Source organism: Neltuma alba, unplaced genomic scaffold (assembly GCF_004799145.2).
Source record: "Neltuma alba isolate B1F8T4 unplaced genomic scaffold, ASM479914v2 tig00012922_pilon, whole genome shotgun sequence".
NCBI classification, from domain to species: domain Eukaryota; kingdom Viridiplantae; phylum Streptophyta; class Magnoliopsida; order Fabales; family Fabaceae; genus Neltuma; species Neltuma alba.
In genome coordinates, this window is record NW_021637289.1 from 44164 (window position 1) to 302707 (window position 258544).

The following is a 258544-nucleotide window of genomic DNA, read 5'->3' on the forward strand; positions in this document are numbered from 1 at the left end:
ACAATGGGAGCGCTGCAATGCAGTCGTGCTCTCATGGATCCTCAACTCAATGTCGAAAGAGCTTGCGAATGGAGCTGTTTTTTTTCAAGATGCACGACTGGTCTGGCTTGATTTAAAAGAACGATTCGATAAAGCTTCAGGCTCTCGCATTTTTGCAATTTACCGAGAAATCTCCTCCCTTCGACAAGGCGGTCTCTCCGTAGCAGGGTATTATACACGACTGAAAGAACTCTGGGAAGAACAATCATTTCTGGTTCCAATCCCTTCCTGCAAATGTGATACTTCCAAGATTTACTCTGAGGTAATGCAACAGCAGAAGCTATTACAATTTCTCATGGGCCTTAACGATACTTATGCTCAGGCGCGAAGTCAAATCCTCTTGATGAGCCCTCTACCGATGGTGAATCAAGCGTATGCCATGATCTCTGAAGATGAGGCTCAGAAAACCATTACTGGTTCTACAATGCATGGACCAATTGACGGGATAGCAATGGTAGCACAAAGCAGAGGACGTGGCAGAGGTAGGGGGAGGGGTGGAACCATACTGGAATGTTCTCATTGCCACAAGAAGGGGCATATAAAAGAACATTGTTATCAGATAATAGGCTACCCTTCAGATTTTAAAGGGAATAGAGCTAAAACAAACAAGACAGGGGCGGCCAATCAAGCAGGATTAAATGCCAAAGGTGAAGGGGATTCTGAAGCCCATTCAGCAAATACTGTGACAACCTCCTTGACACCAGAACAGTATGAACGCCTCCTGGAATTATTGAAGCAAGATTCAGAGACAGCAGTCCATGCCTTAACTGGTACAGGTTTGGATAATTTTTCTCCTTCTCATCGTGTGCCTGTTAGATGGGTTATTGATTCAGGAGCTACTACACATCTAGTTAGTGATCTAAGATTACTAGATACATTTACCGAGTACGGAGGACCAACTAAGACAATTAAGATCCCAAATGGTGATAGAGTTGTAGCAACGCATATAGGAAATGTTAAATTTTCTGATGATTTTTATCTTGAAGACATCCTATATGCCCCACAACTACAATTCAATCTAATTTCCGTGCCTAGAATCACTAGGGAACTTAATTGCATGGTATGTTTTCTTCCTAATCATTGTTTTATGCAGGGCCTTCAGGATGGGAAGAAGAAGGGGACTGGTAGATTGATTAATGGCTTATACATTTTAAACTGTACTGAAACACATGATGTTGTGAATGCTATTTGTAAAGGGAGCAAATCATGTAATGATCTTGATATTCGGTTACTACATAGGAGATTAGGACATGCACCTTTATCTGTATTGAGACATTTGAAATTTGTACAAGGCAGAAATATTTCTATGAATGCAGATTGTGAAGTTTGTGCTCAATCAAAACAAACCAAACTTCCTTTTTCACCTAGTTGTATTAAGTCAAAATTTTGTTTTGAATTGCTGCACATGGATGTGTGGGGACCATACAGGACACCCACATATCAAGGTTATTGTTACTTCCTTACTATTGTTGATGACCTTTCTAGAGCCACTTGGATCTTTCTTATGAAACACAAACATGAAACTGTGAATCACATCAAAAATTTCATAGCGTATGTATCCAATCAGTTTTCTGTGAATGTTAAGAAAATTAGAAGTGACAATGGGACAGAATTCACCAATCATGACTTGCAGAATTATTTTAAAGAAAAAGGGATAATACATGAAACCAGCTGTACTTATACTCCTGAACAAAATGGGATTGTAGAGAGAAAACATAGGACCTTAATGCAGATTTCAAGGGGTTTAATGATTCAATCAAATGTTCCTGTTAAATTTTGGGGCGAATGTGTTAAAATGGCCACCTTTCTGGTAAATAGATTGCCATCCAGGATTTTAGGATACAGAACTCCTTATGAAATAATACATGGTGAGGTAGCAGATTACAAAAATTTGAAAACCTTTGGTTCCTTAGCCTTTGCCACAGATCTGACTGTCAAAGACAAGTTAAAACCCAGATCCATACCTTCCATATTTCTTGGGTACCCCAACAATAAAAAGGGATACTTGTTGTATGATATAGAAGCAAAGAAAATGTTTATCTCAAGACATGTAACTTTTATGGAACATAAGTTTCCTTACAGAGATAACATAGGCACCACGAAAGGGGGAGCCAATCATAATCCAAAAGACATCTTTTATTTTGATCATACACCTTTTGTTGATTTTGTTGAAGAAGAAGCAGATCGGCAGTCTCCAAATCATGTGGAGAGTAGAGAACCCGTTGACAATAATGGCTCCACAGATGCACAACAGGAAACCAGGAGCAATAACGAAGCTTCAGCAAGACCTGTTCGAGAGAGAAGAGCTCCAGTTTGGGCTAAGGACTACGTATGCAACTTGGTGGCTGATCAACAAGATGGATCAGCTGCTAGGAAGCAGAAGTGCAAGTACCCTATAGAGAGTTACATCAGTTATGGTAATATTTCTCCTAACTATATGTGTTATCTTTGTACTATTGACTCTGTCTCAGAACCTTACTCATATAATGAAGCTGTAAAGAATTCAGATTGGGTAAAGGCTATGAATGTGAGATAGATGCTCTTGAAAATAATAGGACTTGGGATATAGTGCATCTACCTAAAGGAAAGAAAGCTATAGGGTGCAAATGGGTATTTAAAATAAAGTACAGACCAGATGGGAGCATAGACAAATATAAGGCTAGGTTGGTAGCCAAAGGATATACTCAAAGGGAGGGGATTGACTACCATGAGACTTTCTCCCCGGTTGTTAAGATGGTAACCGTTAGAGTTATTCTTAAAATTGCTGCTGTAATAAATGGAATGTTTACCATATGGATGTGAATAATGCATTCTTGCAGGGAGACTTGAAGGAAGAAGTTTACATGTCCTTGCCCCAGGGCTTTGAGAGCAAGGGGGAGAACATGGTGTGCAGGCTAAGAAAGTCTTTATATGGGCTTAAACAAGCCTCTAGGCAGTGGAACTGCAAACTAACTTCTGCTTTACATGATGCTGGTTATTTTCAAAGCAAACATGATTATTCAATGTTTACTAAGCGACATGTTGATGGTCTTGTCTTAATATTAGTCTATGTTGATGACTTGCTGATCACTGGAAACTCAGAACAGGGAATAATGGAGTTAAAAGACTATCTGCACAATAATTTTAAAATCAAGGATTTGGGGACATGAAGTACTTCTTGGGAATTGAAATTGCTAGATCTAAGAAAGGCATTATGCTAACACAAAGGAAGTATTTGTTGGATCTTCTTGTTGACACAGGCTTGAGTGGATGCAAGCCACTCACCATTCCAATGGCTCAAAATCTGAGGTTAAGAGCATATGAAGAAGGAAAGGATAGCAAAGCAGATTTGCTTCCAGATCCTGCACGCTACAGGCGACTAGTGGGTCGTTTAATATATTTAACTAATACTAGACCTGATATTTCTTTTGTTGTGCAGGTCTTGAGTCAATTTATGCATATCCCAACAAAGACACACATGGCTGCAGCACTTGGGGTGATCAGATACTTGAAAGGGACACCTGGCCGTGGTATCCTCCTAAGTGCTGAAGGAAATTTCAGACTCAAGTGCTTCTGTGATGCAGATTGGGGATCCTGTCCTACCACTAGAAGATCAGTCACAGGCTATATCTTGAAGTTGGGAGGTTCATTAATCAAGTGGAAGACTAAGAAACAAGCTACAGTTTCTAGGTCATCTGCAGAAGCTGAATACAGGGCCTTAGGTTCTGCAGTCTCAGAAATAGTGTGGATGGTTGGATTATTGAGTGATTTGGGGATCAACCAGACAGAGCCAGTTGATGTTCATTGTGATAGTAGAGCGGCTATGCATATTGCAGCGAATCCAGTGTTTCATGAGCGCACGAAACACATCGAGATTGATTGTCACTTTGTGAGAGAGAAGCTCCTGCAAGGATTGATCAAGTTGCTGCATGTCCGATCTGCTAGTCAAGAAGCTGACCTCCTCACTAAGTCTGTGGGTGCTGAAACATTGAATAGAATGTTGTCCAAGTTGGGTGCTGTTGACATCTTCCGCCCTCCAACTTGAAGGGGAGTGATGAAATATATAGGGTGTTTTCCATCTTGTGTATTGGGCCTATAAGGCGCGGCCCGTTTACTTTGATTATTGTATGACTCAGGAACTTAGGGAGCTTGCTGTGTATAGTCTATAAATAGTGGATCGGTTAAGTGTGTAAGTGTACATTGAATTTCCGTTTTCATGATTAATAGAAAATGACCAGTTCTTCTGGGCCCACTCTCTTTGTTAACATATGGGCTACTATTCCCCAAGCATTTTGGACTTGTGGATTCGAGTATAATGAGTGATATAAGAAAATATGGCCCTTGTTATTTTTTTCCCCAGACAAGAAGGGATGATATTTGGTCCCAAAAAAGTGAGAAACTGTAAGAAAATTAATATTTCGAAGGAGGAAAAATATTTGGTAAAAGAAAGGAAGGGAAAATGATATGCTTTGCTCTTTCGACGATAAGAAAAATGACGCACTTTAACCGCTTCAATCCAAAGATAGACCCATTTCACCTACCCGCTCCTCCAGAGTCTAGAAGGTTGGTAAAGGAGTAACTCTGATGTTGCTGCTAGCGCAAGTTCCACTTTGATTGACAGTTACCACATCTACAAATTATCTATATACTGATATTTATTTGTGGTTAATTGGTTATATATTTATGATCGGGAAAAAAATCTAAAATTATATCTAGTAAGGTTACTAGATGGGCACTGTCTTGGCTCGCTTTGAAGTGTAACACCTGTTTATAGTAATGTTATTTCAGTTCATATTCAAAAAAAAAAAAAGGGAGATCTGATTTAATAATAAATGAAGGAGTATTAAGAAGTGAGGTTGCGGTTGAACCAGCTGAAGCATATAAAAGCATGACGGCTTGGCGAACTGATGGTGAGAAAACAAAACCTGCTTAATCATTGCGTGAATATCTTGGGGAGATTAAATAATGCCGCAGATATTTCGGCAATACACGTACGACGACTCATTTCTAAAGGTGTTCGTGGACAGCAACCTGGCGAGCGAGTACCAGATCGCTCTGATATTCGCCAGAGACTACGACGAGCTCAATTCTCCAACCAATGGAATTTTCAATATCTTCTGGGACAAAACCAAAGTCACTCCTTCTTCCATCCTTCAGTTCAGAGAACGCCTTCCCGTCAACGTTAAGCTCAAAGTCTTCATCTCCATTGGCGATCGCGACGTTAACTTCCGCCTCCGCCCTCTCGACACCCAGTCATGGATCTCCAACGCCACCAACTCGCTCACAAGCATCATCCGAGACGAACTCTACGCCCTAACCCTACACCAAATCGAATTTGGACTCGACGTCTTCTATGAACACATCGATGACTCCGTCGAACCAAACGGATTCGCTCAGTGCATGGGCCAGCTTATCAAGAACCTCAAGGCCGCGAAAGTCATAACCGCCGCTTCCATTTCGCCGTCGGCCAGTCTTAGCGAAGACTATTACTCCTTGCTGAATCGAAGGTTCTGCAACTATATAGATTTGGTGGATTATCAGTTTCAGAATGAGATAACTTCTGTGGACAGTCTTGTCCTCTTGGAGGAACGGTTCAGTGCTGTTTCCAAGGTTTATCCCCAGAGGAAGCTTCTCGCCGGGTACAGTGCCGAGAACGAGGATTGGACTAATCTCTCGCCCATTGTCTTCTTCTTGTTTGGTTACAACCTCTTCAAGAAGAAAGAAGTTGCGGGTTTCTCCATTCTCTACCATGATTTTGTGAATCCTATTCCTTCGCCGTCATCGGACTCGCCCCCTTGATTGGGGTGCAGATGAAGAATAATTAATTAAGCAACATTTCCCATAGGTGCCCCACGTCTAATGTATTAAGTAATTGCTGTGCAGTTAACTTTAATTTGCCAGCTTGGTGCATGTTATGTGCTGGTATTAATAATAAAACCTGTGGGAATACATCCAGGGTTAGGTTCTCACGATGGATGTAACAAAGAACAAAAATGTGGCCAATGGTGGTATTCTATGTATGCAATGGATGTTTATAAATAACATATCAATCCATTTGCTCATCCGTGTCCTTATTTAATTATCATCTTTAGGATTCGTTAAAATAATATGAAGCTATACTTTTAGGGAATTTTTTTATGCATGTCTATATTATAAAAAGCATAAAAGCAAATACTTTCAAATTGTTATTTGTGTACCAGAATATGTGTGGGTAATATACAGAATACCAAACTTTTAAGACTTGGCAAGTCCATAATGAAACGTGCTTTTGTGACGCACAAATACACTGAAATTCTTGTGTAAAAAATAGGCGAGAATCGTGATGAATTCTTCCCAAAACATAGATGAATAAGACGTGGAGTCATCTGCACACTAAATAAATATCTAATGATAAAGCTTTGATCAATGGCAATAACTTGAGCCTCTGATAAATACAGATCACAGACGATACCAATAATGTTCTTCTGAAATCCCATTGTATATCCATCCAATCTCCACTCGCAAGCCTTATCACCCCTTCCACAGTACTGATCCATCAACTCTATCTCATTTCTCCATGGAAGATCTTGTGTTTAAGTTCATCACTGATATATAATACGCTTCGATCATCCATCAGACCACATGAGCAGCTGTATATGCAATATCTCATTCGCACTAGTGTTTCTTCTCTCAGCGACATGTAGCTTAGTGGGCTAATTTTTTACGTAGAGCCCACTTATATGGCCTGGTCATGTCTTCGATGTTCCTCAAGCTCAAATCCTCCGCAAATTAAGCCACCTTGCTGACCTTAGTCAATTTTCCTTAATTATACCGCCATTAACAAGTTACTTTTATGATTATTGTTTTTAATTTTTAATAATTTTTTAACGTACGGAATTTAGTCCAAGTTAATTCTCACAGAATATGTGCGCTGGAATACGAGGAGGAAGCTTGGGCTGGAAGCGGAACCCGTGAGAGAGATATCAGCTATATGTTTTTTTTTTTTTTTGGGGTAAGAATATTGGCTAAATGTTTTGTTCTGTTGTGTCGTGGACGCATAGTTTACGTTATTGGAGTATAGGCTCATAAAATAGGTACTGCGACCCAATTACTAATATGCACCTAGTATATTTTTGGGCCAGCTACCCATTCAGTAAATCGGCCATTAAAATGCAATACAACAATTTATTTATTAAAGAACCAGAATAAATTAATTGACATGAGTATATGCGTGAAAAGATTTTCCGGCAATAATGATTACCTCCAACGACAAGAGAAAAGAAGAACAATTCATCATAATAATTAAAACATGGCTTTTTTAATTAGCGTTCGGGGAGTTAATTAGCAGTGCACTGGGTAAAAATGAAAAAGAATGAGCAGTGGCGTGGGAGAATGGAAGGGTTTTTTTTTTTTTTTGACCAGAAGAATGGAAGGGTACAAGAGGGAATTTGGCATTCCTTGGTGAGACGGCAATTTTAAGAGCCAAAGGATAAGAGCTCCGGAACCGAAAGCCTGCAACAGTGACGTGTCAATCAAATGTGTGTTTTTTAATTTACAGTCAAAAGATCGCAGTATTTGGCTTTTCCGCTTCCAAAATATTCTCCTTCATGTTCTCATTTCAACACACCGCCCCAAAAACAAAAAATACAAAAAAAGAGAGAGAGAGGAAAAACTCTCATCTCAAAGCATCCAATTAATGGCACTCTGCGTTTCATTCTTCCCCCGCTTTAAAAAGGAATATATAGAAGCAAAATGAAACAAACAAATTGGCGATTTGATCATTGATACATTGGCTTATATATATATATATATATATGAATCTATCTGGGTACTACCTTCAGTCCTAATTATAAAAGCTAGTTGACTAATTTGAGGGGATTAAAAAAATAAGTTAAGTTAGTTATTTGTAAGAAATAAGTGTTGTTTTTCCTAAAATATCCTTACTAATCAAGTGTGTTGGTTAGTATTATTATTATTAGAAGGATTATCTTGAAAAAAAATATAAATATTAAAGATAAAGTGGATTAGAATCTTTTATTTAGAACCAAAATAAAAATCAAATAAAATCTTATATTAAAGACAAAAGATAGTAGTATGTTTTCTCATGTATAACGATACTACAGGATACACACACATCAAAGAATGAGCTTGTGGCATTTGGTGGGAAGAGTAGGAAGCGAGTATGACGAAATTGTCCCGGGTATTCTTTTTATCTGGCTTAAACCCGTGAACAAGGGGTGATTTGTTATTATCTATTGTGCAGTCTGTTACATCGTCTACCCATCATCGCCATCTCATTGTATCGCTTTCCCATTCGTATCGTCATGATCTCTCTCTCTCTCTCACCCACGGATATATTGTGTGTGGATGTATATATCCTGTCTTTATCGGATCTCCTGTCCTAAAACCTCATCTGTATTTGTTAAGATCCGAGCATCCAAAGATGATGATGACCCACACCCACTAGTACTTTATTTTAGCACACATATGTTTTTTTTTTTTCCCCCTTTTCCTTGACCAGGAGCACAACATATTTTAACCCAGGGTTCATGATAGTACTTTTTTTTTTTTTTAAAGTATACATTTTTTTAGTATCTCTGTCAAGGGCCGAATACTATTTGTTAAAAATCTGCCATGTAATATCGAAACAATAAAAGTATAAACCTCTGAATTATACGTATTTCCTTCTTATCATCATCCATTTATATCATGTGTACATGTGGGTGAAGAATATAAGAATTAGTTTCGATGCTCATCACAATAAAAAATATTATGATACTCATCAAATCTTAACTGTTCAAATTTAATATGAACAGCTAAGATTTAAATTTTTAATTTTTTAAAAATGTTTTCATTTAATAGGCACATTCCAAAATAAATATAATTTTCTAACGATAAGTTTTTCAAAAAAATAATTTGTCTATTTAAAGATCATTAGTAAAAAAAATTTTAAATCTAGAATATTAAAACTGTATTTAAATGGTGTAAATTTTATCATAACAATGAGCGGCATGATATTTATTATTATGATGAGCATCAAAATATTTCTATATACATACCTACGTATATTACCGGCAACAATATACTCCCTCCGTTCCTTATTATAAGAGACAAATAACTAAATTACGTTGATCAAAAAAACAGTTAAAATTAGTTGAGGACAATTAATATGTAAAAAGTATAATATTTTTTCCAACAATGCCCCCATTAATAAGGAGAGAGAGTATAAGAGAGAACAATTAAATTATTAAAAGAAAGAGAAGTGGGAGGGAGAGAGAATATGAGTTGGAGACAAAATAAATAGGGGTAAAATAGGAAATCAATACAAAAAAATAGAGACAACTTTTAAGTGTCTCTTATATATAGGAACATGTCATAAGCATCAAATGTCTCTTATAATAAGAAACGGAGGGAGTAGTAGTTTATGGTTGGGACTTGGGAGTTTAGATCTCACGCTGGCTCGTCCGAAGGCAAGATCAAACCAACCCCTACGGGTGTACCTTTTCCCCCTTTTTTTATTGTTTATTTTAGTTTTTGCTTCCGCTATGTGTGAGTGTGAGTACATCATACATGAAATCCATGGCTCCGCGTTCCACTCACGTGTCTTCCTGGCAGAGAAATCTACGCGTAACTCGAGGTCTTTTAGCTTCCATTTCTAAGCATGCCACGTGGCCCGCATCTCTTCATTCAATCTTCAATTTTACTCCGCACTAAACTTTATAGTCCTGTTCCATAGCAATTCATTGCAATATTTTAATTAGCATATATGACAGACCACTAGTCATTTTGCACAACTATGAATATGACTTAAATTAATTACGGAAAGGCGTATACCGTCTCTTGTACGGAATATAAAAATATCTCAATTTATTTTATTTTTCATATTTATAATTTTTAGGCTAAAACTATACATTTAGTTCTTTAATTTTATATAAGGTTTCAATTTGTCTCTTAACTTTAAAAAATATACTTTTAGTCATTTAACTCTATTTTTTTAAAAAAATGAAATTAAGATCTTAAGTGTTGATAAAATATTCTTAAACGCTAACATATTAAGTTTAATTTTTAAAACATTGATTATTGTTACCAAAAAAAATTGAAGCCTAATAATTTTAGGGTTAAAGGATTAAATATATGCCTTTTAAAATTAAGGAATGAGATTAAAACCTTATATAAAGTTAAAGAATCAAATATATACTTTAGCCTAATTTTTATTCAAAATATTCTTATTAATTACACATATTAAAACGGCTTCCAAACAATAGATAATTTTAATGCATATGATATAAAGAGAATAGTTGGGGAAAACAAAGATATATTTGTTACAAATTAATTAATTTAACTAATTTCATTAATATTTAAAAATAATTAGTGATCTAATTTTTATATTAAGTCCAAAGATAGTATGTTGGAAAATAAATGTAAAATATAGTTGTCAATAATTAACACCTACATCGAACCTCTTTCCTGTTGGAAAAAATCTCATCAAAAAATTCTCCTATTATATATATTTTTTGGGGCCAAATTCCCATATGATACGAGTTGTATGATTATGGGACGGAAAACTCCCCCCATATCAGTTTTGTGCTGATCTGATCTGTGTAGTTGTATTATTATTATCATCACCATCATGGAAACTGAAAATCTCGTGGTCGAATATGAAATATTTTTGATGATGACGATGGATGAGGATGGCCAATGGCCATTAGCATATAGGAAGCCAGGTGATCGATAAAGTGAGATTATTTGTGAGTTAAAAGCGGAAGACAGAGCTACACCAAAGTAAACGTCGTGCGAGTGAAAAGAACGGGCAACAACGTAACGTTCCAAAATGAAAACGAGACAGCTCTTGATTGCACCCCACCAACTAACACACTTGAAGTGGGGCTGCTCTTACTAAATTCCCAAATATTGTTTTCATGTATAGTCATTAGAGTTGTTCATAAAAACATCATTATACTCTTCCCTGATTCTTTTTTTTTAAAAATAATTTTCTAAATTGTGTTTTAGCGCAAAATTTAATAAAGAAGGTTTTAGGAAAGTTGAATGTTTGTAATCCCCTGAAAATATCAGAGATGAATTTGGCGGGTAAAATTCAACGTGATGATACCTCAGGTCCTAAATATAAGAGCCAGTAAGGACTTTAATCTGGTTCTAAATATAAAATTTTAATTAACTTTGTCTTTTATATTTATTCATTTTATTCAAAATAATCTTTCTAGTAATCATATGAGTTAAAATATTTTTATTCTAATGGATATAATTAACAAGGATATTTTAAAAAAAACATTTATCTATTATAAATAACTAACTTAACTAATTTTCTTAATATTAATAAATTAGTTGTTTAGCTCATATATTAATTAGCTAATGTAGAAATATAATAATGACAAAACACGTACCATGCCTACAAAATTACGCATTGTATTTTATGCATTAAAGGTGAAATTGTAATTTTGACAGTGAAGCAATGGTTGCAGATTTGGAAGCTTTATATATAAAGGGGGGGATGCCAAGATTATTGAGGAAGAAGAGGATATATAATTTGAAAGCGCACAAAGACGGAAGAAGCTGTTCATGTGTGAATGTCAGAGAAGGGGTCAATGCTACTCCATCGTCACATGGAATTCTGAAGGGATAAGAAAGCGAAGCATACGCATATCTTAGACCGTGTCCCACGCTCCTACTCTCCAACTACACTTATACCATATCTACTGGATAGTACCATCTCTGATCCTAATTATAAGACATCGTTTATAGTTTATGAATGAGATCTTATAATTAGTACCGGGAGTAGTATTATCTTTGGCATTTTCTTCAATTATTATCATCATCACTGCCTTCAATATTTGCTTTTCAATACTAATTCTGAATATAACAAGCAAGGTTGAGTTTGATTTTCTATAAATATAATATGTGTGCGGGTTTCTTTCATTCAGTAAGGGAAAAAAAACCAAATTTATATAAACTTGTTTTATTTTTACCGACGGTACTGATAATTGGATAACCAAATATAATACTGAAACGAGGATTCCGGTTTGAGCCATCAACTTAAACTATTTTGGATCTGAAGGCCAGAATAGTTGAGGGAGGAATCATTACAAAGCTATATGTAGTCATTATCATGGCTATTTAAATTAAATTAGGCCGGACCAGCTAACTACTAATTGATAACCCATCAATTATGTCGAATTTTTTTTTTTGGCCAAAAAAAAGTCAATATTATTAATCACTCAAAGAAAAGATACAAACACCAATAGCCCATAGGCCGACAAGAAAAAGGACACAAGCCTAGAATACAACCTAAGCAACAAGGAAAGACAAGAAAAAACAAAAACAAAGGAAAACAAAACAATACAAATTAACCTATACCAGTAACTTCAGAAGGCGCGCTCCCCAAGTTCTCTAAGTCCCTCTTCATTATTAAATTCAGAGAGGTTGGTGGTTCACAGAACCATCCTTCCGGTACCAATCCTCTCAACACCTCAGCTGCTAAGCAATCCGCAGCACTATTACCTCCCCTGGCAACCAAAGAAGTCTTCACTTTTTTCCCCGCCTCAGACTTCAAAATCTGAATGCAATTATGTACTATATCCACACACTGCCATTCACAACCTCTTGTATCTCCCTTATCAACTATATTAAAAAGGTTTTGGCAGTCAGTCTCCACAATCATCTCCCCTCCCCACCAGAGTTCCTTATCTTCCAAGACCTCCAGTAATGCTAAACTTTCTGCCATAAAGGCTGAATTGGCTTCCACCTTTTTCCCAATCCCTCCAATAAATCTTCCTTGCCAGTCCCTTCCCACAATTCCAATTGCAGCCTTTCTGTTTTTGTAGCAGAAGGAAGCGTCTACATTAATCTTTACTGCTCCAAAATCAGGTTTCTGCCAAGTCAAGAGGCGAGTTGTCTTCTCTGATGTACCTACCAGTCTCCGCTTCTTCTCATTTGCTTCCCAAAAATCTCTGACCAGCCTTAAGGAACCTGTAATGCAGATTACTGGATCAATATCAACATGTTCAAAGATGAAATTACACCTAGCTTTCCATATTCCCCAACACATTGCAGCAAACACTGCTCTTTCATAGTCATTAGTCTTTCCTCCCACTTTCAACCAGTCCTCTAACCATTTATCCAGTCTGAAACAACCATTGCTCATGATTCTCAAAGATAAAGGAGAGCTATACCAGCAGTGACTAGCCCAGGGACAAAAAAATAGTGCATGTTCCACAGATTCAACCTGCACTTTGCAAATTTCGCACCTTGGATTAGCCGAACATTTCTTCCTGTAAAGGGCTTCCTTTGTGGCTAAGGCTCCAGAAACAGCTCTCCATAGAAAGTGTAGAACCTTTGGGGGCATCTTGATTTGCCAAATTCCAGACCACAATGACTTAGAGGGGCTATATGAACAAGTGGGGCCTGATGTCTTTTTTCCTACATCTTTATTTAAGGCCACTTTATAACCCAATTTGACACAATACTCTCCATTTCTGCTACATTTCCAAACATAGTTGTCTTTTTGAATAATAGTAGGAATCCGAATCCTACTGATCTCCACCTTATCTTCCTCAGTCAACCAGTCTTCATAGCCTTCAAAACACCAATTACCGTCTTTGATTAAGTCTTTCACATAGAGATTTTCCATGCCTTCAGTCAACTCCCTATTACTCAATTTTCCATTTTCTGAATTCTGCAGCCATTTATCAGTAAAGACTTTGATCAGTTCCCCATTACCAACTTTCCAATAGAGATCGTCTTTCAGCAAATCTCGTCCTTCTAAAAGGCTGCTCCACCCCCAAGAAGCCTTATTACCTCTCTTAGCATGTAAGAAGTCACAATCTGCAAAGTAGATGCCCTTTATAATTTTACACCACAGTGCACCTGGGTTTTGGATTATCCTCCAAGCCGTTTTAGCAAGCAAAGCTTTATTAAAAGCTTCCAAATCTCTAAAACCCATCCCTCCTTCATTCTTTGCTTTACTCAAAACTTTCCAAGCCTTCCAATGTATTTTCCCCTCTTGCTCTTTCTGACCCCACCAGAACTTTGATACCAAACTATCTAGTTCACTGCACACTTTCTTGGGAAATTTAAAACAGGACATTGGGTAGACTGGAATCGCATTTGCCACTGCTTTAATCAGTGTCTCTCTTCCTGCAAAACTGAGCAATTTTTGTTTCCAACCCTGTAGCTTTTGCCCCATTTTGCACTTTACAAAGGAGAGAGCTTCCACCTTCGACTTCCCCCACACCATAGGCAGACCCAAATACTTACCAGGATCATCTCTTGCATTAGTGCCTAGTTCCTCATAAACATCATTCTTCACTTCATTACTGGCATTTTTAGAGAAAAATATGCAGGACTTGTCAAAATTAACCGCCTGCCCAGAAGCCCTGCAATAACAATCTAATAGTCTCTTCAATTTTCTACAATTCTGCCTTTTTGCATTTATAAAAAATAAAGCATCATCTGCAAAGAAGCAATGTGATAACACAGGACATTTACTTGCTAGTTTAATTCCCCTCAGAGCACCCCTATCCACATTCCTTTGGATCATCTTTGACAGTACATCTGCAGCCATGATGAAGAGGTAGGGAGATAAAGGATCTCCTTGTCTTATTCCCCTCTCCATTTTTATTTCTGCTACATTCTTCCCGGAGACAATCAAATTCAACTTTGCAGAAGACACACACTTCATTATCCATCCTATCCATACTTCCCCGAAACCCATTCTCCTCATTACCTCTTCTATGAAAGACCACTCAAGCCTATCGTAGGCCTTTTTCATATCAATCTTGACTGCCATTTCCACTTTCCTTCCTTTCTTCTTATTCTTCAGGTAATGGAAAGCTTCATGAGCAATCAGTAGATTATCTTGAATCAATCTTCCAGCCACAAAAGCCCTCTGGTTTTCAGTAGTAGTTTTCATCAAAATCACCTTCAGTCTGTTTGCTAAGATCTTGGAAATGATCTTGTAGGCAAAATTGCATAGCCCTATAGGTCTAAATTGCTCCACGTTATCAGCATTATCTACCTTTGGAATCAAAACTACATTTGTCTTGTTTATGGGATCTAGATTGACATTATTCAGGAAGAAGTCCTGCACCATATCCACAACAGCTTCCTTTACTTCGTTCCATGCTGAGTGATAGAACATTCCTGAGTACCCATCGGGTCTAGGAGCTTTGGAGCCATTCAGTTGAAAAGCTGCAGTTTTAATCTCTTCTATAGTCAACCTTTTCTCTAATGCCATAATATCAGCATCAGAGACACTCTTTTCAACATACTGCAAAGCTCCATCCATTCCTCTCAAGCCTTCTGAAGCAAAAAGATCATTATAAAAAGTAGAGAAAGCTTTGTTGATATCTTCAACATTTTCCAGCCAACTGCCATCAACATGCTTCAGTCTTGTTACTTTGTTCTTAGCTCTTCTCTTCACAGTACAGGAGTGAAAGAACTTTGTATTTCTATCACCATATTGGAGCCAGCCCACTCTTGATCTCTGCCACCAGAATTTCTCTTCCCTATCCCAAGCTTCCTCTATTTCTTTAACTATTCTTTCTGCTTCATCCCTACTTTCTTCATTTAAAAAGCCCCTCTGACATTCTTCCAATCTGGACATCAACTGCTCAACAGTTTTTTTAGCATTTGGGAAATTTTTTCTTCCCCACTTAATTAGAATTTCCCGCAGGTTATTCAGTCTGCCAACAAATTCTTGCACTTTTGATTCACACGTGTTTAGCTCAGCCCCCCACCCTCTTTTTACCACCGAGATAAATTCATCATGTTCAGCCCATATGGATTCAAATCTGAACATTTTGGGAGTTCTCACATGCTTGTATTCACAGTCAACAACGAGCAGGTGATGATCAGATCCAATGGGTTCCACGTGAAGGACCAAAGCATTCTGAAACAAATCTCTAAATTCACAGTTAACCATTGCCCTATCCAGTCTCTCCTTAACATGGTTATCTCCAAGCCTTTTATTACACCAGGTATACTTCGACCCTTGGAAACCCAGGTCCATTAATTGGCAGTCTGCTAGCATGCCTTGAAAGTTCAAAACTCTTCTAACATTAACAGGGATTTTTCCCAATTTCTCATCTGCAGCTTTCACATCATTAAAATCTCCTACACACATCCAGCTTTTTTCAATTCCAGCTGCAATCCTCCTCAATCTGTTCCACACAATCATCTTTTTTTCTTCTACTGGGGCTCCATAAACAAAAGTAATATAATCCGGTGTTCTATGAATTGCAGAACTCATACTGACATGAATTAAGTTTTCTGAGCTATACCAAATATTCACAGTTACTTCTCTAGTCCACCAAAGAGCCAAACCACCACCTCTTCCTCTAGGTTCTACATAAAATTCTTCTTCCATTCTACATTGACTTTTCAAACTCTGCAACTTCCTACCACCCATCCTTGTTTCCATTAGGAAGATTATTGAGGGATTGTTCCTATTACACTCCTCCCTCAATTTGTGGACTGTCAAGGCTCTTCCCAGGCCTTGACAGTTCCAGGATAGAAGCTTCATATCCCCTTGGTGGCTGTTTGAGGCCAGCCACCAAGACCTTCAGTAAAGGACTTCTCTTCTAACTCACTATCTCTTTGTCCCCTTTCTTCACTGCCTCTCAGATTCTTCCCTTCTTTTTCCAGCCTTCCATTTTTGCTGGTTCCTCCCCTTCTAATGTGTCTCTGTATCGCCTTCACACTCCTTCTCAATCCTCTTATCTGATTATCCTTCTTTTGCACCTCACCCCCTCCTTGTTCCTCCTCAAAACACAATTTCCTTCGTTTTACACCTTTCCCTTCTTCTGTGGCTTCGAGAGACCTCTTCAACCTTACTTTCTTCAAACCAGAGGTAACCTCAGACATTGGTGATGAAGAGCCATACACCACTATAGCTTTAGATAAGTCCAGCTTACTATTTAAAGGTGCCTCTGCTCCTGTCTCCTCAACACTTGTTGTAACCACTTCAATTTCCTTTTCAGAAACCTTTCCTTTGTCTCTTACACAAGCTTCCTCATTCTGCTTCTCTGTTACTGCTTTCACAGAATTTTCCTGAGTTTCAACCTCAGTATCTTTCCTTCTATTAGACTCTATGACTGGAGAGGAGTCCTCCTTATCCACATTCTGCTCAACCGTTCTCCTCACAGCATAGTTGTTCAGAGTTTTATCTATTCTGCTTACTAATTTTTGAGTGTCTTTTTCACCTGTCAGCTTCTTCATTTTCACCGAACTCTCTATCCATTCTTCTTTACAGCAGATCACAGCTTCTTCAATCCACCTTGCACCTAGAGTTCCCAACCAACTACCGAACTTCTTCTCAGATTCAGTATCATTTTCAGCATCATAAGGACATATTCTTTGATCATGTCCAATTCTTCCGCATTTGAAACAAAAGTTCTGAAGTCTTTCGTACCTTGCTTTGATCCAAACAGGTTCCATATCCGGCCTTGGAGTCCACATTCCTGTCACAAGTGGTTTTCGAATATCCACAACCACCCTAGCCCTTAGAAAGCTCCTGATTAATAAATCTTCCTTCCTTGGATTCTCGATCATCATCACATCACCGATCATTTCCCCTAGGATCTTCGCATTTTCAGCCTCCATGACTGCAAGAGGCAAATCATGAAACTGAATCCAGAACGGACAGGTATTAAAGTCGACTTCCTTAAAAGTCATGCTATCATGCCACGGTTGCACATTCAGCAAAGCTCCTTGAATTGACCAAGGTCTTCCTCTCAAAATCCTATCGCGTTCCTCGCTTCTTCTGAATTCAAAGATGAAACCGTTTCTGTCTGCCTCAGTAATGACCAGGTCTTCATTTCTGAGTAGATTCCATCCTTTCCTGATCATTTGAATCACTGTTTGTTTATTCATACTCTTTCCTGTAATCAACTTTCCAGCCAGAGCTCCACCATATAGCTTCTTTTGTTCCTTTTTCTTCCATAACAAGTTCACCTCCAGACCTCCTCTCTGGCCGTTTTCTCCATCCATCGAAGCTCCCTCCATCACTCAAAGATCTCACACTCTGAGTTATTGCAATGAACAATAGCTCAGATCACTCTTTCTTCCTCCGTCGCAGTAGGCGACGGAGCTCACTATGCACGATCGGCAAGATAACTGCCGTAACAAACTCTCACGTGGAGAGAGAAAACGCTCTCACGGGGAGAGAAACTCCAATTATGTCGAATTTTAAAATCTAATTATACGCCTTAATTTGTATCCTTTTTACTTTGGCGGACTTAAATTGATAGATTTGGATATTTCTGGCTCCATTGAGGTCGTTGTATTTTTTCCCATTTTTTTTCTCAACGTTCAAACTAAGAGTGGAGTCCTTGATCCTCGCGGATATTTCCATTATTATTCAATTAATTAATAAAAATTGTTCTTTCTGCGCTCTCCCAATTTCTTGGCATGACCCAGTCTATGAGAAATAGCCATTATTATTATTCACCCGAAATTTTGAAAAGCATCGTTGCTTTTTCTTTTTTCTTTTTTTCCCTTCGCCGGAGAAAAGCATCATTTCATGCAATTAGGAATAAGAAATACATGTAGAGACAAAATTGATACGCAAAACGTGGGCGATGAAAACAATACGGATAGGAAAGGAGTGATTATTGTTTTTAATTCAATGTGATAGTAGTAACATAAAATAACAAACACGAATGTCTGCGACAAGAACAAAAACTGAAAAGAATATTATGTGTTTCATTTTCCTTTTAATAAGATGAGCTAAATCGTTATCAATCAAGCGTACATTTATTAACCCATGATTTATTCTTATATTGATACCAAACTTGCTCAAACACGTACTTAGCAATAATTATTATTCAACAGCGCTCGCAAACTAGTTTGTCCGTTAATAATATTTAAGTTGATACTAAGGAAAACATAAAATAAATAGGAAAGGTATGTGAAAGTGAAAAAATAAACGAAAAAGAGATATATGAAATTATGGAAACCATAAGCATGTGCCCTCTCACATCTCTCTTTATCAAGTGGGGCAACTTTATCACCACACTCAACCCCACTTTCTCAGCTTCTCTTCCTTTTCTTTTCTTAACCATCAGCCTTCCGTTCCCTTTTTTCCATCCTTCTTCCTTGCACGCTTAACCTTAAGTATCACTGCAAATTCAGCTTGACAAGATAATGGACTGGCCACAGAGAAATCAGCAGTAGCTTATAATGCACTGAATAAGCAATGTTGAAACTTGGATGGGATATATGTATACTTAATTATAACTTTTATTTTGCACCAAAGGCAAAACTACTTGAAGGAATGGTAAAGAAAGAATCAATCCTCTTGTTACACGAAGAACTGAAATTATTAATATGGCGTTCTCTCTCGCGTACATACATACTATCTCTAGTCCTAATTATAAGAGCTAGTTGATTAATTTGAGAAGATTAAAAAAATAAGTTAAGTTAGTTATTTGTAATAAATATCCTTATCATTATTAGAGGGACTACCTTGGAAAAAAAAATGTATAAATATGAGAGATAAAGTGAATTGGAGTCTTACAATTAGGACCAAAATAAAAGTCAAACGAGATCTTATATTAAGGATCGGAGGTGGTATTAATCTTTCAGAGGCAGTAAAGCCATATTTTTCTTTTCCTTTTATTATAATCTTTTATTGTCTCTGGCCCTGTTGTGCTTTGAAAATGACCTTTTATAATATACTACATATTTTTGTGTTAATCTTTTGTTTCGTGTATAGAGGTGCGGCTGTTTGAAGTATGCAACAAATTATGCGGTGGCCCCCTTTGGCATGCTATTGGGGGGCCTGCTTCCCTCAATAATAGGAACTATCTCTCAATCTTTCTAATTCCCGGCTTAAAATTTAAATTTAAGTAAACTTGCCTGATCATTTTAGTCAAAAAATTGATTGATTTATTAGATGGCTAAGAACGGACAATTAATTAACATCAACCCAACTGTTTATTTATTATTTATCACAGTTGTTACTTATTTACTATATTTACTGGTCGATGCGGCGCATGACGTTAATATAAAATAAATTATTTATTAATATTAAGTGACATATTTTTCTCCCCAATATAAATATGTTTTTTTAAATTATGTTTTTCGAAAATGATTTTTATTGAGCTTTTTTAGCTGTTTTAGAACAATTAATTAATTATTAATATTCATTAATGAAAACAAGTGCCATTATAAACAATTGAAGTTGAAGGAAAGACAGAGAGAGAAAAACGTAGGATTAGGGGACTCGGGAGACGCTACTTCGATTTCAAAATTTTTCAAAGAAAGATAACTGGCCGCTATTCTGTTCGGCGTTTGTCCTTTTTATAACGGTCGGAAATTACGAGTAACGGAACAACTTGACGCCGTTATCATCCCAATTCATTTTCGTTTCTTCTTTTTTACTGATTGCTTTCGTTTTTAATTTAAATCTCTTGTTTTTATTTTTGAAATAATATTTCCACTCCCTTTTCTTCAATCTGCCTATCTACTATCTAGCTACTAACTCCAAGGATAATACAGTCTCCCTTCATCTCTTTCTTCCTCACACACGCTCTTTCTCTCCGTGATATTAAATATATTATACAAACTCCTCAATCCCCTCAGCAGTCTCTGACTTGACGATTTCTCCCTTACAAATTCTAGAATCGCTGCCATTTTCTGACTGAAAATTATTCGTCAAGTTTTGAGCACTAGAATTCGCTTTCAACGCTGGCAGTTCTGATTCACTGTGAGTTCGGATTTTTAATTCCACTGTGTTTTCAATCTCTCTATTCTTGCTTTCATTTACTACCTTTCGATCCATACGTTTTAGACATTTTGATCCATCGTTATTTTACTTCAATATTTCATCATATTCATATTGAAAAATAATGGATCACCAGGTATTTGATTTATAAAAACAGTTCCCTCATAGAAATTTTCTTCTTTATCTGCATTTAGTGTGCATTGAGTTGTTCTAAAACGCAAGGTCCGTGAGATTGGAAGTTACAGTGCGATGGAGCAGAAAAGAGGAGGATTAGTACCACTGTCTCCGTCGCAGACTCCACGTTCGACTGACAGGCCAGTACGAGATCTGCGATCTGCAGATTCTAATTCTAATTCAAGTAGTCATAAGCATGATAAAGACAAGGGCGTCAATGTGCAGGTCCTTGTTCGTTGTAGGTGAGTCGGAATCAAAGTTGAGTTGATTGAGCTTATTTTTCTCCCTCGTAAACTGATTAATTTTGTAACTGCAGGCCACTGAGTGAGGATGAAATGAGGCTACGTACACCGGTTGTGATCTCATGTAACGAGGGCAGAAGGGAAGTTTCAGCAGTACAAAACATTGCCAACAAGCAGATCGATAGAACCTTTGCGTTCGACAAGGTTTTGAGTTTTTACTTTTTATTTTCTTTGGCCTCTCGCATTGTTTTCCATCTTTGACCGGTCTAGTGCGGGAATAATTGAATCGGAAATATATAATCTTGTCTTTTTCATGGCTGCTATCTGCAAAATTCAAGGAACTCTTCTGACTTAAATGGAGACTCAGATAGAGTTTTTTTCTTGAATTCTTATGCATTCATATTTTTAAGACTTAACATTGGAGAATTGAATTTGAAGACCTTTAATTTTCTATTCACTCTCCTACTGGTTTTTATAATGTAAAATACAAAGAATTTACTTATTTTCTGTTATCTAACTTTGGTTGCCCAATGTAGTTATCACAATTTTTTTCAATAATAATATTAATCATAATTCCGTTTATTTGATCTAGGTCTTTGGTCCTGCGTCTCAGCAGAAAGAACTGTATGATCAGGCAGTATCTCCTATTGTATATGAAGTGCTCGAAGGCTATAATTGCACAATTTTTGCATACGGCCAGACAGGAACAGGGAAGACATATACAATGGAAGGGGGAGCAAGAAAGAAGGTTATTGAGTTTATTTTCACGCTGTCTACTCCTCATATGGTTTTCTATTTGCTTCTGTACTAAATCCATTAATTATATTCTCATGTCCACAGAACGGAGAATTTCCAAATGATGCTGGTGTCATCCCAAGAGCCGTTAAACAGATATTTGACATATTAGAAGCTCAAAGTGCAGAGTATAACATGAAGGTTACATTTTTAGAGCTTTACAATGAGGAGATAACAGATCTCTTGGCTCCTGAGGAAACTTCAAAATTTGTGGATGATAAATCTAAAAAGCCTATAGCTCTTATGGAGGATGGAAAAGGAGGTGTTTTTGTTAGAGGTTTGGAAGAAGAGATTGTTTGCACAGCAAATGAAATTTACAAAATATTGGAAAAAGGTTCTGCAAAAAGGCGTACAGCTGAAACTCTTCTCAACAAACAAAGTAGTCGCTCTCACTCAATATTTTCTATCACAATTCACATCAAGGAATGTACTCCTGAGGGTGAAGAAATGATCAAATGTGGGAAACTGAATCTCGTTGACCTTGCTGGCTCTGAGAATATATCACGTTCTGGTGCAAGAGAGGTATTGAGTAGCTACCTTGGCTTCAGTTTGGTCAATGTTCATTTGAATGATAGCATTTGGAATCGTTTAATCCATATGTTGTCTACTTGTTTAGTAAGACCGGACGGTTACTAGTATTGTGATAATTTGAGAGTAATTCCTTCATTTCTGAGCTTATCTATCTGCCTTCTTCTATAGCATTTGACTGAAAAAGACTACTTGCAGGGGAGAGCAAGGGAGGCTGGCGAGATAAATAAAAGCTTGCTGACACTTGGCCGTGTGATTAATGCCCTAGTTGAGCACTCGGGTCATGTTCCATACAGGTAAGGGCCTATATGTAGATGCAATTTATCAGATAATTCCCATTGATGTCTTCTAATTTTCTTCATAACCTTGGACAATATTTTCTGTCTAACAGGGATAGCAAATTAACAAGGCTGTTGAGAGATTCCTTGGGAGGTAAAACCAAGACTTGCATTATTGCCACAATATCACCTTCCATCCATTGTCTGGAAGAAACGCTTAGTACTCTGGATTATGCCCATCGTGCCAAAAATATTAAGAACAAACCTGAGGTGAGTCTTATAGTGGCTCCCCCTTCTGGCTAACTAATCTTTCTTATCAAAGTTGGATTTTCTACGATAAAACACATCTAACAGTTTGAATGTTATTGCTTTATCAGATCAATCAGAAGATGATGAAATCTGCACTCATTAAGGATTTGTATTCTGAGATTGACAGATTAAAGCAAGGTTGTTGACCGTTTTCAGATTGATACAGTTTCTGTTTCTCACTTTGCCCTCTCGCTCCCTACCTTTGACACTTCAATGCTGATTTTTTTGGGTCTTTTATTTCACAGAGGTTTATGCTGCTAGAGAGAAGAATGGAATTTACATACCACGTGATCGTTACCTTACTGAAGAGGCAGAGAAGAAGGTCTGTTTATGTCTGTTCTGATATGGATTTTGTTTTTTAAGACTTGCTTTTTGAAATATTGCTAATGCTAACTCTTTTTCTATGTTTTCTAGGCAATGGCTGAAAAGATAGAGCGCATGGAACTTGAAGGAGACTCTAAGGATAAGGTATATGCTATGCCATAATCATTAATTCCTGCATTGTTGTAAAGATTGCTTTGGCATTGAGTCATGTTGACGTATGTGAGCAGCAACTGATGGAGCTTCAAGAACTGTACAATTCTCAGCAACTTTTAACCGCTGAATTGAGTGATAAACTTGAGAAAACAGAGGTAAGAGATCAAACGAGGCGGTTATGTTCAATCTTTTTGTTCTACATTTTTCTGATCTTGTTCAAGAGCTAAACTTTTGGTGTCTGTAACCTCAGAAAAATTTAGACGAAACTGAACGATCATTATTCGATCTTGAGGAAAAGCACAAACAAGCTAATGCAACCATCAAGGAAAAGGAATTTCTGATATCAAATCTACTGAAATCTGGTCAGTGAAGTTTATTCTTATTTGCTACTGGGTATTTTAATTGGAGTTTATCTAAATGGCAGAGTTTCATTAACTGTTTCTAGTAAGTAATTTAGACTTGGATGTTTCCTACAATTATCCATGCCTTTTTCAGAGAAAGCACTAGTGGAGAGTGCAATTGAGCTACGAGCAGAGCTGCAGAATGCAGCATCTGATGTGTCCAGCCTATTTGCTAAAATTGGTTAGCATCATTCCCAAGTAGTTTGGTGTTTTAACTTACGGTGCTTCTATGAAAGGAGGAACCCTCAGTTGACATCTTGGATATGTATACTCATAAATTGCTTTTTCTTGCATTAGAACGAAAAGATAAAATTGAAGATGGAAACAGAATACTCATTCAGAAATTTCAGTCTCAGTTAGCTCACCAGCTTGAAGTTTTGCACAAGACCGTTGCAACATCTGTAATGCAACAAGAGCAGCAGCTAAAGGACATGGAGGAAGATATGCAATCATTTGTCTCAACAAAGGCAGAGGTGAGGTTCCAAGGGAGGCAAATTATGTTTGATTTTTATATTTAAATTTATAGTGCTGCAAGCTTCATGTTTTGGTATGCTTCTGAAGGCGACTGAGGAACTTCGAGTAAGGGTGGAAAAATTGAAGAACATGCATGGTTCTGGCATGAAAGCTTTGGATAATTTAGCTGAGGAGATTAAAGAAAATAACCAGTTAACTTTTGAGGACTTGAATTCTGAGGTAGCCAAGCACTCATCCGCATTGGAGGATGTAAGTTTATCATACTCTTTATAAATTATTGTCCTTGAAATTCTCGCTTTTATGTAACTCATTTTATGTGATCCAGCTTTTCAAAGGAATTGCCTCAGAAGCTGATTCATTACTTAATGATCTTCAAAATAGTCTCCACAAGCAAGAGGCCAAGTTAACTGCTTATGCACAACAACAACGAGAGGTATGTGATTGTTAGTTTACTTGGCGAACATCTGGTTGAAGATGCCGTAAATTTATTCTGTATTGTGTACAGGCACATGCTAGAGCAGTGGACACTACACGTACGATATCTAAAATAACAGTCAACTTCTTTGAGACATTAGACATGCATGCATCCAATTTAACCCGAATTTTAGAAGATGCACAAGTCGTCAACGATCAGAAATTGTGCGAGCTGGAAAAGAAATTTGAGGTGACTGCCCAGCTTCTTTTGAGTTGCAAGGAATAATGATTGAAGGGATCTGCATCTTTTTTTCATTTTTAACTTTGTTTCTTATCATACCTTAATTTATATAGGAGTGTACTGCTAATGAAGAAAGGCAATTATTAGAGAAAGTGGCAGAAATGATAGCGGGTTCAAATGCGAGAAAGAAGAAGCTGGTATCTGTAGCTTTTGAACTTGCGCTAACTTTATTTGTTTCGTATATTGTTTCCATATTCTTAACTCTTTGCTTCATTTTCTAGGTTCAAATGTCAATTAATGATCTTCGGGAGAGCGCCAATAGTAGAACCAGTAAGCTGCGGCAAGAGACACAGACCATGCAAGAGTCCACTTCATCTGTCAAAGCAGAATGGAGAGTTCACATGGAAAAAACGGAAGCCAATTACCATGAAGATACTTCTGCTGTGGAATCTGGAAAGAAGGACCTTGAGGAGGTCCTTCAGAACTGGTACGTACCTACCTACATACTCTGCCTCCATTAATCGGAAAAACGCACAACTCAAGCCTATAAGTCATATAAAGCAGTAATATTTTCTCAACACTTGCAAGAATCTTTAAATAAATAAAACAAACACGAGGTAAAAATCAAATAACACAATATACGCCAAAATTATTGATGTGAAAAAACCCTCGATATAAGGGTAAAAATCATGGGTCTTATAGACCAAAGAAAAATAGCTCCATGATGATTAAAACTATAGAAGACTCTCAATCACATACACAAACAAGTGCAAACAACCAAAGCTACAAGCTTAGTATAGAGAATGAAAAAGGTGAAAAATACCCTAACCAGAGGCCGTGGATCGAACTCAATAACTCTCGTATAGGAATGTCTGCTCTTCTCGCTCTAATAAGACATCTCGCACTTATCCTAATCTGCCCCTTCTTCACTTTAATAAGTGAGACTCAAATTGGCTCCAAATATTGGGTTTTTCTCCACACCTGGGAAGGAAGCCCAGACCCATCACCTATTACATTTTTTATGTTTATTGTAAACTTACTGTTTATACTGCTGTAGCCTCAGCAAGGCAAAAATTGGTGCACAACAATGGAGGAACGCGCAAGAGTCACTAATTAGCTTGGAGAAGAGAAACGCTGCTTCTGTGAATACAATAGTGGGGTAGGCTTTATGATCCCTATTAAGATGAATGCGGTCTTAATTTGATGTTTACTTAATTCTGAATGTTTTCTTTGTTCAGGCAAGGAGTAGAAGCCAATCAAGCGTTACGTGCTCGATTTTCAAGTGCAGTATCGACTACACTTGAAGATGTAGAGATAGCAAATAAGGATATCAATTCATCCGTTGATCGTCAGTATTTGATTTCACATACATTCTTACGCATATACAAGAATTTTCTTACTAGGTCACACCATGAATATTAATTGACAAGAATTTTCTTACACATTCTTACACTTGCAGATTCCTTACAACTTGACCACGATGCATGTGACAATCTAAACTCCATGATTACTCCATGCTGTGGCGATTTAAGAGAACTGAAAGGTGTCCATCACCACAAAATTGTAGAGATAACTGAGAACGCAGGGCATTGTCTTCTGAACGAATACATGGTAAGAGAATTCAAGCGGCATTTTCCCGTATTTCAATTTCTAATGTTTACAAATTAAATTATCTTTTTTAACATTCAGGTGGACGAACCATCTTGTTCAACACCGAGAAAGAGACCATTCAATTTACCCAGCATATCATCCATAGAAGAACTAAGAACCCCACCATTTGAGGAGCTGTTAAAGTCGTTCTGGGATGCAAAATCTCCAAAACTGGCAAACGGAGATGTTAAACACATTGGATCATATGAAGTTGCTCTGTCAGTGAGAGATTCCAGATTACCTCTTACTGCTCTCAATTAGGAAGGACAAAGACAGAGCCGTGTAAATAGCATATTGCTCAGATATATAGTTCTAAGAGTTATGAGTTATGAGTTATGACATGACATATTCATTTATTTTTTTTCTTGGATGAAAAAAATGGGGATCATGGTTGTGGAGACACGAATATGTATAAGTTTTTTAATTTTTCCAAGTTTAGTTTTGCGGAATAGTTTTGCTTCCGCATGATGACGATTCATCTATTGATGTCAGTTGCAGTTGGATCCGATAATACTATGATTTTGGGGTGTTGTGTTTAATCTTAACTCTCAAGAGTTCCTCAATAAGAACTATCATAAATGTACGTTAAAGGTATTTTAGCGTGAGTGGATTCGAATTTATGATTGGGTTTAATAAGTAATATACTATTTCCGGTCCTTAACATAAGACCCTGTTTGACTTTTATTTTGGTTCTAAATATAAGATCCGAATCTACTTTGTTTCTCATATTTATACATTTTTTCCAAAGTAGCCTTTCTAGCAGTGATAGTTCTACTCAATACACTTGATTGACAAGGATATTTTAAGAAATACAACACCTATTTAGGACAAATAACTAACTCAACTTACTTCCTTAATTTTCTCAAATTAGTCAATTAGCTCTTATAATTAGGACCGGAGGTAGTATATCTCAAAATTTAAAAAACACAAATTTATATATCGTTCCACTTATATATGTATAAATATTGTGTTTTTAGATTGAGTTGAGATTTGATGCCTCTCAACTCCTGACCCACTTGTATTTCCCCTCATTTTGATGCCGCTTACTTACTATTTTCATTCCACATTTCATGTAACTGATATTAGCATCCACTTGGTATGAAGATGCCATTAGAACTTTGAGAGTCGCATAAAGCTTTGAAAAAGGGATAATGATGGAAAGAAACTGGAAAACTGATTTTACTACCAATATAATTCATATATTATAGAAGTAAATTTCTAGTGGAAATGAAAACCTGGAGGAAAAATATTATTTGAAAAAGAGAGAGAATAACAATTCAAAATCCTATAAAAAGACTGATACCAAATATAAGGTTCATTGCTCGTTTTTCCTCATATTTCAGCACTGAAAATCTTTATTTCGATATCAACTTTCTTGTAACATCTTTAACTGTCATTCTCCCTTTAAAAAGAATTGAACACCAAACACAATAAACTAATTTTCCAGGGTCAAAACGAACTATTTTAAATTTTATTAATTCAAACAAAATCATTCGCATACTATTATCATATATCATTCCTTCCAATTAAAGGATTTTTTTCCCTTAAAAAATAGATATTCATGATATTTTAACATTTAGAATAATGTTTTACTTACAACCAAATATGAGATTATACGTAAGTGCCCGAGGACAAATATGGGAGGCTTGAGAGCGAAACATAAGCAGGTAGGAGAATGCATATTTCTTGTTTTCATGAACTATGACGGTATGACTTAGTCGGGCCGGCAAGAAAACGGACAAATATGGGAGGCTTGAGAGTTGAGAGCAAGACAAGCAAGTGGAAAAAATGCATATTTCTCATTTTCATCAACTGTGACAGCGTGACTTAGTCAGACCGGCAAGGAAAGAGGAAAAATTAATAAACCTCCATGACCTTTTTCTTTAAGCCAACAGGAGGTTAATCCAATTAAATACTTCAGGATCACGACCTTCTTGAAAAAAGAATCATTTCTACTTGTAACTATATATGCTGGCTGAACTGATAGAGACCAGTTCAAGGAGACGGAGGCGTCAACTTCTTAAATTTTAAGAAACAAGTTACACCTTTCAGTTATGACGATACTTTTTAAATTTTAATTTCTTCTATTTGGTATCGGAGGAGAAAATTAAATAAAGATGGGTGGTTGGGGCAAACATGATGCTGTCTGCAAATACCATTTGGAACAACTGACGATGGGGCACGACTCACGGGTGATTGTCAGCTATAGGAATCTAACTATATATAGCTGGGGATATTTTCAATATATATATATATATATAGCAAATAATTTTAGTGTCTACCACAAGCAAAGGTCTTTTTTTTACTGCGAACTATATATTAATATATATGTGACATATATAAAGCTGCTTGTCCACAGTTTAGTTTTGTCTATTATTCAAGACGGGAAAAAAAAAAAAAAACTAGAGGAGGCTAGCATGAATCCAAAATGTTAGGCCGTTGCCGTCCCGCTGCGGACCAAATTAGCATCTGTGATGCAAGCAATGATGTTCAGAGATACCATAGGAATTGAGATTCCACATTATTCATTTTGGATCACCCCACTTCATGCGAAGTGATTGAACAATGCATCCTTCGGCTTCATGAACCAGATTCGCCGTCTCGCATTGGATTCAGATCAGAGCCGATGGTTATGGATTAGCCTGCGAATATTTTACTTCACGCACGCCAACTATAATCGTGTGGATATCTGCATTATATGACGATTCCATCGTAATCAACGGAACATTTAAAGGAGACAAAATGAGCGTCTAGTTTCGGAAGAGTTAATATTTGTTGGCTCTGCCGGTTCTATGATCCTCCCAGAATCAAAACGACACCTAAGAAAGCCGAAAAGACAAGAAGGCTTTGTTGGTGAAACCCAAAGTCGACCCTTATTGCATGCATAAGTAACCCCAAACGCAACACAAATCTTCATTCACCAATAACCATGAGTTTACTCAACCCCTTTATCCTTGTTATGTTCCAGCTTCTCTTTGCCGGAATCACGTTGGGGCATTCAGCACCAAAGCCAAAGCTCTTCAGAGAATACATAGGAGCCGAAGGCAAGAACGTCAAGTTCTCAGACGTGCCCATAAATCCCACCGTGGAATTCCACTTCATTCTCTCGTTCGCCATTGATTACACAAACTCAACCTCCCCTCCAAGCCCTACCAATGGCGATTTTAAGCCCTACTGGGACACACGAAATCTCAGCCCTTCTCATGTCTCTTCCATTAAGTCCTCCCACCCTAACGTTAAAGTAGCTTTGAGCCTCGGAGGCGACACCATAGCTCAACAAAAAGTGTTCTTTAAACCCACTTCGGTTAATTCATGGCTCCGAAACGCAATCCATTCTATTACCCAACTCGTCCAGTCCAACCACCTAGACGGAATCGACATTGACTACGAACATTTCAACGCAGATCCTGATACGTTTGCTGAGTGCATAGGGAAGCTTATATACTACCTGAAACAAAGTAGGACTGTGTCGTTTGTTTCTATAGCACCGTACGATGACGAACCAGTTCAATCTCATTACCTGGCTTTGTGGAGAGAGTATGGGCATCTCATAGACTACGTCAACTTTCAGTTCTATGCATATCCCAAAGGGACGACCGTAGGTGAATTTATGGGACACTTGGAGAGGCAAGTGAGGAATTACAGAGGAGGGAAGGTGCTGGTGAGTTTTGGTACAGATGAAAGTGGCGGCTTAAAACCAGAGCATGGCTTTTTTGAAGCGTGTTCTCGACTTTCACGCCTCGGCAAACTTCATGGCATCTTCATTTGGTCTGCCGATGACTCCCAAAAATTCAATTTTCGTTACGAGATTCAGTCACAGACCTTGCTGACTACCGTTTAAGTTCATAATAAAAACCATTTTGCGACAGATTCAGAGTTCAGTAATTATAACTTTACGTGATTGTAGTGGGTGTTAAAACTTCAATTTACTCCTTTTTCTATCTGGCCAAAAAGAAAAATTACTCCATTTTCTAAGACATAAACCAAGTTATAGTGGTTTATGCAGAAATTAATGTAAGCTAGTAGTACTAATGTACTGGTATATCCCAGTATTGCGTCGTCGACTTAAAAATGTAAAATTGAACAAATGATTATTTTGTGCCAAAGAAACCAATAATATTTTTTCAATGCATTAATAAAAAATGTACAGTAAACCATATGTAAAATTTGTATGAATGAAGCATGTCGAAATATTTATCAGGGATAATAATTGAATTTGACTCAGTAAATATCGAACGATTGTATTAAATTTAAAAATATATAATTACATTATAAAATGGATCTTACATTTCAAATAAGAGGAGTAGTATATAAGACTTGAAAATTTATTAACAGAGAATTTTCACATTTTTAATTAGGTTTAATTATAAATTAAGTTTTTTAATTTTATATAAGTTTTCAATTTAATTCATTAATTTCCAGTTGAAAAATTCAGTCATTTAACTTTAAAAGGTTTATTTTTACACTACAAAAAAAAATCACTTTCACTTTTGGCGCAACAAAACAAGTCGCCGCTGAAAGTATGACTTTCAGCGGCGGCTTTTATTGTTACCGCCGAAAGTGAGACTTTTTAGCAGCGACATGAAAGTCGTCGCTGAATGTTGGACTTTCTGCGGTGACTGCATGTGGTCACCGCTAAAAGATACAACATTTGGCAGCAATAAATAATGTTGCCACTGAAAGTGCTTTCTACGGCGACAAAATGTCACCACTGAAACATACTTTCAATGGCGACTATCTTGTGTCACCGTTGAAAGTGTTTTTCAAATTTCTTTTATTATTTTTATTAAAGGTTATTATATTCATATCATAATTGTTTTTATTGATACAATTAACTCTAAATAACTAAAGTTTTTTTTAATGTATTATTGTGTTAGGGGGAGAGTGTGAGAGAGATAATGTAGTGAGTGAGAAAGAAAGGAGGAGGTAGAACGGGTGGGGTGTGTATGAGATAGAGATGTGTTATAATTATATATGTAAGATAGAATTAAGGATATGTGTGAGGAATGGGGTGTAAGCATTCGTGAGAGAGATGTAAGTTTGAGAGACAAGGAAAGATGGGAAGGTAGTGATAGATAAAGTGTGTGGGAGAGATATGTAATATGTAATTCAAATATAATTGAAAGTGAGATGATGTGTGAGAGAGAAATGCATTATAATTGAAAGGGATAGCATAGTTAAATTTATGAGGGAGAGATGATTATAGTTAAATTAGTGTGAGTGTACTTAAATAAGTGATAATATTTGATGATGAAGATTTGCATGAGAAGGATGAGTGGAAAATAATATAATTAAGGGGGATAATATAATTAGATGAGTACAAATTTCAAATGAACAAATTTAAACTTGATTTCTTGTTGTCATTAAGAGATCATAATCACGTGATCCCATTTAAAATAATTTGAAAAGGCAATAAAAAATGTTATATCTTAGATATATGAATCAATATAGTATAAATATACAAATGAATTCGAATAAACTATTCATTTTGCTCCTTCAAATATTATGACTTGTTGATTGATGGTGATTAACTCTAAGTAACTCCTTCAAATATGCAAACATTCAGCGGTGACATTGATAGTCGCTGCTGAAGGTAGCATTCAGCGGTGACTTATTGTCACCACTGAAAGCATATATTTGGTGACGACTTAAATGTTAGTGGCAACAATTTCTAGTTTTAGCGGCAATTTTTGTTGTTGCCACTGATAATTATTAGCGATAGCTATTACGGCAACGATTTGGTGACGACTTTTTGTTGTCACTGAAAACTTTCAGCAGCGACTTTTTGATTTTCAACGGCAACATGCCAATTTTTTTGTAGTGTTAGTTATATCATCCTAAAATCATCACTTTTAAATGTTTTTTTGGTAATAATTATAATTATTTTAAAAATTAAACTTAATATAGTAGTAGTTGAGATCAATATTCAAAATCTTAATAGTATCATTTTTTATTAATAATTTTAGTCATTAAATAACTAAAAATATTTTTTTAAAATTAAGAGACCAAACTGAATTCTTATGTAGAGTTAAAAGCTTTTTATTAAAATGAAAGTTTTGACATTTTCAAAACAAAAGTTTTCTAAATTGTATTATAACTATTTTTTTTTAAAAAAACTCGATGAGAATATATTAATCAGTTTATTACTTGTTATGAATATCATCAAGTGGTTTAACTTTATCAACTCCTATTATTTTTACGATGCATTATTCATCCACTACTCTATTATTCCTTATGTGATTGGTTATCCTCTATTTTTTATTTAGCTATGTCTATAAATAAAACATGCAATTTGTGTTGTGAGATAAGTGAAAGAATATAATATCAATCTCTTTTTTTTTGGGTCTATATCTCTTATCTATTATACTTCTATAGTCCCATTCCATAAGATTACTCTCTTTTTAAACCATGGGTCATTAAAATAATAAAATCACTTTTTTTTCCCCCCTGAACGGTTGAAGTCCCTTGCTTCGTTTTGTCCAAAAAATAAAAAATCCCTCACTCCTCAAATTCCATATAGGCCCTAATCTCCCCACCTCTGTTTTTTTCCCGCCACCCGAACTACTTCGTCAAGCATATCGACCGATTTACTTTCTTTCTTTGTTTTTTTCAACCTTCCAAGTGAACGAGCGATTTACCTTTTAGTTTTGATCGGAGGGGCTCAGGTCGGGCAGTTTCCAGTTCCCTCTCGCCTTCCCCTCTCGCCTCGCAGGTCACTCTCTCACAGCCTCTCGTCTCGTCCTCTCAGGTCAGTCTGTCACCGCCTCTCGTCTCATGCTCTCACAAGTCGCAGTATCGCTCTCTTCTTCTCTCTTCTCGCCGGCGCAGGTGGCAACCTCACAGAGTCACTGCCGCCGACCGACGGCGGCACTTGCGTTTTGTTGGTGAGTCTTGTCTTACTTCTTGTAGGAGCCTTCTGTCGTGCTTTGTGGTTCTCCCTCTGGAACATAGTTATTCTTGCACTGACTAGTAGAAAAATCAAATGGATGAGCGGGAGCCTTCTCATTTGTGTCTTGTTGGAGAACCTGATTGGTGGTGGTGCGAAGATCTTTCAATGCTTTAAACTTGAGTGGTTTGAGTGCACTGCATCTTGCAATCTTAATCTCTCCCTCTGAAACATGTTGGTGTCTTCAACCATTGATTGGTTCTTCCCATTTGCTCTGCAATAGATATTAGAATCTGCACATTGACGCCTTTGTCTTTATCATGCTTGTGACTACTTGAATTAGAGTTAGAATCTGCAGATCGCAGATCTTGCACTGGCCTATCATTCGAGCGTGGAGTCTGCTGCCAATCCTCCCCCTTTTCTGCTCCGTCGCACTGTAACTTCCAATCTCACAGATCGTTCGTTTTAGAACAACTCAAAGCACGCTAAATGCAGATAAAGAAAAAAATTTCTATCGGTGACCTGTTTTCATAAATCAAATACCTGGTGATCCATCATTTTTTTTAATGCTGTGAATTGGATTTTGATGCCCCTGAGGTGTTTGACAGATTGTATGGGACTTTGACCCCTCGCTCAGTTTCTGATACATTGTCTCGGCAATAGCCCTCTTCTTTATATAAATATATATATATATATCTCTCTTTATATATATGTATCGTCCTCACTAACTTTCACTTTAGTCCCATTTCTAATCCTTTTAATTTTAAGAAAAAATTCTAAAAAAATAATAGTTGAATTTTAAAATTTTAAATTAAAAATTATTATAAAAATTAAAAGTGTTCATAGGACAGGACAGGACAGGGACGACCCCGTACTAGTCTCGTCCCGATAATTGGGACGAGATGGCTTTTTCGTCCCGTGTCCCGTCTCGTTCCAATAGCGTCCCGCTCCAATTGGGACATGATATAACTGGGACATGACATGGACATTCTCTTTTTTTATTTTTTTTAATTTGAAAATTAACAATACGGAAAATATAAAAAGTTATAATAAAAACTTTGCAAGGAAAATATATAAAAATAATGAAACAATAATAAAGAAAAATGTTTTTTGTAATAAGGAGAGACAAAAAATAAAAATATTCACTATAGAGAATATCGTGTAATCCATACAAAAACAACTTATAAACAATTAAAAAATAACAATTGATAAATATCATTACCAAAATAATATTACAATAATAAATAAAATAAATATATAACAATTAAAAAAGAAAATAATATATTGGGGGACAAGACACTCTCGTCCCACGTCCTATCCGGTCCCGAAACAATTTTGTCCAGTCCGGCTTTCATCCCGTTCTAAAATGACTAAGACAGAGACGGGACACTGAGACGGGACACAGTTGAACACCCTTAATAAGAATGTGTTGTCATTTACTTTTTGAATATAGTTTTTTATGAGTATAGTTATCAATATTATTTTAAAATTTTAAAATTTAACAGTCATTTTTAAAAAATTGTTTTCCTAATTTTAATATCATTAGACCTTATTTAATGAAAAATATTGCCTCAGCAAATTTGAATTGGAATTTGCATCTTCTCCTCTACTTTTTTTTTTCTCCTATATTTTTGTCTTCTCATCCCGTCCTTAGAGTTGGATAAAAAATAAACAGCTAAGATTCAATATTTCACAAATTTTTATTTTTTTATATTTTCATTTTCAGGTAGTTTATAGTATTAAACTATTTAGATTAGATTTTAATACTTCAAATTAAATTTATTTATCTATACTTTGTGTCATGTTATACTATAATCATAACTTTATAAATTATTAAATTTTTTTCCAGGTAAATTATTGAATTTCAACCCTTCAATTGTTGATTCAATAATAAGGCTAGGATCAGAAGAAAGCAAAAGGAGACAAAAATGAGGAGACATCAAATTCTTTAAGTGGTGATTTGTGTAACTATTTAACTAATTTAACTAAATACTAACAAAGCATGTTTTGAATTTTAATTTTTTAATACAATCATTTAATGTTTTAAATTTTAAATTTTAAATATATTTTATTAGGATTTAATTACAGGATCAATGTTTAAATTTGCTGATTCACTATTTTTCGTTAAATAAGATTAATGGTATTAGGGTAATAGAATTAATAATACATTTTATAGACTCAAGGAATTAAATTGAAATTTAGTGTAAACTTAAGGCAGTCAAAGTATACTTTAGTGTTGATTTTTTTGGCCAATTTATTAACTAAATATCTAGTGCTATTTTTGGGACCAATTTATTTATATATTTAATAACATAACTCCCTTTCCATACACAATGCCCTGTCATCTCCCGCCCTTGCGAGACGCGACCTTTCCCCACAAGTTCACCTTACCACAGTCTTCTTCGCTACCGTCGCTGCCACGATCGCCGAACACACCCGCCGCCGCCAACTGCCACTGATCGCTGCTTCGACGAGATAAGGTGACCCCTCCCCCTGAAAAGAAAACTGTTGGAAGCCACCGTGGATTATCTTTATCTTTCTCTCTCATCTTTTAAGTGGGGCCTGTGGCATATTTGATTATCAGAGGAATACGGCTAGGAGGTCTTAAATCTAATGTCTCACATTTTCTGAAAGCTGTCTTCTTTTTCTGGATGCTTAGTGAAAACATTATTGACTGGTCTCAACTCTTCTTCTTTTTATACTCAATACGACTTATGCTTACCCGCAAAGAGATAACGTTGGGCAAAAATAAATCATGCTCCCATTTGTTTTACAAGAACAAGTGTTCTTTCACAAGGTTACAAGGTTAGCAATTTAATTGAAACTGCCTTGAACACCAGGCATGAACGCAAACATAAGTAACTTAGCTATATAAATTCATTGGATACTATTCTTTAATATTTGGAAGGGATTATTGTTTTGTAATAAATTCCAAACAAGGGAGCAAATAATGCGGCCAGTCTTTGTGCAATGTTGTATTTTTCACACGACGATGTTCTGTTTCTATCAATCAAGCTTTGAAGTTCTTTGGCTAAAAAGTTCAATTTGAGGAGTTTGAATTTTTTGACATTAGTTTTTCAGTGCTAATAGGTACATTTTCTTTTTGTGTGGTACAATCTAGAACAGAGTTAATAACGAGATGGTGTTGCTATTAATATTTCATGCCAGGAACAACATTTGAAATTATACCAGTATTGTGCTCTCTTTTATATGAGAAGGGTCGTCTTAAGGAAGATGAATATGTATTATTTTTTTAAGTAAACAATATTTTTGTCAAAAAGATTTAAAATTTTCTTCTATCCTTTGTGAGGCCTGACCTACTCAGCTTCTCAGTTCCACTTGCGTGGTTCTAAATTAGTCCACAGAAAAATTGAGGCAAAGATTTGTGCTTTCTTTTTGGCCCCTCAGAAGCCTCTGATCATGTAACTCATCTTTGAAAGCTCCGTGCCTTCTTTTCTACTGCCATCTTCGGCTTTGGAATTTTAGGTTGAAAAATGAGTCATGGGGATTTTGAAGCTATTATTTCTTGCTTCTGCATTCCCCACCGTGGTGTTTGGTATACATCTTGAGCTTGAAATTGGACTTCAAATTTTGTGGTTTGCTGGTAGATTTTATTTTTTTACAGAATATAGTGTTTGCCCCATAGCTCTACGGTTGTGATTCAGTTTTGTGTTTCAATGTCATTAAATCCCCCCTCGCCCACATAAAAGTTTTGTGTTTCAATGTCATTAAATCCCCCCTCCCCCACGTAAAAAAATGAGTAATCATTTGTGTGTCAAGTATAGACTATTTTAACTGTTGTAATACGGTTCATCCGTTGGAAAATATCTAATTGAAGTGTCTGCCCCTTTAAATTTCATCTCTTAATTATTTTCCTAAAAGAGTTGGATGGCCATTGACAAAGTATAAAATTGAGGCACCTGTCATGGACGCCCCTTAAGTGTTTGACACTATTCACAATAGAAAAAGGTATCCAATGATAACCTTTTTCGTTTTGTTTTTTAACTTAAGTTTTTTTTAATGACTGGAAGGTGATTAATTGGGATTTTGCTATAAATCGTGTTTGATAAGAGCCCACTAGGTTAAACTAAGCCCTTTCCATATTATTTTCTGCAATTCCAGGAGAAAGATGTATAGAGCACGAGCTGAAGGCCTAACCTTCACGAAGGAACCATATATTGAGGATGTTGGACCACGCAGAATGTGAGGGATTTTACCTGTTATAACTAGTCTTGATTGAATCTGCTGCTTGTCGGTGTGTAAGGGCTTTTGACTTCAGGTTTTATTGTTGCTTCTTGCAGCAAGAGCATGCAATTCACGGCATTATCAGAGTCTGAGATCAGTAAAATTGCCGAGGTTCAAGTTGCAAAAGGTTCATATTATGATTCAAGTAGACAGCCATTTGAGAATGGCTTGTTGGATCCGCGCATGGTACTCTGTCCTGGTTTTAGTCCTTTTCTGTGTGTCTTTATGCGTTTATCTTGGTTTTGTTCAATGTTTATAATTCTGTCATCTGTGCATGTCATGCTTTGCAATGTCTACACGTGATCCTAATCCTCAATTAATGATGTTTTAGGACTCACAACAACGTACCTTTGTTTAAGTGCTGCATTGCAATAAATGTAGTGTCTTTTAGATTTTACAATGTGATACTGAATGTAACTCATGGTAATGTGACACTAGTACAAACTTCCATTCTGCTCGATGATATCTCTCTAAAAAGTTTATGATTTCCAAAGAACAGAATACTTATTTTCATTCTATTCAGGGCCCTGCTAATAAGAGTTGCACATGTGCAACATGCCATGGGAAATTTGCTGACTGTCCAGGGCACTACGGATACTTAAACCTTGCTCTTCCAGTTTTCAATGTTGGGTATAAAGAAAAAATTTTGCAAATATTGAAGTGCATTTGTAAGGTATGGAAGTTTAAGTGTCTCTTGTCTATTCTCTTTTTCTCTTCTTTTCTTATTCCCTTTTTTCTATTAGCATGCTGTTCTGAATGTCTTGCCATTGTTCGCTTGGGGCCTGAGCTTTTTGAAGAGTAGTTATTTATGCTGGTGTTATATTTTCAATATTAATATCCATAGTCTCTAAAACAATTTCAAGTCTGCTGAATTCTAATTTTAGTGTGATTAATTTTATCTTTTTTGGTGTCAAAACTTTTCCCTGCAAAAGAAGGGAATAAATTGAAAATTGATCTCATCCTTCAGATGTTCATTTTTAAGTGTGCACGGAATACAAATCGATAATGTTCATTCTCTTTTAATCAAGCATTCTTTCTCCATTCTCCATTTGACATAAATTTTGGGGCAGAGCATAGCATGCTCTTTCTGACGTAGTAGTCTTGAATCATTATCTTGTTGTATATGACTGTTTTTGAATCAAGTCTGATTATTCGGTGATTTCTCTACAGGGCTGTGCCCGCATTCTCCTAGATGAAGATTCTTGTAAAGAACGCTTGAAGAAGATGAGAAGCCCCAAAATAGAGCCTTTGAAGAAGATTGCAATAGCTAAAAGTCTTATTGATAAATGTAGTGCCATGTCAAGTAGCAAAGCGGTGAAGTGTCTAAGATGTGGATTTATCAATGGTTTGGACTTTGAACCCTTTCCATATGTTTCAATGCTTGTATTCTACTTGAAGGTTGTATTATGGTGTTTTAAATCCTTTATTTGTGCATAAAACATAACTGTTCCCATAAATTTGGAGCCCGTTGTTTATGAGCCTTTTTTGAATCTTTGTTTTAAATACTGACATCATGGACTGGATTATTTAGATTATTACCACCCAATAACTATAGAACCTATGGTTATGAGCCCCCAATTTTTCTGCGTTGTGTTTATAATAAAGACATTGATTATTTGCTCTTGTTCTTTCAAAAATTAAATTTTGTGAACATTGCGTTCTTGTCATTTATCCTACTAACTTTGCTTTCAGTCTTGGAGACATGAAGCAACGAGCAAGTAGCTAACATGGCTTCTCACTTGCATACAGGTCCAGTGAAGAAGCTTGTGTCTAGTCTAGGCATTATGCATGATACTTCAAAATGTATTGATGGCAATGTGGAAGAGTTTCGATCTGCAATTTCTCATACAAGAGAGTCTAGGGCTCCCATCAACTTGACTACTCATGTTCTAAACCCTCACAGAGTTCTTTCCCTCTTCAAAAGGATGCGTGATGAGGTTTGAGTTTATAATCAAGTCTTCTTGGCTGCGATTTTTTATTTTTCTTTTCTTTCCTTCAGGAAAGTGGGATGGTCACTGTTGTATTCTTAAAGATGACATATATCCAATGATGGATATTTAGTCATGTCTCAAGTTAGATTTCTTAATCACATTTTGTTGTAGGACTGTGAATTACTTGATCTTGCAGACAGACCTGAGAAATTCATTATGACGAACATGGCTGTGCCACCTATAGCTATTCGACCTTCAGTTATAATGGATGGTTCCCAGAGGTAATGTCAGCATATATGTGTTTGTTTGTGTTTAGTTTAAGTTTTGGTAGCAGAACTATTCACTTATCGTATAGCTCAACTGTTCACTGATGCTTATAGTTGTTCTCCTAAATTTGTGGTAGCAATGAAAATGATGCAACAGAGAGGCTAAGGCAAATAATACAAGCAAATGCTACCCTTCGCCATGAATTACAGGAAGCTAGCGGGGCATTCAAATCTCTGGTATAGTGAAACTTTTTGAGTGGTCCTGTTTCCTTGTCAAACATAGTTGATATAATTGAATATTGTGATTTTTTTTCGTAATATTACAGGTTGATACACACAGGTTTTGAAACATTAAAGATTCTTGGGTTTTTTTTTTTTTGGTTTTCATCACATGCGTATTATGTAGTTTATTAAAAAAGCATCTTATTGAGCCTTTAGACCTTGTGCTTCTATTGTTTTTAGACTTATGCTATATTACACTGCTCTATGTTCGTGTTGGACCCATTTTTCTGGGGTGATAGATGTTCCTTTTGAATTCATCAATCATCAATGTTGTATATCAATATAAAATGTGAAAGCAGCACTATTCACAATCTGAACAATGCAGCTTATTTCTCAAATTCTATGCAATGGATAGGAAAATATGTCCAGTGGTGGTAAAATTTGTGAAGACTAAAATGGTGTTTGAAGGCTAGCTCTTTTCTTTTCCCTGGATTTTAATACATTGATAGCTCCCCTCTGGGCTGTTCTTCTGGCATGAGAAGGTTTCCTGGGGTTTCAGAATGTAATGTTGTTATTCTGTTGATATTGGCTTAGGATGGCTGGGAAATACTCCAAGTTGAGGTTGCTCAATTCATAAATAGTGATGTGCGTGGTATTCCATTTAATATGCAACGTGCCAAGCCGTTGGCTGGCTTTGTTCAACGCCTTAAAGGAAAGCAGGGGCGTTTTCGTGGCAACTTATCAGGGAAACGTGTTGAGTTTACTGGCAGGACAGTCATTTCACCGGATCCTAATCTGAAAATTTCTGAGGTCAGTTATGTTGGTAAAGCTTGACCAGCCTTTTTACCATTTATATGTTCTGACGAATTCTTAGGACATGAAGCATAAGCCAAAACACTAAAAGAGTTAAGCTACTTTGTAAAGCATAGCAATGTTCAATGAAAAGAGTAAGGCAATGATAGTGGTATGGAAATGTGATTTATAACTTTGAAATCAATAATACAGGGAATTGCCTCTTTGTCTTCCAACTCTCTTTGACGTTCTTGAAAAATTGCATTCATGATTATTTCTTGACATTGATTTGTTTCAGGTCGCAATACCAATACATATGGCTCGTATATTGACTTTTCCTGAGTGTGTTTCTAGTCACAACATTGAGAAGTTGAGACAGTGTGTGAGAAATGGCGCTGATAAGTATCCAGGTGCAAGGTTGCTTAGACATGCTGGTGGTCCAACGAGGTGTTTATAACTTCCATTGTTTTTCACACACACACACACATGATTCTTTTGCCACTAAATTAGTGTCAGTTACATGCTTTTGTGAATAAATTATATCCAATTGCATTCTATTGCAGGTCCTTAAAAATTTCTTTTCGGAAGCGCCTTGCAGATGAATTGAGGTATGGTGATATTGTTGATCGTCATTTGGAAGATGGAGACATTGTTCTTTTCAATAGACAACCAAGCTTGCATCGGATGTCTATCATGTGTCATAGGGTAATTCACTAAACTCTACTATGATTCACTGTGTAAAATCTGATTCTCATTGCATCGATTTTAATTTGCCCTTGCAGGCTAGAGTTATGCCTTGGAGAACTTTGAGATTCAATGAATCGGTCTGCAACCCATATAATGCTGACTTTGATGGTGATGAGATGAATTTACATGTCCCGCAGACTGAGGAGGCACGAACAGAGGCTGTTTTATTGATGGGGGTAAGTGCAACAGATCCTGTTATAATAGAGGACTGGATGTTAATTGCCTATGATACTTTTGGTTCTAGTTTGTTTGGTTTGGATAAATATCAAGTTACTTCTGTTTGCATTTTCTTCTTTATGCTGCTTTGTTATCAAGTAAATATGCTCAACAAAATGTGGTAAAATCTCAACAGATTAAGCCATAAGGGGACTCTGAATGAGTCGGAGAACCAGGGGTAATGTGCAAAATGGATGTGTAGCCATTTGGATTGATAAATAGGCAGGAATAAGGGATATGTGCCCTACCAAAAAAGCGGTGTAGATGATATAATTATTAAAGAGAAGAGTAGGAAAACAAAAAAGTCAAGGACAAAAAATTCCTCCTTAAGCGAAGCAATACAGAATCATCTGTTCAAGAGTTTTTCAATCCCTTTGTAAATTTGCAAGGGGCCACCCTAAAAAGATCACCTCTGATCTTTTGTGTTGTTATTCATTTTGTTGTATTTATAGATGAATTGAAGATCGTTTTGTGATTTAGTATACTTGAATTTTTTAGGGTTCTCTTTATAGGGCATTATGTAGTCTTTGCATATTTTCTCCCTTAATACTTGATTACCATTATGAATTTGTTTTTTGAATCCTTCTTGTTCCCTTTCTATTCTGCATTAAGGGGGCTAAAAATATATAAAATTTTAGGAGAATTTTGCTGTTTTGGTTTTGTTAATAAATAATTGTATGTGGATCTCACTAAGACTTCGTATCTCCAGGTGCAAAACAATTTATGCACACCAAAGAATGGGGAAATTCTGGTTGCCTCTACTCAAGACTTTTTAACCTCCTCCTTCTTGATAACAAGAAAAGATACTTTTTATGATCGTTCTACTTGTGCACTTATTTGTTCATACATGGGTGATGCCATGGATATTGTCGATCTGCCAACTCCAGCAGTTATAAAGGTGAGAGTAGAAGCTTGCGAGTGTCTGTGTGGGTAAAAACAGTTGCACATTTATTTATCTATGTATGCCTTTATTATATGAACTTTTGCTATTTAATAGGCTTTATACGTTTACCTTGACTTTCTGCTTCTGCCTTTGTTAGTTATGTCCATTCCCATGTATAGCTTTCTTATATTTCCTGCTGTTTTCCTACAGTTTGAAAACTGTTATTATTTATTTCTCTGAAAATGTATAGCTGTGACCACAGATCATTTGAATGAACTTCTGGGATGTTTATTAGACTATAAGACTTTGGGAGGCGCTTCTTAATTTCTACCTACATTTGTGGAAGTTTCCAATTTTTTTAGAAGTTGCTGGCAGAGAAGCCTCTGAATTGGAATTACTTTGCTTGACAGATTCGACCTATGTAGTTGACTGCCTTCTGACATGGATGGAATTTGCAACTCTGATTCTTCCAGTGCATTCTCTTATTAATCCTTTTTCTGCTGGATTACCCATTCCCTCACTCCCCAAATAGAGTGAAAGGAAAAACCCCTTTTTCAACCAAAGTTTCCTTGAAGCTCAATTCTTTTATTTTGGTAGTGATATTTAATAGGATATACAACAATAACAAAGCCTTATCCTATTAAGTGGGGTCGGCTATATGGATCGCACAACACCATTGAGCTCTTTCAAAGACGTCTTTGAATATGTTGTTAATTGAAATATCCTACTCAATAACATCATTAAGCACTAACCGCATTGATAGTATCCTTCCCCACAATCATTCTTAAAGAAATGATTCTATCTTCGATCCTTTTGACTTCCACCACATTCTTTCTCCATTCATTATCAACAATAATACCTGCTCCATTCCTTGTACCTAGCTTTCTCATGTACCAAAGTTTGAAGCCATTAGTAAATTTGAGAGACTTGTCTCCAACCCGTTTAGTTTTCCATGCAGAGTCCTAATGTTCCAAGTGCCAAATCTGATCTTAGTTTTATGAACTAACTTCTTTAACTACCTCCATCCATTAGAGTGTTGTAGTCCTTGCTCATTTAACACTACATATGTGCCACGATGCAGTGGCTTTTGCTCATTTGTCACTTTACTCGAGCCATACAATGCGTTACTTCCAAGTAATGACCTAGCAGTAGCACAATTTTGTGGATCCATGTAATAAAAGATTCGACAGAGTTTTATGTTGACTTTCAAAGGCTTAACACAACCCTCCTTTATCCTGGTCTGGGACTAGCTGTGCAACATAGGCGGAGTTTGATGCTTAATAGGATATAGACCTAACAAAACTGTCTCTCAGTTGATTTGTCTTGTTTTATGTTGTGCTAAGGACAATTTCTTTTTACCTTACCCAGCAGCCAGTTGCATTAAGAGTTTCTTGGGTTTTTACTGAATGTTACTTTGGCCCTAGAGCTTAGATCCTTTTATCTTGATTGAGTGCAGAGATTTTGGCGCTAAGGTGTGTCTATTGTTATAGCCTAACCCTTATAAGCTGTTCAATTTTTTGTTTTGTCAGAATGTTTGAACTTCCATGGTTTCTCTTTAGTACTCAGTACTCACATGCTTTACTCATAAGCAGTCTCATTCAGAGAAGCATCAAAAAGTAATTATCTATTTGTACGTCATTTGTTTTTGCATTGGGTACTTGTGTTTCCTTCAAGTAGGATGCCCTTGTTTAAGTACTATTTTATGTAGGATGCTTGTCTGCCATGCTCTCTGTATATATTTGGGTTTGTGATGACAGAATGAAGCAAAATCTGTCCCAGCATGGCAATGCCAATTGCCTATTAATTCAGCATATTAGTTTTGATCATGGTTTTTTTCCCTTGGCAGCCAGTAGAGCTTTGGAGTGGGAAACAGATATTTAGTGTTCTAATGCGCTCTCATGCAAATGTGAGGACCTATGTGAATCTTACTGTTAAGGAAAAAATCTACAGCACAAAGCTTGATGACAGGAAAAGAGAGTTGAAAACAATGTGTCCTAATGATGGTTTTGTTTATATTCGTAACAGTGAGCTGATCTCTGGGCAACTTGGAAAGGTTACTTTAGGTTAGTTGCTCTATACTTTTTTCCCCTTCTTCACAAGAAGACTGTACATACAAAATGCTGATATTTATTCAGTTATGAATATACAAATTCATCCGTCAGTTTTATGGTTTTTTAGCATTTGGAGTCATAAATTTGGTGATGTTCTATGCTATGCATGTAGCTCTGAATAAAGGCCTTTTTCTTGGTTTTTCACTTTCAATGTCTGTTAGAAGTATCAGTGGCTTAAAATAATGTTAAGCATGTGGATCAGAAAATTATTGTTACATTTGGAATATGCTAAATTAGCTTGTATCTATCAACTAGTCATTCCAAGGCCTCTCCCCTCCCCTCCAATATTTACCTGTTTTGCTTTGATCCCAAATTAAACTCAGAACATCATTAGCACATTCTAATGCATCACCTGAAAAAGACTTCAGTCCCTTTGATGGTTCCTCTAGGGATCCCCCCTCTGAAGACCATTTGCTGAAACCCAAAAAAAATCCTCTTCTGAAGAACAGTTGGCAGAAGAAATTAGTTGGAAACCTTTGCATTCTATTCTAACCAAAGGCACCACAAACGAACAAAGACTGCACACTTCCAAATGCAAAGCACTTTATGCTCCGCTTCTCTCTTGAAAGAGGTAGATTGAATAAAGATTGCGAGCATATTGAGCCTGATTTTTCCTCTCAATTTTTTGTTTAACCTTTTGCTTGCCTAACATGTTATGAATCTTATTCACTGTTTTTTTTTTTAACCTGCAAACGGCTTTATGTCATCATATAAATGGGTGGCCTGATAGGTTTTGCTTGATATCAGGAAATGGAAATAAGGATGGACTTTTCTCGGTTCTGCTAAGAGACTATAAAGCGCATGCTGCAGCCTCTTGCATGAACCGTTTAGCCAAGTTGAGGTAAATATCTAGCTTAATGGTTGGCATTAGTGTGGTACTCCCTCGGGTTCTTTTCATTAGAAACTTTTGGTAGTATTCTTTTGTCCTGAATATAAGAAACAATGACCCCTTGTCTGGTCTATGTATTGAATTATTCCTTTTACACCCTCATTTATGGGGTATAATTTGGTCCGTATCATTAGATGCTAAGCCACGTGGTAAAGATTAGAGGGAGTAATTCTTTTTGCTAGATATTTGGGTTTGTCAGTTTATTATCATATTGCATGTTACATTATTATTATTATTATTATTATTTTTTTTTTTTTTTTTTTTGCCTGGGGGAATTTGCATAGCATTGTGCAGTGGGAAGATAATTACCGGTGTCCTCTAGTGTTGTATATATCTACTGTGATTTCAGTTTAGTTTAGTAATTTAATTATCATGTTCCATTAACCATTTTAATTTGTGTGCTATCTGAGCAGTTTTAGATTAGAGTGATAAATTTAAATATGGATCCTCGATAAAAAATTTTGCACTTGGAACCCTCATTATTCTTCGGTCCTTTATGAAAAAGTTGCCATGTGGGTCACTGTTCTAATTCTCATTTAATTATACCTTACCTGTTACTGTGCCCAATGATCCACTTCTGGTGAATGACAGGGAATTTGAAGAATGTCATTCCAATTTATAGTTGTTTTTTTTCAGGACTTGCTAAGATTGCAGAAGTGTGTTTAATATTTACATTCAGTCTTATAGGAGGGTTTAGTTTGATAGCATTTTGTACTGTTTTGCTTTCTTCATCAAGCAGACTTTCATGTTTACAATTTTTGTTTTGAAAAATTGAATAATATATATGATGGTGAAAATATAACTTCTGTTTATAGTGGTAAGCTTAGTTATTCTGTTATTGTATTTTGCATCCATTGTTTGGGTTGATTCTACCTACATGATATGCATGGTTTTTTATTGGATGCAGTGCTCGATGGATAGGCAATCGTGGGTTCTCCATAGGCATTGATGATGTCCAACCAAAAGAGGTATTGATCAACAAGAAAGATGATACAATTTCAGATAACTATAGAAAATGTGACGATTTTATCGAGGCTTTCAATAAAGGAAAGCTAGAACTCAAAGCCGGTTGTGATGCTGCTCAAACATTAGAGGCTCTGATAACTGGTGTATTGAACGGTGTTCGAGATACTGCAGGGAAGGTATTCATTTTTCTTTTTCTAAAGCAGAGATTCTTTGTGTCTGACTTTGTTTCTGGGGCTTCTCTGGTAAATGCCTCTTGTTTCTTGAGTGGTGATGCTGAATCTTTTGCTAAGAACTTTAGCAATTGTTTATGAATAAAAAGTACTCTTCTGATATAATTTAATTGTCATTAGGTGAGTTTGCTTCCTAGGCGTTGGATCATTGGTGAATGCTAATTGCTTTGTTCTATAACTTTTTCCCAGGTTTGCATGCAAACACTGCACTGGAGAAATAGTCCCTTGATCATGTCACAGTGCGGCTCCAAAGGATCTCCTATAAATATCAGCCAAATGGTTGCCTGTGTTGGTCAACAGTCTGTTGGGGGTCGTCGAGCCCCCAATGGATTCATGGATCGGAGTCTTCCTCATTTCCCAAGAAAAGCAAAAACTCCTGCAGTATGTTTACTTTCAGTTGCACTGTACTCTTTTGTTGAATTTGTATTGTATGGTATCTAGAACTCAATTGGCTCACATCCTTATAATCTTCCATGATTTTGAAAACGTAGTGCATATTGTCATCACACGTAGCAATTATGGTTCCTGCTATCAGTTACATTGAAGTGTGTTATATTGCTTATATGCAGGCGAAAGGTTTTGTAGCCAATTCCTTTTATAGTGGATTGTCAGCTACAGAGTTTTTCTTCCATACAATGGGAGGGCGAGAAGGGCTGGTTGATACTGCGGTATGGTCTCTTTTTTTTTTTTTTTTGTTGTTGCTATAACAGTATGCCGTGATGAAAGTACTTGTTTCGGTTTAGTAATTTTAAATCTTTAGATTTTATATTATCTGCTTTCATAACTTACAACTAGCGGAGTGTTATGGATAATAGATGGACCTATGAGTGACATAATACTTTTCACCAGAACCAGCTATATTCACTTGGGGCTTCATGTTTTTTTTATTCTGCCACTTGACCTATTCAGAGTTATTGTGTGGAATTTTTCTTGTGCTTTCTCTTGCCCAAAGTTAATCAATGAAAAAAATTTCTTAAAAGGTAACAGATTAGCATGTTATGAATATAGAAGCCCTTTTTAGCAGAAAAGGATGGAGAACATTGACTCAGCGAAAAAGAAAGTTGGAGCCATTTGTAATCTCTTTGTTCTTTGTGGCTTTGCAGGTGAAAACTGCTGACACTGGTTATATGTCTCGTAGATTAATAAAAGCTTTGGAGGACTTGTATGTCCACTATGATAACACCGTAAGAAACGCTAATAGTTCTGTAGTCCAATTTTGCTATGGAGATGATGGCATGGATCCAGCTGGCATGGAAGGGAAAGATGGAAAACCTTTGAATTTTGAGCGGTTGTTTATGAGAACCAAGGTCTGGAAGCTGCTTTTATTGTTTACAGAGATTTAGAAATATTCTCTAAGGATTTACAGGAATTCTTTTTCTTTTAGGCTATATGTCCCAGTGATGGAGATGATGAAATCCTATCCTCCTCTGATGTATGTAAAGTAGTGCAAAACAAACTGTCAAAATTTGGTATGTTGGGAGAGAAAGGAGCTTCAGAGGATGATATAAGCTCTGATGTGGGTTGCTCTGCTGAATTCATCAATTCTCTCCAGTCCTTCATCAGAGATAACATTGGAGTCTTATCAGAAACAGATGAAACTTTCGTCAATGATGACACTAGAAATCAGAAAAAATTTATTCAGAGAATATCTGGTGTTACTAATAAACAGCTAGAGGTATCTATGGACATTTCCTTAACATTATACCTATCTTTCCTGTATAGAAAGTAGTTTTGTTTTCTATCGGTCTTTTAGTTCCTTCCATGTTTCTACATTCTTATTAGCTTCAAAACATTGTTTTAACCTCTAACCTGCTAAAATCTTAGGTTTTCCTGGATATATGTCTTTCTCGATACCGTTCAAAAAGGATTGAGGCTGGAACTCCAATTGGTGCCATTGGTGCTCAAAGTATTGGAGAGCCTGGGACACAGATGACTTTGAAAACTTTCCACTTTGCTGGAGTTGCAAGCATGAGTATCCTTGACTAATCATTTTTTTAGTGCTTTTAGTACTGGCAGAGATTCCTTCTATTTTTGGGGTGGGGAACCTAGGGCAGGGGGATTTTATTTGCTAAAAACACCTCACAAAATGGATCTGTTCTATTTAATAATTTCCTAGAGCTTTAGTTGTCTCTTTCTTGGTCCGACTGCTATCCCTTAATTCATCTTTAGATGTTACTCTTGGAGTTCCACGTATCAAAGAAATAATAAATGGCGCCAAAAGAATCAGCACACCTATCATTACTGCAATACTTGAGAATGATGATAATGCTAATACGGCGAGGATGGTAAAAGGTCGCATTGAGAAAACAAACTTGGGCCAGGTATGCGCAAGAGAATGGACTTGTATCCTGATACATGGTGAAAGCCTCAAACATCAAATAAACCAAATTATTCTTTCATTCACATCAGCATCTACATATCATTTTTCTCAGCACTATTTTATAAGTTTAGCTGGTTTTAAATAATATCGCTGGTAAATAGCTTCATGGGAAGATGATCCGTATCGTTTATTTTTTACTGGGTTTACATTGAGGGTCTTATTTGTTGCAAGTATGTTTAGTGAGTAGTAAAGAAACCCAACTCTTCATGAACAACAATATCAAGCTGTGTTAGCTTTCCTAAGCTACAACAATGGATCTTTTCTTGATTAGGACTAATTTTTATTGCATGGTGTTATTTCACTAGTAATAGGAGGCCTTTTTCTTTCATCTCTATGCTTGATCCAGGGGCATATTTTATGTTATGTGCATTGGAGCCTAATGCCCCTGCCCCGGGCTTTTTTTTTTTTTTTGGCTGTGAGTGTTTAAATAGTTACTCATATTGCCCCCATAATGCAACTCAAGAGGCTTGGTATCCAAGGCCATATGTGAATAAGTAGATTGGCTAAGAGAACAGTGCATGACTAGCCACAAAAATAAAATAAAAACTGACTAGATGCCCAAATGCAAAGGGCTTAAAAGGCAAGAAATACTTCCTCTTATCAACTGTTTTCCCACAACATCTTACCCCTCCCAGACCTGCTAAAGGCACCACCCCAGTTCTGCTGTTGCTAGAGTGATAAATTGCGTTGTTGAAATTCTTAACAAAGTTGACTTGTTGAGTTCCCCCCCCCCCTGTTCTATTTATTACCATAGGTTTTGGATATGTAGAATATCTTTTTTGGGTGGTATACTTAAGGTTAAGGTTTTTCTTTCCCTTTTTGTATTTCCCCTATCAAGTCAAATTGATAATCTTTCCGTAGGGTTTCCAAAGTTGTTTTTAATAATAAATGGCAAGATGGTCCAGTTAGTGCATGTATAATTGTATTTTCGTCATTTGTAGTGCCTTGGTTGGGCCCCTGTTTTTCATTCTCTACTTCAATTTTCTGATCTTTAGCTGCCTTGTGCAATACAGATAGCAAAGGGCATAAAAATTGTGATGACGTCAAGATTAGCATCAATTGTTATCACACTCGACATGGAAAGAATCCAAGATGCACAATTGAATATAGATGCTAATATTGTAAGGGAATCGATTTTGCAGGCTCCAAAAATAAAATTGAAGCCAGAGGTAATTAATCTTCCAAGTGATTATGATTTCCTCACCCCTATATGAGTCCAATAGTTAGAGCTTTTATTGTTTTGCAGCACATTAAGGTTTTGGATATCAAAAAGCTTGAAGTTGTACCCCCTGATGCAGATAGAAGTAAAATCAATTTTCAACTTAACTATCTGAAGAATTTGCTTCCATCAGTTGTAGTAAAGGCAAGCTCTTGTGATTTTCTTAATGGTTTTGATACTTGATGAAGATAATACAGTGTTCTGTCTTCCCTTTATTTGTTAAATTTATCTTAGGATGGGAAAGAATATATCCAGCTTTCGTCTCTAAATTGCAGGGAATTAAGACTGCGGAACGTGTTGTTATCAGTAAAGAAGAAGATAAAGTGACAAGGATGGAGAAATTCAAATTGTTGGTAGAAGGGTTAGTCCATAAGATTGTTTTCAATACGGTCATTCTTTTAAGGTTTTTGCTTTCTTCCTCGCATCATAAACATCTGCTTTTTTTTTTTTTTCCTGCCAAAATAATAAACATATTCTTGGAGGCATATTATTTTCTCAAGCTGCGGAGTTTAACGGGAACTTTGTTGATTCATCTTATTGTTTCGTCATGTTTCACTTTTTTCAATAAATACTACCAAACCTTTTCAGTCATAATGCTGGATGTGTGTGTTCTGTTTGACATTGCTGCCTTGCTGGATACATGTGAAAGAACCTCTTTATGTTATAATGACCAATGCAAGAAAGAAAAAGCAAAATTGTGTCACTGTAGTTTATAATATGAAAAATGCTCAGTATATAAGTTGCATTATGTGGTTTATATTGTTGACACACTATATCTTAATTTATGTGTTTTCTTTTTCCAGCACGGGCCTTCAAGAGGTTATGGGCATTGAGGGAGTTGAAGGACGTAAAACGCTTAGTAATCATATCATTGAAGTAGAGCAGACTCTGGGAATTGAAGCAGCCAGAAAGTGTATCATTGAAGAGATAAAGTTTACAATGGGAAGCCATGGAATGAGTATAGATGCACGCCATATGATGCTTTTGGCCGATGTGATGACCTTCAGGGTGAGTAATTTGAAAATATAACGACTTATGACTGCATCTCTGATTTCAAAAGACATATTAGATTTAAACTTGCTAAACGGATTTGTGAAAATAGGGTGAAGTCCTTGGAATAACAAGATTTGGAATCCAAAAGATGGACAAGAGTGTATTAATGCTCGCATCATTCGAGAAGACTGCGGATCACCTTTTCAATGCTTCTGTGCATGGAAGAGATGATCAGATTGAAGGAGTAAGTGAATGCATAATCATGGGCATACCGATTCAAATAGGCACCGGAATGATCAAAGTTAAACAAAGGTGAGTTAATGCATTGCTCGTGAATGAGTTACTTGTGATGCTGGGTTTTTAAGGTGGACCTCTTTTACATGCTTGCATGATTTCATCTGCAAATATAGTCTCTTGGTGGGCAATATAGGACATTTGCCATTTTGAAGTGAGAGTGCTCGCTTAATTTCACCATAACGGGTTACTCATGGGGTGTAATTGTAATGCCCATAAATAACTCCATACCTGAATAGAACCCTATCTCTGCTAAATGGCTTGATAGGGTAGCTTTTTTTTTTTTTTTGGTGTGGATTTAATGAGATTTTGGCTGCAAAAATTTATTACATGTGCGGTTATTTGACTATTTGTTTTACAGATTGGATCCTCCGGCGCTGTGTCAAGGTCCCGATCCTATTCTGTCTTGAGTTCATAGTTGTATAATTGCTGTGAAGATAAGATCATTCTGTGCAGAGTACTGAAGCATCAGAAATTCACTTTTTGGCGTGCCTGCCTGTTCTTAAGATTACAAACTCTTCCCATGGCTCAACGTTTTTATAGAGATGCAGAAATTTCAAGGCATGAGAACATTTCCAGTCGTGGGGAATGAGGAGAGACTGATACAAGAGAATTAATTGTATATAGGGTTTATATTTTATAATTATACTCCACTTCTATTTTATTCCCCCAAATGCGCCATGTGCGTTCGATTTTGTGCAATTAGGCTGACGCAAAAGGTCTCATATAGCTGATTCTTTGTTAAGAATGATTAGAATTGATGACATGATTATAACAATAATTTATTATAATACTATGAAAAATAAATAAGGAGGAAAGAAATGGGAGGCTTTTCTAATCTTGAAACTAAAAATATGGAGCATTATGTTATGTGTTTATTTATGCTCAGTTTCAAAGTGCTAATGTGATGGAGATGGCTCTCTGCTCGTTTTCTCCAGAATGCGATAGAGATAGCTCCCTGCTCGTTTTCTCCCGAATGTGATGCACATAGTTCTTAGTGTCATGGAAAATTATGGCACTTATTTGCAAATAATAGTCTATCCTGTCCTAAATGTAGGGTAAAATTAACCAACCTTTTAGTTTTGAAAGAGAGTTGATATTTTTAAATTTATTAAAAAAATGTGATTTTCTAATCAGCCTTTCACTGAAAACAATGATGACAATAAAGTGCTGTCTAGAAATTAAAAACATGCCCATAACTGTAATCAAGGAGAAGTAAGATTGGGAAAATTATTGTTCACATTTTTGCCAGGATCAAGCAGGATTTAAAACTTAAGTATGCTTGCTTGTTCTATTGAAAGTGTGAAATTTCCTCACCCTTTTGGCCTTTCAGTATTAAATTTGGTATTCCGCTGTGGTAAGATACAATTTCACTCTTTTCGATCTTTTTATGAGGCATTTACGAGTATTTTATTGGAACTAAAAAGATATTTACATCATTTAACTTAGAAAATTTTTTTACTTCGTCTATATCTAAATTCATGCATTAAAAAAGTAATGAAAATTATTACATTCTCCAACAGACTTCAAGGGTAACATTGGAAAAATATAATAAACATTATATCAAATGACTTGTCAAAAAAAAATCAACTATCATTAATAATTAGAGAAACTCGAATCCTTTTTTTGCTTTTTCTGGTTAGCTATTGCTCCCAATTAAAGCCGGGGGGGGGGGGGGGAGGGGGGATATTAATGAATTGCTCATAATGCCCATAATTTTGATGATTGTCAAAAAGATTTTACGCGTACCATAAAACTATTTCAAGTGCAGAAATCAGATCAAGCCAGTGAGTTCAAATCTGATTGGGAATTTAGCCTATGATCCAAAATAGCTCTACCAGCAACATCAATGTCAATATATGTAATAGCTAGACGTTGATTTTCTATACTACACGAAGTATGGAGTGTGAAAAATAATTTACAATGACTGGTATAAGTAGTTTCTATATAAAGTTATATCAATATCGATTATTAATATAAATTTATTGAATTACTATTTACAAGTCATATAATTCATTTTAAATTTCATACAACATAGTTTAATATATAAAATTTCATAATATTGTGACCAGCACACTTTTAAGAATTTTTATTTGAAGAGAGCTGATAATGTAGTATAAACATTTTAAAATGTTTTTTAAAAAATAACCACTCATTTTTCTCATTGAAATGAAAAAAAAAAAAAAAAAAGCATTCTACATTTCTACTCTTCAAGGACTCTACAAGCAATGTAAATATAATAGGTTACTTGAAAAGCCAAAGAAAATTAAACATGAGACATATGAAAGTATGTTGAAGTAAAATTTGGGCCTATCGGAAAATTATAAATCATTGATTTAAAACTCGTGAGTTTAATGATGCTGGGGGAGTATCAGCCTTTAACCAAAACCAATCGCATCTGAAAATTTGTACAAGGGCCTTCAAAAGTACTTCTCAACTTGCCCCTACAAAAGTTTGGCAGAAAATAACAAATAACGAATTAACGATAGAGCTTAGAGGTCAATAAGTTAAACAGGGAAGAGGGTCGTCCATGGCGATGTTCATAACAACTAAACAAGAGAGGTCAATGGCAAGCCCCCTCCGTTTTTTGCCCCTTCCGTTTCCTCTATATTTCCCAATTCGTCTACCCTTAAATATATGCCTCCGTCACAGGGCAAAAAAAATACCAAAGCAAATCGATCATAGCCGAAGACAGCAGTCAGCAGGAGTGTGTATAAGAGTCACCAGTTATGTACAAAAATCATTCAATTTGTTTTTATATTCAGTTAAGAGCTTTAACATACCTTTCAGGGAGGGTAATCACAAACAGTTATTTGCAACTGGGAATCATCCTGCTCAGCTGAATACTGTCTGATGAAAGCCCTTCTCCACCAAATCTCAAATGCCTTCTGAATATTAGGACAGTCATCTCCTTTGTTAAGAAAGCGATCAAACCAATTAAGTAACACAGCCTGCTGCTGAAGTAAAGGCAATGTGAGTATAGTTTGGCTTAATCCGTCCTCAACCAGATTCCTGTCAACAGCTCTGGAAGATCTCCTTATCCATCCAAAGTCTTCATAAAGAGCATCTAGCCATGTCGACAACAAGGAAAATCTCGTTTCTTTTGGCACCAGCACTTGTCCCCTTCCAATGGCAATACACAGTTGGGCTGTGATCCTACTGATCTCATGGCGGTATATGGTTGGAATTTTTGAATGAAGCATAGCGAGCTCTTTCTGATCTGCCCATAATTTGACAAAATCATCACCCATTTTTTTACCAATTAAAATCTCAACAATCCACTGAATATTGTCTGCTTCACGAGTAATTTCACTCATCAAAGCTCCCCGATTTTGATTCTCGTCCATGCTAGTAGCTTCAGATAAGCACAGAACAAGAGAACTAAGGCATCTATGGCAAAGATGATAAAGCGTGTCTTTAGATACATCTAGTCTGCTGCTATCGTCCGATGCTTCTTTAAGCAAACGAGATATGAGGGTTTTCATTTCCCTACGAGCTTTGTCATCTTTTGCCTGCAGAACACCACTCAGCAGGCTCACAAATATGTCATCGGTTCTTACAGAAGTAGATGGGTCAGATAATACTCTGAGGAGAACTTCGGTTCCAGGGTCATGAAGCTGAAGATGATCTATCTGAGATATGACTTCTGCCTCTTCATCTTCGGACCAAGGAACAGCTTCTAAATACTCCAGGCATGACATAACACCGAGGTCAAACATGATAGCTGCTGATACCTACAACAAAAGCTAAGCCAATATTAGAAAATAAGTAGGTCACAAGCCTAGACATCAAAAAATAAACAATAAAAATTTAACCAAAAAAAAAAACAATAGAAAGAAGAGGTGAAAAATAACGTTCACTAAACGAACAAGTCACTCTCAGGGTTGCCTATTCGCAAAATGTTGATGAAATTCAAAAGATGAGGATGGCAATCACAAGGCAGACTGACCCACTGAATAGGGTAGAAATTTAAGGGAAGAGAAGATCGGGTGCTTTACATCAAGTGTGACTCTCTCGGAAAGTATTAAGTTGTGATGTGACCATGAATGTGTGTGCGCGCGTGGGTGCGCTTCTTTTGGGATGGTAAATGGCATTTTAATTTCCTAGATTAGCATGCTTGGAAAATTTATTCTGCAGTGAGAGCAGTTCATCATGATGAGAAGCGCCATCAATTCGCGGAATATCAATGATCAGAAATCCAACGGAATGTTCCTAGGTATATCAGTTGTCATATCCTTGAGTAATTAAGCTGTTATCCATTAACCTAAGCTATTAATCAAGACTAACTAATCATTTGTCCATTATTCAACTGAAAATGACAATGGCACATGCTTTAAAGTCAATTTAATGATTCCAAAAGGGAACCAATTTTTCGAAGCATTTGTGCTATGCAAATAAAGATGGATAGACCAAAGGAAGCAGATGAAGCATTTACCTTGAGCAAACTCAAAACCTTAGAAACCCCTTCACCCATCAACCTCCTCTTCAAATCCTCAAAGTACATTAATACCACAGTTTCAACATACACCTCCACATCATCACAGTCGCTGATTTCCACCGAGTGCGAGACTCCACGATCACACCGAAGCTTCTCGGCGAAGAATCTGCTCTTCTCTGTAAGCACGCTCTTGTGAACGTCCATGGAAGCTTTAAACCCGTCTCTCGCAACAACCGTAAGCCTCACATCACCAGGTCCTCCCCAATTAGGGTCTCGAAACGGCGCTTCATCCAGAAGCTTCGACACCCGATCTTGCAGCTTTCGACGCTTATCGTCGGGCAGCTTCGATTCACGATTTTGCTCTTCTGACATCATTTCGTAGAGGGTTTGGCTCTGACCAGAACGAGTCTGAATCTGAGTCAGGGTTTGGGATTGAGGCGATGCAGAGAAAGGGGGTGGAGGTGAAGAGAAGGTCTTGGAGGGTGAGGACGAAGGGGAATACGCCATAGAGATAGCCCGGGAGGGCGAAAAAGAGAGAGTTGGATCTGGTATGAAACCCTGCTTTATCATGGCTGAGACTTCTCTGGATTTAAGTGCATTTTCGCCCGCCATTGAAGCCCTGCGTGCCTTCACAGAGCTGTGAAGTACAAATGCAAGAACTTCGCACGGAGATTTCTTGAGCACCAAGAGAGAGAGAGAGAGAGAGAGAATGGACGAAAAATTCAAGTGGAATTAAGATTTTCCAAGAAAACACAGGGGAATCAGATTAGGAGAGGAAGCAGAGAGACGGGGACAAGAGAATCCAAGAATCTAGCGTGAGCGAGTGCGGGAGGGGGAGCAGTTTTTCTTCCGTTCCCCTCATCTATCTCCTTTACCACTGGCGGATTAAATTTTAATAGTTCAGTTTATAAATTTATTATTATAATAATTGTACTTTCAAATTAAATTTATTTATATACTACTATTTTTTACGCATCTTTTAGCCAAAAATAATAATAATAATGTCTTTATAAAGTATTAAATCTCGACTATTAAAATTGAGGAGTCCCGCAGGAGGGGAAGTGAGGATAGAGGATAGGGAATGGATCTACACTCGACAGTGAATTAAAACACATGAATTGTTGGCAAAAAAAAAGAGAGAAAAATGCTACTCCTCCGGTCCTTATTATAAGACCCAATTTGACTTTTTATTTGGTCCTAATTATAAGACCCAATCCATTTTCTCTCTTATATTTATGCATTTTTTTCCAAGATAATCCTTCTAATAATGATAGTTTTAGCCAAATACTTAATTAGTAAGGATATTTTAGGAATGACAACACTTATTTATTATAAATAACCAACTTAACTTACTTCCTTAATTTCCTCAAATAAGTCAATTGGGTCTTATAATTAGGACCGGAGGAGTACTATTTTTTAACTTAATTATAAAAGCTAGTTTAAATATAAAAACTTAATTTATTTTATTTTTTATATTATTTATTTATTTTTTAAAATGATTTTTGTGGTAGTTGTACATGTTAAAGGTTTCATATATATATATATAATTAATAAAAATATTCTAAATAAGATAATACTTAATTATTATAAATAATCAATTTAACAAACCTACAAAAAATTCAGTGGCAGTGTAAATATAATTTGACCAAGAACTGGTAACAGGATATAATAATGACAAAGAGCACAGCGCTTTTAACAAAAGAAATGGCCCGTCAAATTATTGCATGTCCGTACTAAATATGGCCAGAGCAATTTAATTTAATAAACATATAGGAAAAATGACAGAAAATGGAATCAGTAATTTTTGTAAAAATATTTTACTCTTTGATTCTAAATATAATATTTATTTTGTAGTTTTTGATTCTAAATATAAGACTCATTTTATAGTATAAAAGTATAATTTATATTATAAAATGAGTTTTATAATTATACTATAAAAAAGTCTTATATTTAGAATTAAAAAAGTATTATTTCTAAATTAAAAGTAATGAAAGCTTGCTTATGAGAAAACAATCATAATTTGAAGTTGAAGTAATTTTCATATTCTTTTTCTGTCATTTTTCAGAGTTTTTAACTAACAAAAAAGCATGTTAAGTTGAATAAATTAAGTTAAATGTAACCATGCAAGTACACAAACTCTAATTCCAAATAAGGAGTATAGATTGAGATTGTAATTAAAAAAATACTTAATATAAGAGATAGTTAGATGTTATTGTACAAATTACATATATGTAGGATTAGAAAATATTATCCTTATGATATTTCTCAATCTCACTTTTACAGGTTCATCTAATATCATATAACAAATAATCATTTATCTAAATTTTTTTAATGATTTTCTTAATTATAATTTCAGTCTCTATTTATCATTTTCAATTTCTCGTTACCTTTGGGCTTTCTCCCGGGGCGCGGGTCATGATATAAATTGATACCAATCTGCGCCTTTTGAGGTCACTGTTTATGGTCGCGACCCCCGAGGGCAAAGGCAAGTTGAAGGGGCACAAGCTTTGTTCAAAAGATCTTGGTGATGTTAATTATAGTAATTACAACTAAAACTTTCGGGTCAATTCATATTGCTTGATGTCCTGACTTCCCATTGGTAAGGACGTTATGGAATTTAGAGAATCGAAACTTAATCAATGGTTTGGTTGATTTTTGTTATGGAAATGGAACTCTGGAACTTAACAGTAGTCAGGGACCAGTATTATGATGGGAAAGCAGAACAGGTGGATCCGTGTTATTAACTCCTCTCCTTCAGTGAGAAAATTTCCTAAGAAGACGTAATTTCACTTTTTATTTATTACTCTCTCCGTTACTTATTATAAGAGACGAATAACCGAATTACGTTGATAAAAAAAACAGTTAAAATCAGTTAAAAATAATCAATGTGTAAAAAATATAATCTTTTTTCTAAAAATGCCCTCATTAATAAGGAGAGAGAGCATGAGAGAGAATAATTAAATTATTAAAAGAAAGAGAAGTGGGAGGGAGAGAGAGTGTGAGTTGGAGACAATAAATATGGGTAAAATAGGAAATCAACACAAAAAAGTAGAGACAACTTTTAAGTGTCTCTTATATATAGAAACATGCCATAAGCATCAAATGTCTCTTATAATAAGGAACGGGGGGAGTATTATGTTTATTTTATTTTTATTTTTTATTTTTTATTTTTAATATAAGATCTCGTTTAATTTTTATTTTGATCTTAAATATAAGATTTAAAGTTATTTTGTTTCTCATATTTATTTATTTTTCATAAGATAATCCTTATAATAATAATAGTCCTAGCGAATAAATTTAATTAGAAAGGATATTTAAGAAAAATAATACCTATTTATCACAAATAACTAACTTAACTTTTTTTTCTTAATCTACCTAAATTAGTTAACTAGTTCTTATATTTAGATCAGGAAGTATTAGTATATTGTATATTAAATATGAATAAAATTAAAAATTTGCTAAATTTTAAATGAAAATTGATAAAATTTAAAATTTTTATTAATTTATATAAAAACACGTTAAAAATAATTTATAAATAGAATAAGAAGAAATATCAACTTGAAGTACATCAAGGGGGTTTATGGGAAAGGGGATTTCAACATTTACATCACTTGACGCTTCAAATCCCATAAACCCCCGCCGGAACATATCAGTTTTTTTTTTCTTTTACCAGCAGAACATATCCGTCTTTTTTTTAATTGGAATGTATGACTTTTTGTTTACTTTATTACTACCTCCGATACTAATTATAAGAGTCAGTTGACTAATTTGAGGAGATTAAGAAAGTAAGTTGAGTTAGTTATTTGTCTTAAATAGGTGTTGTTTACTAATCAAGTGTATTGACCAGAACTATCATTGTTAGGAGAGTTACTTTGAAAAAAAACATATAAATATAAGAAATAAAGTGGATTAGAGTTTTATATTTAAAATCAAAATAAAAATTAAATAAGATTTATATTAAGGATCGGATGTAGTATTTCATTTTAAAAGTAGTATTCTTTGCATGATCTGTATGAGTTATTATTACTTTTTTCCATACTCTTCTTTTGTCGCTTCTTTTTTCATAATCAAAGCTTTCGGCGAAAGCTTCTTGAAGTGATCTTCGAGCTAGTTTAAAATCTACAATTTCTTTTTTATCTAAACAAAATAGCAGAAGAATAATTTTCCTGATAGGATTTTTTTTTTTTTTTTTTTTTTTGCCATTTCTTGATAAGGTATATAGTGAGAGAGAGATTTCCAGCCGCGGATCATGACCCAGCTAAAGACGAGATCCACCACAGTCCCAATAAAACCTGTTAACGGATTCGTGGCCCCATCAATGTCCTGATTAAGGGTGTGTTTGGATAGAAACCAAACCATGGTTTCAGAAGTGTTTTTACGGATTACGAAGTAAATATGTGGAGGAGATTATCTCGTTTTGCGGAAAAGTGCTTCTGAAACCACGGTTTGGGGATACCCAAACAGGCCCTAACTCAACTCTGTCTAATCGCACCAGGGAAATTTGTAATTTTCATCCTCCCTTCCAGATCAGCGCTAATTATTGCGATGAACATTAAAACTGGTTCTTTCGTTTCAATGGAACCAGTTTGGATGCTCATCAATATAAGGAGCACTTTAAATCTAAACTTTAATCATGTAGACCTCATCTGTCTGGTCCAGATTTAAAATTTTAATTAAATATTTTTAAATAAAAATTATTTCTTGAAAAAATAATAGTGAAAAAAATTTTATATTATATACCCATGAAAATAATTATTTTAAACAAAAATAATAATAATAAAATCTGAACATTTCAAATAAAGATACGAGCGACTTGATAAAACTGGGTGCTTGTCAAACTAACGAGTAGTTAAACTGGTTCCCATTTTAATAGCATTTAACTTCGCTTCCGTCTACAACAAACCTCACTTGAAGAATTGATCAAATACAAAGCCAGAAATTCAAACTCTCTCCCTGATCCGAACAATTCTCATTACAAGCTCCTCTCAGAGCAAACACATGTGTCTAGTGTTAGGGGCAGAAATTACTAAGCTACAACCTCAAGAAACCAGAATAAAGAACTGAAGAATCAACGTATTCCGCACAGCAACACATCATGCAGCATAACCATGGTGGCTCTGCCTCTAAAAGTGTCATCACATGGCTCGTAGTTATCATCATCATGCTCTATTTTCTTCACTCTTCCGACCTCTTCGTCTCCCCCTACGACACGCCTGATTGTCCGAACAACTTAGACCTCGCTACCTCCCAGAACCATCTTCACATCTCAAACACCACAATCCAAAATGAAGAAAAAACAGAGGATGAAGAACCAGAAGACTTAGAAACAGAGCAAATCGTAGCGCAGTTACCCCCCGAAACACCTCGTATTCCTCCCACCGAGCTTAAACACATCGTTTTCGGCATAGCAGCTTCCTCCAATCTGTGGAATAACAGAAAAGAATACATCAAGACGTGGTGGAGGCCAGGCCAAACCAGAGGAGTCGTATGGCTGGATAAGCGCGTCAGAGTACGAAGGAACGAAGCGTTGCCGCAGATTCGAATCTCTGCAGAAACGTCCAGATTCAAATACAGGAACCGTCAGGTGATCATTCATTTATTTAATCTTTCGATCGAGCACATCACGAGCGTAGTACTCTCACAATTATCCAATGTGCGCGCCCATGTATACATTGACCGATATTGATATACACATGAAATAAAACCTCGTCAGGGAGACAGATCGGCGCTGAGGATATCGAGGGTGGTATCGGAGACACTGAAGCTGGGGATGAAGGATGTGAGGTGGTTCGTGATGGGAGACGACGACACGATTTTTGTGGTGGACAACGTAGTGAGAATATTGTCCAAGTACGACCACAGGCAGTATTACTATGTAGGAAGCTCGTCGGAGAGTCATGTTCAGAACATACATTTCTCGTATGCGATGGCATATGGAGGGGGTGGCTTTGCTATCAGCTATCCATTGGCCAAAGAGCTGTCCATGATGCAGGACCGTTGCATTCAGAGATACCCTAATTTGTATGGCAGTGATGATAGAATTCAAGCCTGCATGGCTGAGCTCGGGGTCCCACTCACCAAGGAAGCTGGGTTCCACCAGGTCTATATATCTAATTGACTGTTGCTTTGAAACCCCAATTAAGAAGTTAAAAGACTCTGATTTGTGGGATTAATTCATCCTTACATAGACAAGAAATATGACAAATTATTGACGCGGTGTTTGTGATGCAGTATGATGTATATGGAGACCTATTAGGGCTACTGGGGTCACATCCAGTGGCGCCACTAGTGACACTGCACCACCTGGACGTGGTGGAGCCGATATTCCCACGAATGAGTCGGGCGAGAGCCATACAGCGCCTGATGGAATCGGTGAAGCACGACTCAGCCAGCGTGATGCAGCAATCAATCTGCTACGATAAGAACAAGTACTGGTCCATCTCAGTGTCGTGGGGTTACGTGGTTCAAGTATGGAGGGGCATCTTATCCCCGAGAGAACTAGAAATGCCCTCAAGAACCTTTCTTAATTGGTACAGAAGAGCTGATTACACTGCTTATACCTTCAACACAAGGCCCGTCTTCAGACACCCTTGTCAAAAGCCCTTCGTCTTCTACATGAGCAAGGCCCGATATGACTCCGCAAGGAGGCAGATCATTGGCACTTACTTTCGTCATAACTCTAAGCCTTCTTTCTGTCGCTGGAAAATGGACTCACCCCAGAAAGTCGATACCATCGTCGTTCTCAAAAGACCAGATCCTCTTCGATGGCAAAAGGTAGGATATTGTCATAAACACCAACTTATAATTAACTCATGCATTCTATATACACATAACGTACGTACGTCTCAACGTCAGATGCAAAAACTTAATTACCTGAACATGTTTGAATTAATTGGTTTGCAGTCACCGAGGAGGGATTGTTGCAGGGTTATGCCGTCGCGTACAGGCTCAACCATGTACCTTTGGGTGGGCAATTGTCGAGATGGCGAGATTAGTGAGTTGTAGCGCCGACGAAAGGAAAAAGTGATTAAATGGACTACGTTGTTTCTAAATTATATTACAAAAAGTGATGACCTGTCGAGGTAAACGCAAAGATAGATGTTCTCTGCGTTCTACGAAAGGGCAAAAGATTGGAACCTAACCTTATTGTATATGCCTAAACCTAACAAAGCCTATAAGCAGCAGTTGTCTGAAAATGGTGGGACGACCATTACTGTTCTTGATCAACCGAGCACAAAAAGATGTCATATATTTGCTATAAAAGCATTTCTATCTGCGTTTACTAGTTCATATGTTTAGTGCAATCCAGCGTCTTCCATTAATTCTAGCTGATGGACATAATTGTTCAATCAGGTTTATCGGGTATTTAACTACAGGATATAAGCAAAATTTCACTGTCTCTATATCTCAAACTTTTGAGGAATTAGAATGCTTATGTTAGATGGATGTATCTTAAACCACTGACTTACATGTTATGCAAGTACATGCCTCCTAAATATTGGCTCCTGGGACCCCGCAAACATGAGACCTACGTGAGATTTACGACGTTGCAAATTATGGTTGCCTTGTAAAATGAATGTTTTAAAGAAATTAATACAAACAAAACATTAACCCAGAAAAATCATTGTTCATCAAATCGTACCACTTTATTATTCATAAGCCACTAATTAATTTTCTAAACAAACTATATATTGATTAATTCGTCATTGGTTTTTGCAGCTCTACCGTATTTTTATGGGAAGAAAGTTATCAATTAATTGATAAAAGAATACAACATCTTTTATCAGTTTATTTCTTAGATCTTTATATATATATATATATATATATATATCTCAATACACCTATCGTTGTAGAGAATTATGATCTTAAAATTATTTCAAAAGGAAAAATTGCCAAGTTTATGAGGAAAAAAGAAAGAAAATTTTGAAAATACTGATGATTGTAGTTAACAATTAAATAAATTATCAAAAGAACAAGTAAAGAAGCGTGAAAAATGTTCATAGAAGATCCGATGTAAACAATCGATATGGACAATAATTGCGCTCGATTTTTTAAAATTATCTAAATTATATTCATGTTATTAATACACCGAAGTGCTTGCTCCTGGGCATTAGAGGCCCCAGCCCGCATGCGTGAGTCATTGCTCCTTAGGCACCTGTTATTAATATTTCATTATGCTACCTCTAGTGTTAAATATAAAATTCAATTTGTAACTTAAATTAAACTACTACGTCCGATCCTTAATATAAGAGTTTGTTTGATTTTTATTTTGATTTTAAATATAGAATTTCAATCTATTTTGTCTTTCATATTTATCTATTTTTTTCAAAATAATTCTTATAGTTTGCATATGTTAAAAGTTTCATCAAATGATAATTCTAGTTAATACACATAATTAGTAAGGATATTTTAGAAAAAATAGTATTTGTTTATTACAAATAACTAACTTAACTAATTTTTTTAAATTAATCAATTAGATTTTATATTAAGATCAGAGATAGTATAAATTAAATCGTATATTAGCACAGGAATTAATACGTAAGACTTGATGTGTGGTCAAACACAGAAACAATCCGTACCTGTTACTCTCGAGTCCAACTCCTTAAGCGAAGGAACAGATCAAAATGGAGGAAGAAAACAAGTTCAAACAAAGAGAGATTTTTCAAAGGCTAAGATCCAACACAGCACCTGTTATCTTCTAGGGACCAAAATAGATAACGAGGCACATAACTACATATAGACACAATAATCCGAGGAGGGGAAAACACTTAATAATTTTCTTCGTTCCCAGATATGTCAGACTCATAATTATTTCCTTCATTCTCAGATCTATCTGTCTCAGAGTTGTTTTGTTGGGTGCCAGCAGATCTGTCTGAGTCAAAATTAATTTCTTCGTTCCCAGATCTGTCAGACTCAGAGAAATTAGCATCAAGAAGAGCATGATCATGAGGATTTGTGAGCGGAGGAAGGCTCTTCTTGGATCTGGGCTTGTGTGAAATTTGATGGCGTGGATCGTATCTCTGGGAAGCGAGGAAGTTGAGAGCGGTGACAACATCAGCAATAACAGGTCTCATATGAGGCTTCTCTTGCACACACATGGCTGCAATTGCCAGAGCTTGGTACAATCCTCTCACTGGATATTGACCATCAAGCGATGGATCCACCATTTCTGAGAATCTTTTCCTGTCTTTGAACATTGGCCTTGCCTGCAAATAGTTTGCCTTCAAAACTTTAGCTTCTTTCTATTTCTGTTCTACTTATTTCAATTTCAATAATTTTCCACCAGTCATTTTCATTTATGACATACGCACGCAAACGCATATATATATATATATATATATATATATAGTGAACGAATATTTATTTTAAAAAAAAGTTTCAGTTTGCTTGCTAGCTATAACTATATATGACAGCTGGATGACGCATTCACAAACAACTCCATCCGCTTGCAGCTACCTCCCCCCCCCCCCCTCCTGGTCCAACATACGCTTAGCAAGGACAATACGACAACAAAATGAGAATTAACAAAAAGAACACAGGATTGTGCCAAGAAAGCTAGGTGAGGAAAAGAAGATATGATGACGTACCCAAGAGACTAGGTTCTGTTGCTTGGCAGGTCTTGAGTTGTCAAAAGCTTTTTGCCCGGTGATAAGCTCCAAAAGAACAACACCGAAGCTGTAAATGTCGGACTTAAAAGTTAATTGACCAGTCATGGCATATTCTGGAGCACAATAGCCATATGTGCCCATAACCCTAGTTAAAACATGAGTGTCTTCTCCACTAGGGCCTACTTTTGCCAACCCAAAATCAGACAACTTGGGATGATATCCCTCTCCTAGCAATATGTTGGAACATTTCAGGTCCCTGTATATCACTGGAGGCTTCATTTTATCATGCAAATATTCCAAACCCCTTGCTGTCCCTGCTACTATTTTCATTCTCGTGTTCCAATCTAGTGCTTTTCTACCTGCAGGAAGATCTGCAAGAATTCATAAACAAGAAGAAAATCTTCGTCAACTTCAATTTTTAACAAATTAATTGTGGGGTATTTGAAAAGAAAAAAAAAAAGAGAGTATATATGTCTGTAGCTGCACCATAGAGATGATTCTCCAGGGATCCCAGAGGCATGTACTCGTAGACCAACAACCTTTGTTGTCCCGTGGCACAGAACCCTAAGAGTTTGACCAGATTAGGGTGGTCTGCCATACTCAGTGTCAATACTTCCACTACAAATTCCCTCTTCCCTTGATGTCCATCCGGGTCCAGTTGCTTTATGGCCGCCACCTACACCACCCCCATATTAATTATATATTTTGAAAAAAAAAAAAGGTTTACGCATGAAAGAGAATTTTATATGTAAGAACATGTGTGTGTTGATCTGCTTTTGCCTAATCAAGTATATGAACGAACCTGCTTCGTTTTCTTCAAGCATCCCTTGTAAACTTTCCCAAAACCTCCTTCCCCCACCAAGCAATCTGATCTGAAACGACCTGTCGCCTCTGCGAGCTCATCAAACGAGAACGATTTTGCACGATTCAGATTATCAACTTTTCCGTCCTTTGGAATTTTGTCTTCTAAATTTAAGGCCTTTATGTCAGGAGAAAAACCATCAGGCTTGGAAGAAATAATAACTTCCTTCTTCACATTCACGTTCGAGTCCGCTCGAACCTTATCTGTAATACGTACACGATCCACGTGAAGGACAGATTAGATCAGAGAAAACGACGTGACACTGACATTGATTTCTTAATATTACGGAAAATAGACCATCGACTCAGCGATGATGTATTGCCGGTTGAAGGCTTGAAGCCTTCGAAAGACTCCGAAAACTACTCAAAATCTCTCCCTATACGGTTTCTGAGAGGTGATATGAATTCTAGAGACTCTTAGAATGGAAGATACATGTATCGAATAAAAACAAAGCCAAATTTACAATCATCTGTTTTATTTATATTTTTTTTTTCTCCCAAAAAGACGCGTGGAAAAAACGGTCTTCCAGAACGAAACAAAGGAAAACACGAGTGAACTTTGATCAGCTCAGGACATAACCAAATCCAGAATTTTTACGGAAAAAAGATCCATACTAATTCCCTCAAGGAATTTTTTTATCATTATTTGAAGATTCGAATAGCCTTGAAAATGTTGAATCCAACGATGGATCGTTTGAATCTGAATGAAAATCTTGGAGATAGAACGGACAGGGATCATCACCAAAATGGGGCATTAATAAAAATAAAACGTTCAAAAGAGAGGAAATAAATCTTAAAACAATACGTTGGGTGCAACATCGCCAAACCAAAAGCATATAATGATATGTTTCTGAGGGTGAGCATGAACTCGGAAAAAGGAGAACAGAAATGATGTGGAAAATTCACCTGAAACAGGGCGGTGGTGGTTGGACGTCTTATCGCAGCGGACGAGGCTTTTGGAATTGCCGTGAGGGGAGGGTTTGTTGGTTGGATCGCGAGTGCAGAGAAAACAACCCATATGTTTCAGAGTGAATCCGAGAGGGAAGAGGCAGAATCAGAGTCTCAGAAAACGATAAACACTGCAAAAAGGGAGAGACGGAGAGAGAGAAGGAGAAGCAGAGAGAGAGAGAGAGAGAGAGATTCAGAGCCTGGGAAGGGCCCTTAGGCTGCTTCTCAAGTTGTGGAAGGGCGTGGTGGTGCATCTAATAATATGGAGCGCCATAACAGCTCTAACAAAATTGTTATATACAAGTCACGAATGAATCAGATCAGGTGACGCGCGCCAAGAAAACGACAATTACAGAATTCTCTGTCATTTCTAACGATATCATGATCTCACATCGTTGGTTCCTCCTTGTTACCTTGCTCCTTGGTAATTTCTGTATTCCGCTTCAATTGCTCATCAATACTAGTGCGGTAATTTTTTTCCCATTAAATGATGAGAAATTACTATATTATTGTTATATATTAGCTTCATACAAACACAGTGTTAAATATAAACTTATTTTATAATATAAAGTTGATTTTATACTTAAAACAGGAGAAAGAGTAATATTTAAATTTGGTGCGTATACCAATTAATTAAAAACTGGTGCTCTTTTTTATCGAGCACTGCTCCAACTAACGTGGTGTTCAATGATTGCAAAGGGGCGATGCGGGCAAGCTAGTGCGCACATCCACTTCACATTCACATGAGCACTCTTATTCACCGTCGATTCTTCCAAAGTTTAAAAGAAAAAGTGATAAAGTAAAACAAAACAGTAGTGGCAATAAGAGAAGGTGGCAGGAGGGTACTAAAACCCTTCAGAAAATATTCTCGGATACTATTTATTTTTTACTTATCTGGTTCTATTTATAAAATGGTAAGGAGATATTTTTTTTATTCTATTTATAGAGTACTAAAAAAAATTTATATATGTGTACAATTTTATTTTTTATTTATTATTATATTAATCTTATTTACATGATATATAATATATATTAAATAAAATTAAAATTAAAAATTGTTGAATTTTAAATAAAATTTAATATAAATAATATCAGTAGGGTAAAAGTGAACAACTAGGAATAAAATGAAAGGTAGCGGTCAATTTGAAGAATCGGGCCCTACAGATGACTTAGTGGTGGGGCCCAGTGAGCTCGGCGTGGGTTAAGAAGTTGGTTGACTAATAGTGATGCCCACGAGGGACAGAGCCACGTAAATCAGAAGCCAATGAATAAGAGGGAAAATGGGGCAGAGATAAGGGAGGTAAAATGCCAAGTAAGTATTTGATTTTTTCTTTTCTGCGGCCACCAATAAATGAGAGTTCGGACGATTCACGTGGGCTTGACAGCACGGAATAAGCACTCTTTTATTTTCTGGCCAACAACAACGCTCGTATTCATATCACTCGTCTTCCGTTTTTAATAAAATATTTGTGCTAAAATCAGTACGTGATAACCCTCTGGTTTTGATGGATATCATGGCAGCGTTTGTGTCTTGGCATCCCATTTTGACTTTTAACTAAATGATCATTATTTACTTGGGACTCAAACAATGTTCATAATGCATGCTTCTTTAATCTCCCTACCCCGATCGATCTACATATTAAGGTGAACGGTACGCCTGAGCAAATGAAACCATTTTTTCGGTTTAATACAAAGAAAGCTTGTTGGTGGAATAAATTATATGTACATATGTCCCACGTAGATAAACTAAATTACAAGTTTAGAACTGAACCCAAAAAAAAAAGTGCCATAAAAAAAAAACAATAACACCATGGTATATCTCTATTCCATATATGTGCTCGCAGTATCACACATATGACGGGCGTCTAATCACGAGCCATCATCCATTATGAACAGCTGGATCACAAAACGACGCCGCTGCTTCTTGAGAAGGAAAAGGAAAGTTCGATATTTTCAAAGAGCAAATTAGCAATCAAAGCAAAGCAAAGGAAGTGCCAGACAAAAACAAAAAAGAGGGCGGGGGTGACAGCGATAAGCAGAATGACTTGGAAGTTAAAACAACAATGAAAAACTCAATATAAAAGGAAAGCGCATTAGATTATATTACATGCGGTCGAGAGGGCCACGTAGCAGAGTGCATGTTGCGACAAAACAAAAAAATCAAATTTAGAATGAAGAAAGGATTTTTAGTAGTTCATTATGATACGCATTCAATTGTTAATTATTTAGTTTGAGTTTATGGCAAATAATATAGAGATGAAAAAAGTTGCCCAGAGAATGATACTTAAAAATCATGATTTCTTTAATTTGTCGGCCACAATGCAATTAAAACATAATGTAAAGATTATACGGATAATGATGAGGATGGGGTGTGTGTGTGTGTGTGTGTGTGTGGATAATGGGCTAACCATAAGCATCGCAAAAAGTACCTCGTTTGAATTACGTGAAAACTTGACTACGAGGCGTGATGGAATAAATTATGAATATAAATTAATTAAGGTTCACTTCTTGGTGTGTTTAGTTATGAATAAAGTTAGTTAATTGTATGATGCCGAGGTTTGTGCATTGCAGACACCAAAGTAAAAAATAATAATGATACTAAGTTTGTCCTCCGAGCATGATTTGGCAAGAATACCCCCTCCGGTTCATATTATAAACAACTTTTTTGAAATGACTCGATGGTCTTTATTATATTATAAACTACAAAGTGATGTATTAACGTCATTCTTTTAATTCAGGATTGTCAATATTTGGAGTTTGATGCGATTTCTTGTCATTTCTTATCCGAATATGTAATTCATAGATTTAAATATGAATAAATTTGAAACATTATTTTATCTTCAAATAAAAGTAAGACTTAACCACCTCTCATTAGTTTTGGTGATCGAGATGGTTAAGATTTGGAAGTGTTTTGCAGCAAAGGGAAAAGAAGGAGTATATGGTTTAAATATGAACTCAGCTACCAAATACAAACATTGATGTGTGAGCTCGATGTGGATAGAATGAAGATCTATTTGAGGTATAGTGGATATCTGGTTGATGTTAAAGAGATTTTCTTTCACTTTTATAGAAATGATGATTATTTATTTGTTTATTATCTACTTTAATGATTTTTGTGTTCATTATTATCGATTAACAATAACTACCGAAACGACTAGCAAGACAGGCTAATTAGGTGCTCTCTCTGCTATTAGCTAGATTGCAGGGAGAGACATATATCCAACATACTAACTGTCCATATTTTTTGTCCACCCAGCTCCACAGCAGTTATGCAATTATTATTTACTTAATTTCATCTTTATTTTCAATTGAAATATTGTATGCTTAGTTGTTTTAAATTATTAGGGACGAAATAATATGAAGTGTAAGGTATGTTCCTATCCATCGTTAACATTCGGTGCACGGGTATTGTATTTTTCTTTGGATTTCAGCAGAGTAATAGTTGTTTTTTGAATAAAGCATTAGTGAAGTATGTGACGGGTTAGTACGTTTGTATTGATCGTAACTATTTTATGACTGGCATGATATGTTATTTTATTAACAATGTCACATGATATGATATATTGAATGTGTGTGTTAGCTTGTATTAAAAGCATTTAAACCCCCGATCTCTATCTCAACATATTCCTCTTCTTCATAATATAAGTCTAATTTAACTGAAAAGAAAATTATTACTCCTCCATCCATCCTTAATTTAAAAACTATTCACTCTTCTTTTAAACTGAAGAAAAGTTGCATGCTTTTGTCTTGGCTACAGGATCATTCCAGTCATTTTAAATGGCATCAGCATATGCGCTCGTTTAGAATAATGAGATTGATATATGGTTTACTTCATTTATGTTCCAGAAAAATCCAATCACTTTAAACTGGTACTTACTTGAAATTATTTTTTTAAAAAATGTTTAAAATTATTTATTAAAAACAGTATGATTCTGTATACGTGGCATTAATAAATTTTTCCATAGTAGAAAGCATTACTCACCCTAAATCATTGTTATACCTAATTAATTGTTATTGAGAGAATATTAATAAAAGTGGTTTAAAAAAATGATAAATACAAGGATAGATCTTATATTTATGATCAACATCAAATTATTTAATTGGATTTTATACTAAGGACAAAAGTATAGATAACAAAATTTGTGTAAGTTTTCAAACATATTGTCATCAAAATTCAGTAATATATAAATTATTAATAAAATTTTAACAGTGCAAAATGGTAAAATAGAGAAAAAAATATTAATTACACTAAACATTATTAAGCTAGACTTATATTTTAGATAAAATGATTTATACATGTCGACAAGAATAATGTAACATTGCACTTAAACGCAGATAAAAACAACTTGCAAGTTGCAACTAAACTTCAATTTACTGTGTTACTTGTGCATGTATGTTACCCATACCCCACTTGAAATGTAAGGAATGTGACATTATCCTTTTGTCTCGGAAGAATCTCATGGAATATATACAAATTGGAGAAAAAATAAATAGGCAAAATCGAATCTATTAACAATGCCTGGTTGATGAATTATAATCCCGTTTTGTTTTGTTACGTCCTGCAGTTTCATGAGATGACTAATCTGAATTTTAATTTTCGTTTCTTTATAGAAAGAAAGAAAGAACTGATATGCACTTGCTTTGAAAATTGAAAATTATCGACATTGACAATAAATAAATACATTCCATTCATGTAAATAGGGGTATAATAACACAGTCATGGAATTAAAAAAGCAGGGGAAGGAAGTAAGCGATGCAATTAAGAGGACGATCAAGACAAATTACAAATGTATGGTTCGAAATTTGCTACTCCTCCGGTCCTTATTATAAGACCCCATTTGACTTTTTATTTGGTCCTAATTATAAGACCCCAATCCATTTTATCTCTTATATTTATGCATTTTTTTCCAAGATAATCCTTCTAATAATGATAGTTTTAGCCAATATACTTAATTAGCAAGGATATTTTAGGAATGACAACACTTATTTATTATAAATAACCAACTTAACTTACTTCCTTAATTTCCTCAAATAAGTCAATTGGGTCTTATAATTAGGACCGGAGGAGTATTAAAAAGAATTAAGGAGCACACTATAATACTGTAATGGGAGAATTTGCGTGAGGTATTAAAAGGAAAAAATGACTCAAACTACCAAGTTGAAATCTACTGTCATTTTTTGCTTTAAAGCTTATCATTACCAAAAAAACTGTTTAATTATTATAAGATTTTTTGGTAAATGTATTCTTTCCTAAATACTCCTCCGGTCCTAATTATAAGACCCAATTGACTTATTTGAGGAGATTAAGGAAGTAAGTTAAGTTGGTTATTTATAATAAATAAGTATTGTTATTCCTAAAATATCCTTGCTAATTAAGTATATTGGCTAAAACTATCATTATTAGAAGGATTATTTTGGAAAAAAATGCATAAATATAAGAGAGAAAATGGATTGGGTCTTATAATTAGGACCAAATAAAAAGTCAAATTGGGTCTTATAATAAGGACCGGAGGAGTATTTTATAACGATTCTCCCTACCATAGTTACAACAAAAATGGTCTTGCACGCAGATGTTGACGCGCGCGCTCTATGATTTAGCCGAAGAGATATAACAATGTACGTGTCTTTCCTCTACCACATGTTCTTATTTCTTCCGCATTTTCATATCTCCATAATTCTTGGTGGGCCATGCATCAGCACACAGACCCCACATTCCCATCATTTTTATTTTATTCTGATCTGGACTAAAATATCGACTGAATGTTGGCATTAATGAGTTTCAAATGTCCATCCAATTAATAGTAAATAGAAATCATTGAGAATCATATTTATAAATTAAATATCTTATTTATAATTAGGCAAATTGATATATGCAACTCATTTTTTTAAAAAAATTTATTAGATTCAAGAGCTAGACATCATCCTCCAAAAAAAAATAATTTTACAATCATATTGATTGAAATAAATATTATTTAATATATATCACTGGCGGGATAAAAAAAAGTACATGTAATTAGCTCGCGGGCATTATAAAACCTATTTTAACCGGAGGCATTTTATATTTGGTCATTTTAATTTAAAACTGGGCTTAAATTTAATATCATTTTGTTTCAAAATTGTTAATAACTCGCTATATTAGTCGACGTGAAATCTAAAACAAAGAAATATTTTGAATAGCTTCTTATTGATAAAATGAATTTATCATCGTCACAGATTCACAATAATTTGGCATATGAATTTTCATGAGGGCCACAGAAAAAGAAAAAGAAGTCGGACCTATCGAGGGAGGAAGAGAGCTGTACGGAAGGAAACACTCGAAATGAAGAGTAATTTTACGGAGTTCACTTTACGGCATTCTGCATTTGAAACACACACACACACACACACACAAATAAGAGATCGTCATGAATGCATCAATCAGCTGAGTGTGATAATTTTGTCAAATTCATGACACCTTTCTTTAATGCCAAATGTCGTTTCGAAGAGACAGGCGGATCGAGTTAGCTGACAACCGCAGCTAGTCTTAATCGTCATGTTTCAGGCCAGCCCAATAATTTCATTTTCTGTTTCTCTCCGTATGATCTGGCTAACGACAAAAGCTGGAAATGAGGCTTCGTCTCATTCTCATCCAGCAATAATAGTATCAGTATCAGTGTCCAGCCCAGCCGAGCCCTAACACTAACAAGTTGAACAATAATGGAATCATGTTTTCGACTGGGGTCAAGTGGGGCATGCCATTTTCTTCACATATCACAACACCAACTGATAGATTAATTATGGATTCCGATGATCTCATTTAGTTGAAGAGTACTACTTCCCATCCTCAACGGATATCTCTTATCAATTTTTTTCCCACAAAAAATTAAGGAGAGTTAATTATTGACAGATATGATTGAACGACATGGGATATAAGGCATTAATTAATTTCCACCTCAACATGTGGCATCCCAGCTAAGAGAAAGAGAGTCGCAATGATGGATTCGTGTCTCCTGTGGAATGTTGGGGAACAGCAAATACAAAATGCATGGTGAGGAAATGACGCCTCTGAAATTCATCTGAGATCTTAATAACTTGGCCATCCCAGGAAGATAAAATGTTCACCCAATTATTATAATCTACTTCATACAAGTCCAAAGTAAATGTTGACTACGAGGATAAGTGCAGAAACCATTACGAGTCACTGCTATTTATTCAATATGTTTGAATGTTACAGGTATATCCAGAAATCTGCATAACTGTTCTTCATTTGGAATTCCCATCACTGCAAAATTGCCACCAGGGCCTGAAGGCAACGAGATCCTTTTAGAGTTTTCCAGAATAGGAACGCCGAGCAATACCCAAATAAATTTGCTTTGTTGTGACATTTCAATTGTAGAAGCTTACCCATCAAGTGAGAGTTCGAAGCGTGTATATACATTGTCTCTTCCCTTTTCCTTTTTTTTTTTTTCCGAGTTTTACTTCTTGCTCAAAAATGAAAAAGAAAATCCGATTATCCGTCAAGTGAGAACTCAGGCAATAAATAGATGGTTGGTCCAAATCCGATGCGCAGCGGCAGTGCTGTCTTTTATTTATTATTCTTACTGGCAATGGGTTTGAAAGAGAAACTTTACATGTCAAAACAAAAGTTAAGAGTAGAAGAAATGCAACTTAGCCAACACAAACTTGGGTTAAGCGGGTGACAAAGGGTAACAACCCTTCCCTCTGAACCTTGATAAAAAAACGAAGGGATAATAAATCGATCCATTTCAATCCAATCGAAGATTCTAAGATTTCCATGCAGCGACTTCTGCTTCAGAAGAATCATAAAATTATTATCATCTTCCAATTCCTGAGGCTCATAAGCCTCGGTCATGGAAAGCGACGACCACCTATAAGACGCATTCCTTGGTCAAAATATAGTCCACTGCCTCTTCCACAGTATCAACAACCTGCAGAAGCGAAGTTCGTTACAAAATAATCCCAGAGGGTATTTTACCTCAGAATGGCAGTCACAGTTGAAGAGCTAAATCGCTAAGTAGTTACTAGTACACAGGTTGGCAATGTTTTCATATCAACTGAGTCCAGTTACGAGGTGAGGCAATAAATGGTGTGACCAACTGAATCATGGTTTCAACAATATATTTAAATTGAGAGAGAAGGCGAAGCCATGCTTAGTTTATCGTTTGCCGGATTCAAAACCCGAATGATGAGACTTTTTCCCCTTTTATGAGTCTTTCTAATTTTCAGCTATGTTTCTGAAAGTTAAAACAGTAAAGATGTGGGTTACAAGCTATAAAAATGTGTATAAAAATATTTCTTGAAAATATTATCAAATACTATCTCTGATTCTTAATATAAGAACCAGTTTGACAATCAATTTGGTCCTACATATAGGACCTCAATCCACTTTATCTCTCATATTTATCTATTTTTTCCAAGATAGTACTTGTAGTAGCTACACATATTAAAGGTTTTTTCAAATCGTAGTTTTAACCAATCAACTTGATTAGCAACGGTATTTTAAGTAACACAATATTTATTTATTACGAATAACTAATTTTCATAATCTATTCAAATTAATCGACTAATTTTTATATCAAGGACCAGAGATAGTAGTTTTTATATTAAACAAGGGTAATTTGGTCATAACATTATAGCATATTAACATCAGGAGCAAAGAGAATACAATCTAAAAGTTAAAGGGGAGGATTATTTACTGCAACTTTAAATTTCAGGGGAGATTGCATGAGCTTTTAAAATAAAGACGGTACTTTTTTTGTGTGCGTGTGTGTGTGAACGAGGGGGAGAGAAAGGGAGGGAGAGTACCAGATCCGCTGGAAACTTGTGATGATTTTCCTTCCCCTTAAAAACCCCAGTTCTCGTGAGAATAGAAAACCAAGGATGCCCACTCTGAAATGAATCATATCGATTATCGCAGCATTATTCCTCAGCAGACAAATTATGTATCAGACCGGTGAAATAGAATTCACAGTCCAAGATCCAAACCTGTCTTGCACCTCTGATGTCAACTGCAGGATTGTCTCCAATCATGTAAAGAGTTTCGAAACACCTAGCATTCTTATGATTTACGTCATGAAGATTATCAAGCGATAGCATGAGTTGCTTCAACAAAAGTTCAGCATTCTTGAATACAGCTGGATGCGGTTTGCCAAAACTAGTATACTCTAGAGCGTGAGGGTGAATCCTGCACGGAGAGCATTCCAACACAAAATTTAAGTTTCTTGAATTAAATTTGAACAAACGCTACACCATGATGCTAATCCGATTTGTTGGCCTGACGATGAGGATTAAGTTATTAACGAGTACAGCAGCGAAACCAAAATATAGGCAAAGATGAGTTAGATATCAGGCAGTCGTACCTATTGAAGATGGACTCCAATGCAATTCTGAAAGCTCCCATGCCAAGACGTTCAGAAGGAAAAGCAGTCTACCTTTGGCGCGGCCTCATCAGTAAACATACTACAGTTTTTTAAAAGGGTTCCATAGAATCTCTATCTTGCTGTTAATACATTAAGCAAAAATCAGCTAACCTGGTACTCGAGGTCATCATTTGCAAAGTATAAAAGAGGTTGTGGTCCAACATTTCTTCCAGGAAGACCTCCTGTTCTTAAGATGTCACAGAGCACCTGAACAATACATTGTGGTCAGTCACAGATCTACCTGTTCTGCGAAAAAATAACAGATCGAACAGCCATAAAAGAATACGAATGTAGAGACTGACTTTTTATTTGTACTTGGAAACACAAGTTACGATTCAAGAAAGAATGGAACAAACTAACTATTATTGATGGCATCAGTTTGAAGGTTCAGTCTTAGTTGAATGCTTCCCAATATAGGCTCTTTTGGTGAAGCGTTAGTAATAGTATTTCCTTTTCTTCTGCTGCCTACTTTTTCCTATTCCTTGCATGTTCTCTTGCTTTATGTCTAGCTATAGCGTGAAGACAGTTATGGTCCACGTATAGCTGAAGCACAGAAAGTTCACTGCTTTCAAGGAACGTGGCAATAACTTTATCAACACAAAAATCATATCAAGGATGATAAATATGCTTAAAGGACAGGCTTAGACTGGTTATCTTGATCTGTTGAAAGCATCCACCAAATGGATTTGCTTAAGCCTTGTACCACCATGCGGGTGACTGATGAGATGCAATTTTCCATCAAGGAAAGTACCAAGTCGTTCATGATTTGTGTTTTTTCAACCATTTGTCACGACAAAACATTACCTAACGGTTAAGCTTTATATCGAATGTTCGATGCTTATAGTAAAAGATGTTCAGTTGAACTATAACTTACAGCCAATGATTCAAAATGATCAGCTATCAATAATTGTAACTAATATATGCCCTACTAGATATTCCAATGTCAAAATAGGAAAATTCACATGGTAAACCATAGAATTTTAGTAACCTGAATGTCTCTGCTCCAATCAACAGGGTCGCTGACTACAAAAGCTGCTCGAACCCTCTCAGACCAGACATTGCTTCTTGGAGCAGTTTCCTTTAATTTTGAATTCTCATCAGCACCCAACAGCGTTGTCCATTTCTTGTATGGTGCCAGCGGATCAATATGTTCAAAGCATGGTGCATATTCATCAATTGAAATAACATTTCTGAAGGTAGAAAACAATAAAAACTAAGTCATGAGGTGTTGCAGTTAACAATACACTGTTTGATGTTTCATCAAATGTCAAATAAACCAATTATCTTAAAAATTTACTTGAAACCATATTCAGACATCACAGCAGCAGGTTCCCCTTTTCCCACAGCAACAATGAGTTCGTTTTCAAATCTGCAAACTGAAAAATCTATAAGATAAATAGAGTAAGATTGAGAAGATTCTATACATTAGGAAATTACAGGAGCATATAGGCACATGACTTTAGACGCTGACTAAGGAGTAACCTGCTCAACTTTAACCATCTGATACATGAACCTCAGCACTTGCAATTCAGACAATTGACCCAGTCAAAATTTAAACATTGGGAAAATAGGTCCTTCCTTTCATGCTGGGCAGATTTCAGACATAAAAGATCCATTTTCACACCAAGTTGTTAGATATCGTTGTTCATTGTTACACGATTCCTACCAGGATAAGAACTCACATATGGCGATAAAACAGTTCGAATGGATTCTAGTTCAATCTGAGAACTCTATGGGCAGCGTCACGCTCATGATATAAATTATAATATAACCTCCAGGCACAATGATGTGAATCACTATGAAAGGTACTGTTATCTTAAGATCACAATCGCTCTCTGTATTTCTATCATAAAGCATAACATGGGATATGTCACCCCAAAAAAAAAAAAAACCCATAACATGGGATAATGTGGATACGCAAAATTCAGAATATTTCCTGGAAGCCTCAAGCTTGTTTATGATTGTTCAAACACAAAGCAGAAGATCCACATTGCATCTTGGAATGCAATACGATCTTATTAAAATGCAACATATCATGATCTTACACCACTTTGAAATGCATACCGGTTGACCAATTGTTTAAATGGAGAGTGGCCCTGAATGACCTGCACGATGATCAGAGTTAAACGATTAAGAAGAAAATTTCTGTGCTTCAAGGGCAACAAAATGAAATAAAATAAAAGGCTTATGGAGAGGATTCATACAATGAAGGTAAATGCAGTCCTTTGGTACTTTGAATGTTTACAGAGAAAAGCATGCAGCAAAATAGAATAATATACAAGGAAAACGAGAAAGAAGAAAGCGCAGTTACTGTTATATTTTCAACATACCTGTGAAGGTGATATATTTAAGCCTAACAGTCGACTAAGGTCAGAAGCTCTTCTAGATTCAGGATAACCACCGCCTGTGCAAAGGATAATTCAAGAGCCAAAAAGTGAGGTATTCTGAAAAGGCAATAAAGTCACAGAGTTTATGGTACATTAACTCATCGTACTAATGTTACTAAGACACTTGACTGTCCAAAATTGCAAAACAAAATACGCATCACCAAACATGGCAGACAGCATTTTCACGAAAAGAGTTTCTCCAATCGGCTTGTCCTTGAGAAGTCTAGATTAACACAGAGAATGTAATAATAATTGATGGAAGTTACGCTAGTTTTTACGAAGAAAGAAGCACGGACAGAGGTTGATGCACATTGAGATTATGGTACATCCACAACAATTGTCTAACGCTCTAGCCGCCATGACGAGGATGCCAGAGCATAGTTTAGATTCTTTAGGACTCATTTAATCAGAAGACAGAAAATTGCACGAGAAAGTAACATCTCACCATTTGTCAGGAAAACGAAAGGGACTTTCATTTTACCTGGCCACATAAAGACAGATACACAGATGTCAGTCTTTGATGGCGATATAGGGTGCTAAAACAGCAGCCTAGATCCACAAAAATAGTAGGTGCGAGGTCAAAACAAGCAATTCGTACCGGCTTCGTCATACAACTTTCTTAAGGCAGCCGGAGAGCCGCCGACGGGGGAGTTCCCGAGTACAATGACACCATCGATGTCGAACGCAATACCGAAAGAAGGTCTTGAAAGTCACGATGAAAGCCAACAAAAATGAGTGTGGCACTCTACTACCAATTGAAGAAAAGTAAAATGAGGAATCGTTTTCCGAACCGTTCGGATCGAGAAGAGAGCTCAGAAAAAGGGCGCAAAAGCAAAGCAGAATCCGAGATTCGCCTTCTCGTTTGGTTCTGCCAGGTTCTGGTGAGGATACGAAAGCTCATCTTTATCGTCTTTTCCTTAACGAACGGGCCACACAAAAGAAAGCAACGGCCGGCGCGTGCTTTCTCGGTTCTCACTGCTGTCTGCTTCTCTACAATTTTCTGGTGGCGTCGTCTGCGCCAGTACGCGGCTCGCAAATGGTACATAACTTTGGCGCCTAAGATTTGGGCCCGTGAGATTTGGACCCGGTACATCCTATTTGGGCTTGATCAGGTTGCTTTAAGCCTCGAATGTGCTGTGATATTTTCTGGGATTCCTGCTGAGGGGCTGTCTGTTACATATATTCGGTTTTCTTTCTTTTTTTCCCCCCCTTTTTTTTGGGGGGAACCAAAACGTTACTTTTATCTTTTGCATTCATGTACTTATTTTGTTGGGGAAAAGAAACATTCTTGTATATTTATATGGAGAACGTTACGAAGGAATATGATCATATATGGAATTAATTTGGCCATGTAAAGTAGTCATTTTTATATCAAAAGCCTTTGCCCATTTGTGCTTTAATTCCAATCGAAAAGCAGACAGAGTCTAAAAACAAGGGGTGAAAAAGAAATTACATCTTGACTCAAAATAATTGTTACCTTAAGCTTTTCACAAAGCATTGCTATTTTTGTTTTGGACAATTTACCCTTTAATAAATGAGAAGTGTTTAAAAAAAAAACATTGCACTGCTGTTAAAATGTGGGGTATCTATTAGTTTGTGACTAAATGAGTAGTATACTTTGAAAGCGATCATTATGTTGGAGCAGAAGAGTTAATTATTGCAGTGGCGGACTAAATAATGACATGGAAGAGTAGTTGAAAATTTCAGTTTGAACTCATGATCATACAAACGATATTCCGCGATGACCTCACATTTCTTGTTTTCATATTAATCAAGGGCGCGTTGGTTGGCCATAAAAAAAAGGGGTATATGTGGACAAATAAATAATTCGTGAATAATATTTTACTTTTGTTTTCACTATGTTATGGTAAAAATAATAGTAATGATTTTTTTATTCATTATATACTCTGCATTGTTCTCATTAACTTTTATGCCGTAAGACAGAAATTAAAGTCAGTGACCTCATCCCGTGTGATGAAAAACCTAACATCAGCGAAATTGCGTGGTCAAGCTGACGAAGGAGGTCGGTCGAAAATAAAGGCAATGAGGTTTAACGGCGACAGGTTAAACATTAGTGGTTAAGTGAATTTGACCCATAGAAAAATCTTCTCTTCCCGAAAGCCTAATCCAAAATCTAGACAAGCGGATCAAATATCCAGCGGTATATTGAGGTAAGAGAAGAATATATATATTTTGAGAATATTAGAAGGTAAAAAATAGAGAGAGGGGCTGTAACGAAAATCGAAAAAAGAAAGACGGGCGGAACGGCAGAACCAAACGCTTGGGTCAAAGTCATGGATGACTGTGCAGAAGAGAAAGACAAGCCTTTGGGTGCGTTATCTATTACGATTTATACAAGTGAGGGATCTCCTGTCGGCGCTCGTAGTTATGGACATGTTCCCCACGCGTTACTTGGGGACAAAATAGGCACGTGCGCAGTCACAATAAATTGCCGTTTCATTCATTTAAAAAAAAACAGTTGCCGCCTTATATTCTTGGGCTAGCGTGGTCTTGTAGAAGCAGCCAAGTGTGTTCCACTTTTGATCCGCCGGCAAGGTAATCGCGCTCCCGTGCCCTATTATCCTCTCTATAATTATGTAAATACGGTAAGTTTGCTTATTTTGCAGAGAGGGTCTCGAGCTTGTTTTAATTTGTGCTTAAGGTACTTCTTTTTTTTTTTTTGTATGAACGACATGAAGAGAATGGGAGAAAAGACAGGGTAATATAAAAAATTTCAAATAATTTTTAACTTTACTTTGCCACTTTTTTGAATCGAGTTTATTGAAAAAAAATTTCTCTTTTTCCTTTTATTTCTTTCGTACCAAACAGACCCTAAATGTGAGTTTAATTATTTTGGATACGCGTGGGTGGTGAGACAAAAAAACAATCATAAATAATAAATAATTTATTATTTCAATAATTAAATTTAACTCCAGCCATGTTAAAATTTCCTATTGTTATTTTGGTGCTGTGGAGTGAGGGATGCATTCCTGAATTACTTTTCCACCTTTACTGTCAAAAAGGCTTACATTTGAGAGGGTTCATGAGTCCGCTTGGGTGTCCCTCTCTCGTCAACTAGTGACTTGGTTCTCCTTTCTAAACAGAATTGGCCCGGATTGTTTGCCCACAGATCCCAAATCACTTTTAGTTATGTGCCCTTTGTTCTTACGAGAGATTACAATAAAAGTAACTTTTTCATAAATTTTAGAGAAGAAAAATTAATCAGTGGTCACTTGCACTTTTATCCGATTTTTAATAACATATTTTTAGAATCTTCCCTTTTTCTTTAATCCGTTACTGATGAGTTTAATTCCAAAATCATGTGAAAATCATTTAACTTACTATTTAGGGTCTTTAATATAAGAGTTAATTGAGTAATCTGAGTAGATTAAAAAAATTAGTTAAGTTAGTTATTTATAATAAATAAATATTGTTTTTTATAAAATATCCTTATTGATCAAATATATTGGTTAGAATTATTATTATTACAAGGATTATCTTAGAAAAAATAGATAAATATAAGAAACAAAATGAATCAAGATATTATATTTAGAATCAAAATATAAATCAAACGAGTTTTTATATTAAATAACAGAAGATAATATTTATTATATACATCTAACTTATTTTTATTTTATACCACGCAACTTTTCCTTTTGGCCGGGTACCGCACGCAACTTTATCATTTCACGACACAGCCTTAATTAACTAAAGCTTTTTCCCCCCTTGAAAATCCACCTCATTCAATGCTGTGAAAATCAATTCAACTCTAGTATTCCCATGACAAAGCAACAGACGAAATGCCAAAAAAGTAAAAAAGAAAAAGAGAGAAAGAAAAAAAGTAGGCACGAAATCGGAGAAAACAAACAAACTACCAGCTTAAAGTAAAACGAGAAAGCACAAACAAACAAACAAGAATTTATAATAATTAAAAATGCACTTTTGCAAGGATAACAAAGACTGCCAAAAAAAAAGGAAAGAAATAAAAGTTCCTGTGCCAATTGTAGAATTTTTATCATCCATGTTTTTTTTTTTTCACATTCCAAATCCTGCATCATTCCTTCCCTTGAGAACAACCTGTTCAGGAATTACTTTTATTTAAACCTGCCGGAAGAATGGGAATTTAGCTTTTATTCTTGAACGGACAGAATGTGACGGCGAAGAAAAATCCGGGTTTGGCATAAAAAGCCCAACGAATGGACATACATTCCAACTTTATTCACAGAGTACAGCAAAACAAGGCTATAAAGTTGTTTTAGATTAAAAAAAAATGCAATACAGGGAAAATAAGATACAAAATAATATTTGCAATCTTGTAATAATTTCTCATCCTCAGGAAGCCCTCGTCGAAAGGGCGGAGCTAAAGGGTCTGTTTGATTGGGGCATGTCAGTGTCTGTACAAGTTTCCTTTACCCAAGCCAGAATCACCCGCGGTCTGACCATCGAACTTTACTTCTATACTCTTAAAGAAAAACCTTTTGAATAATTACAAATTTATTTTTAAAAAAAACAAATAAATAACTGATCTGCCTGAGAACTAGAGTAGCCCCCCAAAAGACAGGCCCTTTTCCGGTTGGAGGCGTCGAATAAACGGCGCTCGATAACACCGCAGACGGCGTTCCGGTTTACCCAAAAGAAATTAAAAATTACGAAACATTAAGGATAATGACCACTAACGAGGAAAGCAGCTCTTTACCAAGGGTACCACCACGGAATCGGACCTCATCGGAGGTCAAGCTCCGCCTTCTTTCGAGATCAGTCATCCGAAGTGTTGTGCACACTCGGAACCGGGCGTTGAAGAAGCGGAGGTCACTGGATGAACACGCCGACAGCGCACCGAATTGGAGATGGTCTTGAAGACTCTGATCTTGATTTGCCCCCTTCTCGGCGGGAGAGTCTGTGGCAGTGCGCTGTAGCTACCAGGAGCCGGAGGCGTTGTAGATGAGGAGCTCGCCGGAGGGCGGTCTATGTGGTTATTCGGGCGAGCAGAGCCGCCGGAAGAACACGCCAACGCCACCACGGAATTGAAGATGGTCTTGAGAACCCTGATCTTGACTTGCCCCCTTCTCAGCGGGAGAGTTTGTGGAATTCTGGCCGTCGAATTTGCTTCTGGAATCTCCATTTGAGCTGGTTGGTGGACAAAGGGAAGGAACAGAGCAATTCCAGAGAATCCAAGTTGAGAAAGAAAGATGCAGATTGAGAGTGTTGTGATTGGAGTGAAGCGTAAAAGGAGAGTGATAGTGACCTTTATAAGCGAGAAGAAGAAGAGGACTGTAGCTGGCGTGCGTCGCAAGGATCGGTTTTTCATTTGAAGGAGAGTGATTTCAAGCAGAAGTTAAAAAGGAAAAAAAAACAGAGAGGAGAGAGAGACGTGAAAAATGGAAGAACATATATAACGAATCGGTTAAAAAACATTGAACCAATGTCAAGGCCGTATAATGTTGGAGGCTTTTATTATGCTTTTGTTTCTTTTCTTACCCCAACTTCAGTTATTACTCTCTGCTTGGCGGCAAAAAGAAAATTACTTTCTCCTTAACTAAATTAACTGATTCTCGGGAGCACAGCCCCCAGATAGAAAATTCGTGGTAACTTCCAGATGACGGCACCGTTTTTTCCCTTGAACTTTAATAGTAAATTAATAGAAATTTATCAAATGAATAATGTCATCATTAACAATTATACCTTTCTCGGTTGTCGTTTAGTACTTGGTCTGCTGCTAATTGTTGTAGCTCTGTTCTAATGAAGTACAAAAATAGCACGCAATCGCAGGAAAAGACGGTGCAGGGAGACTTAGGGGACCACGTGGCCCCAAAGAAAATATGAATCAAGTCAACTATTATCTATTATCCTAATTATAAGATTTTATTTACAAACTAAAAATAAATCTTATGATCATGATAAGGATCGAGTAGTACGGTGGAAAGCTAAAGTGTGCGGTGTAATTGATGTCCATTTGAATCTGAGGGAATAAGAATTTTAAATATTTTTCCTGTCTTTTTTAAGGAATTCCAGAAGCTTGATTGCGTATTATCAAAGATCAGTGGTAACTTGGTTCTTTCAAAATTAAGCGTTCTTAATTAACTAGTTCTTGGATGCCTGGGGCTTTTGTACAGAGGAAAAGAGCATAATATCATGCTGGGGGAGGATTAGCAAATCAATCGGGCAAATCTATGCGAAGAGGTTCCGGTAGGTATCAGGAATTTTCCTTTTATGAAGCTTATAGTTAATTATTCCCTATAACAAGGCTAGTCAACTGAAAGATGAGCAAATTAAATATTCTTAATGCCAACACCTGAAATCAATCGCCAAAACAAGGCTAGTCAATTGAATCTAACTAAATTCAAGTCATTACATTAATAAACAAAGTCCCTGATGAGGTGCCCATTAAGACTTCAATACATGTCTGCGGCAGAACGACTTGTGAGCCCATTAATATAAAGTTATAAACTTGCTCATATACTGCTCACATAATTTAAATGCCGACTTCTATACATGAATTTCTAGTGTGGTTTTCCTAGAAAATTTCTTGTGTTGTGATGGCGCAGAGATGAAGTCGAGTTGACGCCCTGGAAGCTTCCAGGAAAGCGAGCAAGTCATCATCTGATACGCGTTAAACAACAATAAAACATAAGACGACGGCCAATTGGTCATGCTCCAGTTAAGTCAGCGCCACGCATATATATTCGATGCTAATTTCTTCCTAGATTCTAGAAGCTTATCAGTTTGGGGCTGTCCATTTAAATTTATCATTTGTAGAAAGAAAGTTTATTTATCGTTCGTCGTCATATTTTTCAATTTTACTTTTATTCAGTTTTTGTTTGAATGAGAAAAATGATATATAGAGAGATGAGAGTGTTTTGCGTAGAGAGAAGAATAAAAATTTAATAAGATCAAATTTAAAGAATTATAATACTGATTTAGTGCATTTCTTAATATGTAAGAATGAATTAAAAATGACTTATAATAAGAAGCATATTAATTCATAAGCTGATACCATAAAGGCGATTACAAAATCCTGATTGTTAAACGAGGTCTGGTACTGTGTGAAATCACAGCCACCAAAGACGTTAGTGATGATGCAAGGATATGCATCACGTGTGATAAAGTCCAATTGAAAAATGGGACTTATAAGTTTAGAAGTTACCTACCTAAATTATTAATACTCCTCCGGTCCTAATTATAAGACCCAATTGACTTATTTGAGGAAATTAAGGAAGTAAGTTAAGTTGGTTATTTATAATAAATAAGTGTTGTCATTCCTAAAATATCCTTGCTAATTAAGTACTCCTCCGGTCCTTATTATAAGACCCAATTTGACTTTTTATTTGGTCCTAATTATAAGACCCAATCCATTTTGTCTCTTATATTTATGCATTTTTTTCCAAGATAATCCTTCTAATAATGATAGTTTTAGCCAATATACTTAATTAGTAAGGATATTTTAGGAATGACAACACTTATTTATTATAAATAATCAACTTAACTTACTTCCTTAATCTCCTCAAATAAGTCAATTGGGTCTTATAATTAGGACCGGAGGAGTATATTGACTAAAACTATCATTATTAGAAGGATTATCTTGAAAAAAAATGCATAAATATAAGAGACAAAATGGATTGGGTCTTATAATTAGGACCAAATAAAAAGTCAAATTGGGTCTTATAATAAGGACCGGAGGAGTACTTTGTAAAGGTATATACCTCTGATCAAATTTATGCCAATAACAGAGTCTTGCCGCACACTTGTGCCGACGAAGAATACTGGAGCTTTCTCCATACACTTTTATAATCCAAGCTTTAATTTCCCAGCTACAGCTTAGTTATAAAAATCTCAACCGCTCGAATATAAAATGGCCAGAGAAATTAATTGACCGAAATAAAATCACAGGTCTTCTCCGCATAAAATGGGTCATAATATTTTTTTTGCTTCGGGGAATGATTTATCTCTTCATTTGACTTGAATTATGCTTTAAATTGCGCGTGAAAAAGGACTACCGGGACAGGGATATTTTATTTTTACTTCACTTCATGCGTATTTTAGCTCTAAAATTATTAAGATAAAAAATAATATAAAATTTACATTGTGCAAATCGTTGCTACTCCCCGAACAGTTTAAAGAATAAAGAACAAAATACACACACATCTTGAAAATTTTGAACCATTCATATTTTGCAATAAAAGAAATCAGACCACTTCAAATGGTTATTATTTTTCACTGTATTATTTCATTCTTGGATTATGGGGCTAATAACACTTTGGACTAATATATGCATCAGTACAATCATAATCAGGATCGAAAGAAATAACCTGTTTAGCGAATATATATGCACGCACCGCAATTTCACCTTGACTTTTCAGAATCTGACACTGGCGTGTGAAAATTTTGTAACTGATAACAAAGAATTTAACTACTGTAAGAATAAATTTCACACTGCACAAGCTTCCAAAATTTGACACTGACACATGAAAACTTTGCAACTAATATTTCAATTTTTAAATTCAAAGACTGAAACATATATAGTAGTATGTAATTACTTGTGAGAATTTGACCCACCTCCTGTATAAGAACTCTTGGTAATCAACGTTCCACTTATAATATTTTCTCCGCAGTACGTGCTTTATTAAATTTTGAAATATTTAGGTTGAGTTATGATTAAATGAGTGCATCATTGTCATGGTGTTTTAATTTGATATGTATTATCGGCGAGCCTGAGATGCCAGAAATAAGGGTGCTCGGCAAGGGCACATGCTGGAAAGTGACAATTGCCTTTAAGGTACCAAAATCCAGCGTTGGTCACATGAAAATAAAAAAAGACGGCATCCTTATTCCAATCGGAAAAGGAGAGGCAAAATCTTTATACGGATTCGTATTTGGAAATGAGTGACTGATCAAAAGTAGATTCATAAATGATTGAGAGCCTAATCCAGAAGCAACCTTAAAGCTCTGCCATGTCACAGTCTGGTTTGAAATTGGGAGGAAATTGAGACAAACAAGTTAAGGGATTCTCGTGCTCAGCGATTCTCTTGCACTCTGTCGACGATGTTGAAGTGGAAATTTTACTTAATTAGAGATATTTTCTCACATATCGTGATTACAGCCCATCATTCCTTTGTTATGCTAATTAGTTGGATTTTGTTAGATTTACTGGATTTAGTTTTGGGCTTTTGGCAGATTCATTTAGCTACGCGCCGCAATGATGTTACAGTCAGGCTTAACATCTTCTGGGGACTAATAATTAAATATGTCGCTTCGCATTTAAAAATCCAATAGCATGATTAAGTAATTAACACGTTCGAATTTTCAAGGATTGACCGTTAGTTAGTGTCGTGTCGTGCCGTGCCGTGACTCGTCAATAAAATTTGAGCTACGGGTTAGTGTCGCGTTTTTGTCGCTATAAAAAAAAATTTCAAACAACGTTAAACTTGTACCCGAACAATAACGACTAAACAACTGCCCACCGTCAATTTCTTCGAATGGCGAAATGCAATTTCTAATTATATCTAATCAGTCGTCTATAATAAGAGGGTTCAGATATAAACAAAGTTGTCCAAATGAGTATTTAGTTATTTTTGAATCATTTATATTCTACTATGTCTTGCCGATATTTATTACAACTTGCCGTGTTTCCATACTCCTAAAATTAATAACTATTTTTTTTTTTTCAATCTATACTCCTGAGCATCTCGACAAACATGGGACAACTTCCTTTTCATTCTCTATATGCATATATATATATATATCCGTCATTTGTTCCGTATATTACCTCTGCTTTTAAATATAAAGTAAACTTTAAAATAGATTTTATATTTAGGATGCGCGGAAGTATATGCATAATTAGCATTTTGATATCAAAGACACATAGAAAATTGAGTATCTGATTATTTACAGTAGCGTGAAGAGATTGTAGGACCTAACTAATCATTCAGGAAATTAAAAATAACCAGAGCCAGAGTTGGTTAGCTTTTATCAGCTTTCATCCCATAGGCACAAATACGAATTCTTTGTATTTACAAAATTTCTGCGTATTGCGTCATTAGAGAAAGTTTTTCTTTTTTAAAGGTTAATTGCGCACATGCAACTTCATCATTTCTTCTTTAAAGTTTAGGACGATATAAATTTAAATCGGTGAGATAATAACAGAGGAGGGAGAACACCGGACGATTCAATAACTGGAAGTATGAAGTCGATCCACCTCCTACTCCAAAACTAGAGCTTCAATCCATCAAAAGCTGCAAGTTCACTGTATTTTACCAGAGAAACAGCCAATTAAATTTTATTCACAACCTGCACATACACAAGGGCCTGTGACTCAGAAAATTTTCAAATCTTCTCAGCACCAAATCCTCCCAGTTTTCTTTATTTCTTTCTATCTCTAAAGTTTCTAAAGAAATTCAATGACTGGAATAACAGTTACGACTAGCAGACCCTGAACAGACTACGGGCGAGGGATCCATTGAATCGGGAAAGCGAAAATGGGTTTAGGCATCAGAGTTATAGCCCCTCGGAACGGCCGGCGAAGAAGAGGGGGAACCGAGAGAATCTTCGTCTTCAGAGATGGTTCGGCGAGGAAAGCTGGCGCCGGCCGCCGATGCAAACGCCGTCGCCGACTTGATGGCGCTCTTGAATATCCTGATCTTGATTTGGCCTCGCCTTGGCGGGAGCGTCTGCGCGTGTTTGGTGTTTGAAGCTGAATTGCTTGCAGCGTTTGAAGCTGAATTGAATCCTGCAAGCTCCATCTTGGAAGAATTGAGGTGGGAGGAGTTTCACAGAGAAGTAGAGAAAGAAGACAGAGGCAGTGAAATGAAGCAAGCCGTAAGAGTGGTGGTGTTATATAGAGGTCGGAAGGCATCAATTTTAAAAAAATAAAATAACAATAATATTGTAGGAGAAAATGTCAGTGCACAAAATTACTAGTTAGTCACAACCCAGTACAGGGGCATCATTTTTCAATAGCTTCGCCTCCAAGACTCGGCATGAGCTGACGTGTCCATCCAGGAGGGAACGAATATCCTTTCCTTGCTCTGTCCCTGACCCCTTGTATATCACCCGTTTGAAGCTAACACTAGTATATGCTATCTCACGCATTAATTAATTGAATTAATTATCAATTGCAGAAGTGTAGCTTTTCCTAGATTTTTCTGCTATTTATACAATTTTTTTAATATGAAAGCGCAAATTACAACTTGAAAATTACACAGACATGCAAACAGAAAACAACCAAAATAACCGTAGCATTTCTGCTCTGAGGCCACGGCAGATGTTGACATCCACTGTGTTTGATTATCAGTTAGGATGCCTTCAACGAATCGGTACAATAAGCACAGCGAAACTATGATATATTCTGCCATAGTTGGAAACCAGCCAAAAAGCCATAAATCTTGACAGTTAGCAGACGTTGGAGGAACGAACCCAGTTTCTTCTGGAAATCCAAGAGCCATTTCCCCTTAGGGTTTCTAATTGATTCTCCAACCTCCAACTGTCTGACTTGTTATGAATATTGTATATTTTATATTGTTGGGGTTGTACTCTAATTTACTTGAGCAAGTTAAGAAATACTCTTTTAGTCCTATTTACAGGGTAGATAAAAAATTTTTGTTTTATTTATAGGATAAAGAGAGAAAATTTTCATATGAATGTATAATTTTATCCTTTATTTATTATTTTGATGGCTTTATTTTCATGAAGTATATTGTATATTAAATATAGATAAAATTAAAAAGTTATTGATTTTTAAATAAGAGTTAATAAAGTTTAACATTTTTATTGGTCTGTGTGAAATATATTAAAAGTGACTTATAAATAGCATCAGAGAAGTACTATATACCAGTTTTAATTAAACCCTAATTTGATTATTAAAGTCATTGATATTTGATTTTATTTAGTTTCATATTCATATTTAATTTAAAGTCATTAACATTATTGTGCATCTTAATTTTGTCTCTTGATATCAAAATTTTTTTTGGCGTTTTTCTACGCATAAGGCTAGTGGATTTAGATCACAAATGGAAAAGTTGGAGGGAAAAAAGATCACGAATGGAAAAATGAAAAAGCGAAGATATCTGAACAATTTTAAAAATAAGATAAAGTAAAATTATATGATGAAGTTGAGAGAAGGAGGGGCAAAATGAAGAATGAAGAGATCGGATTCAAACTAAGGATGTAAAATAAAAACACATGGTGGTCGTGGAACGACACAACCCTTCCTCTACGTTTAATTTCCATCTTCCCACGCGTTTTGTTGCCTTGAAACGCGTTTAACCTGCCCGCATTACGCCAAAAACCCAAGACATCGGCTTTGGATTCTTTAATTGAGATTCTGGTGATGGGGATATATTAACATGTCGAGGAGATCTATTATAAATTTATTTTATAATCAATAAATAGATATCTTTATCTTAACTTTATTAAACAGCAAATTGTTATAGTATTTTCAATTTAGGAATCTTACATGAGGAGATCAAATCCTACTTTCATACCAATCATAGAAGCATCGAGCCAGAGTACTTAAAAGCTTGCGAGTTCAGGCTTAATTATTTAGCTCAAAATATATGTTTTATTTCTCTCTTGTATTTCAGCTTCATTTCCACTCATGACTCTGTTTGAATTCTTAACTTTATCGATTTGTATTTTCAGTATTTTTTTTATTTCAAACGTTTGAATTTTATCTTTTGATTTTGTTTTGTTGTGTATAGTGTTATTCTTCGGTTAAAAAAAATAAATATTTCATTATCTTAAATGTTTTCATATGAGTTGGCAAACATATTGTCAAATTAAAACACTTAAAAAAGGCCTTGTGTGAATTATATTGTCTTAAATTTTCATTTCTTTTATCATGAAAACTTGTTTTAATATAGAGAGCAGGAAGGAAAGATTAGGTGGTTCTTTTTAATTAATAATACTCCTCTGGTCCTTAATATAATATCCATTTAACTAATTTGATTAGATTAAGAAAGTTAGGTAAGTTAGTTAATTATAAGAAAAATGACACATTTTTCCTAAAAATACCATAATCATCTTTCTTAATACCTCATCTCCTTCTTCTACTTGATTATGGTTGAGAAAATATCCATAAGGGTAATTTAGATAAAACTGATAAATATGATAAATAGGTCTTATATTTATGATCAAAACTAACTCAAAAATTAGGTCCTATATTAAGGACCGGAGGAGTATAAATTATGGTAACATAAAATCTGCGATGTAAAACGGAAGAATCAAAATATAAAACAAATGTGAAAAGTAAAAGAAAAAATTGGTAAAAAATTCCTGTTCAAAATTTTAATTTGCCAGAAGGACCTGATTTGTATAAGTGCAAGCATGACCTGTGAGTATAATGTATCATCTGCTGTGTGCAATCCAAAACAAAGTCTAACATATATAATTTAAAGTATTTAGAATGTCATTTAACGGTAGGAGTAAGCTAATTAAATAATGATTTATCAATATCAATATCATCCCACAATACCATATACAATGCATACAATGTATAACAAATTTGATAGGGTTTTTCCCCGTTTTACCCCAAAAAAAAAGTATAACAAATTACAATACTCGTAATAAATAATATAGTCCACGCGAATGGGGGGGGGGATTGTCCATGCGAAACGTTCGGAGGTCTTGTATGATGTTTAGTCCAATGTCAAATCATACTTCGACAGTTGATTGACACTTATTAAGAAAGTTGTGTCACTTCAACCGGTCATATATTTTACTTGGAGAAATTTACCTACGTGCATGCCTTTATGGGAAGGTTCAACCAATAATAAAGTTATTTATTTGAAATTGCCAGAATATTTTTCGTATATAAAGGGTGGAGATAAGACAACACCGTGTTCTCCTATTACAGTTATAATCATAATGAATGGGATAATGCCCTGTTCATTTTACTACGACTGTACCTGTATTATTTACCATGCGTACCCAAAAAAAACGATAATAAATTTAACTTTAATGTTTTTTTCCCCGAACGGAAGAAAGATAAGACGAAAATAAGAGTGTGAATAAACAGCCAAGCAGGACTTCCCCTCGTGCAGACGCTGAAACGGCATTTGATTAGCGTGCGGGGCGACGAAAGGGTGGGCGAAAGGATAAGAAAACGACATGATGACTGTGACGAAACGACGATGGGGCCGGCAGAATCTCCGCCGTGTATGTGCATCGTACGCGCCGTTGTGATGTTGTGAGATAAGTTCGTTTGGGTCCCACGCTCCCACTTGCATCCCTCTAAATTCGTTAAATCAAGGCGCAGACGTTTGTTTGCGGCTAACAGACGTTTTGAAAAAGTGAAAAAAAAATAAATAAATAAAAGGGCAACAATTGAGAGGGAGAGCGGAGACCCCAGATCCGTTATGACCTTCTGTTGAGATAAAAAAATATATTCTTAAAATATAGGGTAATGTATTAAGCATATACCACTTTAATTTCCAGATTGCTAAAAATTATTGAATCGGCACATATGACCAAATTAACTTTACCCAGAGTATACACTTTATTCTGAATTCAGCAGAACAAGTCATAATAATAAAATTCTGAGTATAGTCGGAAGAAGAGAGTTTATTGATCCATGTACCAAGAAACCGATTGACACAAACCATTGACAGAGCGTTTGTTAGAATGGAGTTGTTTACAATGAAAATATTTGACAAGTTTGTGGGAGCGACATAAAGTGTAAAAGCGTGCATATATAAAATGTTTTAACTTATTCACTGCTCCTTATCTTTCATTACAAAAATAGCAACCTCAGCATTCCCTTCTTAGACGAGACTACAATATAATACATGTATTCTCAGGGATAGATTGCAAGTCAAGCCGCCAGACTGGGGCTGCCATTGAAGAATTGATCTTTGTGGACTTTTATATAAAATAGGCAGGGCAATGCTTAAACATGTATGGTCATAACTATATATAGCTAAGACACGGTCCGTGTATGTTGGGGCCTGTCCCTGTGTACACGTAGGAAAAAGGGATGGAAATGATATACCATGATTCATTCTGATGTGCTATTGCACTTTGGAATTAAATCAATAAAATGCCTGCATTCTGGAGAACCGCCAAACCTTTCACAAACCATTTTGGAACTCTAACAAATTTTAGCCCATTAAATGAGACTGTGCGTATTTAAACAATAAATAAAAGATGACCCCTACTGAAAAGAGAGAGATGAAAATAAGAAAATTCGTCAAACAACACCACCGTCCATGTCTGCTCTTAATTTCTGCATGGCACACAGTTTGGAGAAAAACAGCTTGACGTCAAGATCTGGTACGTCAACGTTTTTCTTAAGGCTTCGTAGTATGAAACGGGAGAATTAAGGGGGGGAAGTCAAAAAGAGATCCACTACATAGTTACTATTGAATATAGTACTCCCTCCGTTCCTTATTATAAGAGACATTTGATGTTTAGACCATGTTCCCATATATAAGAGACACTTAAAAGTTGTCTCTATTTTTTTGTATTGATTTTCTATTTTACCCCTATTTATTTTGTCTCCAACTCATACTCTCTCCCCCTCCCACTTCTCTCTCTTTTAATAATTTAATTGTTTTCTCTCATACTTTCTCTCCTTATTAATGGAGGTATTGTTGGGAAAAAAACATTATGCTTTTTACACATTAATTGTCCTCAGCTAATTTTAACTGTTTTTTTATCAACGTAATAAGGAACGGAGGGAGTAATACACATCTGAAATAACTTAAAAGCATCTTTTTAATCATAATTTATAATACACGAGATAAGTATATGATAGAAGTTTTGTCCCAATTTAAATAAAATATGCTTATAAATGATTTCAATCGTGATACCTAATAAATCCCATTGAACATATATGGTGTTAATGTTGATGAGAGATCGCCACAATTATGTTTGTATTTAATTAATATTAATAAGTTAATATATATTATATTTATTTTGCTAAAAGGTGCTACATATGCCTATGTGTGGTTTCCTTTATACTTCGAATTCAGTTTTTTATGTTTGGTATGGTGAAGTGAATATTAAATAGTGCCTGGGGCTCGCACAATTCATTCCATACAAGGATATGCAATTAGTACATCCCTTGGGCCCCCGCCCCTTGTCCTGAAAAAGGGAAGGACATCAGAATAGGAGGGGATGGTAGTGATAATATAAAATTTAGGAAAAATCTTAAAAAAGTGACTATTGAATTTCAAAATACTAAATCAGAAATTATTATAAAAATGGGTTGTTATTTGCTCTTTAAATGTAGTCATTTTCTTTATGAGTATAGTAACGAATACTGATTTAGAATTTAAAAATTCAGCTATTATTTTTTTAGGATTTTCTCTGAAATTTATGCAGAACAAACATAGTGGAAGAATTGGCACTTGGCAGGGTACCCTCTTGTAGAACTCCCATGAACAAAGCAAGCGTACGGCTAGTCTTTCTTTCTTTTCGACTATTCTAGGCTCTACGCCTGGACCTCAAATAACCCAGGACCGTTTCTTCAGGAGATAGATGCAACGTGCCTGTCAGTTTCATGTGGTTTTCAGATAAGATAAAACTTATTTCCATTTTTTTTCCAGACAAAACAAATTAAACTCTGACATTGAGGACTCCTGATGATCTACCATGTAACAATAATGACCGATGCAAAGAGGAATGCTGAGTAAGACAGAGCCCGCCCATTGTGACTTGATATAATGGTACGGTGCACACAATGTGGACAAAGTCAATCTCCTTCCGCAGCGTTCCCACTTCCCCCTCTTGGATTGAGGGGAAATTAGGAAGGAAAGAAAACAAGAAAAGAAAACATGAAGGGAATCAACTTTTCTCTTGTTTGGATAGAAGAGAAAATGTGGAAGGAAGAAAAAGTAAGGGAGAAAATAAAGAGGGTCTCATGTCTCAGTTTTTCTCCAAATTTTCTTTCCATATATAGAGAGATTTGGGAAGGAAAATAAGATTTTCATAACTACCCCTACTATCTCTTACTTTTCATATTTATTTTCTTTTATTATATTTAAAAATTTATTCATTTTTTATTTTTTATCTTAAAACAATATTTTTATTAAATAATTTGGTTTTAAAATATAATAATCTGAAAATATATATCAACCAAATAACTTGATTTTAATTATTTGATAATGCCAATGTTAGTATAATCTTTCTATCACAATATTTAATTTAATTTAATTTTAAATATGATATATTTGATAAGGACATTTTAGTCATTTGGATATTTATTAATTTTCTTTCCTCTCTATTTTCTCTCATCTATCCAAGCGAGAGGGATGATAACATTTTTCCTCTAGTTTTTCCTTCTCTTTGTTTTCTCTCCTCCCATTTTCTTTTCTCCCAACTTTTCTTCCCATCCAAGCAGAGCAGTTCGTTTGGAGTTTCGGTGGTCCTTCTCTCTTCCAAAAACTCATACTGGTATGATTTTTGTTCTGTTTATTGGTGGCTCTTGGTTTATCGTGTTATGGTGAAGGTGGCCTTTTTCCACGACTGATGCCCGCAAATTAAATCTCAATTTGATTAGACATAAGTATAGTAATGCAAAAGTGATATCTCTTGTCTTTCTTTTATTTTAGCAGGCTTGCTAGTCTACACGGGAGGAATTAATCAGGTCCTGCCCCAGAATTAAAAACTCGGATTAATTCAATCTCCAGTTCTTTCACAGTCACAGCCCATTCGTCAGTGTGAAAAATACATGAAATTAATTATAATTGATCATCATTATCTGTATATCTTCGTAATTAAGAAGTTACATGCATCATGACAGCCAAATTAGAAACGGTACAAATCAAAGGAAGACTTCAACAGCGTCGACGATTTCTCTTTAAAAACATGAGAATACCGCCAAGACGCAAGCCCCGACCCAAACAAGACCAACCCCGCCCTAGTTTACAGAACTGCAGAACCACCTAAAACATTTGTTTCTGCAGATTCTTTATTCACTCACCCATCTTGACTTGTAGCTAGTGTGACGCCAAAGATGGGCTACGCCCTCCAAGATACCTTTCACATATGCACTATAAAACGTACGCGTAGCAGTAAATAACTGGAAAGCTAAGAACACACATAACTGGATATTTGAGGCTTCCTCTCGGAGAGAAGAAGCATACATAGAGAGGGCCACTGGATCGGCTCAGGGAACCGGGAGAGCATGGATTAGGAGGCATCGGAATTGTAAGCACTTGTTGGTGGGGTGGAAGAAGCCGAGCCGCCGTCTCCGTGGCCGCCATTTCCGGTGACTATTCCGAGCGACTCGCCTGCCTTTGAAGCTGTGGAGGCCACTGACTTGACCAGGCCGTTAAAAATCCGAGCCTTGATCGTGCCTCGTTTGGGGAATTCGGGAAAGTTTGCCTGATTCTTTTGGAACGTAGAGGAATTCGCCGCCATCGTTTTGGCCTTGTAAGATCTGTGTTGAAAGTAAGAAGAAGAAGTGTATGGCGAGAGAGTTGAGAGGGTCACAAAGAGAGGAGGAATTGGCAAAATGAAGCCCCTTTTAGCCAGCGGTCCGGAGGGGTGTTGGGAATTGATTCGAGTGATGGACAAGGGGGGAGAGTATTTATGTAAAGAACCTGAAGCAGAATCCATGAAAACGAAAAAAAGAAAGAAAGAAATCTCTGTCTCTCTCTCTCGCTCGCCTGAAAATTTCTCCCAGTTTAATTCCTAACTTTTCATAAAACCCAATAATTTGTTGGGTCCGTGAAAGTTAGTTTTAAGAAATTTGCATTTCATATGTTACAAATTATATTATTTTTTTAGTTTATATATCTTTTATCAATTAATCTCTTCACATTATCAAGACTAATATTTTCAAAAACTAGCAAGATAAGTTGCATTTTATACTTGAAGTAAGAATAAGAGTTATATAATCAAATCTAATTTGAAAATAAATATAATTTGGCCAAATTATAAATTTGAAAATAATTTATTATTGTTGGTGTTATTATTATTTGGTTAAAGTCGAATTGGGAGTGCTGATAAAGAGCCTACGTTTGGCATGGCATTAAAAATAACTTTTAAGAAGTTTCACACATAGGCGAGGAAAAAGCTCCTCTCATATACTTACTTATATTTTATAAATCACGATTGAAAAATTATTTCTAAACTATTCTAAATGGACTAATTGGTGAGTAAATTAAGTAATGCATCTGGATGGCTCGCTTATTTTCTGGCACATTTAATTTTATAATAATGAAAACGTGCAGCAAACAAAACGGAATATTCTGTCATGGCGGCCCAGTGAAGAGCATGAGTATGAAGTAACGTGTCAAGCTCTACAACTTCATCAGAATTGCCCAGTAAGCTCCTCTCTGCTTCGGCCTTACGTGTCCAATTGAAACGCCTCCCATCGTATTAATCCACGTCTCACGGCAGCCGTCTCTTGAATGTCGGGTGTTTCCCAGAATTGCACAAGGAAAGCTATGACCTACAAGTTGTTATGGGTTGAAACGTTAAGCCATCTCATTTTTATAAGTAGGAGGAGAACATAATCTTAATGCTTCTGATCTAATAGTCTCAAGCACGAAATAATTCAACGATAGTTTAAAAAAGAAAAAGATATACTTGCCAAACATAACTCAGTATGAACAAAGTTGAAGCCCTCATGATTCTGACAAAATAACTTCCATTCATAAAGAAGAACAACACAACCACGTTATTTAGCTGTCCCTTAATTAAGACCGAATGCAACTATGGCCTGCTAGTGTCTCCTGATATTGCCGTCAAAACGTGAAGCTAGGAATTTACCGGGCTTTTCCAGCTTTGTTGGTTGCTCTGTTCGTGAGGAACAAAACAGAGCACCGTGGTGGGCTGGGTTCAATTTTTTTACACGGATCTATGCATTTATCCCGACCATCAAGAGAAGATTAATTTACGATTTAAATATTAAAAAAGGATTAAATTTTATATATACATGATCCTGTGCATTTTCTTCGCTTATTCACTTTTAGTTTGCTATGCAATATAAATGCGCAGGTCGACATCCAAGTAATGTGCCTGGTTATCATCGAAGGAGATCGTAGCCCAAATTTTATTGACGGCACTAACGGTCAGGCCTTCAAAGCTCAGTGATGTTATTCTATTGGATTTTAAAACACGAAACAACATATTTAATTATTCTCACTGTAACATCACTGCTGCGCAAATAAAATGTACAACCTTCTTCAGCACTCAACACGAGAATATGATATGACGTCAAGGAGGATTTGCATGTCGCTTAAGCAATGCCATGTGAAGGGATTTTTAGAGAGCACAAGCATAAAGAAGTTTCTTTAAATAAGTTTGCAGTTTCAAGCATGAGGTCCTGGAAGATGCTCAAATATTCTCAATCAATGCAAAACAAAACTCAAATAGGTAGCATAATAAAAGAAGTGTGGGTTGTAATCACGATAGGTGAGAAATATCTTGAATTAACTAAAATTCTCAGCTCAAGGTTGTCAACAAAGTGCAAGAGAATCGCTTGGCTTGTTTGTCAAAGCAGAGCATTGGGAAAGCTGGTCTCAGAGGTTTAAGATCGTTTCTGGATTAGGCTCTCAATCATTTACGAATCTACTTTTACTAGTCACTCATTTCCAAATACGAATCTATATAAAGATCTTCCCACTCCTTTTCCAAATGCTGCATTTGATAGCTCTGGTCTGGCTGCCACGCCACCTCCTTTTTTTCCCTCCGTAAAGACACTTTTTACTTTCCAGCATGTGTGCTGTTAAAGCAGACTTGTTTTTGGCACCTCAGCCTCCCCAGTGATATTTAAAAAATAAAATAAAATTTCGAACAATGCGATCAGCTTGAATAATGATTGAGAACCTGGGTAATTCGTAGACCGTGACGACTCTAAAGCAGAGGCTGTTAATTAGCTTGTACGCCTCTAAATAAAGCTGTCAAAAGTTTAGTTATCTTTTGAATTATTTCTATTCTGGTGCATATCGTATCGATCTTCTATGTACGTTACAACATGCTGCATTTCAAGACTTTTAAAATCAATTAGTAGCCTTTTTTTTTTTTTTTAAATTCTACTTCTGAGCATCTTGACAAACATGTGATGTCTTCCTGTTCATTCTCTTTATATATATTTTAATCCGTCTCACAAAATTCCTTTTTATTTCGTCCTTATAATTTTTTTTAAAAAATAAGTTAACTACACGCATACAACTTGATCTCTTCTTCAAAATTTAGGACTATACAAATGTATTCCTTTTTATCGCGTCATTATAATTTTTTTTTTCAAAAAAAAAAGTTAACCACACGCATACAACTTCATCACTTCTTCAAAATTTAGGACTATATAAATGTAAGTCATAGACAAAAGTAGAGGAGGGAGAATTTTGGAACTCCCAGCTGTGGAGCAATCAATAACTGGAAATATGAAGTCGATCCAGCGTCTCCAACAAAAATTAAGCTATCGTCCTTCAAAAGCTACGAGTTCTTGCACTTTACTAGAGAAACAATCAACTATACTTTATTCACAACTGAAACATACAACTGGGTCCATGACTCTCTGCAAAAGTGCAAATATTCTCAGTACCAAATTTTCCCAATTTTCTTTCCCCCTTTCCATATCTAAAGTATCTAAAGAAATCCAATCACTAAAAAACAAATGAAGAAAAGAACAAGAATAACAGTCAAGACTACTAGCAGACCATGAATAGACTAAAGGGGAAGGATCCATTGAATCCGGAAAGCAAGAATCGGTTTAGGCATCGGAGTTATAGCCACTGGGAATGGCCGGCGAAGAAGAGGGGGAGCCGAGAGGATCTCCATCTTCAGCGATCGTTCTGCGAGAGAAGCCGGCACCGGCTGCCGATGCAAACGCCGACGCTGATTTGATGGCGCTCTTCAGTATCTTGATCTTGATTTGGCCTCGCTTTGGGGGGAGCGTCTGTGCGTGTGTGGCGTTTGAAGCTGAATTGATTCCTGCAAGCTCCATCTGCGAAGAATTGCGGTGAGAAGAGTTTAACGGAGAAGCAGGGAAAGAAGGCAGAGGCAGTGGAGTGAAGCGGGAGGCCACACAAGAGCGGTCTTACAGCCCCTCAAGCAATGTTTTAAAAGCCGGACCGGAAGTCGAACCGGAAAGATCAACGGGTCATGGTTCAATCGGTCGGATCGGTCGAACCGTTCGGTCAGACCGGTGACGCAATAATTAATTTAAAAAAAATATTATACACATATAATTAGTATATATGAAAAATATCAAATTATTAAATAATTTAGAAATGCATTTAAATAATCTAAAATTATAATAAAATCATTGAAAATGGACTAAAACCTTATATATTTAATTTTATGTATGTTTAAAATATTTAATGATATTACAAATTATCAATTCATTCAAATCAAAATATTTTTTTAAAAGATAGATCAAATATCGAAACAAAAAGACTAGCGACTCACAATTTTAACACCACAATATATGAAATTTTCAATGAAATAATACTATATGGTTATAACTAGTCTAAAAATATATTAGGATATTTAAGGGGATCAATTTTTTTATTTTCTTCTATTTTTTTAAAATTTTTTAGTATTTTTCAGTCAGGCTAAAAAACCATCCGGTTTTCTGAAAACCGTTCCGGTTCCCGGTCCAACTCCGGTTTCCGGCTTAATAACGGCTCAACTCCGGTCCAATCCGGCTCAACTATGTGAACGGTTTTTTGGTCCAAACCGAGCCGTTAACGAGTCCGGGTGACGGTTCAACCGGTCCGACCGTCCGGTCCGGTCCGGTTCTTTAATCATTGCCCTCAAGTCATCGTATTTCAGATTTTCAGTGGCTTCACCTGCAAGACTCGGGGTGCGCTGACGTGTCCCTTTTGGAATGTGTATAAGCGGGAGGGAATATCTTTGCACTGTCACGGCCACACCTTGTTTCGTAAGTTTACATGAATTCAATTAATTATTCCTATCATTATTTGATATCATTCAATTATTATTATTTGGTCAACTATTGACGAACTCCTTTGTTTCAACTAGTACTATCTCTTTTTCTTGTTTTCTGTTCCTCTCATTCAATTCTCTAATTATTACCTCCTTCGCCGTGATCTAAGATTATAAAGGACCACTTACAATATATATGTGTGTGTGTGTCGCCAGGTTACAAGTCCCTGGCACCAAAAGTCTTGGTCTGATATATCGTGCCATTGCACTTTTGGAGGGAAATCAATAAAATGTGTGCATTCTAGAGATGAGAGTAGAATATTAAACTTGGTACGGAGCGAATTTCCGGATCAATTCCTAGAAGTGACTCTCACTGGTGCACCTTAATTAGCTGGATATCGCAAGCAGCACAATGGTGTTATTGTTCACCCACCCGCCAACTCAATCATCTTCCTTTCTTCTTCGAATCTTAAATAGTGATACGGATATCATGAAGTCGTTCTAGGAATTTGAAAAGAGCCAGGTGAAGGCCCATACCGAAAAAGATTGAAGCTTCAAGCCCCACCACGCACCGTCCATTGGTATGGGAGAACGGCTGCTCTTAAATCCTACAGGGGACACGGTTTCCAGGAAAACAGTAGGATATCGCACGTCAACGTTCCTGCTCGGTCCAGTGTTTTGCTGAAGGCTTTCTTGCGTGACACCGGACTTTGATGTGTGAATGCAAAAAATGAAGAGAAAACTCAGCAAAGAGAGGTACACATATAAGAGTGCGAGTGCCCCACCCTTGCCCTTTTTCGCACTATGGTAGTCTAAGCTGGCTGATGCTTATACATGCACAAACTCCGAGCCCGGCATTAATTAATATCCTCCGATCCTTAATATAAGACCCATTTAATAATTTGATTAGATTAAGGAAGTTAGGTAAGTTAGTTAATTATAAGAAAAGTGACGCATTTTTCCCAAAACACCATAATTATCTTTTTTAATACCCACTATTTCTCTTCTATTTGATTATGGTTGATGAAGTATCCGTAGAGGTAATTTAGAGAAAACTGATAAATATGATAAGTGGGTCTTATATTTAGAACCAAAACCAACTCAAGAATTGGGTCATATATTAAAGACCCGGGGAGTATTTATTTCCTGGCAAAGCCAACTCTTTTATTAATCAAATCAAAGTGCTTTTTCTTAAGAAATTAATTATTTGTACCTGTCTGGTGCGTAGACTTGTATACAGACAAACCCATTTATCATGATCCCGTGGCGTGGGACGCAGGACCGTTGACTTGTTAATTTCATATTCATGGTACCAACCGATGAGATCGCCACTGGTGTTTGTCTTTAATCAGTATGAATGACTTAGCCTCCCACAATTCATTGCTGGACATCCCTTTGTTTTTTTTGAAAGAATTATAATTAAGTCTCACAGAAAAAAAATAATCATCAAAAGATTCCAATAACAATCTTAACGACCTATAATGACAAATCTTATAATGAGAATAACAATTTCTGAGACTTGTTTTTAAATTGTATTTTTTGTTTGGGATCTCATTGTAATTCTCCCAATTTTTTCCCCTCTTTTCACAGGAATGATACGGTGGGGTTTGAATCTTTCATCAAAAAGGGGAGGGGTAAATTTATTTGGGAAAAGGATGGAAAATTGTCATTTGGCACACAGTACGTACACCTACCCATTTGCAGTTAGAACTACTGCGAAGGGCGAACAAAACGTAGGGCTAGCACTGTCTGTATGTGCCAGGGAACTTCAAGGGTTTCTTTTCGGCCATTCTGGCTAAGGCCTAGACCCGGAATTCAAGTGACCCAGAAACCGTTTGAGGACAGAAAAATAGAGGTCCCTGTCTCTTTCATGTGGTTTTCAACACTTCGCCGTCAACTCAGATAAGATAAAATATATTACTATTTTTTCAAAAAAGAACTCTTGAATTACGGACTCCAGATCAAGTGTATAACAACGACCGGGGGGGGGGGGGGAATGCTGAGTCTGCATGGTATAAGATGGAGACCCATTGTCACAATGGCGATGGGTTCCACTCACAAGGTCAAGCCTCGTTCGGCAGCTTTCACACCTCATATGGAGTTTTTGGTGGTCCCAGAAGTAACCTTGAGAGTCTCAGATTATGCGTACATCTTTATCTCTTTGAAAAACATAAATATGATTTTCTTTTGTTTATTTATTGATCACTTTTCATTTTATTATATCATGGCGAAGGCCATGTTTTTCCACAACTGATGAGCCCCGCGTATTTCGATTGATTGGACACAATAGTGATACAGAAGTGAAATCTCTGGCATCTGTTACAATTGTCTGAATCAGATCGATGTCTGAGGCTATAGAAGCATCGATGAGCGAGGAATCAAGTTCGTCCAGGCCCAGAAAAATGTTGACAAAAGCCAACTAAAAACATTGGCTTAAAATCAATCGTCGCGATCGCAACCAATTTCGCTAACGGAAAAGGATGAAAAGTACATGGAATAATTGAAACGGAAAGGCATGAAAGCAAACGCAGTAACACAATTTTCATTATCCTCCTGAAAAGTTACACACATCATCACAACCTAATTACTACAAACGGTACAAAAGGAAGGCCCCAACAGCGTCGACGATTTCTCTTTAAAAGCATGAGAATACCGTCAAGACGGCTGGCCCCGACCCAAACAAGACCGAACTTCGATAACCCAGCACTAATTTACAACACTGCAGAGCCAGCTAAAACATTGGCTCTGCAGATTCTTTATTCACACCCACCCATCACTTCTAGTGTTACAACAAAGATGGGCTAGACTCTGAATAACTGGAAAGAAGACACATAACTGGATATTTGATGCTTCCTCTTGAAGAGAGAGAGAGTATAGACAGAGCCCCGGATCAGCTCAGGGAACCGGAGAGGCCATGGAGCGGTTGATCAGGAGGCATCGGAATTGTAAGAACTTGTTGGTGGGGTGGAAGAAGCCGAGCCGCCGCCATTTCCGGTGACTATTCCGAGCAACTCGCCTGCCTTTGAAGCTGCAGAGACCACTGACTTGACCAGGCCGTTAAAAATCTGCGCCTTGATCTTGCCTCGCTTAGGGGGATCGGGAAAGTTCGCTTGGTTCTTTTGAGACGAAGAGGAATTCGTCGCCATAGTTTTGGCTTTTTAAAACCTGTGTTGGGATCAGTAAAAAGAAGAAGAAGAAGAAGAAAGAGGAAGAGCAAGAATATGGTTTGAGCGTTGAGAGGGTCACAAGGAGAGGAGAAATTGGCAAAATGAAGAACCTCTGCCCCTACCATACAGCGGCCCGGGGGGGTGAATTGATTCGAATGATAGAGAAGAGGGGAGTGTATTTATAAAGAACCTCAATCCACAAAAACGGGGGGAAAAAAAAAAGAGGGAAATTTCTCCAAGTTTTTTCTTGTTTGCCTGATTTAATTTCTAACTCTTCTTAAAACATAATGGGTTTTTGGGAGGCAAAAAAAGCAAGTTAGCTTTAAGAAATTTGTATTTAATATCTTTAAAGTAATAAACTATAGTATTTTTTAATTTGTCTTTTAAAATTATTAAAACTAATATTTTCAGAAACTAGGGAGATGAGTTACGGTTTATACCATGTGGTGATACTTATATGAACAAATCTAAATTGAAAATGAACAAAATTTTGCTAAATTATAAATTTAAAAACAATTTCTTATTATAAGTACTTTCCTGGGTTAAGGCGGGATTGGGAGTGCCCCATTTTTACCAGGTCAAGCGCTTCTAGATAGGCGAGTGAATTAAGAAATCCATCCGGAGGGAAAATGGCTAGTCCTCATCATATCATAACCGACACCATAAAAGCGAGAGTAAGAAATTGATCAGCAAAATGGCTAGTACTCTTCTTAAATAACAATTTTTAAAACCCCGCGAGTACTTCCTCCATCAGCAAATTGTCGCATAATTGATAGGCTTGGCTCACTTCTTCTGCGGCACATCATATTTAATTCTCCAATAATGAAAAAGCGCACGAAAGTAAACAAAGCAGAAGATTCTCTGTATCTCGCTCGCGCACGAGTGTCATGGCGGCTCAATGGAAAAGACACTATGAATGAAATAACGTGTCAGGCTCTGCAACCTCATCAGAATTGCCCGGTAAACTCCTCTTTGCTTCGGCGTTACGTGTTCAATTAAAATGAATCCTATCATATTAATCCACGTTTCATTTTAGCCGTCTATTGGAATGTCGGATGTTTCCCGAATCCCAACACGAAAGCTATAGCTGCCGACCATTACCAAAAAAAAAGGCGCACACAGAACAAAATCACAAATATGAACGGAATCGAAGCATTATTCATAAAGAAGACAGGACAAGTACGTTAATCATTCAGATGTACTTTAATTAGGACGAAAAAACTACTAGGGCCTCCTAGTGTCACCCAGATACGGCTGGAAGATGCCATGAGCCCTATTTGATAGAACCGTAAAAATAGGAAGCTGGGAATTTACCCAGCCTTTGCATTTCCCTGACGAGTTTATTGGTTGCTCTGTTCGCGAGGCGCAAAACAGAGGACGGTGGTAGGCTGAGTTCAACTTTTTTGCACCGAACTAATTATTTACTCCTCACCGAGAGAAGTTTAATTTACAAGCCAAAAGTTTAAAAAGACTAAAATTTACACACGAGATCCTGTGCATTTTCTTCTCCTGTCCTTTTTTGTTGGTCATGCAGTGTAAGCCCAGGGTTGAAATCCCAAAATGATGTGCCCGGTTATTAGTTTCTTGCTTCCTTTCGTTCATTGCGTTCGATTTCTCCAAATGGACCCCTAGATAATAAATTTGTCGGTCATGGGGCACCATGTTTGGTTTAATTGGGTTAAGTGGGCCCAGCATTTTAATGCTGCTTCATGTTTGGGTTTGTGTAGGGCCTGTGGCTAGTGGGCCATAAAAACTTCAACTTCTCCCATTGTACGTGTGTTTTTTGGGGGAAGCACGCAGGGATACTTGATTAGTTGATACGAAAATATTAGGGAATGACTAAAATGAAATTTCTTACACCTCCCTGCCAAATACTCTCGTTTCCAACTCAAACTCAATAACCATATTTGCTCATATTCTAAAAAAATATGGAATTGACAGGAATCTGAAGGCCATTGACTTAGCTATAATTATCTTCTCTCTTATTATCCCACAACATCAAATAATTGAGATTCAGACAATTATGACAGGAATGACAACCTCAACCCGAGTCTTATAGCCTTCCTCAAAGAACCCTCAAAGATTCATTCCATGCTCTGAGGGGCAAAAAAGGAAACAGAGAAAACCAATTTCACAGAACCATCGGCTGATTTTACTTGCTATTACAAATACAGCTTCTGTTCATTGTGCTAAATATAAATTAATCTCCGAGGAATGTCCCTCCCCCCATCCCTCAAATCCAAACATATAAAAAGATAACATTACAAAAATAATGATTCTTTCCAGTCGATTAACCGCATTGAAAATAATTAAACATTGCCCATCATTTTGAAAAATTAAAGAACATATAAAATTCTAAATGTTATAAAACTAGCCAAAAAAAAAAAAGAATCATTTAAACATTTCATGAAACAAGTAATTTTTCTGAGATTTTAAATGACATGAGTATGAAAGAAATTTCAGCGCCTTGGGGATCTCAGGATTTTTACGTATGCATGTGATCGCACGACCTTCGTGGAGGATAAATTTAATTCTTGTCAGGTTTAGATAGAGGGGTTTTGGCTCAGCGGAATTTTTTTATTTATAGGATTTGAATATTTCAACTTGCTTAATTCTAAGGAGTACTAAATTTCTCAAATGTAATGCCAACGAGATTCCTGTGTAGATTTTTTTTTTTTTGCAGGATGGTATTCGGGGTTAGAATAAAATAAAAAGAATAATTACATAATGTAAAATCTCCGCGGACGGTAAGAAATTAAACTACCGTTTGGCAGATATAGATGCAATCCAGATGACAAGGAATAGAGTGTTGGTCAGGAGGCGGGCACTATGCTGTTCCCGATTGGCGCCGAAAATAAGGAGTCCGCGAAGTCTGAACTCTAGGCGGGGAACATGGCGAACAAGCTCATCAATGAGATGGGACTGCCCAAACGGATGGCTAATATCTTCGCTGCTCGTAACATCATCACTGCCAAGGTAACTAGTTATGCCATTTTGCTCTTTAAATTCGTATCTAGCTTCTTATTTCCCTCACAATCCCCTTTCTCATCATCGTCCGCCCAGAACAACTGATTATTCGTCATCAACTGTACAAATTTGCTTAAATATTCATTTTTCATCCGATTCCGACTTCGATTTCCTCAGTCGTGCTCAGTATTATATTCCAAATATACCTCACGCCTTTTAGTGGCCCATTCCTTTGTCTCCTTCGTCTTGCACAGTTCATGCGGTCACCATTAGATCTCCCCCTCCCCGGCGGGTTTCTTTATGGATTCGCCACAGGATAATGTTCGAATATCATTATCTTTTTTTAAAAAAATTTGTTTTGGTTAAATCACAGGACGCGTTATCTCTCACTGAATTTGAGTTGATGGAGTTGCTGGACGTTGGTCTGGCTGAAGTAACGTCTGCGGTAGCACACATTAGTGAAGTTGTGTGTCCACCTTGTCAAACTGTAAAATCCGTACTCTCTCTCTCCCCCCTCATTTTTCATTTAAGCTTCTCAGCAATGACTGGTTTCAGTTGTTACTAGGCTTTGTATCTGATGGAACATCGAGCACAACACGAAAATTTGGCCGGTCATCTTCCCACTCGTTTGAAAGGACTAGATGACGCTTTGTGTGGCGGCATACCATTTGGTGCTTTGACAGAGTTGGTTGGTCCAGCTGGAATTGGCAAAACGCAGGTGCGTTGGTTTAATATACATTACTGTAATATTTACTTTCTGGAGCTACTGATCTGGAAGGGCTAATTCGACATTGCAGTTTTGTTTGAAGCTCTCATTGCTAGCTTCTTTGCCCCCAAGCTATGGAGGCTTAGATGGCCGAGTAATCTATATAGATGCTGAATCAAAATTCAGTTCTAAAAGGTACTTGAAGCAGACAAGAAACAATCATGTGATATTATTTCTTATCATGTGCTTCAATAAGAAAATGGTATATATTTTGGTTATGAACTTACTTTTTCCAGACTGATAGAGATTGGAATTAAGAGTTTTCCTGAAATATTTCACAAGAAGGGAATGGCACAGGAGGTATCTGAGTTTTTTTTAATCTTTTCGTGGTTTTTCTATCCCTTGTTAACTCAATGGTTTTTTAAGAGACTTATAGATAGTTATCTCCTTAACACATTGCAGATGGCCGGTAGAATCCTGATTCTGCGCCCCACTTCACTGTCTGAATTCACTGAGAGGTGAGAATCCTGTACTTGGTCTTGGCATGTATCGTAAGGGAATGGCAAGGAGATGATAAATCTACTAGGTAATATCAAGAGGTTTATAGATGAGAACTCCTTGACGTTCGGCTTTGTACCTAAAAGCCTAAACCTCTGCAGTTTTAAGAGAATGTGAAGGGAAAATTTTTCAAAATAAATGTTTTTGATGAAATTAAATTTAAATTATTAATCCAGTAGAATGGGAGAAAAATGCAAAAGATTCTTAAGTTAATGGTAAGGGAAAGGATTTTGAAATCTGCAAGGTAATATCAATATGATGAATGATGAAATCTTGCTCATGTTTGCCATGTTAAAAGAAACCTGGACCTCTGCAGTCTCAAGAGAATGTCAAAGGAAAAAACTCCCAAATATTTATATTCACCGATAAAATTTCAAATTGCTAACAAAAAGGATGTGTGAAAAAATGCTGAAGACTAAGTTTTGCTTTTAGCCTGGAAAAATAAATAATTAAATTGTCTGTGGTAGAGATTAAATATCTGTGCTTGTTCCTTCCAGTTAAGCTAAGGTGTGGTATATATCGTTACAAGTGGTCATTCCATAGCATTCTTTTCTTTCCGTTTTTTGTCCTTTTCATCAGTTGAAACAAATTACTGATATGTAATTTGTGTTAAGAGGCTGTAAGGTAAGGGTCTTGGAAAACCTCGTAGGTTAAACCAATAGTTACTTGCAGGGAATGGGAAGTAAATGATAAGGGTTCACTGTGCTATGTGTTGTGTTCATGCTAGCAGTCTGCATCAGATCAAGCTATTAATCCTCCAGCAACAAGTGAAGTTGCTCATCATTGATAGCATGGCTGCTCTTGCTCTAGGGTGAGTTTAACTTCGTGATGATTGTTAGTTGTATAGTTAAAATGGAAATCTCTTCTATGCTCCTCAAACTTATGATCAATTTGATCTGATTCTCTTCTTGGATCCCTCATGCCTAGACATTGTATATCTAACCATTTTTGCTCTGTTTTTCACGGAAAAATATTTGAGCTTATCATCGCTCATCAGCATATGATGGCACCAACTACATGAATAATTTAATTCTGATAAGGGACTATCTTTACCTTTTCTGGCCAACCTTGGCCTACAAATTATTGTTTATATTTTGAATTGATTAGAAACATAAGGCCATTGGATGAAAAGATCAAAACGCGGAGAGTTGTTTGTTCTGAGTGCAATTGGTCCTTTTTTTTTCACACAGAGAAGAGAGTGGAGCTTCTAGACAGCAAGCACTGGGTTGGCATGTTTCATTTATCAAGTAAGATACTGTTACTCTTATGAGGCAAAATGTTTCTTCCCATGAGTGGTGGTATGGTACTGATTTTGAACATTCCTAGGTCACTTGCTGAATTTTCACGAATTCCAGTTGTTGTGACAAATCAAGTAAGATCTCAAATTGTTGATGAAGCTTGTCTGTATCCCTTCCAAGGTATGAAGGCAAAATTAGCTTCTCAACACTTTCAATTATTTTACTAATGCATCATGGTATGTTTTAAGTTGCCCAGTGTCACGCTGGAAAGAAACACAATTCTGCTGGATATGATTCTCACCTTGTTGCTGCTCTGGGAATTAGCTGGGCTCATGCTGTGACCGTACGCCTTGTACTTGAGGCTAAATCAGGTCCGGGTTGCACTTGCTTCATTTATATGAGCCTAGGCTACTACTGCAAGGAAAATCCTGCTCCTTATGCAAGATGTAACTGTGCAGATTCTTCAGAGTCATTATTGATGTTTTAAAATTCTCTATGGACTCTTGTATGTTATTTTAACTTAAACAACTAGTTGCAACAAGAAACTAACACTTCGATGGTAATTGTTTGTTTTTCTGTTTTGGAAGACAGGTATCATTATGAATGATTTTTCCTCACTGTTGATTTAAATTTTGATAATCTGTGGTTAAAAGTTGCGGAAATGGTATTGGAAAATATTTTGTTCCCCTGCGTGAAAAACCGACTACTGTTTATAATATATGATTACTCACATCTGTTGTACATATTTGACTTTCAGTAGTTCGTTTTCTTGCAGGTCAAAGGTTTATTAAGTTGTCAAAGTCTCCCGTCTCACCCCCTCTGGCTTTCCGGTTTAAAATAACCTCATCAGGGATAGTCCTGCTAGACAATATCGGGATGGAGCTGAAAGGGTCTGATATAAATACAATCCACTTCCAAGGTTTGTCATTGAGCTTTTTGGCTAAAGTAAGAAACCTTCTTAGGAAATTAAAAGCAGCGAAAATCTGATATGCATAAAATGTTTGTGCCATCTTTCTTCAAATTTATTCTCGGAAAAAATGCAGGCCAAAACACGTTGTTCAGTTTTGAAGGGGAAAAGTTGCAGTAATCAGTTGATTGTCTGCTTTTGTCGAAAGCATGAGATGGCACAGCAATACCTACCATATTCGTCCCTTAAAAAGACACAGCTATCTTCAGCGCCATGCTTCTTGCTTGGGATGTGTATAAAGCATCTTGTAGCTTTTCATGCTTGAGCTGGAGATTTCATATTTATTTTCCCCTTGCATTACAAACTACGTCTTATATTTAGAACCAGATTTTGTAACTCTGAGTGCCTTGACATAATTACCTTGATATAATAATACTATAATACTACCTCTAGTCTTAAATTTAAGATCTAATTTACATGAGGGGACAGAATATGATTGTGGTGGATGATTTAAGCTAAATCACGGACAAGTCCAAAGTTAATCTCATATTGCTTTGATCAAAACCAATAGGATACTAAACACATGCTTACCATAGTTTTTTGTCTTAATTATTATTATATTATCAATGTTAATCTACCTCTCAAGATTGAAATAGTTCAAAAACACAAACGAACATCGTGATTACACTACTGGCATGTAATCATGCCACCTAATCCAAGGTTTTGCTTATTGGATTCGAAATGGTAGCACAAGATCAATCTCCATCGGATTCCATGGGCGGGGATGTTAGGGAGGTATTTCATTATGATCCTTTCTCCGTAGACCAATGAGGTATACTACTCTGTCCCTTATTATAAGATCTTTTTAATTAAATTGCGCAATTTAAGAAAACAATTAAAATTAATTAAAAGCAATTAATATGTAGCAAATGTAATTTTTTTCCAAGTATACTCTTATATATAAATGGGTAGATGTGAGAGAGTAATAGTAAGATAAATAAAGAAAGAATGTATTAAATGTATTAAACTAAGGGTAAAATAAGTAATGATGCATTAAATATTCAGACAAACCCAAAAAGGATTTTATAAAAAGAGACAAACCTGTTCAAAAAATTAGATCTTATAATAAGTAACGGAAGGAGTACGGTACTAGCATGTTGCATCTCCAACCATTCAACGTAATTGTGGCCAATTTGTGATTTTATGGCGGGGAGGCAAGCACTAACCGGTGCTTTTAAACTCCTTTGCTCAAAAACTGACAAAAGTGTTTACCTTCCCAAAATTATGATCCACGCAAATCAATGCCCGGGAATTTCCTTGTTGAATCTCAGAGCGGAATTTTGAACAGTGAATCCCTAGCAAGATGAATGATATTTTTTTATTTTAATCCGTAACTGTGAGTTATGGGCCTTTTAGGTATAAGGAGGAACTTGAATAGGATTTGGTTATATGAAAGGGCCGGCCTCTTGGTCATTTCGCACTGCAGATCCTCTTTGGACTTGTCCATGACCCAATACTGATATGGAACTGAATTTTTGAGATTTTTGTCTCCTTGCACATTGACATGACAATTGCAATTATGCTTGAACAATTTTTGGTTTTGTCCATCAAAATGTTTGATAGGTTTGTATATTTAGTTTGTTGCCACATACGACATTATAATGATGACTGATGAGTGCAGTTAAGTTGAAAGCAGAGCATCTGATTGTGGATTGGATCAAAGGTGTATATCAAGTCTCGTATGCCGCCTCATCTTCTATTCTGTTCTATGACTAAGGGAATTCCCCTGCCTTGCATAATCATTAAAAAAAATGTGCTTTAAGACTGTCGAGTCTCATTCAAATTTTAAGCAATTATTGCTTAGCATGCACTCTACCTTGATACCATTTCCGGTGTCTGTTCTTGCTTCCTTTTTTCTTTTTCCTTCCGCTTCTTTTATTAAATTTCATCATTGTTTTTATTTGAAATAACCGAGGAAACAGGGCTTTTTAATAATAATAATAATATGGGTTCTTGCCTGTGCTTGCCAGAACAAGACATGAATTAAGACTGCCTTCTGGTATTTGGTTTCCCGGTCAAGAGAAAGTTCTGGTAACAAAAATCCAAAAGATTCCACTTGATTTAAGGTTTCCTTTCTTTCTTTAGCATTTAGCAACATGATATTGCATCGTGTAATTTCTTTGGACCAACTGAGCCCCTAGCTGCTTTTTAGTTATTTGAAACGTGAATCACCCACCACGCGAAACAGACTGACTTGGACAAAAATTTAAAAATGGCACAGTGACTTGTAAATCTTGTCTGATACGTACTGTGATATTGAATCTTATTCAACTTTAAAGCATTGGCATAATCAACATTAGTTGCAGTATATAATGAGTTGCTGCTGCCCTGATGGCTGCGACCTTCTTGAATTTTGGTTATTCATAACCTTGGCATCTTAATCTCCTCGAAACATGTCACACTCCTCGTCTTAATAGTTGACAGGCCAGACATTATCATTTTAATATTCTTTGAATTTGAATTTATTATGCTTCCTAGTGGCAGATTTTTAGTATTCTTTGACTTTATCATTTCAATATCGTTTCGCTGTCTCTTTAACTGCTTCTGATGTGTTCAACCGATCCACCTCTTATTCTTACTGTTTGTCTTTCCTATTTTAAATATTTTGGGTAATTAAAAAAATATTAAATGAAACAGATGATTTTATCAATGAAAATAATGTTACTAATATAACAATTATTTTATATATGCTTTTTGTATTGAGTTGTTAGAATCCGCCTAGAACGCTATAACCAGGTGATCCTGCATGTTGTTATTTTTAATGAAAGATATACTTTTTATTTTACGAGACATAACCATTATGTTTGTTATATTTTTATCGTCGTTGTTTATTATTTAATAATATGAATATAATTTTTCTGTCATAAAATTAATTTTTAATTCTAACGTTTACATAAAGAAATGGGGAGAGAATATACAAACAAATACAAAACTCAGTTGATAATAAACTATGTCACGTTAATTAGTAGTTTTGGGTTCGAATCTTGAATGTTATATTAAATATGATATGGTTCTACCCGACATATAGTTCAGATTAATCAAACCAAATACAACTTCCAGTTCCAGGCAATAAATGGTTTAATGCTAAGCAAGACAAAATGATGGAAAAACAAACTATAGATCTACCTTTATAGTCTATTTAGACCAAATAATATTTGAACCCGAATTACGACTTCATACCCACCAAATATCTTCTTTTTTTTTCCCAAGCATATCCGCCAAATATTACGTGCATCTAAATTAATTGGTAAATGGTAAGATTTGAGATTAGATAGTTGCATTTTAAAAAACAAGTGCCTCGCCTTTCTGGCGTGATTCATGTGAATTTGAACTTTTAGGAGATGGCTCCAAATAAAAATGAATTTAATGAGGAAACTTCCTTTAGACAATTTTGCGGCGACTGTATTGTTTCCGTTTTATTTTCAAAAGTTCATATTGCAGGGGTCGACATTATCTAAATCAGTATTAAAGAGCTTTTAGAATAAGACCGTGACGTACCAGATGCCGCCATATGATATATCCCCCACCCCCTTCCTTCTTACGAAACCCTGCTCACAATCACAACCAGCAAAATGTGTTTTTTGGTTTTTCCTTCCCTTTTCATTTCGGAAAAGTATTTAAAAAAAAAAAAAGAAGTGGCCTTGTTCCTCAATGTTTTTTTTACCACTGTGTTGTATTTTTCTGTCGTCCAGTCACCTTTTTTCACTCTTTACAACTAGTCTGATGGTGCAGAGTACACTGCAGTAATTTGTGTGAGAGCTTGTGTTTGCCGACACTAGCTTGTACAGTGCTCCCTTTTAACATAACACCTAATTTAATTTAAGAGTTAATATTAGTTTTATATATAAAACTTATTTATATATTTATTATTTTTTTAAATTAACTGTATTGATATTTTCTGAATAATAATCAAATAAAAAAGGAAATGAGAGAATTAAAAAAATAATTAGAATATTTTAGAAAAAATATATCATATTAACTAATTTAATTAACATTCTTAATCTACTCAAATTAATTAATTATATCTTACATTAAAAACTAAAAAAATATTATTTAATGCTTAGGAATTTAATTTTGAAAAATTAGATCAGAGAATCATTTGGCACGTAACTTAACATAGAATATATTGAGAAAGAAATGAAATGAACTAACCAGCATAAATCTAGTTTATATTATCGAATATAAAATAACCGGCACCAGCAGATGGTAATAAAAGAATTGACATAGTGCTTAATGTAAGATTATACCCTAATTTGATAGTTGATATTGGTCTTATGTGTAAGACTTATTCACGTTTTATCAATTTTTTAATTAATTTTATTGATATTCTCTCAACAATAATCAAGTAAAGAGAAAGAGGAAAAAAATGATTAAGATGTTTAAAAAATATATAATATTAACTAACTTAGTTAATATCTTTAATTAAATTTTACATCAAGGATCAAAATTATATGTATTTTATTATCATGCGGTAAAAATAATGTTCTTTTGTTCTCACTAATCGCTCTCAAGTCTCAAAAGCAAACTAGATGTTACTTTCCACGCGGCGATTAAAGATGAACGGCAATTCAACACCACAAATAAGTACTCATTTATTATTACTGACAGGTTTAAAATCTACTGCCCGTGAAAAAACAGTTTAGTTTGGAAATAATAATATACTATCTCTCTGATTCTAAACATAAAAAAAACTAATTGACTAATTTAAATAGATTAAAAAATAAGTTAAGTTAGTTATTTATAATAAATAAATATTATTTTTTTAAAATATCTTTACTAATCAAATTTATTGATTACTATTATTACTATTTAAAAAAAAGATAAACATGATAAGCAAAGTGAATTAGAGGTTTATATTTATATTCAAAATAAAAATTAAACGAGGTTTTATATTAAGGATCGGAGACAGTATCATTTTTGTCCTTATCATTATTGACTTGTAAGGAGATTTTGATCTTAAATATAAGTTACTTATAACCTATTTAATGTTTCTTTTTAATTTTGTTTTCATTGATCATAATAAAGAAATTAATTAACTCTGACAATGTTTTGGCTTCATATTCCTTTAATATGAGAAAAATAAAAAATTTTATGTGTTTGATGTTTTTTTTATATATGACAAGCTCTTACAGTCACTAACAATAAGAACTATTATGGTATGGTGGTATTTTTCTTTTTGGCCAAAATATAGTCGTATCTTGTTATCAAAAGATATTTGTAGATTATTAAATTAAGGGGCTCAACTTGCATGCGTTAGGTCTATACAAATAATGAAGGTCGGCTATGCAGTGTCACGTGCAGAAATAACACGTGGTACCAAACATTTGTATTTTCAGATGAATTATGTAGAATTGAATTAAAGATGGAATCATTTTTGTTTTGTTGATGTAAAACGATTCTGGTAAGTGATTTTTCTTTTTCGGTGAGAAGATCGATGGTGAGGAAGTAAGGATGAATTATTGAGATCATTGGTCGGAATATTAATTATTTGCCTGGGATTTTAAAATTCTATATATTCATTTCTTACTGGGAGTTTAATTTTAAGGAAATTAACATTTGAAAAACTTGAATATTTTCTTAAATGGCTGGATTGGCATTTACTTTTTATGATTTTTAGTTTTTTACCGTATCGCACCCTAAAACAGAAATTTCAGAAAACGGTCCAAGAACATATGAAGATATCATATATTGCTTTGTTCTTAAACGGAAAATTTTAGTTTAATTTTAAATATAACATCACAATTAACTTTAACTAATAAATTTGTAACCTTTTTAAATAAGTACATTAACTGTACATCCCAAAAGAAATGTTAATTAATAAGGATAGTTTTCAATAAAAATAATTAAATGGAGTGCTTAAAAAAATTAACACATACTTCCCTGGACCTATTTATAATAACTTCTAACATGTTCCATACAGACAAAAAAAAAACTTTGTTAACTCTCATTTAAAATTTAATAGTTTTTAACTTTATTCTTATTTAATATTATCTCCGGTCTTATTTATAAGATAATTGTTTGTATCATTGACGGAGGTAGTATTATGCTTTATGTAAATAAAGTCAATACAATAATAAATAGAAATAAAATTATATATTTATATAAAAAAAATCTCAGTATTTTATAAATAAAATTAAAAAAAATTGTCTTCTCTATGTCCCGTTTACAAGAAAAGTAATATATAAACACGCTGTCCTCTTTTTTTTTTTTTTTTGGGCCGAAAACGCGCTGTCCTTAAAAGTCCAATAATTGGGATACGGACAGAGTCAGAGGAGGAAATATATTTATGAGGAAAGCTAGTGGAGGATAAATTAATAGAAAAATCAAGATATTTTGATTAAAATATTGGGAAAATACATGGAAAGCTGATGAAGACAAAAGTACTGGGCATAAAATAATAACCAAAGTTTGCCTGTATGAGTGGCGAAGAAGCATCCACGTTTCCCTAGGCCCTAAACCTCGTACATCTTGCCGACAACGTCCTCATCCCAACCTAATCCCCACAATCCCCCTTTTCCCTGCCCCTCTTTCTTTTCCTTATTTTTTTCCCCCTTGATATTATCTCTTGTTATTAATATTCAGTCTTAAATTATTAATATTCACACGTGATTCACTTCCGTTTCGTAATATCACGTCTTGTCCACTTCCAAATGGCCACGACCATTCATGATTAATGCGCTGTTAAAATTAAAATTATATTTAATTTTTAAATTTATTGCTAATAGAAAGTAAATGAACTTACAGTTACACGGACAAAATGCGACGCTATGCTAATCGAGAAAGCTACGAGGAAGGACGCACGGCGGAGTCATAACAACATTTTGTTGACTGCTGTTATTCACACTTCATGTTTTTTATTTGAATAATAATACTAAGGTCATACGTGTTATATTTTTTTTGAAAATATTAGCCCCGCTTGAAAAAATTTAAACACATGATCAATAACATATATGTGTAACTTAATTTAAATATTTTTTTATTTTTTATGGATATTAAATATATTTAATAATATTTTTGGACGTCATTCAACTCTCTTTTTTCATGAAAACACCGTCTTCAATTTTTTTCTAACTCTACATACTGATCCTTAAAATGTACGTTCATTAATCATTATACGAGTACCATTAAAAGTATTTTGAGTTACTATTAGAGTGGAGCCTACGCTTCTGTGACAGGCTGTACTCCTGTCCTTCATTTCGGCTCTCTCCTGCTTTATTTTACTTTTATAATTCTATTTATAACCCATTTGTAACATGCTTCACTCAAACTAAATAAATCTTAATTTGATTAATTTTTATTTAAATTTAATAATTTAATAATTTTATTTTTATTTAATATACATTATACTTCATTTAAACAAAATCAATACAATAAGAAATGCACGGTAGAATTTTACATTTATATAAACAATTTCTCTCACTGCCATACAAACATGACTAAAATATATATTCTTTCTCTACTTTTTAAAGAGGACCAGAGGAGCATCAATTATCAACATAAATATAAAAATCTTGACAAAGTTATATGGGAAAATGACCCAAAAAAACTTGGAAATTGTGAGATTCCAATTCAGGTACCTAATACTTTAGAATTTCAAGGAAGGAAGTGGTTCCTGATTTAGTATTTTGCAAATGAAATTAAATGATTAAAATGCCTTTGTTTTAAAATGTTTATTAACAAGTTGTGAACTGATAATAATAAGTGACAAGAATTTTACTGGTAATGATAAGCTTGAAACAATAACATTTTAACCATTTAACTATAATTGTAAAATATCATATCGTATGCTACTTCTTTTCTTATAATTTTAAAGTGTTAAATGCCTGAATTAGGATTTCACAATTTATGTCTTTTTCTCAAGTTATACTTCATAGATATAAAAAATAAGTTGATTGGGTGTTTGTTTTGATGTTAATTATATAAAATCTTGATTCACTTTAGCATCTATTTATAATTATATGAAATGTATGACAGACACATAATTCATGATCTCAAAGTTCTAAATCTCATGCAAAGTCGTGACTCTTTCTATATTCTACGCAAGAAGTGTTGTGAGGCTAAGCGGGGTTAAAAGTAAATTGCACATTAGTGCTGTTTAAAAGTGAACGCGTGATTCATAAATTAGAACAAAATTAGAGAGTGTTTGACAACTTTTAAAAATATTTTAAAAAATATTTTTTTACAAAACAAAATAAATTCTTTTATATATTTATTTTGTAAATTATAAAAATATTTTTAAAATTATAGTTTGGTTTCTATTTAAATATTTTTAATTAACCAAGAGAAGGATGAATGAGATTCACTTGGCAGGCATTTGTGGGACTCGAATTTTCAAAGTGTTTGGTGGAGCGTCATAAAAGCCGTGTCTGACTAATAGGGGGAAGCATTCAGTGCAGATCCAACTTCCCCTTTGGGCAAAACAAAGTGTCAATTCACGTCGTCTGCTTTCACATGCTGACTCCCCATTTTCACCACAAAAGTCATTCCACAGTTCCCTCTATCTTAGGACACCCCCAGAGGCCACCTCAACCGTCCGATGAAACAACGTTGACTGAAGATGGGGAGAGAGAGCCATATGTGTGGGGAAAGCAAGATACGTGTTCTTCCCTCATTGGCTGGACGACAGCCTTCAGAAAATGACAACTTTCGCATTCATTTTTAATTATAATGAAGTCAAAGAAAAAAATAATAGCAGTAGTTTCAAAATGTATTACTTTTTATTTTTAAATTTGTTATTATAGGCGGCTTGAATTTTTATTGAAATTTTTTAGTAATTATTTTTTAAAAAATTTGATTATAATTTTCCCTTTTAAGCAATGATTAAAGAACCAGACCAAACCGGTTGAACCGTCAGCCGAACTCGTTAACAGCTCAGTTTGGATTAAAAAACTGTTCACATGGTTGAGTCGGATTAGACTGGAGTTGAGCTGTTATTAAACCGGAAACTGGAGTTGGACTGGGAATCGGAACGATTTTCAAAAAACTGGACGGTTTTTAGCCTTTTTGTTTCATTGAAAATTTCATATATTGTGGTGTTAAAACAGTGAGTCGCTAGCCTTTTTGTTTCGATATCTGGTCTATCTTTTAAAACAATGTTTTGATTTGAATGAATTGATAATTTTTAACACCATTCAATATTTTAAACATACATAAATTTAAATATATAGGGTTTTAGTCCATTTTCAATGATTTCATTATAATTTTAGATTATTTAAATGTATTTCTAAATTATTTAATAATTTGATATTTTTTATATATATTAATTATATGTATATAATATTGTTTTAAATTAATTATTACGTCATCTGTTTGACTGAACAGTCCGATCAATCTGACTAATTGAACTATGACCTGTTAATTTTTCTTGCTTGACTTCCGGTTGAGTTTTTAAAACATTACTTTTAAGTAACTGTTGAGTTTTTTGCGACAACCCTGTGTGGTTATTAAACTAAAAAGTAAAAAATTTGCAATAGTTTTGTTTTTAATTACATATTTAATGAATTTCTAACATTAAATTTCTACCTGTGCTTTACTGTGTTTTCAGATGAGTGCCGCATATATTTTGATGGTTATCCGAATAACCTGCTCTATATTTAACACTTGTTTTCCACATAAGTTACTTTCTATGTTACTTATTATAAATATTTTCGGTTAAACATTATATGTTACGTGAAATTAAAATATCTAGGCGTGCATGTATCACCTAAAACTAGTAACTCAAGTGACGATAATAAGAAGCAAAGATGTGGTGGCAGGGATTTAAATTTTCACCATATAATGAGAAATATCATGGTATTATTCGAAATTGATTAAATATTTTCAAAACAAATTTACTGGTGTTAAATTGAAACTTTGTGTGTTTATCAGATAAAAGAGTAAATTCTACTTATCTTTCTTTCAACTGTTGAAGTCGGAGACGACCGGCTATAACCCGTTAAGAAGAGAGGGCAAAAGCAACGAGGATTTGGGATGTTGGTTCGAGAAGGTTGGTTTACCCAAATTGGAAATTGAAATGAGACATGAGATTTTAAGGTCGGAGCATTGCTCTTTACAGCAAGTCACACGCGCTCAGTCTCATCCATCTCTTCTCCCAACGTTACATGTTTATTGCTAAATTGATTTTGTTAGCCTTCACTGCCACGTGTAGGTTCTTCTTTGGGCTGCTTTGAGCACTGTGCACAGTCGTGGCGTCCCTTCAGACGATAAGACATGAAAGATAATATTGACCCGTTTATTATTATTTATCATCTTGTTTATCGTCCAAATATGCCTTATAAACGTATAAGAAAAAATAATTATTTGAGTGTCCCCTTTCAGCGATTTCAACTATCAACATATTTATCATGGTAAAAAAAAAAAACTATCAGCATATTTACAAAATTCATACGGACTCGCATTTTTTTTGGAGAATTACAATGAGGTCTTAAGTAAGAAAAACAATTGAAAAACAAGTTCTAGAAGTTGTCATTCTCACTGTAGCATTTGTCATTACAGACTGTTTAGATTGTTATTAGAATTTGAATATTGAATTCTTCTCCTTTTTTTTTTTTTAAAATCTCGAATTCTCTAGAATAACAATTGAATTTGAAGCCCAGAAAAAATGGCCGCAAAAGTAAAAATAGCGTGTGTGAACTATGGACTATGCAGTCCGGTTCGCTTCACATTGTTGTCAGCTAGTCCTTGGCGCTTTGGGGTAGTTTCCTCTCTAGTTATTATCTTTATTATAAGATCAACATGTAAAAATTGAGATTTAATATATTATATCAATATTTTATAACATTAATTAAATAACACACATATATAAACTGTTGGACATTAATCAGTATGCATCACCTTTGAATCAAAATATTTTACAATTTTTTTGACTTTTTGTGTCTTGCATTCTACGCTTCTGAGCTGTGTAAGTAAAATTTATTTATAGGTGTTTTTTACTATACCATATTATAATATATTAAATCTCAATCATTAAATGTTGATCTAATGACAGAGATAGTGAGTGGAAAGAAAATTAAGTGGAGATGCTGACACCTCTTACATGTCTTATACGGTTAGTATGAAATTATTTTTGTTGAAGCCTCAGCCTAAAACCGAGTTTAAAGAGAGTGGGTTTGGTCTAATTAACCGTCTCGGGTTAAGCAGGGTTCTTGTCTAATTAAATGCCTGAGCGAAACATATACCAGTAATTAAGGTTGCAAAAAAAAAAAAACCGACTAATTCAAAGCTCACAAGTCATATTTAAATTATACATCATTGATTATATTTACAAGTCACTAATCAATAAAAACCTTAGAACATTAATTGTAGTTTGTATATTAAATATATCTAATTATTTCTTAATTTTATCCATATTTAACACAAACTATATCCTAGTAGTGCAAAATCTATATAATAATAAATGAAAAATAAAATAATATATTCACATAAAAACTTTAACTACATACGACCTCCGATCCTAATTATAAGAGCTAGTTGACTAATTTGAGGAGATTAAAAAAGTAAGCTGAGTTAGTTACTTGTCCTAAATATGTATTGTCTTTCCTAAAATATCCTTATTAATCAAGTGTATTAACTAGAACTATAATTATTAGAAGGGTTATCCTGAAAAAAATTGAGTAAATATGAGAGACAAAGTGAATTGGGGTCTTATATTCAGAACTAAAATAAAAGTCAAACATGGTCTTATATTAAGGACAGGAGGTAGTAACTTATAAATATGTACATATACATAACTTCTCACACTATTTTATGAATAGTAGCATGGGAGTATATTTGATGATCACTACGTGTAAATAACGGAACATAGGATGCTAAAAAATAAAAAATAAATACAATAGGAGTTTTTGGAACGGATATAATAGGAGTTAAAGGCGACATGATGTTAGCATTACATGGCACTTAATTCATATCACCGGATACACTTGAAATCACCAAAACTAGCTAGGTGGCCGAAAAATTGAGTCTTAATTAAGCTAGAGCTCATTTATGAGAAGGCATAACATGAAATGATGACCGGGAAGGGAAAATCCAAAAGCCACTTAATTAAACTCGTGGAGTGCTCAGGTTAATGAAACTTTCATTATTTGATGCATGATTATATTTGAGCAAAGCTAAGCTAATGAAATTCATGATGTGGGACGGAATGCATTAATTACTCTGTCATTCCAAGTGTGAAAAGAAAGCAAAGGGTTTGAAGAACAGGATAGGAAAGATGATGCCTGATCTGATCTGATCTGATCTGATTTGGATCAAATCATCTATTAATTAAATAATTTAATTAATTTATAAACACTGATTGCTCTCGTTTAATTTCTGCTAGCTCGTCAAAGTAAACCCCCGTCGATGGCCACGTGTTCCACGTGCAAGCACCCTGATCAGGATCACTCATTCCTTGCTTCGATTTTCTTTTGGTCCTTGTTTGTTTAGATATTCTCAGTTCATGAAAAATAAAAATTGCACGTGCCTAAATTGGAGGGACAGGTGTCGACATCCTATGGAATAACATGCAACACATTATCACTAAAATACGATAATTGCTGAATCCACGAAGAAAAGGCATACTGGGACCAGGAAATCAAAAATCATATCCGTGTGGTGACCTTGAGTAACGTGGTAGCTAACCTATTCCGGCATTCCCATGAACCTCATCACTTAATACCCGCCACTGCCTTTGCCTGTGCTTTAGTCGTCTCTTTTACGAGTCCAAGGAATCGCATGCAAATCCTTAAAATAACTGTCGTTAAAAATACATACTAACTCTTTCACCCAAAAAAAAATGCATACTAACCCTGTTCTTTAATATAAAACCCTGTTTAATTTTTATATTGGTCCTAAAGATAAGATCCTAATCTATTTTGTCTCTCATATCTACTCAATTTTTTTCAAGATAGTCCTTTCAATAATTATAGTTTTAGCCAACACATTTGATTAGTAAGGATATTTTAGGAAAAACATCTATTTATTACAAATAACTAACTTAACTTCTTTATTTAATTTCTTTAAATTAGTCAACTAGCTCTTATAATTAGGATCGGATGTAGTATTTGACTGCAATAATTAAAAGTCCACGCAAAAAATAAACTTGGAGAGACAATGGTAAACAATCGACATGAAAGGATAACTCTTGGTCATGACAAACCATCGGGGTTTAAAACATCTTAATAAATTATTTAATATAAGAGCGAGTTTAATTTTTATTTTAGTCTCAAATATAAGATTCCAATATACTTTGTATGTCATATTTATTTATTTTTTTCAAAATAGTTCTTATAGTAATAATAGTTCTAACTAATAGACTTGATTAACTAGGATAATTTAGAAAAAATAACACGTATTTATTACAAATAATTAACTTAATTAGTTTTTTTGATCTCCTCAAATCAGTTAACCATATCTTATATTAACGATTGGAAGTGGTAATATTAAATGTAATTATAAATTACATTAAATAATTTTATGTATTTATGATTTAAAATAAACGAGATTGAAAAGTGTGGAATTGAAAATAAAGTATGTAAATTAAAAAAATTAATAACATAAGATCAATTAATACAATGAAATGTGTTAACATAGTTTAAACTTTGATTAGCTAGATATACTTACCACTCTAATCCTCATTCTACGTCACTCGTAGGAAAAAGATTTTGTCATAAACATAAGTTATTTTTATAATATTTAATAATTATTTTTAATTTTATCTTTGTTTAATTTTTGTTGGAAATAAAGAATTTGTGAACCCAGAGAAAGAAATTTTCTTTAAATAAGAATGAATTTGAAATTTCCTTATCAATTTAATGCATTTCTTAGTTAGCATGTGAAAATAAGTTACGAAGGAATAATTTCACACCTCGGGGGAGTATATTAATAAATATGGATGAGTTGTGAGTTGTGACAAAAAAAATCATTTTAATTACATTTATTTTGAGAATAAGCAGTAGTCTACACAAGCATGCAGACTAACACTATATTTAATTTCTTTTTTCACTTTAAAATAGCAAATGCACTGTCCTTCGACTGAAAATAACGTACCCAAAAGTTTTTGTCACGATTTTTCATGGCGGTGAACCTTTTCTTTTTTTTGGGGTTTGTTATTGAAACTTGAGAGTCTCTGCACATCGAGTTTTAGGGTGTGTTTAGAATCACATCTGGACTTTCAAACTGACTTCTCTACCCGTAAAAATAGCTTTTTTGATTTGGGATGTGTTTAGAATCACATTTTTACAATCTGACTTCTGTCACTGAATCAGACTTATACAATAAGCTCAAAGAAACTATTTTTATCTAATCTAACTTTTGTAAAAGCCAGATTGAAAAAAAATTACTTCTACCGCTAATCCAAACACACCCTTGCTAATCCAAACACACCCTTGAGGCTCTATGGAATCTAGTAGAGATCGAGAGAGATCGAGAGAGAGAGAGAGAGAGATGGCACCCATCAAAATAAAATAAGGGTCCGAAAAAGCCCCGTGATTGTTAAGGAAGCCAACCAACAGCATGATTTAACCCTATAACCACGTGGTTTTGCACAGCTTTGATGTTTCCTATGAAAGTGAACTTTCCTTTTATTTAATTCCCACATGCATCCAGTGGATCCTATATTAACTGATGTAGTCAAATATGGCGACTCATTCTCGCCTGTTTTCTTTGGGATTATCATTAATCTCTGTCCTTACTCTATACATACACAGCATTTTAAAAATTTGATGATTAATATGCTAAAATTTTCCATCTAAAACTTGGTTTATTGAAGAGATCATCTTCGAGGCTTCGACTCTGCTCCAAGGCAACTGCTGGTTAAGCGGTCGGGTACTCGAACCGGAATATTGCCCCGATCCATGACAGATTAATAAAACTTATTCATTCTGTAATTTAAAACTTTTCAATGATATTTTTTAATAATCAAGAAGTCTAATTATGTGTCGGTGAGTGATTAAAAAAAGAATAAAGTAACAGGAAGACAATATTAGGTCCTGACAATAGGATACGAATATATAATGAATAATAACAATATATTTGCCTAGATTTTTGGAGCTCATAGGATTTTAACAAGGCAAGTTGATGACTACAGAATTAAGCTCAACCTCAGGAAAAGCAGGAAAAAAAATAGTTTTTTAAAGTGACGGGACGCAGGTGCGGCGTGGTTTAATGTAGGCCTTATAATCGTATTATTTTTTAATCAAGATTCCTTGGCCTCTCCGCTAAGCCCCTTGCTCACAACCATATTATATTCACATTTGAAGCAAACCTACACCAACCACGCTGTTTTAAATAATACAACGCCACTAGTTTAAGATTATATTTGGTTCTGAATATAAAATTTTAATTTATTTTTATGCATATTAAGAGAATATAGTTATAAATAAAAAGAGATTTTAAGAAAATTAACTCATATTTATTGTAAATAAGTAATTTTTTAATCTATCTAAATTAATTTAGTTCTTAAATTAAAAATAGAAAGTAATCATACGATCATTAGTTTTTATGATTATTATTTTAACGAGGCATGCATTGTGTGTGTATATTTATATGCTTGTGATATGAAGTACGTGTTCAATCTCTCCTTACCAATTTTGTCAAAAATTAGATCTATACTTCCCCTCCTTCTCAGTATAAGAATTTGTTGGAGATATAAGTGATCTGTATACAACTCCCAATCAATTTTATCTCCAATAGTGATTCATTTTGCCTCCAAGTAATCCTATAGGATAGTTTCAACGTACATAGTTAACAAAAATATTTTAAGTAAGACAACATATATTAATCATAATAACTAATTTAATCAGTTTTATTAATATCATTAAATTAATTATCCAACTCTTATAGTAATGACCAGAAGGATTTGAGTACATTTGGCTATATGTACACTACTTCTAATTTTTTATATAAGAGTTTGTTTGATTTTTAGTCTGGTCATAAATATAAAGTCATAATTTACTTTGTCTTTCATATTTATCTATTTTTAACAAAATAGTTATTGTAATAATTATAATAATTTTAGCTAATACATATGATTAGTAAGAATATTTTATAAAAGATAATACCTATTTATAATAAATAAATAATTTAATTAATTTTTTAATATACTCGAATTAATCAACTATATGTATCATCTAAATTTCTTTGCTATTTCAATTCGTTTTAGATAGATTTATCTCTATAATGAAAAGCGAATGTTTGATGTTGCGGGAACAGAAAAGGGCAGATACTATAGATAGGATCCAAAGCAAGGGTATGAGAGTAAATTCATGCAGGGATCCGGGGCTTGTTGCGGGAATTAGAGTAGCCAACAAGTAAGATCAAAATAAATAACAGAGAGAAGAGAAGAATAATAAGCACGTGTTGCTCATGTATGATACCCCAACCCCACCTACACCGGCCAACTGGGGGCCTCACCCTTGTTTTGTCCCTTTCTTTAGTTGATTAAAATTTTGGTAGAAAAAAAGTTTACTCCTCAAAATATGGAAAATTGAAGAAAATTACTTAAAAAATTTAGATTGAGATGCTGCAAAGGTGAGCGTTATTTAAACAGCTGTTGTCAAGTTTGATCTTGTATTGATAATTTTAATATTAATTGCAGAAATAGAATAAAATCCGAAACGGCAGCACTCTCATATTATATGCTTCCCAGTTATTTTTTTTACCAGATGTTAAAACTTTTTTATTCTAATGTATATTATTGACAATAATATTTTAAAGAGAATAATATTTATTTATTACAAATAATTAATTTAATATTTTTTAAATATTTTAAATTAGTTATCCCATTTTTATATTAAAGATATTGTTAAGTATTAGTACTTTGGTTTGTGTTTCTCTTTTTAGTTTGATTTTTTTACTGCGCCGATTTGTTTTAGGCTATTCGTAATTTCGTGTCGTTTTCTTTACATCTGACTTATGTGTTATGCATTTACATTATCATACTGCAAAAGTTGTCGCCTTTATGTATCTTTTTGTTTATGTTTTGAAAAAAAATTGTCTTCTAGTCTAAAAAATTAAACATGAAAAAACGGGGATAAAATAAGGAACATCCAAAGGAACATGATATGATCCGGCTATTCCCAACCGTTGGCTATTTAACGTACGACTGGAAGGCAGCGAGGCAGGAACTTAAAGAACAACATAACAATTAATAAAGAGTGGAGAGTGAATGTTCGATGGGTTTTTTTGGCACAAATAATATAAAGAGTCGGTTTCAATCGTAATTTACGAAATACAAAAGAAATATAAAAAAATTTTATCTCGATTTATGTAAAATATGTTTATAAATGATTTTAATCTTAATAATAAATATGACCAAAATAGCAATAAAAAATAAATAAAAATAGGAAAACTCTGGCAAAAAAAAAAGGGTCGGGGACGGAACCGGCGTGCTTTGACTCACGTAACTACACGACAAGATACGCCTGTCCGTAGCGGAATGCTATCTTCTCTGGCACCACCAAATTCCAATCATAAATGGGGTCTGGCCTTGCCACCCAGAAACGCCCCCCGCCTGAGCTTGTGGTTGTTATACGGACACTGAAGATATTAAAAATAAACAGATATTTTTTATTTACTAAAAAAATAATGCTCCTCCGGTTCAAAATATCTTCAGTATCCGTATATTTAGAATCGGAGGGAGTAATAATTCAGACATACATGTGTGTGTTATCTTCGCAGTGCTGTAATTTGATTATCTAGCCACCAGCGTAATTGGGTTCATGCTTGCTAATCGCCCGTCACGCATCAATTGACGACTTCTCGCGCAAATATGTCTCTGTGACAAGAAATGAGTTGACACCCGTTGGACCCATCTCATTTAGTGCTGATTGCATTATTCTTCTTAATTTTAAATTGCCTTCATAATAATATCTATTTAACTAATGTAGACATGTTTAAGTGTTAATTTTTTTAAAATATATTATTAAATCATTTGCATTTGGGCAAACTTACTCAAAGTTTACAGTTAACATGGGATAGTTCAGAATAATAATAATTATTAAGAGACAAAATAAATTAAAGTTTTATATTTAAAATCAAATTTATTTATATTTAAAATCAGATCGTAATAATATTGTTCATTTGGAATGCTTGTTCGATCATTCACAGACACGGTAAGCACGTGCATATGATCGACCTGTTGGGCACAGCGTTCCCATCTTCCAAACAATCCGAATTGAATCCCTTGGCGGCTGCCTCTCCAATACTGGCCTTACTCTTCGTCCATTATGATCGAAGATATTGAATTCGACACCCGAAAGAAAAAGAGAAGAGAATATACAGAATATTAAAGAACAAATTAATGGTGACGTCAGAAATAGAGGCAACGAATTTAAAATGGGATTATAATAAAAATCAGCTGAGCGTGAAACGCGTGAAAATCACATGCCTGCGTGTTTGGTCAAGCGAGGTCGAAGTTGAGGGCTTGAGGCACTTTCAGGTTCAAACGTTTGAATTTTCCCCTTAAGGAATGGAAGCGACGCATAAAGCTCTGTTTTGTAAACTACTGTAACAATGGGAACGTGACAGTGATTTTTATGATGTCTGAGGGTGAGAGTCAATCCTATGCATGCGGGCTAATAGTACGTTATTTTAAGTTTTAAATAATTAATTTAAAATTTATAAATAAAACTGGAGGAAGAATTAGGAAAGTCTTGTTCTCGGTTTTGCTAGATTCAAGCAATTGAAGTAGATTTGATATTTCCTCTAATTTTTATTTTAGTTAAAAATAATTATGTTTTTCTAAGATATTAATATCACTCTACCGATAAGAATTATTAGTTGGAAGAGTTTGCTTGATTAGTTAAAAATATTTTTAATTAAAAATATTTTAGATAGCACATATAATATTATAAAATATGCTAAAAATACTTATTATGATAATCGAAGAGAATATTAATCAATTATTTGGACGAGGAAGTATAATAAGAAAATTAAATGAGTTTGAGCTTCTTCTTTTCTTTTTGTTTTTTTTGTAAAAACGAGTTATACGAAGCAGTCTAAAGTCTGAACTACTCGCACTTGCCGGTTACCATATCCTTAGGCCCGTGCACCCTTGGATGGGGTAAGGATACCACGTGATCCTAACGCTTTATTATTTTTCTATCATTGTTTGTTGTTATATCTGTTGGCCACCATAATTTGTTTCTATGTCGCTTTTCCATCAGTGTTTTGCTTCCTGCTGTCTGATATTTTAAGGGTTAAAAAAGTTTCCCGCTGTCTGATATTTTAATGAAAAATTATTTGTTACAAACTTTTCCACCCTTAATATGTATTTATATTACCGAATATCGTCTTTGAAATTAACGCTATGTTTGGTATGGGGTTTTCGAAGGGAAGGGGAGGGAAGTTGCTCCCCTCCCCTTGTTTGGTTGGTGTAATTTTTTAGGAGGGGAGGGGTTCTCCTTGTTTGGTTAAGATGTTTTTTAAAGAGGGGAGGGGTTCTTCTCCCCTCTCCTTTCCTTCTAGCCTTTCCTTTAAAAGTGGGGTTTTTTGGAAAGGAGGTGAGAAATAATATTTTAATTCCTTATATATCCTTTTGATTTATTAATCTCTAATCAGTCGTAAACATTTCTACATGAGAGAGTTCTTTTGAGCATCTAACAAGAGGTTATTAAGATAATTGTCTACAAAATCAGTGAGCATTTATAAACATTTTTTTTCTCTTCTTCTAATTCCAAGAGGCCGTTGGTATATTCTTTCATCTTCAAGGTATTTTCTCTGATTGAAATCTATTACTTGTGACTTTTTATCTTGATATTCTATAAGTGTGTGACTGTGTTTTGTAAATCAAAATTGGTGAATTGTATTATATATATAGTTATATCTTAACAAAATAAAAAAGTGAGAAAATTCATTTAAATTTTATAAGGTTAAAATAGTCAACTTTTTATTAGAACAAAATAAGGTATTATTAAAATTGCTCCCTCCCCTCCCTTCCAATCTATCCAAACAGAAGATCATTAAAATCCCTCCCCTCCCTTCCCCCTCCCTCCTCTCCCCTCCCCTTTGTAACTACCCTCTCGTGTCCTTCCCTCCCCTTCCCTTGATTAAAATCCCTCCCCTCCCCTTCTCTTTGTCAAGCCAAACACAGCGTAAAAGATTTACATTGCTGGTATTCTGACCAAATTATTCGTACGTCTGTTATTTATAATATAAAAAATACTCGATATAATTTATTCAATTTTATATACAGATTATATTTATAAAAGATAATGAAAAAAATTCAACTACGAATTGAGTTTTTGAGGACAATATTTGTGTTGAATATATTATGATGGACTCGGTCATTGCCATAAAATTACATGATCAGAAAAATTACAGGATGGTGATCCGCACCCACACAAAAATGTCAGGGACGGTGATATCCCTTGCACAGGCTATGTAGTCACATGATGCAACTGGTTAACGCCCGGACAGGTTTAACGTAGCGAGTAATAAAAAGAAATCGAAGACAAATTTTGAGCTTAGTTTCGTCTCAAACGTCGAATTAACAAGTAATCATTCTCATTCTTAATACAAGAGTAAGTTGATGAATTTGAGTAGATTAAAAAATTAATTAAATTAGTTTTTTTAATAAATAAATATTATCTTTCTCAAAATGTTATTGTTAATAATGTATACTAGTTAGAATTGTCATTTCATGAAACATATAACATATGTAACTATTATAATGACTACTTTAAAAATAGATAAACATAATAAATAAAATGAATTGAGATCTGAATTGAATATCAAATTAATTTTTATATTATATCAAGCGTCAAAAGTAGTAAAATTTGAATATTGTATGATTGTATTCGAAATAAGAATGAATGGTGTTTTAATATGTTCCCTACTCTCGAATTGTCCATAGAGACTGCAATCTGATTGCAGAGAGCACCGCAAATAGGGATTCCACAGCTACTCCATTGCTTGACAGGGACATGGTTTCTGAACACAAGTTCTTGGGACCAAAAGATGCTCAGTGTGTTTAATTTTTGCATGAGGCCTTGGACTCCCTTATATGCACCAAAAAAAAAGGAAGGTAAAAACACCATCATCTCGTACTTGGTTTGATAATTTAATTTTTCACATTTTCATAGGAATATTGGCTATTTTTATTCAACATATATAATTGCATTCTTTATTTTCATTATTGTGCGAAGAATGTTAATACTAACTATTATATATATTTGGGCATACAGGGAGAGGATAGTATAAAGGAAAAAAGAGATAAAAAGAAATTAAAAATTATAATATTTTAATTCATGTATTTAAGAAGTCAAAATATCAAAAGAAGAAGTAATACCTAATTTGGTATTTTGAAAATGTAGTTAAATAATAAAATAAGAGAAATATCTTTGTATCAAAAAATTTATTAACAAGTTGTGAACAGGTAATAATAAGTATTGAACTGCAAATAATAAGAAATGTACTTACAATGACAAGTTATTAATTAACAAGTTATGAACTGATAATGACAAGAAATATATTGACAGTGATAAGTTCAACAGCTTTTTTCAAAAAATTTGATATGAGAGTATTTTGGTTAATTTACTACATTTACAAAATACCAAATTTTTTCTTAAAATTTTAATTTTTTAAGTACCTGAATTGAAATATTATAATTTCATATTTTTTATATAAATTTTCCTAGGGTAAAGGTGCTATAATTGCGAGTTGATTTTAATTGACTTGATGACAAACTGAAGTGAATTCGTGGCATAACTGACAAGAAATATCCCAAGTTCAAGAATTGTTTAAAACATGGACATGATTGAATTATTTCCTTCGTGTTTGGATGTTAAATGCGTTTAAGTTACTTCGCGCCTTTTTTAAGCGTTTGATCCCCCCCCGGGTCTGACATAACTTTAAATTTTAAATTTTAATTTTTAATATGAAAACTAATTAACTAATTTAAATAAATTAAAAAATTTTGTTAGGTTAGTTATTTATAATAAATAAGTTTGTTTTTTTTAAATATATTTATTAATCACATATATTAGCTAGAATTACTATTTGGTAAAATATTTAACACATGTAACTACTACACTAACTATTTTAGAAAAATAGATAAATATGAGAGATAAAGTAGATTTGAATATCATATTTAAAATCAAATTAAAAATCAAACTAGTTTTTATATTAAGAATCGAGTGTAGTATTTTATTATATTTAAAAAATTGAGTAATAAGTACTACTATTAAATATTTATTGAATTCCAACTTAAAATGGTAACATATAGTACGTGGTAGTTTCTTCTTGAATTTGACCATAAATTTCATGATAGAATATAATAATTTTTTCAATCCAACTTTCGATTCTTAATATAAGAATCTATTTAATTTTTATTTTGATTTTAAATATAAAATCTAATTTGTTATTTATTTATTTTTTTAAAGTAATTCCTGTAATAATAGTAATTTTAGCCAATATATTTAATTAGTAAGAATATTTTAAAAAATAATAAATAATTATTATAAATAACTAATTTAATTAATTTTTTAATCTATTTAAATTAATTAAAAGTAGTAATTTATAATAATTTTAAATACTCTGGAGTACTACTAATTTATAATAATTTTATATACTCTGTACTCGCTTGTGACTTTCATTTCTACGAAAAATCTCCTTGGCAATATCTCGAACTGGGCACCGAAGCAACCGGTTATCACGATGAGAGATAAAATGTTTATATATTCCATCCCCTCTTAAATTGGGTTGAGGTGTTCTTTCAAACGTCCCGTCTCTTTCTTTTTCTCTCTGTGCTCATGGTATCCGATAGTCGGCGATGCTTTAGCTCCTGACGCTGAACTCATCGCCTAAGAAATTAGGAATGCAATTTCTCCTGGCTCAAGTGAAGGTGCTTCCTTCCCTTACCTTCGCCTGCGAGCTATATCGTCCCTCTTCCTTCACCGTCGTCGGAAACCTTCTCCGGCGAGTTGGAGAGAGTGAAGCCGCTTTTGATTCTGCTTCCTTTCGCTCTTTTTATTAACTAGTGTGATCCCTAATTCTCCGAAGCTCTTTCACTCTTTAACTCTACTTTTGTTCTCACTATTTTTCTCCAGAATCCCTCGGCTTTAGCCTTTTTGCTTACATTTCCTGCGACTAATTGTTTCCGATCGGATCGATTTTCGCCGTCGTATTCATCGATAGAAAGACTATCATTCCTAGTGGTGTACCGAGAATAGTTGACTGTTACAGTTAATAATATAGTGCTGAAAATAAACAGAGTTTAGTCGAAGTTTCAAGACCATGTTAGATCTTAATCTTAATGCGGATTCGACCGATTTGACTCAGAACCATGACTCAGTCATGTTCTTCGACAAATTTCCTGAAGCTTCGGTGAATCAAATGGCGGAATCGGGAACCTCTAATTCATCTGTTGTCAATGCCGACGGGTCTAGTACTGGAGGAGGCGATGATGACTCTTGTTCTACACGGGCTGGCGACGTTGTCACCTTCAATTTCGATATCCTTAAGGTGGAAGGCGGAAACGAGGTCGCCACCAGGGAGTTGTTTCCGGTTGGTGGAGCAAAAGGAGTGGATAGCGACTCTGGGAATTGGCAGGGGCAGTCTTCATCACCCTTTCCATCAAATAAGAGCCGGATGGATCTCTCATTCGATAGTCAAGGTGGCAGCACGGAGGCAAAGATGATTCAACTTCAGCAACAACCTCAGCCGCAGGTGAAGAAGAGCAGGAGAGGTCCAAGGTCTCGGAGCTCCCAGTACAGAGGAGTCACCTTCTATAGGAGGACCGGAAGATGGGAATCACATATCTGGTTGGTAGTTTCAGATGAATTTAGCATTTCATGTTAATTTCTAGCATGCCCTCTCTACATGTTGGCTGCGTTTTCACGGGGGGGTTGTTGTCCTTTTAGTCGCGCCGTTGCTTGCCTTGTTGAATCTGGTCGAATTTGATGATTTCGTCAATTTGACCGATCTGACTTTCCTCTGACCATGCGATCATCTATAATATACTGGGAAGGAAATTCAATAATGTCCTGAGATTGTAATTTGGCAATACATGTTTGAATTACCTCTGACGTGTTTTTTTTTTTTTTTCTTTTTCCCGTGGTTAATTAACGTAGGGACTGTGGGAAACAAGTTTATTTAGGTATGTATTCAGTAGTCCATTAATATTTAAATTATCTTCTCCTTTTTACTATATTTAGCAATTTTTGACGAGATTGCTATTGGAACACGTAGGTGGTTTTGACACTGCACATGCCGCTGCTAGGTAAACTTTCGCCCATGAATAATTTTATCCGCATATTTCAGTTTTGGAACATGCTTCTGTATTCTTTTAGAATTTAATATGTCAACCGTCCGCCTCATTTGACATGGAATTTTCATCCGTAGAGCCTACGATCGAGCTGCTATTAAATTCAGGGGAGTTGAAGCTGATATCAATTTCAACCTCAGTGATTATGAGGAGGATCTTAAACAGGTTTGGAACCGCACAAGCACCCATCAATCTAGGGGGTCTCGTATTAACATTTTTCACCATTTACTAAATGATTTGCAGATGAAGAATCTCACCAAGGAGGAGTTTGTTCACATTCTTCGCCGCCAGAGTACTGGTTTCTCTAGGGGTAGTTCAAAATACCGGGGGGTTACACTGCACAAATGTGGACGCTGGGAAGCTCGGATGGGACAATTTCTTGGCAAAAAGTGAGGACCTATTTCATAGAAACTGAAGTAATGGATTGCCATGATTTAGGATTTGTCGTTATAATTCAAGCATCGATTGTTCAGCAATGAGAACTGGTTTCCAATGAATTCAGATGGGCTATTTTTGGTCTTATCTTTTCCTGCTCATCCCTTTGTTTAGAGAAACATGTTTAACTAATGTGCATATTTCTAAGAAACGATTGGCAAAGGTGTTTTTATTATGGAGATTGAATGCTTCCGTGCAGGTATATATACCTTGGGCTGTTCGACAGCGAAGTAGAGCTGCAAGGTCCTAATGATACATGAATTACATTCTACCTGCGCTGAATTTAATTATGCCAAAGCATTGAGCTGATGAGGCTTTCATCCAACACATATCTCCCTTTTTTTCCTTGAAATCAGGGCTTACGATAAAGCAGCCATTAAGTGCAATGGGAGGGAGGCAGTAACTAACTTTGAGCCAAGTACTTATGAAGGGGAGTTAAATCCTGAAGCGATCAATGAAGGTAGTTTTCCTAATAGCATCTGATCCTCTTTATATCTAGGTACTTTCTAACAGATTGTCTATCTAAAAAGCAATTTTCCGTGGACTTGATTTTAACTCAGGTGTCCGTCACAATCTTGACCTCAACTTAGGCATAGCAACCCCAGGCAAAGGTCCCAATGAAAGCAGGGGCAATCCTGAGCTCCAGTCATTTCCTCACGATATGCATGCCAGAACAAGTTCTAGGGTATTTTGAACTTTACTGTTGAGATGGTATTTTGGAATGTAGCCTGAGAGAGGAGTTGTTTTGGTATCTGTAATGTCCCATTTCGCTAACTATAACCAACACCCCCCCCCCCCCCAAAAAAAAAATTTGCAGATGGAGACTAACACTGTCTCAGTAATTGGTGATCAAGCTATGCAAAAGCTTGTTGTGACTGGAGATCGCCCTTCTGTATGGAATGGCATATATTCAAATTTCTTTCCTAGTGAGGTGAGTATCACTGTCTGGTATTTAGCATCATAACGGGACCTGATTGGTTATTTCTTGATGATGTTCTTCTTCCAAAAACTTTCGTATCACAATTCTTGCTAGTGTCTTATTTTGAATAGAGAAGCGTGGTTGACTTATTGATTTCATAGCAAACATAATGAAAATTGACTTTTATGTTCTGGAAATCCAAGTTTTCAGAGCTTTTGGTGCTTATGAATGTTGTCTGAATAATTAAGGTCATACCATCTCCATTATGTTACATTCTTCTATATCGTTCAATACTTTGATAAGAATTCTCAGAATTATGTGTGAAAACATTACTTGGGGGATGAGTCCTTAAGCATGTTTCCATGATCTACGGATTATTAGATATTTGAAGTATTGCTTGTTATATCAATAAATTAAATTTAGATAACATTTCATGTAAAGTCCATTCACAGCATTAGAAAGAACTTTGAATACGTCCTTTAAATTTTAATTCCGTCAATTAAGTTTTTCTGGTGTCAACTTTTAATGATGGGATTTCTGGTATGTTGTAAGGTGACTGAAATTTGACTAGAAAAATTGTCCTTCCAAATAATTCTGATGGTTCATGATATGAATACTAGAAGGAATAGGCTGGATAAATTCAAGTCAGGGACACTAGCAGATTTGAGAAACGATAATGCTTCAATAGAGATTGCGAAGGTTGAATTTATATACTAATCAATCTAGAGGAAAGCCTTTTTATTATTATTGCTTACATAGAGGAACCTGTTAGGATTGGCGCAATGGGCATGAATAAGATTTTGGCAGTAGACACATGATACTGTGACGTCTTGTGCTGGAAGATATTGGTGAAACCTGATCTAAGGGGGAAATGTTAAACTTTTTGGCAGGAAAGAGGTGAGAGAATGATCACAAGTCCTGCGCAAGGACTCACCAACTGGACGTGGCGAAGGCATGGCCAGCCAAGTGGTAGCCCAGTTCCACAGTTCTCTACTGCAGCATCATCAGGATTCTCCCTTTCATCCACTGCTATCTTCCCGGCGAAACCTATGAACTCCCTTCCCTTGAGTCTCTCTTTTTCTTCTCCATCCACTTCGGCTGCCCCCACCGCACCTCAATATTACTACCACTTGAAGCAACCCCGTTCACTGCCTTAGCCTAACTTCATCTCATGCATGGCAATCCAGATTATACAAGTTTGTAGTCAAAATTCTTTGCTTGTTCGAGTTATTGTGATTTGCTTTAAAACATGCTCAAGAAAATTGCTGATTCCTTCATGCATTATCTTCACTTCCAAACCGTCACCTATATCTTAGAGAGAGAGTTTTATGTTCTGTTTAATTAGCTGAGTAGTTCTGTATTCTGATGGCCCTTCTGCATCACGAGAAGTTTTTGTCTTGTTTTGCATAGCCGAGTGTGCGTCATACATTGCTTGTCCTTGAACAATCACTGTTTGGATTTTAAAATAAAACTTAAATTTAGAATGAATTTTCACGAATCCGCGCGCCACTATAATTTTGGATGGCAATAGGAGGGAGGTTGTGTTGTCAGCGTAAACAAATACGTAACTCGGGTTCTTAATACGACTTTGATTTTTATTTAGTTGTAATTTTAAGATCTTAATTCATTTTATTTTTTACGTGTTTATTTATATTTTAAAATAGTTTTTGTAATTATAATTTTAATCAATAAATTTAATAAATTTGATTAGTAAAGATATTTTAAAAAAGACTTTGTTTATTATAAATAGTTTTAACTAATCTTTTTAATTTATTCAAATATTAAGAACCAGTAGCAGCATCTTCACATGTTATCAGAACTCCGTTAAAGGGCAAAAGAGGAGGGCACCTATTTCAGGGTTTTCAAACTAAAAAAAAAACCGATTGTCAGACATAAATCTTGTTTGATATAGCTTATAAGTAATTTTTTAATCATGATTTACAAAATAAGTGTAAGAGATAAAATGTTTTTATAAATGATTTCAACCGTTCTTCAGCCGAGTTCCAGGTACATTGTTTCCCCGGTTGCAGGTGCTCTCGCCTGGAAAAGGGGCAACGTTTCGCTTCCCCAACCCCGCCCAAAAATAGGGGAAAGCAAAGAAAGTAGAGTCGGAAGAACACACTTCGTTACCCAAATTTTGCACATTATGTTCTAATCCAACACCGGGGTTCCATGAAGTTCGTACGCCGAGATATTTTTTTGGGTGACCAAACTCGCAACCTTTTATTTACGTATCGATCTGCGTCTTATTTTCCAACGCAGTAGCCTAACGATCTGTTTGTCATTTTTCAAGGCAGAAGCCATAGTGTGCCAATTCGCTACCCAAGAGGGCATGTACAATGCTTTAGTGGGACTCGATTTGTAACATGTTTATACAATGATCTTTTGCTACCCATTCTTAAGGAGAGAGAGACCATGAGTTTCGCTTCGCTCAGTTGGAAAAGAATACTTTCAACAACTAATATTGAATCTATAGACAAAATCCGAACTTGACAAGACTTCAGTAAAACTCGAGAGAATCATGGCAAAATAAACTCCAAGAACTAAAATTTAAACCTTAAACATCAATAATACAACTATGGCCCTCAAGTGGTCTCAACAAGCTCAGATACCTACCTGCAGCAGACTTCAGAAGGATCAGAAAAGACAGAAAATTAGCTGTTATTGCCATCCCACCTAAAAGATGGTTCATATGGTGACTTAACTTGCATTGTTGGTTATAATCTGAAGCAATAATCATAAACAAAATGGGCAAATGCAAGGATAAAAACAAGTGGAACCACGAACGCATGACATCTTATAAAAAATGAGGAAACAATTTTGCACCCAAAAAAACAAAAAAAAGGAGGAAACAATGAATAATGGCTTAAAAGAACAGGCCGTTTCTAGCTGGGGACAAAACCAAAAAACAATGAGCTGCTAAAAGTATTCTAACGCAAAGAAAAATAGATATAAATATAATATAGATTTTCAACGAAATACCAGACGCCCCTAGCTCTGCCTAGCAAGCAACAGTATTACATAATTTCAGACAGTTTCCGCCTCATTTACTGAACCTCAAATGAAATGCAAACTCGTCAAAGATGCGACAAAGGCTCTCTGTAAAATACTTGCCATTGAACCAGTCCCAACAAATTTGTACATACTTCCATCCACAAAGCGTGGTTAAAACTATAAGAAAATCACAACGCTAATGAACATGGGATTCATTCACTGGTTCTAAATCAAAAAGTTTTTCTGCTCTGCACTTCGTAGGGAAAACGCTCACAACTAAGTTCTACCTGGCAGTTCGATCACCGTGGTAGGTATTGTTGGCAGTTTGTGTCCCACTACAGCTCACTTCTGTAAATACAGACCTTCAAAGGACGCGAAGGTAAAATCAGAGCTCATCCTATGAAAAGCAAATGATGTCATGCACTCAACATATAATGAGAATGCTGGTGCAGTGAACCCAAAAAATAAAAAAATTTGGGGATGGGGAAAGAAAACTTTACACGCACATCTAAGGCGAGCAAAATCACTAGCTAAGAATTAAACCAGAAGAAAACAATAGTTAAGTATAAGGATTACCAGCTGCAGCTAAAGACCATACTTCTAGGGAGTTTGACAATGTTTGCTCACTATTTAGCCCAACAGATCAATCGTGAGTCAGTCCCATCACCTTCAGCAATGCAACAACAGTTTTCATCCGTCTGTCTTGGCTTCGGTGGCTAGCCATCAGAAAACCAAACAGCCAAGCAAATCACATCCCATAAGTTCGGTTGTAAAGATCCCCAGAATTTGGCATCCTATATTTTGAATCATCATATCCTGCATATAACTTGTTAATTCCAAGTCTTTCATTTCTTAGTAGCTCAGCCACCCCTAGACTACTTCCACTCTGCACCTCATTCCATCCGTCCCATTGGCCATTAGACATAAGAGCGTTTCTAGGCTGCTGTAAGGACAACTGAGCAAAAGGGGTTAAATTGCTGACTTGTGATTGATCTAACCTTGAAGAAATGCCATAAGAATCACCAATCTGAGGAAAAGTACTCCCAATCTCAGCAAATCTGTTCTGTGGTTGTGAGAGAGATCTTTGCATCAATAATTGAAGTCTGGCCTCATTTTCAAAGTAATTTAATTGTGGGGAGAAACTAGATCTGATGTCCAACCCAGGGCTGTTTAGTGGACCTTGAAGTCTGCCAGTGCCAACGGCCAAAATAGCAGGATCTACTAATTCAATGTCCCCTGTACCACCAATATTTCCAGCTGTGGGTGTCTGATATGAATTTCTCAACAAAGAGGATGGGTCAAGCAAAGAATTCCCTATCAAGAAGGAAAACAATTTCACCATAAAAATCATGCAAATGTATATACATATGCATATGACAATAAATGATTAAATAGGCAGCATAACTAACCGGATAGTGAACTGAAAGCCTGTTCCACTCTCTCGTAAGAAGAAAAACCAGGTGGCGGAGGCCTACTTGGAACTGAAAATCCTGGAGGAGCAGAAATTTGAGCTCTAGAAGCAGCTGCAAATCAATATAAAACCAAGGTCAACAGATATTTGTTCACAGCACTGATACAAATGCAAATCTCACATCAACTCAGACAATGCATAGTTTTGCAAGGATGCACCTAGACCCTTTTTCAACCTTAGATAGGTGGGGATCGGGTGAACCAGCAACAGCTTTAGCAGCTGCTAGCTATTTTAAGCATATCTGGACTGTTTCCACTTGACACCATTGAAAAAGTTCATTTTACAAAACATAACGCCAAAAAGGAGTACATGTCAAAATAAAATATCAAAAAAGCAAATGTCTCCACGCAAGGATGGGGTAAAAGCAGAAATTTAAGGATGGTATAGAAAAGAGTAGCAATGAATCCAATAACAGGATCCAACATGGAAGTAACTATAAGCTACATTAGCTATTTCAACAAGCCATTAATACTCACCGGAATGCTTATTAGAAGCAACAAAGGGGCTGCAGCCTAAATTTTCGGATTCCTCAAGTTTACAGGAAGAGAAGCCATTTGCCATGCCCAACTTCCTATCATTATACAAGTCTTCTCTTTCAGAAAAATCCTGTATGAAAGAGCCCCTCCTTGGAAATTGCTCACTAATGCTGTAAGACGGGTTTGCATTAAATCCTTGCATTTTAGGTTCATCCTGTCTAGCGAAAGAGAATCTTGACTGACTACTATTCTGCACTTTCAAAGAACTGGATTTTTTCAAAGGAACAAACTGGTTATCAGTGTTGTCACCAAGGAACTTAACCAAATTCTGAGGCGAGGTTAGTGAGTCATCCCATGCATCAAAGTCCATGGACAATATATTTGAAATTATACTACTCTCACCCTTATCCAATACAGCATCACTTCCAGCACTAACTGATTCAGTGAATAATCTTCCAATGCATTGTTCATTTCTTACATCCTGAAGTGATGTACAATCAGTGCTGCCATTCAAACCGGAAGAGCAGCTGCTGACCAATTTATCAGGATAACCATTACATAACATGCTGGATGGGTGTAATAGAGAATCATCACCAACCTTAGAATTAGCAGATACAAAATCAACACTCATAGCATGGGACTGCTCCCCATGTTGGATGAGACTATGATTAGAATGGATTGGGACATGAACAAAACTTGTTGACTTAGGCATGTAAGGAGAATGACAAACAACTTCGGGATCTTTGAGCCTTTGATTATCAAAAGAAGCTATATCGTCTTCCAAGTCAGTTGTGGCTGATACTATTTGAGCTTGAGAATTCAATTTCCAATCAGACTGCTCCCAATCAGACAGAGCAGCTTTACCAGATTCGTTTGCAAATTGCACATCTCTAAATTTGTCATCTTTGTGCTGATGTGATGCTTTAAGTTGAGAAGACTTCGTCAAGACACAGTCAGAAGGGGGGCTACTAGATCTGTCCATACCATAGGGTTCATTTTGGCCATTTTTTTCAATGTTAACAGAGGATAGATTGGAGCACAAGTTCTGAATCTCTTCATTGGTAGCAATAGTTGCTTCCTCAGGACCAGAGCTGCATGACTGCCCAGTGATCTCAGTAGAATTTGCTGTGATTGATGTAGTACAACTGCCTCTATCACCATCTCTAGACAACGGCAAAGAAGGCAACAGGCTGTTTGAATTCACAGGTGCAAGAGAACCATCAGATGTAGCAGTCTTTTCACCTGCATTACTCAGATTGTCCATGCCATTGAATTGCTTCACAGGTTTTAATAAATCATTTCGTACTCTGAGGTTATCATGACTTCCGTCACTTGATGGTGGCCTCTTGGTTGCATCACTATGCAATGAATTCTGGCTTGAACCTGCAACAGCTGAAGAAAAGGGAAGGGTGCTACCAACAGCATCAGCTTTTGGCTTAGGTGGTCCATTTGGACATAATATACCTCCAGTAGCGGGCTGACAATTTGTAGCTCTTGCACCCCTAAAACAAAATAAAAAGATCAGGGAACATATCATCGTTCAACAATTTCAACCTCAACAGCCATATACCATACCATGCAGCGGCAGGATTTAGAGCTATAGATCTTCCAGAACTTCCGTTGGGAGGTGAACCTCTTACAGTGCCGCTAGCGGAATTCTACTCAATAATAAATTACAGTTAGTGCACCGTTTAAGTTCAGCACTCAAGTGCATAAAATACATTATGCGAACAGTAGTAGGCATAGCAGCTACAAATCACATGCACAAGTGACAAAGTCAAAGTTACCAAGGAAAAGGAGATGGTCAGGGGAAAGTAAAATCTATATATATATATATATATATATATCTTACATTTGTGGCATTTTTCACAATGGGTTTTCCAGCAGGATGATTCGGGCAATCGTCAACTGGGGGTGGCAACACATTCCCCGACCGCCGTTGCATATTATTTGTGGCACCAGTGATTTGTTGAACTCTGCTTCTTCGAAAATAAAAAATCAAGTAAACAGACCACTAAATGAAAATCATCATATGCAATTCAAGCAGCACAAAGTGAAAACTAACAAGCAAAAAACGAATTCTTCAGGCTCAATCATCAATATATAAGAAGCTTCAATCGTCAATATATCAATAAAAACGATGAAATTTATATCAAGCCATAAATAAGGCAGTTTTTCAGACTCCAAAGGGAAACATCTAATTACTATAAATTAAGCTCCACCAGAACTCATTTTTCAATAGCCAAAATCTCAATTATAATGACTTAAACACCCTCCCTAGAACCATCAACAACAAAGCAACATAAGGTTTCCAACAAATATATGTATGCATGCATGTACATTATGGTATTTATCTTTACAATTCCTGTCATCCTGGGCATCATTCCTTGTTTCTCTTTGGTTTACTAAGTGATTGGAGCACTTTGGTAAGCACTTCGAAGTTCTAACCAACAATTAAGGGCCATCATATGATTTAGTGAATTGGGGGAAAATCAGTAGCAACCCTGATCTTATTGTGCAATGTGAAAGGATAAAATAGATAAGTACACAAGGATTTTTTTTTTTTTTAAATAAAAAACTATACTGAAACCAGAATGCTTTCAAGAGCCAAGGGCGGAAAATATTAGTTGTATTTTCTCCCCAAACAGGCTAAAAGCCATCTACCTATTGTTCAAGGAACGGTCAATATATCAGGATCTCAATCACAATCACAAAATTGGAAAGAGAATTGATTCATAAATAACAGAAAATAAATTATAAAATGAAAACTTCTAAACAAAAGAAGTACCTAGTGTATGCTGAAATTATTTCATCTTTTGTGAAACTATCTTCTTGACAGCCAATCTCATGCAGATATAAACAATCAGGATTGCTGCAAGGCTGGTAACAGAAGATATTAAAAGCATAATCAAATATAAGAAAATTTGAAAATCTATACAGACACACCAATTACTATACCATATTTCGGAGCCATGCATGACAATACTTTGTGGTTCCAAAACAAGCCCTGCAAGTGGAACATAATTTAGCAAAAAGGCAAGATTCAGAGGCCGAAAATCCCAAACATGATAGGGATGAGCACATCTATATGTAAGTACCTTAAAGGTCTACCCTCCAAGACAAATCCATGTACATTTTGAATACAACGAATTGCTTCTTCTTCCTTTGAGTAAGTAATATATCTGAAATAAGCCCTTCCTTCAATAACCGCTATAATAACATATAATGAAGCAGGTAATATAAAATGCTGGCATAATACAGTATACAAAGGACAAACAGGAAGCCTGAACAAGTTACTCTCATTAAGGTGACATAATCCTATTTCCAGAATATAAATGGAAATTTTCAGATGCAGAGAACAGTAAGGCCCTTTTTGCTAAACCTGCCCTATTCTACATTCTCAAAACTGAAAGATATCTAAACGCAGAAACCAGAAAGGTGCTTAACCAATTCAACTCAATGACAAAAACGTCAGTAAAGTTATCGTATTACAGCAACAAACCAGTAACAATTTTGAAAAGCTAGCAATCAGAGGACCATGCAGTTACAAACAATAGCATTAGAGACAGAAGTAAACTGCAAGAAAGAACTTACACACTACATGTATTGTTTGGAAACTGTTGAATGACACCAGCCGCTGTCCGAGACATAGACACTTTCAAGACTTTCCCATACTGACCAAAATACTCTCGCCGCTGAAGAATCTGCACAATTGGTGATGAAAATGATACTCCACTCTAAGGTGAAAACATAAAGTAGCAACAGTAAAAGAAATCCAAATGAAAAGACAGTAGTCAAGTGCTCATGGAGAGAAGGAAAAAAATTTTACTTCTTCATCTGCCAGATTAAGTGGCAATCCAACTATATAGACAAGATTCCGCTGAATCACTCGCACACTGCTCAGCTGCTTTCGGCCTTCAGAAGACTTAGACTTTGCTTTCTGACTCTTCATCTTCCTTTCAGTATTAATTTCTGCTACCAATCTACAGGGAAAAGCCCATCACCAAGGGAATACGTGAACAAAGAGTCCTATTTTGCTGAAGTAGGAGTTTCATAAAACAAATAATAGAATATTAACATCATTTACTATTGAACTATCTCGAAGTCAATGGGAAAACAAAAACTATCCTTGAGTTTCTCAAGTAGCGAGTTAAGAGAAATCCTCAAAAGATATTTTTTTAATAGAAGAAGCCATAAACATTTAAAGATGCATAGGGACGGCCAACAAAGACATTAATGCATATCAAATGCGCAAAAATATTGTTAACTGAATAACCTCTCACAGTTTGCAGCCATCCCTACAATCTTCTCCTTGTCATATGGAGTTCGACATGCAGGGCATCTCCCCTCTGTGTCATCCTTCTCAGCCATGTCCATTATGTGATGCCAGCACCAAACACATATCTGAAATCAAGGAGAGGCAAAATTTAAAAACGGTTAATTTAACTACGATTCAGTCATGTTATAAGAATTAGTTCCAAGTTCCAATAGATTTAACAAAATTGGACTAAAAACTGAGCATGACAGGGAGAGGTGACGGATAAGCCTGAAAGAATAACATAATAGGGAGAAGAAGACTCCAAATCCTAAAATGAGTCACAGAGAACAAATGGGCAAAACTAAGATGAACAATTGAAAAACCTCGAAAGCACAAAGTTTCAGCTCCCAGAGGGGAAAAAACGAAAAAGAAAAATCCCCACAGTTCAAAACCATGAAGGAAGGAAAGAAACCTCATAACCACATTTGCATGGCTTCAACTGCTGATCAGTCAAATCCATCTCTTCTGCACAAAGAGGACAAGTCCTTTCTCCTTCGTCACTCATGATTGCCCTGAAAGAAAATTAGAACAAAACACACATGATAAGTAAACAGAGTTAAATTCCAGAACCAAAGACTATAACAAGTAACAACAACAAATACACTCAACCACATCCAAAACCATACAAAGATTTGCCACCCACGATGTACATCAGAAAGAGTCAGAGACAAACTTCAGATTGAATAATCTCCAAATGTTCCGGTATAGTAAGAGCCATCTTAACAGGAAAAAAATATTTTGACAACTAATTTAACTCCCCGTGTTTCCCCGGAAAGCACGTCAGAGGAGATGAAAACTACTAGCGGCCATGAAAGCACGAAAAGTTTTTTTGGGGGGTGGGGGGACTGATACCCATGCCCACTGTCCCTTGATACTTATTGTCCGATACATTCACTCTATGGACACAGTGATCAGCAAAACTATGGGAAGAATTGCAATTGCATTGAAGAACATGCAAGATTCAACAGAGAGATCTCCAGCAGCAACAGGAATAGTAAACTGGAACATAAAAAAAACCTATAATTCTTCTATTGATAACAAAACATATCCCAACAGTATCGACTATGACACCATTTAATCGTCGAACACATAAATCAAATATCTAAGGACGATTTTTAACTTCAACTGAATTAAGAACTCCTGGAGGCACCACAGATCAACTGAAAGATCAATCGAAACATACAATCGGGCGAATAAAATAATAACAAGAGATAATGAATTGACAATCTACAAATTAATCAAAATTGTTCACAAAGATCAAAATCGAAATCCGACACACAACATAACCGAAACGCAAAACTGACTTTGAATTCAGAAATTGCAAACGAGAGTACACAAGTTCGCAACTAGAGAAAATAATTGCGACGATAAGATCAACAAACATGAGCTGACCTTAAATTAGGGATCTAGGATAAATAAATTCGATAGAGACATTAGGGTCGTAGATTGAGACTACATGACTTACAGTTGAGAGATCGAGAAGATGAAACTGTGAGGACGAGATTGTTTCAGAAGCGCACGATAGCGAAGATGCAGAGAGAGCGAGCGAGACCAAAGGGTAAGGGGCAGAGGAAACCACAAGGAGTCTTTAAAAGAGAGAGTTCGGCTTTGTTTGGATGGCTCCTTGGCTGCTGCTTCTCTCGCTGCGCGTCGCTGTCGTTTTAGTATCATGGACCTCTGTTTAATACCCTTGGATTTTTATTTAATTACCAAGACTACCCCTCTCCCCTCTCTATTCCGATCCCCTCTTCAATCCGTTCCGTTTCGCCGAGCTGGGTTCTCGAGCATTTGGCACACGAAATCCGCGTTACCCTATCACTAGTTCTTCGGATGAACGACATGTGTACATTCATTTCATCCGATGGATAGGTTTGATGAAGGAGCCCTTTCGTCGGCCTAACTTGTGATCCTGGCGTTGGAGGTTTAATTCGGCAAAAAAAAAAAAAAAAAATTCAAACCAAATTAACTCCGCTGCTTTAATTTTTGGAATATGACCTCATTCGATTCTCACGTCGATGAGTTGTTGGAATATTTTTTTCATTCAACTATTCCTATGTGAAAGTAAAAAAGATCTTTGATCCGACTGTAGGGGCTGAGCAATTAAAAACAATCCAACTACAAGGGTATTTGTGAAATTAACAACGATTCTCCTAGTGCCATCTATGCCGGAAAAATTCTCATCCCACTATTCTTTATCATTTTAATAATTCCATTCAAATCGAATGTATGATGCAGTATTTATTATTTTCCAATGTTAGTTATGACAAGTATCACGTTTATTGAATATTCCAATATAATTTTGTGCTCCTTTTTGGATTAGTATCATGTTTACTGTCAATTAAACAAATTATTAGCACCCCTTTTCATGGAACCAAAAGTTGTTTGGATAATTTTTTTAGAAAGTCCATTGTAAAAAATTCATTTTGCTTATGTTATTGCTCTTATATTTGAAAGAAATCATGTGCATTTAATGAAGTAACTAAACTTGTCAAATTTCTATATTACCCTTCTCTTTTCAAGACTACTTGCCTTTACTGTGAGAATACATGTACCTATCAAATAAATATATAAAAGATTAGTTTATTTTTAACATTTTAATAATTGCTATGAAAATAATAGTATTTTTAATATTTTAAAAGCACCATAAATTGTTAGCTTATCGGGTTAGGCCAAAAAAAAAGAAGTTTATTTTTTTCTCTTAAATTTTATCTTAAACATGCAGACACAGATATTTATATGATTTTTAAATATATCGAATATTACCTTATTTTTGTTATTCAAATATCAAATTTCGTATTATTTATATGTTTTGCTAATGAGTCTAGTTTTACATAACAAAAACTACGTGGTGTTTATCACCAAAAAAAAAAACTACGTGGTATTACATGCAAACCTTTTTAGTTATTATATATTTAAAAGTTTTTTTTATTTGTACCATCCAAACAACTAACTAAACTCACTTTTTCAAGAATATATTTAAATATAAATCTCGTTATAATAGCCAAGCTAAAAAATTTAATTCGTTTTATCTTGTCGTATTTAGTTATTTGAGAGTAAAAATAAATTTTTTTCAAACGGCAAAATGTCTTTTATGCTACTTTTTTTTTTTGAATCCCAGGACGCTTCCATTGGTCCAAATGCAAATTCTGTAATAAATCGGATCAAATGGAGGCAAACAAAATACGAGGATGCCCAGATCTGAACTTCTACGAATGAACCGGCAACTCGCGGGGGGCTTTGAGTATGGTTCAGTCCTCCTGAATCTGAAGCAATCATGGTCGGATCCAGAAATCCAACTAACTGGAGGCTATAAATCCAGTTAGTGAATCGAATATTACATATCTGTTATCTAATTTTTTTAGTGAATCGAATATTATATTAATCTTTTTATAAATTATTTATTTAATTTTTATACTGAATAGTTAAAAAAAAAAACCTGGGTAATGCACATGCATTGCTATCATGGTATAATCAAGAGAAGGTCGAATATTGGTTTCGATGTCAAAGGTCACGTGGCCTGATAATTGACAGTCCCTTTTTTTTTTTTTTTTGGCCTGATCAATAATTGGCAATCCTAAAGCAACCCGGCATCTTCAAATTAAACGAAACAACACCCCGCTAACGCAAACACGTCATATTTTTTGGGCCTGAACAAGCATGTCATCTTCACTCATCACAAGTCCACAAGATTCATTATGCCCATCAGCTTATAATTATTGATCAGAGAGAAACAGTACGGAGCTCTACCTCTATCTGCGATCGCGCATGTACCACCTTGACTTCTGAATTATTTCTCCGTTGGTTATTTTACAGACACTTTGAGAAGGGCATACCTGGGTATTACTCTTCCCGGTCATAATTAAAATTTAATTAATTAATTTGAATAGAATAAAGATAATAGTTAATATGATATATATATTTTTTAAATATTCTAACTGTCTTTTTTAAATCTGTCATTTTTTCTCTTATTTGATTATTATTGAGAAATACTGATAAAGGAAATTGATAAATATGTAAAATATATCTTACATATCTGACCAATATCAACTCTTAAATTAGATCATATATTAAAGATTGGCGGAGAATTTTACGTTTTAAAACTTGTGGATAGATCTGATTTTTTATTTGGCTAAAATATATTTTCATTCTCGATTTTTATTTCAATTTTTTTGTCTCTTAATCTCATTTAATTTTGTTCCGCTGTATGTTTCACTCAGGCGTTCAGATTTCACTTGTGATTTGTCTAGCGCAGTTTATAAAAAGGATCTGATAATATAAAGCATGGCATGATAACGTTTGATAAGATGTTGATATTATGCAGTATTTTCTGTGACACTGTATAAGATATTGGGTCTGTGTAGAATAGTTTATAAACAGTTTTTTAATAGTAATTTATAGAATATGAGACAAACATGTGAGATGAGTTTTATCTCGGTTAACGTGAAATGTGCTTACAGGGGATTTTGATTGTGATGCCAAACAGGTACATTATAATGTAGGAACTAACATCATCCAATATTACTGGTAATATTGTTTGTTATTAAAGAAAACAAAAAATTAACTCCTTTAATAAAATCTCCTCTGCTTAAAAATACTACTTCTGGTCCTCAATATGATAGTTAGTTTGACTTTTAATTCTGTTATAAATATGAAATTCCAATCCACTTTGTCTCTTATATTTATTCATTTTTTTTAAAATTGTCTTTGTAGTAGTTGTCATTATTAAATGTTCAATTAAATAGAAGTTTTAACTGATATGTAATCAGTAAAGGCATTTTAAGAAAGATAATACATTATTATTATAAATAACTAACACAATAAATTTTTTTAATTTATTTAAATTTAAATTAGTTAACTATCTTTTATATTAAGAATAGAGGATAGTATAATCCTGACTTCTTACCATAGGCAGCGCAGCATCTTTTCGCGATAATCACCCAACACAAAAAGGCAAACCAAGTATATAAGATTTTATTTTTTGGTTATTGACCAAAAAAGGTCGTCTTTTATAATTTCGCAACACTGGGATCGTCTTCTTTTTTTTTGAATGAAAAAGGACAACAGGAAGAAAATACAGAAAAACAACGCAAACACAAAAACAGCCCCTACAAACTACTCCCCATCCGTCTCAGATAAGTCGGGAAGGGGGTGATCACTGGGATCGTCTTTGAAGTCATCCAGTGGCCGGAGAGAAAAAGGCGATATAGTGATGACAAGTTGTGGGTTGCGAAAAAGCGTATTCTTGCTCAAAAAATAAACAAGCATCAAACTAACCAAGGTTTAACTAAAAGTTTCGAATTCAAGTTTCAAAACTACGGCCACCTTAAATATTTGATAAGAGAGTTTTATGTAAGGTTGTCAAATACATGAATTTAAATAAACTCGTGATAATGATATAAACTCATATTATAAATTTGGATCATAAACTTGTAAGAATTTACTTTTATTAATAAATTGGTATTAAAAGTATATAATCAAACAATTCATATATAAAACATGAAAACAATTTTATTTAAATATATTTTAAATTTAAATAATTGAAATTATATCCATTAATATTAATAATTTATCAAATTTAACAAATTTTTTTTATAAAATTTATATATAAAGTTACTGAACATAATCAAATAAAAAAATTTAATATAAATTTAAGAGTAAGTTAACATAATTTTGTAAGTTCAAAGCGTAAAAACGGTAAAATAGGTAAATTAACTTGTGAGTTTAATTAAGTTTACAATTATCACAAATTTAAAAGCGAATCAATGCAATTTTAGTAGCTGAAAATATAAAAATATTAAACTTGTAGAGTCAATTTGCAAGCCTGATAGTAGTGGTTTTACGTGACTTCGTATCCATGTGTGAATTTAAAATACATGGTGACCTATCAAATTCGATGTCGCGGCACCCCAACCCCTTGAGCGGATTCCATCGGAAAAATTAAAAGGAGCACCCGGTGCTCTGAAGCCAGACTTCATTCTTGTGCTTTCTTATACAAGAAAACAAACTAGAAAATGAATCAAGCAACAAAAACTAACTAAAAGGGAAAAAATTGCTGGGAAAATACCAATAGGTGATATCAAGACAAATAGTCAACAAAATAATGTAATAACCGGAACAAGTTGCCAAAACGCGTCGTTCGTGCGGCCTTAACGCCGACATAGGCCCGTCGACACAACACTGCACAGCACTTCGTCGTTAAGTAAGCAATCACTGATTTCGGCTTAACACTCTCACTTGTAATTTGCAAAAGGCAAAAATACTCGAGCATGATCCTCCAATCTGCTTCAATTCGGGGCGGGGATTGAACTTTAGACTTATATTCTGAAATTCTACCCAATGGAGAGTATTCGTCATGGTACTATTCGACCTCGAGATGGGTTTCCTGACATTTACAGGAGGGAATTGGGCTTGTCCCATTCTCGCGAGTTTGCTCGACGATTTTTAGCTTCCGAGGTAACAAATTTTTATTTTATTTTCCCCAATTTGAATACTTGCCAATTCCTCGCGATAGTTTTGATTTTCCCCCTTCTGCTTGATGCGCTGTTGAAAGGTTATATGCAGTCGCTGCTTGTAAAGAAGGTGAAGTGCACCGTAATCATGGTTCGTTGATAATATCCAGCTGTTAGCCACTAATATCTAGTAAAATTGAAATCAACATGAATAGGTTTCTGATTCGCATTTGGATCATGGAGGAGAAGAGGAAGTTTCTGACTCGCAGATGGATACTCCGGCTGACCTTAGTTTCTGATAGATGAAAGGAGTAAAATCCAACACTATGAATCTAATGTGGTGTAATTTGTGCTTTGTTGAGTATGCTATAAAGTGGTATAAGTGATTCCAACGGCTTACAGAAGCTAATTTTGTTTTTTCTTTTCTTTTTTTTTTTTTTCCTTTTAAATCTGCTTTGATTTAATCGCATGGGATAATAATCAGTTCTATGAATCATCCGCCACTTTCAGCAATTTCCTTATGATGATATTATCACTGGATAATTTCCTTATTAGGTTTGCTTCCCTATGCAGGCCATAGTGAAGCAAATGAATTTGTATGGGAAGTTGAATGGTCATGATGGGTGCGTAAATGCTGTGGAGTTTAACTCTACTGGTGATCTTCTTGTCTCAGGCTCTGATGACCAGCAAGTTATGTTTTGGAATTGGGCATCCAAAACTAAGTTGTTTGAATATCCTTCTGGTCACTCTGACAACATATTTCAGACAAGAATTATGCCATTTTCTGACGACCGCAAAATAGTGACTTCTGCTGGTGATGGAGAGGTATCACTCTCCGCACTGAATATTCTTTTTGACTCCTCAGGCCAACTAAGTTTGTCCAGTAAAAATTGAACCAGTGTCATTGGGTTAAAGTAACATAGAGCTCACAGCTTCTTTTCTTTCTACTCTTCTTATTATTGTTATTGCTCTGCTTCTTGCCCCTTCTCTTCTTTTTCAATTTTCCAATATGCTGAAATTTCGTCAATAGTAAATGAAGAGACCCCCGGATTTAAGCATAGCTGATAAGCACGGTTTGCATGAATTTTTCATTTTTTTTTCTTTTTTAAATACTTTTGTTGTTTGATTAATTAGCATGTGTGGCCACTGGTCCACTGTATGAGTGATACTACCTCCGATTTTCAATATCGAACATCGGAGTTAGTTGGAGTTTGAATTTGGTCTTAAATATGAGATTTTAATTCATTTTATCTCTTAAATTTATCAATCATTCTCTAAAGTATTCCTATCAAGGATATTTTAGGGAAATCAAATCATATTTGTTATAAACAACTGATTTAACTAAGTTGTTTAATTTCTCCAAATTAATTAAGTAGCTCTCATATTAAGAACCAGAAATAGTATTTAGAAATTCTGAAGTAAAGGGTGCAGCTTTTGGCCGAGCCTACTTTTATCAATGGTCTCTTAAAGTCCTCCTTCATTCCCTTATAATGGTAACTGGGCTTTCAGGTAAGGCTTGGCCATCTCTCAGATGATGGTACGATAGAAACTACTACGTTGGGGAAGCACCAAGGTTCTGTATACAAGCTTGCTTTGGAGCCAGGAAGTCCTCATGTACTGTATAGCTGTGGTGAAGATGGTTTTATCCAACATGTTAGTGAAGTGTCAAAGCTTTTTCCTTAATGAAGCTTCCCTCTATGCTATACAGTCCAAGTTATTAGTTTTGTTTCTTTTGCAGTTTGATCTGCGAACTAGTTCTGCTACAAAACTTTTCCGTTGCTCCTCATTGACAGGGAATAATAAGCAACCTTCGAACAGGATAAGGCTGAATTCTATTGTGATTGATTCAAGAAATCCAAATTACTTTGCAATTGGAGGATCGGATGAATATGCGCGCGTTTACGACATAAGAAAATGCCAGTGGGATGGGACAAGTAATTCAGATAGACCTGTCAACACTTTTTGCCCTCATCACTTAATTGGCTCAAATCATGTCCATATCACGGGATTGGCTTACTCTAGCCTGAGCGAACTCCTTGTTTCTTATAATGATGAACTCATCTATTTATTTCAGAAGAATATGGGGTTGGGTGGTTCACCTTCCTCTGCTACATCTGAGGAGTTAAATACACTTCAACAGGCACGAGTTTACTCTGGTCATAGAAATGCACGGACGGTTAAAGGAGTGAGCTTCTTTGGCCCTAATGACGAATATGTCTTGAGTGGCTCTGATTGTGGTCATATTTTCATCTGGAAGAAGAAGGATGCTAAGCTGGTGAGATTAATGGTAGGTGATCAACACGTTGTAAATCAACTCGAGGCCCACCCACATATTCCCCTTCTTGCTACTTGCGGTATTGAAAATGATGTGAAAATCTGGGCTGCTCAAGCGAGTGATATTCCTCCAGTTCCTGAAAATGTAGAAGAGGTATTATGTGCTAACTTTGCTTTTCCTTTCTTGGACTATGCGTTTAATGTCTAATCAATGCGCTATTTCTGTGAATAGATAATGGAGGCAAATAAACATGGGAGAGAAGATCGATCACGTGTAACTCTTACTCCCGATGTTGTAATGCATGTTCTGCGCTTGCAGAGGCGGCAGACATTGGCATATGGTGAAAGAAGTTATAGTAGAGCTGATATTGTGGGAGATGAAGAAAATGCAGGGGGCTACTTCTTGGGAGTTGTAGACGATGCCTCTTCTGATGAGGAATCTTCAGGAAATTCTAGAGATTGTAACATCAGCTAGGCTTGAGGAGGTGGGTATGATTGTTGATGGCTGCCTAAGTACTCGGGAAAAAAGAAAATTTTAGAGCTTCCGACTGTTAAGGCAGAATCATGTACATACAATATGTGTATGAACTTAATTTGATGACCTCGTCATTTGTATAGAGTTTGGTTGAGAATTGTGCCTCCTCCTTTTGGTGTGTAGCCTTTTTTTCCCCTTTGTTTGAGGCATGGTCACACGCTTGAATGTAAGCACTTCTTTCAGCAAAAATTCAAATCATGATTTATCACGTTGTGAGTTACTAACCTTTCTGTTCGAATTAACTCTTGTAGATGTGTGCAATTTTTGAGTGTCGTTTGTTCCTTGTACTCTTAATTTATGTGTTTTTTCTAATAGATGTGTGGCTCATGAAGAATGTTATTTGCGATTGAACAATTATGATTGAATGAAGTTTATGGTGTGAAGTTTCGAGTTACAAACAATTGGAAAGTAAAAAATGGAATGACAGTATATGAAAGAAAAAGGAATGGAAGTATTTCCTTTTGTCTCTCGCCTATTAAAATTGGATGGAGTTTGGATTATGGTTTTCTTGTTTGTATCTCCGGTTCATAAGTGCTTAAAAGTGTTTTCATACAAGTCAAAGTGAAAAATTATGATAAAAAAACTACTTATAAACTATTTGAAATAAATTTTTACAAGTTACAACTCCGTGAAACTTGAGATTTACCACATAAATTTATGCTCATGACTGATCCACGTGCAATAAACTTGAGGAAGAAATTTTACTTCCCGAATTCGTCCACTACACTGTGTTACATGGCCAAAAAGCTGTCTGTTGAGGGATTAAAAATGTTACAACACAAATCACATATGCAACTGAAATATTCATTGAATTAAAAAACCCAGCTTAATTGAATACACAAAGTTAGAGTGGAAATTATCATTACAAAGAGCTATTTTACAGTAGATGTGCACTCACTGGTGCAAAAATAAAACATATGGAACAGGATTTCCTAGCAATTTGCTCGGTCATCTCGACATGATTCCTCCTCCGAAAATTCCATTGCCGTGAACTTTGCGGATGACAATGTCGCAGTTCATAGGTTCTTCCACCCCACACTAAATTTCATATGCCTTGTGCATTTGCTTTATACGTGAAATGGATTAAATGCCAATGCCTCCTCGTAGATCATATTTTTTATTTGCTCTTCTTCCAAGGGATTTTGCTCAAAATCAAAGTTGAATGGCTCGGCGCAGACTGGCTCATCAGCCGCATCATGCAGCTTAGCAAGATATGGATGCGCTAACGCTTCTTCAACTGCACGTCATAAAACAGATCGAAATGAAAATTCCCACCAATTATACACCTCGGCAGTTTTTTTTTCCCGGTAAAAATGAAATAGAACGTGACTTGATACACAATGTCAGTCAATCTCTTCTTTACAATTCCTCTGTTTCAATCCTCATGTTATATGTGGAATAGACTAATGCTACAATCAAACAACTAAGGAAACAGAAAGTCCAGTTCAGCAACTTCCTGTGCATGTTTTGAGTAAAATTTACTACTATTCAAAAACACAAAGTCGTATTGGAACCCACTATTGACAATCTTGGTATCACAGAAATCCCCTACGCCTACTACTTTTTAACTTCCAAAGTTCCAAGATCACAAATTGCGCTAAAAACTGAGGAGTTACCTGAGGGGATGTCAGAATCAACATCGTTTCATGCATATTTCTCTTTACGTTTTAACCGTGGAATGTTTCTAGTGTTCATATCACATCTTGGCATTATAGTTTCTAATGCTAATCCTATTGCTTCTTTTAAAGCAAGAAAACAAAAGGAAGTCCACTAAGTTCAAAGTAGTAGCATAATATAAGTGACGCTCAAGTGCAATTCGTTTTTATTCCTCTTTCCCATCCTCCATAAATGATTCTTTTCACTCTCCTTTTCATGCTCTGTAATATCCCACATCCGTTATCGTCATTGTATTAAGCAGATTGAAGCTAGCGATACTTATACATTACAAGGGCGGCACTTCTACCAAGTAATATTAAGTGTAATTGGAATAAAAGGAAAGCCATGAGTGGGGTAAGTTGGTCAAATGCCAAGTGCCAACAATTGATAACCCTCAACGAGTGCAAGATTTGAGGAACGAGGGACATGACTATATCAGAAGACTGCATCCAAAAATTTATGTCACTTACAAATGAATGTAAAAAAAAGCATGAATGCAGCCTCTAAATTGATCCAAAAATCCAAGATTTCCCATTCTAATGCAGCTGCCATGATGCTAAATACGAACCTGAATGATTTTTATCTAGCAACTAAAAAGCATAAATGGGTGATAAGTAATAAGAAAATTACCTGTAATTCTTCGTGTAGGGTCAATGGTCAACATTCTATCAATGAGATCAATGGCTAAGGGATGAACATGAGGGAAAACCCTTGCTAAAGATTGGCGAGGATATTGGGGTAGTTGTCGGATATACCTTCTTGCATCCTCATTTTTCACTAATCCAATGTCAGCCTCAGTTGGCGTGCCGAGAAGCTACAGAGAATAACCAGGGTAAGCATGCATCCAGAAATTACATTATATACAAGTAAATTATTGATTGTATTTGTATCTAGCGTCTTTAAATAACTTGAAATATATGATTCTCAAACTATATGAGTCCCTTAGATGAATATCATATGCTATTTTATGTCAGTATGCGGTAGCCAAGATACATGTATTTTATCATCTCACCTCAGTCAATAGGCGCATCTGATGTACATGATCCTTGCCAGGAAATAGAGGCTTTTTATTCATCAGCTCCATGAAGATGCAACCTACAGACCACACATCTATCGCAGAGGTGTAATCTGAGGAGTTCAATAACAATTCAGGAGCCCTATACCATCTAGTGACTACATATTCTGTCATAAAATCATTTTCCAAAGTCGTTCGTGCGAGGCCAAAATCGCATATCTTCAAATCACAGTTTGCATTCAGCAAAAGGTTACTTGGCTTCAAATCTCTATGGATGATATTTGCAGAATGTATATACTTTAGCCCACGAAGAATCTGATACAAGAAGTACTGCAAGAGCATCCAATCATCAGCAATATATTAGAGCGATATACTGCGGAGAAGACAATTACGATACTTGGGGGAAAACAGCACTCACTTGGCAGTGCTCTTCCGAGAGAATTTGATTTGAGCGGATGATGTGGTGAAGATCAGTATCCATGAGTTCCATGGCCATGTAGACATCGGTAAACTCTCTACGCAGGGGTGGTGGAATCACGTCTCTCAGAGCAATTACCTGTGATGCACAGATTTTAGAACTAACTTTCAAGTCCCAAAAGGGGAGAAAATTAGAGGATATTACGATGAGGCATCATATTCCTCTAATGATATCTGGCAAGTAATTTGGTAAAAGGCTTTTAAGATCTTATAACATGGGTTTCTCAAATCAGAAAGTCATGGCCGACCATTGTCGACAATAGGAGTTAAACACCGTACCAAATTTTACTATTTATTATGGACATCTATATCGCTACAAGCTCACTCAAAATTAACCATTCACATCAATCAAAAGTGGGAAACATAAATAAGTAATTTATTATACGATTTCCAGAGAGCGAAACATAGCAGCAGACAACAAGATAGACGCCAATCATACGCCATACCTGAATTGACTTGCCAGAAAGAGATACTCACATTTTCATGATCCAAATGCCGAAGAAGCTTGATCTCACGGAGCGTGCGCTTAGCGTCCATGAGATTGTCAAAAGCGTTCGCTATCTTCTTAACAGCCACCGATTCGTTAGTCTCCGTATTCAGCAGCGAGCTTCATCACCACATGAACATAATAACTAACTTTTCAGTAACTAATAATACTGCCCAGCATTTTAAAAGATCCAATGTATGGAAAGTCAAACAAAACAAAACACATGGCACAAGGAAAAGATGAGGGGAACATGTGATGAACGAAGGAGTACCAGACGATTCCATATGCACCGCGGCCAATTGGCATAATAGGAGGCCTGTACTTCGCTGAAACTTCGAAGAGGTTTCCGAATATGTTATACTGAATAAACTGCCCTCCGTGAGTCGAAACAGCCGGAAAATCTGCGCCGTGGTTCGGATCCACCATTTTTCTTTCACTCACGAACTACTGCACAAGAAGCTTTTAATCTCTCCCTCTCACTCAAAATCTTTCAACACCGGCCCCCCCTCTCTACGTGGGAAGTGTGAATAAGGAAGAAGAAGAAGAAGATGGTCTGTTGAGTGAGTAGAAGAAGATCTTAAATATGATGATAGGAGAGTCGTAGTGTTTGCCTGGTCTTGCAGCTGAGTTCGAAGTAGATGCAACGAAGACGACGCGAAAACGCGCGAGAAGAAAATCCAGGAACGCGCTTGGAGGAGAAAGTAATCGGAAGGCTCATATTATAGCCGCCTCTCATCAACGGTCCATGTTTGTTCAATTATTTCAACTGTCTATCATATTGTTTATCGGGAAGCTTTAGACTTTGTAAGCCGTCAGCCATGCCATCTCATTTTATCTTATTAAAAATTTGAATAATAAAGAAAAAAAACATGCTGGAGCCTTTTGCGTTTAAGTCAAGCAATTTTTTTTGTTGAAAAAACATATTACATTTCCCCCCCCAGAAAATCACATATATACCTGGCTTGCTACATGCCATTTGTGTCATCTGAATGAACATATACGAATTGAAAATCTTTACAACTGATTTAATAATTTATATAGATTATAATACTACGTCCCGTCGATTTTATATTTAAAATAGGAGGTAGTATTACTTTAGGAAATTTTTTTTATTGTATGGAGACATTTCTCTTATTGTTAATTAGCCATATTTGACCAGCTTTCTTTCAATTAATAGCTTTGTAGAAGAGCGTGATAAGCTATGAGAAGACGTATTAATTTCGGTTGCAACAACATCAATCATGAAACTACTGTAAAAAGCATCAACAATTAAACCACCACCACATGTTGAAATTTGAAAATATTTTTGTACCAAACAAATTTTTGAAAATACGTCCAAAGTGCCAGCGTATAAAATTTTTCATTAGTTTGTGTAATGACAAATTTTAAGCCACGTATGTGAACAAAATAAATCTATCCTTAAATGGCTTTAATTTCTTTGGTTTCTGCGAGTCAAGCATTTGATGCTTCTCCGTCAGCTAGTCTTTTTTTTTTTTTTTGGGGGGGGGGGGGGGGGGACAGAGAGCTTAGCTCTGGAAACTTGTCGCTTCTTCAATGAAACGCCTCTTCTTGCAGTCTTGGGGCATCATCAGGGCAATGTCAACACTCGCACGAACGAGAGAAAATTAATTCCGGTCAAATTGTATTAAGTAATTGAATAAATAATACATAAAATATTGCACTCTAAATCTGCAAGGTCGACCCAAGATAAAAGTTGGCAAGGGGCTGAAAAAAATATCAATAGGCGGAATTTGTCGTTTTAGTTGGAATGCATGTGAGGAGTCAATATTTTACCAAGTCCAAATTTGGGTCCGGTCAAGAAGTAACGTAACTGGCTGCTTACAGAAATGTCAAAACTTGGATCAGTCAAAAACCTGGCATAGTCAAAGGGCAATGTCGCATAAAATTTAGCAATTCCTCATTTTAATAGTCCTGCTCTGTTATTATATAAATAATTAAAATGAAGTAGGAAACTAAGGTTTATTTTAATAAATAATTAAAAAGTTGTAGCGACTCACTTAATTTTCAGCTTCCTTTCTGAAGTAAAAATCCCAAATCCCATAGGATGACAAGATGCTATTAAAACGATTTGGATCTTAATATTTGATATCATCATATCAAAACTTATAATCATATAAATGTCAATACACAGTCCGGTAGACATTCCTCTTTAGGAAGGCAGGAACAAGAATGTCAACTCTTTTTTCCATTTCCCTTCTAACATTAAGTACTTAAAGGATGTATATTCCACCTCTATTCAGTATATATATTTCATTTCTCTTTCTCTACTTTCACTGTACTCTCGGCATGGGATATATGTTTCTGGGTTAGGTATTTAATGTGAAGAAATGACTGCTGACACTAAAGAGATGCCGGTAGAAGATGTAGGGGTGGTATCAGTAGGTGAAGACGGGACAGTGGGCAGGTTTTTTGAAACAACTGTTGAGGGTTATGTGTGATGGGAGAAGACAAGGGTGAACTATGATCAACCATAGTTGATTGCATAAGATTGTCTAGATTGAGAATTAATGAAGAAATTTATGATATATAGTGGAAATAGTGCGGGCTTAGCATTTTGTAGCTGTTGGTAAGGTATACATACATGGAAATGTGATTATCTCTCTCCGAACCCTAGCTTCACACTTCTTTTTAGTTGCATCTTTGGGCTTTCTCTTTTAGCTCAATTCACTATCACTCAGGCCTCGTGTCATTAAACTTATCCCTTCATTTGAGCAATCCGCTGACATTTCCACCAAGCAAAGTTCCAAATTTGATCACTTGAATAAACTTTGGCTCTGTCTTTAAACAATGGATCAGAATAGCTACACAATCATTACATATGATGTCTAGCAAAGGATAAACACCAAGGAAAGCCAGCAAGCTTCCATTCATCATGCCCAGAACCAAGATGGAACAACCACATTTGTCTTGAAAAAAGAGTCTGTGAAGAAGTTAAGAAGAAAGCATGAAGGACTCATGCCCCCGGTGCCCCCATGACAGCACTCTTGATCCTTTGCCATAGTATCTGAGTACCAGCAGCACTTCCTTTGTCTCATTTGTTAGGCTTCAGCAAACCTGCGACACAATGTTTCAAGTTTATCGTCAAGTTTGCGATCAATACAGAAGTCAAAGCAGCTTCCTGAACCTAATATCATTAGGCAATTTATAATCAATCTTTGTCAACTTATCCAAGCTCAGAGAGCTTTAGATGAGACTTAGTATAATCAGCAAAGAAAGCATCTTGATCCTGATAAGAGAGGAAAATCCTTTGGTTTAGGTGACTTGATATGAATATCATTTTTCAGCCTTCCAATTTGTCAAGCTCAAACCATGGTATTGTGGAAAAGATAATGATCATACATACGTTAGCATATTTCTCAACGAAAGGGCAGAACGCAGGGCCAGTCAGAAGTGCCTTATCAGTTGGCAGTTGCAGGAGGCCATCAGTCTCTCCTCGTCAAGAATTCCCTACAATATAAGGAATCTGTAAGAAATAAATACACAGCTGGGCATCTCATCCGTCAATTAACTTGCAGCAATAGGAAAAAAACTCACTTGAAGTATGAGTTGTCAAATACGAGAGGGTTATGGGTCCATGCGCCCTCAAATCCAGAACGCTCTTTGTGGCACCTTCCTTGGAAGAATGATTAGTAGTGGAATAAATAAGAATCGCACAACGTAGCAAGGAAACTTCTGAGTTAAGCAGATGTATAATATACAACTTCAGCAATCATAGCCGGCAATGTGAACATCCAAGGGTGTGACCACCAGAGAGAGCAACGATATCTTTATCACTAGGCCCCATTTGGGTAATGAATACTTGCCTCAAATGGTCACAACCTACAAAAATAACGTACAATGATTAACCCCCCATTTATCAGCTGTAGTGTTTCTGAACCGTTCTCGAGTTTAGAGTACTTACCTTGTGCTGCATTAGGCAAGCGGTCTTCTGGAGATGGTTCTGACTTGTCCTATATATTAAGAGAGGACAGGTGTTAGCCTTCGAAAATGCCATAATTTTACCCAAAAGAAAAATGGCGATACAGTACAATGCAAAATATTCATCGGACACAAAATAAATAAAAAAAGATCTTAGTAAGGAAATAAGACAAGTCTTAGTCATATGGTTGTGATTATGCTTGGAAAACTGAAGATGAATGCCTACATCTGCATCCAGAAGAAAGTCATTGCCTAAAGCCTTGGCCATGCCGCCAAAGACTAGCTCGGTAATTTGAAAAGAGAATTGGAGATTTCTTTACTCTTCAAAAGAGAAGATAATGTTATCAAAAATGAATTCAGAATAAACATTGGACAAATTTAGAAAAGTAAACCAATTGAGCGAAGCACCTTCACCCAGCCGCGTAGTCCTAACCAAAAGAGAAGCAAGTCAACACTAAGACAAGTTGTTTCACATTAGCAGTGCTGCACTATCATATATGATGCTGAGATGAGCGACCGAAAACGGGCCACACCTCTCTTCCTGGGGGGAACGGAATTTTAGGCCCACCAGAAACGTCAACGGCAACAACCCCAGCCAACTATTTCACGATCACAAATATGCAAATGTCAATATACATACATAAAAAGGTAGAATACTGTTCCGCCAGAAAGGAGTCACGATCACGATCATATCTCATGAAGTACGAATTAGTACTAATGCGTGGGTGCGAGGCCTGTGCATGAAGAATATCGCATACCTTGTAGAAATCAACAAAAGTCAAATTGGCGAACTCCTTCTTAATGTCTGCCAACAGATTAATAGCTATGTCAAGGCCATTGTTAGCATTATGTTTGCATTCCTCTTCAAGCTTAATGGCTCCGAAGGGGTCACCAGTCTTCGTCTTCACGTCATCGGTCCCTACAGAGTGCCATCTACATGGAAAGTCCAATAGACAAAACGCTACGTAAATCAAGCGACACTGATAATCCAGAACATGAATTAAGTTTCATATACAAGAGCAGATGCATACGCTAAACGGAGCATGATCGGAGCACATTGCTTCTCTTTGATCAGAGCACCAATCTTACCCCGGGCCTCCTGACAGTATTTTGGTAAATCAGGAGTGACATTTGGGTAAGTCTTGGCCATGGCTAAGATTCTGCAGAAAACGAAAAATCAGTCACATGATCCATGTTTCTATTGCATATATGAAGGGACTGAAATGTGGATATGATAACTGATGATTAGATAGTAGCAGACAGTTAATGAAGAATACAAAACAAGCCCAGCGAAAGAGAAGTTCAGTATCATTCAGGGAAAAGAGTGAAATGCCAAAAAAAACCGCAGAAGCCAATGGAGGTTTTCAGGGTGAGAAAAATGGAAGAAGAAACTAGCACAAGAGTGAGTAGGAGCAAGGCACGAGCAAGGAGTGAGGTCGTGATAGTAAGTTCTAGAGGCTTGAGATAACAGAAAATCGTCGGATATCTTCGAGGTCTAATGGTCACCTGTCATCTGGAAATGTACGGCTAGGATGGATCGAAACATGCGGATTGACCGGACAAATGAGCCCGAAAAAGAGAATGGTGAAGGGAATGTTTCTGAATAGAAGGCCACAAGTGACCGGTTGAAACAGGAAAACAGAATTGGATGCCGTGGCATTAGATGGCATCGCTACGGAACAATACGGCTACGGCCATAACAGAAATTAGTTGGTCTAATCAGTGATATGTTTGCGATTGTTAAAATTACAAAACTAGCCTCTTTGTAAGGGAAAATGCTGAATGCGACAATCATTTTGTGCGATGCAGATCTTGTATCTGAGGAAACTAGGGGACGTAGCCAGTAGATTCAGCTTCTAGCATTCTAGGCATGTTTGGGCTCATTTTGGTTTCAATCTCACCATTTGAGACACACCTTCCCGTCCTCTCCTGTTCATGACTTTTGTTGTGCTCATGACATTTAATAGAGCTGCTAGGACCGTTAAAGGCACAACGATTGATAGCCAAAAGAATATTATTCTCTCTCTTCTCCCTCATTCTGTCTCAGGCTTCTCCCCCTGTCTCACGCTTCTCCCCCACTCTCTCTGCCAACGGTGAGCTTGTCTCCTCTCCTTCGTAGCTCCGTCCAAATGAAAGAAGGAGCACGTTCAACCGTGACTAGAACAATGATACCCTTAGCTTTGGAAGAGTCCGCATATGAATGTAGAAGATGCAAGATGAGAGCTTTGGGAAAAGTTTACTATAATGAAAGAAGCCACACGAAGGACGAGCACCGCGAACTGAGAGAATGGCCTAGCTACGCGAGGGACGAACTGAGGAGAGCACCACGAATCAGCGGAGATGGCGTCGGGCTAAGGACCACGACGGCGAAGGCGAGGAGAAGTCGAGGAAAAATCAACGGCGACTAGATCAATTGGGCAAAGGAGGCAGGAAGGATCAACGGAGTCGAGCTCAGGTGCTTGTTTTCATTTTCTTCTTCTTCTTATGGTTATATTCATAATTTTTTTTAAATATATTTGATTCACTAAATTTAACTTTTTCTTCTTAACATAATTTAGAATTAAAATTATTGTATTATGTAAATTCATATTTTTTTATTTAATAAAATTTATAACTAAGCTTGCTTAATTAATAATAATCCAAACAGTTTTTTTACTTTTACAAATTAAGTTTTGTAAAAATTAATCCAAACATAAATCATATTACTTAATCGAATTTTTTTAAAATTCAAATTAAAATTCGTTGGTTTGGATCATAAGTCGGTTGATAATTTTTTCTTTCCCTCATAATTTTTTTTTCTAAAATTTAATATTAAATCAAGAAAAACCTTCCGAAGTTCAGCTTGTGTTATTATGAATTTGAATTTTACAAATAAGTTGATGGTAATTAAATAAATATTGCTTAAGTCAATGAGTTAATTTTATAATTTTATTATTTAAATGATATGCATAAATTTAATATCAGCTTTAGATGGTCAGAAAAGTTTGGCTGAGAGATAAAATTAATAAATTTGATCTGGGGCCGAACAAGAATATAGTTCTAAGAGGAACAACATTAAAACACATATAATATAGTAACAAGCAGGTTGTAAATGCATAACATTTATATTTATATAGTACTAGAAAAAATTGAAAATCTGAGCACTTAATTTGATTTTACTTCTTTTTTCCAGGTGCCATTGCTTTGTGAATAGATTCGTTAAGAACAATGAACAGCCCATTCCTTTAATACAAGGGAAAAGCCTCAATGTCAGGTGAAAGAGCAATAGTCAATTAGCAAGATCATGACCTGAGTCGTGAATCAAACGTTCGATAAGAATAATCCCTATTATTGGTAATTTTGTTTTAATGAACTAAAAACTACACCAAATTATTTTTTAATAGCATCCAACACTTTGATGTTAATTTTTAAGTTGCATCCAACACTTTAATCTGATCTTATTTATAATTTACTGTATTAGATGTACTACAAATAAAGTTCGGATGTTACAAGTATTAAAAAAAAAAACATCAAGGTATTAAATGCATGGTATAACATTAAGATATTAGATGCTATTTTATCCCTCCAGCAACTACTAACAACAAATTTACAAATTATTACCAACACATTGCAAAAGCCATTCCGATAATTCAAGTATAGCAGAACGCATACTAAAATTGTGTCTTGGGCTTAAGTTCCGATAAAGTCATTAAAATGAATTGAGCCCGTAAAGGCAAAATGCCGACTCGCCATTTTTCGTGCTATAAAGTATAAACTCGAGAAAGAGATGGCATTATTCAACTTCAATATTTTGCTTCGATTAGTCAATACAAAAGAATGGGACCGTAAGGGTTGTTATCTATCATTGATGATTACAAAAAAAAAAAAGTACTCGAGGGAAAAAAAAGACTAATTCCCAGCAAAACCCGCGCTACATTGCGTGTATAGGTGTGTGACCCCGAACAAAATTCAATAGCTACATTCTATGATGAATCCCCCGCTCCTCTACAAAAAATTAGCCTAAACATTGCCTTTACTCCTCTCAATATTCTACGAAGGGAAAAATCAAAAGCAAAATATTGTGACACATGCCTTCCATGAGGGTTGGCAGCAATCTTTCATACAAGCATAAGCCACGGGAACACGAGCCAGAATTTTTGGTCGATAGGTCAGTATCAAGCAGCATATGCATAGCAACAAGCAAGCCCAGTGACGAAATTACTACCTATGAATTCTCATTTAGTGCTCCTTCTACAAATTTGAGTAGTCCCGCGTCTTTCTGTATATTTTTTGCCGGGAAAATCAGGCATGATTGGATCAATCATCATCCTCTGCTAATGAGGCAAAGGAAAAGGGTCTGAACTTATAGCCATCCCCATGGTAGAATTTATTTTGAAATTCTACCCAGTGAAGACGCAGGGCATGTAGGAAAGCACTCAGCGTCTCCATCATGAGTAGTATAAAGGCAGTTGCAAAGGAGAAAACAGCTAAGCCCACTAACCGAATAACCAGATTGTCATACCTGTTATGATTGCAATTAGTCATGTCTTTAACTAAGAAAGAATCTAACAAATAAGAATCTGAAAATCAGACGTTCAGAACCATGATATTGTCTTCATATCTACTCCCTTAGAAGCCACACTCATTAAAACTGAATAGCATTTGAATTGATTAAAATGATATCATCACACAAAATATCAACTCTGCCACCAATAAATTAAACCATAACGCAATTCAATAAACTATTACAGACCAATTGACCCCAAAGGGGGGGAAAAGACATAAACCAGAAACTAAGCAACTCATACCCAATCCCATCCGTAAGAAGATTAAGGCTTTAATCATACTACCATCTCATGAAGTTGAAACGGGCCAACTTAACAGGAAAAATTCAGCAGATCATGTCAAAGCAGAATGTCAGCTTCCATTTCACAAGAAAATGCATCAATACAGCAAAGCTACGTGAATGAGAACTAGCTTGGTCCTACGTCAATTGTCATGCAAACAAATTCCCGGAATCTCATGAGAGGATATATCTGTCACCCCAAGCTAAACATATCGACAACAGTTCAAAACAAGAAAGTGGAAAGACTTTATCATTAAAATCATGATTTGGAATCATCTTGCAAACTCTGGATTACAGAAAACAAATTTTATTAATTGCATGATTTCCTGGAAAACCCTGAATAGAATCACATTGCACCCGAGTTTAATTATAGGCAAACCACTTTCCATGAAGGGCTGCTGAATGCATGCCAAAATATGAAATAATAACAATGAAGTAACCATTTCTCAATGAAGACATTGATGGTGCATGAAAAACAGGAAGCCAAATGACAGGATTCAACTTACCCCCAAGCAAGAAGGAGGACTTTTTCATAGAAAACAGTGGAAAGTTCTGAGTGAGCCAAGCTGCAATAGTGATAACAAGTATTAACCAAGGGACCACAATATAGAATGTAGGAAATACCAGCAATGAGGGAATATCATGGTTGACCAAACCTTAATGCCCAGAGTCTAAGGTATGATGCTGTGTTTGAAACTGCACCAAGAACAAACTCAATGGAGTGGATCATTTGGTGAACAAAGACCTCACTAAAATTGAATTCCTCGGGGTGCTGCCTAGCCCTAGCAGAATCTGGTTCCGCCTCAAGATCCATCTCAGATGTATTTAGCCTATCATAAGCATGTCCTTGATATCTCTGCATGATGTAATGAAGATAAATGATTAGTAATCTTTCAAAACACCTCGAGAATCACCATCTCATTGTTAACTGTTAAGGAAGATGAATTTGAACCAATAGGGATACATGTGTGGATATATGCGCTTTTAATTAAAAAATTAGTGACTAGACTTGCTACTTTCAAGCGAGAGAAATCATATGCGAGGAAGGGAAAGGCGCTACCTCTGTCTGAAGCTTCTTTAATATAAAAGGTTTTGGAAAGAGCATCCAAGGAACTGCAACTACAGCCAACAGCAATAACACAATCTGTACACGATGATCTCTAATTCAGAATGACGACGACCAGGAATCAGTACAACACTAATTTAATGAGAAAAAATGGAGAAAAGAATCATGAGCAAACCTGAAGAAGCCTTTGGCCCCAGAACAACTGATTCTCACCAAGATTGTCAGTGGGACTTAAAAACATGTAAATCATTACATGATAGAGGTCTGCCTGAGACCCAGTACACCACTTAACGATAATGAGAAGGGAAAGATACCCAAACAGACTGTTAAGGAAAATCATCTGTGGCACAAACTGGTACCTAACAACAATATGGAGAATAAGCTTAGACGATTTACTTAAATGACGGCAAAGAAATTGAGCAGGTGCTGGGCAAAAGAGAGGGATACCTTATATCCACTGAGTTACCAAAGAAACGAGCATTGAAATAACTTAATATAATTCCTACGTTCATCTGTGCCACTCCCAAAAGAATGGACATCTTCATCTTGAGTGAGTTCAGAAAAGCCAATTCTGATCGACTTCCTCGCCAGCTGGGATCCACACCAAATGGGTATGTACCATGGTATTTGACTAAGCCAGCAGTATGTGCATCCCTGATCAGACAAGAAGAATGATGAAAAATTATATAGCACCAAGGATAAACCTTTCCAAGGAAAACTTTTCAAGCCAGACATGCTTAGCCAAGATAAGCCCAAAGTTCAGAACAGTTTGAAAGAAAGAATTTAAACAGACAGCAACGTAGTGAAGAGCAAATGTGAGAGATGAATCACATGAACCCCATAGGAATCTCAAGGCAAAGGTGAATCAGTTCAAACAAAAGCCACTGCAGTAATCTTAAAAACGCTTAATTCTGGGTGAGGTCATACAACAGTGTAACAACAGCTTCTACATATAGGGAATCTACAAACATAGAAGCTATTGAAATCATCTAATACATCTTTCGACAGTCTTTCATAAAAACTATCAATAAACACACATTTGAGCATGATATAGGTCAAGGCAACCATCTTGGAACCATCAACAAATACATCTGATGGGGTCAAGCTCAAAGATCCTTTTCATAATTTATGAGTTCAAAAACAATTTTATCAACATTTGTTGTGAAGAAAAAATTATTTAATTATCATGTATCATATCAACTCAGGTTCACATTAAATAGCATGCACCACCAAAAAAGAAAAAGGCAGAGGTTCCAACCATTTATAAGTTCCATTGAAGCCTAGAAATGTTAAATGAACGTAGCAACATGAGAAATTACTGAGACATGTTAAGCACGAACACGTAATGCACCAAATATCTTAATAGCAGAATCAAAAACACCTAACTGGCGCAAAGAATAAAGACTGGAAAAGGATAAAAGAACACCTGCACGAAGTATCTCGGCAATCATAAGCAGATCTACCAAAAATGTGAAAAGGAACAGAGAAGAATTCATTGTAGACTAGCCCACAGTAGATTGAAAACAGTGCCATCAAAAGAAGCACATAGCGCCCTCCAAATAGCATCTCCATAAAGCTTCCAAGTTTCTGGAAGAATCAAATTATTGAATAAACAGTGTTTGAATGCATGACAAAGCAGATCAAAAGACAAATGATTATGATGACCCTACTATTAGTAAGACTGCAAAAGAATATAAGATTTCTGGCATCTCATATTGGCTTTTCTTCATCAAAGACATACTATATCATATTACAAACCTGTTTTAGTAGTAATATTATTTTGTGAGAATTTATATTATTTACTTAAGTAATGGCATCGCCAGAATGAAACTACCTGTGTGCTGAGCTTGCTTTCACGTGCTATCAGAAATAATGCTCCTATCAACAGGCAGATTCCATGACCCCAGTCCCCAAACATCACAGCAAAAAGAAATGGGAATGTAATTACAGTATAAACTGAAGGGTTTGCTTCCTGATATCTTGCAACACTGCCAAAAAAGAAAAAAAAACAGAGACCATCATGAATCTTAGCAGTTATCGTGGCTGCAAACTTCAGAAATATTAGCTTAGAAGTCAATAGTTTATTTCAGCCATGATATAACCTTGAACCAATTAATGATGGAAACCTGTATAAAGCAAGGATGTTACAAGAGTTTCATACAACCAAACAGCTTATGAAGTTTTATGTGCTCTCAGATACGCATCAAATAGAAAGACAAGTTTAGAAGCATATAAAGAGCAGGAAAGAATTGCTAGTTCATGCACTAGCAGGTAATCCCAAAACTAATTTCAAGACTTTAAGGTGGTCACGTTGATGCAACTAAATACTGCAGATATTCGGCTCACCCATATGCATCAACAATTTCCTGGAAAGCACTGGTAAAGCGGTTGGTTCTAAAATAAGTAGGCGGCAATTCCACTGCATCCATCGGATGAAAGATTATGCCAACTTGAGAATTACTATCAAAAGTTGCACGATGCAGTGCCTCCTGGATCTGTCAAATCAATAGATACAATCTTTTTTTGAGAATATAAATGAACAGTCAAATGTTTTCAATACTCAAACATAAGGAGTTAACATAACCTGTGTTTTAGCAAATATGGGGCACCATCCCTCTCCAACTAGGCATTTTTTTGTGACGTCAAAATTAAGCATGTTGAGCGTATCATACACAGCCTTCTCTCTTCTTACCTGGGAAAAGATTAGTAATAAAAGCTATTATTTCATATTAACTATCTCTCGCATGCATAAAATAGTTTACTTGTTGAAATCAGTTTGAAGTTACAAGCAAATATATGATAAGAAAATATGCGCAGGAGGGCACACCATATTTTACCATATTTATCCATTTTGCTAAGTGACCCCCTATGGAAGCAAGGGCCTTATTCCTGTGCCTAATACCAGCATCCAAAGTTGCTTCTAAGTCGACAAGGCGTGATGAAACCTGTCACAAAAATCTAAACTTTTTCAGCCACAAGCCATACAGTTTACAGTCACCAATGATAACGTATAAAGCTCTTTCAGAAACATAGAGGACAAGCAATAGTAGACTTAAATCAATTGATTAGGACACTACTTGCTGGGAAAGAACCTCAAAAGAGAGAAAATCCAAACAAAGTCTCTTGGAGTGCGAAAAAAGTAATCGGAAGCCTAAATATTTGAAGTCAGGTTAGGTAACCATCACAAAATGTTGGAAAGAATTCAGGACAACCCATAACCCAGAATAAAGTGAAATTTCAAAATATGTAACTGAGAATTTGCGATTTTTCCTTTCTCTTACACAATGCTTTCCCAAATAAACCCAATCATATCCGAAGCACACTTCTGCACCTTTGCTTTAATAAAAGAGGGCATATATTGAAGTAAAACATGGGAGAATCCAGCACAATTGAAAATGCCAGAAATAATTTTTTCCTAAGCTTAAGCTTCCAAAAGAAAGGAGGTCAACCACCACATGAGCATACTTACCTCCCTCGTTATTTGCCTGTGTTTATGTATATCTTCAGGCACAGGGTAACAATTTGCACCAAATGCCTCACAAATTTTCAGAATCTTTGTTCGTGCCTGCTCCCCAGAGAAAAATACAACAAACACTGTTTTCTCAACCTGAAAGGGACAGTTCAAGAATCAAGGTCAAAGAACATAGAAAATGCATTGACGGAGAAATCAAATTAGGGCCAAAAGAGATCATGGTAATATTAAGTTATATTAACTATCTGTCATAAGGTTTTTCCTCCCCAGCCCCCCACAAAAAAAGCATGGCCAACTAGTCGGGCTTTTTAAAACTGATGAAATAATAGGAAAGAAGAAAACCATCTCTGTTGAAACAGGATCCATGATTTGTTCATCAGCTGGTGCCTGGTTGAAAAGCATATTGCCTCTTGTAGCACGAAACAGCATCCTTTCAAACCTGAGAACTTTAGGTTTACAAACTATCCCGCTGATAAATCTTAAACCAGATTGATTTGAAGATCCAGGCCTTGTTTCCTGTCAAACAAAAAATTCAACATAGCATAGTCAAAAGACAAAATGAGTTTGTGTAACTAGAAACAGAATACACATTTCTCGAAAGGGAAAAATATCTAGGATGGTTGAGGACATAAGAGTGACCTGTTCAAGCAAAGATGCACTCTCAACATAAGCATCATTATTGGAGTATACATGCTCCTCCAGTTCTCTCTCCTCTATAGCAGCATGGCTATGACTCGATGCAAGAAAACCACATGCCTGAAATTTTCCCACAGAATTATTATCCTACATAAACTAGAAAGCATTTTGTGCTAAAATAATAGGAGTGCATTAATACATGAAGAACAAAGAACCATATCTCTATGTGACTTAACGCATTAAAACCAGTATTATTGAAGGAAAAAAAAAAGGATAAAAGAAACAAAATACTGACAGTTAGTAATGATCAAAAAGGCCAATGCTTTCCAAAAAGAAATAGGGCTTGTTAGGATCTGCAATGGATAAGTGCTTATAAGCATTTTCACATAAGCCGATGCAAAACTTCCCTCACATACTTACCTCATGCCATAAATCATGATTGAAAAGCTTGCTTATAAACCATTCCAAACAAGCCTTTAAAGAACAAGCTAGCATTGAAATTTTTACCTTTTGCAATACAATCTTGAACTCCAGGAGCTCATTATATGACTGCTGAAGTTTCTCACTATTAGAGTTCATTTCATTTAGCTCATGTTCATGTTCAGCAAGCTGTATCTGATACAAGAAAAATCCAACAGATAACATATGTCAGCTTCAGGAGAAAAGGAAATAGTCTAAAATAGCTGATCACTAACCACCAAATTTACGGAAAGCCTTGGTGATCCATCGTATCTGAAAGAGAAAAGCAGTAAGATAGAAAGGAACCTCTAATTCCTCTAGCTCAATATCAGGTTGCAAGGTAAGGGAAGGAGAACACATCAGACCAGCTTTATTGAGTTGATCCTTGAAGAACCGTAGCTTTCTTGACATTTCTGCACACCGCTTTACCTGCCATGAAAAAAATGCATTTAATATCAGCAATAATGAAACAAAATCAACTTTGAAATTACTCTCACGCATTATAACTACTCCTTTTTTTTTAATAATATAAATCATAACTATTGATTTTAGACTGCAGTGTGTTCAGTCTAAATAAACATTGACTACATGCATCTCATAGTCTCTTTTAACTCTATATAACGCTAACCAGTCATTATTTAACAATAGTTCAATAATAAGGCCATAAACTGCGGCATTTAGAACACAAAGGATATCTAATTAGAGCATGAAAATTACCTGATTAGCAAAGGTTCTTTGGAAGGGGCTTTTATCATCGTTCAACTACCAAAAAAGAATGTCCATCAGAAATGCATTATCAAAGATCAAAACAGACTATAATCCAATCACATCATATCTGGAAATTTTGAACAGCAAATATTACTGAGATTCCTACGCATGATAGCAAAAGTAAAAGCTTTGACAAACTTCATGTGTTTCCAGATACCCTTCCGACAAACTCATAGAGAGAAACAGAGTTGAATAAGCTGCTCCAAATATAACATTCAAATTTTCAAATAACATCTCCACTTTTAGTTTATCAGTTGCCAATGTATGGGAGATACAGAAAGGTCCATATCTCAAGTGCATTGGACTCCATCAATATTTCTGCATGTCGTCTCACATAATTAAGCACCTGCTGATAAATTTTCTCCCATACGATCATGAATAATTTACTTGAGAAGGTGCAAAAGTAGTTATAAGTAGCCATTGTCTTGCACATCAATCCACTTTTTTTTTTTAATTTGGAAATGAAAGATTGGAAGAATTTTAAACTTTAAATACCAGTAGCCATAACTTTCTTCTACCATTTCTCAGGTCAAGGTTTTTATAAGGATAAAAACCCACAAGACCTAACTTTTAAGGCGTAATGGCATATATACATATATATAGTATGGTATAAACAATGCTTAGAAAAAATTCTCTTGACATCACTGATGGTTAGATATACTAGCCCAATTTGTCCTAAATTATCAGTGGGATTAGCCAAGCCCAACATTAGTAGCGTATGCATTGACACAATCTTGACTTCCAATGAATTTAGTCGACAGGATTTTAACACTGGCCTAGCAGAACTGAATGGATGCAAGTACGACAAAGCACGATCCAAGTCATTGAATAGGCAGCATCAAACCTAGTTGATTGAAACTTAAACCACAGTCCTCATATCTGAACCAGTGACTCACTGAGATAAGATGTTAACCACCGTCAACGAGCACAGGAAGTCTCCATAACCTGAGAGACTATTATCAAAGATAACATGGCTGACCAAGTAAAAACTGATGACTGAAACTGAACTTATGCAACCATAATTCTGTTAAATTTGCACCTCTCAAACCATGATTAGATTCAATGTTTAAAGAAAATTTAAGCGAAAATAAAATCACTCAAATGTTGGATCAGTTTGCATATCGCATGAAAGGTCCAGCAGTTAAGCCAGATAAACTACAAAAAAGAGGCCTTCGGTCATCGTCAAATCCACACTACACAAGCATTGGATCCCAGTGAATTTAAGTTCAACGTTAAATTACACAATGCTGACATCCCATCATTCCTTGAGGCCCGTTGTCAACTCAAGAGAAACCAAGACAACCATCCCCAACCGAAAAGCCGAAACTCATATTCAAACTTAAACAATAGCAAGAACTCCAAGATATGCTTAAACTCTCTTGCGAAAAAAGATGAGGAATAAGCAAGCAAAAACAAGAATGAAAGGCGCCAAAAATGACATAATCAGCAGGAAACAAGTTCGGATCTGACGAGGAACTTACATCTCGGAATTGGAGGAGGCCAAGTTCGCCCAAATAAGAGATAGCTCGATGAGCGGACTCGACCGGCATGATCAGTTGAACGAAGGTCATTTTCTCGGAGCGCATCAGATCCATCGGCGGTAAGTTGTCGATGTAATCCATTTTCCCGGGAAAAATCAGAAAATGGATCAGATCTTCGCTTCAGATCTGAAACCGTCTCCCGCGCGTCGGCGCTATGATACGTTATCTTGGAGACTCGACGGTCATTAGAATCGGAAAATTCATAGGAAGTCTCAGAAAGTCTGATGGAAAAGTATGAGGATATAGAAAAATAATAATAATAATAACTCTGCGCGAGTAAAATTCCCAAGCTGGCGAACCTTCACTGTTACGGCTTAGTCATATGGTGCTCCAATGACACAATAGGTTCGTCTTCCATAACATGGCCACCTGTTTCTCGTTATATACTGTGTCCGAACATCACAAAAGAGGAAAAATGAATGAACTGGCCAAATTGCATTGACTAGCATTAAAGGAAAATTATTTAAAATATCAAATTAAAAATAAAAGTCAAAACAAAAGTTGAAAATATTAATTGGAGGAGGAAATTTTATTATCTGCAATCAGTTCCATTGTTTGTAAAATTAGTGATTGTTTATTAATAAAGATACTAATATCCAAAATACCTTAACCGACAAAAATCAAGTTTTCCATTTATTTCTGACAATGAACGAACGTCGAGATAAATTATTAATATAACCATTATTTTTATTTGAGATTAATTCCGATTCAGAAAGAAAAATTAAAGCTCAATTTTTTTTTGTGGCACTCAATTATTTAATTATACGAAGTCAAGAAAGTTTCTTGTCCATTTCACAATAGGAATTATAAGTTATTGATAAGCCATCCAAAGTATTTTGTTTTATATGAGATTCATTCGCCGTTGAATGCTTCCATTCCACTTACTTATTGGAGAGTGATGCTTCCACGACGCTTAAGAATATATTTTATATATTTTCACGCATAAAATATATTCTGCGTATTACCTATTGCGTTAGGCTCTTGGGAAAAAATGCCATTGCGTTAGGCTTAACGGCTAAGCTAGCTTTCTCGTAGCCCAAAAATTAAAAAAAAAAAAAACAGCTAAGCTAGCATTAGCATATGAAAACTCTCCATTACAAATCCTCTCCATTTAGCCTTTATTTATATAAAACACAGCGTTTTATAATTTAAGCAGTAATGCAATCGTGTCATTTTGGGGGGAAAAAAAACCAATCAGTTATTTGACAAAAAAAGAAAAAAGAGTCTTCTTCCTCTCCGGATGAAAAACCTTGGAAGACTCACCCCCTTAAGGTTCAAATTGGAAGCCCACTAGCTTCTACAGCATCCATTTTCCGAGTTTGTATTTAGGTAGTAGAAGAAATGACATCACCGCAATGAGAAGCTTCTTCTTTTTATTTTTTTTAAATGTTTGATTGAGTTTTTTCATTTTTATTTAAGATAAAATCAGAACCTCATAAAACCTTATTGCTGCATCAAGTGGGCGGAAATACAAGCTAATTAGTGGAGAGAAAGAAACGACCTTGTTTTGAGTTAATGAAGGGAAACGGAGAGAATTGCTCAATAGAAAGGTTTTGGTGCCATTCAGGTCCATGAACCAAAAAAAATCTTGAAGTACGATATTACCTCGGAGAATGCTTTTTTAAAAAAAAAAAAAATGATAGTTATGAAAAGAAAAAAGAGTAAATAAATATCCATGAAATATACAAAATTCAGATTAGAGCACTAAAATGCACTAAATCACCGTTTAATAATTACCTCTCTGTTTTTTATTATAAGAGACAATTGTAAAGTATATCATGTTCCTTATTATAAGAGACACTTATAGGTTGTCTCAAATTTTGTGTGTTAATTTTCTATTTTATCCTTATTTAATTACTCATATTACTTATATAATTGTATTTAATTCTCATTCATTCTCTCTTCCACACATTATCTCTCTTCCACATAAATAAGGTATTGTTAGCAAAAATGTTATACTCTTTTATATTTTTACATCTAACTAATTTTAACTAATTTTTTGAATAATACTCCTCCGGTCCTTATGTAAGACCCATTTAACTAATTTGATTAGATAAGTTAGGTAGTTAGTTAATTATAAGAAAAGTGACATATTTTTCCTAAATACTAATCATCTTTTAATACTCCTCTCCCTTTTCTATTTGATTATGGTTGAGGGAGTATTTATAGGGTAATTTAGAGAAATTGATAAATATGATAAATGGGACTTATATTTAGGACCAAAACCAACTCAATAATTGGGTCCTATATTAAGGACCGGAGGAGTATGATTTAGTTAATTGTATCTTATAAAACGAAACGGAGGGAGTAATATTTGTCGGTTGAAGCGGAGCTCAGTTGACGATCCAAATCCGTCCAAATTTTGCGTGCGTCGCGCCATGTGTCCCTCCCGCGGTTAAGCTAACCCAGCAAAGCATATCCGGTGGGAGGAGCAGACAGTCGCCGAGCAAGCATTCCTCAGTAAGTCGAGCTCATCGTCGGACGCTGTCTACTGCTGGTAGCCCTGCGTGGTTGTTCTCCGGCAAGTATTGAAAAAGGTACAAACCCTAGGACTTTGAATCTAGATTTGAATTGCTCTCTGCGTGGTTGTCAACCCTGCGTCGGAAGCGTTTTGTTTTTTTACTTTTTAGTTAATTGGAAGATCATTGCAAGAGTGTTATCACTGTCATTCTTCAGTGTCTTGGAGGAGTTGCCTGGATCAATTGACTTAGTAAGGCATCTTCATTAAAGCGTCTGGAACAAAATTTAAAAGGGCATGATATCAACTGTACATATTTCAAAGATCTTAGTGGGAGCAATGATAATATAAGTCCGCCTATGTCCAGACGGGAGCCAATCTTCTTAAAGAAAAACTTTTACTGCTGCTTAAATGCTTATACGCGTTATCCATTCTGCAATAAACATGGATAAAGTTGAGACTGATCGTGTTTATTTGTAATCGACAGTAATCAGAATAGACTGAGATATGAATTTTCATCAGATACAAGTTGGGATAGAGATGAACCATATAGTTTCTTAGTCGTAAGGGACATGTAAGATTTCTTGTATTCAGTTTTAACTTGATGGCGCTGGGAGAGTTGGAATCACTGTAGATTCTATCAAATTTTCTTTAGTCGCAAGGGACATGTAAAATTTTTTATATTCAGATTTTAACTTGACGGCACAGGGAGAGTTGGAATCACCGTAGATTCAATCAAATTGGGTCAGATTTCTGTCAGATTTTTTGTAAATTTTGTCTATAAATACCGACAAACCATCCTTTTTCTGCAACCTCGTTTAATCTGAAAGCACCTTAACTTTGCTGCAGCCACAAGGACATAATTGTTTGGTCATGCACCAAACTGGTTGGGGAAAATGAGGGTTTTTGGCAGTTCTCACAAAGATATTGCTCTTGGATTTCTGTGCAGAGCAACTTTATGTCCCAACCTTAGGCTATAGAACTTGGCGGGAGGGGATTTGAGAACCTAGAGGAGGGTTCTGTGCATTTGTATGAAATCTACAATGAGTTGCACTGTTTATAGCTTATGAACATTATGGCTTCCTGCACCTTCTACAGATATATTGATATTGACGATGATGATTGATTTTCACTTTTCAGTGACAAATTGATGACATGAATAGAACTTCTACTTCTTTTTCTCGTATTTTTTCTAACCTGATCGAAAACTTGAGCTATATTGAACTTGAGAAAGTAGTATATGCAGGGATTATTAACACGGGAGAACAAAAGTCTGCTTAATTGTGGAATGCATGCCTATTTTTTTACTAGTGTTTTGTGCTCATCCAAGATACATCCATGTCTGTTTTTATCAGGTTAACAAGCTGGTTTGTACACAAAATGAGCAAATTATACGCAGACGAGAAGATTCTCAGCTACAATGATGTTGTGCTTAGGCGTTCAGATCTAGACATCCTTAGTGGTCCATATTTTCTTAATGATCGAATTATTGAATTCTATTTCAGTTATCTTTCTTCATGCTATCCTTCTCAGGACATCCTGCTGGTTCCACCATCCATTGCATTCTGGATAATGAAATGCCCTGTCATTGAGGCTTTAAAAGATTTCTTAGAGCCCCTTCATTTGACCGATAAGACACTAGTTATATTTCCGATCAATGACAATGATGATGTTAGCCAAGCTGAGGGAGGTTCCCATTGGAGCTTGCTTGCATATTACAGAAATGCTAATCTCTTTGTTCACCATGATAGCACAATGAGCATGAATAAAGAGCCTGCTACGCAGCTATACAATGCTGTTGTGGTATACATGGGACTCTCCAACTCTGCGTGCAAGGCCAAATTTCTAGAATGTCCTGATTCACCCAAGCAAGTGAATGGCTATGATTGTGGCTTATATGTTACAGCCATAGCGAGAGTGATATGTAGTTGGCATGTAAATAATGAAAATACTGAGAGAGAAAGTCTCTGGTTTTCTGCTGTAAAGGAGCAGGTCACTCCTTCTTTTGTTGCTGAAATGCGAAGTGAGATCTTGGCCCTGATCAGAGATATAATGGCAAGACAGTGAAAGCTGAATAAGAATTGTGTTCGTGCTCGAAATTTTTCAATCTCAGCCCGAGCTTCCTCCGATTTAGGATGGAAGGGAAATATTCGGATCTCCTTTTTAGATGTGTAGCCGATATTATTTTATTGTAATATTGCAGTCTTTTTGGGTGAATTTAGATTATTATTTGCCTTCATTGCCCATGGATGAAATTTTAATCAAATAAATATTTGTTATTTGATTGTTAATCAAATGCTAGTATTAATTGGACATTTAATAAGCTTAATCATCTTGAGTTGGGTGCTTTAAGCCAAGCTTTGCAGGTAGGTGCTGCTGCTAGTATTTGAGACGCCTCTTTGCATCTGCTTCATTAAATTAACCGAGGAAAAAAAAAAAAAAAAGAATGTTTATCTGAACGCAGAATATCTCCCCCTAAAGCGGACTGGCTGCAGAATATTGGGAGGGAAGGGATACTGAGAAACGTGCTATTGCAAGACATATCTGAGAATTGTGTGGCTTGTTAGCTGTTACTGCTACTGTACACTCAATACTATACTCTTTCCGGTTTAAAATATAAAATAAATTTTATACATTTACACTTATCAAAAAATTAGTTCAAATCAGTTTAAAACAATAAATCTGTAATAAATGTATTTTTTTCCAAATATACCCTTACTAATAAAAAGAATAAGTGAAAAATATAATAAATAAATCAAAAAAGAAAAAAAATGAGGAGACTAAAATTGAAAAAAAAAACTCACTAAATATTTAGATAAAAATGAATATTATCTTACAAACAAAACTAAACCCCTCTAACAAAATTTAGTTTATATTTCAAACCACAGAGAATATATATTAACTTCAAAGCAGCTAGCTAGATAACTAATGTCAATAATAAAAAAATTAATTTAATTATTTATAATAAATAAATGTTTTCTTCACTTGAAAACAAAATGAATAAATATACATTACAAAATAAATAAAAATTTTATATTTAGAATCAAATTAAATTTCTAACTAACTCTTATATTAAAAATCAGAAGAAATACTTATTTGGAAAAATTGTTGAAAAATGGGCAAAAGTAATATCGGCTTCTACAAGGCTTTTGTTTGAAAAATTTCTTCTTGTCTGTTAACGTGACGAATTCGAGATCGTTAGGCGAATTTTGAATGGCGTTGCCCTCTATGACTAATATCTCGACGAAGATTTTCATTTAACTCGGTAGTCTGTGGTTGCCACACCAAATGGGTCCCGCCTTGCGAAGCAATGGCCGCAAAGCTGTAATCCAATCACAAATAGCTAAGATAATAATACAACCAACGGGATAATTGAGTTACATTTGGCTACAAAGCTGTAATTTAAATGGGGCTACGTAGTCTTGCTCATAATGAAACAGCACAAACGTAACAGAGAGGAGAAAAGAAATTTTTTTGTCAGCAAAAGAGAAGAAATATCTAAAGCGAAAAGAATTTCAATAAATAAATAGCAACTGTTCAAGGAAGACCTTCAAAATCTTAAGGAACTTGTATACAACCAATATAACTCTCCCCTTCAATTCTCTACTGAAGAATGGCAAAGTGTAACCCTATATATCTAGGAAAATGGATTCACAATTGAAAGAACCATGCCACACACTACCTTAAGTATACTGTATATGAGCATCGTGAATCCTGCATTAGTTTTTATAAACATCAGAAATTAAAACTTAAAAACGATTCTTGCCAAAACCAAGAAAGAAGCGGTGGATATTAATGTACAGATGCATATACACTACATGTTTTTCTTATGGGGGGAAAGGTAGTTCTTACAAAATTAATAATACAGTAAAGCTTAAATGTGACAAAATAACAGCAGCTCCAGGGGAAAAAACGGGGGGAGTATTAAATACCGCAGCAAAGAGTAAAAGGGGAAAGAAAATGAATAAATCCGGGGTTGGGACAAAGAAAAACTTTCTTGAGGACAGACCTAGAGGAGAATAACAGTAGATATGTGGAGCACGATATCATGAAAATTCAAGGTGTACGAATATTCAGTTAATTGCTGCTGACCTCTTCAGAGGACTATTTATGCCGTACTCGTGTCCACTGGATAACTCCCAAGCACTCGCAGGAATGTAGCAAACTCCTGTAAAGTTAACTGATTCAAAGTGTATCCATTCACAGATAAACCCTTTATTTATGCCTCAAGATTAAACCAACAGCGTACCTTTAGATGCCCTAGGGCATTTTGTGCATTCTGATCAGCCATTGATGCTTCAAAATCCACATAGAAAAGATAATCAAAATACCTGATTAAGACACATGATTAATCAGCACAAACTCCTTATCAGCACGATATTTTAGATTAATCTGATCAAGTTAAAAGATCCACAGATTGGTGCTATTAGTGGGGAAAATTGTAGCTATGGTTTTAGCAATAATACTTGGGCCCACTATTGTTATCATCAGATGATGCTCGTAAAGGTTGGTTCCTCAATGGCCGACTTTCTATCTGTTTAGAAACAAAACAAAATTAGAAATTTCCAAAGCATAAATTGGAGCAATATATATACACCCATATATAAATATATAACGGCAGGCATCAAAAGGGCAACACACCTTTGTAAGGTTAATTTGTCGCAGAGCAAAAACAGCAAGTGCCTTGAAAAGTACCCCAGGACCCTCCTCTAAAGAAAAAACTATGCTTGTCTGACAATAACACGCCACAATCAACAGTAATAGTTAGTACAGCATCTGATGAATTCAATGCAGTAATATCAACTTCTGCTTCCACAAGAGCTTCCAGCCGACCATACCTTGAATAGCCTATCTGTGCCTGGGATAATAGGTTCTCGGGCCAGCATCAAAAATCGAGTGATATTATCACCATCATCCTGCCAAAACATCCATGAATGACCATGCCCACCTTGAACATGACTTTAACTAGCACGAATTAAAAGCTTGAAAGCCTTGGACCCAAACCTGAATGTCTTGAGCAAGTATATTCAAGTCATAAATCTCGGCAGCAGCACAACTAGCAACTGCTCCTGCATCTCGTAGTTTGTGGAAAGCAACATGCTAGAATTTATAAATATATTAGGGTAAGTGGTATTGATTAACAAGTTGACAGTACTATCAAAAACAGAATTTCAGTCCTTTTTACGAAAATGAAGAAGTCCAATTTTAAGAATATGATGGAACTTGGGATGACATTACAAGATAGGCAGTACACAACCCAGGAAGACCCACTTAGAAAGAATAATTATCATTCTAAAACTGTCAAATCCATAAAATGCTCATAAATATGATGGTGGATAATATAACTTACCCAGAAAAAGTGGGTACAGTTACAACAACGCCATGATTATTACCCCAAAAAACATCAATTGTTAATATTGGCCAGCAGAAACATCCGAAACGATGTTCAAAAAATAGCTTTTCACTAAATCCAGGCTTACCTTCGCAGCACCAGCTGTGTCATCTACTGCTTCTCTGACCAATCCCAAACTCGTCAACGTGTCCTCACACTGAGCAAGAGCCTGAAAAATGATCGTCTGATATGAGTGTTGGATGAGAAACAACAGAAGTTAAGCTAAAAAATGTTAAGGCACACCTGTGGATGACTAAGTACCCGCTTTAAATCCTCAAGTTTAACACCATGATTGGCCAATAGACAATGGCGAACTGCATATTTTACTTCTCCCACTATATGCAACCTGTGCCGAAGTAAGAGGTCATAATTTCTGTGAATGCTCCCTCCTAGAGAATTCTCAATCGGTAAAACTGCTCTGTCCACAAGCCACCTTTCAACAGCCTGTAAAGGAGAATCCAAGGAGGGAGGGAGAGAATGAAAAGTTAAAAAGGGCCCCTTGGAAACCATCCACACAACTAAATAAGCAAACAATGATAAGAAACTATGAACTAATTTTCATGACTTTCTTTCAATAAATTGAGCCATTGCACAGAATTAAGCTACTAAGGCATGAGAGTATAGTAGATTATAGGCACAGCATAGGGTTTTCAACAATCCCACAAGCATGAAAATCCTATTACAAACTCGGCTCACTCTTTGGCGCTCCTTGAGGCCCTACTATGGTGACGAGCAAATATGTTATAATTCCATGACTTATAAAACTCTTCAGCAAAGTTCGACCTAAGATAATATTATTCAACAAAGAAAAGAAGCAATGACAGTAAGTCAGTACCTGTAACTAAGTTCTCTACTAGAGTTACTAATTTGCATGAATTTGTTTCAATAAATAGAACCGTTACAAAGAATTCGGCTACTAAAGGTATGAGAGGGTGTTGCAGGTGTAACAATCTGTTATAGACCCAGCCCAAATGCTTTGCGATCCTTGAAAGCCTACTGTGGTAGTAAGGAGTACATATTTTACCCTCCCATAACTTCTAACATTCTTTAGCAAAGTTCGAGAGAGAAAATAACATTCTTCAGTAAACAAATGAAATAATGGCACTCATTCAGTTACTATTACTAGGTTATCTCCCACAATTTGTGACATGAACTATGTGACCTTAGACTCCACGTCTGGCCACATCTCCTAGTGAAACACTAAAACAAAAGCGATGGTGCATGTCAGTAAGTAGAATGATGAAAATATTATATACTAATTCTGGACAACATTGGGGGATAACACACATAGAAGCCACGAAACTATTACCACCGATGAAATCAGAGACTTAAGGTTGAATATATTTTAATCAAACAGCATGGACAAGATGACGAGAGAGGACAAACGGTTAAAATTTTACTTCAAAAGCGGTGTCAAATTCATCACAGGGCACTGCTTCGCAATTTGGGTAGGCCTTCTGTGCCGCTGACTCGCTGTAAGCGCCACGAACTCCCTGAAATTGCAAGAGTAGGAATAGAAAATAAAAAATATTACCAGCGAAATTAAACTTTAGGTGGGTGGAAGCAAATGCAATAAAAAGTTACAAACGCGTCTTTATTTATGCTATTACCTGGTATCCCACACGAAGGCGAGATCCATCAGAAACTGAACCAGGGAACTGAGCGGAAGACAATGGCCCTGAAACAAATCACAAAATCCCGAAAATAATTCACAACCCCAAATCAACCCAAATCAAACCCCGACAGGGAGGGGGGTGGGAGGAGGAAGAAATGACGAAATTCATACGCGGAAGGGCGAGCATGTCTTTGGAAACGACGTCACTTGGGAAGTCAGCAGCACTTGGCAAATCAAGAGCTTGGGGGTTCGTGTTGAGCTCGTTCTCTCCCTGACGTAAAGCGCGAACAGAAAGGCTTCGGTAGCGTTTCGGATGAGAATCGGGCAGTTTGAAGGTGGTTAGCGGTGGGGTATCGAGCGGCGAAGATTGGTGTCTCGCATGACAGGGGAAATGGGATAATCGTGATGCTGCCATAGAGGCCGCCATTGGAGCTGACAGCTTCAGCCCTTCTGTGGTCGCACTTGACGGAGCACCGAAGCGGTAATTTCAGAGTCTGTTTTCGCGGGCCGCAGGACCCATCAATTCTTCACAAATCATACTAACTCCCGTACTTGATATAAGACTTTGTTTAATTTTTATTTTGATCCTAAATATAAAAACTCAATCCATTTTATCTTTTATATTTATACATTTTTTTCAAAGCAGCCCTTCTAATAATAAGAGTTCTAACCAATATACTTGATTAGTAAGGATATTTTAGAAAAGACAATACCTATTTAGGACAAATAACTAACTCAACTTATTTTATTAATCTCATCAAATTAGTCAACTGACTCTTATAATTAGGACCGAAGATAGTATTAATTGTCGTTGACCGTACATGTTTTATATATATTAAAAAAATTTTAAATTTTATTAATTCTTATTTAAAATTTAATAATTTTTTAATTTTATCTCTACTTAATATATATTATACTTCATATAAACAAAATCAACTCAATAATAAATAAGAAAAAAAATCGTGTATCTATACAAAAAAATTTTCTCAATACTATATAAATAGAATTAAAAATATTTTTTCTCTGTCTTATAAATCAGACCAAATGAGTATACCATAACAGTCTAGTTTCAAGAAGCTGTCCCCTTTTTTCCCAAAGGAGAAAAATTAAATAAATATGCCAGCGCCAGCCTATGTCTAAAATGTACGAGTAGTTTGTAATATTCTTGTTTGTATTTAAAGGAGTTACTCAAATCGTCCCCCCAAAGGGACACATCGCAGAAGTTGAACCTGACGTGCTAGACTGTTGGTTAACGCGCTTTGAGTTGAGTCGTTTTATGATTGTTAATGTAGGTATTTCTTTGTTTTTGCCATTTATAGTCCCCTTGATATAAGGAAAATAGAAGGATGGAAAGAAGAGAGAAAAATTTTAATGCACTCAATTTTGAAAAAATAAAAATGAGGTTAAAAGTTTATAATTAATTTTACTTACTCTTTTGTTTTACGTTTTTTTTAATCAAAATTTATAACCCTCCTTTTTCAAAATTTTTAAATTGAATTTATTAAAATTTTCTCTTTCTTCTTTTTCTTCCAATCCCTCGTACGAATGTTGTATTCGCCTGTGCATTTCGATTTTGTTACTTTATCTTCTCATAAACGACAGCTCCTTTTGATGCTCTCTGTCCATGTTGCCCTGGAATCTTCCAGGGTCTTCCCATCACGTACTTGGCTTCGCATCCGCTATTAAGATTCTTCTTGGGGTGATTCAGATCCTCCACAACCCACATTTTGCTGGTTTGGCATATCCACAACATGAAGCAAGCTGCTCTCCAAATTAGACTATCTAAATGCTTGGTGTGTTGAGTCTCTTTTTTTAATCACAGATTCTCTTATTGAGAGTAATCATGTTCAGAGTATTGTCTAATACTAAATATTAGCACATCTCTCAGTAGGAATTTAAACCATGATTCAACGTGGTATAAAAAGTTAACCCCTTTCAATAAATTTTAGCTGTGTTGATTTCCATTTGCTGAGTTGATTTTTTTAAAATATAACTCAGAGTATTCTTAAGTTATTTTGGGTTCGAGACTAATTTTTGTCGAGCCAGGAGCGTTAAAGTTAAAATCTCCCCAATAAGTACACTTTTGAAAATTTAAACTTGTATTTTTTTTTTCAAGAATTAAACCGCTTACTATTTCAACTAATAATTTGTTAGTATTGAGTTGATTTTTCTTCTTCTTTCTTGCGTCTACTTCAGCCATATGAGGCCCAGGAAGGTGACATAACCAATATCGGCCCAACCCGAAGCTCGCGGGAACGTGCGTAACTCGATGGGCTTGCGAAACAAATTTTGAAATCAACATTGCTCAGCCGAACAAAGTAACAAAACATGGATCCTTTCTTGCTGCCCGACAATAAGACGCGCGCGCCAGCCACTAGTTTAGAGCGGAATAAGCATCTGACTCCAACTCGTGTTCAAGCGTGAATGATGATTAATGAAAAGACAGTGCGTTCATATTCTCGACATATTTAGCATATATCATCCAAAAGAAAAATATACAGTTTAGGATATGTGTTGGTAAGCAACAAAAGTCAATAAGCAATGGACAAAATAGGATTATTAAATAATGTGCACGTTATCTAATAAGAGGCAGAGGAGAGTGTGAAACAGGAAAATCCGAATAAAGATTTTGAAAACGAAACGGCAAGGATGCCTGTAAGGCTTTGTACGCGTCACGCTTGAGTCTCAACGTTGATAAATCAATCCCGACCAAAGAAAAAAAAACTGAAGTCCTAGATTTCTCGTCATTGAATATTCCTAAAGTATTAAGCAAATTAAATGGACAATACACGCATGCTTAGCTCACAGATCTTGAACTGTGCCGCAACTAGGCGACAGTGGTGGCAAGTTGGACCGACGCACATATCTTATTTAATTATTAACTTATTTTATTGGCACAGTCACGAACAAATCGCAATCATGTTGTACTGTCTTGGTAGTAAACCCTATAGTGAGAGCGAGTGAATCTAGGTGCTGGTGCGCGAGTAATTGATTGGATTTGCGGCACTAATCACGAACATGTGGGTTAGGAATTCTTAATGATGAAAAACAACAGCTCCTTTTTTGTTTCCTTCCTTAACCCTCTTCCCTACACGGCTGCTTGTTTTGCAGTTGGTGGTTGAGATATGCAATCAATCTCCAAGTCATATACTACCTCCCGTCCTAATTCTAGGATCCTATTTACTTTACAAACAGATTTTTATAATTACGACTGAAGGTAGTATTTATTATCTCTGTTTAAGAATGGTACGTGTGAGTCTTTGTTTCAGGATGCATGGCTGAGGGCTTTCAGAGTGAAGCCGATGATGAATAAATTAAATTAAAACATTTTTTTCAATTAAAAAAAGCCTTCATCAGGAAATTTATACTCAATCTTGTGGTGAATAATTTAGCTATCGAGATTGAATTAAATTAAAAGCGCAGGAAAACCTAACATAAAAAAAGTTAATATAACATTTGTTCCTTAATTTTAATAGGAAAGACATCTTTGCAAATTTATGTTCCTTATCACTCTTCTCGCAGATGCCTTTCTTTTTTACTGCCAAAACATTATTTTCATATGAGAAGTTATATGTATTATTGAACAAACTCCATGCTATATATAAGACACCAAGATACAATTGCTTTGTCACTGGAAAAATCTTCGTGCTTATAACCTTCGCATTCATGGCTTTGTTTATCTCTGTTTCTTGAATGAAAAACAGAGATGGCTGAAAGCAAATTTGATCCTGAACAAGCCAGCGGAAGAGCACATTGCAGAATGAGACGGTGATGGAGTAAAAAGCTAAAAATCAACCTAAAGTTGAATCCAGCCAAAAATAAGACAACCTTTGTGTGTTCTCTTTTTCGTTTGTCTTTCTGTTTTTGTGCAGTGGGGGCGCTATTAATAATGATAAAAGGAAACTTAATGACAAACGCAACAAATATAGGATTTAATTTGGAGAATTTTTTTTGTTTATTGTCGGCAAGATTTGTATCTTTACATGTGTTCTCCATTCTTTGCAAGGCCATATCTTTGGAGCTTTGATCTAACAACATGATCTATGGAGGACGTCGACTGTTGCTTATTCTTCTCGTGGAAGAGTGAGCTTTGAACTTCAACGAAACAACTGTAAGAACACAGTGATTCCACGAAGGAGAAGATGTTTTTTTCAATTAAAATCATGTACAGTCAGCCTACCAAGTCAGCATTTCATGTCAACAAATAAAACAGGGTTGGTGGCACACCAGCAAACTTCAGTTATAGTTCTTATTAAACTACACAGACTAAAGTCAAAATCAATACCAAGACTAAAATAAGGGCAAATGATATAACAGGGCATTATATTAACCCAAAATAAAATAAAGCAGGCCCCACCCTTGGGCGAGGGGCCCAGGGCTTCGCATTGATCACGTTGGAAAAATTAAGAGAAAGGAATGTGAAGTTCAGAGCCTGGAATAACGGATGATGATGATGATGATATAATCATAACGCCGTTCCGTTTCTGTGCCGTCCACGCATTCATCATTCATTCAATCCTTCTCCATCGTCTCTTGGATCTCACATTACGCCGACACTAAAACGAATGACGTTTGGCTTGGTACGTGTCTCCGCGTATAGCCTTTCATTCATCATCATCATGATGGTGTCCACGTGACACAGCATCCTGCCCTATCTTCTACCTCAAGTAAACCTATCATGACTCATGAGTCATGAGTGAGTTCACCTCTGTTGCTACTAGATTCCTTCATTCTTGTTCACATTTCCCGTTGTCTTCATTACTCATTAATATTCTAATGTTTTCTCTGCCCAATTAGTACAGTAATCCTCAAACAAACGGACATTGTGGCTGATGCCCTAAAATATCGTTTATTTACATCCAGACAAGGGGGCCCCAGTGACTGGCCGCCAAAGGGGCCACCCAAAAAACAATTTTTCACCTATCAATCCTAATAGTCTCCTACGGCTCATTCAATTTGTTATTTCCTCGTAAACTGAGATATTCTTATCAAGCCTCGTGGCCGCATTCCATCTGCCACGTGTCCCATTCTCATGTGACATGGGCCCCACTATCACCGACCATATCCCTTCCCAGGATCTTCTCCCTCCTTTTTCCCATTCACACTCACAAGCATTCTTGTAGCCCCCGCTTCCATGCCACGCCATCTGCATGTGTTAGGGACAGTAAGAACCTTGGAGGAAGAATAATAGAGAGAGCAAGAAACTGCCATGCCATCTGTGTTAAGAGAGAGTAAGAAACTTGGGAGAAAGAACAATAGAATCATATCACATCGAGTTTACTCCCTACTTCCCAGCTATGCCTGCTTGAATAAACATCTCAGCTGTTTTTTCCTTCTTTCCATCAAATATCACATCTAACTCTCAAATTCTCATCAGATTTATTTCATATGAATCTGTGAACTATTCATTTTGGCATGCGTGTATGTTCTGCATCGATATCTAGTCTTCCACGCTCCTAAGACCTGTACGTGAACAATATAATTGAAACGGGTGCTCTGGCCAAATTAAAACCAATGATGAGAGGTTGTAAATAAAATAGTACCTTCAATCTTTAATATAAGAGCTTATTTGATTTTTATTTTAATTTTAAATATAAAACTTCAATCCACTTTATCTCTCATGTTTATATTTTTTTTTAGTAGTCTCTAATAATAGTAGTTCTAGTTAATATATTCGATCAGTAAGGATATTTTAAGAAAAATAACTTCTATTTGTTACGGATAACTAACTTAACTAATTTTGTTAGCTTACTTAAATTAATTAACTGGCTTTTATATTAAGTGTGGAGGTAGTATCTTTTACTGGATAATTGAATTATCCCTTACTTTGCAGCTCGTATTGAATTATCAATGTTAACACGCATAATTTGTGTGAATTTTTATATTCTTTCATGGACGACTAGCTATGCGTTTTTTTTTTAATTAAAAAAATTGTATGTACTAAAATGTGAATCGCATAGCATCCACCTTGGGAATTAAGAAATGTTTTCCAGATTAGACCGAAAGTGGCACAAGAAATCAAGTGAGGAGATATCAACTTCAAAGCAAAGAGACAAAGATTCTTTGTGTAAGAAAAGAAAGCAGGAAGTGGGAACACCAGATTCTTTTCTTCACAAAAATGCCAATACGAGCCACATCACCGTATCTTTTGTATTGGCCATGTTGGGCGCACATTTCCCATTACTTACTTTACATTATATATATACTCTCTCTTTTACTTTCCCCTCGTTTCCCTGTGTTTCTTTGACTAGTAGTACTTCTGTTTGACCAGTCAACCGAACATGACTGAGCTCCATGATGTTCATGTTCTGTGCCCCACCCTACAATCCATGGCCCACCACATATTCCTGCTTCCTCCAATCATCTTTCTTCACCTTCATTATCCTCCGCCAATGATGCGGTGATTAAATCCAAATCAACGACGGCATTTTTAAATTTTTAATGACCCATTTTTTGGTCAATTTTTAATCAGCAAATTGAATAGTAATGGTTGACAACCCATAAAAATTGGAAATCATGGCAGCGCTGCTTTTACTCTTCGATGCACATTATGGTGGTTGGGACCATTAAGTCCATAGTCATATATACATGACGATAATGAAGTTCATGCTACTCTTCCTCTGAGATTATCAATATAGGAGATTGAAGAGATTAATTGAGTTGGTTAATTATAACAATGATCTCTCTAAACTACCATCTTTAATCACATTTATTTAAACTATCATTTGCTAAAAATCCCTTACAATTAATAATAGGGATGTTTTAAAAGAAATATTATAAATTTGAGAGATAAAAGTGAATTTAAGTCTTATATTAAGTACAAGAGAATATATTATGATGTTATATGCTGAAAAAAGGGTTCGCTTTCTCTAATTATTTCCCACGACTAACGTAACACGGTATTGTTCATGCATGATGCCTTTCGTGTTAGATGATTAAATCTCATTGCCAGCTATTTCTTATTGTCTTGCGCATTTTCTTAATCTAAACATTAAATAGAATTAATGTCGCAGTCTGCTATTTAATTAGCCAGCAAAGATTTTCTCACTCGCGCTGAAAATAAAAATCTAATCAGCATCAGAAACAAGAGACAGTGTACTGAAATTCTCTTATTAGTTGTTATCTTCTCTCTTTTGGGCCAGAAACTGTTTATTCCATTTTAGTTATCTGGTTTCGCGGACATGGTTTTTTTTTTAAATAAACCTATTTTTATAAAGCTAATTAGCATAGGAAGCAAGATTGTACTTGCTAACAAAAATTGCATTGTCTGTGACTTGGCATTAGATGCGTTGTTTCAAACACACACACACACACATATTTTCTGTCATCCTGTAAAAGCATACTGACTAGTGCTAATCAATTATAACATTCATGCATCCATGCATAATGTCAGAATTATATACTATCGGACAAATATAGAGAGTACCAGTACTACATTTGGAAGTTGAAAGAAAATTGGAAGGGGGGTGGATCTGAGATGGATTACGGGATAAAATCAACAACTAATGAGAATCTGATGCCTTAATAATGGGAGTTAGCTTTTGAATGAAGTTTCAATAAAAATGATGAGTCAAAAAGGACAATAATGCTTTTCCACAACAGCAAAACGACAAAACAGCATGTGTGAGAATAATCAGAGGAAGCTGGAAGACGAAATTAATCATTCTGTATTGGCGAGGAATGATGATGACTACCATACGATCATTCCCTCATTTTCAAATATACTATCTCCGGTCCTTAATATAAGATTTTATTTGATTTTTATTTTGATTCTAAATATAAGAATCCAATCTACTTCGTCTCTTATATTTATGTATTTTTTTCTAAGGTAATTCTTCTAATAATGGTAGTCCTAGCCAATGTAGTTGATTAGTAAAGATATTTTAAAAAAAGTAGTACCTATTTATTACAAAAACTAATTTAACTTATTTCTTTAATCTCTTTAAATTAGTCAACTAGGTCTTATAATTAAGACCGAAGGTAGTATTATGATCAGTACCATATATAAAAATTTGTCTTGTCTTAATTAATCTCTGCACTCTTTTAATAAGCATATTCTAGTGGGTGTTTAAAGAGAGAGTAATATATAGCCAAAATATATATGTTGGCAAAAAAAGAAGAAGAAAATATACACACGCACACACTAGGCTTGTTGCTTCACTTCGGGGCCCTCATTTTTCACATGTCATCATCGTGTACTATATTGATCACATAAAATTAATTTACACATTTTTTCATGCGTGATACAACATTTAGGATGAATCTCGTTATCTTTAACTTACAAGTGACCCAAGGACGTGATCTCTTTAATTGTAATACATCTTATCCTTAACATGAGAACTAGCTGAAAGTTAAATTTGGTATTAGATATAAAACCTTAATTCATTTTGTCTCCTAAATTTATAGCTTTTTTTCTAAAATATTCATAATAATTGTAAGGATTCTCACAAAAGAATAATTTAAATGTATATGACTAAAGACGATAATTTTAAAAAATGAATACACATTTACTATAAATAATCACTTTAACTAATATTTTTAATTTTTGACCAAATAATTTTTTAAATTAACGATCTAATTTTTATATTAAAAACTAAAGAAATATACAGTTTTATGCGTTTGCAAAGAAGGGGCGGAATACATGTGTGAGCGTGAGCGTGAGGGGCTGCGGGTGAGACTAGTCAGGAGGAATGCGCACATATTATAATTGACGGTAATCAATGAGGGTGAGGCGACCCCACCCCTTGAGGCCAAAACCCAAACTACCCATTCAATTATTGATACGTGTGCTTTTGTTTTATCAACATCGAGTACTTTTTTTTTCCAATTCTAAATATAAAATTTAACTAAAATGATTTTTTATTGTTGTTATGCAAAAATCATGTCGCTTTTTTTTGTTGAAAAAATACAAATATTCTGCGTGAACGTTGTTTGAGCTAAGGTGCGCCCTAATTGTGGTGAAATATGGGGGCTCAAAATATTCAAGATAAACAAATAGAAGAGGCCCACAGGATATGGGTGGAAATTTCTTTCGTTTTTTTTTTTTGGTTGAGTAAATTTGGGTCGGGGGGTGTCCGGAGCTTGTCCGGAGAAATGATGAAGAGTTCACATCGGCCAAGACACTCAACAAACAAAGCACGACAATTCTTCCCCTCAGAGAATGTTGCGTCAAAGGGCCTCTCTCTCTCTTCCCCCACTGGGTCCCACCCGCTTTGTGCCATAAACAGCCACCGCCAACATCGCCCCTCATCTCTCTCTCTCTCTCTCTCTCTCTGTCTCTGGGTCCCCTGCACCCCCCAAAATCATTCCGTCAAAATAATTAATTAAACAAATGTTTTTTTATTCAAAAAAAAAAACAAATGTTTTTATTTACTCATTTAAACAAATATTTTATCCACAACACCCAACTTAAAAAAATAATTTTTATTTGTTGCTAACGTGACAATCTTACTACTTAATAATTTCTCAGTATAATTAAAATGTGAGATCTTTCTTGAGTGTACGAGTCTTTGGAGCCAATTTATTTAAATTTTTACTCAAAAAACGGGGAATTTAAAAAAAAAAAAAGGTAAAGATGAAATGAATACACTATATGGGAACTGGAGCACACGAGGCTCACGGCGTTAAGAGGCTGAGTAGATCGCAGGCGGATGAATTGGGGAGGTGCGAGAGAGAGGACAAAGAGGGCAGCGGTAGTGGAGGGATGTGAGGTGGACCCCGCTGATAGTTGAATCCACGCGAGAGTGGGACCCGCCAGCCACCCACAGATAGAGAGAGGGGGTGATTTGTAAGGTTGCTGATTGCATCGTATGAAATGAAAATGAAAGCGTTGCAGAAGAGAGATTTGGGATTAGAATTAGAAGGACTGGAATTTTCTTTAATGCTTCCTCTGCGTGCAAGCCAACCTCATCCATCATCTCGTACGGCATACCCCATCATTACTCTTTCTCTCTCCCTCGTCCTTTATATATCTTCCGTCCTGTGCTTCCATTCCCTCTCACTTTGCATGCCTAAATGCATCGAACCCAGCTCCTTTAACTCCCCGATCCCTCTCCTCTCTCCCTCGCTACGCTTCTGTTCTCCCCGAACTAGCTTCATCACAGAAACGCACACATCTACCTCTGCAGCAAGCTTATCTTTTCCTCTGATCACTGAAGCCAGCTCATTTGATTATTGTATGGATGGATCCTTCTAATGGACAACACCAGGTACGATTTCTATATATATATATATATATATAGCTCGCAATTACTCACGCCTCTTCTTCCTTCCCCTTTAATTTCATCCAGTCATGTTACATTAGTTTTTTTGTCCAATGATTTTGCTTGTTGCTTGTATATTCTGAAATCTGAAGAATATAATGAACGAGCGAACGAACTTCTAAGCGATTTCATTTTTGTCACCCCTCTTCTGGGAAGATTTTAGAGTGAGCATATACAAGAAACTTCTGGCAGTTAATTTGTATGGCTGTTATACATAATATATTTCCTTTTGAGCTGGGAAAGTTAGGGCAAACTTTCCCATCGTAATCTTTGTGAACAAAGTTAACAGAAATTAGCTATGAACCAGAATTTTTTGAACTTCTTTTGAAGAAATTTATGCTTTTTATTTTTTTAAAATCTTGGAATAATTTAAAGATGAATCTGCGCCTCCTCGATCTCCTTCTCTTCATCCCCCCCCCCCAAAAAAAAAAAAGGCAGGCCGGTGACCTTAACTTTACCTTTGTGATTCTATGTATGTACATATCACTTAGATTGAACTGAGATTTAGAGATGCATTTCTGATTTCATCGCGTTTTTTCTTTTTCAATCAATCTCGCAGCAAATGCCTAGCCAGTCACTGGAAAATATGTTGGCTTGTTCAAAGGCACAGAATCAAGAGAGAAAGCCAAGACCTCAACCTGAACAAGCCCTGAATTGTCCGAGATGCGACTCTACGAACACCAAATTTTGTTACTACAACAATTACAGCCTCTCCCAGCCACGATATTTCTGCAAGTCTTGCAGAAGATATTGGACCAAAGGAGGAACTCTGAGGAATGTTCCAGTGGGTGGAGGCTGCAGGAAGAACAAAAGGTCCTCGTCATCTTCTACATCATCAAAAAGGGCTCAGGATCAATCACTAACACCCAATTCCAATCCACTCATCACTACACTCCGTCCATTATCATATGACCCCAATGACCTCACTCTTGCACTGGCTAGACTCCAGAAGCAGTCTTGCGGACACATGGGTTTTGATGACCATGATTATTCAGGGATGGGAAATTCTGTTGGAAACTTCTCTTCCACAAATACTGGATTTTTAGATGCACTTCGCGGTGGATTCCTTGAAACACAGAGTAGTAATCTTCAGAATCTGTACTATGGATATGGAAATGGGGACTTGGGAGAGGTGGACAACGGAAGTAACAGTAATGCTTGTGGAATTACTGGGGCTAGTGGAGAGATGATGCTTCCATTTGATCAAGAAGTGAGTAAAGCCACTACTCAGGCAGTCACTGTCACTACCATGAAGCAAGAAATCTACAATGGCAGACAACAAGGTGATACCAAGGTTTTGTGGGGTCTTCCATGGCAGCTTAATGGAGACACAAGCATGGGTGAAATTGATTCCGGGAGAGCGAATTGGAACAGTCTCACGTCATCTTGGCACGGGCTTCTTAATAGTCCCCTAATGTAAAAACTGCGAAAGAGAACAATTAGAGGGCTGTGATGATTTCCCCTCATGTTTGACTAGAATTTATCGGTCTTAAACTTTCAACATTCCTTGGGTTCTGAATCAAATCATCATGTCTTCTTGTTTGCCTCCTTTTTTTGTTTGTTTTCAAATTTTCTCACATGAACAGCTGTTAGTAAGTTTTTAATCTCTTTTTCCGTTTGGTAGAGTAAGGAAAATTTCGGATTTGTTTTGTTTTTCAATCATAGTCAAGGGGGTTGGAGAGAAAGTAGATGAAGAATCATTATTTCCCTATTTGACAAAAAGAAGAGGGAGGGAGAAAGAATGAAAGTGATGTTTCATGGCTGATTGCAGACTGAGTCTGAACTCTCTGATCCGTTGGAATCGATATTTTTAGCTCCTTTGAGTTTTGAATACAGTGATGTTCTCGAGATATTCTGCTATGATTGCGTCAGGCAGAATGTGAGAACATGTCGTACCGCCATACATTATCACACTGCTGACCCGCGGATAATATATTTTTATAAATTAATACTCCAGCTTTTAAAGTAATACTTATTTAACTAATTTGATTAGATTAAGAAAATTGAGTAAATTAGTTAATTATAAAAAATATGATATATATATTTTTTAAAACACTATAATTATCTTTCTCAATATCCTTCCTTTTTTTCCTATTTAATTATAATTGCTAGAGTACTAATATAGATAATTTTAAAAAATTGATAAATAAAAAAAATAAATGTTATATTTAGTATAAAATTAACTCAATAATCAGATCACGGAAAGAGTATCATATTAATTATGTTGAGATTTGACTATTCGAGCGTGAAAAACCGTGAAAATAATTACTTTGTTGTCATAAGAAGAGAGTAAATGTAATGAAGAAGAATGCGATGGAGAATTTCTCGGGTCCCTAAGCGGTAGAAATTTCAGGGAAGCATGTGCACCAACTTCGGTAAGGATTTTTGTCTCTCTTGGCAGACCAAATCTATGTTAGGATTTGGGCGTGAGAAAACGTCAGTAATCAGTTTGAAAATTATTTGAATTTGCCTCTCTAATCAATGACAAATCAACCGTATTGGCTGGATCGCGTTTTAAATTCCTTTTAATCCACCCCCGGGGGGGGGTGGGCGTTGCAAATTCACCGGGCGTCCCGCCAATGCTTTTTTCAACTCTGTCCAGAAAACCATAGGATTATTTATTTATAAAATATACTTAATGATTTATTTTTGTGTTTATTCATTATATCTCACAGTATATATCACTGCATTACTTACATTTCTTACACCTCTTTTTTTACTCATTCTCCCTCTCTCTCTATAAAAAAGAATATTCTAAAAATATATATTTGTTACTATTCATCAGTTTTTTTTATCTATATATATAATTCGATGATTCATAATTACATGTTATATATAGGATTAGAGAGAGTATAAAGGATTTCAAATTTCTTGAAAGTTGAAACGCCGTTAAGTAATCCTGGCGCTTTACTGAACTGATAAACAACTTAATTGATAAGAAAAAAGCCCCTCTAATTAAATAACTAAAAATTCCCGGCCGAAAAAAAAAAACTAAAAAGGCCATCTGAATCGCCCTGGACTCTGGAGCTATGGTTGCTCTTTGCAACCCCCAGTTCTCACAAAAGAGCTTGAAAGTGTAAATTCCTACGAGGACTTTTAAGAATTCATTATAGGCTTTCCGTAGAACAAAATGGTGGTAGTTTCTCAATAACCAATTTTACACATCATATTGGAGCAAAAACGAGTAAAATTGTCCCTTAGCTTAGTAGCAACCAAATATAAATACATACATGGAGGGAAAACGCTTCTTCCAAGATGGAAAAACAAAAAGCAAGTATAAACATTGAGATTTGAGATACAAGATGGAATATGCAGAGTGAGAGTGAGAAGGGAAACATTAGGAATCTCATCATGAAGCTTGCAAGTGGGTACCCAAAAAATAATCGATTGAAAGCTGCCAGTGAGAGTACTGAAGCAGCAAAATCCAGGGATGCAGGCTCATACATCATCCTCGTTTGATTCGCCTACAGAATTCCCCGTTCCCAAGGAAAACAAAAAATTCCTCCAGATATGCTTTATATGTCAGGAGCGTCAACATCGTCTACATCACAAATGCTTTTGATCTTTAAGAAGTCTGAGACCATTCGGGGTTATTACATTGCTATAGGCTGAATAGTAATTTTCATGAGAATCACTCTTTTAAGTGTAGCAATAAACATAGATGGCGGATGCCATGTTTCCAATTTCCACGACAGCAGAGATTAAGAAAAGCGGGAAAGCAGAGGTAAACAATGTACGAGTTCGCTATGCTCCCAAAATCGTTCGATAAACTAACACGTAAGTTATGATCGAAATAGCGGGTTCCACATGCATCAGGCACTTGAATGTAACATACAAGGCGGACAAAAAAGAACACAATTCGACTTCTGAATTCTATATTCAAATCCCTACCAAGGCAAAGATAGGATTTCTAAATGACATTAATCAAGACCTGGGCTTCTCCTTCTTCTCTTTGAAGAGAGCCAAAAGGGACACCCCTGATACCTTCACAACCTTGAAACGAACTCCGGGAATATCTCCGACAGCATGCCTTTTTCGACCAAATCCAGCCATCAGCACTTCGTCCTGCATATAAACAAACATGCACTTTTGAGCTGAGACCGAAAACAACTCCTCTCTTGTTAATGTTCATCTTAATTTCTGAAATCTTACATTTTCTTCAATGAAGTTCAAGCAACCGTCATTCGGCACAAAGGCAGCAATCTTCTTCCCATTCTTGATCAACTGCACTCGAGCACACTTTCTGATGGCAGAGTTTGGCTGCTTAGCTTCAATTCCACTAAAAAGGGTTGCGATCGTGAGTTGAATATTATGTAAGAAATTATATCAAATCTCCGAGTGCAAATGCCTTTTAAGCAATTAGTTTTTATTTTTTATTTTTAAAAAAAAGCGTCTACAGGATTAGGCTCACATCTTTTCGAGAACAATGCCTCTAGCATCATAGCATGAGAGGATCCAGCAAATGGCTTCTTCCATTCATTACCCAGATGGGATTTCTTGTATGCCTTGTCAGCCCACCTCTGCCTTCTCCGGTGGGACCTCAATTTGCGAGCAGCTCCCTTACCACGTGTTTTCCTGACCAGGAGAAAAATGTCAGCAGATATGAACTTAGTCACAGCTTTAACCAAAGACATCGTTTGCAGCATGCTTGAGAAACAACCAAAAATCAAATTTATGAAAGAAGAGTAGACACTTCATTTTCTTAAAAAAGTTATGTAAGATAAGGTTGCTCGACAAAAATGGTAATGCAAAGATGGACATTAAGACAAAATTCCCAGATAACTGTTATTTATGCCATCATTCAGACACTCTACGCTAGCTGCAACCTTTAATAACTAAAAATACCATTAAACATGACAAGAACCTGAAAGACCAGACATCAATTATCTCCCATTTCATAAAGTATTGCTAAATGACCGGTTAATAAGCAAAAGAGACTACAGGAATGATAAATTGAAAAAAAAAAGAAAGAAATAATCTTAGACAATGAAGCCAACAATAGTTAAAACATATTAAAAAAAGAATCAGTTTCAGTACTCATCATCTTGATGAACATCCTAGACTCATCAGAACTAGACTGTTTACAGTTAATTTGAACGGTTCAAATTTAAAATTTTTAATTAATTATTTTTAAATAAAAAACTATTTTTTGAAAAAAAATAATAGTTAAGGGATTATCTTTATTTTAGATTCCATATATATTAAAATAATTATTTTGAACAAATAAAAAAAAATCAAATTTGAACCATCTAATTAAGATATAAACGATCTAAATTTAATGAGTTTAGAATGCTCATCAAAGTGATGAGCACCGAGACTGGCTCCAAGTGAGTGCTCAACTGAATAACGTAGGTTACTATAATTAGTTGCAAGGTAATCACAAGAAAAATTCTCTTCCGAGAACATATCCATGTCCTTACGAAATACTCGTATTGTCGCCCGAAAATTTTTTTTTTGTTCAAGAGAGAAAATTTAAAGCAAGGTTACCGACTTCCCATAGAACAACCATACAATATGTGCAAAACTTGCAAAACTGTTACTGATCTTTTCCTCGGACATCAAAACGACGAGATGCAGGAACTTCTAAGAACAATATTGAAATAGTTTTATCAAGGAGGATATTTGAAATATTGTCAATTCGCAGCCAAATATATACTCGATGGATTCTATGATTACTTGATAAAAATTGGAGATGGAAAACATCAAGAGAGGTATCGAAATAAAAGAGTTGCCTCGAAGTTACCACATAACATAGTTTTACAACATTGAAATTTTGAATCAAGCAGATGGTATCGGTAACATCAACTCAGCCCAACAACGAAATGATACGTAATTAACAGCAACTGCGGGATTCGCTCAAGTAATTTTGTCGCGAAGATTCTGGACGTAAACAAACACGTAGAGCAGGCAAAATGGAACATCGCTGGAAAGCGAAACTCACCCCATGGTGAAGAGTACAAGTTAACGAACCGCTCTGTGCGGAGGATCGGAGACGGACAAACAAGTAAGAGCCGAGAAGAAGCTACTCCCTGCTATGCCGCCAAATCCATGGAGTGAGCCCTAACCTTGATGCGCTTATCAAATGAAATATCGGATAACTAACGAAAATGCAAATAAAATTAAACTTTAGATTTAAGATTATCAAACTATCCTTCTTAGCCTCTGGTTAAATCTAGAAATTTTATAGGAAAACGATGATAAGACTAACTACATAGATATTAGCAATTGATCGAACGATTGCGGATGTGATTTCTTGGCAGTAGTTTACGCGGGCGTCCGTACCATTTCCCGATGGATTTTTTCAGATATTAGGTCCACCTTTTTTTTATTTATGAATTAAGTGAAGTAAAATATGGGAAGTTATATATGAAGCCCTAATTCCCTACAAGTGAATAACATGTCACCAAAAAGGAATAGTTAAGTCAAAAAAATTAGACGAAAGCTATTAGTTGAAAATCATATTTTTTTCCGAACAAAAGGCAAAAAAAACATAGAGGATAAATTCAATTTTTTGATACATTAAAAACTGGGTGTTAATCACCGCCACACAAAGAATAGGAAGAATCATGAAGGGCAAACAAAAACTTTTACCGGGGCAAAGCTTGGCATCTGATATTCTAGGTTCTGAAGAAGCAGGGGATTATGTAGAGCTTAACTCATTAAACAAGAAATCGCAAGCTTTCCAAGTTCGTTCAGAAATATAGATGCAGACGCATAATTTACAGAGCAAAACATAAACACCATAGTAACCGTATAAGTAGCGGCAATAAAATATTAGACAAGAAGATTATTTCTGAGGCTTCTTCCATAAGACCCCAATCTTCTTCAACATGTTGCCATTTTTCTTGTGCTGAAAATCTTCATCAATATCTTCAACATAAGATGTGCACTTGCCCATAAGAGGGTTATTGTTGTAGTTGCTGTCCAAAGACACGCTTCTCTCTGCGAGCTTCCCGTTGTTTCTGTTTCCTCCTCCTGCTGAAAGCATAGCAGCGGCTGCTTCTGCTGCTTTTCTCCATTGATCAGACTGGACCTTCAATCTTCTCAATTCAGCTTCCATTTCCGAGTTTGCCGTTTGGGCCGCCTCTAGTTGCTCTCCCACCCTCTCAGCTTTTCTCTTGCTCCTATCTGCTTCTTCCATGGCAATTCCTAGTTTCATAAGAGCCTCTCTTTCTGCTTTCTTGGCTGCCTCAACTTCCTCTTTATCTCTCCCACCATCACTGAACCTCTTCTTGATTTCTATCTTCAGCGTCTCATTCTCTTCTGATATGCTTTGTAATGTTGTCTCTTTGTCCATTAAATCAGCTTTCAGTTCAGCCACACATTCCTCTAATCGTTTAACTTCCTTTTTGAGCTCGTTTTCTCTGCGGGCTGATAGGCTCTTCTCAAGCTTCAAGTTCAAATTCTCATTCTCTTCAACTATACCTTGCAATTCGGTTTCCTTGTCCATTAGGTTTGCTTTCAATTCTTCAATCTCAGCTTTTCTTTTATTTAGCTCAGCCTGAAGCTCTGTTTGATTGTGCGTTGATTCTGATTTTATCTGCTCCAGCAACTCATAGGCATTTCTGAGCTCCACTGTATTCCGAATGTGTTCTTCTTGGTACTTAGTCTCAGCAATTTCTAGTGCAGATCTCAACTCTGTTATCTCAGACTTCAGAGAATAAATATCCCCTCCGATCTGATTTGGATCCTCTGCCTTCAAATTTTCAAGCTTGCTTACCAATGCTTCTAGTGAATTCACTCTTGCTCTCGACTGGTCTAACTCTAACGCAATGGAATTGTAGCCTTCTAAAGCTTTTGCAGCATCAGCCCTTAACAGCTCTACAGTTCTTTTTGCAGCCTCAAGTTGATGCAGAGTTTCAATAACCAAAGCTTGGGCTTGAGCTTCTGACTGCTTGCATTCTCTAAGCTGGTTCTTCATGTCCTCTATAAAAGAAAGGGTTTTTGCCAAACTTTCTTTCAGATTCAGTAGTTCCACATTGGCTGATTCTGTATGCTGGTTTTGAGCATTCTCACAAGTAATAATCAAGTCAAGTTGGACCTTGAGCTGCTGAATTTCAGTCATGGCAGCCTTGACCTCATATTGCCAAGCTTCGCCATGTTCTTCTGGGTTTTTCTGAGGCTCAATCACATCAACTTCTTTAGAGGCTGAGAGTTCTTCAAGCTGCTTTTGAGAATTTCTGAGTTTTTCCGACAGCGACTGAAGTTGCTCCTTGGATTCCTCAGCTTCTTGCTGGGCCTGTCTTTTGCATGATTCTGATAGACTGAGCTGATTCCTTACTTTCTCTAAATCTTCCTGAAGCTGAGAAACCTGAGATTCCAATTCAGAGATTCTGCTAGGGCGCTTCCTCTTAAGCAACAGAAAAACATATAGTGATATTAGGACCGCAGACAAGAACCAAAACATGGAAAATTGTAATGATGTGTCGAAGAAAACAATATCAACCATGGTAGTTCCTCCGGGATTACAAAAACCCAAGTAGAATAGAATCTAAAAAATGAGACAAGACAAAGGATGATAGTATTAATGTGGAGGCACAGAATCAGACAAGCGTTAGCTGTCAACTCACAAGTGTTGCATGTCCAATGACATCTATATTTCTAAAGCCGATCAGAAGTTATTATGGCGGTATTCTAATATCTTCTGCTCACCTACTCTCTGTATTAACGTAGATACACTTGTATGCTTGACAACAGATATTTGAAAATGACTCTTTCATGCCTAAATGTAAGTGTAAGCAAATAATGAAAACATACTAGTAAAATTTATATGAAGCCACACAGCTCATGGTAAGTCATGAATTAGAATATGGACTCCGAGCTTTTCACAGAGCCTGAGTTGAGCAGTTTATGGCTTATGAATAGTGCACCTTTCTATAGGTTTTATACTATATAAAATATTATCCATTATAAATTAAGAACTTTCTTTCTATTTTTAAAATACACACTTCAGTTTATCTTTTATTTCTTTCCACTGAAGCACATCATAAAAAATATGCAAGGGGATATTTTGGTTAAATAATTCATTCAGGTCAATGGAGAGTTTTTTTCCATTAAAAAAAGGTAAAAATTAAATTGGAAAAAAATGCAGCATAAATTTTATTTTCATGGGAGATCAGTGCATATATTCAATACATAAGGCAAAAGTCTTTATAATTTCAACCAAACTCATCGAGATCTACGCCATTTATTCAGTCCACATTTTAGGCATAAACTTAAAAGCTCGAACATCATAGGCTAGCAATATGGCGAAATTTAAAGTCCTCCAAGGCAATATACAATTGCGAGAACTAATTGAGAAGTTTATTTTGATCTTAAATGTAAAATTTCAATTTATTTTGCTCCATAAATTCAATTTTTTTTTCACCCAGACTATCTCCATTGATTACGCACATGAATCCTTTGTTTGGATGGGGAAAATTAGGAAGGAAAGAACACCAGGAGCATACTTTCCTTCCCTCTATTTTCCTCCCATTTTTCCCTTCATATAAACACGGCCTAAAGGAGCTGCCCATCAATAACAGTTCCAGTGTAAATTATACAATTTTTTTGTTCGATAACAAACAATACTTTTTTTTTTTTACAAATAATTAAATTAAGTAATTTTCTTAACATCAATAAATTAATTATTTGTTTTTTGATACGGTGGATGGGTCATACGAAGTGATGTGTAGCATTTAATAAAGGGGGTTAGACTAAGAACAAAAATAAAAGAAATATTAAAAAAAAAAAAAAAAAGCAACCTCAACCGACTAACTTAAAGCACCACTTGAGAAATAAATTTTAAAAGAAAACCCAAAAGAACATCGGCCTTAAAATATAACGTTTGACGTAGTCTCGGATGGGCTAGATGGAAGAGATCCTATGCTTAAGGATTCGATTTCAAATTTTAGTCAGACCCAAATTAACATTTGAAAAAAAAGCCGTGTCCATAGCTTAACGAAAAAATAATGATTACCTCCGGAACCGGGCTTCTGGGCGATCTGCGTTCAGTAACTTTGGGGCTTCTTTCTTTTGATGCTCTATTAGCTTGACCAGACGAAGAAGCAGAGTTAGTCTCAAGAGGACTAGGCCTGAGTTGGCGAACAGCGCGAGGAGAGACCTTTTGAGGCACTTCAGAGGATCCGCTTCTGAAATCAAAATAAGTAGCATGATGAGGTAAGAGGGAGGGAAATTCCATACGGAAAGTGAATATACATATCTCTAAAAAGCCTCCAATCTTGCAATTAATGTATTCACCATATAAGGCAATATCTCTAAATCTCTGGATTCTGCCCACTCATTACTGCCTTCAGCTTAGTTGGTAAAGCACAGAGAGTGGTTGAACCATTTGAGCAGATAAATTTAAATATGCCAACTTTATATTTGAATCAGAGATTTTAAGTTTCAAACCAATAATATTGCGGGAATGGGTACTGTCTCAGTTAGAGCTACTAGTTCTAACTGCCACCATAATGAAGTCATGTTTACACTCGTCGTTAGTAGCAAGTTTTAAATAGACTGTCATCTTCATGAATTTTCAGTTCTATATTATATTTGTCAAATAAAGTCTCGTACGTAGTAATCTCTCATTTAATAGGAATGGAGCTGCATGATGCCATTTACAGCCAATTCTTCTTACATCATTTGACCGCCATTGTGGACTCAAATAGCAATAGGAATAACGACTTCAGAGAAGGACATAAAAAAATAAATTTATGAAAAGAAAAGCAGAAAAAAGAAATAATGAACAAGCACGTGAATGTTCCCTGTAAATAATGAGATGCAAAAAGCAGCGCAACCATCAATATCAATAATTCTTACCGTCCAAAATTGGCTCTCTCCCATAGCTTGACAAGGAAAATGACAATAACTCAATGGTGAATTGGACAGTTAAGTTTTCAGTTCCAAAGGAGAAAAACTGTGAAAGGGTGAACTAGTGGAGACGAGAGCTAGTATGTCCTTGAATGTAAACAGCCCATTCAGAGAATAATTATCACCACTATTGAGGTAATGTTGCTGATTTAACTTTTTGGATACTTTTTAAAGCAACAGAGCAAAATGAAAAAGTGAAAAATGCCAATTTACTAACAGGCAAAGCATTTGAAAAATTACCTTGTCTTGGGGGTCTGCATTTTGAACTGCCTTGTATGAAAGGAAAGTGAAGCGGGTTAATAACTTTGGTCTGTGCCTTGAATGTTCCCTGGCCCACAAGGACTGTACTAGTTCAGCAAAATATCACAAGAGAATCCAATGAGAAGGTAAATGAAGTTATGAGCAAATAAATGAGTTCATGCAGAAAGGATACACTCCCATATCAGAAGCTGCAAAGCCATAAATGCGCCAGATTTTGTAACTGCGATTTTCACTATATTTCCCTACTCGCAGAAAAAATAAGTGAGAGAGACTCAACTAAATGTGAAGAATTATATAAAGTCGACAGACTAAATTCACTAAATAGTATATCTATCTAAAATGCTAAACATTTCTACATAATTCGCTTAGTTAGCATATTTTCTCACACTTTTTTTTTTTTTACACGGAACGAATATGCTTAAGAATTCAAGTTCCTTCCCATTTTTAAGCGTAAATACTTAACATATCGCTTTTGTACCAGGAAGGTAAATCTTGCTTGAAGAAGATGTGAAGATGGAAAGAGACATGAGCACCGCATAAAACGGCGGAAAAAGAAAGTGAAGTAAAAATTTAGCACTAGGTCAACCACTCATGAAGAAAAATTTTAACTTTATACCAACTGCTGTTATGATAACTCATAAGCCCTTTCAGAGCAAGCAGGCCCCACCATTATGGTCAAGGGGGCCCTAAAACTACAAACACAACATGAAAATTACAGAGACGCTCATGACCTACCCATGAGACGATGAAGATGCCAATTTACCCATGTGTGCTAGTTGGATTTCATTAATGAGCAATGGGCAATTTCGTAATTGTAAATACAAAGTTATGAACCTCCAATTTTGCCGTGAAACAAGGGCACGGCTCGACAAATGAGTGCCAGGCAATGTTTTAAAAGCCGGACCGGAAGTCGAGCCGGAAATATCAACGGGTCATGGTTCAATCGGTCGGACCGTTTGGTCAGACCGGTGATGCAATAATTAATTTAAAACAATATTATATACATATAATTAGTATATATGAAAAATATCAAATTATTAAATAATTTAGAAATGCATTTAAATAATCTAAAATTATAATGAAATCATTGAAAATGGACTAAAACCTTATATATTTAAATTTATGTATGTTTAAAATATTTAATGATATTACAAATTATCAATTCATTCAAATCAAAATATTTTTTTAAACGATAGACCAAATATCAAAACAAAAAGACTAGCAACTTACGATTTTAACACCACAATATATGAAATTTTCAATGAAATAATACTCTATGGTTATAAATAGTCTAAAAATATATTAGGATATTTAAGGGGATCAATTTTTTTATTTTTCTTCTATTTTTTTTTAAATTTTTTATTCAGTCAGGCTAAAAAACCGTCCGGTTTTCCCGTTCCGGTTCCCGGTCCAACTCCGGTTTCCGGCTTAATAACGGCTCAACTCCGGTCCAATCCGGCTCAACTATATGAACGGTTTTTTGGTCCAAACCGAGCCGTTAACGAGTCCGGGTCACGGTTCAACCGGTTCGACCGTCCGGTCCGGTCCGGTTCTTAAAACATTGGTGCCAGGCGTTGATAATGGACAAACACATAAATATCTTTACCCAAAAAAACTGCTCAAACTTTTGCTTTCACTTATTTGACATTTGCGCAAGTGTCTTTTTTTTTTTTTTTCCCAACGAGCAAACATAAAAATTATCATTCCCTAGACAAAATGATTGTAACAAGACATGCTCCATAAGCGCAGGTTATGCTCAAGCATTGTTCTCTGAAGTAGGAAATGACAAAATGGAAAAAAGATAAAATCCTTGAAAGATCACCTCAGATAATTATTAATTAAGGATTTTCCTGAGGAACAGAGTGAATCAGATCCACAGCAGACCTGAGAGCATCGTTAAGACGTTAACGACATTGAAATATGCTCTGACCCAAAAAAAAAAACGACATTGAAATATGCAACAGAAGTAAATAGTGGAAGACATTTTCTAATTAAGAAAAGGAAAAAGGAACAAGAGAGAAGGTAATAGTATTTAGGGAAATATAAAATAAAGCATAAAAAGAAGAGGAAGAAACAGAAACAAACAAACAAAAGAAGTACACTATGAATCGACTCTTTTTAAAAAGATATTCTACTATTCGATTTGCTTTCAAAAAAAAGGTCTGAATAACATAAAAAAAGTTGCAAAGCCTACCGGCTAATCCTCCGCTCCAGCCCGGAGAATCACAAAAAGTGATTGAAAAAGATGCATCATTACGCTCAGTACATAGAAACATGTCCAAACAACAAAAAATTCCAAATAAAAGAAAAACGGAAGGGGGAGGGAGAGGAGGAGGAGGAGGAGAGCTTGATCTTCCAAGAAAAATGAAAAAAATGGAAAGGACGAAATTTAAAACTGCAAGCCTACAACCAAGTGACAGACCTTAAAGAAGCAGAGCTGCGAGCTGCGGGGTCATAGTTTTCATGAAAGAACTAACCAGCACCACAAACAGCCCAAAAAAAGAAGAAAAATGAAAAAGAAGAAGAAAACTAATGTTTAGACAGCAATGGCTGTGCGTGAGGACGACGATATCGGAGCCACTCCGCATTTTCCCAGAAGCCAAACAAGAGCAGTAATGTAAAACATAAATGTCGATAGAAACTCACGAACCGTTACTACCAGTGAATGGAGTTGCAGAAGATGGTGAAAGCTGTTGTATCCGTAAGTGGCTTATGGCTTCCGGCGGGGGGAGTGGGGAGGAATAGAGTACGGGCAAACGCAGAGAAAGAGGGAAAGGAGGAGGTGGTGGTATAGAGTACCGATTTGTCGTTGCGCACTGACAGCGATTAAATCGGTTTTAAGAAAGAGCTTGCGTCCGCATCCCCGCATGGGATTACAATATCATATCTGTATTCGGGTTACCACCTTATCCCTCTTCTGCCTTTTTTAACCTTTTCTTTTCCACCTTGGTGCCTTTGGGGATTGGCGCCATTATATATAAACGGACCAGTGAATGCCCTCACCCTGCTATCGTCAAAAAGGATTAGATTATATTAGGAAGAAAACAAGAGTCCACCTTAAAAATTTTTTACAGGTAAATATGTGAAGTAACTTATTTTATCCCCAAACACCCCCTCCAATGGCTGACCTCAGGTTAGATGAAAAATGGAGAGAAGTGTGGTGTGAGAATGATGCGTTGGGGGAGTTAAGTTGAAGTGTATTTAGAAATTCGTAAAAAAAAAAAAAAAGGAAAAGAAATGATGGGTAAGAAAGTAAGTTAGTGAGGTGCAGCCCAATCTTGGTGAAAGTTCTACTTGGGTACAAGCTTGGCATCTTTAGGAAGTAAAGTGTTTCAGGTTAATGCTTTTCTGAGGAGAATATTGTCCCTGAATAAAACTGAATATACGACAACCATGAATATGACGAAACACGATGCTTTGCTCATTTTGTCACTAAAAAATTCAGAACTGAGAACTCTGCGCGTAATTGCGAAGTGAATTCTCAGAGGCAACAATAATGGTGAGAAATAGAAACCCAGTATTCGCACTCTCATTATGTTTCTTTTTTCCCCAAAAAAAAAAACTGTTGCAACATCAATTTTTTTAATAAAATACTGTTTCAAATTCAGCAGTGCGTTCCTTGGTTGCGCTTAAGAAATAAAAATTCACAAATAATGTATTATGCCACCATTAGCACTGGAAGGAGGAGAATAGGATTTTTCAATAAAGTATGCAAAATAAAACATCAGGATATATATTGTTTGTGTCTGCCATCGTGGAATTTGATGTTTCTGAAAAGGAATCAATCTCAGTGTGAGGATTATATAACACCCAAGACTGCAACGAGCCTAATTAAACCGTTTTATTATAACCTTGAAATGCTAGGGACCTTTGAACAGGACAAAGAGATTAGTTATCACGATTCATTAACGACTCCAATTACTGCAGTCACAAAAATAATAATATATCACCATCGAGAAGAGAATAAAAATTATCTTATATACTACCTCCGGTCCTAATTATAAGACCTAGTTGACTAATTTGAGGAGATTAATGAAGTAAGTTAAGTTAGTTATTTGTAATAAATAAGTGTTGTCATTCCTAAAATATTCTTGATAATTACGTGTATTGGCTAAAACTATCACGATTAGAATGATTATTTTGGCAAAAAATACATAAATATGAAAGACAAAATGGATTGGGGTCTTATAATTAGGACCAAACAAAAAGTCAAACGGGGTCTTATATTAAGAACCGGAGTCCGTAGGTAATATAATGTTATTTTGCTCGCAGGCTTTTCATTATAAAAATACAAAAAATAAATTTGTGTAAAAAGACCATCCATAGGGACAGGCGAGCGTTTCCTATCTTATATGGCCAGGCCCAATGGACTAAAGTGGGGCCCATAGTTTTAGCTCATCTTCTTGCGAAGTCCGTTTTAGCCCATAGTCAAACTCCGATTTTCCAATTCGGTGCCTGGAAAACGCAAAGCGACTTTAATGGATCAAACCCAAAATGAATTTTGATGGAGTCCAACCAGTCTCACAGATGAATAGCAATGAGCTTCTGCTTCTTCTTCGTTCGATCTGGTTCCGAGATCGATACTGACGAGTTGGATCAATACCTACTTCTTATGCGATGGAAATTTTATACGTACGTGGTTCAATCGAAATATATTTAAATTTCTTCAGATTTAACGTGACATCCAAAACTCAGTTGACACGTTAACAAGATAATGAATAAAAAAAGTTAAATATCAGCCTTCAATACATCACGCCGAATCTAAAAGAATAATAGCACTGATTATAAATCAGAAATTGTTATATTATCCATGCCTTGTTGCTTCTTGTAATATAAGTGCAGTATCGTAACTTATTAAAAAATATCGAAGCCCACGTCACTGCGCTCTCTTTCTGTTTATTTTTAAAATCATAAACAAAATTACTGATAACCGTGAAATAATCACTGGCCGGGAAAAAATAGATGGGACGAAAAAACTAAAATTGATGATAACCCATTATTTCAGTGTGTTAACATATGTCAACAAATATTTTTCATATATTATACAGCACAGAAAAATATATTTTACATCACTAGGTAAAATTCAATAGTCACGTCAGCATATCAAAGCGAATATGGTCTAACATACGAGTGTTTAATCAGTATAAAAAAAATATTTTAATTAATATAAAACTTATTTTATAATCTAAATTACATTATAAAATAGTCTTACAATTGGAGGTGGAAGGTTACTTTAAATTGGCATCAAGATCCAACCATCAAAGCTGAAAAAAAATATCGCAACATCAATAGTAAAAATAATACTCTTCTGGTCCTTAATATAGAACCCAATTATTGACTTGGTTTTGGTCTTAAATATAAGAACCATTTCTCATATTTATCAATTTTCTCTCAATTACCCCTATGGATACTCTCTCAACTATAATCAGGTAGAAGAGGAAGAGGGGGTATTAAGAAAAATGATTATGATATTTTAGGAAAAAGTGTCACATTTCTTATAATTAACTAACTTACCTAACTTTCTTAATCTAATTAAATTAGTTAAATAGATTATATATTAAGGACGGAAGGAGTGATATTTTATACAACCCATGGAATCTTAAATTGTGGTTGCTTTCCGGCGGATAAAGAAAATTGATTTTGCTTAGGCTGACCCATAATCCTTTTCCCTTATCTCCTCATAACTCACAAGTGACGCACCCATCCCAAAAGGCCCCCCAACCAACGCGGAAACCAGAGATACAGACAATATTTGGCATTTGCCGACCTGCCCATCCCATCTTACTCAGCTTCCATGTCGGTAACTTGTCCCGCAATTCTTTCTATTCTTCTCCTCCGCAGCCCACGCCAAAATTTGCCAAACCGAAGGTGAATATCCGATCCCCGGATTGAAAAGGGGGGGCAAAAAAGTCCCTAATCCTTTTTTTGGGAAAGACAGCGTTGAAAATTTAATTAAACATTCATTCCATAACACTTTTTTTTTGCCTGACATTTTATAAGACTTTTTTCAATGAGCATTAAAAATTTTTTCATGATAAAAGTAGCGAGAGAGAATATCAATTAATATGATATTAAAATTTAGTGTGGTTATAAAAGCAATATTGAAAATTATTTAAATTTCATGACAAATTTAATATTATTAATTATTTTAATTGGTATATCTAAATTAGTGAAAGACTTCATATTATGAATGGAAGAGAGTACTGCATGATAAATTATTATGTGTTTTGTCAAATTCTTCCCGACAGTATATTGCATGATATACAGTGCCTTCTGGGCCTTCGATAAAATTAGCTAGAATGATGCAAATAAGAGCAAATCTATTGCATATCTTTATTTACTTCTGTTTAACACATCCAAAAACCGTCAAAATTAATATCAATATAGATGTATCCATCATGTCGAATGAAAAAAAGCATATATACATATATATGTAAAATTCACAAGAAATTACATTATTTGTAAATTTTTAATGATGTGATTTATTTTAAATTTTGCATCATGCATGGAATTTAGGGGATATTATTTCGACCTTGTGCATGCATAACTTTAGAGATTTGATAAAATTGTATTCTATTCTAATTTTTTCTCATTTCATAATTTGATTCCATTTCAGGCAAGAAATGAATAATTGCTTTTACTGTGGAATGTCCGAGAATATCCCCGCTTTCATTTTCCAACAGTCGAGGGCATTGACGTCATTTGAGCCAGTCTGACTAAAATAGACACCTGTCCAAGATGCACAGCGAGTTCGAGTCTTTGAGCTGCGGGCACTCCAGAGCCCACATGGATAGTGGTAATAAATACACCCTCCCAGCATCGCCTCCCACGCCAACAAACTCCCTCCTCCTATCATGATAGCTCCATCTTCAGAGGCCTCTCAGTAACGAGAGAAATATTCTTGCAGAACTCACCATATAGTATTACCAAAAACACAAAATACTCAGAAGGTTAAAAAAAAAAAGTCAAGAGATGAGAACGAGCAACAACTTGATTGGTCTAGTAAACTTCTTGACGTTCTTGCTGTCGATCCCAATCTTAGGAGGCGGGATATGGCTGAGCAGCAGAGCCAACAACACGGACTGCCTCAAGTTCCTGCAGTGGCCGCTCATCGTCATCGGAGTCTGCATAATGGTGGTGTCTCTGGCGGGATTCGCCGGCGCGTGCTACCGCAACACCTTCCTCATGCGGCTGTACCTGGTGGCGATGTTCTTCGTGATAGCGGCGCTGGTAGGGTTCATAATATTCGCGTACGTGGTGACGGATAAGGGTTCGGGTCGGGTGGTGATGAACCGGGCGTACTTGGAGTATCACCTGGAGGACTACTCGGGTTGGCTGGCGGAGAGAGTGTCGAGTGACAGTTACTGGGGGAAGATAAGCTCTTGTATTAGGGACTCCCACGCGTGCGCTAGGATGGGCAGAACCTTTGGCGGTGTTCCTGAGTCTGCTGATATGTTCTCCCACCGGCGACTCTCTCCTGTTCAGGTACGCCTAAATGATTCCGATTTCGGTCTTGCTATTTTTTTTCCCCCCTCTGTCTACTTTCTCTCCCACATAAAAAGCTTGTTCATTGAATAACTTAATTAATTAGGATCACATGATCGAGTCCATTAAATTCTTTTTCTTTTTCTTTTTTGGCCTTTATTGACCTGATCGATCCCAGTATTTCATCAAGCCTTTGCTTACTTGCTGGGGGTTATGTTTTGGTAACAAGTTTAGGAGAAGTCGAATTGAATTAGTGTGGAGGAAGCTTGTGTTGTGAGTTTCAGCATTGGGCCCTCACTTTGATCCCTTTTGTCTTATAAGGACTTTTATAGAAATCACATCGAAAAATTGTACAGAGGGGATAGCGACGTGAGATATATGTAATAGTTTTTTTTTTCCAATTTTTAGCTGAAGAGATATATGTAATAGTTGAAGCTTGAAAATTTGGAGGTTTTTTTCCCTTTTAAATTGAAAAAAGAGTAAAAATAATATGAATATTATTCCTTTCCTGTGGGGGTGTAGACGTAGGATGAAGTTGAAGGAGAGAATAGATTAATTAAATAGGGGTGGTGGGCTAACCGGGTTGGGTAAGGAAGGGGTTAATTCCTCACGGTATGACTGTTGAGAGAAGTATCAATATTTAATGTCTGAGAGAGTATTTTAAATAGAATTGTTTTCATTAGGGAAAAAAAAATAGGGGCGGTTGGTTGGAGATCTGAGGCTCTGAGCATAAGGAAGCTTGAGGTCGGTGGCATGTGAGGGGGGTGATCGGTTTTAGGCATATTGACTGGTGAAGCTCCGAAAGTTATGGGCTCGTCAACCAATCAGAGGCAAGCCACGTTAACTAACGTAGAAAACGAAATACTAAAATATTACTCCTTCCGGTCCTAATTACAAAGGCAGAAAAAGTTGCGTATGGGCATGGCTGTTGTTTACGTTTTGAGACTTTGAGCAAACTTTTGCCGACATAAGCTAGCTAGCAATATATAGCAAGCACAAGTATAAACATTTTTATATGCGGGGACTCTTTTAGAAGATCGTAAAATGAAAATATACTTAGAGTTTGATTTCACTTTTTTATTTAAAAAATTAATTTATCCATTTTTATATGTAGTTTAGTACCTAGAGTATAAAAGTAAGTATATATTTAAAAAGTAAGAAATTAGTTTTCATAAACTTTAAAATATATGTGTGATTCATTAAAAAATATAAAAGATTGAGACGATGTCAAGAGAAATCTCAGGTGAGAAGGAAAAATTAAAAAACATCAACTTTGGGGTAGCCGCGGGTGTTGCGAACCTTCATTTTTCATGAACTTGTTCTATTCTATATTTACGGACTTTCCATTCAGTTTCATATTTTTACCTATGGGTTACCATCAATATATATTATAAAATGCTATAAAAAATTATATTTTCCAAATTACACCGTCCAAGTTATATTTTAAACACTGTATATTAAAGTATAAATTAGTATATATTTGGATTAGCAGTGGCAAAAATGACTTTTTTTCCATATGACATTTTGCAAATGTGAGTTGGAGTAAAAATCAGTTAGTGTAAATATTAATTTATATTTGGATTGATATTTATAAAAATTTTAAACTTAGTTTAGATGGATAATGAAAAAGTAAATTTACATATAAGACTCAGTTAATTAATATAAAAAAGATTAAGTATATGCATAGATATTTTAAAGAGATCATGTTACCTTTTTTAATTTGTTCAAATTAGTCTATTGAGGTTTTATATTAAGGAACGAAGATAATATATCACTTTGATAAAGTTTAGAAAAATAATAAATTAAATTAATTAAATTTTATCAGTTAATTTTTTTAATCACTTAAATACCGTTATTTTTCTTCTTATTTTTATTATCTTCTCTCTCCGCGTCGCCCCACCTTACCAACGGTAAAAGCTAAAAATTTTAGCTTCCCAGCGCATCTGAGGGTGTGTTTGGATTAGCGGTGGAGAAGTAACTTTTTTTCCAATCTGACTTTTACAGAAGTCAGATTGGATAAAAGCAGCTTCTTTGAGCTTATTGTATAAGTCCGTTTCAATCACAGAAGTCAGATTGCAAAAATGTGATTCCAAACACATCCCAAATAAAAAAAGCTCCTTTTACCAGTAGAGAAGTCAGTTTGAAGCTCCAGATGTGATTCCAAACACACCCTGACTTTGTTCGTAAAAGTTGATTGGGCTAAAGGTCCACCCAAACAACCCACAATCTTTAAGCCACCCTCAAACCAGCGTTTCACACTTACCAATATGCATTTCATCATGAAAACGCCAATCCAACACACACTTAGTTGCATTTATAGGTCTCCTTTTTGCATATGAGCAAACATAATATTATGTAAACTAGTGGGTGATATATGTGCTCTCTGCTTTTTCTCCTTACCGCATGATCATCTTCTTAGATGGGTGGGATGCTCTTTTTATCCTTTGTTTGTTATGATTTATGAACATGGACAGATAGATTCATCAGAAAACAGATGGATAAAAGAATAATAGTACTTTATGTTCATGTCCCTTTTGCCTTCCGGCTGATTTTTCTGTCTTCTTAATTTATATTACAGAACTTATCATACTACTGATATATAATAATAATAATTTAATATTAAAAATGGGTAGTGATTTGTGATTGAAAACGAGTTTTCCCATTATCAATGGGTCAGTGATTGAAGAAGTAATGGGTCAGTGATTGAAGAAGCCCATTGGCATGTATGATTTGTTTTTTGCGGCACAAGGTAGGCGTTGTGTCTCACTCAGCTCTCGTATTTCAGAAAGGACAAAGAAAAAACGTGTTTTGCTTCAATTGGTAGATGAAAACAACAGCAAAGTAATTGTCCCTTAGTTCCTACTTTCAACGATAACATAACTGCCTCTAGTCTTTTCTTCTTTGTCCTTTTCTCTAAAACGCAGCTCGAACTTATCGTAGCACACCATCTGATCTTATCTTTTCTGGTGGAAGGTGAGAGGATGATAATTTTTCCTCCCCCTGAATCGAAGCTTAGGATTGGGTTTAATTTAAAGATAAATATACCGTGTGATGACGTGTTGATGATATTTGTGTTGCTTTTTTTTTTTTGGAGGTTGAGCATAAGAACTTTGGATATCCTGGAAGGAATTTAATCGTTCTTTCAGCTTCTATGATGCAGATATAATATGTCATGCAATAATATTTAAGATTTTAATCATGCGTGTCGGATGAGATGATGAAAGATGCCATAAAAATGACACAAATGATGTTTTATGAGAACTAACAGGAAAAAAAAAAAACACTCTGACCTAGGACTTTCATGTATTGGGAATCTATTTAAATCAGTGATATGACCTCATGCTATATCTAACATGATTTTTCAAGCGACGCGAAACATTTCGAACATCATATTATTAGTATACTAAGCATAAATATCTTTGGCATGCCACTTACTATTTAAAATAACAGAACCGCTATGTGATAATATCTTTCTTTTTGACATGAGTAGTCTACCTTTCCTCATATTACATGCTACAAAATAATTAATCCGAACATGTTACTCACTCTGACACCCCCCCCCCAAAAAATAAATCATTCAAACGGGGCACAAACATGAAGAAACAGGTTCATAATTTTTATTTATTTACGAGACAAAAAATATTCGGGGTTCTACTCCCAAGAAACTTGTGTTCAACAAACAATTCTTATAAGCTAGACTTGTTTGTGTTCATTGAAGTGACAAATATATTGTCCTGTTTTTGCATGATTGAAGTCTGGATGCTGCAAGCCCCCAACAGACTGTGGATTTGTGTACCAAAACGAAACGTATTGGAGCCAAGCAACCGGAGTGGCTGTGCCCGACCAGGATTGCACCAGGTGGAGCAATGACCAAGAGCAACTATGCTATGCTTGCGATTCTTGCAAAGCTGGCGTGCTTGCCAGCATCAAGAAGAGCTGGAGAAAAGTCTCTGTGATCAACATTGTCGTTATGATCATCCTTGTTATCTTCTATATAATTGCCTATGCTGCTTTTAGAAACGACCGCAGGATCGATAACGATGAACCCTCCGGTGAAGCCAGGATGACTAAGGCACAACCCAGCAGAATCAGTTTTTAGCTCCGTGGAATCGGAAGCCAAAATTTTCAAAGGCCATAATATGTTTATTAGATGGTTGTATTGTTTTGTTTCAAATGTCCTTGTAACATTCTGAATCTATTTTCAGTTTTTTTTTTGGGGGAAAAACAGGCTGGATGTGTTTGTTATATCCTACATGACTTACACAAGGAAGGAAAGTTCGTGCAGGAAAAGCTTTTCTTTAGCCGGAAAGTACTGATCATTTATGCATTTTGTGGGTCGAAGTATGAACTAGTTATAACTTCTTTCGGAGGTGTTATGGGTGTTTTGGACCTTCAACTCGAACCCAGTTAATGTATGTGGCCCAATGATATGGGCCTCCAGTTCTTGTTTGGCTCCCAGTCAGGTCCAATGTTATGAACAATGCAAATATGCAATACAGTTTAGGACTAAGTGAATAGCGTCCTTCATGCATGTACTGGTGGCGTAGACGTTCTGATTTCTGTACTGATGCAGCTCAGAATGATGAAATGAAGTAATACTCTGTTTATAGCTTCAGATTCCTCTTCATCTTCTTCTCCTTCACAGAGATCCAGGTGCGAACAAATCTTGCAGAAGAAAAGGCTGAATTGAGTATTTGGCATAAGAGAGAGACAATAGAAAAGGTTGAAGGTTTAAGTAGTTTGCAGAAATCTCATCCACTTCATATGATAAGCAACTTCTATTAGAAATCAAACAGGTCATGCCTGTGAATGATCACATAGGGTAAGGATTACATGGAATGGCTCCTGTTTGTTTCGATCACTAGTGACAGTAGTCAGTGAAAACACATGCTGATGAACCTGCAAGCTCTCAAGAATAATCTACCACGTATATTTGTTGTGATTGGTACGCTCAAATCTTAATCCAAATTCTAGAAACAACGGTTCTTCAGTGTCTAACATATTAAAAGGGGTAATTTAGATACCTTGCCCTGAATTTAAATACTCGTTAATTTCGTTGGGCATGAACTGCAGAACTCTTGAAAGAAAGCTAGATTCTTACATTTACTGATAAGAGAAAGTAGAACCAAACATCTTAACAAATTAGTCCAAATTCTCATCATTAGATTTTCTTCCTGCCACACGTGGCACCCTTTCTCTATGGAATTTGTGGGGATTAGGATAGAGGACTGTGCGAGACAGTGTGTTAACTTTGACTCCCAACCGCCCCCCCCCCAAAAAAAAAAACAAGACTATTTGAATCCCACCAAGGCCACGTCACAGTTATCTATCTATCTATATTTCAATTGAAAGATATCATTATCTTTTTCTATTTTAATTATAAGATCTTATTTGTAACTTACAAACGAGGTTTTATAATTAGAATCGAAATAGAAATAAGATTTTATAAATAGAACCGGAGATAGTATTTTGCTATACTGGTTTAATCTGCAGCATTGTTTTGCAGATTGATGGGTTGGCTGGTTAAGTCGACAGACATCATAGATGAGCTAAACAAGTCTAAGCGGTCTGAGTACGGAACTGGCTAGAGTGAAAGGACCTCTCCTTGCTGTGAGTTGTCGCCGTGACCGTGTGGGCCCTATCTAATACTTGAGAAGCATGGTGAAAGAATTATGAACGAATATGGAAGCAAAGTGTCGGCCAAAAAAAGAAAAAAGAGAATCTGGAGGCAAAGCGCTAAACTCTCAGAGGAATAACAAAACGAATTAAGTAAACAAAGTGTCTCCTTACAAGCGGATGTGGATCCATCACACTGATCAAACCACGGTAATTTTCTCTTATCCTTTACTTTCCTGTTTTGCACAACAAATCATTTACCCAACTTAGCGAGGCCTGCATCAATATTCAGTACTCAATTACTATTATTCAATTCAACTTAGAGTTGATCATGACCGGAGAATCTTTCCCCTGCGGTCTTCTTCTTCCCTTCCACAGCCTACACATGTTACAAATCTCAGTGCCCTGTGAAGCGGGGTTTAAATTTCTGTTCCTGATTCATCAAGGACCAGCCTCAGAAGGAGTTGAGGAATCTGCATTCATTACGTGGACTAGGTACAAAAACATCTTTTTTCATATCGTTGGACTTTGCTAAACGGCGATGCAAAGAGAGTGGGATGACCGTAGTTCGTTAATAATTATGAGCTTACAACGACACATGTTGTGATAATAGCAGCACACGACCATTCGACATTGTTTCTATTTTCCTTGGGCAGGTCATAATTATCCCACTGCGGACCCCTCCACGCTAAAGTTCCTCTTTAGACTTGTAAACACCTTGCACCATCCTTTTGTGTTCAGATGTGACACTGTCTCTAAAGATGAAGGACATCTTTTATAACTATATACACACATATACAGACACACACACACGCTCGCACACTAACCAAGACCTTCTTTTAATGGTGAAGCGACCTTTTGAAAGGATCAATAATGAACGTGCGAAGTAGTGGAGCAAAAGAAGGAAAGAGATTATCCATGTTCCATACACAAGTTCTTCTGTAAATACCTTTTATAGGTCACGTTATATCATCAATATGAACGTGTATTTTAAGAGGCGAGAAAAACATTAAGGAGAAGCTGGGTTTAGTGGGAGTGAACCGTAAAGTGAGTTGGCTAGTGGTTCTCTAATTTCTTTGCTTTCGTTAAGGTCCACGCGCTAAAGACTCTTTGAAGGTGCTAAATTGATAATGGGAAAGAAAAATATTGCTGCTAAATAACAAAGGTCCAACTACTTCCACCGCTTAGTTGAAATTCCCCCCTTTTCTTTAGCCGTAGAAAGCTTTGTCACCTTAGAGATAAGCTAGCTACGGCTCAAAATCAAACTAACAATACATATTTTAATTCTATGTGCCCAACATATACCTTTCAAATTAAGTTTTTTTTTCAAAAGAAAAATCTAAAACAGCATATTGTTGTATCTACATACACTTCTAGACATTTGAAAGGTCGGAATCCATAATGGCAGCTTCCCTAATTTCTCACTTCATGTGTCCAACGAGCTGACCGGCTCTTCACCAACCTTGCCCCCACTCTGTGCCCTATTGCCTCTCTGCCTCTACCTCTCACAGATACTTCCATTCTGCAAACAGACACATTGCTTCTTTCTCAGAAGCTGCACTTTCGTTAACTTTTATGTGCTGTATACTTCATATCCTTTTGTTTTCATCAAACTACTCTCTCTGAATGGCCTAATACACCATTATTTTGTTCCAATAATGACACCAAAGCGACGTAAGAAAATTGAAGACTTCAATGTCAACATCGTATTGGCCTCCGTTCTTTTAATAAAAACAGACCTGATACTGATAATGAAGTGATCTCTCAGGATTCTTTCACTTAGTTCCTTTTTTTTGGAAAAAAAAAAAAAAGAGATGAACTTTCATCTTTAACTCGAATCGAAGTAGGTGGCGGGTAAGAGAGAGTAGAAAGATAGCATTGTCGCAGTGGTGGTAGCAATACTATAAACAAATTAATCGCACGATTCCAATTAGTATTAGCCACTTGTCATGGCCGAAAACGGTCGTAACGTTTTAGTTTTAGTGTGGACCCCTTCGATGTGGGCATGGATATTCACACACCCAATACACCAGGCACAAGAACTATAAAAAGAATTATTGCGCGGTCCTAATTTAATTATTAAAAAATTTCACAATAAGTGAGTAACATGCAATGACAAGTTTTGATATTGAAAAAGGACAAGTAATCCATACTACTGACTTGTTATAACTTTTTTTAATACTCGTTTGATCCTTAATATAAGACCTATTTAACTAATTTGATTAGATTAAGAAAATTATGTAAGGTAGTTAATTATAAAAAATATAATATGTTTTTTCTAAAACATCATAATCATCTTTTTTAATATCTTTCCTCCTTCACTTACTTGATTATAGTTAAGGAGGCGTTATAAGGATAATTCAGGAAAAATTAATAAATATAAGAAGTAAGTCTTATATTTAAGAACAAAATTAACTTAATAATTAGGTCATATATTAAGGACCGGAAGAGTAATTAGATTACTCATATGAAATCATATTCTAATTCTCCCAACTACAAACTCCAAGCGCGGCAAACATGGATAAGGATACCATGTCAGCTTCACATAGCTTGTGTGAAGCAGAGTAGCAAGGTGAAAAAGTTTGTGTTTAAAACGTAATTTGCTGATTTGACATCGCGGCAAATAAAAAATTTGCATAGATGACTCAGCTGAACCAAAGGTTCTCCCATAGGAGATGGCATATTTATCTTTGCTCTGTGCTGTGTTTGGAAGCTTATTTACTATATGCTTTTATATATTATATCGAACATGTCAGTATGGCCGGTACTCATATTTTAAAAACAAGTAAATTAATTAAATTATGCGACTTTCGTTCTTGCCTCGTTCCCGCCGTACGTTAAAGGAACAAATTAAATTTTGCTTTTTGCATGATTAAGCCTTTTAATTTAAACATGACGGAAGGAGATGAGATGAAGTCAAATTAGATTAACACTTGAACTACTACTAATAAATAATGAAATAATTGAAGTGAGGAATAAGCAGTTGTTGAAAAATCCGGACAAGCATGACACATTGATAGGCAGGACAATTGTTGGGCCGAGTCCAAGATTTTCGGAATGAGAGGGACATGTTCCTCATCTAATTCAGGGCAAACTTGAATACTTTAAATATCATGTCCTGAATTTGATACTTAAGGTAGTGTGTATGGAAAAAAATATTGTTAGGAGGAGTCTTCACTACGACGTATGACAGTACTTCTAGAAATTAGTCTCTTATCGTTTGAGTGGGAAGATATTATGGGCAATGAAAAAAAAATTTCAGGGCAAACTACCAGCAAAATTTCAAGATTAATTACCTCCACAGAGGGCAGAGAATTAATTACCGGTAAGGACTGTCATATATGCATATAGCACCCATTGCTATCAAATTATATTTAAATATTTTCAAACTCAGTAAAAAATAATAATTCAAACCCTCAATTTTACTCCAAGAAAATGAGTCCCTACCATTTAACCGCACCGCGATGTTGTTCTGTATTTCATTTGGCTAGCATATTCAGTGGGGCATCTTACAATACGCAGGAAATTAATTTGATAAAATTGCACATAAAAAGTTCATAAAAAAGGAAAAAATAAATATGCCGAGAGAAGAGAGAAACAATACGGAATGAGTAAAGTAGGTGAGTATTGTACATTATTTCTTTTTCTTTTTTTTGGGCCGACGAGTTTTATTCATTATTACATCAAAGTCCCAAGTTGGGCGGTTGATAACTGTATATAAATAATGCAATTATAAAAAAATATATTTTATACTAGTAATAAGAGCGAATATGATGACATATTTGAACATTAAAAACACATTATAATGACTATTATTGATAAGATATACATTTATATATATGATACTCCTCCGGTCCTTAATATAGGACCCAATTCTTGAGTTGGTTTTGGTCTTAAATATAAGACCCATTTCTCATATTTATCATTTTTCTCTAAATTACCCCTATGGATACTCCCTCAACTATAATCAAGTAGAAGAGGGAGAGAAGGTATTAAAAAAGATGATTATAGTATTTTAGAAAAAATGTGTCACTTTTCTTATAATTAACTAACTTACCTAACTTCCTTAATCTAATCAAATTAGTTAAATGAGTCTTATATTAAGGATTGAAGGAGTATATGACATTGAGACAAAAAGAAATAAATGGGGGAGGCGAAAGGAAAACGGTGAGAAAAGAGGATGGTCAAATTTCAACGGAGAAGGGGGGTTTCAATTTCATACAAGGAGCCAAAAGGCATCACAATCCAGAGCACCTAACGGAGGAGAAGTGGGAAAACAAGCGCAGCCACGTTAGATAACGAATTTCAACAGTGACGTCACTTTTCCTAGTGATGACGGGCCTTCTTCTTCCCTTCTCCTATAAAACCCCTCTCTCTCCCTCCCAAACAAACCCCACTCCCTTCCTCCACCACACACACACACTCAGAGCCAAACACAAGAAAACAAATCCACTTATTAAGCGTGCGAGAGAAACATGGAGTCCAGCGATCCAATCCCAAACACCCCAAGTCCTACTTCCTCCGTCCCTCTCTCTAACTCTCCTTCGTCCTCATCTTCCCCTCCAAATATCACTCCGCAAGTCGTCGTAAGCCCTTGTGCTGCTTGTAAGATTTTAAGGCGCAGATGTGCAGAAAAATGCGTTCTCGCCCCTTATTTCCCTCCTTCTGAGCCTGCTAAGTTCACCATTGCTCACAGAGTCTTCGGTGCCAGCAACATCATCAAGTTCTTGCAGGTAATTAAAAAGCATTATATTATCATTTCTTCTTCTTCTTCTTCTTCTTCATCATTTTCTATCTCTACCGTTTGAGGTTTTTGCGGCTCATATTCAATCTTTGGGAAGCTATAATTGGTTCGGGCGAAGCATATTCGTGAACCGGTTTCAGACGTAGAACCGTGCTCATGAGGACAAAATGTAGGCCGTGGGACTAGTCTAGGAGTGCCCAATTTTTAATGTCTCTTCCGAATCTTTGATAGAAACGGCACAGTGTGCACACAGTCAATTTATATGGAGCCAATAATAGCATTCAAACTTGGAAAAGTAAAACCCATTTGGACGAAAAAATGTATGAAGCCCCATGCTTGAGGTCATAATAATACGTAACTGCGTTTTCAAAGGCCTACTTTTAACGAATACCTAATGTGGGCCTCCCAATTGCCTCTTAGCTAGAGCCACACCAAAAAAGAAACTGTATATAAAACTCCAAGTCGTCACTTTACAACTATTCAATTCTGTGGTCCTTTAAATAAAACTACTCATTAACTAATAAACCAAATACTTTCAGGAACTTCCAGAATCGCAGCGAGCTGATGCGGTGAGCAGTATGGTGTACGAGGCAGGTGCAAGAATAAGAGACCCGGTTTATGGCTGTGCAGGTGCGATTTGTCAGCTTCAGAAACAAGTGAACGAGCTTCAAGCTCAATTGGCGAAGGCACAAGCAGAGCTAGTGAACATGCAGTTACAGCAAGCCAATCTGGTGGCTCTTCTCTGCATGGAAATGGCCCAAACTACTCAAACTGATCAGACTCATCATCAAACGTCTCCTACAAGTACTCCTCAGGAATATTCTTCACCGCCATCATCATCCTTCGAAGATACGAACTTCATTACTTCAAGCAACCTCAACTTCTTCGCGGAAAGCTCTGGCCTTAACTCTTTGTGGGAGCAGCCACTTTGGATATGACCCATTTACATTGATTGATTAATTAATTAATTAACTAGTGTTGTACCATGGGGAGAGAGATTGGAAAATTATTCTTCCCATAACTTTTCTCCAAAGGAGACAAGGTTTGAAGGGATGAATTTATTAGAACTACTAATAAAAGCAGCTTGGTAGCTAGGATTTATGGAGTATTAAGGAAAATGTGTAGTCGGCTGCGGGCCTCCCATCGCCAATAGATATGTTAGAATTATATGTGCTTTTTACTCCATGTAATCTCTCTTCAGCAATGTTAGAGGAAAAAAGCGTACTCGTCGTCCATTTATGCTATTTAAGATTTTAGCATATTGATTATTTATATGTTGGAATTTCTTTTTTTTTTAATTCTCTAATATACATTTAGTTTACTTTTAGAAATTAATGTTGATATTCGGACCTTCAAAGTTAATAAACGCGAGGAATATGATAAAAAAATTAAACCAAGTAATTATGTTCCTTAAGGGCATGTTTGGGAGGGTTTAAAAAATTCTCTATACGCACGTTTCACGTAAATCGAGATAAAATGCTTCTCATATACTTGTATTGTATTCTGTAAATCAGTATTGAAAAGCTACTTATAAACTATTTCGAATGGGTCCTAAAAAGTGACTGATAAACCGAAATAATATTACAAAAGATAATGGCTAAAAAGGAAGGGAAGGATTCGTACTTAAATCTAGTAATATGTTAATAGGAATTTGATTATGATTGTTTAAATCTTGAACAACTTTTTGGTGACCTAATATAGGAACAATAATTCAAAGAAATTGATGTGGTTGATGAAGATGCTTAATTCCTTGTCAAAGTAGCTTTTGACTCATCGCTTGGCTTTGGATTCGTTATGGCTGGCTCTTGCGGAAATCTCCCATTTGTAGATGTTGGACCAATCAAAGGCCAACACATGGCCACATCCTGATGGACGACTCAATAACAAAGAAGTACATATAAATGCTTCACTGCTTCATTTATATACTTAATCACTACTTGCCTCTTTATCAACTTCCAAAAGTCAAATTCAATATGATAAGAACGAACTGTACTCATGCCATTTTTTTTTCATGCCCCGTCATATTAATTATACACAAGTTATAGGAGTAACATTATCCCCCGCTGTATCAATTGAAATAAAATATTATCTTTTCCCGCTTTGTAAAGAAAGTCGAAGGAAATTTATTCCCCAACGAACACTTCAATTATTTATTGAGATTGATTTAGGAATTTTTTCTTCTTTTTTGTGCGATGAGTAGAAACTATTCCTTTTGAGAGCGGGGTGAGAAAATGTTAGAGATCGAATTCCAGCCAGTTGCTTTTATCTATATGAGTCATATTAACTTAAGCTGATGATTTACATGGTACTCCTTTCGGTTCTAAATATAAAACCTATTTTATAGTGTAATTTACACACAAAAAATATGTCTTATATTTAGGACCGGAAGGAATATTTTGAAAACTAAATTTTTGCGGCATTATTATAAATATTAAATATCAGTAAAGTTAGAAAATAAGATAAAAAAAAGAGACCGCGCTTGGCTAGTTTATGTACTCCCATGGAGGTTGAAATTATCAATAGCGAAATTTTCTTAAGTAAATAATGCCAAGTTAATTCGGTGAAATTAAAATCAATGATCTAATCAGGTTAGGATATAATTTTAATAAGAAATTATGTTTTAAGATTTATATAATAAATAAACTTATATGTATACATCAACGTACGCGCCCTAGCTATAGCTATATCCAAGGATACATTTCAATGCTTACATATATAGCACACATATATATATATATATATATATGTTGTACCGAAATTGACGTGCATGATAATTACCTGTAAAAATAATCTATATTATTTTCTCGTTTAGATAATAATATGATACGTTTTTTAATTGGTTGCGAGAAATCAACCTTTTTTTTGCGTGGCCAAAACTGTGAGAAATCAACCCTCACAGAGCACGTGCCTGAGGAGGGATAATCAAACACCGTTATGGTAATGATGGCTTACGTGTCTCCCAAAAACGCGTTTGTTAGGCTGGGCAATTCGAGAATTTCAAATCACGTGTCCTCCACGTGAGCTGGTGAGCTCATAATCCTAGAGCCGAAGGAGGCAAACCCAAAACCACAAAAGATAATGTCACACTTGCCGGCAACTCATTTGTGAGGCCAGAAAATATCTTTCCTCACTTGCCCAACGCACACTTGCCCTTTTCTTTTCCTTTTGATAATCATGGGGTAAAGGAAACTTCTTCGCTTTTTATTGACTCAAAGTGTATCTACCCTTTGACATAATAATCCATCCCCATATATTCACCACAATCAATTATTTCTCTGATCTATTTTATTTATAAATCACTTCTAATATATATCACAAACTAAAAAAATTTAAAATTCATTAACTCTAATTTAAAATTCAACAATTTTTTAATTTTATACCTGTTTAATATGTATTATAGTTTATGTAAACAAAGTCAACACAATAATAAATGAAGGATAAAATTATATATCCATATAAAAAATTTTCTCTCAATACTCTATAAATAGAACAAAAAATGTCTTTTTCTTATCTATCTTATAAATAGAACCAGAAGAGTACTTTATAATTTTCTCAACAATATTATTACTTCCCCCTTTTTCCCCTTTTCTCCTTAAAAGCACCAACAAATTCCCTTTGCGCGTCATTTAAAGGTTTTGCTTAGTATAAAGGCAACATCCAATTAAAGGCAACGAATTTTGCTTAGGATACAGCTGATCCTTTAATTATCATTTTATCCCCGCCGGAGAGGTCAAAATGTATTATAATAAAAGACATTTGATCTATTAACATTGAAAGGTCGAACTCTTCTTCCCAAAATTGCTCAAGTTATTAAATGGGAATTTCTGAAGTTAAGGATTGATCTATATCACTTGTGTGTGTGTCTATATATATATATATATATGGAAGCCATATATAAATAGAGAGAGAGAGAGGGAGAGGGGATGCTTAATTAATTTTTAAAATTTTTTTAGCAAATAGATTGATTAAAGTTGGCTTAATTAATTTCCTAGTTCCTCACGAACGTACATAATTTGACTCGTTTCGTGGAGGAGTACTCCCTTGGATCTTATATATGTGTAGAATAGCATGTCCCTATTAATATGCATGTTATCTGAAATTTTTAATATAGTTTTTTATTTTTACCCCATTAATTATTAGTTTATTTTTTGAACCAAAGGCAAGCCTCCATTACATTGTTGATGCCACCTCCTGGGTATGTTTGGATTGGTATTGAAAAAATCTGACTTTTAGCTCAACTGACTTTTGTAATTGAAGTTAGAGTAAAAGTCAGTTAGAGTATAATTGGATATATGTTTTTAAAAGGTCAGTTGAAAGTTGTTTGAATGATTAATAGAAAAGTTAGTTTAGTTGTAAAATGACTGAAAAGGACATAGACTTTATTAAATAATAGTGTTTGAAATTTTATGTTTTTAATGTGATAGTAATTTAAAAAATACGTAAAATTATTGTGATAAAATATAAATAGTTTATTTGTGAAATTATAAAATAAAAATATTTGTTACAAAGAAAAATTTGAAAACACACTGTAGATAATTAATTAAATATACATAATAGACAAACATGAATATAAATTAAAATTTATTTGGCCTAAATAAAAGCTCATTATGATAACAAAGAAGATGAGATAGAGGGAAAAATGTGAGGGTAAATCTGAGATACTCATTTTTAATAATCACTGTTTGAAACTGTAGTTTAAAAAGTCAGATTTTTCTTTGTTGAGTCCAACTGAGGTTGAAAGCCAGAAGTTGGTTAGAAAAGTTGACCCAGCCAAACAATAGCTTTTGTCCAACTCAGTTTGCAATCTCAATTTCATAGATTCCAAGATACCTTTGCAGTTTCTAACTACAATCTAAACATGTCCTTAACTACTCCATGTTTCTATATTTGTTCATTATTGACCTCTCTCTAGTCTCTATAAATAAGAGTATTTTAAAAGATTACATTTTTTTTTACATATTTATTACCTTTAATCAATTTCAACTAATTTTTTTTATTTGCGTAGTTCGATTATTTATACCTCAGGAAAAAAAAATTAGAAAGGAGCAGTGTTTTAACAGTTAATATGAGGCGGCAGAGATATCAGCATGTGGCTGGCATAGTCTGAGTGGAATTCCCTCGAGAGTGATAGCTAACTTGGCTTCTTCTTCAACAGCTACACCATGATTAATTATTTCCTTCTTCCTGTTAATTACCACAACAAACGATCAGTACACTGTGATTTTCCATATATATAGTAAAAAGGCAACACAAGTTTAATTTCTTGGAAACACATTTGTTGAGAGAGGTGAAAATCCTTTGTGTTCCGAGCTTCGAAAGAGAAAACCCTCAGTCAATTTTTTTTTTTTTTAAAACGGCTAAAGCTTTATACATATAGGCAGCTGCAAGCATCTTATATTGTTGTTTCATAAAGCACCATGCGAAGTTTTGTTCTTCTTCACTTTTGAGAGGGCCAGCAGTATAATCGGTCCCTCCCTGCTAGTACTCTTTCGGCTTCACACTCTATGATCATATTTATCAGTCATCGTTCAGGAACCTACTATAATTTGATTCACATGTCTCCACTGTTAAAATGTATTTCAATTGCTTGTGCTTGTATCATATTAATATTATGGTTCCATTTGAGATGTTAGGGAGTGACGTCTAGCTATTCTATATGTGGATCTTGTATTATAATAATTTCCTTCGCATACACATACACCCATTTATGTCCTTTGCAATCTCATCTTAACTTTTAAAATAAATCAATTCTTACATATTAAAAGCATTTAATCAAAATCTTCTGTCCATAGAAAGTTTAATGAAAAGTGTTACTGGACGATGCTTTTTTATCCCAATAATTCAAAAGCAAATAAGAGTTGCTAATAAGATCTCAAATATATATAAGCTAACATCAAAAGAAAATAAATTTTATGTAAAATTTTGGTGGGCAGGTCAATGATCGAGCTAGCTTGTACTGTGTGGCGGGTATGGATCAATCCACATCACTAGTGGCATTAGGTTGAAGCTTTGTCCCAGAGGTCATTCATCCATATAAAGCAATAAAAAAGGAAGGAAAACCATGTGCTCGAAACAAACGAATTAAGACGATACGACGGATCAGGTTATCAAGCGGGATCCTTCTACACTGCAAAATTAAAGGAACATGGAATCAAAGCATCCCACACCAAAGAGTTGGTGTATGTAGTGGGAAAAAGTGGGAAATCAGACGCTGCTTTTGAAATTTTATATGTCTCTCTTCTGAAAATTAAAGGTTGTCTCAGATAATGAAAGTGATCCATCCATAGACCTCCAACACTGACCTTTTTCCTTCTCTTTTCTGTGCCATAGCTTTTTATTGTTTGAAAAGTCGTTAGTTTTGGACCAGCATACTCTCATGTCTAAATTATCTATGCGCACTTTCTGTATTACTAATGCGCAGTCATTTGTGGCTTTTATATATATTACCTCTTCTTTTTAATATAAACACTAGTTTGACTTTTAATTTAGTCATAAATATAAGACTCTAATTTCTTTTATCTCTCATATTATCTATTTTTTCCCAAAATGATCCTTGTAGTATTGTACAAGATTAATTTGTAGTTCTAACTAATATATGATTAGTAAAAGTATTCTGGGAAATTCAACTCATATTTATTACAAATGATTAACTTAACAAACTTTCTTAATATATTCAAATCAGTCAATTAGTTCGTATATTAAGGATCAAAATTAGCATATACTATCTGATCCTTAATATAAGAGCTTATTTGACTTTCATTTTGATTATAAATATATATAAGATCCCAATTCACTTTGTCTCTCATATTTATCTATTTTTTTTAGATTGTCCTTATAATAATGATAATTCTAGTTAATATATAGTAAGGATACTTATTTATTATAAATAATTAATTTAACTAGTTTTTTTAATCTTCTCAAATCAATCAACTAACTTTTGTATTTAGGATCGGAGTTAGTATAAACTTTTAAAGTGAAACCGACATCAACGCACGAATCGCTGACCACCTGGCCAAGTGTACAGCAATTCTCGCGACTGATAATATTCATCTTTTAACTTGTCTGCTTCATTATAGTTGTGAAATATACCTCTCCGAACAAATTAATGAAATTAATTGCTCGGAATTTTTCATCACTCTAATACTTGTTTAAGTCTTGCCGCCAAATTGTTAACCTACATAATGCAGCTTTGAATTAAAAGTTTAAACATGGAATTGCCACTGTCCACTGGCATGCCTAGATAGCTTTATTTGAGCACACGAACCGCCATCCCCGTGTTTGTGTTCATTTTACTATTACAGAAGATTGTTTTCGGAAGATAGCTTCCAAGTTTCAAACATGCCGGTTTGAATTCTTCCCCCCATGAAAAGCTCGGCATTTACACTACTGTATATATCCATGTTTACATTTGTTATTTTTCTTTCGCTTTTCTCTTGCGAAAACCCAGTTGCATAATTAATTTGATTAGTTTCGAGATTCCAACGTACTCTCATTCTCTCTAGCGCAGCTCTGTGAACATTCGTTAATGGAAATTCGATGACAGTTAATTGTAAATTAACGCATTTTCAGCCATCTCTTTTGTTGAACTAATATATGATCGATAACAACAACTTTACTAATTAATTAAGAAGCACTTGAAAATTTCAAAGTTGAGAAACTAGTTAAGGTAATTGTATTATTCAAGTCCGTCGGCTCTGCGCATTTTGAACATATGAATATAATATATTATAATTAGGATCGAGGACTCTGCATTCAAATATAAGTAATTTCAATATTTTCTCGACATCATATTGCAGACAGAGCCTCTAGTCAATGCTGTAACATTGTATTGATTATATAAATATGACCAGGAAAAACAAGCTGGCCTATCTGTTTTCATTTTTCTTTATTAGCTTCCTAGCAATGCATGCTATATTATTATACAAGTAAAGAATTGTCTCATAATCAAGCTAACTGCTGATATCATTTTTATATATGCAATAAAACGCGCCTGTGAAATAAGATTCTTGTAGGAAAATTTTTACCAAAGAAAAAAAATATGAGAGAATTATCAAGAGGTCCTAATAAAAAATTTAATTACCAAAAAATTCTAACAACAAGTAATCAGCTTGAACATGTTGTCATTCTCTATTCTAGAACTTGTCATTGCTTACTCTTCACTTATTAATAAAATTTAAGATAATTAAGTTATTTTCTTGGGACCTAATTGTAATTTTCTCAAAAAAAGATTCTTATAAGAAATTTATTCAACAATATATATGAGCTATGCCAAAAATTATTTTTCACACATATATGCTACTTCTTATCAGTCAGATACTTTTGCTATATTAAACTTGTCTCGCTAACGTCTTAACTAATAATTTAGAAAAAAAACTTGGTTTTGCTGTAATCTTTTCTTAAAGAAAGGAATCTTATTCTTCAATTCCGTATTAATCTCGCGCATTTGCAATTGGCCGAGTCAAAGGCAGTTTTAAATCCACCCCGCTTTTTTTTTTTTGGGGGGGGGGCAATAAAAGGCAGTGGAACGGTATAATAAACTTTGTTAAGTAATTAAAATTCACAAGTCTTAAAAGACAGTTTTAAGTCAGAGTCCGTGGAATCTGTTTTCTGGGAGTCAATAGAGTCCGTGGAATTAAATGCTCATGTTTGAATTTAAGGCTAGGATGTGTTACTGCCTCAAATTCCGCACGACGCGAATGTTAGCAGACATGTTTGGCTTCGAGCATACCGAATCCCGCTGATATTTTCTGTACGGGATTTGGAATAGTCAGAGGAGTCAACAAGTCTCGGCGAAGCAGGCAAGTGTATATCTTCATTTTCTAATTCCATTTTTGATATAAACGTAATTAACTATCTTAAGTAATTGAAAATTCACACGTTTTGAATTTGAGCACCAAACAGTCCAGCACTTAGAAGTGGCGCACACCTGAATTGGCAACTTCAACTGCTCATAAGTTCTTCCCTTCCCTCCTTATTTTCTATATATGCCATAATTTTATTTGTCCTTTTAGTTGAATAAAATGAAGAGAACGTTAATTTCTTGCCATCCATTTTTTATATTGTTTTCGCCCCCTCTTCTTAAAGGTTCTAGAAACGGTACGAATTTGATTTGGACTTATCTTCTGTAAATTTCGTAGCAGGATTACAGGATTGTATATATTTATTTGTTTGAGAATTTAAAAAAAAAGAAGAAGAAAAATAAAAGGAAAGTATAAAAAAAAAAAGAAGGAAAATGAGGGGAATGAGAATGACTAGCTGGATGTGTGGACCATAATGTTCTTGTTTTTTTTTTTTTGGGGTGATATCAAGACGGAAGTCAAAACGGGAAAGCAAATTTAACATGTTTAGTACTAAAACTAAGGAAAAGTCACATGTGTGTCTCAAATAAAAAAAGCTAATTACTGACAAATCGTAACCACTTGTAAACATAATGAGACTGAATAGATAATTAATTTTTATTTACGATTTGATTGTAGTTTTTCTTAAAACTAACCCTTTCTAATGATGGTTTACCACGGCGGCCAGTATTTAAATTTGTTTTGATTATGATATTCAAATGAGTTGAATTTATTTCACATTCTTCAATATTTTTATTTATCCACTAAAATCATCACCTTTCCCCCAAAAAATTGTTCCCCGGCTGTCGGTGCCACCCAACCAACGCATGGAAAGCGAAAACGTCGTGTTTTTCTCAAATATTCACATATTGCAACTTTTTAAAAATATACCCGTAACTCGATCAGCCATTTGTTCACTAATTCGTGGCGTTGTTTATATCCAAGTATTATTGTAGCATTTATAAAAAAAACGTGTTATTGTAGCAGAGCCGACAAAAAAAAACCACCACTGTCGCAACACTCAAAAAATATTTCAAGTGAAAGATGAAAGGAGGAAAAACCGAAAACTTCAGTTTGGACGTGGGAAGGCCTGTAAGTACAAGCGTTTTGCCTCTGTGGGTAGCCCGGGCTTGAGCATTTTATTTCAGCGACCAGTTCGCTTTTCTGGTTTGCCATGTAAACTGTTTAAAATGGTTTGGGCCGATCGGCCGATCGTTGTTATTGGGAACATGTTGGACTAAAGATTTGGTATTTGGATTTGTATCCTCAACTTTTTAAATACTACAAAAACCATTCGAAGTCTGAATTGGGAAGATGGCAAAAAAAAAAAAACCCAGTGAAATAAAAAAAGTTATTGTCAAAATCATGTTATTGTTGTTAAAATCCATGCTAATATTGTCATGGGTCCTTATTTTCAATTTTTTTTTATTCCAATGGTCTTTTTTTTACCATATTCCCTTCTTAATTTCTGATTTCTCCCCATAAGGTTTTAACTATGCTCACGGTGGATTGTTACAAACAGATTGAATCGGTATTGGGATCACGCATACATATAGAGTAAGCCTCATGGGCCATGGCCCATGGCCCATAGAAGGGGAGAAACATCGAATCTCATGTGCGACTCACATCCTGACTCAGCTCTTCGGCCTTCATGGGAAATTTTGGTTGCATAATCAATGCATGACGGGGAAAATATACAGTTACGTCGTATGAACGAAAGCTTTCATGTCACTGGGAATTAGGTTTAACAGGAGAAACTAATTCCTCACAATATGACAAACTAAGGTTTGAATTTCTGCTAGAAGAGGTGCTTATATTTAGTGTTTGATAGTGTCTCAAATAGGATTATTTTTAATAGGAGGATACCTATACTTTAGTGAGAAAAAAAAAGAAAGCTTTCATATCCCGAGAAGAGAAGGAAAAAAATAGGCGCATTAATTAAAAAAAAATCAGATAATAAATTAATTTTAGTTGTTTATTTTAACTTAAAAATCTGGATTAGTTTTAACCTTAATATTATGCAAAAACAAAGTATAGTTGTTAAATGTTTATAATTTTAGAGAAAATCACTTTTAATTATAATATTATTCTTTTACAACAATACATTTGGAATGAAATTAAATTTGTTATTTCTGTGGATAAATGAAATCATTTTCTTAAAATTTTTGTGTGCAATAATATCGAACCAAATACAGTGCCATTTCTCCTGTTCTTAATATAGGACCTAATTATTAAGTTAATTTTGGTCATAAATATAAGACCTATTTCTCACTTTTATTAATTTTTCTTAAATTACCATTATCGATACTTCTTTAACCATAATCAAGTAAATGAGGGAGGGAAAATATTAAGAAAGATGATTATGGTGTTTTAGAAAAAATATTTCATATTTTTTATAATTAATTAACTTATATAATTTTTTTAATCTAATTAAATTAATTAAATAAGTTTTATATTAAAAATCATGTGAGTATTTTTTTTGTAATAACAAACTGACGAGTCTAGCAGTAAACATGGGCCGCGTTTGCTATTTTGGTGAGAAACATGGGCTGCCATTTAAAAGACAAGTGAGTTTTCGCACACCCGTTTTAATATTCTTCAAAATTTATTAAATATGAATTATTCATATCTCATTTATCTGATTCAGATTTAATTTTTTTATTTTTAGTTACTCAAAATAATTATTTTAATATGTATAGAATCTAAAATAGAAATAATCTCTTAACTATTATTCTTTTAAAAAATATTTTTTATTTAAAAATATTTATAATCTTAGAGGACAAGTGAGTTTTTCCCACACTCATGCCCACACCTGAATCAGTTTCAATACTTGTTATTTTAATAAGCATTATATTTTTTTTGACCAGATTAATAAGCATTATAAATTCATCAAATTTAAATTATTCATATCTCGTTTAGATGGTTTAAGTTTAATTTTTTATTTTTATTTATTCAAAATAATTATTTTAATATGTATAAAATTTGAAATATAGATAATTTTTTAACTATCATTCTTTCAAAAAATATTTTTTATTTAAAAATAATTAATTAAAAAATTTTAAATTTAAACTGTTCTCCACTTTTCATCTCTGTCTAATATCCAACTGACACGTGGCCAACTGTCAGCGCCCTTCTTCCCAACCGTCCTCGCTGGCCCTCACAGCTCTCAAGTGTTCCTTGAAAATGGAAGATAAAATTATAAAGTTTTTTAGCTTTCTTTCTTTTACGAGTGGGAGATCGTTTTATTAGAAGGAAGAAAAACAAAAGTGACATTCATGGCCGACGACAATTACAGCGTTACGAGGCTTCCGGTGGGCCACTTCACTTTTTTGCTTGCTCCACGTCCCCACCCAAACCTCCAAAAGGCACTCTCATTTTCTCACCCACCTCTTTTTTGATACGATTCTCACCAGTCACCCGCCTCTTTACTCCGTCATTTCTTTTTGGAGAGTTTTTCTTTTGAGCTTTGTCAACGTTTTATGCCTCTCAAAGTTCTCACTTCTTCTCCTTTTTCTAGTCTTCTGCCTTACTCTGCACTCCATCGTTCTTTCCTCCCCACGAGATTCTACTTCCCCTTTGCTCCCTCAGATCAGAATCTCCATTTTCACATCTGTTTGGATTTCGTGGTTTTATTTTGCTGGAATCATACGCATTTATCCGCTGCTGCCGATATGAGCTCGGCAGAAGGCAATACGGGGGAGTCTGTGAGTTGGAAGGAGTGTATCACGGAGTTCATTAAAGGTGCGACGGAGATGGCAGTGGAGTGTGGGAAAGGTTGCAGGGATATCGTGAGGCAGAGCTTGGTGAACGAGGATTCGTATGTAGCGAGAAAATTTGGAAGGGATTCTTATTTTACTAAGAGGGTAAGAGGACCCTGTGAAAAGTTATGCGGGAAATTGAGTTTCTTCAACGAGTACTTGCCGGAGGATAAGGATCCGCTTCACGCATGGTCGGTGATATTCTTTGTTTCGTTGATCGCCTTTGCAGGTGGAGTTGAATATCATATTTTCTTGTTAAACATTTATGTGTCATTTTGGGGCTGAGGATTTGAAGAGTGGCATTGTTAAAATTGTGGATTCTTTATGGGGTCACTTGAGAAGTGGACTAGTGGGATAGGAGGAGGGAAGTGGGAGTGTTAACTGAGATGAGAACCTTTATTTTCTTTCCCATAAATTGCGATATGTGCTCCTTTGCTATAGACTAGATCAAAACATGATGGTTTGCTGTATATTTCTTTTCTTTTTAAACGAAATATTGATATACCTTGTTGTTTCAGTCATTCTAGTAAAGGTGTTTGTTCTCTTGTAATCCTCATAATTATTCACTGGAGTCGCTTATAAAAGCATAGCGTCCTTGCCGCTAAACCTCTCAATGACTGATTACCTGATTTTATTTGCAGCTGTATATGTAAATTTTGAGCATGATCCATCTGCTGGTTCCATCCCATTGACGAAGCAAACATTTGTACATCCTCCTAGCGCTAGCCGAATAGTGCTTCCAGATGGTAGATACATGGCATACAAGGAACGAGGTGTTCCACCTGATAGAGCTAGATTTTCAATTATTGCTCCTCACACTTTTCTTTCCTCCCGGCTTGCAGGTTTTTTCTAAGTTGTGATTGAATCAAATTTTGATGTCAAACTGTTATTTATGCATAAACAGCCAGTTCCACTTGTGTCTTCCATCTCTAATTTTAGGAATACCTGGAGTTAAAAATTCCCTGCTTGAAGAGTTTGGCATTCACTTGTTGACCTATGATCTTCCTGGTTTTGGCGAGAGTGATCCTCACCCCAACAGAAATCTGGAATCCTCAGCAACAGATATGTCTTTTCTAGCAGATGCTTTGGGTGTTAAGAAGTTCTGGGTTGTTGGTTACTCAAGTGGAAGCATGCATGCTTGGGCTGCGCTGAGATACATTCCCGATAGACTGGCAGGTATTAATAGCTCTTTTATCTGACTTGCTCTCTGTTTTACTTATTTCTGTACACAGTCTTATGGATCATCTTGACTTCATGGAAATTGGAGCTTTGATAGTCTGTCAATGTCCAAATAGTTATGCTTTGATGTTCCTCTGTCACATTGTCTCATGGGCATGTATTCTTTCTTCGCCTACTGGAACACATGCATAATGTTGTGTGAAGTGCAACTGAAGTTCACATGGTTACGAGCCAGACTGTCCGTAAATTTTTTGGTGATGGAGGAATTATTTCTTCAAAATCCAATTTTATGCAATTGTAGCTTCCAGCACCAAATTAGCACCTTTTTCCCCAGTTATTATTTTGAACAAGAACAAACTTCTGATTTTTGTTAATTTTGAATGAAAAACATATCTAAATTTCTGTTATCATACACGACCATTTGTGTCATGTCAGCACAAAGTTGTTCTTAGTGAAAAAGCGTCTGGTTAATGTGCCATACATGTTGGTCTTGATCTTTCAAGTAGTAACTTGCAGGTGCAGCAATGTTTGCTCCCATGATGAACCCATATGATCCCATCATGACAAAGGAAGAGAGGCGAAAAACTTGGGGGAAATGGAACAGGAAAAGAAAATTCATGTACTTTTTAGCTCGGAGTTTTCCTAGGCTTCTTGCTTTCTTCTATCAGCGAAGCTTTCTGTCGGGAAAGCATGGCCAGATTGACAGGTGGTTGTCGTTATCCCTTGGAGAGAGGGTGAGTTGAACTTGTTTTCTTTCCCTCTTTTGTCTATGAGTAGATTTGATATTTATATGACAAGAAATGTTTAGTTTTTCCATATTGCCCCCACCATCTTTCACCTATATCCCAGGCTTCCAACAATACTTCACCCTAAAAATAAATAAACGTTGTGATATTTTAAAAAGTAATGATGTGGCTGATTCTGATGAGATTAGGGAAGGACATCTGCAGAGAACATACTGAAGATGGAAGGAAAACTTGCACTCAGAGCACATACAGCACATACTTCAGAAGGCTTAGATCTAGTCGTACATGTGGGATGCACACATTAAGGGTGATCCTAGCTGTCTGGAGTATGTGTTGTGGGTACGCTTAATAATTTCTCAGATAAAGGGGCTTTGTGTGACTGCTGGAAATTGTTGCCATGTTTAAATATGATTCATGTCTGTTCACTTGGTGCTATTGTGCAAGTTTAAAGCACATACTGGCATTAAAGGACCCAAGCTCATGAAGCTATAGGTGATCCTATGTCATGATATCATGATATTTGCAAAAGCAGGTCTCGATGGTTGTTGTACAGGAGTTTCGAGATTTTACTTGTATATTCCATCATGAAAGATTTCAATGTCCCTTCCAGGATAAATAACTAATGGAAGATTCTACCATATGCAATTTTAATGCATATGCTATCATTTGCACGTCCTTTAATCAGAGCCCAAGCTCATCAAGCTAATCTGATCAGTTATTTTAAAGTTCACAGAAACGGGTCCAAATATGTTTGACCAAAAGAAAGAGATTTTGCTTATGCATCCCATCATGAAAGATTTTAATTTCCCTTCTAGGATAAAGCACTAATGGAAGATCCAGTCTATGAGGAATTCTGGCAAAGGGACGTGGAAGAGTCAATCAGGCAAGGAAATGTGAAACCCTTCGTTGAGGAATCTGCTTTGCAGGTCTCGAATTGGGGTTTCAGCCTTGTAGACCTCAAGTTGCAGAAAAGAAAACGGAGACATAATGTGTTCAGTTGGCTCAAGTCAATATTCATAGCTGAACAAGAGGAGTATATGGGTTTTCTTGGCCCAATACATATATGGCAGGTTAGCACATCTTTATTTGATTCCCTTCCTCCCCTCCCCTCCTACTGCTTATAATACAGTATGACTTTATGCATCTCTTCTCTGCGTTTCTAATATTTTTTTCTTTTGGGGTAACGTATCTTGTTTTTATTTTATTACTTTTCAAGTATACTACATTCGTTTTTATGAACGTAGAAGATTGATATTGGTGATTTTGCTTTAGTCATGTTTGGACCAGCATATGACTTGTGCTATTTCAATGCAATGTGAACAGGGAATGGAGGATAAAGTGGTTCCTCCGTCGATGACTGATTTTGTGCACCGCGTCCTCCCGGGAGCTGCAGTGCATAAACTACCATACGAAGGCCACTTTACCTACATCTACTTCTGTGATGAATGCCACAGGCAGATATTTACTACGCTTTTTGGAACCCCGCAAGGACCCGTCAGCATTACACTTGATCAAACTGTCTTACATGTCCGTATTGAACAGTCAGAAGAAGTAGCAGCAGACGCCGGTGACTCCACCGTGGATTAAAAGGTCAAATAAGGGGTGACAATGCGCTTTCTTCCCTTTCCATTAGAACATAATTTACGATGTATATATCATTTAGTTCTGTTTCATCGCCAATGGAGCCGTATAGAAGAGAAAAATAAACGCATTATCGCCCCTTTCCTTTGGGCTGTTGAACTAATCTGTTGTTCAAAAATACTGTATAATGCCCTTCAAAGAACTCCCATGATGCCGTAATCCCGTTTTCGTTATCTGCAACCCAGAAGGGGAACTTTTTGCCGAAGTCATCTCAAAGAACTCGCATGAAAATTGACATGGCACAAACTTCTTACACTGTGGTGACATGGTTTCTTCGCACGCTAGTTTCCAATGCTTGAAGCCTGGAGAGCAGGTGCGTTGCTCAACATATCACCCGACGGGATAAGGGCCAAGAACACAATGCCACATTGCTCCATCACCACCCCATCTTACTCTCAATCTACTGGCCGTGAATTGCTTTCATAGGATGGACAGATTAAATTCATCTTTTTACATTATTATTTAAATGTAATAAAAGATAATTTTATTAAAATAATATATTTCACGTGTTTATTTATTACTTTTTTCCTATTTATAAATCACTTACTTGTATCCGGGGTTTGCAAACTCAAAAATATATTAAATTGATAATTTTTTTTCACATATGTCGTTATCAAAAAGGTATTAAAACTATGTTTTATATTTTTTTCTCACCTATTTACTTTGTCTTTCTACATATTTATTAAGTCAACATGGATGGAATAAAAGAAAACTTATTAATTCCTACAAGTGACTTATATCTAGGATTTTTTTTCTGCAAATGATTTATAAATAGAAATAGGATGGCCCATAGTTGTTTTGTATATATATAAAAAAGAAAAAAAGAGTGGCATGTAGATGTAAGATTTATTTATTAAACATAAGTTTATTTAGGAAATTTAGGATATTTTTTTTGGTAAAAGGGGAAAAATGTGACGTCAGTACTTGCACTGATAACCCTTTAACAATTATGATTATTTTCTTCACAAAAATATTATTGATAATTTGTTTAATTTACTTATGAGAAAAATAATGTTATAAGGAATTTGAATATTTTATAAAATAACCAAGAAACATTATTGATAATTTGTTTGATTTACTCATGAGAAAAATAATGTTATAAGGAATTTAAATATTTTATAAAATAACCAAGAAACATTATTGATAATTTGTTTAATTTACTTATGAGAAAAATAATGTTATAAGGAATTTAAATATTTTATAAAATAACCAGGATATCAAATATAAATTTATTACTCTTCATTTAGATTCAAAATAAAATCAGTCACAACTAACTAGCCATTTATGCAATTGCAACGATAGTAGGAGTAAGTAACAAAAGGGAAAGCAGTGCCCCCTGCTCTTAAATCAATTTTTTTTTCCTTTTGATACAAGAATGAAAACAATATTTGTCATGAATATTATAATATGTGGATGTCCATATCCTCTTCTTCCTCTTCCTCTTCCTCTCAACTTCATCATCAACTCCCATGAATGTGAATGGAGGTGAGTTACAAGAGTGAATGGGTAGTGGAGGAGTAATGGATGGTGGAGGTAGTGGAAGTTACTTGGAGAAGATGAAGAGGATATGGACATCCACATATTATAATATTCATAACACTCCCCCTTGGATGTCCATTATCTAAGATATGTGCCTCATTAAAAAACTAATTGTTGATGATATTATTAGAACTCCTGAAGAGCTTACAAAAGCTATGGATTGCTTAAAGAAAGAATTTGAGATGAAGGGCTTGAAAAGAACAAAGTTTTGCTTCGGATTGGAAATTGAATACTTGAGAAATGAAGATTTTTGTGTATCAAATAATTGATACAAGAAAAGCCTTAAAGTATTTTATATGGATAAATCATATCCATTATATACTTTGATAGTTGTGAGATTTGTGGAGGTGAATAAAGAACTTTATAAAAATAAAAAACATATAAGTATATGCCTAGAAGGCTATATGTATAATGTTTAATTTTTATCGGTCTTTAAATTTATCATGATTTGTGATAAACAAATTGTTATAAGAATTTGATATTGTGATATTGATAAATGTATGATATAAAACTAAATAGATCAAATAGACCCAAAAGTTACTAGTTATATTTTGTTTATTTATATCTTATTTATATGATTTGATTCAATATTAGTTTTGAATATTTTAAATGTATATAGTATGCTGATCAATATTGAAATGTTTTGAACGTTAAGTACTTTACTTTTAAAAGTTCATTTTAAATGTTCTCCATCATTTTTGTGTGTTTTCTATGTGTCTTGCAAGTTAAATCTATGATACTCATAATTATTTGTTATTATGTTAATAATATATTGAAATAGAGTTGTCTTTCATATTCCTCTTAAATTATATAGTTCCTGAAGAACTCGATGTAATAGTATTAATATAGTTCCAGAAGAACTAATACTGATTTTTCTTTATGAGCAGACAAAGTATTGATAGTGAAAAATATGACCCATAGATCTATATCACAGCTTTGGTTCTCCAAAGAGTGTAAATGTTATAGTATAATTGGATCAAAGTCCATAACTATATATGAACTAGGAAGTACTTAGGCTTCCAAGCAAAAGATAGGTTATTGGCTTTAACCTATTTTATGCTAGCAGCTATTTATGAAATATATGAATAAATGAATCATATTTGAATGACTCAATCTTGAGGGGAAAAACTATTGAAATACAAATATGAGTTGATATTGGATATATTTTTCATATCAATTTCATAAATGGATATCATCAATCATATATTATATTGAAAAGTTTATTATTGGTAACGAAACATGATACAGTAAACCAGAAGTTTACTGATATAATTAGATTTATTGTTGGCATGACTTGTTTAATCATCTTAAACTATATAATTATTGAAGATTATGTATTGATATCCATCGAAGAACCAGAAGATTCTTCCGAATAGCCAACATTTTAAGAATCCGTATGTGCTGCTTGTTCTCAAAGAAAATTTATTATAAAATATCACTAGTTATGTTTTGTTTTCGAATGGATCACTATATTTCTGGAAATATATATGGGTCCATTTAGAAGCACATAAGCCATACAAGTATTTAATATTTGATAGATGCATCTATATAAAATGGTAAGATGTGTGATTGATATTAATTTGCAACCTGAAGTTTGCAAGATTATTTAGATAAATATTTCCAGACTATGTGATTCTCAAAACTTGATTTCAAAGATGCTAGTGAATTTATATATCAGGCTTTTAATGTTGAAAAGCCTGCTTAACAAATTGATCTAGCAAAATCATTTGTTGATGCCTCCGTGAATAGCTTGATCAATATTTATGAGAACAAATTTTTCCATTTTAGTGTTGGCATATTTGATATATTGCAGCACTTATAGACATCAAGGCAACAAAATTCTCCCAATGAAATTGGCTTTTGGTCAGGAGCAAGATATTTCTATCTAAAGATTGAAATGTGCAATATTTATTCTTACCAATCTACCACAATGCACATAGATGGATATTTAAAGAAAGTTGGGACACATGTTGGGTAAGAACTTCCTTCTTCTTGTTTGTTTTTAAATGGAACAAAATAATGTTCCTAAAAGAAGCAAATGGATTTAGGAGACTTATACTACATAATTAGTTGACTGTTATTCGACAAAGTTTTCCTAACATGAGGGGGAGAAATTGAGTAGCTGGAAAAGAGAATGCATGGAATGCATTATTACTATTAAATATAGATCCTCAAATATATCAGTATGGACCAGAAGTTCATCAAAATTGCATTCATGAAACGCTACAAAGTATTTTACTGACCTGAATAAAAATTTTTTTAATCTCTTATTCCAGCTGAAAATGCTCCAATTATTTTGAATATTAAGACATGCCAGAAGCATGAGAGGTTAATCGGTTCCGATATAAATATCTTGAATAAAGAGGAGCATACAACTTAGAAGTTATATTGATGAGGCATGTACTCTAGAAGAGTGTCAAGACATAACTAATTGTAAAACTCCAGAAGAGGTTCAGGTACCTGAAAAGGAAGAAAGAGATCTCAACAAGTTATGTCACAAAAGAAAAAAATGGAACCGAAAAGGTAAAGTTGTCGACAATGATTTTCATAAGAATATCACATGATAAAAAGAGGATCTTACGTATAGATCTATCATACAAAGTATATATAAATTTGGCCAAGAAGAAAAGAAAAAGGGAAAAAATGTGATGCAAATGTTATTTCGATATGTGAAAATGGGCCTGTAGTCCCAGCATATATAAAGTTTCTATAAAATATATAGACATTTATGTGAAAATATAGATTTTCACAAATGATTATGATGAAACATATTACTTTGTAGTGGATATCATTTTGCATATTTGAACAGTCTAGCATTATGAAATGTGCCTGTTAGATGACCCCTGGATGAGGATCATTAAATAGTAAAATTTACATGATAATCCTTGAAGGATTCAAAAATATGCCAGGAGCATATATAAGAAAATCTTTCAGTATATAAAATATTATGAAGATTAAAATAATTTCAGTATGTATGATCCATTTTATAGTTTTGAATCAAAATATATGAAATTCCCTAAAGAATTTCACTTGCCAGAAGCATATAATTTAAGTTCTTGAGAACAAAGATTAAGTTAAATAAGTTGCCAGAAGCAATCAGGGTGTATGTGGTATAACCGACTAAGTAAATATCGGTTGAAGAAATGATATAAAAATGATCCAATTTGCCCATGTATTTTTATGAAAAGATCTGAAAGTGAGTTTACTATAATTGTTGATGATATTATTAGAACTCCTGAAGAGCTTACAAAAGCTATGGATTGCTTAAAGAAAGAATTTGAGATGAAGGGCTTGAAAAGAACAAAGTTTTGCTTCGGATTGGAAATTGAATACTTGAGAAATGAAGATTTTTGTGTATCAAATAATTGATACAAGAAAAGCCTTAAAGTATTTTATATGGATAAATCATATCCATTATATACTTTGATAGTTGTGAGATTTGTGGAGGTGAATAAAGAACTTTATATTTTTTGAGAAGGTGACGAAGAACTACTTGGTCCAGAAGTACCAAATCATAGATCCAGAAGTACTATATCATATCTTATCAGTCATGCATGACATCACTATATCATTTGCTGTTAACTTACTGGTAAGATATAGTTCTTTACCAAAACATTGGAATAGAATTCTAGATTCTTTTTTGATTTACATGCTGGTAATTCCAAATGGAGTATTTATCTCACAATATCCAAAAGATGGTGAAAGATATATCCAGCAAATTCATTCAAATAAAAATCTAGCAGATTTGTTCATCAAGTCACTTCCTATTACAATATTTGAAAAGTTTGTTCATGATATCGAATGTCACAGACTCAAGGATATCAATTGATGTTATCAAGATGGGGAGTTAATAAACGCTGTATTCCCTTGTCTATGGTTTTTTCCCATTGGGTTTTCCTAGCAAGGTTTTTAATGAGGCAGCATCAAATAGTGTATCAGTGAATGTGTACTCTTTTTCTTCTACTAGGTTTTTATCCCACAGGGTTTTTCCTAGTTGAAGTTTTTTAATGAGGCACATATCTTAGATAATGGACATCCAAGGGGGAGTGTTATGAATATTATAATATGTGGATGTCCATATCCTCTTCTTCCTCTTCCTCTTCCTCTCAACTTCATCATCAACTCCCACTACTTCCACTAGGCATTAATCTTCCACTACTCCATTACCTTTCCACTATGCCTTTAATCTTGTAACTCCCCCCTACTCATATTCATATGGTTTATTATCCACTATCTATCATTTAAGTACAAATGTAACTTATGTGTGAGACTATGCCTATAAATAAGGCATGTCATTGTATTGTGAGGGAAGTGAAGCAAGTAAAGAAATACAAAAGCAATCTCATTCTCTTGTCTTCATCTTTCTACTTTTGTGGTTTCATTTTTGGTTCTATTTCATAACAATATTTAAATATTCACGTCAATTATTAAATTGTGAACATATAAATAGTGTTACTAAGTTCATATTCTTCTTTTCTTAGCCAATTTCACTTGTACAATTCACAATCGTCAAATACCCAACTTCTTCTAGTACTAATATGGTGCATTCATGATTCAGCTCGCCTCTTGCTCCGCCGTTTCGCGCCAAGACTCCCCGCCCCCTACCTGTACTTACTGGATACCCAGACAGGAAATTCGAACAAGTCCGAATGTCCGACGATGAAATGGGCGCCTGCGGCCGAATGGCCCCGACGCTCCTCTTGCTTTAGTGAGACGGTGCGTTTGGTGATGTGCACAATGCACATCATCACCCTGCTGAGTCCCCAAGCTGGACGGACCCCTGTTTACCGGGTCTCCCTTTAACGCCCACAATCGGTTTAGTGCATATATAGGACGCACAGCGGCCTCCGGAGAGCGCCGAGTGTGAGCTCCGAACTTTCGCGTTCTTCGCGAGGAAAGTTGCCAAGTTTCCCCCTTATATAAGAACCTTGCTGCTGGTTTACTCCTACCACTTGAATGTCAGCCACGCAGAGGATCCTCTGCGCTCTTTCTCACTCTTTCCCTCGTTCACTTCCTCCTATTTCGTCTTCCTCCTCCTCTTTCAAATCTCCGCCTATTCTTTTCCTTCCCTTCTCTCGTCATTACAGGATTTTAGCTCGTTCCGTGCTTATCTCTCCTTCACCAATGCCTCGCAATCAGGTTTGTAATTTGCCGCTGAATCTCTCTCGATTTTCCGGTGTGTGCTGTCTTCTAAATGCGCTTTCATTGGTCTTGCACTTGTTATCGCGTTGGAATTGTTGAGGATGATGGTTTGCTTTCGATGACTGGTCGGTGTTTGTTCTAATTGCGGTGAAACATGTTTAAATGATCCGTGGTGGTTTGTTTGGTGGCTAAAGCGCCTTCTCTTACCATCCGTCTGTTATTGCTGCTTATAGTTTAGTATTTGAAATTTGTACCGTTTCTTTGTTACTGAACAGTTTTGAGCTGTCATGTGCTATATAATGTCGAGTTGTTGGTTTTCACTTAACTGGAGCTCATAATTTACAAGTAGTATCGAATATGCTTAAGGTTACGAGTTTTATTTAAAATTTAAATGGACTATTAGTGCTTTCTTGATTTATTTTAATTTAGCCCATGTTTCTTCGTTTGTAGGGAGCTGGTCGGCACAAAGAACCAAAATCCAAAGAGAAACCTGAACCTGACAGGATTTCATGGGCCACCGCAGACGCGACAGGTGCTGCGGCTGAAGCTGTTACTCACAGACTGGCTGAAATGCGTATTGCTGAAAACAGCGGCCAAACCGGTGTTACAGCTGCAGCCATACAGTTTGGAGGCGTCCAACCTGCTAGTCCAAAGACAGCCTCGAAACCCAAATCCTATGGAACAGTGAGCGGAGCCACAGTAGATAAAGTTGAAGCAGAAGTGGCTTCAACCAAAAATAGTATTGCTGCTTTGAGTAGGAATAATCTGATAGAAAATTTTACAGTGGACAACTCCGCATACTCACTTGCTCGTATAAGAGCTACTTTCTACCCCAAATTTGAAAATGAAAAGTCAGATCAAGAGGTATATTCCTTTTTCATATTGTTTCATTTCTAATTTTCTCTTCTTTGTTCAAATTTTTGAACTATGTCATGTACACATTTGAAGCAGTTTCCTCATGACCTTGGTCTTCAAACTATATGCTCACATGGTTGCATTCTGCGGAATTTTACCGACAAAGTGATACAGTTAATGAGGAAGCTTCTGTGCTGAGTTAGGCTTTCTGGAAAGGATTCTAGATTGTAGAGAGGCTGAAAGAAACAATTTCGAAACATAATTTATCCTGTCCAAGTATTTTTCTTGGCAATTGAGGATTCTTTGTTGACTTTCATGCCAAACACTCTATAGAATGAAAGCTGAAATAAATCTCCAATTACTGAAATTTTCCCTAGCATCAAAAGCACTCCTCCAACCATAAAAAGAGTCCTTGTAGATGCAGCTACCACAGATAGCTAAGCCTAGATTCTTTGAAGTGACCTGTATGACCCCATGATTATGATCTAGTGTTGCATATGGTTATCGTTCCTTTGAAGCCATCTTATAACCAGAAAGTTTAAACGATCTATAAAAGATTTCATTTCATTTTTTTCCTCCAGATTTTGCTCTTATTTTCCTTTGGTATTTTTTTCCATTACTGCAAATTGCATTACTGTGTACTCTGAGATCATTTTTTTTCCCTTTCAGGCAGGTGACCATGCCATTTTATGGAATTGTTACTGATTTATATTGTTATATCCCTGCAGATCAGGACAAGGATGATTGAGATGGTATCTAAAGGTTTGGCTACATTAGAGGTATTATAGTGCTTAACTTATTTTTCTTCGTCAAATTGGAAGACTGTTTAAGTTTCTTTAACTAAGTTTCAAGAGTAACAATAAAAGTACCTCGTGGATAAACCTCTATTTAAAGAATTTTCTGTGCTGGTCTTAACTGAGCTGATCTGCAGGTCTCACTTAAACACTCTGGTTCCCTTTTTATGTATGCTGGACACAAGGGAGGAGCTTATGCGAAAAACAGTTTTGGAAATATGTATGGATGATGTCTTACCTTTATAGCTTTACATTATTATTTAGTTTTATGTTTCAAATTCGGTTTTTGTTTGCCATGATGGCCATGAGATAACTTAGCATATGAGAATTTTTTTATGACATGAAAATTATTTTTATTCGAAGTAGAATACTCAAGTACCATTCCCATGGCGGCCAGTTTCTATACTTACATTGATTCAGATGCAGAAATCATTTTGCCAATGGAGTTTTGATTGATTAGTATTTATGAGAGTTTATTTTATTTTTTACTGGTGGGGTGATGTTTATCTATGTTTAGGATAAGTATATTTGTTAGGAGCTTTAGTTATGTTAGAACTGTGTTCAATTTACAACTTTGGAGCCCACATTCTTATAAATAGGAATTTTTAGACTATTCTTTATCCATCCTTTTCTTATTAATTAAATTCATTCGTAATATTCAGTTGCGTTTAGAAAGTTCACTAAGAGCTTCCTATTGATTATATACTAAATTGCTATCAAAGCTCGAATTCAATCTTCCTATGCTACATTTTGGGATTGCATTTTTTCCTCTAAATCCTTATCTTCACGCCAAACCTTACCTTAGTTTGTTGTGCCATTTTCCAATTTGAATAGAGTAGCCGCAAATATCCCTGAGCATCCAATAGATTGTGGAAAAGAGGAATGGAATTTGATTGATAAAAAAAATGCTAATTTAATTAAAGATGAGAATTTTTACTCTCAAAGTCTACCAGCTCTAGGAGAGTCTCCTACAACACAAGGATTAACCAATGAATTGACCACTTATGCTACACTTAGGGAGTGATTGTTCATAATGCTAAAACCAGGAATTAGGATTTGCCTAATCAAAGCAATAATTCTCACAGGAGTGGGAAAATGTCGGTGATTATGTGTCCTACTTCATAGCTGGTGTGGCTGTGCTCTCTTCCCTACTTTCCCCACTTCTTTGCCCACCCACTCGTGATCTTCCTCATCCTTTTCTCTATGTGGCCTCTTTCTAGTAGAAAGAGTTCAGAATGGATTTCTTATCCGTATCCCCTGATCATTGCTATAACTGCTTGTTTTTAAGTTTTTGGCCATCGTTGACTTGCACAAAGAGCTTTGATTTTAGGGTGTCAATCCACTGGTGTGCAAAAAGCCTATTTTTGTACTTGTGACGCTTTCCACTTGCTGCCTTAAGGTTTGTGTGTGACAATCATCCTTGTCACCCAAGATGGATTTCTCAATAGTTTTGTGATTTCTCAAAAGGCTTCTTCTTGCTGTTGTATCCTTATTCATTATTGACTAGAGTTTAGCAAGTTTTCTGAAGGCTTCTTATTTATTCTACGCCATATATATCGCTGCATTCTTCAAATTATTTTGGTTTTTGAGAATATATTTATAATGTTATTTTGTCTGGCACAGATATACTGCTGTGGGTGTATTTGTTCTTGGACGGATGTTTCATGAGGCTTGGGGCACTGAAGCGATGAAAAAGCAAGTTGAATTTAATGAGTTTCTTGAGGTGATACTCTAAAAAGCAAAATGGAGATTAGATATGTTAGCATGCCATAAGATTATTCAATATTCATATAAGCATCTCCAAGGATGAAACTAATGAATAAAAGTTGAAAAGAGACATCTCCACTCTAAATTTCACTTAACTATGCCCTGCGAAAGCTTCATATGACATGACATGACATGTCTGCAAATTCAGGGATTAAGATGTGACTGGGGTCTAAGATCTGCTAACCAAACTGTGGATTTAATTTTACATTTTATCATGGAAACTCTGCTTGCCCGATTGGACAGTACTTTCTGTGATAAAAATTGTTTTAATGTGAAATTTATATTCCTTTGCTTCAACAATTGCTTGTTGATCAGAATTTCCTTTAATTGCTCCTATCTCTTGTATTTTTGTTATATTTTCTTAGTCACTTGTGAGATCGAGGATCAGATATTTTATAATGATTAGCTGGTGAGATGTTTTGCATTCCTTTTAACACGTAGGCTTATGACGATTTTATGGCCTGCTTTTCTTTTTCTTGGAACTTGACTTAGTTGCAATTTCTTTTTGGTTGATGTTTCTTCTCACTCCTTCTGGCATTTACTTTTGTGCCTATACGTCCCTCATATTCAATGACTTTGCCTAGAATTGTTTGTAAACCTTATCTCTACTTTTTGTTCTAGTCATCACATTTGACTTTTTAGCTGAGTCATGTTTAATGGACCTTATTATTATTTTGTCTTTCAGAGAAACCATATGTGCATATCGATGGAACTAGTAACTGCTGTTCTTGGAGACCATGGACAACGTCCTAATGAAGATTTTGGTAAAATAAATTTTCATTTGATTGACTTAAGGAATTCTTGATATTTTGTTCCATTTGGTGTTCCTTTTACTTAGATTTTAGCTTAATCAGTGAAAAGAATTACTTTTACATTTTGTATAGGATTTTAGTTGAGGTCAGGTCATTGGTTGTGGTTATCACCATTATTGTCAAACTCATGAATATCACCATTATTGTCAAACTCATGAATCAACTCGGTTGATTTTGTGAGTTGGCGATTCTATTGAAGAAAAATTAGCTGAGTTGCTCATCAACTTGCAGCATTGAAGACTTGCATGTGACTGGTTGAACTCATATGAATATTTTTGACTCAGTCACAAAGTCAATGAATGAGTGCAAGTTAAATTCATTAACTTGAATTTGGCTAAATAGTTGCCCCAGAAACTGAAAACAAGGGATTGATTTGCTCTAGCACTACCATCGCCATGAAAGCTTCTTGTTATTAGTAACAACAACAACAAGCCTTATCCCACTAGGTGGGGTCGGCTACATGAATCACACGACGCCATCGTGCTCTGTCAACAACCCAATCCTAATAACAAGCCTTCTTGTTATTAGTAAGCAAATATATACACACACACACACACATATATATGATATGATATGATATTCTAATAGGATTCTAACTTCAACATAATAGCTCAGAGTCCAACACCTTTGATGCTAGCTGCAAATTATAATTTAAACATGTTACAAAAATATTATTTAATAATAGGAGGCCAAAAAAGATAAAAGATTATTTTGTATAATATGTTTATTTAAACTATTTCAATATACATTATATTAAAATTTCTATATTAAGTATTATTGATAAAAAAATTACCAACATCTAAAACCAGTATAATTTAAATACATTTTTATTATATCATATTATATTTTGACTCCATAATTGTGCATTTCAAAAGTATTATTTTACATAATGCAGCATAAATTTTAGTCATTGTATATATATGTTTCATTATGTTTTTTGTTATTTGAAATTACTTCTATATAAGTTTTAATAGCTACATTTAACATTTATCAATGAAGATAAACCCTCTTGAGTTTACATTATAAGTTTACCTTTTCTTTATGAGTTCATCTAATTTCGCAAGTTTGACAGTCTTGGTTATGTTATTTTTTGAGATTCAACACATCAACCCTAGATTTAGATGCTAAATTGTTGGCTTGCAGACGTAGACAGTGAACTATGATTGTAAGTATAATTGCAAATTCCAAGTGTTGGCGTGTTCAAAACTTTTATTGTTTGTATCAGACAGACTAAGAATGCGATAGATCTCCTGGTAGCTGCTGCAGTCATCTGATCTGCAGTGTTTACTTTTGGCGTAATTGAAAGCTTGCATATTTTAGACTTCTCTGTTGTATTTGAAAGAACTGATGAAATTTTTGATGTAGCATTTGAGTTACTTGTGACATGTAATATTCTACTCCTTTTAGTAAGTAAGGCATGCTTCCAGAAACTGTGGTTTTCAAAATTTATCTCATGCTCAGTATTTTACAGAATCCTCTGTATATAATGATTCATTATATTTCTTGATGTGAGCAGTGGTAGTCACAGCGGTCACTGAACTGGGCAAAGGAAAGCCTAAGTTTTATTCGACTCCTGAGATAATTGCTTTCTGCAGAAAATGGCGCCTACCTACAAATCATGTGTGGTTGTTTTCTACAAGGTGAAAATTTAGGAGCTGCATTGCTTTATGTTGTAAGCTAGACCCGTTTTTCTGTGCATTGTATGGAATTTAAGGAATGACTTGCACTATTCATGCTTATAAATAGTGTCGCTTGCCACAGGCATGCTTTTTTGGGCATCACACAGCTTAAAATGTAACAACTTATTCTCATATGCCTCACAAATGCTGGCATACTCAATGATTAGAGCAGCATTTGGTGTTCTATTTCATTTCTACTTATACCCGGTTTATATAACATTTGACTCCCTGTCTTTCATCATTAATATAATTGGTTTTTGTTTCTTAATTATTATGTGATTAAACTTGTCACATTTTTGGCATCATTTTTTTCTTTAAAATTTAGTAAGTTTATGGGTCTTGGGATTAGTCAGATTTATATTGTGGTCTAACCTTTTGGCCACAAGCATTGTTTTGGACAATCAATGGGTTGTTTGGGTCATTGTTACATTATCGTTTCTGTTTGCTGGTGCAGAGCCTATAGTCTTTGCATTCTTTGGACAAATATTTGTTTACATAGTCATTATAACACAATTTCTCGTTTTCCATATGATACTTGCCGTCAAGATACTATTCTTATATTATAAAAAAAGTTTGAGTCTTTCCCTCCATTATTAAAGCAGTACATTTTGATGTGGATTTTTCTTGTCAGATTCAAGTCCGCCAGAGCATAAGGAATTTTTTATTTTGCTTTTCTCTAAATGTAGGAAGTCAGTCATCCTTCTTTGCTGCCTTTGATGCCTTATGTGAAGAGGGTACTGCTACACCTGTCTGTAAGGCTCTTGACGAAATTGCTGATACATCCATACCAGGTATGGTTTTTAAACTTAACATGCTTGATGAATTTGACCTTTGTGTCTCATGGTTTCATAAATCATACGTTTGAAAGGCTATTTGAGGACTCTTTCCCCTATAAATCATTTTCACAAGTTCTCGCTTTAGCCATGGTGACTGAGAGTGTAAAGCAATTAAGTTGGCATTGCGGTGAAGAATATGAGAAATCTCTGTAATGGACTATGGTGCTTGGATGTTTGTAAAATGACACTCCAAGACTGCTGGGCCATAACATAAATCACGTTGAGTACCTCTGTAATTGTCATGTGTGCTATGAACACCGTACTGCAGCGTTAGTACTCTCATTCTTTCCCTTTCTCACCACCAATATATCCTTGAAGTCATTGTCCACTAGTTTGTAATACCAATATATCCCTGAAGTCATTGTCCCACTAGTTGTAATTTCTTCATTTCAATACCCTACATAGAGGGACAAGGTTTCTTCTTGTTGTAGTTTGCTTATTTTCATGTTTCGAGTATCATGGAGGGTAATGACTTGGTTTACAATTTTATTTTCATATTTTTCTGTTTATATTTCATCAGAAATTCTTTTTTTGGTCTTCGAATTTCATGTTGGGAAGTCTCAACTGACGGACTGGTTCCCTTCTCATGAGCCATTAATCAAATGCGCTGCTTTTATACTTGTTTAAATAAACGCAGGTTCAAAGGATCATGTAAAAGCCCAAGGTGAAATCTTGGAGGGTCTTGTGGCCCGTATTGTTGCTCGGGAGAGCTCAAGCCATATGGAACAAGTTTTAAAAGAATTCCCTCCTCCTCCTGCTGATGGAGGCATGTTTCTTACTCTTCTTATGCAATGGTGCCTGTTATTGCGTCATCTACTTTTCTGGATCCTTGTTCTCTGTTGTTCGTCAATATTAATTTTATGTGAATGTTATCTGACCTTTTAACAAGGTATCTTGATAAGTCAAAGGTGGGCATCACGTAACCAATGTTTAGTCAATATATGTCTGTAAAATTTTTTTTTTCTCTGAAAAGAAAAATTGTGATGTGATGATGAATAAGGTGCTTCTCAGTGCTCAAGTGCACATTGTTGACTAGGGTTTTACAAGTGGTAGTCAAAATAAAAATTGCAATTCGGATTTTGGACTTTGTAATGAATATTTCTTTTTCCTTTAGTTGGCCTTGATTTTGGACCGAATCTCAGAGAAATTTGTGCTGCAAAATAGGTCCGATGAAAAGCAGGTATATCATAACTACATTATCTCCGTTATTTAGTGGAGGCCATTCTTCTGCATTGATTTAGAAAATTTTTGAGATAATTTGGTGATTTGAATTTGCATTTGGATTGCCTTTGCAGCAAATAAAGCCCTTCTCGAGAGTGTTGGCAGTTCCTTTTGCTCAGACCACTCAGACTGGTTTGGGCCTGATGGTGCTGATGGTCACTCAAGAAACGCTGATAGATCTGTTCTTTCAAAGTTTTTTACAGGCCAATCCTGCGGACTATTCCACTAGGAAATTGCAGGTCAATCTAGACTCATGACAATTTTTTATTTATTTTAAATTGACCATTATAATATCCGTGCACTTTTTCATTTTTCATATGGTAGTCATTATCTCATGTTTTTCAATAAAATGGTCAATCATTTAGTTAATGACATGTTTTCTGTCTTATAATTTCTTATAAAAAAAAGTTGACATGCAGTCTCTTTCTCGCTTAATTAGTGATCAATTATTGTTATCTTCCTATATATCTAGTTTGGAAAGATCTCCAATGCTCGAGAAGTATTGCCATTTTGTTTTGCAAATGTGTTGCCTCCTTTTCTTGGGTTTCATTACATAGTGATAGCTTCGATTAAATCATTTTCAGGAAATTGTTCGGTTGATGAGAGAAAAACGCTACCCTGCTGCATTCAAATGTTACCATAACTTCCATGAAGTAGATGCTATGGCACGTGATAACTTTTCTACAGAATGGTTATTCATGTACACAGTGATTCTGCTTTTCGACGATACCAAAAAGAGATGAGGTCTTGTTTTAATCTGATTATCTCCTTGATACTCTGGCTCAGTTTTATAGACAAGAAAAGAAATACCTTCAAGACCTTTTTCATTTTTGTTTTCATGCTTTTGTTTTTTGTAAATCTTGAGTTATAAAAAATTTCACAATTTCAGGCATAAACCCGGATTATGGCCACTATATCGAGGTGAGAGTATTATGCGTTTTAACATCTACATCTGTATTTACAATTGACACATCAGATTGCAGGCCTTTTTTCCCCAGTCATTTGTTTAGAGCTTGAAGTTTTATCGAACAAATGTGAACATTTGTATCCTAAAGTGTGTAGATGACATAGGCCATCGTATTTGCAATAAAAAATTCTGAATTTTTCAGTATATTGTGACAGATGCTGATCAATAAAATATTAAAAGCAAGTGATATGGTCATTTTTGGGATGAATTGATGCTTTTGACTAAACTGAGCTTGGCTAAGTAGGGTTCTAATTGTGGGAAGTTACTTTGAGTTAATGCCATGTACTGTTATGTGAATGCATAGAGATACATGTCAAAGACTACTATGGCTCAAAAGGTTAAATGTCAAGTGAATTATAGTTTTTATAACTTACAATCTCTAAAATGCTGCCTCAAGAAAGCCCTTTGGGTTTTAGGTCTCGACAAAAACACAGTCCTATTACACCTCTTGCTGAAAATTAATCTTAATTGAGAAAATGAGGGATGACGAGGATTGAATCCTTAATAATTTAGTCATAAAGATTTTGATACAATGTCAAATACCACTTTTACCTAAAGGCTGAAACCATTAAGTGAATGCCTAGAATAATTTTATTATAATCCATAATAAAAATTTCCTTCTAAGCTTACACTGAATTAAAGAGTTGAGAAGATGGCTAATTGATCCTCGGATATTTCTTGCAAATTTCAGCATGTTACAAATTTTGGACTTTTGAGTGAAAGCACATTTTCAGACTTAGGTATGAGACAGTCCTCTATGATAAACTACTATCAAAATTTACCTCGATCCTTGGGACTCTTATGCCTAATTTATTGACAGATTGATGGTGTGTAATTCCACCATATAAATTGGGGGTTTATTTTTCCTTTGAACTAATTTTATTGAATCAGCGCAATACTTTCTTAAAAGATGAGAGAGATTCAAGTTCTCAAGTTACCAAGCGATAAAGCCCATCCTAGCAATAGAAAATAAGCAGCTAAAACATGGGAGATAAACGCCAGCTAATCCTATCCGAACAAAATAATAATAAAAACTGGAGAAGATCAAACTACATAAAAGAAACAACAACAATGAGTGGAAATATCATATGCTTGGACATTTTCTATTGTTGTTTTTTTCCCCCCAAACAATTTGAAATTTGCAAAGCTAATATATGCTGTTTGTGGTTAAATGTTTTGTGATACTTCACAATTTTTTTCAGGTTTTTTTGTTGATATCAATTTATTCAAGGCAAACAAGGAGAGATCTGGTGAAATCTCCAAGAGCAATGACAATGTGGTTGAAAATGGCACCAGCACCTCTGGAAATGACTTTGCAGATGAAGATGCAAACTTGATGGTCAAATTGAAATTTCTTACAATATAAGGTACATGTCCTTGCATACAATCTTCTGAGGCAAAGACAAAGTTGGTCAATTATGAAAAATGGTTGGAACTGTTGACTTAAAACTTTCAGTATATCTGAATGAATTTGTCTAAATCCTATTTATTTTGTCTGAAACTTTGTTCCGTATATTTTTTTCCTTCTTCAAAAAGTGGGGAGG

The 258544-nt window shown here is 35.5% G+C and overlaps 22 protein-coding genes, 2 long non-coding RNA genes and 3 pseudogenes across 52 annotated transcripts in view; 15 read left to right on the forward strand and 12 right to left on the reverse strand.

Moving 5' to 3' along the window:
• Nucleotides 1-1222, forward strand: part of LOC114732653 (uncharacterized) — a 1575-nt gene extending 353 nt beyond the window's left edge. Inside the window, exons 1-2 of one of the 4 annotated variants that reach the window (XM_028919975.1) lie at nt 1-815; nt 1142-1222. The exon at nt 1-815 is cut by the window's left edge and continues 353 nt beyond it. In XM_028919975.1, coding sequence (XP_028775808.1) covers nt 1-815; nt 1142-1167 — 841 coding nt within the window. In that variant the 3' untranslated portion in view covers nt 1168-1222. Of the gene's footprint in view, nt 816-1132 lie in introns of all 4 variants that reach the window. The other 3 variants (XM_028919973.1, XM_028919976.1, XM_028919974.1) reach the window with 3 other exon arrangements.
• A 3701-nt stretch (nt 1223-4923) lies between these two features.
• LOC114732676 (ruBisCO-associated protein-like) lies at nt 4924-6080 on the forward strand. Its single transcript, XM_028920015.1, has one exon. The coding sequence runs from the start codon at nt 4984-4986 to the stop codon at nt 5815-5817; it is 834 nt and encodes a 277-aa protein (XP_028775848.1). The 5' UTR covers nt 4924-4983; the 3' UTR covers nt 5818-6080.
• A 14431-nt stretch (nt 6081-20511) lies between these two features.
• LOC114732675 (kinesin-like protein KIN-5D) lies at nt 20512-27314 on the forward strand. The gene is made up of 23 exons (XM_028920014.1): nt 20512-20719; nt 20932-21153; nt 21228-21357; nt 21746-21901; nt 21994-22470; nt 22675-22772; nt 22868-23024; nt 23132-23201; nt 23309-23385; nt 23478-23531; nt 23615-23695; nt 23791-23902; nt 24036-24122; nt 24239-24414; nt 24503-24664; nt 24741-24848; nt 24921-25079; nt 25184-25267; nt 25352-25557; nt 26128-26229; nt 26309-26418; nt 26530-26681; nt 26760-27314. The coding sequence occupies exons 2-23, from the start codon at nt 20987-20989 to the stop codon at nt 26979-26981; spliced, it is 3147 nt and encodes a 1048-aa protein (XP_028775847.1). The 5' UTR covers nt 20512-20719; nt 20932-20986; the 3' UTR covers nt 26982-27314.
• Nucleotides 27315-29649: 2335 nt separating this feature from the next.
• LOC114732681 (chitinase 2-like) lies at nt 29650-30561 on the forward strand. Its single transcript, XM_028920017.1, has one exon. It carries the CDS (start codon nt 29650-29652, stop codon nt 30559-30561), a length of 912 nt encoding a protein of 303 aa, XP_028775850.1.
• A 2909-nt stretch (nt 30562-33470) lies between these two features.
• Nucleotides 33471-52843, forward strand: LOC114732668 (DNA-directed RNA polymerase III subunit 1). 5 transcript variants are annotated; one of them, XM_028920002.1, is made up of 28 exons: nt 33471-33604; nt 37729-37809; nt 37908-38037; nt 38375-38524; nt 39022-39196; nt 39601-39788; nt 39954-40063; nt 40186-40285; nt 40865-41080; nt 41361-41509; nt 41626-41767; nt 41845-41985; nt 42735-42923; nt 44755-44971; nt 45767-45860; nt 46816-47050; nt 47294-47485; nt 47674-47772; nt 48208-48411; nt 48489-48779; nt 48929-49076; nt 49274-49425; nt 50498-50653; nt 50731-50847; nt 50979-51064; nt 51507-51711; nt 51806-52008; nt 52352-52843. In XM_028920002.1, exons 1-28 carry the CDS (start codon nt 33495-33497, stop codon nt 52398-52400), a joined length of 4329 nt encoding a protein of 1442 aa, XP_028775835.1. In that variant the 5' UTR covers nt 33471-33494; the 3' UTR covers nt 52401-52843. The 5 variants fall into 5 exon arrangements, with proteins under 5 accessions (XP_028775835.1, XP_028775836.1, XP_028775837.1 ...); XM_028920003.1 differs by lacking the exon at nt 33471-33604 and adding an exon at nt 35990-36086; XM_028920004.1 differs by lacking the exon at nt 33471-33604 and adding an exon at nt 36109-36207.
• A 1439-nt stretch (nt 52844-54282) lies between these two features.
• On the reverse strand, nt 54283-57258 carry LOC114732654 (BTB/POZ domain-containing protein At5g60050-like). Of its 2 annotated transcripts, XM_028919978.1 has the most exons (3): nt 56426-57258; nt 54774-55724; nt 54283-54434 (listed from the first exon to the last, which is right to left on the reverse strand). In XM_028919978.1, exons 1-2 carry the CDS (start codon nt 57038-57040, stop codon nt 54777-54779), a joined length of 1563 nt encoding a protein of 520 aa, XP_028775811.1. In that variant the 5' UTR covers nt 57041-57258; the 3' UTR covers nt 54283-54434; nt 54774-54776. The 2 variants fall into 2 exon arrangements, with proteins under 2 accessions (XP_028775811.1, XP_028775810.1); XM_028919977.1 differs by lacking the exon at nt 54283-54434 and having other exon boundaries at nt 54463-55724.
• A 4265-nt stretch (nt 57259-61523) lies between these two features.
• Nucleotides 61524-63433, forward strand: LOC114732682 (uncharacterized). The gene is made up of 4 exons (XM_028920018.1): nt 61524-62012; nt 62142-62528; nt 62660-63202; nt 63332-63433. The coding sequence occupies exons 1-4, from the start codon at nt 61524-61526 to the stop codon at nt 63431-63433; spliced, it is 1521 nt and encodes a 506-aa protein (XP_028775851.1).
• Nucleotides 63434-64931: 1498 nt separating this feature from the next.
• Nucleotides 64932-68085, reverse strand: LOC114732666 (probable serine/threonine-protein kinase PBL5). The gene is made up of 5 exons (XM_028919998.1): nt 67804-68085; nt 66839-67101; nt 66523-66712; nt 66016-66407; nt 64932-65634 (listed from the first exon to the last, which is right to left on the reverse strand). Exons 1-5 carry the CDS (start codon nt 67913-67915, stop codon nt 65197-65199), a joined length of 1395 nt encoding a protein of 464 aa, XP_028775831.1. The 5' UTR covers nt 67916-68085; the 3' UTR covers nt 64932-65196.
• Nucleotides 68086-75369: 7284 nt separating this feature from the next.
• On the reverse strand, nt 75370-80649 carry LOC114732667 (uncharacterized protein YKR070W). 2 transcript variants are annotated; one of them, XM_028919999.1, is made up of 12 exons: nt 80443-80649; nt 80250-80353; nt 80097-80132; nt 79595-79668; nt 79329-79369; nt 78562-78633; nt 78253-78454; nt 77376-77471; nt 77205-77272; nt 76831-77029; nt 76651-76734; nt 75370-75773 (listed from the first exon to the last, which is right to left on the reverse strand). In XM_028919999.1, exons 1-12 carry the CDS (start codon nt 80550-80552, stop codon nt 75714-75716), a joined length of 1146 nt encoding a protein of 381 aa, XP_028775832.1. In that variant the 5' UTR covers nt 80553-80649; the 3' UTR covers nt 75370-75713. The 2 variants fall into 2 exon arrangements, with proteins under 2 accessions (XP_028775832.1, XP_028775833.1); XM_028920000.1 differs by lacking the exons at nt 80097-80132; nt 80250-80353; nt 80443-80649 and adding an exon at nt 79759-80080.
• Nucleotides 80650-83878: 3229 nt separating this feature from the next.
• LOC114732652 (uncharacterized) lies at nt 83879-84428 on the reverse strand. The gene is made up of 2 exons (XR_003739010.1): nt 84348-84428; nt 83879-84106 (listed from the first exon to the last, which is right to left on the reverse strand). It is a non-coding gene; the product is annotated as an uncharacterized LOC114732652 (long non-coding RNA).
• A 24042-nt stretch (nt 84429-108470) lies between these two features.
• On the forward strand, nt 108471-112508 carry LOC114732655 (DNA repair protein RAD51 homolog 2). 2 transcript variants are annotated; one of them, XM_028919980.1, is made up of 12 exons: nt 108471-108627; nt 108992-109105; nt 109184-109336; nt 109416-109519; nt 109621-109684; nt 109787-109842; nt 110613-110693; nt 111073-111129; nt 111209-111300; nt 111369-111491; nt 111896-112039; nt 112164-112508. In XM_028919980.1, exons 1-12 carry the CDS (start codon nt 108544-108546, stop codon nt 112205-112207), a joined length of 1116 nt encoding a protein of 371 aa, XP_028775813.1. In that variant the 5' UTR covers nt 108471-108543; the 3' UTR covers nt 112208-112508. The 2 variants fall into 2 exon arrangements, with proteins under 2 accessions (XP_028775813.1, XP_028775814.1); XM_028919981.1 differs by lacking the exon at nt 108992-109105.
• A 22266-nt stretch (nt 112509-134774) lies between these two features.
• LOC114732669 (ethylene-responsive transcription factor RAP2-7) lies at nt 134775-139176 on the forward strand. 2 transcript variants are annotated; one of them, XM_028920008.1, is made up of 10 exons: nt 134775-135825; nt 136135-136160; nt 136253-136283; nt 136406-136493; nt 136572-136717; nt 136963-136999; nt 137112-137223; nt 137324-137448; nt 137581-137694; nt 138573-139176. In XM_028920008.1, the coding sequence occupies exons 1-10, from the start codon at nt 135299-135301 to the stop codon at nt 138837-138839; spliced, it is 1473 nt and encodes a 490-aa protein (XP_028775841.1). In that variant the 5' UTR covers nt 134775-135298; the 3' UTR covers nt 138840-139176. The 2 variants fall into 2 exon arrangements, with proteins under 2 accessions (XP_028775841.1, XP_028775840.1); XM_028920007.1 differs by lacking the exon at nt 136963-136999 and having other exon boundaries at nt 137120-137223.
• A 1432-nt stretch (nt 139177-140608) lies between these two features.
• On the reverse strand, nt 140609-148550 carry LOC114732658 (uncharacterized). 4 transcript variants are annotated; one of them, XM_028919986.1, is made up of 14 exons: nt 148407-148550; nt 147354-147453; nt 146900-147027; nt 146453-146606; nt 146218-146327; nt 145722-145805; nt 145582-145630; nt 145412-145503; nt 144476-144605; nt 144199-144281; nt 142624-144125; nt 142086-142199; nt 141253-141912; nt 140609-141038 (listed from the first exon to the last, which is right to left on the reverse strand). In XM_028919986.1, exons 2-13 carry the CDS (start codon nt 147444-147446, stop codon nt 141425-141427), a joined length of 3027 nt encoding a protein of 1008 aa, XP_028775819.1. In that variant the 5' UTR covers nt 147447-147453; nt 148407-148550; the 3' UTR covers nt 140609-141038; nt 141253-141424. The 4 variants fall into 4 exon arrangements, with proteins under 4 accessions (XP_028775819.1, XP_028775816.1, XP_028775815.1 ...); XM_028919983.1 differs by having other exon boundaries at nt 140609-141073; nt 141253-141990; nt 148407-148549; XM_028919982.1 differs by having other exon boundaries at nt 141253-141990; nt 148407-148548.
• Nucleotides 148551-153117: 4567 nt separating this feature from the next.
• Nucleotides 153118-156460, forward strand: LOC114732650 (DDB1- and CUL4-associated factor 8). Of its 2 annotated transcripts, XM_028919970.1 has the most exons (6): nt 153357-153394; nt 153492-153541; nt 153964-154215; nt 154900-155043; nt 155129-155818; nt 155897-156460. In XM_028919970.1, the coding sequence occupies exons 2-6, from the start codon at nt 153497-153499 to the stop codon at nt 156137-156139; spliced, it is 1374 nt and encodes a 457-aa protein (XP_028775803.1). In that variant the 5' UTR covers nt 153357-153394; nt 153492-153496; the 3' UTR covers nt 156140-156460. The 2 variants fall into 2 exon arrangements, with proteins under 2 accessions (XP_028775802.1, XP_028775803.1); XM_028919969.1 differs by lacking the exon at nt 153492-153541 and having other exon boundaries at nt 153118-153394.
• Nucleotides 156461-156883: 423 nt separating this feature from the next.
• LOC114732661 (mitogen-activated protein kinase 3) lies at nt 156884-165821 on the reverse strand. Of its 3 annotated transcripts, none has more exons than XM_028919993.1 (7): nt 165792-165821; nt 160106-160312; nt 159825-159954; nt 159289-159426; nt 158868-159200; nt 158486-158669; nt 156884-157436 (listed from the first exon to the last, which is right to left on the reverse strand). In XM_028919993.1, exons 2-7 carry the CDS (start codon nt 160258-160260, stop codon nt 157267-157269), a joined length of 1110 nt encoding a protein of 369 aa, XP_028775826.1. In that variant the 5' UTR covers nt 160261-160312; nt 165792-165821; the 3' UTR covers nt 156884-157266. The 3 variants fall into 3 exon arrangements, with proteins under 3 accessions (XP_028775826.1, XP_028775825.1, XP_028775824.1); XM_028919992.1 differs by having other exon boundaries at nt 160106-160316; nt 165792-165820; XM_028919991.1 differs by lacking the exon at nt 165792-165821 and having other exon boundaries at nt 160106-160495.
• Nucleotides 162154-181327, forward strand: LOC114732662 (NEDD8-specific protease 1). 2 transcript variants are annotated; one of them, XM_028919996.1, is made up of 3 exons: nt 162154-162165; nt 178955-179077; nt 180354-181327. In XM_028919996.1, the coding sequence occupies exon 3, from the start codon at nt 180379-180381 to the stop codon at nt 181063-181065; it is 687 nt and encodes a 228-aa protein (XP_028775829.1). In that variant the 5' UTR covers nt 162154-162165; nt 178955-179077; nt 180354-180378; the 3' UTR covers nt 181066-181327. The 2 variants fall into 2 exon arrangements, with proteins under 2 accessions (XP_028775829.1, XP_028775828.1); XM_028919995.1 differs by lacking the exon at nt 162154-162165 and having other exon boundaries at nt 178873-179077.
• Nucleotides 163019-165153, reverse strand: LOC114732663 (L-ascorbate peroxidase 1, cytosolic-like; annotated as a pseudogene).
• Nucleotides 167517-176895, reverse strand: LOC114732659 (V-type proton ATPase subunit a1). Of its 2 annotated transcripts, XM_028919987.1 has the most exons (18): nt 176481-176893; nt 174949-174993; nt 174538-174660; nt 174280-174387; nt 173776-173892; nt 173479-173652; nt 173134-173271; nt 172502-172609; nt 172249-172356; nt 172011-172159; nt 171499-171652; nt 171091-171251; nt 170112-170318; nt 169840-170023; nt 169659-169742; nt 169255-169454; nt 169105-169164; nt 167517-168274 (listed from the first exon to the last, which is right to left on the reverse strand). In XM_028919987.1, exons 1-18 carry the CDS (start codon nt 176619-176621, stop codon nt 168070-168072), a joined length of 2466 nt encoding a protein of 821 aa, XP_028775820.1. In that variant the 5' UTR covers nt 176622-176893; the 3' UTR covers nt 167517-168069. The 2 variants fall into 2 exon arrangements, with proteins under 2 accessions (XP_028775820.1, XP_028775821.1); XM_028919988.1 differs by lacking the exons at nt 167517-168274; nt 169105-169164 and having other exon boundaries at nt 169304-169454; nt 169659-169758; nt 176481-176895.
• Nucleotides 181328-182094: 767 nt separating the features above from the next.
• Nucleotides 182095-186505, reverse strand: LOC114732660 (arogenate dehydratase/prephenate dehydratase 2, chloroplastic). 2 transcript variants are annotated; one of them, XM_028919990.1, is made up of 12 exons: nt 186177-186505; nt 186001-186068; nt 185791-185883; nt 184634-184834; nt 184479-184559; nt 184003-184098; nt 183837-183914; nt 183640-183729; nt 183465-183532; nt 183248-183329; nt 183091-183166; nt 182095-182320 (listed from the first exon to the last, which is right to left on the reverse strand). In XM_028919990.1, exons 1-11 carry the CDS (start codon nt 186430-186432, stop codon nt 183107-183109), a joined length of 1173 nt encoding a protein of 390 aa, XP_028775823.1. In that variant the 5' UTR covers nt 186433-186505; the 3' UTR covers nt 182095-182320; nt 183091-183106. The 2 variants fall into 2 exon arrangements, with proteins under 2 accessions (XP_028775823.1, XP_028775822.1); XM_028919989.1 differs by lacking the exon at nt 182095-182320 and adding an exon at nt 182494-182712.
• A 9350-nt stretch (nt 186506-195855) lies between these two features.
• Nucleotides 195856-198030, forward strand: LOC114732651 (dof zinc finger protein DOF2.1-like). The gene is made up of 2 exons (XM_028919972.1): nt 195856-196213; nt 196827-198030. Exons 1-2 carry the CDS (start codon nt 196187-196189, stop codon nt 197685-197687), a joined length of 888 nt encoding a protein of 295 aa, XP_028775805.1. The 5' UTR covers nt 195856-196186; the 3' UTR covers nt 197688-198030.
• A 1962-nt stretch (nt 198031-199992) lies between these two features.
• On the reverse strand, nt 199993-202266 carry LOC114732678 (40S ribosomal protein S23-like; annotated as a pseudogene).
• Nucleotides 202267-202852: 586 nt separating this feature from the next.
• Nucleotides 202853-210249, reverse strand: LOC114732685 (interactor of constitutive active ROPs 3). 8 transcript variants are annotated; one of them, XM_028920024.1, is made up of 5 exons: nt 210042-210249; nt 209205-209266; nt 207362-207463; nt 206226-206397; nt 202853-204617 (listed from the first exon to the last, which is right to left on the reverse strand). In XM_028920024.1, the coding sequence occupies exons 3-5, from the start codon at nt 207379-207381 to the stop codon at nt 203055-203057; spliced, it is 1755 nt and encodes a 584-aa protein (XP_028775857.1). In that variant the 5' UTR covers nt 207382-207463; nt 209205-209266; nt 210042-210249; the 3' UTR covers nt 202853-203054. The 8 variants fall into 8 exon arrangements, with proteins under 8 accessions (XP_028775857.1, XP_028775856.1, XP_028775858.1 ...); XM_028920023.1 differs by having other exon boundaries at nt 210033-210249; XM_028920025.1 differs by lacking the exon at nt 209205-209266.
• Nucleotides 210250-210484: 235 nt separating this feature from the next.
• LOC114732673 (uncharacterized) lies at nt 210485-224945 on the reverse strand. Its single transcript, XR_003739012.1, has 3 exons — nt 224881-224945; nt 210685-210687; nt 210485-210496 (listed from the first exon to the last, which is right to left on the reverse strand). It is a non-coding gene; the product is annotated as an uncharacterized LOC114732673 (long non-coding RNA).
• Nucleotides 214193-219137, forward strand: LOC114732670 (tetraspanin-3-like). The gene is made up of 2 exons (XM_028920009.1): nt 214193-214867; nt 218622-219137. Exons 1-2 carry the CDS (start codon nt 214355-214357, stop codon nt 218964-218966), a joined length of 858 nt encoding a protein of 285 aa, XP_028775842.1. The 5' UTR covers nt 214193-214354; the 3' UTR covers nt 218967-219137.
• On the forward strand, nt 224885-226476 carry LOC114732672 (LOB domain-containing protein 1-like). Its single transcript, XM_028920010.1, has 2 exons — nt 224885-225216; nt 225767-226476. Exons 1-2 carry the CDS (start codon nt 224959-224961, stop codon nt 226163-226165), a joined length of 657 nt encoding a protein of 218 aa, XP_028775843.1. The 5' UTR covers nt 224885-224958; the 3' UTR covers nt 226166-226476.
• Nucleotides 226477-237497: 11021 nt separating this feature from the next.
• Nucleotides 237498-241891, forward strand: LOC114732674 (uncharacterized). Of its 2 annotated transcripts, XM_028920012.1 has the most exons (7): nt 237498-238051; nt 238464-238664; nt 238762-238998; nt 239518-239735; nt 240563-240817; nt 241071-241337; nt 241574-241891. In XM_028920012.1, exons 1-6 carry the CDS (start codon nt 237544-237546, stop codon nt 241332-241334), a joined length of 1683 nt encoding a protein of 560 aa, XP_028775845.1. In that variant the 5' UTR covers nt 237498-237543; the 3' UTR covers nt 241335-241337; nt 241574-241891. The 2 variants fall into 2 exon arrangements, with proteins under 2 accessions (XP_028775845.1, XP_028775844.1); XM_028920011.1 differs by lacking the exon at nt 241574-241891 and having other exon boundaries at nt 237499-238051; nt 241071-241543.
• A 5858-nt stretch (nt 241892-247749) lies between these two features.
• LOC114732683 (tRNA ligase 1-like) lies at nt 247750-258366 on the forward strand (annotated as a pseudogene).
• The last annotated feature ends 178 nt before the right edge of the window (nt 258367-258544 follow it).

Bases quoted from the DNA above. Each gene is read 5' to 3' on its own strand.
- LOC114732676 (XM_028920015.1), top strand. From the start codon at position 4,984: ATGCCGCAGATATTTCGGCAATACACGTACGACGACTCATTTCTAAAG.
- LOC114732675 (XM_028920014.1), top strand. From the start codon at position 20,987: ATGGAGCAGAAAAGAGGAGGATTAGTACCACTGTCTCCGTCGCAGACT. The intron at 23,025-23,131 runs GTGAGTCTTATA...TTGCTTTATCAG, and splicing joins ATATTAAGAACAAACCTGAG to ATCAATCAGAAGATGATGAA. The intron at 25,080-25,183 runs GTGACTGCCCAG...TAATTTATATAG, and splicing joins AGCTGGAAAAGAAATTTGAG to GAGTGTACTGCTAATGAAGA.
- LOC114732681 (XM_028920017.1), top strand. From the start codon at position 29,650: ATGAGTTTACTCAACCCCTTTATCCTTGTTATGTTCCAGCTTCTCTTT.
- LOC114732668 (XM_028920002.1), top strand. From the start codon at position 33,495: ATGCTCTCACAAGTCGCAGTATCGCTCTCTTCTTCTCTCTTCTCGCCG. The intron at 40,064-40,185 runs GTAATGTCAGCA...AATTTGTGGTAG, and splicing joins ATAATGGATGGTTCCCAGAG to CAATGAAAATGATGCAACAG. The intron at 47,773-48,207 runs GTATGGTCTCTT...GTGGCTTTGCAG, and splicing joins AAGGGCTGGTTGATACTGCG to GTGAAAACTGCTGACACTGG.
- LOC114732654 (XM_028919978.1), bottom strand. From the start codon at position 57,040: ATGGCGGGCGAAAATGCACTTAAATCCAGAGAAGTCTCAGCCATGATA. The intron at 55,725-56,425 runs GTAAATGCTTCA...CTTTTGTTGTAG, and splicing joins AGGTTTTGAGTTTGCTCAAG to GTATCAGCAGCTATCATGTT.
- LOC114732682 (XM_028920018.1), top strand. From the start codon at position 61,524: ATGCAGCATAACCATGGTGGCTCTGCCTCTAAAAGTGTCATCACATGG. The intron at 62,529-62,659 runs GTCTATATATCT...TTTGTGATGCAG, and splicing joins AGGAAGCTGGGTTCCACCAG to TATGATGTATATGGAGACCT. The intron at 63,203-63,331 runs GTAGGATATTGT...ATTGGTTTGCAG, and splicing joins ATCCTCTTCGATGGCAAAAG to TCACCGAGGAGGGATTGTTG.
- LOC114732666 (XM_028919998.1), bottom strand. From the start codon at position 67,915: ATGGGTTGTTTTCTCTGCACTCGCGATCCAACCAACAAACCCTCCCCT. The intron at 66,713-66,838 runs GTTCGTTCATAT...GGGGTGGTGTAG, and splicing joins GCTTGAAGAAAACGAAGCAG to GTGGCGGCCATAAAGCAACT. The intron at 66,408-66,522 runs GTGCAGCTACAG...GAATTCTTGCAG, and splicing joins CCTGGAGAATCATCTCTATG to ATCTTCCTGCAGGTAGAAAA.
- LOC114732667 (XM_028919999.1), bottom strand. From the start codon at position 80,552: ATGAGCTTTCGTATCCTCACCAGAACCTGGCAGAACCAAACGAGAAGG. The intron at 80,354-80,442 runs GTTCGGAAAACG...GTGACTTTCAAG, and splicing joins CTCTCTTCTCGATCCGAACG to ACCTTCTTTCGGTATTGCGT. The intron at 79,669-80,096 runs GTGAGATGTTAC...TCCTTTGCACAG, and splicing joins TTTCGTTTTCCTGACAAATG to GCGGTGGTTATCCTGAATCT.
- LOC114732655 (XM_028919980.1), top strand. From the start codon at position 108,544: ATGGCGAACAAGCTCATCAATGAGATGGGACTGCCCAAACGGATGGCT. The intron at 109,106-109,183 runs GTAAAATCCGTA...AGTTGTTACTAG, and splicing joins TGTGTCCACCTTGTCAAACT to GCTTTGTATCTGATGGAACA. The intron at 109,843-110,612 runs GTGAGAATCCTG...TCATGCTAGCAG, and splicing joins CTGTCTGAATTCACTGAGAG to TCTGCATCAGATCAAGCTAT.
- LOC114732669 (XM_028920008.1), top strand. From the start codon at position 135,299: ATGTTAGATCTTAATCTTAATGCGGATTCGACCGATTTGACTCAGAAC. The intron at 136,161-136,252 runs GTATGTATTCAG...TGGAACACGTAG, and splicing joins TGGGAAACAAGTTTATTTAG to GTGGTTTTGACACTGCACAT. The intron at 136,718-136,962 runs GTGAGGACCTAT...GCTTCCGTGCAG, and splicing joins GGACAATTTCTTGGCAAAAA to GTATATATACCTTGGGCTGT.
- LOC114732658 (XM_028919983.1), bottom strand. From the start codon at position 147,446: ATGAGTGACGAAGGAGAAAGGACTTGTCCTCTTTGTGCAGAAGAGATG. The intron at 145,504-145,581 runs GTATAGTAATTG...TTCTGTTACCAG, and splicing joins ATGCATGGCTCCGAAATATG to CCTTGCAGCAATCCTGATTG. The intron at 144,126-144,198 runs GTATGGTATATG...ATTTTGTTTTAG, and splicing joins CTAAATCCTGCCGCTGCATG to GGGTGCAAGAGCTACAAATT.
- LOC114732650 (XM_028919969.1), top strand. From the start codon at position 153,278: ATGGAGAGTATTCGTCATGGTACTATTCGACCTCGAGATGGGTTTCCT. The intron at 153,395-153,963 runs GTAACAAATTTT...TTCCCTATGCAG, and splicing joins GACGATTTTTAGCTTCCGAG to GCCATAGTGAAGCAAATGAA. The intron at 154,216-154,899 runs GTATCACTCTCC...CTGGGCTTTCAG, and splicing joins CTTCTGCTGGTGATGGAGAG to GTAAGGCTTGGCCATCTCTC.
- LOC114732661 (XM_028919993.1), bottom strand. From the start codon at position 160,260: ATGGTGGATCCGAACCACGGCGCAGATTTTCCGGCTGTTTCGACTCAC. The intron at 159,427-159,824 runs GTGAGTATCTCT...TGTGCATCACAG, and splicing joins GGCATTTGGATCATGAAAAT to GTAATTGCTCTGAGAGACGT. The intron at 158,670-158,867 runs GTGAGATGATAA...TATTCTCTGTAG, and splicing joins AGATGCGCCTATTGACTGAG to CTTCTCGGCACGCCAACTGA.
- LOC114732659 (XM_028919987.1), bottom strand. From the start codon at position 176,621: ATGGATTACATCGACAACTTACCGCCGATGGATCTGATGCGCTCCGAG. The intron at 174,388-174,537 runs GTTCCTTTCTAT...TTCTTGTATCAG, and splicing joins TTGAGCTAGAGGAATTAGAG to ATACAGCTTGCTGAACATGA. The intron at 171,653-172,010 runs GTGAGCCGAATA...CTTTTTTGGCAG, and splicing joins GAAATTGTTGATGCATATGG to TGTTGCAAGATATCAGGAAG.
- LOC114732662 (XM_028919996.1), top strand. From the start codon at position 180,379: ATGAGCAAATTATACGCAGACGAGAAGATTCTCAGCTACAATGATGTT.
- LOC114732660 (XM_028919990.1), bottom strand. From the start codon at position 186,432: ATGGCGGCCTCTATGGCAGCATCACGATTATCCCATTTCCCCTGTCAT. The intron at 184,560-184,633 runs GTGTGCCTTAAC...ATCATTTTTCAG, and splicing joins GGGTACTTAGTCATCCACAG to GCTCTTGCTCAGTGTGAGGA. The intron at 183,533-183,639 runs GTGTGTTGCCCT...GTTTCTAAACAG, and splicing joins GACAAATTAACCTTACAAAG to ATAGAAAGTCGGCCATTGAG.
- LOC114732651 (XM_028919972.1), top strand. From the start codon at position 196,187: ATGGATCCTTCTAATGGACAACACCAG. The intron at 196,214-196,826 runs GTACGATTTCTA...TCAATCTCGCAG, and splicing joins CTTCTAATGGACAACACCAG to CAAATGCCTAGCCAGTCACT.
- LOC114732685 (XM_028920025.1), bottom strand. From the start codon at position 207,381: ATGCAGACCCCCAAGACAAG. The intron at 206,398-207,361 runs GTAATTTTTCAA...TTTTGATTTCAG, and splicing joins ATGCAGACCCCCAAGACAAG to AAGCGGATCCTCTGAAGTGC. The intron at 204,618-206,225 runs GTAATCATTATT...CTGTTGCTTAAG, and splicing joins CCAGAAGCCCGGTTCCGGAG to AGGAAGCGCCCTAGCAGAAT.
- LOC114732670 (XM_028920009.1), top strand. From the start codon at position 214,355: ATGAGAACGAGCAACAACTTGATTGGTCTAGTAAACTTCTTGACGTTC. The intron at 214,868-218,621 runs GTACGCCTAAAT...GCATGATTGAAG, and splicing joins GGCGACTCTCTCCTGTTCAG to TCTGGATGCTGCAAGCCCCC.
- LOC114732672 (XM_028920010.1), top strand. From the start codon at position 224,959: ATGGAGTCCAGCGATCCAATCCCAAACACCCCAAGTCCTACTTCCTCC. The intron at 225,217-225,766 runs GTAATTAAAAAG...AAATACTTTCAG, and splicing joins ACATCATCAAGTTCTTGCAG to GAACTTCCAGAATCGCAGCG.
- LOC114732674 (XM_028920012.1), top strand. From the start codon at position 237,544: ATGCCTCTCAAAGTTCTCACTTCTTCTCCTTTTTCTAGTCTTCTGCCT. The intron at 239,736-240,562 runs GTGAGTTGAACT...TTTCCCTTCTAG, and splicing joins CGTTATCCCTTGGAGAGAGG to GATAAAGCACTAATGGAAGA. The intron at 240,818-241,070 runs GTTAGCACATCT...CAATGTGAACAG, and splicing joins GCCCAATACATATATGGCAG to GGAATGGAGGATAAAGTGGT.